This window comes from Hoplias malabaricus, chromosome 8 (assembly GCF_029633855.1).
Source record: "Hoplias malabaricus isolate fHopMal1 chromosome 8, fHopMal1.hap1, whole genome shotgun sequence".
Taxonomy (NCBI): Eukaryota; Metazoa; Chordata; class Actinopteri; order Characiformes; family Erythrinidae; genus Hoplias; species Hoplias malabaricus.
The window spans coordinates 36084802-36305503 of NC_089807.1; the positions used below are offsets into that span (position 1 = coordinate 36084802).

Sequence of the window (220702 nt, forward strand, 5' to 3'; positions counted from 1 at the left end):
TACATGAGCTGAACATCAGTGTCAGCTATAGGGGTAAAAAGCCCCTAAAGCTGAACTGTACAGCAATGGAACTATGTTTTATGGAGTGACGGATCGTCACAGAAATATTGTAACATAGTGTAATGTCTTCTCAGAAGAGTAAGTATTTTTCCACCAACTTCTTGCCATATAACATACATTCTTATGGCTGGTCATGTCCTGACCTCTCCATGTGTTGCTTCGATAAGTTGGCCCTCAGAGAAGTCTAAAAGACAAGGTGCTTGGAGTGGAGGGAAAGTGCAAACAAAGGCACTTCTAGGAGTCAAGTGTCCAGAGGATACTCACTAACACAATCTCAGTGGACTAATGATGAATTAAAGCATCGTGTTTCTCTGGGTGGGCTTTATTTCATTGATCTGCATATTCCTCGCACATTTAAGAGGGCAATTGGGGATCAAACACTTAAGCTATGGATTCTTTATTTAGATGTGGTTTGCGACTAATGAGTCCGGTAACACAAGCTGCTGTTTGTCCCTGAAAGTGACGGTGAACTCATTTCCTCTGCAGTGCAGCAGAGCTAATGCCGGACCCTCCCAACCACTCGCTGTATCCCAACACCAAGTGATGTATGGAGAAGTATAGCCAGTGATGTATGGGGAGGTATATACGCTGTGATGTATTGCTCGGCTCTAACCGACTCATTTGCACCCCAGAATCATTTGTTTCCCAGGATCAATGGCACATATTCCAACAAACATCGTGTATGTTGCGCATTTGTGGCAATTAAATTTATTGGACCCCCTCCTTCTCTGCAACAGAAAGAGAAAAAATGGCCAGCTATAATGGTGAGTAGGGTTCAGTCATAGCATTGATTTAAGCAGAGGGTATTCTCTTATTGCCATCGTATTGATCACGGCCATCTATCATTTTTCAGCCTCTGCATTAATCACAATAGCGGAATGGTTTCAAATAAACCCTCAATGTACAAGGATACAAAGCTGGCAGGATGAATATTATGGGGCCTAGTATGGATCCATGATGTACGCCGCACCTTAAATAAACTAGCTGTCAGCTCAAATCAAATAATTTATTCACGGTTTTAATAATTCATTGATTTAAAATCACATGTTGCATTTGACTTACCGTCTCCTATACACCAGCACACATTAAGTCCATTTTTTGGAGCTGCTACTTTTTTGGCACTGACTTGCAAAAAGGAATTGAAAATCTATGTGATTTTCTTTCAGTTTGTACAGAGCATTGCCGTCTCCAGTTGCTGCCCTGAATACTAATGAACCTACACCAGCGTCTCTTATCTGAAAAATTCCAAATGTCATAAAAAAAATCAGCTTTTAAGCAGGTAAGACAAATAGATAGCTTGACCATGTTGTGTCCACCCAAAAACACAATGTTCTCTGTGAAGGAATCATGACAATAATTGGTATGCTCCGGCTTGGTGACAGGTTTTTATTCAGGTGTTTACTTGCAGTAAACGGAACCAGTGCAGATATTGTACAAGCACTTCACAAAACAGTGACATACAAATGTATAAATCTTATAAATAAATAAATAAATAAAAATAAAACTGAAAACAAAAATAAACCTGATGTGAGCGATGAGGCTTCCTGAAAAAAAAAAAAAGATATTGATGCTCTATATTCCACAGTCTGTCAGAGGGGTTTGATAAACCACTGCTTTGCTTTCATCATGATGCTATTGTGAGAAACTCCAAGCAGAACATAAATTACAGGAAATAAAGTGGTCTGATATATTTCCTTGCCTATAGACACAATCACTTTTTATTAGCATGGAACAAGGGCCTGGAGCAATGTGCCTCACTCCATTTAAATAACATTATGAATAAACTACTGAATTATGACATTTAATTTGTTAATATTGCTTGGAAATGCCGTTTCTCACACATGCGTGTCTCTGAAGGAGAAGCGGCATGGGTGTGCTTTATTTAATTCAGATTTTGTTATGCGCATAATTTTCACGTCTAGAGATTCATTCTAGTGTACTCGTCCTCTAAATTGAGAGGCGGTTACCAGACTCATATTCGAGCAACAAGAAAAGTGGTGTTTGGAAAAACAGCATATAACTATGAAATTCTCCACTGGCAGGTGCCTTGTATATCACATTATATACCACATTATGTGCATATTGTCTGTATTGTTTAAATACAGTGTGTAATATGAGTGACTGACACTCCATTTACAATTTGCAAGACACGTTATCAGATTTAGCTGCACACGTTCTTTACCACAGCTCTTAAAAGTTCAGTCTTAGAAGTTAGTTGCATGTTTGGTGTTCAGTAAATCCCAATAACAGATTGAGATTCATCAGTCAGACTGTTTTTATTCTCTATTCCCTTTTCTCCACAGGAGCTTATTGATAGCTCCACGTCCTTTTCAGTGTTTCAGGGCTGAACTGTCTTCTTACAGTGGAACAAAAATGTTCCTGTCCAAACTGTAAACTAATCCCCAGTCTGCCGTATGGAAGGCAGCAGTGTTACCTACTGTGCTACACCATCTACAACATTACACTGCAGTCATGGCAACCAAAAGCTGCTATAAAATATTAAATGCATAAATGGCTGTATTCAGTTGTTATTTGAATAACTCACCTCCACAGAAAAGAGAAGCAAAGACCAGAAAGTGCTTCAAGAATCAAAGTAAATCAATCAACGTTGGTGTGAAAAGTAAGACATGGACATTTTAGTGATAAATGTGAATATTCATGACTTTTAGATGTTGTAGTTTTATTATTGGCCATAGTATGTTTTTGTTATTTCTCATTGTCATTTTTGTCATTTCTTATTGTATATATAAATATGGGGGGGGGGGGAGGGTGACTACTGAGGTGCAGGCTGACTAATTAAATGTTTACAGAGAAGGTTATCGATCAATAACGGTAGCTCTACAGTCAGACCGTCCAATCAGAAGATTTTAGGCTACTTCACCACTCCCCCTTCTCACTCAAACGAACCAATCGGAGTAGGGGAGGGCTACTAGTTCATTAGTTCTCAAAATTCTATGTAAGCTCTAATTTGTGAAATTCTGTCCAGACATTTATTTAAGTCTAAAAAAGAGGACATGTCCAGGTAAAAGAGGACGTCTGGTCAAACCTCAGATCATTTCAGTTCGTAACGGTGATGTGGAGTGAAAATTTGGATCCCACAGCAGGCATCTGATCAGAGGATCTGACCATTAGCTTTATGCCTCTTTTGACCCCTAGTACCTGGCTAACCCAGACTTTCATTATGCAAATTTTTAAAGCAAATTATTCATTCAGTCCTCAGAACACAATGTCTCAGTGTCCCTGCTTTGGTCCATGCTGTCCTCAAAAGACAAGACACTATCAGCATAACATATACGTAAGTTCCCTAAGGCCTTAAAAAAAGAGTTAAACTTAATTTGGCATGGGAAGGCTCTCTCAACAGAATGGGCCGGACTGTAATAACTGGTGATATTCAAAGCCCTGACGCTTCCAAAAATAGGCATTTTCAATTTGCAATGTATGGTCTATTATATTCATATTTTTCTCTCTTACCAGAGGCAGTTATTAAACTTTCTTCCACTGCGGCGCTCACTGTGGAAATTATCATTGGTGACAAAGGCTATTGGCTTGTCAGAAAGCTGCTAGCCCACACTAGAAGTGAGCGGGTTGCGTGGACACTTTTGGCCAGGAGCAATGGCAAGCCTTATCTGGCCAGGCCTCCACCACAGCAGCTTTAATTTACATGCACTGTCCTAATATTGCTACTCTCTATTTATCTTCTGTTATCCCCTCAGTAGAAAACTTTCAACAAATGAACAGATATTAAACGTTGCTCTGATCACAAGGACAAAGGATTCTGTCAAGGAATTTCAAATCCGTGATTAAAACTAGGCCTCGAAGCCGGAGTATGTAATTTTAGAAGTATTTTTTTAATGTATTCTGTGAAATCCTCTATACATCCCAAAGTAATCAATAAATCAAATGGACATCAAGTAGACTTTGAAGGAGGTCTGAAAGCAATGGGTGGGATATTTCATTCGGATATCTTCATAGACTGGATTTCAGCTGCTGGCTTCTACATCATGACTTACTTCCGGTTTAAACATAGTAATGTTTGAATGAACAGTAGTATAAAAGATTGGCACGGTGGTGCAGCAGGTAGTGTCGCAGTCACACAGCTCCAGGGATCTGGAGGTTGTGGATTTGAGTCCCGCTCTGGGTGACTGTCTGTGAGGAGTGTGGTGTGTTCTCTCTGTGTCTGTGTGGGTTTCCTCCGGTGCTCCACAGTCCCAAAAACACACGTTGGTAGGTGGAAAAAGTGTCAACTGCCGCCTTTGGTTATTTTATTTTAACATAATTCAAACATGTTAAATGCACATACTCTGATGTGCAAAACAGAGACTACAGTTTATTTATTTACAAGTTATTTAAGTTAAATTTAGAGTCCCAGAAAATCTCAGAAGAACCACATCTCATAAAGAACCCTTTATTCATGCAAAAGGTTCTTCATGTGTTCAGTGTTTCATACAGAACCATTTTCTTTACTAAAGAACCCTTGTAGAACCATCATTTTAAATATATATAATAAACAACTACACTGAGGTTTTGAGAATGAAATATAAAAAAATGATTTTCAATATATGGTCTATCCCCCACCCCCATTCCCTCAGGAGCTCTGCTTTCACTTGGTACAAAATATTTTTCCACACAGTTCAATTTTAGTTCTAATTTATGTGAAATTTCACTTTGTCTGTTTCCTTTTTTTAGAAGTGTCTTTTTGACAGCTCCACGTTCTTTCTGACCCATTGTGTTAAATTGTCATCTCACTGTGGAAGGATAGAGAGGAATGCCTTAAGATCTGAAGCAAGATTATAATTTAATGTTCTACAGTCTCTCACAGACAAAAACATTACATACAGTGTATCTGAGGGGAAATGGTTCGGGGGTTGCACTGCTGTTAGAGGTCCCATTTTCTTATTATATTTCAGATAATTTTTGGGGTGGTTTGTATCCACCTCAGAAATCCCTGCTGAAAAATGAATAACTTGTAATAGCTCAGATGTTTGCTAACAGTGATTCACTTGATTACCAGTAGATTCTACAGTGATAGAACACACGGCATAAAGGTTTAATGTTACGATCTATATAACAGATTTCTCCAACAGCTGCTCTTAAAGCCTGCTGTTTCTGCAGAGCTGGCAGGAGAGTGTTTGAACCCTTGGATACTTCGTTTGGAAGTGTGGGTAAACACTGTTCTCCATAAACTAGCACACTAATTTCAGAATTCTCAGCCTGTAAATGTTTTAAATGAAGCGGATCTGCATATGCGGTACGAGAGGAGTCGGCATGGCCTTGTTTGGGTTCACCCTCCCACCAGCTTCTGTTCAAACAGGGCAACTGTGAACACTGATGCAACGAGTGATCATCTCCCTTGTTCTTCTGCTCTCTACCTCAGATTGATGACTCATTGGAGATCGTTTTCTTGCCCCTGGGGCTTTCGTCTTTCTGCAACATCACAGAGGAAACTGCTACAGTTACATTTATTTTACAGCTCCAAACAATGAAAACTTTGCATCTTTAAACAATGGAAGTTCTATGGACACTTGCAATTTGGTCTGATTTGATTAATTAGCTGAATACTTTTGTGTGTGTGTTAATTTTTTAATGTAAACATATGAAAATGGCCTTAAAGTTAAAGCAGCACTAGGTAAGATTTGGTATTTTTGCTTTTGGGCTCCCCCTAGAGCAGCAGAGCGTAGTTCACTTTTACAGCACTGTTCTGAAACCAAGTGTGAGGTGGAGGAAGGGGTGTGGTTTCACACCTTCCTCAAAAGTTACATAGTGCAGTTTCTGCAGTGCTGAGCCTAGAGTAGCAATGACAGAGGCTACATTCTCCCTATTACAGGTCAGAAAATCATCGCACTAACTTTGATTATTATTACTTTAATGCATAAATATTATGTAGTTTCCCTTTAAATGAAAAAAACAACCATTTTTGAGCTTTCCAGAATTCCATATTACTTAAAAATAAAAGTGCTACAAAGGGTTCTTTGAATAATGCAATGTAAGAACCATTTTTGGTTTTGGTTCAGTAAAGAACTATGTTTCTTTAAGAGTATCTGCAGCAACAGGGGGACAACCACCCTATACATCCACTACATGTTGGATATTCCAAAGCCAGTTGTCTATAACCTTTAGACTACATGGCTTACAAGTAGGTCTGTGCATCAGGCTTTTGTTTGAGACATACATTAACAGAGTGTAAATTGCCCGCCAGTTTCACTGTTTGGAAGAAGCTGGGTATAATTTAGGATGTGAGGAAAAGTGGCTTTCTGAGCCCTGGGCAAAAACACTCTGAGCTCTGTATGTTTTTATGCATTCTTATTATTTGAAACCTGCGATTGTCTGAGTTGATGAAATCCATGATTATCCAACTCAGCCAGTCACAGGCATATCATCACCAGCACTATCATGTCTCCGGCTCGCTTGTTTGCTGCTGTTTATATTACATACCAGAGTACTATGGGATTTATAGTAGAAAAATGCAGTACAAAATAGCCTAGGCTTCTCTCTGTGATGTTGACAGCAGTATGTCGGCAGACTGGAGCACCTGTTAGTGAGGAAATATACAGCCATTTTCTCTGAAACAAAGAGTTGGCGAAAAGAAAACCCCCTGCAGAGTAAAACAGAAGGTTAACGAGACTTTGGGGTTTTAGACTTCATGAGGGCCATTAGTTCTCTAACTGAGCAAGTCTTAATATCCTCTTTTCCTCCTCTCTCTCTTTCTCTCTCTCTCTCTCTCTCTCTCTCTCTCTCTCTCTCTCTCTCTCTCTCTCTCTCTCTCACTCTCTCACTCTCCAGCCCCCCGCTCTGCCCCACACTCGCACTGCTTAATAATTCACACACAGGGCTATAGCGTTCCACATCCTGGGCTCAGGCTAAAATAACAAATCCATCATTTCTGCCATGGGTACATTTGCTCGAGTTTTTGATACACACCTAAGAACCTCGTGGCTGCCTTGTGAGAGATCTCCGAACAAGCTCAAGATACCAGCAAGATTTAGGAGAGTTCTCATGGCCATTACTCTCACTTTACAATTAGGAAAGCGTCAATGTGACAAATACATTCAGACTTTATCTGGCCTCTCTCGACAATACATACTCAGGGCTGCTTTTAGATATTGGGGGGGGGGGGTGCCTTTAACATTCCAGGGGCCCTACGCTGAATTGTTTAGGGGTTCTTTATCAAACAGTATCCAAAATTGAATGGTGCACATGTTAAAACACTAAATAATTTTTCATAACTTTCAGAGGATATTTCCTCACCATTTTCTGCAGTCGGCTTGCACATTGGAAACAGGTTTGATGTGTTTACGAGGCCCTGTGTCGGTAAATGGGTAAAGGAATGGCATGTGGAGGTGCTTGGCTGCCGAAAAGACCTGCCAAATGGTGAAAAAGCATGTAAAGAGATGAGAATATTGCTCTATTCCTGCTCCATAGCTGAGTAATATTCACTTATTTTTCTGATTAATTAATGTGAAACTGACTACAAATTAAGGAGACGACTAACTGCATAAAAGTAAACAACTTGAGTTAAAAAGTTCACACAGCTCCAGGGACTTGGAGGTTGTGGGTTCAAGTCAAGCTCTGGGTGACTGTCTGTGAGGAGTTTTGTGTGTTCTCCCCTTGTCCGCGTGGGTTTCCTACCATGGTCCAAAAAACACACGTTAGTAGGTGGATCAGAAACAAGTGTCCGTAGGTGGGAGCGTGTGTGTGTGTGTGAGTGTGTGTGTGTGTGTATGAAGGACTGCCGCCCCCTACAGGGTGTGTTCCAGCCTTGTTCCCAATGATTCCGGGTAGGCTCTGGACCCACCGCGACCCTGAACTGGATAAGCGCTTACAGATAATAAATGAATGAATGTTCAGCCGCAGCCTACCGTTCTACCTAGCTTCTGAACGAGAAAAAAAAAAAAAAACTAAGAGAACAGACATTCCTTAGAATCATCATTAAATTATTAATTTGAGAATATTTATTTGGGGCGTGTGCCTCTTATTCTAGTCTTCTAGCCTTAACAATAGATGTAGGAATGTTTCTGTAAGAAGGTTAAGGAGGTCAGGTACTAATGTTTGTTGATTAGTTCTGGATCATAAATCACCCCAAAGGTACTGAATAGATCCAGAGAATGTAGTTGCACTGACTCACAGCCCAGAGCTGGCACTGGGCATGCTCATTTTCAATTTATCTGCAGTCTCTCCAGTGAGACTCGTTTTGTTTCATGATTTTTCTATGGAGATTAGACATGGAGATTATCTTCCAGCTTTTTCACACCTTGTATTTTGTTTCTGTTTTACAGCTCCAGATGTTTACAACATTTTTAGACATATTTAAACCACCAGCTTTTCCACTCACCCCAGCATCTTAGACAGTAGTGCCCCAAAATGTTTAGAGCGCCCCCATGTTGCTGTGGGGGCCCTACAAAGCTGCTTACGTTGCTTATTAGTCAGAGCTTTGCCCTGTGCATACACACACACTTCCACACTAACACACATCGTTCAGCCGAGTCTGTAATCATGAATTTTGTCGAGGAGCTTGCTCTGAGGCACAAAGTCAATTTACTATGACCAGCACTGGATCTTTCCACCATTAGATAAAGATTGAGTACGTCTAAGTCTCAGCCCAGCCAAAGCTATATAATTCATCACTTTTATGAAATCTCAACTGAGAACAATTATTTTTGCCCAACATTAAAAAAAAAGGAGTCTAATTACCCTTCAGTGCTTGATGTGTGATCAATCTGGAATGAGCTGTGGATCTCTCCTGCCAGCAGCCTGCTTGAGACATTTGGATTCAGGCTTCTAGACTTTGGATATATTACTGCTGTAATTGATATACCTTTTATTCATTTTCTTCTTTTCAGGTGATGCATGTTTGAAAAAAGAGAATTCCACTGATTTCTTTGCATAATTATATCACTGAGATGTACACAGAGTGGTTTGATGTGAATTGCTCACAGTTTTTATGATAGAAACCAGACGTCAGAACTGTTTAAAGCCTGTAAAATATCCATCACAGTTATTACCTGGAATGATTACATATCTGGTGCCTGATGCCTGATAGAAAAAAACTTAAAACAAGCAAGATAGATAGATAGATAGATAGATAGATAGATAGATAGATAGATAGATAGCCTTTATCAGGACACAAGACCTCACAAGACAAGTCAGGTTCACTGCTTGATCTGGATAGTGTATAGTAGCTAAATTTGCACTGTAAATGTCCTGACCCCTGGTTCCTATCAATGCCATTGTGAAGAAATGTTCATCTCTAAGTTTCTTTAAAGTTCCTTTAAACCGCACCAAAAGGTTAAAAAAGATGGATGATCATTCCTTTAAACATCACAAGATCATTGTGTATTTAATAAGCAGAATACAGGTGCATATAGTATATGTTCCAAAGAATTAATCAACAATTAATGCTGGTTTAATTCACTCGATCCCATGCAGCTTGCAGTTTTCATTATGACCACTAGAGTGCTCTAAAAAGCCGTTCAAATGCTTCTCGTTGAAGAGCAAATTAGTCCAAGCAATCAGAAAATAATGAAAATAATGTCAAGGTTGTGAAATTCCCTTTAATTGCACATCTTAACAATGTATCATCGCGTAAGATCCTGGTCTAGAGGCAGTGAAGTGATATCTCTGATGGCCTACCATGGTACGTCTCCAGCTGCAGGCTACATTTGGAGATAATGAGATGATGGACAAAATGCGCTTGGATATAATGCACCATTGAAACAGATTCAAATATATTTCTTAGAAATGGTCCATTATAAATTGGAGCTGATTAAGGCCCAGGGTCACTGTTTTACCCTCTAACCAACCTCATTAAAAAAGACCTTGAATTGAACTTAGACATTTTTTGACCATCCATATTTATTGAACAACCCAACCTTCACTAACATTCACACTCATCAGCTATCAAAACACATTAATAACTAATCGGAGGACATACAAACAAGCCTTCAATGGAGTAGTGGTTTCATTAGAAACGCCACTGCTGATCCAGGTGCTCATACTTATATGGATATAAGAGAAAATAGGGAAATGAGAAAGAAAATCTACTTCAAAATCAGAATACGCCATGCGATGCTACACAAAACTGGCAACCAACCCAAATGCTCTGAAACTAAAATGAAACCACAAGCTTGATATTCTCCACGTCTTTCCTTCTTTCCCACAGTCCATATTTATTCAATACCTGAATAAATCAGCACATGAGCCCTAAACCTATTTGACAATTCTGTGTGCCAAACATTCACTCTAACCAGAATCTTGATGCTAGTGTAGCATATTGGGCTGTTTTATTCAAGAATAAGAATTATTTTACTCTAATGATTGCTCATCTTGAGAAGTTAGAGTTTGGAATAACATCATTTTAGACCTCCACACATTCAGGATACAAATAACATGGTTCCCTTCATGAACACAAGTATTGTTAGCAACATGCTAGCTAGCTAACATTACTTGCACAATGCTAACATTTATGATGTATTTACCTTCTCTAAATAATAGATATTATAGATGTATAGACTGTGTTTTAAGCTATGCTGGTCTGATTCTTGTTTAGCTGGTCAGTCAGTATTAACAGCTGACAAGCAGCATTGTTTTATTATTATTATTTTATTTATGTTTTTCTTTTCTTTTTCTTGTGTGAGCATCCATGTTAATTTGACTTCATACTGAGAATACCATCCTGAGTTGGAATTGCCTTTTGTGTGTTTTTGCCTAGTTGGTGATCAGAGCTCTAGTTGAACGCAGCATATGAAGTAGCCAGCCTAAAGTTCTGTGCTTTAGCATATGAACTGAAGCTAATGCCACATTGTATTAACATGATTTTTTGGAGCTTAGGGCCAGTCTACTGGAGTTTTCTGAGTTCCTATAGACAGGATATGTAATTGAGAAAATGAATCTATGGTGAGCAACTTACTTGTGGTTTGGTAAGTATTAACCCCTTGATTATAAAGAGCTACTATAGATTTTATGATAATGCAAACCTGGAGCAAATCAAATCAGCAATGTAATTCTGAACCATTATCATTTCTCAACCATTTTATTTTACCAGGCTACAGACAGCATGACTACTGATGGTTATATGAGATACTTTCATAAGGAACAAATCAACAGCTAAATATTGAAGGATACTGAGGCTTTTTAGTACACTGTGTTGAGTTGTCACGTTCCAGTGGACCGTTCATCTATGAACATGCTCTCAAGGCAGTTGCTGAAAGTGACACTGGGTTTACAGATGTTTGCCAACAACACAGTAATCCATTCAGTCATTAATTAGGCAAGCGGGCCTTCATCTTCTTCCCTCTGTCTTTCCCCACTTCCCCACCTCTCCCTCTCTCTCCCTCACTCTGTGTGTGTGTGTGTGTGTGTGTGTGTGTGTGTGTGTGTGTGTGTGTGTGTGCGTGAATGCGCGCATGAGAGGTTGTGTTTGTTTGCGCATGTTTTCCCTCTATAGACTCCCTGTCACAAATGCCTAATCCATCTTGGCAAACTGAGGCATACAGGAACGCCATTGATTAGTATTCACGGACACAACAAATTGAGCTGACTTTGTGCCCTGCTATAAATATGGAACAAGTGTCTTCCTTAAGACAGATTTCACCTTGGTTCATTCGTTAGCTTACCTTTGTTTACTTTTCCATCTGAGCAGCATCCATCTTAACAGTTTTATAACTTTTGCTCATTTTTTATTGGAATTTAATAAGCGAGTTTTAATCAGGGTTATAGTTATATAAGTGTTATAATAATGTTTGCATGTGTATGTTATAATAATGTTTGCTGTGTTCCACCAATGTACAGTAGATCCAATGTAACAAGAATATCTGCCAAGGATGTAATGACAGTGATGCAGCCACAGAAAAAAGCACAGAATTGATTTTATTCCCTATATGCAAAGTAGTGGCAAAGGGTAATCCGTCTGACTTTGTTTACTGAGAGACTGGATGCTAGCGATCATTTTAGCTTGCTATGTTATGTCCTAATTTATCATTTCATTGAGCAACTGATCACAATAAAGATAATACATTTTCATATTGCCCCCTCATATTTTGTGGCATAGAGGGAACATACATTTTGCAGTCCACACTGAATTTAGGACATTGGTTTTTCAGCTGTGTCAGTGACAGCTATAACTTTTAGGCTGCTTCTTTTAGTGTTGAATGTCTAGTGACTGTAGTGATTTGTCATTTGCAAAAATTTCCTCTTATAAATAATAAATATATATACATATGAATATGTAATTATAGTTTTATATAAATATTTACAAATAAGACAAAGCCAAAGAGCAGATCTAGATGCTAATACTGTAAGCACCCCCCCCCCCCCCCAGATCTCTTCTAGATTCTCTAGAATAGTCTACTCCTCATTATTCCCAAAATCTATTTCTGCTTGTTTGGTTGTAGTCTGTTCTTGGTGTTATTGTTTAAATGCAGAGCACTTCATGGAAGTGTCCTTTAACGTACTTACTCACTCGGTTTTTAAATTTACTTTCCTTTTTCACAGAATGTAGACTGTTTGAAAGATCTTGAAATCTCTTTCAAAATTTACCCATTGAACTACTTAATAGTATCTGACTTTTACATCTTATTTGATTTGTTCAACAGACTCTAGTAAACATAATGAAATGCTTGTTCATAAATTAATAAAAAGGTACGTTTTGTTAAATACGCAGCATGATAGTGTAACATGTAAAGTTGCTGCTGCACAGCTCCAGCATTTGTCTGTGTAGGTTTCCTCTGGGTGATCTTGTTTCCTTACAACAAATGGAACGATGTTTGGCAATGCAAATTTGTCTTGAGAGGGTTTGAGTGTGCCATCAATTGCGGCCCTGTACAGTGTGTGATCCCTGCCCTGAGCGCAATGACTCTTTGTCAAATCCTGTTGAGAATGGAGCAGTTACAGGAGGTGAATGAATGAATGAAAGAATAAATTTTGCTTTTATTGAAACTGAACTTGGAATAATAGACACCACTTTTCATTTTTTTTTTCAAAAAGATAAAGAATAGGGCCATGGGGTTGTAAAATCAATTAGATGACAAAATAGCTGGGTCTTATTTGTGTGTGACTAAAACAAACTCATCTAAATTCCCACTAGTAAATGATACTGAAACGATTTGTACCGCACGGTTGGGTATCGAACTGAGAGGTGGTCTACCTTTAGATACCGTTATCCATTAATGCCTTTTGACGTTCTCCAGAATTCGCGTCTTGGCTCCAGCCAATCAGGACGCAGAAGGGCGGGGCCAGGGCGCTCGTGCCGTGGCTATAGGCAGGGAGCGTTCGCACGAGAACCCTGCGTTTATAGCGAGCGTGAAGGGGACATGAGTGGTCTTTTTGTTTGTTTGTTTCCACGCTGCGCTTATTTAAACCGCCGTTAACGAAGATACAGTTCAGACCGTAACCGCTCTTGCAGTTGTCGACTCCTCTGAGGCTGAAGTCAGAGCCGCGTCCCGAGTCTCGACACTTTTCCCCCCGTTGTTGTCTCACCTGCTCTCGGCGCGAGGAGAGGAGAGGTGTCCGCTAATGGATCAGGACAAGTACTTACCGGAGCTCGTGGCTGAGAAAGAAAGCCTGGATCCGTCTTTCGTTCACGCCATGCGCCTTCTGGCTGAAGGTAACACCACTGTTATTTTCACCCTGTTTTTCACCGTTTTGTTCGTTGCTCTCTCTCTCTCTCTCTCTCTCTCTCTCTCTCTCTCTCTCTCTCTCTCTCTCACACACACACACACACACACACGTACAGTATCACTGTAACCCCAGGTTACTCCTCCCTGTCTGGTAGCCTAAGGTATTCCCGACTTAACTGGTGCAGGTGGTGTTTTTCAAACCGTTTGTGTGCTGTTGTTATTGTTGTTGTTTATTAAATGAACGCTTCTGCGGTCTGGTCCAGGGTTTGGAGAGTGGGAAGAAGGGATGGAGGTAGGGATGGATGGAGGGAGGGAGGGAGTGAAGGAGGTGTGGAGGCGGGTCTGAGTGCAGCTTTAACCCGCCATGCTGTTAAGGGGTCAAAAAGCTTCTCAGGTGTGTTGGTTTGGAAGCTTTGAAGCAAGCTATTATGGGACTCAAAGGTATGTCAGGGTTATTTCTTTATGGTTAACCGGTCCCTGCTTAACTGACCAGGTTAAACTCAGTGGTAATCAGATGCCAGTGCTGCCCATGTCATGACCCGAGACGCTGAAAGTGCTAAAATCCTCTCATTGGGCTCGGTTCAGTTTATGGATTCAGGAATTATGAATGCTGTCATTGCTATCATCACTAATAACAGATTACATACTCAAGGATGCTCCAGGTTAAGATGAGAGCTGTGGGAATGCTTTCCCAAATGTTCCCCCATTTTTTTCAAGCAGTGAAGGAACACTGGTCAATAAAACCGTACACACTGAATTATGTTGCTTTTTTTGCGCCAAAGTGTTGTTACAATTACTGTGATATATACATAAACACACAGAGTTCATTCATTTAAGATCCGTAACCTATCCACTCTCATCATCCTCATAGCTTCTTCCAAGAGGTGGGTCTTGGAATATCTAAAAAATAAATAAAGTTTAAGTGCCCCTTTTTTCCCTCCAAAATATTTCACTCATCAAATAAATAAGAAACTGTGCACTCATCTTTGTTAAAGAAATCACACATTTAATTAAATTAAAGTACACTTTTGATGTAAATCAAAACCAACACAATGTAATTTGACCAGGGGTCGTTTTTTTCCCCATGTGACTACATGAGTCTTTTGGTGTTTCCGACACATACCTATTTCTTCACAGTAACCAGTGTCTAATCTATGAGTTTCAGTTTACCTTCGCATTAGAAGAGATGCATAACAGTGTTTTTTCTCTGAAAAACGGTCAAAGTCTTGGGCTAAATATGAGAAAGTCATTAGAGCAACAGTTTGACAGCTTCTGTAGGAGTTTAGAAGGCGGGAACATTGTTGCAGATATGTATTGCAAGTCCAGGAGAGATTCAGTTTCATAACATCCATTTGTAAATGTCCTAGTGTGGGCTGTGTATCACTCTACTTCAGGTGATGAAGCCAATTATTATTTAAGTTGTAAATATTGAAATGTAACTTATGAAATGTTACAAAAACCCCCAAAATAATAGGCGCACATTAAATTTCAGTTTAATGAATAATAACATAGTACATATATGTTCTTTTAAACAGCCTTTATATACAATGTAATATTCTGGATTGTATGCGCTACCTTGATTTTTAGTGTTGTATTTTTTAAGGTATGAATATGAGACTTGTAATGATTGTAAACCACCCCTCTGTATCCTTGAAGACTTCCTAAAGGTTGAAAAAATGTGACATTATCATTTCCTCAGTGAGGCGTGCTCAGATTGTGACCGCTGTAGAACCTGCTCTGTTTGAAGAGTGTTACCCTGTGGGTTGAGTAGCCGGCGAATGCTTGGTTTGCTTCATCAGGCTTAAAGGGAAATCTCTGAGAGCCCATCTCATCCCCGGCATGACGCTCAACCTCAGAGCCACGACATACACGACAGCTGGAGCTTTCTGCTCCTCTCTTTCAGACAGCGATGATGAATGACTTGCCGGCGTGATGCAGCTGAAGTTAAGAGAGTCTGCCGCTTTGAAAGAGGTGCTAAATTGACCTTGTTTTACACAATCAATAATTTGCTGTCTGTGAAATCCTTTGTGAACTTTTGTTGGGGATATTTTTGACTGATGTTTTTGTTGTTAAAACACAAACAAACAAACAAAACAACAATAACACCCCCATCCCCTTCCCAAATTAAATAAATAAATAAATAAATAGATTAATAAACTCCCAGGCTGCATTTAGCCCCATGTTCATGATCAGTGTTAAAATCTAGAAACCTGATTATCCTAATATCATGCTGCCAACCTGTTATGGACAAGTGAGGGATGGTTATAACATGCAAATGATGCAAATGGAAGCATCATCTCTCCAGTCCACTGAAATAATTTGCAAGTCATTATCTTTATGGACCGATCAAGATAATATCATTCCACATAGGGCTAATAAATAATTTGTGCGCTATCTGATAAATTGATATAAAAGGCAGCTGGCCTTACTACACTGAGTATGGTTATTAAGATGACATGCAGACCTGAAATGAATGCCACTCACTGATAGTATAATAAATGTGTATTAATAATAAGCATATCTCCAATTTCCCAATCATTACAGGGGAAAACATATCTTCCCAAACTTTTCAAGGTAGTTAATAGAACATGATTTGTCTTCATGTTCTGGAGGGTTTCTATTGTTCCATTCATCATGGAGTTCAGACTCATTGTGAAGAGCAGCTGGCAGCTTCCAATTCTTAAAAAAACAAAAAATTAAACAAATATTAAAAAAATAAATAAAATGGGATTCTAGGTTTGCTTTGACAGTAACAATGTGCTCTCTATATGCTCCGTATTATCGGAGATAGCTGAGGGCCAGTTCTCATTAAAAGTCCCCAAGGAGCAAAGCAGAACAATGCATCACTGTCATACTTTCTAAAATAATAGAAGATATTTCTATTAAATAACGATGTTGGTCCAGAATGTGAACCATGTCAGACACTCGAGCTTTGTTCATTCTGCTCATATAGTGAAACTGAAACACAAGCAGATTCTGCTGCTGTTCCCATTAGATCTGATTCTCTGAAGCACATTTGTGGAAAAAATATCCCGCAGCCTCGCTGTTACTTTTCTGTGGTGAGCCGAGAAAATACTGCTTAAACAGTGAGTTTACATCCGTAGATCTGAGCGTTTTCAACAAGGACATGTGAGGAAATGCACTGGAGACCGAGTGAAGATAAGTCTTGAGGAGAAGCTGATCTGTGTAATTTAGTCCTGTAAGATTCAGCTTTGATACCAGTCTCCCTTATGAAACATTCATTCTTTGAAAGTGACTGAGCTCATTAGGTACAGAATGTCGGATGAAGACGCCATTGTGCCATTGCTGGGCTTAAAGCATGGGTTATAAAACAACTAGTTCCAGTTCTAAAGTCTGTTTGTCTAGTGTCGTTACTGAATATGTACATATTTGGCCACATATTGGTTTTTTCTGTCCTAATGTACCATGTTGTTAAACAGTACACAGATGGCGGAGATGGCAGTCATGTTTAAATCAATAGTTTTCCTTTTAAAACATTAAAGTACTCATCTGGTCATCGATTTAATGCCTAAAACCCTCATCTCTCTTCATCAAAATGACATATTTAGCTTGCCTTCAAAGTAGCTCAGACATAACTCTAAACCTCTGCCTTCATTCAGTATGCGCGAATGTACAAATATGCAGTAAGTCCCCGCCTCTATCTTCACTTTCCACTTTGTCACTCGCCTGCAGCTCGAATGCCCCTCCCTGCAATTTGACAGGATATGTTCCTTAGGTTTATGACATAAACCCTGGAGAGGGATAGCACACTGCCGTTTCAGTGCGTAAATGCTAAGCCATGACATTGACTGCTTATTTTGCTGATGATAAGTGGACATGGTAGCAATGTAAAACAACACCCTTGATTTGTTTTTAATTATTATTAATAGCATATATCAGATTATGATAAAATACCTTTTTATTTAAATACATTTCCATGGCATCAACAAGATTAATCTTAAGCATGTATGCCTCGACTAAAGGAAATGAATGATAAGTGAGCTATTAAAAATAGACTAAAAATTATAAAGTGGTTTAGAAGTGCTTTATATAAAATCACATGCTGAATAACAGGAACTTAAAAAAAAAAAACCTTAAAACTTTTATCAATTAAAGTTTTGTCACACACAGCTCCAGGGACCTGGAGGTTGTGGGTTCGATTCCCGCTCCAGGTGACTGTCTGTGAGGAGTTGGTGTGTTCTCCCAATGTCCGCGTGGGTTTCCTCCGGGTGACTGTCTGTGAGGAGTTGGTGTGTTTTCCCCTTGTCTGCGTGGGTTTCCTCCGGGTGCTCCGGTTTCCTCCCACAGTCCAAAAACACACGTTGGTAGGTGGATTGGCGACTCCAAAGTGTCCGTAGGTGTGAGTGTGTGTGTGTCTGTGTGTCTGTGTGTGTGTGTCTGTGTTGCCCTGTGAAGGACTGGCTCCAGGGTGTATTCCCACCTTGCGTCTAATGATTCCAGGTAGGCTCTGGACCCACCGCGACCCTGAACTGGATAAGGGTTACAGATAATGAATGAATGAATGAAGTTTTGTCATGTCACACAGTACAACTGATGACAAAGGACTTTTATTATGAAATGTTTAAAAGAAATAATATTCAGGGAACTGCGTCAGAAAAATAGAGCCCCAGTGACCTTCATGGTGCCCTGCAAAGGTCAGAAGTCAAGGTTTAAGACAAATATTTTGAGTAAAGTTGAGTATGTGTAATTATTACTAATTTATATATTTTTATTACAAAATATTGTATTTGTATGAAAAATTGGTTCAAGAAAGAATGTCTCTGCATATGTCTTAGTACAAAAACTACTAGTTTTAGTAAAATATAATCATATATTGTAATGAATACCATTTTCTAATTTGTGCGTTCCTGAATTATGCTCAAGACCAGGTTGAAGTGGTTACAGAAATGTAATGAATTAATAAAATTAGTTATCTTGTCAAAAATATATATATACCATTGTGTAAGAGGTCCAGTTATAAACTTATTGAATAAGTGTATTTTTTTTTAATTTTTAAATTTGAATTCTTAAAAGCTTGATTTTTGTTTATTGCCCCACCCATATGTAAACACTGAAGTCTATTAACACACTATTTTATTAAACACTCTTTATATTGACAGAATAAATGTTGCTCAGTATGTGTTCCATTTCAGTTTTCAGTCCTTTCTCTGCTTTACCAGACCTTATCCATGTTTTGTAGAACGGGAACACACGCAATCCACCAAATATACAGGGCAGGAGGGCATCAGGGATAAGAAACACCGGTTTAAAAACAAACTCAAAGGGGAATGCGTCACATAGTCATATCGATTAATATAGACGCCAAGTGAAAGATGTTGAAAATGATGCCAAAACGGGGCATTTTTCACTTGTGATATTGAAATAGGTCCCAGAGGTAAAGCAGCTGTTTCATTTGAAGCTACCATTTTAACTAAAGCCTTAGAGGTTTGTTTGAATCTGAGTCTGAAACACTGGCTCCTTGCCAGCTTTTATTTACCCAAGCATGGTATCCAGCCACGCTTTATTTATTCCCTCAGAATACCTTGGTGATGGGCAAGCCGGTTAGCAGGGCATGTACCGTGACCAGCAGCTGGACCGCGCTAAGTGACTCCAGTCCTTTCTCAATGCAGTTTGGCTCACCTTAATATCCTCTCGTTTGAGAATGGACTGTTTGATGCAGTTGCTCCTGATACAGCCATGATCAGAAACTGATTTACCCAACAAGCCATTTTCTGGAGAGAGGCAATGGGGTAGGTTCTTATCTGACTCTTGAAATTCTAAGCAGGGAGAAAATGTAGCCTGTGACACAAAGGAGCAACAAGTCATTTTCTCTAATGATATTTCTTCATGGCAGGACGGTGGTGCAGCAGGTTAGTGTCGCAGTCACACAGCTTCAGGGACCTGGAGGTTGTGGGTTCAAGTCCCGCTCCTGGTGACTGTCTTTGAGGAGTTTGCTGTGTTCTCCTGGTGTCTGCGTGGGTTTCCTCCGGGTGCTCCGGTTTCCTTCAACGATCCAAAACACACGTTGGTAGGTGGATTGGCGAATCAAAAGTGTCTGTAGGTGTGAGTGTGTGTTGCCCTGTGACAGACTGGAGCCCTCTCCAGGGTGTGTTCCCTCCGTGCGCCCAGTGATTCCAGGTAGACTCCGGACCCACCGTGACCCTGAACTGGATGCAATGTTTCAGACAATGAATGAATTAATATTTCTTTATGTTACAAAACAGCCATTACACTGATGTATCAGACATGCTGTGCTAACCCTATTTTAAACATGGCCGCCCAATGTGGGGATATGCCCGTAAGGGTCTGTATTGTTTATTTTTTATAATCAGTTAAATATGCAATTTGCTTTAAACCTTTCCCTTTATTCATATGGGGTTGTTACAGGTAACTGGTAGGAGATTCCCATCATTACTAATTTGCTATGTAAAGGTACAGATTATTAGTGGTTTATAGGATATTGCTTCTCTTATAACTTGTATAAATTCTAACAGCATCCTTCCTGCTCATTACAATCACTTCATGTTTTTTAAGAGGTTTTGCCTAATTCCAGGGTAGATAATAATGTCATACCTTAAGACAGCGGTGACTGATACTGATTACTGTTAAAATGAATTAGAGTCTAATTCACCATACATGCATTGACCTTTGCAATGAAAAGTTCTTCTTCTCACCAACCTTTCTCTTATTGTTTATTCACAGTATTTTATGTGTCGGCTGGGAGCTTTTACATAAATAAAAAATTCTCATTCTTAATTTTTATTCTTAGTTTTCTTTTTCTTCTTCTTTTTGTTGTGCCTCTGCTTTTTAATCATGTATTTAATTTTCTTCTATTGTTTCTTGTATCTTTCTCTTTTACTTTTAGTTCATTTTCCTCCTTTATTATTATTATTATTATTATTATTATTATTATTATTATTATTATAAACATAACAAGATATCAACAAAAATAAATAATATTATGAATAGTGTTCATTATTTGTATTTTTTAAACGTATGTAAAGCATAAATTTAAGGACAAAAGTTTGTATTGGTGTCCAAGCTCAAAGACAACATAATAAACATATAATAATATATATTTAATGGAGGTTGTGGGTTCTTGATAAACCTGCTATAATTGTGGAGTGTCTTTGTCAATTCTCGAGCTTGGAGATGAGAAGTTGGGAATAACTACTTTCCAAACAGACAGCACACTATACAATATATTCGACCACATCGTAATATTATATATGAGTAGACCCCTCCAGTATGGTTTAACCATTTACCATGTTTATTTCACACATGATTCCCAAATAAGAGGATTCTATTACTGGCACAGGCTTATATATGTTTCTCAGAGTATGGCTATGCAATATGTGATATGTTTTAACAGACAGCTGGCCCTTATCTCTGTCCAACTATTACATCAGGAGTGTCCAACTAGATACAGAGTCTATCATGTTTTTTAAATTCCAAAAGTATGCCAGAGTCCTCCGGGGTAGTGTTTTCATAGTCCCTAGCCATCTAGGTAATCTTCAACAAATAATAATAATAATGATCATAATGATAATAATAATGTCTTATTTTTGTTGTGCATTTCCCAAGCTCAGTGCTACTGAACGAAAAAACATCAAAGGATATAATAACCATAACCAGAGCCAATGGAGGGGTGCAGGCAACAAATGGACAAAATACACACACACATCATGCTTGTGAAACAGGTACAGATGAGTATTGCATTGTAATGAGATCAGCACTGTTTTAAAGAAGAATCTGCACATGATCCTCTTGATATTTCAAATTTATCATTTGTTTCTGTGATATGGAATGTGCTTGCAGAATATTATCGCAAATAATCATACACACAAAATCACTAATGCTGTGCTGATAAACAATGCAGCTAGGTCTTAAAAAATATTAAATGCTCACAATTTAACTATAAATAGGTACAAAAAACATCATTATGGGTATTTGTGATGTCATAATAATTAAATACTATTAGTTGATGATCAGTGATGTCACCTATCAGCTAGATTAGTTATGGATATTATGGGGACCTTATTTTGACATCATTATTTAAGGCTTATACATGTCACTGACCTCAACTGGTGAGCTGGCTATCACATTCTAAAAAGACTTATTATTGTTCAGTAATGGGATTTGAGGGACAGAATGAGTGGGGGTTGAGGCAGTGTGGTAGAGAGCAGTGTGATTGAAATAACTCACATTCACCACAAGGGTGAAGTCTTACCCCCTGCACATTTACTACAACAAAGCCAGCTGTAACAAAGGAGGCGTCTTCATTCTAACTGGGAGAGTAAATGAGCTTAGCATCACTGCTATTTTATCACCATATCCATGTTGCTTTATATGCTCAGTGACTAATACAAACCCTGCCTCCAAAAGTGTTTACTCTGTAATCCCAGAATGATGTATTTCTATACTCTTATGAAGCCACTGACAGAAAAGCTGAAAGAGCATGGGTTAGTGTCTTCAATCCACGCCTCCGCTCCGAGTTGTGTTCACAATAGAGGGCAAATCCCGCTTTTGTGTGAAAGCTTTCCCAGTGCAAGATATAAGCAGAGAAATCTAAGAAGCTGTGTATTTCATCACTCTTGCAAAACCCTACATAGCTGAGAGAATTCTTAAGTAAACATTTAATGGACAATACTGGTTTCTTGTACACTGTTACAAAGGAAAGGCCCTGAATTCTTTTTGGCTTTGATGTACAGCTTGCTAAAACCCCTTTACTCACTATACAACTTTTCTACTCTGTGAAGGTTCTTCAAAATTTAAAATTGATTCAAAGTTCCTTCATGGAATTAAATCTGATTCTTCCATTGCATCGTTTTAAAGAACCCTTTATTGCTCCTTTGTTTTTAAGAGTGTATAAGTTGCTATTGATTCACAGTAGGTCAGTGGCAGTAGGGGGCTTTTAATTGTGGAATCGGTCTGGCTTTGCTCTTGCAAGAGAATAGTCAGTAGTGTACGTTATAAAAAGAAGACACACTGGGGGTTTAGCCTAATTATAACAAAATCTCAGTGTGTTGAGAATTGATTTTATAGCTGCCAGCGAAGCAGAAAGGTGGAAAGTCTGGTTTCAAGTTGTGTGAAATGAAACAAAGAAAATGATCTAGCATAGAGATGTATTTCTTCACTGAGAACTATCATTATGTACGGCCCAGGGTCATATGTAGTAGGACTTCAAAAATCAATCGTGATTGATCATTGAAATGTTGTACTTCTTTCCAGGGAATGCCACCATACATCAGCATACAGGTCCTGCTCTTTCTATCGTACACTGGTACTAAATCTGTGTGGATGAGGTACTCGCACACTAGCGTCATTGACTAGCATTGCATTGAGTGATTGGGGTGGTAGGGAGGGCACTCCTACTCACTCAGAGATTGTGAGGCCAGTTATTCTTTCTTGGACTCCCAGCTCCAGATGGCTGAGGGTTGGACAACATGACAATATTTATTATTACTTTGATATGTGAAATCATTTCGCAGAATGTGCAGTAATATGATTTAAAAACGGTAGTTAGTGAAATGCGGAACCAGAATTATTCTGATCAAAATTATTACTTTAATATTAATTATTTTTAAATGTGGCAGTACTGTTATTTACACTGAATGATCACTGTGTTTGATACACCTGGGTTGGTCCAACATTTGGATTAGTTACAGCTCACAGACGTCGGGGACCAGACTCCACACACTGGCTAACATCCTTCATAGGCAACTCGATCCTGGTGTAAGGTGGACATTATGAAGGAGTGTGGGAGCAGATTGCACAGCCCATTCCAGCATATACAAAACATGTTCAGTGGGGTTGCAGTCAGGCAAGTTTGGGGCCAAGGCAGTGTGGAGAATTCATTGTTGTGTGCCTCCAACCATACCTGTCTGAGCCAAGCCCGACAACACAGGGCACTGTCCTGCTGAGAAATTGGACGGTTGTTGGTAAAACCGTCCTTCTAAAGATATGGGTGCAGGTTTTCAGCTAACAGGTCTCTGTAGCATTCACCATTTGAGGATTGGTGTAACCCACTGGAAACCCATCCTCTTCTTAAATCTACTTCCACCTCCTGCGGGTTAGTCTCAGGTATTTACAACAAGCTTATTTTAACGCTCAGAATAGTAAAAAATTGTTTCAATTTGCACACAGCTGTTATATTACTCCACTCCAGCCATTCCAAATGAAACTTTCTGATAGCAAAATGCATAATAAATATTCCCTAAGGGTTATTGGTATCAGCCGTTATCCCCAGCTTATTCCTACTAGGTAGGAACTCTATATTAACCTGAGTATATGTCAAAAGAAAATAATAATGGCTACGTCAACCCCAGTGTAAAAATAGTAAACATAAATAAAATATGAACACAAGGTGAGTCAAAAATTGGTATTTTTGCATGGATGTGTATAGACTGGAGCAAGCTAATGCCAGATTACACTGTTGATTTAAAAAATTTTGTTGTCTTTCAAAATACGGGTGCGGGGCATATCGAGCCTGTAGCACTGCAAAATTGCACCGTTGCCTGCTACTTTGTGACCTTTGGCTGGATGTTTGTTGATGGTTCCTCCACTCTTGGTACACCCTTGATACCATGGTATGGGATCAGCCCAATCGTTTAACTGTTTCTGAAACACTGGCACCATACCTCTGGGCTCTGTGCATGGGCCAAGATGCTCAAGTGGCTAATTTTATTCATAGCTGGTAAATGTTCTGCTGTGCAGTGGACAGGTCATCGCCTATTATGAGAGCAGATTGTGACGTAGCCACCAATTGGGGGGCACTTTATTAGTGATCATATACCATATGCCAGGTGTTCCTAATCCAGTGATCATTGAGTGTAGCTGTGAATATTAAGGTTAAATAAACCTCTTCAAATTGTAACTCAAGAACCGCTATATATAAAAAAGAGACTTTCTAGAGCCGTGTTCAAATTCAGAGCCAAGAAAAGAAAAGTAATTTTACAAGAAAGCACTCTACACTCTTCATAATAAAAGCTTTTGTGTGTTCACAATATTTGGTCAGAACCTAGGATCAGGTACTTGTATATTCCTTTAAATCAGTTCCACATGATTGTGCTGAGATGTTGTGAGCAACAGTCTTCTAGAGTCTTCTACAAAATCACTATACCTAAATAAAAACAACTCCTGTGTTTGGGGGTCCTGAGAAAAACCTGACATCTGGACAAAGGGAAGCTGTGAGCTGAAGAAAGTGAACAGGTTACGCTTACATCTTTAAAGTGCCTCATTTAGATTGTATTGCTATAGAATAGATTTAGAAAAGGAAAATGTGTTCTTTGAACTGTATACTGTCTCGGTGAGTGGGATTAAACCTGCATCTCAGTGACCGCCCTTCTGATTCTATTTCACAAAAAAAGGTTTCCGCTACAGGGACAAGCGTCTGCCTAGAGCTTTTTCCTTTAAGAGTGTATTGATTTTATGTATTGTGAAAGCAAAGCATGTTCTTGTGGAGTTCTGGCACCTGGTCTGTGGAGCAGTGCCAGAGTACCTGGTTTCATCTGTGAGTACAACTCGAGTCCAGGCATATGGTCCAGTATGAGTTGTCTCAGAAGAGTGCTAATGAGTGAGCAGGAAAAATATCAGGCCTCCACACGCTAAGTCCTTTTGTATTTACAGCAGAGCAACGTGATGTAACCAGAAGATGTATGCAGAAGATGTATTATCTGGAAATAAATGCACTTTATTAAGTGAGATGTTTCAGGACAAACTCAGGTTTGTAGGACTGTGGTATAGACTAACCGGTTTCCATCTCTTAGACAGATGATGAAACAAACCCCTGAGTGTGTGGAAAGAGAGCTGTTTGAAATGCAATATGATTAAGGGGTCAGCTGTTGCTGACAGCTCTCTATTTCAAAACTCATCAAGCCCTTTTTTTCTCATTCACATAACAATCATGCATAGGCTAATAGGTTAATGCCAGCTTTCACAATATTTTGGCGAATGTTGTTTTACTGTAGAAATTGATAGATGCCCTCTTGCCCTTCGCTAAACAAAGAGGGAATTTCTGTCTGGCTCTTTCTCTATACTAATTTGTAGTGATTAGATCCAGTTGTTTCAGCTTGATTGGTTATGAAATAGAGAATATGGTGAAATTTCCTCATTTAGATTTTTTTTTACATTTTTAAAGAGATCAAGTCGGCATTAAATTTGAATTTGACTGCAGTATCTGCACAATCTCAACTTCTAGATATAGTTCTATTTCATTCTTGGTCCTGGAGAGTGGTGTTAAGCCCCGTTTGGATTGGATTAGGTTTTCAAGGGGGTTTCTGTAATAGAAATTTGACATGCCTCCTTGGTGATAAAACTCTCGCATCCGGATGGCAATGAAAAACTAGAGGACATCTGAGTTCCTGAACTATATTGGGTTATCACATGATTACGAGAGAGGTTCTCAAATGATATTATAATATATGAGTATATATTATAGTGCTGTAGTAGTGCTGTATGCCTGCACTGTAACACCTACACCAAACAACTGGTTCAGTAACTGCTCCATTTTCGTATCGTTTGCTGCTCTGAAAATATTTTCTGGAAAGATCTATGGAAAGGTGCCCGCAGAGGCTAAATACTGTGTGCAGTAACGTCCAAACCCCTACTTTTATCAAATGTGAGGCAAGATCTGCCTGTTAAAATGCAGAGATTTGCATCTGGACAGGGATAAATTGATCAGACACTCGCTGAGTTTAGTGAAAAACATGACATGGTCAGTTTGGATGGAAATAAAACTGCAAAGCACCCCCAGTAAAAGGGAGTATTACCCCGGACCCCATGGAAATGTAATACCATCTATTGTGCTCCTCTCCAAATAATCATTCATTCATTCAATCATTATCTGTAATCCTTATCCAGTTCAGGGTCGCGGTGGGTCCAGAGCAAGGCAGGAATACAAGGCAGGCAAGAATACACCCTGGAGGGGGCGCCAGTCCTTCACAGGGCAATACACTCACACCTACAGACACTTTGGATTCGCCAATCCACCTACCAATGTGTTTTTGGTCCGTGGGAGGAAACTGGAGCACCCGGAGGAAACCCACGCAGACACAGGGAAAACACACCAACTCCTCACAGACAGTCACCCGGAACAGGAATCAAACCCACAACCTCCAGGTCCCTGGAGCTGTGTGACTGCGACAACTACCTGCTGCACCACCGTGCCACCCTCCAAATAACCAACCAAAACTACAAGAACATTAAGCTCCACAGTTAGTCAATGAATTTCTATAGATGGGGCAGATTAACTCTAGAAACAAAACTGAGAGTTCCTTCCTTTCCCCTTTAAGGGGGATTTGTTTTTACAATGGATAACATACAAGATCCATCTGAGTTTCTTATTTTCTGTATTTACATTAATATATACTATGATTCTTGCTGTCCTTGGTATCTGCATGGGTAGCAAAGTGCTCTGACACTACTGATCTAACCTACTGAAAATGGTCCCAGTAAGATTGCTGCTAGAATCTCATTAATACAGTCGTTTTTAAGACATTTTGGTCATTTTCCAAAGCTCAGATCTCATGGAAATTAGTCTGTGTTCCACTTTTTCGCTCTTGCAGATTGGCTTAGCCTTGGGCGGCAAATTCAGAACCAGAAAGTTCAATTGCCCTGACACATCTGAGGGTGGTTACTTTTGTTTTTTCTTCACCACTGCTGGGCTTTGCTTATATGTCATATTTAGACTTGGTATTAACAGCTGTCTGGAGGGATCTGGTCATAAATGGACAGTGGTATGTGAAAGTATCCACTTGTCTCAAATGCACCTCCAGCAACTGTGTGATGGAATTGTATGACCTTTTATACCAATGGTCCCAGTCTTATGTGGCCATGTCCATCCCTATCCCCTTTTAAGTTGGTTTTGAGGGATTAGTAAACAGTATGCCTTGAGGTTTGAGTCTGAGTTTAGTCTCGAGTCACTGGGGTTTACATCAGAATTGAGTGTTATATAGAGGATTTGTATTTAGTCTTGCTTGTGTCAGAACAGTTGTAAAACACAATTTTAGCTGGATAGCATAATAGCTAATAGGAAGTTTTTTAAAATTTATTTAAAAAGATGTTATCTGTAACTTACTAAAACATCAGGTAGATTAGCTAAAACATTGGCTAAATTAACTGTGCTAATTATAATTTTATTCAGTTGTTAGTCATATTAACACACAACTCAAGGATAACCCTTAACCCCATGTGTAACCAGGGCAGGAAAAAATAAGAACACACACCATCACTGAATAGCACCCCTTTGTGGAGTATTTAGTTAAACGTGTTAGTAAGTGAGTGAGTGAGTGAGTGAGTGAGATAGAAGCCAATTCCCTGAGGTTCTTTGCATTTACACTAGAGATGGTTTACTCATTTGCCTTTCTGTGCATACTAACAAAGCTCAACCCTTTCTTCTGTACCCTTTCCCTTTAGTGTTCTTGCCCTTATCCGGAAACGAGTCAAGAGGAAGAATCTGGCTGAAATGCTGTCTCCCTCTAGTGCATCACACACACACATACACACGCCTTCCTCTGTCTTGCACTGGGAATAAAAGGCCCCAGGCAAAGGTTCAATTAAGGAACCTTATTACGATCACGAGAGCTATTACTCTTTTGGAGAAGAAAGAGCTCTAATGAAAAGCATGGGAATGTGATCTGTGGGTATTTTTGAATTATCTCACACAGAGAGAGGGAGAGGGAAAGCAAGAGAAATCTCCACATTACCCAGCGCTTCTAAATTCTACTTACATGTGAGCAGTAGGCCTGGCATATTCTCATAGCCGCTAATAGATATTCACATTTTTAAAACTCTTGACTTAATTAGCGTCACTCTGTGTTGCAACTTCGTTATGGCATGCTGAAAGCTGCTGGAACCCGCTGAGCCGACATCTGTCCACCAACAGTCTTAAAGCTTCACTGCTTTTTCTGCTAGTTTCCAGAGCAGGCGCTAGGAGTTTTGCTGGGTGTGCAGGCAGAGATTTTTCTAATTGGAAGAGAGAGATGGGACGTCCTTTTTTTGTGTGGAGGTCAAAAAGCTACATTCAGGGAGTTCTTCTTCTCTTTAGAAACATCTGGAGATTAATGTAGCTTTGCAGGAAGGACTAATTAGCTCTTTGCTAAATTTTGGAGCTAGAGTAATATGAATGTTTGAACAACGTTACTGTAAAATTACTTGCCTTTTGTGAAGGTCAGCTATAATTTGAGACACCTTCTTGTGCTAGTACAACAGATTTTATGCAAACACACATTCATTCTTTGGGGCCATTGATACAGTACTGTCTCAAATTGTTACAGTCCAATTGATGTATGCCTCTACCTCCTAATAGCTAGCAGTGATTTTAGCTAGCAGTACTTTTTACCACTGTGGTACCAACTGATGATAACAGTTAACAGTGATACAAGCTAACCTGGGTACATTAGGACAATGGGTTTTAAGATCATGCTTAGGGCTATGTTAAAGGTGTTATAGTAGGGTGACCAGATCTGAGATGCAGAAAAAGAGGACACGTCTCGGGGGGGGGGGGATGAACTCTCGCCCCTCGCTGTACGCTTAGCTGAACCTATGTGTGCTTTTAGGTCTTTACACCTTTATTTGCTACACAAAACATGGGAATTTCTTTTTAAATTCATCCAAGAACGTACATTTACTCGAGATGAGGGTGGGTACATGAGCTTTGCCTGACGTAAACAAGGACTACTGACGTGCAGACTGACCAATTAAATGTTTACAGAGAAGGTTATCCACCAATAACGGTAGCTCTACAGTCAGACCGTCCAATCCGAAACTTTTAGGCTACTTCACCACGCCCCCTTCTCACTCAAGCGAAACAAACGGAGTAGGGGAGGGCGGGACTAGTTTGTGAACAAAACGCTTCTCAAAATTCTATGTAAGCTCTAGAGACGTTTGTGAAATTCCGCCTGGACATTTTTTTAAGTCTAAAAAAGAGGACATGTTTGGGTAAAAGAGGACATGTTCGGGTAAAAGAGGACGTCTGGTCACCCTAGGTTATAGAGAATAAATGTTAGCTTATTTATTAGTGCTGTTGTTTTGGTCTGGGCTATGTTCTGTGTCTGCTTTAAGTGCTGTGCAAATTACTTCTTTTTGTTGTTGCTAGGTTTAGCTCACTAGCTAACTAGGGTTATTTTCTACAAAATGTCAGGTAAGATAATAAAATCCTGGGAATATAGATGCCACAATTCAGAAAAACATGACACAAATGTTAGCATCTGGGAAAGCTAGACATGGAAGTGAGAGACAAAAAAGGATCCTGAGAATACAGTGCCCTGGTAACATGGGGACTTCTCCCGTCTTTGTACCTGTGTAGTTTTAGCTGTAATTTTAGCACCAGAGTTTAGTGTGTGATTATAGAAAAAGGTCAACATAATTCGTAAAAAGGAAGTATTGAACAAGGCCCTTAAAAGGATATTTCATAAAGTCAGCTTTGGGTGGAAATTCTCCTGATTTCTCTTTAAATTACATCACATTGTGTCTTTAAGCATTTTTTTAAAATATGATTTCACATGCTTTACCTTATGAACACTGAATTCAGCTAGGGGGTTTCATTTTATTATGCTACTTTTATAATCTTATCTTGCGCCAGTTCAGTGAAGCGATGACGCTGGAAGCCACATTTTTAAAGGACTGCAATAGCAATAACCTGTTAGATGGTGGGCTTGAGAGATAATAAAGGATAGTGTAACGCTAAGAATGTGCATAGATACCATGGATTCATTTAGTAGACTGCTGTCTTTGTGTCCATTGGGACAAAATTCCTTCAATTTTAGTCTTTGCAGTGAATTAGACTTTGGCCATGGGAGAGAAGACTGATACGTTCTTGTTTGCTGACAAGTAGAATACTGTGTATGGCCTTAAAAATATTCTTTATTTCTTGCCTATAACTACCTGAGCTGAAAATAGATAATGGAATTGGATTCTAGGTGCTCACTCTCTCAGTAAATCCCAGAAATATCATGAAGCCTTACAGCAGATCGATGCCAGAGCGAGCACCCCTGGCAGTTCAGACTGTGTATGTTCTCTTGACCACAGCTACCCAAAGTGCCATAAGAAAAGGCGTTTTATTTATTATTATTTTTTTATTTTTTAGTGTTACCCAGTAATTTCTCCAGTACAATGCAATACTCTACAATACAATGCATTCTGATTTCCAATATTACAGTGCAGAGACACAGCTATTGCTTTTCATAATGCTATGTTTTGTGGGAGAAATTTGATTAGCAGTCTGCAGCAGCACTCTGATGAGACTGAGATTAATACAATATGCACTGGTACATTTACCAGCTCTAAAATCTCCCCCATATTCTCTCATCCCGACACTTTATGGTTTACAACGTTATATAGCAAGCCAAAATGTATATTTAAGACCCCATGTGGTTGCACTTTTAAGTGCTGAGGAACATAAACATGGTTTTATGGCAGTGGTGTTCTCAGCCACAACTCGTCACAGTGCCTCATAAATCGAAGCCACACTGTCCCTCATTGTTTGGTCTCACTCACCAAGTGTCTCTCATTTTCAGCTCAGTTTGAGTTCTTTTGTATCCTTCATCAGAGAGAGAGAGAGAGAGAGAGTGAGAGAGAGTCCTAATCCACACTACCTCTTTACCACGAGTGACAGAATAAAAGAGATCCTGTCATGTTTGAAAGAGCCATCCAGTCAGGCTCGACAGAAATTGTCGCCATGCTCTATGAATGAATCATTTCAAAGAGTCTGCTGTGGTTTCCGCTGTGTTGTTGGGATTCTTTACTGGGGTGGGGAAGAATAGACATACGCTCCTGCCACTTTAAAGATTACTATGTCACATTATTTTAAAACCTTAATGTATGTTGAGAGTTCCTAAGTACGTTATCAGAGCCAGGACTCTTGAAACACTCTTCGCAGAGTGCTGCATGACATAGAACAACTCTGACAGGTACAGCGCTGTGTGAAAGTTTTAGTCACCTAAAAAATGACATTTAAGAAGCTATTTATTTGAGCAGTAAGAAACAAACAAGCAAAAAAATATATATAAAAATAAAAAACCCTTTCTAGAGCTCTCCTTGTGGCAGTCCATTATAATTTGAGCTTATCATCCAATCCTTGTTAATAAATACTTCATTTTGTTAGATTAAGTGTGCTGTTGATTTAACAAATCCATATGATCAAGGAGAACATCTGGAAGCAAACTTTTTTCTTCACACTTGTTCACAACATTTTATCATTTTAATGTAGAGCAGGGTTCCCCAACAGGCGGCCCGTGGGCCTAATGCGTCCTGCAAGAGCTAAACCTTTGGCCCGCAACCAACACAGCCACAGTCACATTGGGTTTGTGTCTTCTAAGTTTTGCACATGAAATTCCTAATTTTTCACCGCTACTGTTAGAATCTTCAGATGTGAAACTGCAAAGACAAAATGCAGGAGGGTTTACAGCACTGATTTCTGGCCTTACACTCATTTCACCAGGCTAAAGCTGTTTCTCAGTGTGTTCTTACATTCTCATGTTCTTGGGAAACATCAACAATCACAGCCCAAGTCCTGTTCTGTTTAAAAATCCACATCTAGCCAATGTGTACAATTACAATACTCAGATGTGTTCTTGCTCAGCCTATATTATCGAGGATGCACTGGGACGAGACTTATTTAGACTTGAGAGTGTCACATATCTCAGAATGCATTTAGCACCAACCTCAGCGTGATGGCTTTTCCCCGCCACAGAGATGGTGACTCATCAAGTACGTTTGCGTTCCTATAACAGAATGACCACAGCGTCCTCACATCCTCAGAGCTTTGTACTCACGAGTCGAACTCGCAAAGTTTATACAACCAAGTACGGCAGTTCGATATTAAATATTGAGAAACAGCCTTAGTGAAATTCGAAAATACAGTGTGACCGGGGCTTAACGCTACTGGTGCCAAAAAGAAAAAAACAAACCAATCAATGAGGACTGCCCCAAATTCAGATCTCTTGTTTCAACCCACTGCTGTCACGTCTCACATTGAATTGTAATAAAATCATAGAACTGTAGTTAGCTAGGCCTACTTATTTACATAGGCTTAACAATTATATGATTACCGCAATAAAAACTCTTGTCTCGAACTGTATGAAACTGTAGGAGAAGGACACACTGGCCCTTGCCTTTGCGATGTTGGTTGGATGTGGCCCTTAAGGAAAAGTAATTGGGGACCCCTGATGTAGAGGATGTACTTTTTGTGACTGAATGTTTTTTATGTTTTTGTATTTATTGTGGTTATATATAAGCACTATGTTTATTGAGAAGAAAAAAAATTATAATAATAATCATAGGTGTCTAAGATGCTGGAGCCTACCCGGAATCATTGGGCACAAGGCTAGAACACACCCTGGAGGGGGCACCAGTCTTTCACAGGACACACACTCACACATTCACTCACACACTCACACCTACAAACACTTTTGAGTCCCCAATCCACCTACCAACGTGTGTTTTTGGACTGTGGGAGGAAACCAGAGCACCCGGAGGAAACCCACGTGGACACAGGGAGAACACACCAAACTCCTCACAGACATTCACCCGGAGTGGGACTTGAACCCACAACCTCCAGGTCCTTGGAGCTGTGTGACTGCGACACTACCTGCTGCGCCATTCATAAAAATGTAATTCAAAATATGTGAAAATCATACAAAATATATCAATAAAGGTGATAATTTGAAATCGCCTTCCATGCTTGCCCACTGATATTAATGTGTCAGTTTAAGTTTGGCTTTGGCTGGTTACCTGCTTTTGGCAGCTTATAAGCCCTGAATGTTATAAGCTCAGTCGCAGCTTTCTCATGTTATTGCCTACAGAAGGTACTTGAATCTGATGGCAACCAATGAAAAGTCATTAATGCCATTGCAGGGTAAATCAATTAAAAATATATTTAAATAATTTCTGTCATTTATTTCAAAAAGTAAAGAAGCCAATATAGTAACTTTGCAATTCTGCCGGGGCGGCACGGTGGCACAGCAGGTGGTGTCGCAGTCACACAGCTCCAGGGGCCTGGAGGATGTGGGTTTGGTTCCCGCTCCTCTGTGAGGAGTTGGTGTGTTCTCCCTGTGTCTGCATGGGTTTCCTCCGGGTGCTCCGGTTTCCTCCCACAGTCCAAAAACACACGTTGGTAGGTGGATTGGCCACTCAAAAGTGTTCGTAGGTGTGAGTGTGTGAGTGAATTTGTGTGTGTCTGTGTTGCCCTGTGAAGGACTGGCGCCCCCTCCAGGGTGTATTCCTTCCTTGTGCCCAATGATTCCAGGTAGGCTTTGGACCCACCGGGACCCTGAACTGGATAAGCGCTTACAGATAATGAATGAATGAATGAAAAATTAATGCAATTCTGCCATCTCTTCTAATATTAGTGAGAAAATGGAGAAATCATTGAAATCAGCAGCGTGTTCTTAAAAATCCGAATGAATTCAGATGAGGGTATTAAAATTTTATTAAAAAGTTAATTCAGACTTATTACATTTGCAATATATTACTCATAATATACACTGTCATAAAAAAACGTACATTGTCAGGTACATTATATTCACTGAAGGTACAAACATTTTTTTTAAGCAAAAGGGGAAAAAGAGCGAAAGAATGTAACACACTACATATAATTTCCCAAATCATCCAACATGTCTTTAACAAAAGCAATAGCTTCAGATCCTCTCTCAACCGTAACGGCCATAGCATGATGTAGCCAGAGGCAGTGGCTCGCTCCAATAAAAGTAGATCCAAATAATAACTCAACAACACTGAGTTTAAACATGCTACAGATTCAAAGCAAAATTTAAGAATATTTTTCTTGACCGCAGCACTGGCAGCCAAGGTACAAACAGTTTAAATGTACATTTAAAGGTACAGCAGCTGGATTTAGAGTAACTTCTGTAAAGGTACATTACACGCTCTTCTCCAGATGGTGAGGTGAATATTAGTAGGCTTTCATTATAAAACTGTGCGAAAAATAAAATAATAAAATAAATACAAGTCTTGGAGATAAAATGGGGCGTATGTAAAAAAAATGCAACTTGATACAAGTATGTTCCCTAAGTAAAAGTACTGAATATTCATCACAGTGACCGTTTTTCTGAGTGTCCCAATGTTTTTGAGTGCCATGGTGAGCTATAACTGTAAGGGAGAAGGAATCAGTGAATTAAATAGATGTGTGCAGAAGATCTTTATGTTTTCTATATAATTCCCACATCTTAAAATCTGTTTAATGCAGTTGCATTTAGCTCTTTGTAGAGTTTTACTGTTATAACCATTCTGGAAGTTTGTACAGGGACTGGGGGCATTGCGATGATGTCTGTAATACTGACTGTGAATTTACAATTTACTTCACAGATCTGTAAATAGTGGAGCATGTTTTATTGCAGTCATTTGCATAAGGCTGGTTAAGGTCACTGTCAGAATAACCCTCGCCCAACAAATGCATTATGCCTAGAGAAACAGATAATTGTAATAGAGGAACCCCACCGAGAACGTGTTTTATGGAAACCAAATGTGTGGACAAAGAGCAGCCGCGGAGCCGCGGGCGTGCCGAATAACGCGCTGATAATCTATCAGCAAGGCAAGCACAACAAGAGCGTTTTTTTTTCTAAAGGCTGAGAGAAAGTGTGCAGGTGGGGTCCGCAGCAGCGGGGGCTCTGTCTGCATCCCCCCCTTCACCACATCAGCAAACGGAAGTGGGGATAATGGATGAATGTGATGTGATGCAGGTAGAGATGCTGAGTGAGTTGCGGCAGAGGTGAGAAATAATGAGCTTCTCCTGCCGAGCTCACGCCCTCTGTCTCTCTCTCTCACACACACACACACACACTTTCAGGGCTGAGGTCTCTGCTGTATTGTTCTACAAGAGAGGCACAAGTTCATAATTCTTAATTCTGCCGAGCATTAATTTACCTGCGACAGCGGGGGAATCCCCCGAGGAAGTGCCGGTGACAGCTTCATTCCTGGGCTCCTTAATGCTGTGTGTCTGCTCCTGCTCTGACTCAATTCTCCAAAGCACCATAAAATTCCTCAACCAAGAAATATTACTGTTTGGGCAGCAGGTTTCAGTTTGCGTGTCTTCTGCTAACAAGTGTTCAATGGGCCCTAATGTGGCTGGTGACATGTATACAACATAATGACAATATGTGGACACTTTTAACATTATGAACTCTGTGAGTGAGCAGTTAATAAAAAGCTCAAATAAACAAACAAAACATTTAGGTTGTTTTCTCACTGCATAATAAAATAGAAAAAAACTGAATTAACAGTTTAATTTCTAGGTCAGTCACTATTCCGACAACGGTAACTATCAAAATAATAATGATTTATTAGTTCATAAATTGTTTAAAATATGTTTATTAAATGTTATTGATTAGGTTGTAAACACCTTAAATCATTAATAATAATTTGTAACACATGTAAAAGGGCAGGTGGCACAGTGGCGCAGCAGGTAGTGTTGCAGTCACACAGCTCCAGGGACCGCTCCGGGTGACTTGTCTTTGAGGTGTGTTCTCCCTGTGTCCGCGTGGGTTTCCTCCGGGTGCTCCGGTTTCCTCCCACAGTCCAAAAACACACGTTGGTAGGTTGATTGGCAACTCAAAAGTGACCGTAGGTGTGAGTGTGTGAGTGAATGTGTGAGTGTGTGTGTTGCCCTGTGAAGGACTGGCGCCCCCTCCAGGGTGTATTCCCGCCTAGCGCCCAATGATTCCAGGTAGGCTCTGGACCCACCGTGACCCTGAATTGGATATGCGGTTACAGATAATGGATGGATGTAAAAGGGCACTTTTGAATGAAATTGCTAAATAGTAAAAGTGTCAGATATCTTACTATAAATGTCAGGGTAAAGTATACACCGAGATCTGAGAATCATGTAATAAGGTACACCACATCATCAGTAATGTCTAAAAAGACATCTGTTAGTACATAATTCATTAAACTTGGTGGATAAATGGTTGAAAATGGTGGAAAAAAAACTTATTAGCGAATGTGATGAAGTTGACTGGCTTAATGTTGACTGATGGAGAAGACAAATTTAGGTCAGTTTCTGGTGAGATCTGAGGTCCAACATTGTACATGGATGTGGCTTCATTATTTGGTAAACAAAAGGTCACTTGCCCTTTCTATCTATGTGTTATAACTGATTATTGATGACTTTTAATGTGTATACAATGCAATTAATAACCATCAATAAATAGATTGTACACCATGTATAAACCTTTATAGGTCTGGTTTCTTTATTCTAAAGTGGCATATTCTACCACTCCAAATGGTCTAATGTGACCAAATAGCTTGCTATGTGCTAGGCTAACTTATTAAGCTAAGCTAGTGCATGAAAATATACATTGTTCTGTGATCACACTCTCTCACCTCTTCAGTTCCGCAGAATCATGTGCAGAATACAATTATATTTTTTTCTCTTGAATGTGATAATATGAGCGAAAACGTTTGCTCTCTTGAGACTAGCATAAATGCAAATAGCATTTGCATTATCTTCCTAATTATTTCCTAATTGATAGCATTTGCGTTAGTTTCCTGTTAGCTCTCTAAGAAACTAAAAATAGACGTAAACCAATTTCTGGCACCTTTATTTTAAGAATGTAATACATATTCTACACTGCCTAATAGCGTAAGTGACTTCATCTTCACCTGAAAAAGAATTTGAGAAATTGTTGTTGGCTACGCTTCAAATGTTCACGGACACACCGAGAAATCCTCAGGTTTTACAGGAACTTTTGGTACCACACCAATGCTGATGGGAAAAAAACCCACAGGTCCAGTGTGGTGCCAAAGGTTGTGGTAATTTGTGTCATGGGAAAACCTTGAGGAAAGTCTTCCCTTGTGTTCAGCTTGGGTTGGGTGCCAACTAAATGCAGTGTGCAGGAAAGTACAAATGTGTTTTCTGCACACATTCGAATGCCCTGGAAGGTGAAATGCTTCTGAGTGCCATTATTGTGTTGGGCATGTCTTGTGCTAAGAGGCAAATAAAAAGCAAAGGCTAAGGCCAGCCTTTGACCCAAGCTCCAAATACATTTAAAGGCGCTCTGTTTATCCTGTTGCAGAAATTGAAAAGTACGAAGGGGACGAGCAGAGGAAAGATGGGGAGGTGAAGAAGTACCTGGATGTCATCAGCAACAAAAATATCAAGCTGTCAGAGAGAGTGCTTATTCCTGTGCAGCAGTATCCAAAGGTAAGATTCATGTCTCACACTGCTGTGTTTTCAGGATAATGATAGGGAGGAATGGGTGGGAAGAGTTGACAGGACTCCTAAATCAATGTTATGATCATGAGGACATCAAGATTCTGCCGCCACTTAAAAGAGATTTGTCAGAACTGTGGAGTTTCCGTCATGTTCTGTGTTGAACAGGTGGGCTTCCCAGTTCTGCCTTGTGGCTATGCAGATTCCTAATTACTATGTCACTTCTGTTCTCTCTGCAATCACTAAAAATGTTGGCACCTGCCAACATCAAATAGAATGAAACCTGCATTTGTTATTACTAGAAAGTTGCATTTTATTTGTTAAGCTCTTCTTTACAAGGCGAGGTTTTACTCATGCTGGAAAATAACACTTTCTCTCTGCCCATGCTGCTGCACATTAAATTATTTGTGCCAGCAGCTAAGGAGACAGGAAATCATTTCATCTACCAACGCTATCAAACACTATCAATTTTGAGTCTGTTACTGTAGTAAGTCAGTGGAGAAGCTGAGAGACGCCTCATGAGGCCCAGTCACTCAGTCTATACAGGGCAGAGTACTTTTATTCACACACAGCAGCTGAGTTCTTATAACCTGTTATCAAGCATAACAGTTTTGATCACATTTTTATAAACTCACCAACAGCTGGATTATGGAAGTAGAAGATAGAGGAAATGCTACTTTGTTCATTCATGCGGAAGTGAATCAGAGCAGTTAATATAACGTACTGGCTATACAGCAAGACAAAGCATGTTTCTGCAGTTAAGGCCTTTTGCTCAGATTTGAATCTGGATTCAAGGCCTCGCTGTAGAGATTAACTTATGACAAACTCCTGATATTTATGAATTTTTTGAGGGTTTTTGATGAAAACATTAAATGTGCAGGACCCCTTATTGTCTGAACCTTTCAGAAGCAGGTTTTCCATCGAAAAAGACGCTTATATTATGTGTAATAAAGAAAAATTGTTGGGGAAAAAAAGCAAAATAAGTTGTGTTTCCGTCCACTAAACTTTTGCAAATAATCGTCAGGTGATGTAGGCTCCACACACGAGAGACATGCAGAGATTTGAGAGATTCTTTTTACTGCTGTTTATATCAAAAACACACTTTATATCAAAAAGCTTGAATTAATATTTACTTGTTGGGGCTTCTGTGTCGTTTCTGTGATATAGCACTTCTTAATTTTTTAAATAGGAAAGTAAGTAAGTCTCTGACTTTTGCACAGTGATGTACATGTGCACAGTAACCAATTAATGCCCTATAGAAGCAGCTCGGGATCTGTTAACAGAGTGATCCTAAAACCTTTATAGGAGAGAAGAGGAAGGAGATATGGGCAGTAGGTATGAAGCAGCTGCAATGTCATTGCTTATTCTAACAACAATTCTAACAAGCAATGTTCAAGTTTTTCCACCTCATCTGAGCGTAAAACTCTTTTTCGATATTTGGGATTCTTGCTAATCTTAGGCCTTTTCCATTCAGGTTTTTAGGATTTAGTTCTGCGTATGGGAAATTGCATTATACTATACCAAAAAAAGCATCCTTGTGCAAGTCTTCTAACACAGCATTATCCTTCCTTTGTAACATGACTAAAATTGTAAGTAGCTCTGTATAAGGCTAACTGCCAAATGTTGTAAGTCAGTAGTCATCCAGATCTTTTCCCTTGTTGTCTAAAATCTGTTGCCTTATCTTTTGTTTTAGAGTTCTCAGTGAGTTGTTCAGTATCCTAAGCCACATTTTCAAGTGTGTATGACTTAAGGGAGGATGTGGACGAGGTTTTAAAGATATACTGGGGATGGATTTATGGCAAAGATAATGCGACTATTGGCCTTCGGTGTTTCTTCATGACTTTGGCCTATATATTTAGCTCCAGTCCTAAACAAAAGAAGCAAATGTTTGCAGCTAAACTTATCTTGACAGATCTCTATATCTACAGCTGCTCTATATATATATTGCAGTTAACGACATTCGTAGTCAGTGCTTGGCCCAAGACTGTGCTAAAGTCCTAGCACTTTGGAGCTGAGCGTACTTGCAGATAAAAAGCCGCAAGCATTTATCACTTGAAGCGATCGGTGAGAATCCTCAGCTTCGAGTAAACATATGCTCAGATTCTGGCCTACTTTTCCACTGCAGCTACAAAATGAATCACTGTAGTGTGCTCAAATGTGCTAAGACTCTTGGGCTGGTGTTGGAGATTAGCACATATACACACACACATACACATAGATATACACTCACACACACATGCACGGAAGACTTTTAGACAAAGTACATGCCTGAGGTTTTGTGTGTTACGTCTACGTCTCAGTTAAAATCGTAACTGAACAACAAAACATGGTTTGTTTTGCCAAATTCGTCTCTGTTTTTTACAGGATGTGTAGCCCTGTGTAGTTATGGTAACAGAACCATAAAGCTCTGGAGTTATTTTCCTGGAATGCAGATGGAAGCTGTGCATTGTTCTGATGCCTGCTTTGTTCAAATAGCATTAAGATTAAGTTCATGTCTGTGTTTGCGTAAATAACAGTCTGTGCTGTAATTTGATGCAAATGGTGGTCATTTTTTAGTCATGCACCCTCCATTTTCTCTCACTGTGTTATGGATATTAGACCTGCACATTTCCTGTTCTGTTTACAGGGCTGGAAGAGATGGAGTAGCAACTCACATTTAATGGCTGGTGAGCTTCCGTCATCAGCTATGCGATGAGAATAAGAGCTTCAAATGATGATAATTAAAGGAAGTCTTACCGGCACATTTCTGCATGTACAGATGTGCTGATTTCACTGGGGACTGTGCAGCATTGCTGGCAAAGTGGGCAGGTAGTGGGTTTGGAGGCTGAGTTGTTGGGGGTTGGGGGTTGGGGGTTGTGGGGGGGGGGGGGCAGGGGGGTGGTGCAGAGGGCCGTAGGATCCGCTGTAATTGGCGCCAGCAGACAGTGGCAGGTGTCGAGGTGAAGTGCGTAGGGTCAGACAGGAGACACAATAGTGACAATCAAATAACTTGCGGCGAGTTGAAAAATGTGCCATGTCTGCCTGCTTTATTTGATGTGCCTCCACTTTTGACACAGTGCAGCTTGAGTGTCTGAATGTGGCAGTCTTCACCACCAATGAGGCTTGTCTGAAGAATGTGGAGAAACCAAGAGGACTTCTCCTTAAGGACTAGGAGTGCCAGTCACATTCTTTAGCTCGTTGTTAACTAGAGGTTTTGACACAATAAAAGTCAATGGATTTTCATTAATATTACATAGAATTAATCGATAATTAAGCTAATGTTCTGAGGTTGGGCAAGCTTCATGGAAATGCTGGCAAAAATACCATTCAACATAATGAGAGGCAGCCAATACATTTTAGACAACAAATCTACATTTAAAATGCCGTTTCATTTTCAAAAGATATTTATTTTGTACACATGTCACACAGTGGGAAAACTAAGTATGATTTTATCATTGTTTCATCATCACCGTTTTTGACAAGCAGCACTGTTTATAGGCTCTATAGCTACCTACTCTACATGTCTCTGCTCTACTTTTTTTATTTTTTGCTTTTCCATTAGACAAATTGTGTTCCTAGTACCTTCATTCATTCATTCATTATCTGTAACCCTTATCCAGTTCAGGGTCGCGGTGGGTCCCGAGCCTACCTGGAATCATTGGGCGCAAGGCGGGAATACACCCTGGAGGGGGCGCCAGTCCTTCACAGGGCAATACACACACTCACACCTACAGACACTTTTGAGTCGCCAATCCACCTAACAATGTGTGTTTTTGGACTGTGGGAGGAAACCGGAGCACCCAACTCCTCACAGACAGTCACCCGGAGCGGGAATCGAACCCACAACCTCCAGGTCCCTGGAGCTGTGTGACTGCGACACTACCTGCTGCGCCACCGTGCCGCCCGTTCCTAGTACCTGGAACTGTGTATTTTTTAGTACCTGCTCACTTTTGGTTCCAGAGTAGGGACTAAACGTGACATAGAGACTTCACAGAGCACTGGTTGGACAGAGAGAGTTGTCAATCATAACAAAAAGCAGACATCCCTGGTCAAATTCCAAGCTAGCGTAGTGTTCACATTTTTATAATCAGACTCCAAAATGGCAGCTTGTTGCTCCAAGGTCTATTGATTAGTGGATTAGTGGCCAAAGAAATAATCCAATGAGAGCTGGACGGGGCAATAAGGAACAAAAATCTCTACTGATCTGTCTGAACTGGTGAGTCATGTTCAAAAAACAAAAACTAAATGCAAATATATGATGAGTAAATGATACTTAAGGATACCGCCGCTATTGTTTTTTTTTTTTTGTTCAAAGCATGCAGTCCCTGTTAGGGGGTGGCCATTGTAGTAGAAAACCAAACCGTACCCAGGACCAAAAAACAAGTAGTGCAGAGTAGATTGGAGTAGAGTACGTACCATGCAGTGAAAAAGTGCCATGATGCAATAAAATGAATTTACAGAAATGAGTGGACATATTTAATATGTAAAATTAGTGCTTTGAAGGGGACATATTATAAACATACCACTTTCTCTGTGCTTGTAATCACTCATTTGGGTATATGGAGTGTCTGCCAACCCACAAACTGTGAAAAAAGAACACCAAGTCAGACTTTTAGGAGTCAACAAACATGGGATAAAACGAACCATTTTGACATTGCTCCGCTTCCTACATCAAGTGCAGAGATTTTAGAATGCCACGTCCTCTCGTCTGAATATCTCTAATCATAGTGCTGGACCCAGATTTATCTATGACCGTGGAGAAATAAGAGTATGGAGCAAAAAATGTTAAAAATAAGAATGGAGGACAAAGAGAACCAAGTGAGAATAACTGAAAACAACCCTTTGTGGCACCTTTATTTTTAAAAGTGTGTTCACTGAAACAAATCGTTCTGAAGAGTGCTGTCCCAAAGCATGTCACAGCCATTTCAGTACGTCCACAGAACTGTGTTCACATTTGGAAAAGGGGTAGAATTTTATAAAGAGCTTTGAATGATCACTCCTAGCCTTTTTCTATTTGTTTTGAAGCTAAGAAATGGTGAAGCCATGCTTAATGTGAATAAGACATTTAATCAGATCCTGTTGATATTTAAATATGAATTGTGGCATCGATTGAATGTTTAGAATTCACACTTTTACCAAGATTTCAGTGCTTGATTCAATGAGTGAGTGATAATTAATATCAAATTATACCATGGTTTTGTTTTCACTGGTAATAACTGACTTTTCAGGGTTAACTGTGGTGTTTAAGTGTTGGTGGAAAAGTCAATTTGTGGATAAGTGTGGAGGATGACACAGAGCACAGAGGCAGGGTTGCCCAGTTGGAGCAGCTCAGTGTCTGGTGGAAAGGCTTATCTGGGAGGATGTAATTAATCCTAGTTGGAGGACTATTCTTTGTGCGTGCGTGTGTGTGCATGTGTGTGTGTGTGTGTGTGTGTTGGTGCTAAATGAGGCAGCCTCTCCGGAACAGCATCTGTGCTGTGACTCAGTCTGGGCTGGAGTTGATCTGACTTTCTTTGATGTTCTCATTAAAGTAGGTTGACTTAAATTCACACATTTGCATGAAAGAGTCTAGCCCCATTTAATTCCTCTCCATTCTCCCCCTTTGCCTTGTTATAGGCCTGTTTGCCTGCTCAGTACATGGCCCATTTTACTTGAACTTGTAAATAGTGGGTCTGCCCTATTTTGTTAAATGCATATTGTGACCCAAATACACTGCTGATCAATCCACAGATCTCAAATATTTAAAAATTTAACTGACTCTCTCTGTATTAAAACACAAAATGGAGTCCAAGATTTAAATCGCAGTGTTATTTGGCTAGTTTTGTATAAAGCCCTCAAGCATTTAGCTCTGGAGCACTGCAACTCCCTTCTCTGGAGTGCTGTAGCTCTATTTAATACCTTTAAGATGAATTGGAATTGGCTTTTATTATAAAGAACATATCATGAGACATCAGAACCTGACTTCCGTGCTCATGTGAATGAATGCAATCAAGCCCTCACATCTAATCTAAAGCTCTCCCAGAAGATTAGAAGCTATTACTGCAGCAAAGCAGGAGTTTTATATTGTACTCTTAATTTGAGAAGGCCATTTTTTACATTATAATATACACTAGGAACGTAGTGTACGCTTGACATTTGTTTTGTCTTCGATGCTGCGCCGAGGCCGTCAACTTTGTTGACGTCTTTTTTGAAATCACACCATATTTCCACAGAATAGTTTCATTACCTTCAGGATTAGATGACATATGAGTATGATTACAGCTGTAGTAATGGCAGGTTTTTATGATAATGAACAAAAGTCGTGGCAGTCGTGCCCACAGGCTTCTCCAAGCAAGACTGACAGGGGCATTGAAAATCTCTCTCTATATGCAGACAAGTCTGCCATGTTTTTTTTTATTTATTTCCCCCCACCCTGAGTTGATATTACGACACATCAGCACACTCCTTGCCTCTTTAGTCTTTTTTCCTGAATGCATTATGCAGAGTCATTTTTAAAAATTACACAGAATCAGATGCACGGTGCTCAGCAAAAATGACAGTGCGGGAGAGAGTGATGTGAGTCTTCAAATGAGTGCTGATATATCTTATCATTTATATAAATTGTTTATGTGTAAATGACTTTGTCGAATGCATCATTTCAGCAAGAAAAATGAATGTTGTTTGTGAAAGGCGCACAATAGAAAGTGACATTTATTTCTTTTGTTCTTGCTTAGACCTGTCCTTATGGATCTGTCTGCGTTCTACTGTAGCATCAAACGGCGGTGCCAGTCCTTTTCTCTTCTGTATGTTATCTGTATTCTTAGAAATTGCGAGGTGTATGATATGGTGTAACTGGGCCGGCGAGGCACAGCCAGCAGTCTGAGAGAAATATGGTTCCCGCTGACACACGGCGGAGATGCCTGCGAGCAGATTCGAGCCCACAGAGTATCTCTGTCTTTCACATACACACACAGACAGACACACACACACACTGAAGACTTGGTGGACAAATGAATGGGAGTGCCCATGTTGCTATCTAGTAATGTGAGAGATATGGTCGCCATGGAAACCCCTGTATTAAGATTTAGAAGAGGCATTTGGACGATCCATCAAAGGGGCGTTTTTGCACATCAGAGTATTTCTGCGAAATTGTTTTATGACTGCTGGTGGTCTTTTCCACATACAGGATGATTTGGCTTTGATCAAAGACATTAGAAAGAGAATAACTGGGATTTGTGTGCAGAAATCAAGATCTGCTTCTAGCTGCTTTGGCTTTGTCTGGGTTTGTAAAGTGACCAAACTCTCAATCCAGTTACTCTGAACGCTTTGAAAAGTCAAGGTTTTTAAATGGTTGGTTCAGGTGAACTTAACATGAACTTAACACACGATATAACACGCATCTAAGCACTGACATAAGCTGTTATAAAAAAGACTACTCTCACTATATGTCTTCCAAAATTAAGCTGCTATTGACCTACATTCTACTGTTTATGTACTGGCTGGCACAACATTGGGTACTTAGTATTTTTTATACTGTGTGTTTTCACGTTTCATGTTATTGTCATGTTATGCATATGGTTAACTACAATGGCGTAGATTTGCTCTTGAAATTGGTGGGGACTTACACCAGGGGTCGGCTACCCGCGGCTCCAGAGCCGAATGCGGCTCTTTGATCCCTCTGATGCGGCTCAGCTTTTAAAAATAATTAATGAGTATTTAATTTAAATGTATTTTATTTTGGTTTGTTCATTTTCAAAATGTAATTCAATGAAGATTATGGCGATCTTGTAACATCTAAAATATTTTAATATTTAAAATATTTTTATCGCTCTTAATACACGTCACAACTTCCAACGTACGACACTCACCAGTGTGTGGGTTCTTGAACTATTTGACAGCTGACTGCACGGCGCCAGTAAAAGGATGACGGCACGCAGAGAGAGGACAGCATTTTTGTTTGCTGCCAGTGGATAATTTAAGTTCTGCGTTTTTTTTCCCCATTACAACAAGGACTCAAATAGACATTGAATATTTTACTGAACCGTCAACACAACGCCTTTTTTTCGGAGTTAAAAATGTTTTGTTGCATGTAGAAATGTTATTTCATTTTTCTCCAGTCGTTCATTAATTTCATAAATGTAACACAGTATAGTTTGTTTATACAGAGCACAAAGGCAAAAAACCCTGTTATATGCAGTGTTATTTAATGTAAAATTTCAAAAGGGTTTTGTGGCTCCCATTGTTTTCTTTACTGTGTGAAACGGGTCCAAATGGCTCTTTGGGTGGTAAAGGTTGCCGACCCCTGACCTACACCTATCCCCTTTGCTTCATGAAAAAAACGACACTGAGAGAACTGACAATTGGCATTTTGTTGTGCTGTTCATTTCCAAACCTTTTATTCATAGCTACAGACAATCTTTGCCTGTTGTTATTATGATGGACTCATTTCATTAGCGAACTTGACTTTAAGTGACTTACACGTTTCTTTGAAAAATAGCTCCTTGTGTCCAACGTCTTCTTTTTTGCTTCCATCCTCACTTAATACTCACTTATGACTGGAAAGTTTTCCTTCCAGTTTTGGCACTACTCGCAACCAAACTACAGAGACTCACATGACAGCAGGGAAAGGCACAGTCAATCACCGTGGCCAAATGTGTTACGAGGAGATAGGACTTGAGTAAAGAACGTGATTTAACCCTTTCTGCACCTCTAGGTTAATGACACTTTTTTAAATTAATTAATTTATTTGACAGGGTCAATGCTTATAAATCAACAGAGAAGTTCTGTAAATAAGCTAGAGTTTTTTGAGGGGATATAATTATTGGTGGGGACACCTCAGTAATCTCTGGATATCTAGCTGTAATAACAGGATTCGTTCATGCTAATTCTATGCCAAACTATAAAGAATCTAAGTTCCAGGAGAAATCTTTGGTTCTTCACACTCAAACATATTTTTAATTATATGTAATCAACAGATGCTTCTTTGTAACTTGAAAGACTGACTTAACAAACGACGACTGTTTTGTCAGTACCTTGCTTTTTCCCCCTGCAGCTATTGCTGACCAACATATTATAAACATAAACTTCGTAAAGAAGCAATCTGTAATACTGTCAACAAGCACTTAAAATAATTACTGCTCTCCACATTCAAAACACTGGAGAGAGTTGTCTGACCCCCTTCCCTCTCCTCCTCGGATGGAAAGTTAAAGCGGGTTGCCAGGTTGAGGAAAATTTGAAAAGATCGTAGCTAAAAAGAAGGTGGAATAATCAAACATTTTACACAGAAATGAGTACATCCTTTCACTTATATATACATGCTTTATATTTGACTTTCCATTTCCACCTTAAGTGTTTCTCAAGATGAGGATAATGTTATTTGGCTAATTGATTTTTCCCTACCACATATGTTATTTTAGGTGGCAGATATTTGCTTCTTTTCACATTTTTCTTATTCAAACATTTACTTCCACCAGAAATGGGTCAGCATTTGAAGCTAAAGTTGTCATTATTCACCAGGTTATTAGAATTTTCTGTTCCACCTTGGAACCACAGGTGATTATGCAAGGCTGAAAATAACTTTTATTATTCATAAGAGTCTAAACACGCTGTGTTTGTTTACTATTGTGTTTCATACATGGCAGCTGGGGCTGTGGAAATGGTGCTCTGGAAAGTACAGTAGGCAGAATCACAGGCCAAAACACAAACAGGAATGGACACTTATCAGAGAAAAACATGCTGACTGTAGCGCCGCTGTCAGGGATTCCAGTGCTTCAACTTAGCATGTTTCCTTAATATATCTGTTACAGTAAATATATTACAGATTGCTCCTTTAAGCGGGCATGGTATGGCTGTAAACGATTGCTAATTTCAGATGTTTATATAGTGTTTGTGGTCTTGCTCAAGGACTAACATGGTGCACTTACTTGAGAGGGGTATCACTTCAAAGAATGTTGTTGATTTTTCCCCTATGCTACACCAACCATAAGTGTGTTTTAGACATATTCAATTTAAATAACATTTAATAACAGGGACCAGAGCGGTACAGTGGCGCAGCAGGTAGTGTGTCCTTCCACTGTTTCCTCCCATGGTCCAAAAACCTACGTTGGTAGGTGGATTGGCGACTCAAAAGTGTCTGTAGGTGTTAGTGTGTGCGTGTGTGTGTCGCCCTGTGAAGGACTGGCGCCCCCTTGAGGGTGTGTTCACGCCTTGTGCCCAGTGATTCTAGGTAGGCTCTGGACCCACCGCGCCCCTGAACTGGATAAGCGCTTACAGACAGTGAATGAATGAATGAATGAACAGGGACCATATTTAAACAAGGACCTTTTATTTTGATACACAAAATACAAATTTAATATATTGGCACATTTTAAATCTAGGTAGAGATACTATATCTCGGATTTTTCTTCAGCCTTAACAAACCATTTAGCCATAGGTTTCTGAGGGAATGGAATTAGTTTTTTTGATTTCATGGTATGCTCTGGTTCTGGATCATAGTCGTTTTCCTGCAGAAGCCAGTGAACTGCACTGCACTCTGACAGTTCAGAGCAGCCCAGAGTTTAGGGAGAGGAGTAAAACCATGCCATCACTCACAGCGCTCCATAGGGAGGGAGCATAAAACTGACAAACAGGTGTCCGGCAACAATTGCTGGGGCAGAGAAAAACTTGCATCATCAGCAGCTGGATCAAGGCAGGTGCTGCACTGCAGAAATTTAAAGCCGTCATCTAGATTGTCACCAATTGCTGGCTCTATTCACACACATTCTGCTCATAACGACATCTAGAACCTTGAGGGAGAGATTTAGAACCTGAAGCTAGAGCCTAATGCCGGTAACTGGGACAAAGGCAAGTGAGTCAGAAACCCACATGAGTCAGAAACATGGTATGGATCTGAATGTGATTCATAGCTCTGGAGAAGACAGAGGTAGCAGGTATTCATTTTAAGCTACATTTACACACATCAGATCATCTGCAATAAGCTGTTGCTTGTCATATATGATGGCAGCGTATGGGATGATTACCTGTTTTTAATGATATGTCATGTTAAAGCCCGGTAATAATCAGACCTCTATAAATGTTCATAATTCCGACAATCGTGTTTAAAACCACATTCTGCAAATGTATGGTGAGATCTATTTATATCACTTGCGATGCGCAATTATATTACGCAATTATATCGGTTTCCTCCCACAGTCCAAAAACACACGTTGGTAGGTGGATTGGTGACTCAAAAGGTGTGAGTGTGTGACTGAATGTGTGAGTGTGTGTCACTCTGTGAAGGACTGGCGCCCCCTTCAGGGTGTGTTATTTTAAGTTAACATTAATTTGCTTAATTTGTATTAATTTATTATTTTGAGTAGATATATTATTATATTAAATTGTTAAAAATAAGTATTAATAATAATAATATTCAAATAATTAAAAATAATAAACATTTGTAACCAGTCTCTGTAAGGAACAGTCAGCTAACTAAATGTGGCTAAAAATTTTCCCAGGAGACAACTTTCATTTTATTTTTTCCATTGTTTTGGTTGAAAGCTAAAATGAGCAAATAAATGTTACAAATGTCTATAATGTTAATCCAGGGTAACTTATAAATTAAATATTTTATAAATATACATATACATCTGTAGATATATACACGTATATTATTATATCTGCATCAGCCCAGAATTCCCGTATTGGTGGATTGCTATATATCATATATAAAATGACCTCTTCTCTTATTGGTTGACCTCTTATAGTCCTCTCTTTGATTCTGAAACAGCTTAAAAACTTAGGTTTAGAGGTTAGATAATGGAAAATAGCTCGTATGTGATTGTAGTCAGCCACAGAACATGCCTGGGGAGTGGTACTGAAGGCCCATTAGACCCACTTTTACCCCTCTTCCTGACATTGTGCGTGATGACCCCAAACTCGTGCAGGTGCTCCAGAGCTCTGTTGTGTCATGGTACTTACAGTGTATTATGAGAAACATCCCATCCCTTGCACTACACTGTCTATCTGCATGGATTTGATCATAAATCTCTCTCCAGTAATTACTAATGGGTGTTCGACCCCCTAGTGAGCCGGCTTAGAATAGGCATTTTTGCTTACTGACTGACAGTGTGAGTGACTGACGAAGAACAGAACTTTGTTAAAACACACATGGTGGTATGTTGAAACACGCACTTTGGTATGAATGCGTTTGTCAAACTCAACTGCCCTAGTGGTCTGTGTATGTGTGCAGTTATTTGTCATAATGTGTCTTCTACATTTAACCCATCTGTGGCAGTGAGCACACACACACAAACACACACACACAAGTGCACTAGGGGCTGTGAACACACACCCAGAGCTGTGGACAGCCGTCCCCGGAGCCTGGGGAGCAGTTGTGGGTACGATGCCTTGCTCAAGGGCACCTCAGCCATGGATTGAGGGAGGAGGACAGTGCTGTTCCTTCAATGGGAAAATAGGAAACAATTTTTAATCTATTTTTTTTTATTTAAAATAACGTTTTTCTGATTTCTGATTTGAAAACAAAAGAAAATCACTTAGTAGAGAATTTTTAATTGTTTGTTTTCTGGGGCTATTGTCAGGACGACTTAAGACTCTGCACTAAATGTTCACTCAGCAGGACGGCTCTGGAACCATACCCATATTCTGAAATCATTTTAACCATGGCTAAAATAAGACTGCATTTCACAGCAATATCTGCCACAATACTGAATGATTATGGGGAAAAAATTGGATTTTATTTTAGGAGTGTGAGGAAATTTGAGTCCAAAATGCCTTGAGTTGAATCTCTGTTTCCAGCTCTAAAATGAAAATCTCTTTTTTTCCCTCATAGTTCTGTGGCATGGGGCAGATATTGCAGTAAAATATCTAACACACTTTTCAGAATATGGTTCCTCTGACCCTGTCTCTCTGAGCGGCGTCTCTGTTCACAGTGAGAGCAGGAGGAATAATGTCATAAAGTAAAGTTAGTGAAGAGGAGTCGACTCCCAAAGAACTAATTCTTTTAGCATCTCTGAGTCGATCAACCATTCTTGGCCAAAGATTCAGGGAGTCAGAACTCTAGGTTTGCAAGTGCATCCTACTGAAGACTCTGAACTTAAATAAACATAACTTGGCGTCATTTGCACATGTATCTGAACTCGCTGTAAATAGTGAATTAACCATGAATCTTTTCTGACTCTGTCCGTTAATCTAGGTATTTGGTGCTGTTTAAAACAGACAGCAGCTCTGTGAACAGTCAGAGCAGTGGAAAAAAGGAAAATGAACGTTTGAAGAGCTGCCTGACAGCATCCTCAGAAAACTGCTTTTCTTTCCTTGCGATTTTCTTTTCGGATTTCAAATCGGAAGTCAGGAAGTGAATCGTTTTCCATTTTCCATTCCAACATGAAAATTTGATTCCCATTTCCCTTTTTTCTTATTTGGAATTGACAGTCAGATAATGAGTCATTTCAAATCAAACGGCCAAAACATACACGGATCCCTGGTGCAAAATGTATTCAAGATCCACTAAGACGTAGCGCTATTAGCCTCCTGCTATCTTAAAAACCCCGGGGTGTGTTCGTGTCTGCTTTGTGGTGGTCCTCTAGGGGTCCTAACTGTTGAAAAGCAGGGTGAAAGAGGGCTAACAAAGTATGCAGAATGTCAGATGAAGTACAGTCTGTAACTGTAGAACCACAAAGTGTAAAACCACAGAGTTTTTTTTGTTTTCATCTCCACATTGATATTCTCGCTTCTCAAGCACTTCAGTGAAGAGTATGCATTCAGTCATTCATTCACTGTCTGTAACTGCTTATCCAGTTCAGGGTCTCGGTGGGATCCGAGCCTACCCGGAATCACTGAGCGCAAGGCAGGAACACACACTGGAGGGGGCGCCAGTCCTTCACCGGAAGACACACACATACACACATTCACTCACACACTCACACCTACGGACACTTTTGAGTCGCCAATCCACCTACCAACGCGTGTTTTGGGACTGTCGGAGGAAGCCGAAGCACCCGGGGGAAACCCACGTGGACACAGGGAGAACACACCTCAGAGAGAGACTGGAGTGGGACTTGAACCCACAACCTCCAGGAGCTGTGTGACTGCAACACTTCCTGTTGCCGCCCAGAGTATTATATTGGACCCTAATTTTTCATTGTTGAAATGCAGAATCTGACATACAACATATCTCTAAACCTCCACACGAATGCAGGACAAACTTTCACAGATTTCCGCCAAATAGCGCTGTCGCTGTATTTTTGTGATAACTGAGCAGACTTCACCAACAATTTGTAGTGATCGGTTTCACCACAAAAGCATTTATCCCTCTGTAGTTCTTTTTCCTGAAGAAACAAAACCAATCAAACACGCAATGGCATTTTTGCTTGTTGTCCTCTTAGTCTCGGGGCTTATCGGTTTTCAGTTATTGTGACCTTAACACAGAGGTTTCAGCGAGCTCTGTATGCCAGAATAATCCTATTGTTGTTGCACTGTAGAAATCCTTGGTCCCAAAGGAAGACCAACCTAGTCAAAGGTGTTTAACATAGATAAGCCTGCAAGTAGAGCCCAGTGGCACGCCAAGAGAGAGAGGAGGGGAGAGAACCAGAGTTTAAGCAGCTGTATCTTCCTTATGAATTAGGGGCCTGCCAAGGGAATAGCTCAATACACTCTTCACAACAAGGTTGTTTATTTGAAAGGGAATGGAGTCTCAGAAAATATCTCATTCTTGTTCTAGTTCATGGCGTATAGTCAGTGATTTGGTTCAGGAAATACGCTGTGGACCAGCACCAAGCTCATGGCAATAGGGGTTATGGAAGTACAGTTCAACTTTGGCTGCAGTTAGACTGGAATTTGGAATTTCAGCAGCCAAGTGCTATATATTGAGTGCTTTAATAATTATGGACAGGCTTAGCCTTGAGGTTTGAGCAGTGGGCCTGGGACCCAACGATTGCCTGTTTGATCCTCTAGACCAGCAGGGAAAATGGTGGCAGGCGGAGGAATGGCCCACTCTCTCCCTCAACATTCATGGCTGAAGTGCCCTTGAGAAAGGCATCTAATACCCAACTGCTCCCTGGGTGCCAAGGTGGCTGCCGCCAGCGCTCTGTGTGTGTGCTCACTTTCTCTAGTCACTAGTGTGTGTCTGTGTTTGGGTTTATCAGCTCCACTGACCATACAGGAGCACGATATAGTTCTACAATTACAAAATATAGTCCACCTGTTTCTCTGCATACTTTCTTATCCTCATTTTACTCCGCTCTTCAATGGTCAGGACACCCACAGAGCAGGTGGCAGGTAAGATTTGGGTGGTGGATTATTCTCAGCGCTGCAGTGACAATGACATGGTGGTGATGTGTTAGTGTTTGTTGTGCTGGTACAAGTGGATCAGATACAGCAGCACTGCTAGAGTTTTAAAGCGTTTTAGAAACGGTGCAGCAACAGGTGAGCTACTTTCTCTTACTTTAGGTAGGTGTGTCTAAAAAAGTGGACAGGGAGTGGACAGAGTTAAAAAAATGGAGCAGCACTGCTGTGTCTGATCCATGTCTGCCAGCACAACACACACTAACACACTACCAGAACGTCAGTGTCACCGCAGCGCTGAGAATGATCCACCACCCAAATCATACCTGCTCTGTGGTAGTCTTCTGGGGGTCCTGAGCATTTAAGAGCAGGGTGAAATGGGAATAAGAATGTATGTAGAAGCCACAAAGTGCTGGTTTATGGTCAGTGAAGCTGTTGAAATGGACAGTGCAGATACAAATAGTTGTTTTTGTAGAGTATTTGTGCCAGTTCTAACAAATCTCCTTTAGGTTCTGTGCCCCCATCTAGACACTCTTTGCTTTAAGGTTGCAGAGTTCGGTGTGCGTTTATGCACCGAAGTTCACTTTCTTTAGAAATGTGGAAGCCGTAGGTTCGGAGAAAGTGGCTGGCTGTTTCTCATCTGTATGGATAAGGGTCCTTTAAGGTGTCAGCCTCCTGACTCTGCGATGGTCTTAATGTGCTGTTTGTTTACCCAACATCTGTGCTGTCGGCCCCCGAGTGCAGAGCTCAGTGTGGGTGCAGTAATGCAGGAGATCCATCAACGCATTCTCCTTAGGCTCCACACAACGCTACCGCCTTATTTAGAGCTGTGCTCAACACATCCTCCAATAAAGCACATGAACTGGACTTTGTCTTAAAGAAGCCATAAGTTATTTTCACCCCCAACAATTATGATTATAAGTAGGGGTGCAACAATACACAAATTTCACAATACAATACATGTTGCTGTTTTTGCTCCATGATACGATACATTTTCAATACAACATGGAGATAGAACATGATTTTAATTTCCCTTTTATTTTTTGATGTAGAGGGCAAAGAGGTCTATACAATTTTTCATAGAAAAATAAAAAATATGACATGGTGCTAACATAAGTTCTATCTAAAGCGGGGATTTAAGTTCCCAGGTTTTCAGCATTGACCTGCTGCTCTCAGCACCACAGCAAAACAGCCCCCCCGTAGGAGGGCTGTGACTCCATTGGCTGCTGTTCAGCTAAATAAAGGTGACGACCAATGATAAGCGCAATTTCTGTTTAGGAGCCATCTGCTCCTCGCTCCGCTCGCTGAGAGAGAGCTGCGTGTTTCTGTCTCAAACCATCGCCATAACATTTTTGACCTCAATATATACAGAACAAAACGCATGCTGTATCGGTTCAAAACAGAACGCATCTTTAAGTGTCCAAATATGGGACATTTCCAGGTGTTTTACGGTTGTATTTTACACTAGTTCCAGCCCATTTTTGCTCTCTCAGCTAGCCATTTCACATCCAGCTAACAGGCTAACCAAAGCATTAGCATGGCTTTTTTTACCCAGTAGCTCTAAAAACTTCTCCAGCGTCGTCATAGTAACACAGCATTCCTTTTACACTCTATATGTCGCATGAAACTACAGCACACCTCAGAAGGTTTTTAAAATAATATCTTAATGTATTAAATTCACAGCTTGTATCGTATCGAAAATAATGAATTTATATCTACAGTAATACCTCGCTACTTCGCGGTTCATCTTTCACAGATTCGCTACTTTGCGGGTTTTTTCAAGGGGGCTAATGGCTGCAATATCACGGATATTGAGGGAAAATCTAGGAAAACATTGAAAGATGAATAGCCAAAATATTTAATTAAATCCATTAAAATTTCATAAAAAAACACATCCGAGTGAAATTTACTTACGCTAAATCACAGCTTAGAAATTACTCTATTAAAGAAACTGGTAGGATATCACATGTAGTTCCAGCTGAAAAACATTATAGAATGACTGTTTAATGCAAAGGGTGGGTTTTAAAAGTCCAAGTACTTGTTAAATACATTAAAAAAATATCCTTCCTCTTTTTCGCGGGTGGTCTTGGATAGGGTGACCAGATCTGAGATTGTGAAAAAGAGGACACGTCTCAGGGGGGTGGCTGGTCGACTACTGACGTGCAGACTGACCAATTAAATGTTTACAGAGAAAGTTATCGACCAATAACGGTAGCTCTACAGTCAGACCGTCCAATCCGAAGATTTTAGGCTACTTCACCACGCCCCCTTCTCACTCAAGCGGGTGTGTTCTCCCTGTGTCCGCGTGGGTTTCCTCCGGGTGCTCCGGTTTCCTCCCACGGTCCAAAAACACACGTTGGTAGGTGGACTGGCGACGCCAAAGTGCCCGTAGGTGTAAGTGTGTGTGAATGTGTGTGTGTGTGTCTGTGTTGCCCTGTGAAGGACTGGCGCCCCCTCCAGGGTGTATTCCCCGCCTTGCGCTCAATGATTCCAGGTAGGCTCTGGACCCACTGCGACCCTGAATTGGATAAGGGTTACAGGTAATGAATGAATGAATGAATGTTTTTATTTTTAAGTGCTATTCATGAGGGATGAAGATTCCCAGTTGATGCTCTATAGAGGGGATCCCACACAATGAAACAGAAGGGTCCATGGTTTAAAATGTCTCGTCCAACAAAGCCACTAGGTGTCAGAATAGGTGAAATATAACTGATTGCTCCTTTAACATGAAATTGAATGCATGTTCACTTCATTTTCCTGATGTCACCATTGTTATCTGATAGCATTGTTTACTTCTCTGTTTCTTATCTAATGCATTCTGATGTATGGAACCTGACCTTGAAAAAGCTGAAATTGGCAACCATTAAGAATACAGAATAAATGTGTCTGTCTAAGCATTGTTTATGTACATACACAGATTTTGAAAAATCGCTTTGACGTTCAAGTACAGACACAGAGTAGAGATGTATTAATGCCCTGTACTCAAACTTATCTTAAGATCATTGCTTTTAATACAACAACACGTAAACATGTAAAATGTTGATTTCATTAAAGGTGTTCCGTGCTCTGCTTAAAAAAATAAAATAAAATAAAATAAAGTCCCTCTGCCTACCTTTCATCTTCTAAAATTTGGATGTCATATTGCCTGGCTAAGCTACAGTGATTTCAAAGCAATGCAGTTTATTTATAGAGGGCACGAGGGCGTCTTCAACAGAGGAGCACTAATGAGACAAATCTGTAAGCAGCCTTCACTTGTGGCCGTAACTCAGGTGTGTAGAAATAGAAAATCATCCCCCAATTCCTCCAGTAATCATCACCCTCAAAGCTCTTCAGGTTCCTCTGAAGTTCACTCTTAAATAGGGCAAGTATTGTCAGAGCACATCCTCGTTCTGTTTCCCCTCTCGCCTTGTCTCTCTCTACTTTTTTATAAATTCCCATCACTTTGTAGCTGTCTTTTGGTGAGCGATATATAAGTTACAATAGCCTTTTTTTGTCATTGATGTATTATCCAAAAAATAGTGGTAAATGAAATTATTGTCAATTTAAGACGTAAGCCATTGATATAATGATAATATAAAAACATAATATGCAGTTACACCCATTTAACTTCTAGCAGAAAGAGTACATTTTCAGACAAATCGATGTAACAGCCACAAAACAGAGAGACGAGAAAACCAGAGAGCGGAACAAAGCGAGTGGCTAAAATACTAGTGATGTAAACAATGTAATGAATAATATTGATGTCAGCAGTAATTATTGAGGAAATGTCCATATATTGTACAATAAGTAAGTAAATATTGTGCCTAGTACAGCATATTGGACATACTTCACAATCAGTTGATTCATATACATTTTAATTTTGTGTTGTGGATTTGTTTTCACTTATATAACTCATGAATCAGTTTATGCCTGGGGTGGCCATCCTATTAGATACAAACAACACGAATAAACAAACAAACCCAACACATTACTACCAGAAGCCACAAGCTATGTATTTACACAAACATGCATGCACACAACTACCATATTACAGCAAGGTCGACTGCACGAGCTACGATTCCAGACGCTTGAAGAATCGAATCACCGGGAGTCGACTCCTCTCCGCTATCTCTGCTTACTTTGACTTTATTCCACCACTCTCGCTGTGAACAGAGACGCTGCTCAGCGGGACGGCTTTGGAGCCAGACTCTGAAAATAACTTTGGAAATTTTAGAGTAATATCTGCCCCAAGTTGTATGAGGAAGAAAGGGTTTTTTTTAAGACAGAGATAGAATGTTGACACATGCAATTTTAAACCCAAATCTCAAATGGGTGTTTGAGTGAATCCCATTTCACGTTCCGTTGAATACTTGAATCGGTCCAGTGTGAAATCCCTCAAACATAGCCTTGTTTTAACTGTTATCTCACCCTTTTTATAATGTAAATATTGGAGCTGCTGGTCTAATAGCTGTTGTATTTTATGGAAAGGGTTCAGGTTTATTGGTAATGAACAAATAAATAAACATTACCTGCCCATGTTTCTGACCTTGAGATGAGGAGTCGTTCATAACTGTGTTGGTAGATGGTGGCAGTTGAGATGGAAAGGTTTGACGTGGTAATATTTGTTATTGTGATTTTTCCATGCACATAACCTTTTGTGAACGTCACTAAAACACTAAAATACCCAACAGATTTTATTTATTTATTGAAAACGGGAAGTTTCCTGAAAGCTGTATTGAAGTACAAGTGTGGAATGCAGTTGAGGCTTGTTGGTAATACTTTATAAGTGCTTGTTGTAATCCTCATAAGTGACCACTGGGCGCCGGGCAGGAACACACCCTGCACAGGGCTGTAACAGCAGTTTTCCTGCTACTGAAAAATGAATGACTAATACTTAATGGCCATTAACTGCTACCCTTGTGCTCCTGCCTCATGTAATCCATACGTTTATCTATTATCACTAGAAGTAGTGCGCATCTTTGACCTACTGATACCTAGAAGTGCTGAGAGCTGGCTCCGTTTTTTCACTGCCTTGTTTTCACCTATTTATAGCTTGCCTTCTAATATAATTCTAATATGAATATAATTTCATTGTGTTGATCTTTCAATTACTTTTTTTGCATTAATTTATTTTACATTTAAATATTCATTCATACATTAATTGTCTGTGACTGCTTATTCAGTGATCGCGGTGAGTCTAGAGCCTACCAGGAATCACTGGGCGCAGGGTGGGAACACACCCTGGAGGGGGCGCCAGTCCTTTGCAGGGAGGCACACTCTCACACATTCGCTCACACACTCACACCTACCGACACTTTTGAGTCGCCAATCCACCTACCAACGTGTGTTTTTGGACTGTGGGAGGAAACTGGATCACCCGGAGGAAACCCATGTGGACACAGGGAGAACACACCAAACTCCTCACAGACAGTCACCCGGAGTGGGGCTTGGACCCACAACCCCAAAATCTTCTGTCTAAAGAAGAAAAAAATGTGATTAATCACGATTAATCAGAGCAATTTGCACAATTATTTGGTTAAACATTTGAAATCTCTCAAGAGTCATTACTATATATACTATATAGACATGGTGCTCTACTCTGAAAGTAAACGGTTAGTTTATTTCATAGAGTTAACAGTTCTACTTGAGGATGCTGTAGATGAAGCATTTGGAAAGAAGAAGCTGATGTATGCGGACTTGGCGGTTGAAGTGAGGAACGCGTGTGGCAGGCACATATCCAGCGACCAGTGGAGATTGGTCTTAGGGGATTTGTAGCCAAGTATGCCACATCCCTGCTTGCGCAGTTCAGCATCAGGGGTCGGAAACTAAGGGCAGCTGAAAAGGAGTTATCAGAAACAGATGAAATGTCTAGTCAGTGGTTGTGGATAAGGAGAGTAGAGATTACTTGGGGAAATGCACTGTAGAGATGCTATTGTGCTGTAGCACGTGAAGTTCACATGGAACTGGTGGCACTGAGCATGCATTAACGGTGCCATTGGGGCTAGGGACAGCCTTAGTCACCAGGGAGGCCAGTGTGGATTTATGGTTGTTGATGGTGAAGGTAAAGGTAGGCCTGGCTTACTGGCTTGGAGGGGGGTGGGTCTGGGACGCCAGACTTCACTGTTGAGCCTTCTGGAGGTGTCATCGGCTTATTTCAGGATAGCTTAATATATATCATATATATATATATATATATATATATATATATATATATATATATATAATATATATATAAATATAGTCACATCCTAAATTTCTCTTTCCTTTGTCTCTCTCTTTCATCATTTTGTGATGTCCCCCGCACCTCACCCCAAGCTCATTAGCTCCTTCTCAGTCTCAGCAGGGTTTTTAATCCTCCTCTTAATGCCACTGTCACAGCTCCACAGTGCTAATGCCTGTGCCACTGGCTAGCGTGAGCTGCCTGTTCTGCTGGACATTGTGGTCATGGATCAGTTTGGTCTGTAAGGAGCGGCTGAGCCCCTGCAGCAGAAGTGCAGCTGTTTCAGCTGCCAGGGCTCTACTCGCCCCATCTGTGGATCTTATCTGGCCCTTCACATTCGAGCAAGAGTGCAGCACTTCACTCTGTAACCCGAACAGACGCAAAATGCCTAGCCACTATTTAGGATAATGCTCGGCCAAGGCCCATGCCAAACCTGAAGGGTGTGCAGTCGAATGCAGAGCTTGAAATGTCTTGTTTTTGACAATGTGACATAGGATTTGTGTTGTCAGTGTCTTTTCTCCCTTTATCCGTTAACCACATGATAAAAGTAAAAGTACAGTAGGACTGTCTTGCTGTCAGGTGTGATAAAAAACAATAAAACACATAGGTAGATGTCTGTTTACTTTACTTTACTGATGTTCTTTCATCAAAAGCAATGATGGTATAGATGCACACAGAGGACAGGTGCACTAAAAATAACTCAGTGTGGCACTGTTGTTTTTTTCATGGCAGATGTATGCACATTTTTCTCTCTACTTGCATGGAAAATATGTGTCCCACTCCAGTCTGTTATATTCATAAATATAGAAGCATAATTTGCATTAAGTCCGTCAGGAGAAGGCCAAAAGAAGAGGAGTGAAATAGAACAGCTGTCCTAGGAGAGCTGCGATCCAAAATAAAATCCACTAAAATAATGTACAGGTGCTCTCACAAAGCTATTGATTTTGGCAGCCTCCGAGTCTTGTTTAAGAAAGTTTGCGATATATCTGACAGTGAGTGCAAGCGGAGGTTAATGAACTCTCTTTTTTTTCAGTTTAAGTCTCCATCTCCGCCCTCCATTCCCTTTTGAATGAATTCTGCAGTGTTGTGATCCGGCCGAGTCTCTAATGTGTCAAGTGTCATACTTAATTAACTGCTAGGAAATATCCCTATTAGACAAACCATCACCTTGTCACAATGCTAAAGAGTGTCTGGCCTGGATTCTAATGTGGCATAAATGGAGAGCTACATGGTCACTGTCCCTGTGCCCTGAAAAGACACTGGGAGCACTTTGAGAAAAATCAATGCGGTCTGCATCAGAGAGAATCCAGCACAGGTGAAGGTCCCTGTCACAAAGCCTCATGTGTGAAAACTCATTTGTTCAGGCAGACTGGCACATTCACAGCTCGGCCCAGTAGGCTGTAATAAGAAGAGGAATGGTCAAACCTCGCCTCACTTATCAATAAATCAACACCGCACTGTTGATTCTTTCTCTCCAGACCCTCTAGAGCGTTCAGATATGATCTAATATGACCTATTGATGCATGATCAGTTTATGCTAATCCCTCTCACCTCGTGCTGTGCTCTCGAGATGGAAAAAGTAATCGATTTTTTCATGCATCTTCATTCACTGAAATCATTTGACAAAATGTCATAATTGGATGTTTATTTTGGTTTTGTGCTTCATTTACTGTTAAATAAATTCACAAGACATTAGCCACTTGGGCAGTGCCAGGTTTGGAAGAGGAAAGAAATGAAGGATGTCACACATTGACATAAAAGATTGCAAGCCGTAATTGACATATCTTAGCAAATAAGCCAACGCAAGAAATTATAGAACGAACTGTTGCACTGTTAGATGCTACATACTCTCTGAGGGAAATCCGCAGAATGTTTGTACTGTTTGAAACGGGCAGATACTGTGCACATTCTAAAATCTTTTGCTTGGATGAGATCTCTAGGTGTATGTTAAAATCATCCGTCATGTATAGCCATTGCTCCAAAATAATCTACTCGTAGTACACAAAAGTATGACATTAGACAATATGGGTGTTAATATGGACATATCTGTCAATCTGCAGTCTCACATTTCAGTACATTATGCCATTTTTAATAACAAAAATGTTGAGAAAAGCATATCCATGGGTTGCACTGTGTGTATTAGCCGCCATATTGAATACTTATTACTCATAAAAAACATTATATTTTGTTTTTTTTATACTGTAGGCTAAAATCAAAATGTGGCAATGCATTGAAATGCATTGGACATCAACATAGAGCTTATATGATATAGCCAATATTTATATCACAATATACTTCTTAATTCCAGTCGATACAATATAATTCTAATAGCAATATTCATTCATTATCTGTAACCGCTTATCCAATTCAGGGTTGCAGTGGGTCCAGATCCTACCTGGAATCATTGGGTGCAAGGCAGGAAAACACCCTGGAGGGGGCAGCAGTCCTTCACAGGGCAACACACACACACTTTTGAGTCACCAATCCACCTACTAACGTGTGTTTTTGGACTGTGGGAGGAAACCGGAGCACCCGGAGGAAACCCACGCGGACACAGGGAGAACACACCAACTCCTGACAGACAGACAGTCACCCGGAGTGGGAATCGAACCCACAACCTCCAGGACCCTGGAGCTGTGTGACTGCGACACTAACCTGCTGCGCCACCGTGCCGCCCTCTAATAGCAATATGAACAATCAAAAAGCCACAGAAAAACTGCCAAGAACTGAAAGCACCATGACATCACCATCAAACAACAACGTTTTGGCTTATCAATATTCATATTTTTAATCTAACATTAAAATTGAGTGCAGTGAACTGATGGCACAGTAATGACCATCACCCAGTGAGAGACTCTGTAAATAATATATACTGGAATATTAAAAATGTGTATAAAAATCATATCATTGTTATTGAAACATTTTAAATTGCGATATATATTGATATTAAATCATTGTCCAGCCCTATATCAGCGTATAACTTCATGGCACCCTGAATCAAAATCAAATCACCTGTAGATTTTCTTCCCTATTGTACACACACCTTTCTGGGTGTCAGCTCCATCATCTCAGCCGTGTCGCTGTTGTTCCCGCATTGCTGTCCGAGCCCATCACTCTCCAGCCATTCGCTGCAGGGGACTGCAGGGGACGGCATGCGTCGTTTCAAACCTCATTTAACACTGAACCGTGCCCCCTAATAAAGCCCAAATTGCCCACCGTGGAGATGGAGAGTGGCTCCAGACATTCATTAGCTTAATGAAAACAGGCCACTCCACTGCTGCCGCCCAGTGAGCGCCTTCGCGTCGCAGCCGAGGTGGCCATCTGCTCCAGGGCTGCTGGCCAACTGCGGAGAATTCCCGTTATATCCACACCACAGGAGAACAGGCACATGGCTCCATAGCCTCCAGCTCCAACACTCCGGAAAAGAACAGGCCTGTAGATGCAGTGAAAAACTGCAGCAGGTTTAAATGACCAGGGCTGTGGAAAGAGTAATGGAAATCCACGGCAAAGTAAGACTACTGCAGTGATCATTCACTTTAGTGCAGGCAAAAGTATTACAAAGAAGATGAACAAAAAGTACTCAAGGGTAACTAAACCCCTAGTTTCAGCTAAATCTACCTCTGGTTGAACTCTGAACAATTCACTGAAGTGGGCGGGGTAGGACGATGTGCGCTGTAAACGGAGGTGGGCCTCTGCGTTGTTTGTTGTGTTGCCATGTTGACAGATACACCCCCCACGTGACAAGACTGATGTGGCTTGTTGTGATGAACATCAAGTTTGCTGCAGAAAGAGAACTAACCACAAATTTTAAGAACAATTGGTAAATTATATTATTACAAAACAATACAATTCAGTTGATTATAAAATTCCATAGAGTGCAGCTACTCTTTAAAGATAAGATTTGAAATTTTTGCTCCTGGCTTTCCCCTAGATTTGTAGAATGAAATTAACTTTACAGCAGGGTCCTGAAACTAAGGAGAGATGTGGTGGTGGTGGTGGTTGGGGGGGTTGGGGGGGGGGGGGGTGCTTTCCTACACTCCTCTAAAAAAGCCAGGAATACAAACAGCAGAGGCTATGTTCTCCCTATTTTAGCACTAGTTTGAAAAGAATTAGTGGCTGGGTTTACCTGTATTAAAGGAAGCTTGTTTTAGCTTTATTCCTCCCAGCTTGGTAGTATATGTTTGACAGTGTGTAAAAGCACATTCATGTTAACAAATCAAAAGTGTTTGGACTAAAATTTAGGGAGAAAAATCAAATCAATCACAATTTGCTATTACTGTGTACACTCAGAAATAAAGCTACAGTAGAGGTACATTATTGGTCTCTAAAGGTACACACAATGTAAACATACCTTTAAAGTGCAGTTGGGATCCTTAAACATACAGAAGGTGATGTGAATATTTGTAATCTCTATATAAAATAATCAATAAAGTCCTGGAGATGAAATAGGGGTATGAAATCCTAATTAAAGCCTAATTATTTTCCCAAACTAAAGGTAATGAATGTTTACCCTTGAGGGTACCACCAAAGTAACAGCAAATGGTACCACCACAGTGCGTTTTTCTGACAGTGTAGTTTGTTACTTTCCACCTCTGTAAATGGAGTGGACCCCCTACACGCTGTCTCTCTCTGTCTGGTCTCACATTTATTCTCAGGGTTCTAGGCACAGATGTGGTGAGAGTTAGTCCTGTTCTGTAAGTGGACTCCCCTCCCAGTGTGCAGCTGCTGTGGCTGTGGAGAGCGGATGGCGAGTGGTTTGGAGCCATGTGCGAGGCAGGGTATGTCAACATGTGTTACAGCCAACTGTTTCATCCTCACTGCCGCATGTCAGCTAACCTTTGAAAACATTTGAAGGGCAAGCTCTCTTCTCTTAGCAAAGTCTGTCGCCCAGCCGAGCAGAAGCGAGCAGTAAACAAGCACGGACAGTGTTCTGAAATAACGACAGAATCACTCAAAATGAAACGCCCTGGAATAGCTTAGCCTCCAAGGTCCTGCCATTCACTCAGGCCATTCTTGAAGGATGCCGTATGGTTTAAATATTCGTCATGTATATGGCTTTTTTATATGTATGCTGTTGTTCTTTTCCACTACTTCCACCTTTGGAAATTCTCAAATAAATGGTAAAAGGAGGTCTTAAAGGCTGTGTATTCAAAACAGTCTATTTGTATGTGTTTATGGAAATGCATTATAGACGAGGTAACAGTTTTGAAACATGGTAAACAACATTAAAATTTGAGAAAAGAAAAACAGGGAAACTAAAAAGAAGGAAGTGTTCCTCGCTAAATCAAGGACATCGAATTCTCTGATTTTATTTTATGTATGATGTGTGCCAATGTTGAATTCAGTGTGATATTGATGCTTGGGCTAATCATTTGAATTCATTAAGGAAAGTTCAATGTTACTGTGTAGTACAGATCATTCCCTGGGGGGAATTGATGTTGTATTTCGTAAACGGTGAGTCTGTGAGATTACAGTATTTATTTTGACAGCTAAATTTGAAGTTTTAGTCTTAGTCTTGCTACTAAAATTGATATTAGTCTTAGTCTAGCTTTATTTTAGTTTTAGTAGTTACTAAATAATTAGTAATGCAAATTTTATATATATATTACTTAGAAGTATTATTTAGATGTAAATCTCATAAACAGTAGCTTAAAATTTATATTACTTTTAACAATAAGTTAACATCTAAAATTATGAAAGAATTACCACTTTTTTGGTCAAAAACATTTACATACATTTATTTAATGAAAACTTCCGATTGCATTGCAGCCGTTCTGTGCAAAAGGTGCTTCCAGACAGACAAGGAGTCGACTCTAAGAGTTTCAATTCTATGAATCATTTGCCAAGTACTTCCCAAACACGCAAATAAATGATTCTTTGGGAGTTAACTCCACTAACTATGTACATTTTAAGCAGCAGCTCTCTATTCAGATGACCCTAAGCCACTCTGAAATCATTTTACATACATACAGCACAAAGAGCACATATGCCGCTCTGTCAAAGTAAATGTTGAGAGTGAGGAGAACTCTCAAAGGCTCTCAAAGAGTCATTCCTTCAAGTGGCAAAGAGGTGGAGCATTTTCCTATTTAGCCTGTATTTCGTTGTGATTTTCTGTTTTCAAATCAGAAATTCTGGGTGATTACTACTGTAAAGTGCAAAACAGTTAATCACATTTTTCGTCTTCAAATGTATATATTTATCTAATTCTCGTCTAGTTTTCATTGTGCAAACTAAGTCATCGGCGAATCTTTTTCCTCAAAATTCCTGTTTATGAATTTACACTGGTTGACAGAAGCAAACATAGATGGAGATAAAAAAACGAGAAGAGCAGACAGTAACTGGTCTCAATGACTTCTTGACCACTATGAGGCTGAAATGGTCGATGTTGCCCCAAGGCAATCAGTTGATAGCTCATCATCTGCACGGTATTACTTGAATCCCCATTGGAGATAAACTCATTATGTTATGCCTCATTCAAGCGTAGACCTCTGGATCACTCTGAGGATCTTTATTGGCATCTGCACATGTTCTAATATCTGTGAGAGCAGCAGAGGCCCAGCGCTGACCCTGAACATCGATTAGACAGATGACTGACCGCGGTCCCTACAGATAGGGACACACACTCTCTTAAACATTGCTTTTTTAAGGTTCACACCATCCTGCTTCTGATCAGCGATAGACAGGTGATAGATGGGTGCAACACATATTCCATTCATTCCAAAAGTCATTCTTTTCACTTGGTTTTCTCTATGTTACTTCAGAGTGTATCTGGCTTAGTCTGAGGTGGGGTAAAAAAAAACATGCGTAGATGTTTTTTATTGACTTTGAGGTAAGAGAACTGTCAAGCAGCACCAGAGACCAATGGTATTGCCTTTTCTCTTCTCCATTACAGTTTAATTTTGTTGGGAAACTGCTGGGGCCCCGGGGCAATTCCATGAAAAGATTACAAGAGGAAACGGGAGCAAAGATGTCCATCCTCGGCAAAGGCTCAATGAGGGATAAAGGCAAGGTAGGAAGACAGAATCCCACTTTTTCTTCTGATTGCACTGTCTGGAAGGTATATATACCATGGTTTCAACAACCAATTTCATATTAGACCTGAGTTTCTGCATGTAATATTCATTCTGCATATATATGTTTACAAATTCACATAATACTATGAAGCCTACTATTGAACAATGCAATAGAAAATCAAATCCAATTTATTGTATTTATAGTTATAGCCATTATAATCCAAGAGATACAATGAAGTAAACTGTGCTTTCAATTTGTGACTCGAATGTGTCAACTTTTAATCAATTAAAATGAATTTCACTATTTTCAGGGCATTATCTATAGTTGTATGCAGTTGATTCCATTTACATATTCTTTACATATTATATTGACAGTTTCTACCATAATGTTGTTGTTTTGTTTCTGGAAAACACAACCATACTCATAACAAGTAGTAATATAATATATCTTCTACATACAACATAATCAGAATCTGCACTGTGTTATCATAAAATTAATATAATATCATATCAAATAATGGGCGGCACGGTGGTGCAGCAGCTAGTGTCGCAGTCACACAGCTCCAGGGACCTGGAGGTTGTGGGTTTGATTCCCGCTCCGTGTGACTGTCTGTGAGGAGTGTGGTGTGTTCTCCCCGTGTCCGCGTGGGTTTCCTCCGGGTGCTCCGGTTTCTTACCCCGGTCAAAAAACACACGTTGGTAGGTGGATTGGTGACTCCAAAGTGTCCGTAGGTGTGAGTGAATGTGTGTGTCTGTGTTGCCCTGTGAAGGACACCTCCAGGGTGTACTCCCCGCCTTGCGCCCAATGATTCCAGGTAGGCTCTGGACCCACCGCAACCCTGAACTGGATAAGTGCTTACAGATAATGAATGAATGAATGATATCAAATAATGCCATACTTTATTAGAATGCAACTTGCCAAAACTGCAACATCTAATGACCTTTCATAAAAATTTTAAGTGATTTATTTGTTCAGTTCAGTCAGCTGTCAGTAGACTAATTCCAAAACATATGACTCATGATGTCTCACACAGCAAACACAATGTTTAAGTCAACATTATTTTATGATACTTTTTCTAATTTTATTTGAATTTTCAGGAAGAAAACTCACTGACCTATCAAGATTTTAGCTGCAGTTGAAGCAGTGTTAGAAGCAGCAAATAGAAATACTTTCTCAGACTGATCAACTGAATAATTTAAATTTTTTGTGATCATATGCTTTTCTAAGCATGTCATGGATGTAATCAGTAGACTTATCAAATGCATGTTTCATGAACATGAATATCTTAATATGTATTTATGCAACAGCTCTCACGTCCACCTGCTGAATGAGGCAGAAAACTTTTCCTGTTTTTGTTTTTCCAAAAGAGAAAATACCCAACTCAGTAGGATATTTTATGAGGAGCTTAGAATATGCGTTTGCACTTGAAGCCATTCATCCATTTTGTGTTACACATCATGTGTTTGCATTTGAAACAATCATGTCTGTATATGTTTTTATTCCAATTGCATTCAGTGTGTAATGGACCTAAACAGATATTCATTTTGGCCAGTTCCAGAATTTATTTCAAATACTGGAGCTTATAATACTGCTTTGAGAGTAGATAAGTCAGCACATGAGGTCTGCACACAGCACTTCTTCTTTAGCAGAACCATTTATCCTTCTGACTCTCAGTCCCCTGAAAGCTTGTCTGTGTGAGTGTAAGCACATCCTCAGCAGCTGTTCTGGAGCTTCAACCTGCCTCAGAACTGCAGTCTATAGGAGTGTTGGTATTTTTAGAATTAGTCCTGTTTGTATGCGTTTGTTAAAGATGAACTGAGCACTAGTAATTTATACGCATACACCTGTGGGCAAATGCTCTTAGACACAAAGCAGAGCAAAATTGGCTGACTACCATCATCCAGAATAAAGCTCTATATTGACCCATCACTGTAACCAAACACTGACAGTGTGCAAATACATTTTCAGTGCATCTTAAAACAAAAAACAATATTTAGGCCAATGCACAGTTCGGTAAGTCCAGCCAAGTCCAGCCAAATCGACTTCATTGTCATTACTCTTTATGACTTGTAGAATTTGGCATGAAATATGGTTCTTCAGATTTCAACACACAACTGTAGAACATAAAACAGGGACTGTATATAGTAAAGATACGCCACATTGTGAAACAAGTATAGAATATGCAGTAAATAACAAGGGAGTAACAAATATGGAAATTCAGTACAGACGATATTATACATGTTCATATCTGCTTATGCCTATATACCCATTTCTAAAATACAGAGCTATAACGTAACCCAGATTAACGTCATAGACAAATGTAGCATTTATTCGATTAATATTTCTGATTTCAACCATCTCTGTGGAAACAATAAAATGAAAGGAGTCTCCTGAGAAAGGTATTTTCACATTTAATTTGATAACTGGTCCTTGATTTTTTCACAGCTTTAAACTCTTTTAAAGACTTTAAATGAACAATTCAGATACAATACATACTCAAAAATAAATAAATAAATAAATTCAGTCTTCTTCCTGGATTTAATACATATGTCAGGAATTTTCTGTATTATATAAATAATAATATTGGTAAAAATCAATACATCAGCCCAATGCTTTTTAAAAAATAAACTAAATCAATTATCTGTTGAGGGTGGCACGGTGGTGCAGCAGGTAGTGTCGCAGTCACACAGCTCCAGGGACCTGGAGGTTGTGGGTTCGATTCCCGGTGACTGTCTGTGAGGAGTTGGTGTGTTCTCCCTGTGTCGGCGTGGGTTTCCTCCGGGTGCTCCGGTTTCCTCCCACAGTCAAAAAACACACGTTGGTAGGTGGATTGGCGACTCAAAAGTGTCCGTAGGTGTGAGTGTGTGTGTTGCCCTGTGAAGGACTGGCGCCCCCTCCAAGGTGTATTCCCGCCTTGCGCCCAATGATTCCAGGTACGCTCTGGACCCACTGTGACCATGAATTGGATAAGCGGTTACAGATAATGAATGAATGAATGAATGAATTATCTGTTGATACCAATCAACTGAATAACCAATAAACATACAGGAAATAAATACATAGGAGAAGGACACTACCTCCTAAATGGACAAAGGCAGCAAGATAAAATACAGATACAAAGATAGTTAAAACAGTAACTCCAGTCTGAGGATAGTGTCCTGAAGTAAAGAACGTAAAGAGCTAGTTCCTGCAGAAACTTTCCTTTTTCCGCATGCAGCCATTTTATTTTTGACAGCAAGGCCTGGAATGTTGATAAAGCTGCACGACTGAGTTATATTTCACTTCATGTTTACACCATGTCTGTACCAGCTCCAGGTGAATATTGAGGCAGGAATACATTTACATCAAAGATTAGCTGGGAGATTCAAAACAATCCTACTGGCTCTTGTTTTAGTCCTGCTGCAATCGGTTCCTGTCGAGCCGAGCGTTCTCCAGCACATCTGTAGATTTCAGTCACAGTGGGGAAGCATCATGCTTGTACCACCCGAAGATGCAAAATGATAGGTATCACGACCAGGCATGTAATTTATGATTCGCTAGACTGAGTCATATTATCTAGACTCGGTTTTCTTCGCATTTACCTGGCAAGAATGGAAGACTTTCAGATTTAAGGTGATCTTAATTACATGTTGTAATGCCTTGTAATTAGGTGGAATGCATATTTCCACACTGCTTCACAAAACATTACTGTTTGATTTTCTATGCTTTATTATTACTTCATATTTGTTCTTCCAAACGTTCTTCAAAATCTTCTTCCGAACAACGTCATAGAAGAGCTACTTTTGGATCTGTAAAGTACCATGGTTCCATAAGATCAATTTTCATGAGAATCATGAGTACATTTTTAACTGAGTAATAGCCCACTCTAATGGTAAATGTCATTGATGTATTGATTTTATGCTAAACATATCAAGGCCCTAGTATTCCTACACATCAGTATAACTGAATGTGTTATGAGTTGTGATATCTCACAGTTTATTCTATCCAATACAGATGAAACAGGGCTGTTGAGCTTTGCTGGTTGAACATGAAGCAGGAATATATTATGACTTAAAAAACAGTTACCTATGATACATTTTAGGACATCCTCAGACCACAGTGTTAAGTTTCAGACATCAGGCAGATGTCAGATTTGACTGGGTTTGCTCAACATTAGCCTCTTTATTCACTCAGATTTTTTCACAGCTTTAAACTGTTTTAAAGACTTTAACAATTCATTCATTCATTCATCCATTAAGTCATTCATTCATTCATTCATTCATTCATTATCTGTAACCCCTTATCCAATTCAGGGTCACGGAAATGAACAATTCAGATACAATATATACTTCTAGGATTCATGTTTCATGTTTGAGTTAAATGTTGAGAACAAACTCTGTGTACAAGTACAGTGGCTAAAAAAAGTGTTTCTAATTATAATTCTAAGAAAATCAAATGATCTTTATTTAAAACTACTGGAAGAACATTGGTTTCTATTATTATTATTATTATTATTATTATTATTATTATTATTATTATTATTTTAAACTACTATTTGTAGTAGTATTAGCAGTAGTAGTAGTAATATTATCTTTTTTTATCATAATAACAACAACAACAACAACAACAACACTTTTTCTTCCCATAGTTTTAAGACTGTTCTTAACTCCGAAGCAGACACAGGAAAGTTGAAGCAGTTTTCCTTTATTCTTACTTAACTAATATAGAGTAGAGTATGTTAACGCTGATATTTTCCATTTTATGCTGATATAAAAATGTCCTGATTGAGACATAATGATCTTACGTAACGCACTTCTGCCTGATTTTGCTGCCTTGCTGTTCTCCTCTGCCTGCTGTCTGCCCGACACTAAGCCACAGAAGTGGCTGCTTTGCTTCTGATACAGTTTTGCAACAAAAACAGATTTCAGTCAAAACAAGATGCATAATTTATGTGTAAAGTCAGAGCAGTGAAGTTTTCATGCCTGTGTGTGTCTCTCTCCCTGAGCTTAACTAAGCAGCACATGGGCAGAGAGTGAGGACAAAATTCACTTTCCCTTCACCATTTCTCCCTATGAGCCTCATGATCAGTTCAAATCACATCCACATCCTATTCCAATCCAGGCTCTTAAACCCTTTGAAGTCAGTTATTCCCAGTGAGAACAAAAGTGTGACATAATTTAACCTTAATTATTTCTCACTCGTAGCTCTTTGAAGTGGAGAATTTTCTTTAAAGTGTATGTTGAAATCTTTCATTCAAAATCACATCAGGATTTGTTAAAAAGGAAGATATTCTTATTAGGAATTTAATTTAATGCATTTTCTTATCTTTTCTTTATTGATCTGTTAATTCATATAGAAGGAGGATAGTCACCCTCATCACTGACTGAACCCTTAGGATATGGGTATAGTATGTGTACAGTAAAGCAAAATTAGTGTTTGATACTTATGATTTTTGGTCTTGGTCATTTTGTAGAGACTTCTATTCAGTGATCTCTGAGCCAAGCGATAGGGCGAGTGATTGACATTCAAAAAAGAGCCCAAAGCTGCCCACTGATACTGTAGATGTACCCTGTAGCAGTCAGAGCGGCATGTACCTCTTTTTACACATTGAGAATAAATAAAAAGTAGGAAACACTTGTCATTATGTCATATTTGTGGAGGGCTCTGGCACACTTAGACACACTCACTTCAGCACCTTTTGAAACTTATCCTGGAAGACACACTCGGCTTTTAAAACAACAGAGCGCTTTGCTCGTGGACTGACATAAAAGGAAATTTAAAGCACTCAGACTCGAGACAGGAAAATGTCAGTGAAGTGAAAGTTCCTCTGCCTCTGAGAAGATGGGGAAATAAAGCAAATACTCGTCTTGTGTCTCAGCAGACAATTTCTTTCTCGCTTTTTACTCCATGAGGTAACACCTTGCGCTTCCTCAATATAAGACAAATACAGCCATAACATTAAAACGTCCTCCTATGCAATGTCATTCACTGTGTATAAACAGAAACCATGCCCTACACACTATGTAGTGCGTTATTTTGTGGGGTCGCCATTTTGTAGTAGTGTATAACCCATAAAGCATCTGTTCACTTGTGGATAGTGGATACCCATAATCCATTGTGTTGTTTGGTTAAAACCAGCATGGGGTAGTGTCCAAAATCGTTCATCACCCTCCTGAATTAAGTTCCCTATAATTGTGCACTATATAGTGTGTAATATACGGAATAGTGTATAGGGAGCCATTTTGCACACATGAGTTATCTATGTATTATTATTACCTCCACTGACCACTGAGGTGCATTTTCTGTCAGTCTGTTCCTCTGCATACTTTGTTAGCCATATTTCACCCTGTTCTTAAATGATCAGAGCCCCCATAGGACCACCACAGAGTGCTGCAGTAACAGGGGTGTTCTTGCATGTTGCGCTAGCATGGGTGGATCAGACACTGATGTGCTTCTGGAGTTTGTAAACACTGTTCCCATTCACTGGAGACACCTTGGATCACCTTGTAGATGTAGCTCATCTGCACAGTTTGTGTGGATGGACTACAGTCTGTTTTTGCAGAACTACAAAGTCAGTGGAGCTGATACAATGCACACTGAGTGTAAAAACAAGGTGGTAAGTTTTATGTTATGGCTAATTGATGTTCATAGAGAGAGAAGCTCTAATATTCTTTATTATTTATTTATCAGGCCCTATCCATAATAATCACCAGGAGGTAAATGTGCCAGTTTTCTCCAACTGTACTCATTACAATAAAATTTACCACATTAACCCAGTCATCAATTATTACTACACTGTAACTACACTTTACAGTACTGTTTAAATGTAATTACATAGTTCTATATTAAATCAAGGTTCTTTTATTCCTTTCTACAAAAGAAGACTGTGCAAACAGAAACAACTCCATCAATTCAAACCATAATGAAATACAATAAAAGGCAGCTGATTATCCAACATAACTTCTGAAAGGAAGTGTATTAATAATATCTCATTTGCACATTCTTTGCTACAGTAAGAGCTTCTGTTTTAACAAGAAGACTTTACAACATTTTGGAATGTTTCTGTGATTACTCGATGCCACAGGAGCGTTAGTGAGGTCACAAACTTACGTTAGGTGTTTAGTTCTTGATCACAAATGCCACTCCAAATCATCCCTGAATTAGATTGGATTCCAGTGTTAATGAATGGGTGCATTTTGGTGCAGCAGGTAGTGTCACTGTCACACAGCTCCAGTTGTTGGTTCGAGCTCTGGGTGACTGTCTGTGAGGTGTGTTCTCCCAATGTCTGCGTGGGTTTCTTCTGGGTTTCATATTGGTAGATGGATTGGCGACTCAAAAGTGTCCATATGTGTGAGTGTGTGTCGCACTTTGAAGGACTTTGGCCTCACTCCTACCTTGCACTCAGTGATTTCAGGTAGGCTCCGGACCCACCGTGACCCTGGACTGGATAAGTGGTTACAGACAATGAGTGAATGAATGGTAATGAACGATTATCCATCACTTCAGAGAATGTGGTTCCAATGCTCCACAATCACTGTTCATTGTTAGCTTACATTTCTGTGTGCCAACCTCTCTTGATCACTTAGAAATAAACTGTTGTGTTTCATGCTGGGTTTATGAGAGTGATGCATGTAAATGACACCAGGTTGAAATGACACCAGATAGTTTTTGGGCTCTTTTGGTATTTTATGGTAATTTGGGTAATATTAAAAATTACAATTGTCTTTTTATTCAACATAAAATCGCATAATTAAGTAGCTTCAAAATGGCAAGCAATAATTTGCTCAACACTGTATTCATTAGGAGCTGCATCAACAAAAATGTCCATGTGCCTGGATTTGTTCTGTTCTTTGGTATAATATTATATCCAAATATATATGATTTATTTTTAATGAAGTGACAATTGTCATTTTAATGCTATGCAAAAATTACCATAAAACGACAAGGTAGAGTAATGTTTGAATTTTATTATTACAATTATACATTACACAAAAGTGCTTTAAAACTTATTCATATACACTTTACTGTATACAACCACTAGTATTTGGGTCATTTTTGATTGGCCAAAGCGTCACAGTCCTTGATAAAAGTGTACGGGTTGCCCTTGCTTTTTTTGATGCTTGAAAATGACAGTAAAATGACTATAAAGTGCTGTAGAGTATAATACATACATTGAGAGTACTTTGCTGATTCATGAGCAGCCAGTTAAGTACTGCTTTAACAGGTCACGTTTGAGCCCTTGTAGCATAAGCTCTTAAATAACACTAACAAAGATTTACAGTGAAATACTTGTATAATAAGTGTCTTCTGACCTTCTTTTGAAGTGGTGCGTGGTGGAAATGAAGTGATTGGGTCACTTTTTACTGACATCGCATCAGTTATCAGTTAGTGTTAATCAGAAATGAAGAGGCTGCAGGGGTGTGGAACATAGATCAAACATCTGTGAAAACCCCTGCCATCAGAGCCCTTCAGACCCTGAGTACAAGCTCCAGCCAAAGGTAATCAACATGAGAAGGTAATTCAGGCTGCAATAATTATGAGCTTTCTGAAGAATAGTTACTGATGACCTTCAGCAATCAGAGCTACTCGGGAAGCTGGAAACAGATATATCCTTCTTATTCCTCCTCCCCAGAGAGAATTTAATATGAGAGGAGTTTGCAGCACTTTATTGCTCTTCAATAGCTCTCAACAGTGACTTTTTTTTGTTTTTGGTTTGAGCGTATTATTCGGCATGAAATGATCACTGCACAATTTCCCAGCACTATATCACAGTGTTTTATCATGTGTTTTTTAAAATCAAATATTTTTGCGCTGTTTGTTTGCAGACATCACTCGTTTGTTCATGAGTAATGAAACCTAATGTTCAACTCACTTTCTAAACTATGATGACTGGAAATGACTCAGCAAAAATGATGGTGCTTTTCATCAGCGTATTCAGCATATGTGCTGAAATTCAGTTTATCAAACTGCCCTGAGAAAAGAGTCATCTCTCCAGCGTGACAAATGGTCAGGGCCACCATACCTTTTTCTCATTCCTGCACGACCAGAAACAGAGTGATCTGACCAAAAATGTTTCTCATTTCCAGGAAGAAGAGCTGAGGAAAAGTGGGGAGGCGAAATATGCCCATTTGAGCAATGATCTCCATGTTTTAATTGAAGTCTTTGCACCACCTGGAGAGGCCTATTCCCGCATGAGCCATGCCTTGGAGGAGATTAAGAAATTCCTGGTTCCTGTAAGTTCATTCAGACCTTTTTTTTTCATTTACTCTTAACTCCTGTAGGGGAAGAGCGAGCTGAACATGAGCTTCACTTTGCTCCACTTTTCTGATTAAGTCTCCAACTCTAGCTCAGCCACTACTTTCGATTTGCTAATTGAAAAACCGTTTGGGTGGTTAAGCATGTGGTTAAGCACGGCATGAGGAAGAGACATGTGAAGTCAGTGCGTAGTATAGACAGAGCTTGCTTGGACATTTTTTAATTTTATTTTATTTTTAATGTAGTTTTTGAGAAATATACTTTGTGTTGTGTTCCATTCTTGTCACCCTTAGATGTTGTAACAAGCTTGCAATACAAATTTGTGTTTCTGAAATTATAACACCTTTGATATACACTCAAACTGATGATTAAATGCGACGTTCACAATTGTAATCAAAGAACACTTTATACAATCCAGAAGATCCTCACCATTTAGTAGTTCTCCAGTCTGTTTTTGTGCTGGAAACCTGTCTAATGTCTTTTACGAAGCCCCAGTGTCTGAAAATGAAAAAAAGCCCAAACAAACTGTAAGCACATTAGACCGGTTTCCAGCCCGTAAACAGACTGTAGAGCTCGTAAATGGCAAGGAAACACCTTCTGATTGATTACAATCATGAATGTTGTCTTTAAGTGCTTTTTTTTTACTGCCAAGACTTTTGGTGGTTTGCCAAGTTAAGAGTCCGAATCTGTCTGTATCTTTTAGCATTAAGCTTGTTCTTACAGTTATTGCATTGGACCTTCCTTTTCCTTATGCAAGAGGATTATCTCATATATACAGTACCAGTTAAAGTTTGGACACGTCTTCTCATTAGTCATTGATGGAATAGGGCTATTCACTGTATAGAGCAGTGTACCAGCCCCTACCTCTGCACAACCAAAGTTACAGTCTCAAACACATTAAGAAGGCGAGCAGTTCTACAAATTAAATCTTGACGAGGCCACAGCTGTTCACTGAAAACCGTTCCAAGTGACGACCTCATGAAGCTGATTGAGAGAACGCAGAGAGTGTGCCAAACTGTCATTAAAGCTAAAAAGTATAAAACATATTCTGCTTTGTTTAACAATTTTTTTGTTTACTACATAATTCCATATGTGTTCCTTCTTTAATGTCTTCCATATTCATTTACAATGTAGAAGATAATAGAAAAACAAATAAAAACCATTGAATGAGAAGATGTCCAAACTTTTGACTGGTACTGTACATTCACAATACGTGGATATGGCCCAAAAAAAGGAAACCCTCACTGAGTGGGTGTGTCCAAACATTTGACTGATACTGTATATAATCTCCTTAGAAATATTAACTGAATATGAATTAATTGTAGTTAATGGCCAAGAAATGAAAAGTAGCCTCTGGTGTTTGATGTTTGTAACAAGATTTGGTTCCAAGTACATTCTGGTCCATTCCTTGTGGTCCACCCTTCACAAAATGCTCATGTATATGGCATATATAAATATATAATGAGTCCTAGTGGGAAGGTTTTGATTTGACAGTCACAATATTTACTAATGTCTGTAATTTTTCATAAGCACCAGTGACCACTGTTTATTATTCACTTTCCACTGAGATTTTTATTTTCTTCATAAGACATTTCCATATATTGCCGGAGTTTGGCACGGATTTGCAAAGAGTGGAGAAAAAGCACCTCTCAGCATTTCTTTCCATGTAGGGCCCTAACAAGAAGCGTAATGTATTCAAACGTTAATAAGCAATGGAGAATGGGGGAGGGGGAAGCCCTGTGAGGCACTTTCTTTCCTTCAGCCTGGAGCATTTACCAATAATTAATGTACCTACTGTATATGTGTGCATGGTCTAGACTGTAAATATGGGCGCTACTGAGTGAGGTTTTGGCCTCAGGGAGAAAGACATTCAGAGAGGGAGAGACTCTCATGCTGCTTTACCTGTCATGCCCTGGGCTTTACTGCATAGCCTTAGCCTCAGCATCCTCAGCAGCACTGCACTGGACCTGGCCTCACCTCTTAGAGCATTGTGTCGGATTCCCTCTTTTCACCGCCTTCGCTATAGACTGGACATTTATTTCAAACAGATGGGGACACTCTAAGGTCCAAAGGCTTGACACGTCAAACACTTGTAATGTCTTCCCATTCCCTTTTTCCTGTTTTTCTTTTTTTTCTTTCTTTTTTTTTAATTCAGTGTGCTTACGACACACTGAATTTACATTTCACCGCTTATATTTTGTAAGGTCATGACCATAAAAGCATATGGACGATATTAAAACAAAATCAGCGGAATTTACATGATGATGTGGCTGGTGGCCAAACTGGACTAAGCAACTAAGCATACAGGGCTAAGACTTGGATTACATTATTGCTGAGACCCAAGAATGTAAACCACAGGTTGCCACTGTGAAACCTGTGCAGTTCTGGCTTATTTAATAAATAATGATTCCACCCTCAAACTAAAGCAATCAGCTTTATATCAGCTGTTAGACTCTTGTTGGAAGGTTTCAGTGAGGTTTTGATTGCATCCCGCGTTGAGAACATTAGTGAGATCAGGTACTAATTTTTTTAACCCCAAATTATTAATTGGTGCTTGTTCATTACTAGAGGCGGCACGGTGGCACAGCAGGTAGGGTCGCAGTAACACAGCTCAAGGGACCTGGAGGTTGTGGGTTCGATTCCCGCTCCGGGTGACTGTCTGTGAGGAGTTGGTGTGTTCTCCCTGTGTTCGTGTGGGTTTCCTCCCACAGTCTAAAAAAATACCCCACACGTTGGTAGGTGGATTAGTGACTCAAAAGTGTCCGTAGGTGAGAATGTGCGAGTGTGTGTCTGTGTGTGTGTGTTGCCCTGGCTGGACTGGCGCCACCTCCAGGGTGTATTCCCGCCTTGTGCCCAATGATTCCAGGTAGGCTCTGGACCCACCTTCACCCTGAATTAGATAAGAAGTTAGAGATAATGAATGAATGAATGTTCATTACTAAAAATGCAGTTCACAATGCTCCACAGCCTGGTACCGAAGAGTATTTATGGTGCTTTTCCACCATCTGACTCTACACGACTCGACTCGACACAGCTTGGCTCACTTAAACCTTGTCGCTTTTCCAATGGCAGGGCTCCCCCGCGAAATGGAGTCGACAATGTTGCAAAACCCCAACTCTAGGAATCACTGGCTTTGAAAACCACAACAACGACAGCTGTAAATTTAGCCGCTGCATACTCATCGTGCATTGTGTTGTTCTTGTATTTTGGACTAAACATGGCTCCGTGCCCCAGTTCTCACAGATCAGTTTTACTTGATCAGAACACCTCGAGGTTACGTTACGAGCTGCTGTTGTGAGTAAGATCAAAATCAATGTGAAAGCTGCTGTAACTTAATAGACTTAACAAGTGGCAGTTTGTGCTGGATTTGAATGAGCTCTGCATTTCGTGGTGATAGACACGTCTCTCTGGCCAATCAGCGCTCAGCAGGATTTACACATCACCATTTAGTACCTACTTGGCACGGTTGGAAACCCAAGGGAGCATGGACTGAAAACCTACACAGTTTCAGGGACCAGGGACCATATTTGGCCAATGGAAAAGCAAAAGAGCTGTGCTGAGTCGTGTAGAGTCATGTAGGTTCCATGCAGTAAAAAAGTACCATTATACTCCTCTTGCCCATGGTTGGCATTGGGTGTGATGACCTTATGCACATATAGAGGGTATGTGGTGATGTGGCAAAACACTCAGCTGCATTTACTACACACTTTTTTGAGGGTTCTTCATTCAAGATGGTGGTTGCGTATAGAATAATGTGCACTAAAAAACATTAGCATGCTTAAAGAATTTTTTGTCATCATGAACGTTGTCCACAGGTAAATAAACAATGTATATCATTGCTGTCCAAAGGAAAACATGTATCTTCAAAATGTAACTTCATAGAACTTTCTTCTTCTTTCTTCTTCTTAACTTTCATTATATTTAAAAATTAAATATAAATTTAAACGATTTTATTCCATGTTTGGAGCATTTCTATTGTTCCATTCATCGTGAATTTTTCACACAATGTGAATGATAGATAGTGTTCAAAGAATTCAGCAAACAGTAAACTCAAAATTCTACATAAAATGGAAATACATGTTTTTCTTGCACATTGAAAACTTGAAGAGCTGCATCTTAAAATTGCCTTAGATCATCATTCCCAATGTCAAGTGTTCACTGGAAGGGTACGAAGCGCCTTGGGGTCTAAAGGATTGTCACAGTTGAACGTTGAATGTAATGAAGCATAACCCAGTATCATTGAAATGAGTAGAAGGAGAGTTGTTTGTGATCCAGAACTAATCATCTAACATCGGGGCCTGACCTCACGGCAGAATATCATCAAACCCTTACAGCAATGTTCTACTGTCTTTTGAAAAAAAAGGCTTTCTATAGATGTTTAGCTGTTAATACAGTGGGGGGAGACAGTTCCTATTAAGGTGCAGTGCAGGATAAGCAGGTGTCCACAAGCTTTTGATCATAGGGTAGGTCTAATTATAATTTTGCTGCTTAATATTGCCATTATGATTAAAATGTGATTATTTTCTATAAATAAAGCCGAAGTGCTAGTTCATAAGCTCTGCATTATTAAGTTCTGTTTCCCCATGGAAATCTTAAGGCAGCGTTGAACAGTGTTGGATAATTAACACTGCGACTCTTGTGATTTTAATATTGCACTTTTTCAAATTTGGATTCAAGTATAAAATATTAATCGTTTAGCTTTACTATACATTAGTGTGGCTGCTGCCACTGCAGCTGCATTTAACTCATTTAGAGGATCATATTTCTGAACAGACTGATACAAAATACAGTTACTGCAGTAGACTGCTAACCCTAACGATTAAGGGAGAATCCCATTTCTAATTTTAACCCCTACCTACCCCTTGTTTTCAGGTGTCATCTTACACCTTGAAACTGAGATACAACGTATAGTGGTTTAAACCTTCCCCTTTGAAATGAGGCGACCTTTCAAGAGCCTGATACATCATCAAAACACAAATAAACAACAACAGTGCTTAATTCCTAGGCTAATAGTAGTGCTTTGGAGGCAGCTCTGTCAGTCTGCAGTGATATCAGAGGAGCGTAGCCGGACTTTTGTTAAATTTAGGCCACCATATGCCTTCAGACACGTTTGATAATCGCATATTATCAGCCACAACATACTCATCTGTGATATGAATCTGAGTTCAGCTTCTTATTTGGCAGCTTTTTTTAACCTTCCAGTTCCACCTTAAATGTTGCAGTAGCATCAGGTGCCAGAATGTAAATGCGTCACCATTTCAAGTTTAACTGGAGATCTACTAGCTAAATACCTAGATATCAACATGCTCCTAGGAATTTGTTAAGCTTGTTATATAGTAAAGAGCAATGATAAATTGAAACTACATTAAACTAAGATAATAAAATGATTGTGATAGTTTTTAAAAGAGAATATATGGTCATGTGGGTTCTTCGGTCTCTTGCATCTTTCCAGTGTTTCACAAAGTGTGTCTCTGAAATATCTCAGCTTCATGGGCGTATTTAACCCTAACCCTTCTCCCTGCCTCTCTTTCCCAACAAGAATCGTGACACACCCACCTCTAGACAAAACAGAGGGGAGGGGCTAAGTGGTTGGGCTAAGGAGTGAAATGGGACTTAATCTGATACATATGTGGGTTGAGATTATAAATGAATAAAATGATTTGTTTTAATAGAGGTATTGTGAAAGAATGAAAACTGTTTATGTGCAAATCATGTACACATCTGTGTCAAGTACATTCAGTTCAGGACTTTTAACTGTCACTGTATAATTATCCAAGACAATATATTTCTTTGAAAGTGTTCTCAACAATTGATTCCGCTACACACCGGAGAGCTCTTTTTTCCTCAAACAAAGACATAACAGCAGACTGCATGTATTCATTTCTTGTGTTTCTACAAGTGCACGTATATTAAATGTATTCACTGCTTTTGTGAGGTGTGAGATATGATAATTTTGGTAATAACATGTCTTGGCTGCTGTATATTGAGTTTACGGCAGCATGCAAGTGGCTCTTATTTTGAGATTGTTGCCTGGTTGGAGGCAGACAGTCTAAAGCCGGGATGAGTGCCATGAGTTGGCAAATTTCAGGCAGATGTGTGCGTCTCTTTGCAAGAGTGGCTGTTCCAAGAATGTCAAGGGCTTCTGAGTAGCTCGTGTAGGAAGCCAGAATAATATGACAGTCTATCTTTTTGCTAAAAAGCTATGCATTCCATTATACAGGCTTCTGCTTTATGGCAGATTGGTCTAGAGACCTGGGCCGTAATAATTTTAATAAGCCTCCAAAACCAAGGGTATTCCAGCCACTACATTACGAAACCCATTCTGATTCTGGGTAGAAATCTTGTTTTCTGGTAGAAAAGATTTAATTCTGCAAGGCATGGGTTCAACAATATGCTGGAAATAGTCTTTATAGATTGAATTGTATTGTATCGGTCGACCCGAAGGTGTTCTACTGGTGAACATTGAAGCACCTTGAACACATCCTGGAACCAGCTTAAAGTAACTTGAAGGTACTTTATCTTGAAAATATCTGTTAGAAGGTGGTTATATTGCGACCAAAAATGGATTTTTGGGGTCAGTAACAATACCAACATGACTGTGGCTTTAAATGATGCTACATTGCTATCAGGAGGTCCATTGTGTGCCAAGAAGAAAACATTCCCATCCACTTAATGTTAATAGTGCTGCTGCAAGTTTGCTGTGTTCTGCCTTCTGATAAAATTCCTATTTAAATTTCCGATCACCACCATTGGAGACCACATCAGTGTATTTTGCCCACTGACCTGCCATTCACTGCTGAGCATACAGAAGTCAAGAATGCTTCTTCTATACCTGGAATTTAAAATACACTGATTTTATCAGAGTGCAATGTTTTATTCCACATTTTTTAGATTAACTTAAAGGAAATCTAGGTAGTGTTTTTAGCTTAAAATTATTCATTGACCTGTAAAGGGCAGAATAGAGCCTCTATGCTGTTTGCTACTCCAGGCTCAGCACTGCAGAATCGGCACTATGTGACTTTTGGAGGAGGTTAGTAAAACACCTCATACCCTCCCATATCTTTCTTGATTTCAGGACAGTGCTGTAAAAGTGAACTATATTCTGCAACTGTAGGGGGATGTGATGCTCCAGGGTCCTGCGGTGGTGGGTTTGAGCCCCACTCCGGGTGACTTTCTGTGAGGAGTTTGGTATGTTCTCCCTGTGTCAGCGTGGGTTTCCTCTGGGTGCTCCTGTTACTTCCTACGGTCCAAAACACATGTTGGTAGGTGGATTGGCGACTCAAAATTTTCATAGGTGTAAGTGAATGTGTAAGTGTTTGTTGCCCTGCAAAGGATTGGCACCCACTCCAGGGTGTGTTCCTGCCTTGCGCCCATTGTTGTGTCCAGGTAGGCTCTGGACTAGAGCTGGACGATATGGATTTGTTTATTTCAATCATTATTCTGATACTGATTTGAACAATAAAAGTGCCACAAAAAAACTGCAAAGAACTTCAATAAACATGGCATCACCAACAAACAAAACCTCTTGGCTTTGTCAGTATTAATATTTTTAAATGAACTAACTCAGTCAGTGACAGATGTTGTAAAAATATATATTAAAATATTTAAAATGTGTATAAAAATGTATATAATTGATATTGAAACATTTTATATTATGATTATATATTGATATTGAATTATTGTACTCTGAACCCACCGCAACAGACAATGAATGAGTGAACTGTAGGGGGAACCCAGGAGCACAAAAATCAAGCCTTACCTAATGTTACTTTAATGGTAACTAGCTGAGGGATCTATTGGGATTTCAGTATCACATTTTATTAATTATCTGCTGCCAGGTAAAGGGGGGAGTAGAGGGCTAGTGAAGGGTTTGAATGAACTTGAAAAACAAAATATTATGCAACAGTTTTTACAACAGATTTGTACTGAAAAGACAATGTTAAAGTATTTATAACATTAGCAGAATCAACAGTTGTCACAAAGTCTCACATTGATTTACTGCCAAGAATTTCAATGAAAAAAAATATCACAGCATGCCTGATAGCACCAGGACCCAGCACTGTGGCAGAAATAGAATTTGTAAAGCCTTTAAATAAGCACTGGGTGAGCATATTCTCTGCAATCAGGCAGCAACAGCAATAGACATCCATAGGCTGAAAATTCTTGCCCCTGCAAGTGAACAATCTTAATAATATGTGAGATTGTGTCTTGTGTTTTGCTTTCAATTGCATCTTATGACGTGGGCCACAATGGATAACTTGTCTAAAGCAAGTGTTTACAGGGTTTTGATCTGACCCTGAGCTTCTGGGCTCTCTGTTTGTTTACTGACTCAATGCAGCGCCATTGCCATTCACATCCGCTTCGGAAGCTAATTAACTTTGCCATCAGATGCCTAGTGTGATGAATCCATCAAGATATCTATTACATCTGTTTTGCATGAAATGCATTTCCTTCCACAACTCATTTGAGTCTTCAGTGTCTAAGATAAAGGGCAAAAATAAGAAATTAAATTATTTGTGCCTGAGGCCATTTTAGGTAAAAGGAGACAGCTTGATCACGCCATTAAAAACGTAACTTGTTATTGGATAAGCAGGTTCATTTTCAATGTTTCAGTTTGTTTTAGTTAGCTTTAGTTAGCTCATTAGCACAGCACTAAAATGCACTGAAATTTCAGCACTGACATTCTTTGTATATACAATATATACAAATCAGCCATAACCTTAAAATGACCTTGTTGCTATAAGCTTTATTCATTTTTTCAGCTCCTCTTCCCATACAGGTGCATTCTCTGTAATAGTTCTACAATTACAGACTTTAGCAGTTGCTCTGCAGACTTTGTTAGCCCCATTTCGTCCAGTTTTTCAGTGGTCAGGACCCACCACAGCATCACAGATCAGGCATTATTTGAGTGGACCCTTTTCAGCACTGTAGTGACACTGACATGGTGGTGGTTTGTTAGTGTGTGTTGTGCTGCTAAAATGGGTCTGACAGAGCAGTGCAGCTGGAGTCTTTAAACCTCTCAATGCATTTACTGGACTAAGATAAGTCCACAACTCAAAATATCTTGCCAGAGGTGTCCTGTGGACAACATCCTGTGACCACTGATGAAGGGCTAGAGGAAGACTTACACAAACTGTGCAGCTATGTATGTGCTACTCTCTCTGATGGCCCATCTACAATGTGGACCGACACAATAGTTGTGTCTGATGGAGTGGACAGTGAGTAGGCACACTGAAATAAATCAGAGTAGGATCAGGGCTTTCTGTGTGCTTCCATGTTCAATCACTTTAGACATTTTGTGCAAGGCTTTCTGTATTGTTGGAGATGCTGGTTTTCTTTCTTTCCTTATTTTATTTTATTTTTTTCTGAATGAGGGCATTCAGAGCATAGTTTGGAGTATTAACAGCTTATCACAGTTTTTTAAAGTAATGATGGAGTAATAATAAAGGCAATCCATATGTGATTTATATTCCTACTCATGTGCTTTGTAGTTAATGACACATTGTGTCAACAACAGAATAAAAAGCTATGACTTCTCTGCCTTTTAACCACATTAATTACATATCAAATACATGCCCAACATCAATGACACGTCACAATATTGTGAGCCAGTAGATGAAATTACTGCCAATTGGGACACTGCGAATAGGTGTTAAGGAAATAACTGGATATAGTATGGGTGATTGTCCACTCTGTGGTGCCTACTTTACTCTATTTAGTTCTACTCACTTTTTGGTACCTGCTACACTCTTAAAAACAAAGGTGCTACAAAAGGTTCTGTGAGCAATGCCACGGAGGAACTACATTTGGTTTCATAAAGTTTAACGTAGAGTGATGGATTTTAAAACCTGTAAAATTTTCTTCAAACTCACAACACTAATGGACTTTTATGGAACCAAAACTGGTTGTTCTATGGCATCACTCAAAAAAAACCCTTTGAAGCATATTTATTTTTATGAATTTACCTGGTTGGTTTTCCACTACCACAGGTCCCCACTAACACAGCTCCGCCCCCAACAAAATGTAGCCAGTAATGTCAAATAACACAGTTACTAATGGTAACCGCAGGCTTTGGAAACCACAACACCTGTTTTCATTCATTCATTCATTCATTATCTGTAACCGCTTATCCAATTCAGGGTCGCGGTGGGTCCAGAGCCTACCTGGAATCATTGGGCGCAAGGCGGGAATACACCCTGGAGGGGGCGCCAGTCCTTCACAGGGCAACACAGACACACACATTCACTCACACACTCACCCCTACGGATATTTTTTTTGAGTCGCCAATCCACCTACCGCTGTGTGTTTTTGGACTGTGGGAGGAAACCGGAGCACCCGGAGGAAACCCATCGGACACGGGGAGAACACACCAACTCCTCACAGACAGTCACCCGTAGTAGGAATCGAACCCACAACCTCCAGGCCCCTGGAGCTGTGACAACACCTGTTTTGGTGATGTTAAATGCTGTTTAATTATTGTGTATTTGTCTGATATTGTTGTTGTTTTAGGGCTGAACACAACTTAGCCACACATCAGTTCAAACAGATCAGAATAGATTTTTTGCTTCTTGTCACACTGTAAAGCTCTTATTGGATTCTTTCACTGGCCACCAATCCAAGGAATGTGTGGACATCCTCAAAAGATCACAGGGTAGTATTACATGCTGCCATTGTGAGTCAGATAAAAATGTGATCTCTGCTGTAGGTAGGAGATGTTACTAATGGCTAGTTTGTGCTGGATGTCTGCATTTCATTGTGGTTGACGAGTCTCTGTCCAATCTGTGCTTGTGAAGCACGCGGCAAAAGCGCCATGTAGGTATTACGCAGTGTGGCATAAATCAACTATTCCCTGATGCCAAAACAATAATAATTTTCTGTTGTGTCTATGAATGAAACAACTCAAAGTGTAGTCTATACGGAATGTTGTATATAGATGTCATAACAACAAATAGACATCCAATCATGAGTAGGGTATAATAATTATTATACTGTACATTTTATAGGGCTGTGTTTTATAGCGTGATCTTCCCATGATGTTTGGCTCAGTAAACGGCCAAGTCAATCTGCATAAATTATGATTAGGTCAGGGGAGTTCTGGAAAATAATAATAAACCAAGCAAACACATGAAAGGGAATGGATTGAACCGAAATGAAGAGAAAGCGGACCACTCAAGTTCTAAAATCCCAAGCTGCACGGCCCTTATTGATTGTTGACTGGATCTCCATGAAAAGGCCACTCTCATCTAACTGCCATTTCTAATATTTGCCTGTGCCCAGCTGTTACGGCAAACAGGAAGGGGAATAAGTGGTTTGTGGAAATGAGGGCCCCGTTTATCTGCCTGTGGCACTGACAAGATAATAAAATAAGCGCTATCCACGCTGTAATCGGCCTTGTGATTCAGGGCCCTGTCATGTTCAATCAAATGAGAGAAGGGGACTTTATAAATGCAGGAAGTCGTCGTATTCTTTCGAAACAATGCGCTGATAGCTGGTGTTGAGCAAAGTTAATAAGCCATCTCTTTGTGTCTTTCCATCATTTTTGTCCTCTGTACTATTTAAAAAAGAGATATGCACTGAACACTCACAGGATTTGGAACGCCTACCTTGTATCTGCACTCATCTGCACGGACCATATAGGAGCACTCTGTAGTTCTACAATTACAAACTGTAGTCCATTTGTTTCTCTGCGTACTTTCTTATCCCCATTTCACCCTGCTTTTCAAATGTCAGGACCACCACAGAGTAGGTAGGTTTAGTGTGTATGTGTGGAGTAGTCAGGACGGGAGGGAAGCATTTTCAGAGACATCAGAAAATCAAGCTCCGCTTCTTCAGATCTGTTGTTTCTGTCCACCCTTAATCTGTCAAGCGATTGTAACTGAGAAAAAGATGAAGAAATCACACCAGAATTTCAGTGAAAATGTTAGTACATAGAACTGAAAACTGTTGTTTACCACACAATAGTGGAGCATTTTCTGTGTCATACAGAACTTTAAAAATAAATGTCTTGGGTTGTCCTCTTTTCTACATAAAAGAATGTTATATGCTTATACCTCAGCAAATATATCTTGTAGAGTGTTGTTCAGTGAGCATCTTGTGATGTTACTCACTGAATGTAAAGCTGGAGTAGTCAGGACTCTACATAGAGCTTATTATGGGAGTTCTCCCTGGGGTTTGATCATTTGCAAGCCATATTGGGCTGGATTATTTTATGAATTAAGTGTGATGGAGTGGGGGGAAATAGTACAGTGCGTGGTGCGCCGTTCATAAAATCGCCATTCATCATCTGCTAGAGAGCAGCAGGCAGCTACAGCAACAAAGCGCGGACAAATATAACTTCTGATATAACACACTTAGTCTAACACCCGCCGTGACTAATGCGTTTAAAAACCAATAAAACGCTTCACAGAAAAAAAGTTGGTGGAAGTGTGCCTTGGCGTTTAGGATGAACTAGCATACGCCGCTTAGGCTTTTTATCTCAGCTTGGTGCTGCAGAGGGGAGAGAGAAAAACTTCCTGGCAGCACATTTAAAACTCCTGGCCTACAGTCTGCTAATCTGGCAATGCATTTAAGGCTCAGGCACTTTGACATTGATTTCTGCAAATATATAAATAAAAAAGTGCATCCCAGTGTATCATTTGTTTCTTTTTATTTCCCCCACCACTTTAAGAGTGTATCTATAGTCTCGTGTGGTGGCTGACAGACACTGCGCAGGATTTGTTATGAGCCGGATTAAACTACTGACTTTAATGTTCCGATCTCTGCTTTCTCCCTTCACAGGACTACAACGATGAGATCAGACAAGAACAGCTGCGTGAGCTGTCCTATCTAAACGGATCTGATGACCCCAGCAGAGGGAGGAGTGTGAGAGGACGTGGAATACGCCCCACCACCACTGCCGCCACACGGTACACTTCACATTTCACACAATGTCTTGCTTTAACTTTAATCAGGACCGAATGTTTGTTCTGAGACAAAGTAATGCCTTTGAGTTCAAACGGACAGAAGTGGTCCCAGCTTCACCCTTTACAACTGTAATCAAAGTAGAAACGAGTTTGAGCCAACATTAGTCCCAAGCTTGACCCAAGAAGCCAATCTTTGGCAAAGTTTAGATGTGAATTTAAAATCCACCAAATCCTGACTGCAGCCACATACTGAAAAATGAAGACCCACGTTCCTCATGATAGCGTCTGTTAAGTGACCTTAAGGTCAGGCGTATTTAAACTATCAGCAGTGATGACGAGGGGTCAGACAAAAAAATCTTAACTCTTTTATTCAGTAATTGCATGAAAAAGACTGCAAACTGGCTTTTTTCCAAGAATTGAGCATTTCAATATCACTTTAAATAATATATTCATCAGTCAATATGTATCCAACAATCTGTATTAAAAAGGTTCCATCCCAAACATGTTAATGTTAAGCATTGTCCGATACAGTCTGATACAACCCAAAGTTTAGGTAAGGTTTAGGTAATGTGCCAATTAAGTCTACTGTGGAATTGCTTCATTTTTAGTGAAAGACATGTATCTGCATTTTTGTCTGCAATTTTTAGTTAACAACACAGAGGCTGTCCTTCACATAGTGTAAATATTTCATAATGAATGGACCAATAGGAATGCTTCAAAATGACTTGGAATTAAATCTTTTTTACATTGACCTTTTTATGTTTTTAGGTTTTCCTTCTTCTATAAAGCTTATATTTTGCTTTAGACAGAGACGATATGCATAATGTGACTTGGACTGATGTGGACGGATGTGAACTAACCATTTTTAAATAGGGTCTTGAATACCCTAGGATTTGGACTAGGGGAAACATGAATGTGAGATTTCAGCCCATTCTGAGCTCGACAATTATGCAAGAAATAATGTCAGAACCTGAGCAAACCTGACATGAATAGCCAGGATCCATCGGGTTTGAACAAATATTTCAGGCTCGGAGCTCATCTTTCAAATCATCGCTGATGCCTTTCAAATGCAGTGCTTTTCCACGCTTCAGAGCCTTTCAGGGCAGTTATCAAAGAATGAACTCATCACAGGTGAGAGAGCTGAGAGAAGTGCAGCTTTGTTTGAGTGCGACCTACCCAAGTAAAGCCAGATTTTTACACTCAACACATCTGCACTGTGCTTGATTAGTAAAGTGCCCTGAGCACCTCGGGCTCAAAGGGATTGCATGAGGTTATCAGATGAAACTGTAATTGCCACTCATCAAACGCGCATCTTAAACTTATCATCATACATTATTCAGGCCATTCATATCTTAAACATGCTCCTTTCTTTAATTTATATTTCATGCATTCCTTGCTCGCCCCAGCTTGCAGAGCCCTCAGAAGAGCCCGAATTCCCCAGACACAGTGACAGCTTGCACAACCTCAGGTGGTAATGGGTCCAAATACAGCGCCATTGCTTGTTTCTGTCGTCACTCAAGAAACCAGTGCTCCACCTCCCCTTGATCTCCTCCTTATGCTGCTCCTAGAAGTCGTTACTGTAAAAGTCATTAGTGCTTTGATAAAGATAGAGCTGATGAGGGCAGAATTCTTTGTAGTGCCTTTGAGTTGGAGAAGATGAAATGAAAATCTGCCTCTAAACATCTGTCCTTCACTAATGCTGCCGTAGCCAGCATTTTATTTTGCTACATAAAAGTTTGAGCAGCCCTGGTCATATTAAATGTTTTGTTGACTTTCTATTATAATCGCCTTAGGGAACTTCAGGGAAAGAGGATGTTTTCTGAAAATTATAATGTTCAAGTTTAACATCCTTGGAAAAAATAAATTATAATATGTGTCATAAATTTTAAACAGTCTATATTATTACATTCAGAGCATATAGCAAATGCGCTCATTCAGAGTTGTAATCATTTTACAGAAATAGACAGTGTTAAGAGTCTTGCCTACAGAGCCTTACTGGAATAACATGATGTTCCCAGCCAAGCTAGGAATCAATGTACATTCAGCACACAAAGGGGACTCATAGCTTATAATGTGTTCTTTGTAGATAGTGAAAGAGATTATTTTTTAAACATATTTTTGACAAAAAATTTAGATCGGGTCCATCCACACTTTTGCATAACTTTGCGTAAGTATAATATAGTTGAATATAAAGTTGGAGAAAGATCTTCAACATCCCAAAGGCACTGATTACTGGTGATGTCCAGCACAAGGCTGTAGAAACAAACAAGAAAAGTCAATGAAAGTGGTCTATAATGTGTGTTTTAGAACAAAATCTCATGTTAATCCCCAATAGCACAGAACAATTTGGAGAAAATAATTTTTGACCAGTAATATGACTGTAATTAAATTGTGATTAGTTCTTTTAAATTAAGGTTGATGTCGTCCCCCCACACACACCAATTCTTTGTTAATAGATTCAATGTCCTCACCTCAACTTCAGGCAGCATTGTTTATAATGGCAGAGCCCATCTGGACATATGTTGAAGTAGTTTGAAAATGCACAAGTTTGTCCTCACACAGCCAACTCTCAACTTTGTTGCATTGGGTGTGATAGAATGAGGTTGGAACTGATGAAAAGTAAAGTGGGGGAGAAATATGGGTTAAATAAATAATGAAATAGCTAATTATATAAAAGCCCATTTCTATAGGCATATATTTTTGCACATAGGCTATGCAGCCCTAGTTGGACTAGCCTTAAAAGATACAGGACACACGTGTAACAGAACCAAAACAATACCAAATAACCATTGAAAAATGGATTCAAATCATTTTTCTGTTACTTTAAACTTCTTGAATGTTTTACTTTTTATAGAAGTTAAATCCCCTTTTGTTGTCTTTCAAACAATGCACACACACACACACACACACAAACACTGGATGAAAGTTCACAAGGTAGTACTAAATAACAGTAAAACCTAATGATGTGTTGCTTTATGCTCCTGAAAAAGAATTTTTAGTGATTTCTAGAAAGCACATTTAAAAATAAATACAACTGAATTTTAGGAAGAGCATAAATCGTGACCCAGATATCACCTGTGAAAGCTGCTCTCAGCTGAATTTTCAGCATGATCAAATATCTGTGTTCTGCTGGCTGCTGTTTGAAAACTGAAGGAAAGAGGTTCATTGCAAAACCAGGGCATTACGATGGAGAAGTATGAGAATGATGAAGACTGCGGTGTTTTGGAATAGTTTGCAGTTTCACCTTAGCAGACATTATGGAGGTGTAATAACTTGTCTAGTATAAAAATGAAAGTCCAAGATGAGAATAGGATGCAAGATTTTTTGTGGCAATGTGATGCCTAAATTGTCCACATATAACTGGCTTGTAGTTGTCTTGGCACGATATTAGGAAGTAGTGTTCCAATAAGTGTGTAGTATGAAAATTGAATTTCACAAATTATTGCTTTTATTCTGCGTTCTTCCAGTGTGAGAAGACTGCCACACTTTGCAACTCTACTATTGCTTATGAAAGGATATTGTAGCTGTCAAGATTCTTTTGGTGAGAAAAGGATATAGACAAAAAGGAAGCATAATTGAATATTGACATTGGCATCAAGTTCTAAGACTAATCTTTGTAGGTGTGGAAAGATTTCTGTCAAATAAATATGTTTCTGTTTTGTACAGATGCTAAAGAATGAATACCTTGGGTATTCCTGGATGGTGCAGTGGTCTATATGTTTGTCCTATCATATGGAGATAGGGAGCTGGTTCTTTTGTGATGATGTCTCAGCCGCCTGAGAATGGCAGTCCTGAAGACTACAACTGGCATATGCCACAGCTGATGTGAAAGATCTTGAATCTTTGCATTCTTCCACAGCAGATCAAGGTCTTTAGTGGCATTGCTTTAACAGCAGATTGACTAGAAGTGCTGGCTTGATGTCACATCTCAGGTGAAACTAATAATTTAAGGCAAAATTTGGTGATAAACAAAATTAAAAATGAATAAATTAAGGAAAAACAGATTGCATTGAATGTTGTGCATGTATATATCATGGAATGACGTCTCACCATGAAGTTGGGAGGCAGTGACAACAGTGACTTATTAAACAGTAAAAGATGAAAGATTTCATCCTTGAAAAGTAGCTGACACCTGAAAAAAACAGGAAGTGTGTGCTTTAAAGTGTTTCATTACTGTAACTGAGGCTCATAAATGTGCCAAATATTGAGCAAGGCATTTTTTAGTTCTTTGCTCATTTGAGGTTTGATTGTTTCACTAATAATGGCTGCTATAAATGTTCCTATTGCATGTGCCTCTTTCCATTGTGAAGAAGAAAATAAAAGCGCATGAGAAGGAGCTGGTGTGACAGCTTCAAACTGATACTGTTCTGTTATTAATGGTGGCCAGACTGAGTTCATTAAGGCCTGCTTAACCCTGGACAGTGTATGTGCAGAGGTCATATGCATTTGTGCTGAGCAGCTGATGAATCTCATTAGAAGCCAAACAGAACGAACAGAGTTTAGGCTGCTTTTGCAACAACCTGGATTTGACCCGTGTTGGGCTCATTAAAATGTATCGCTACTTGCAGTAAAGTCATTATAATGACAGTGCACTCAGTCCTTAAAAGTCTGTGGCTATTTTTTGGACAACGAAACATGCCATATGTGCTCGTTTTTAATTTTGTCGAAAACTTAAATAAAGGTGGGGAATACTGCAAAAATATCCCATCAAAACCCCAGTAGTGTAAAGGTTTTAAGGAAACAATAAAACACCAAAGCTGTTTGCACATTTTATATTGTTGTTTAGGTTTGTTTTGACCCTTAGTTCAACAAATAAAAAGACAGCCTCCTATTCAAATGCTATAACTGCTGTACCATCTAAGGTGAACTGGCTAGCTTTAGATTTGTCATAGCTCCTGATTTTAATGGCAGCTTTAAAGGATGACTATACTGATAAAATTTATTTCTAGCTTTTCAAGCTATGTTCGACCCCAGCTTTGTTAATTTCAGCTTTGAAAGTTTTGATTCAATGTGTTTTTTTGGTTCAGACCATGGGCTTCTTTAAAGTTGCTCATCCCTCATTGCTGAGTTTTGTCATTTACAAGCCAAGTACCTGAATAGTTGAGGGTTTATTTTTTTCCCTGTTTTATTTGAGTGACAAAAATACAAAGAAAAAACTTATTATATTATTATGTATTATATTATTAAGTATTATATATTTTTTATTTTATAAGTTTGTTGCAATTTGTTGTTTGGAAACCCACATTTTGTTGCAGTTTTGTAATTGGACCCTCTGAACTAGCTGAAATATGGATTCAACAGACAGCAAAATTTTCCACTGTCTATCAAAATGTTTTACTCTGTCCTATCTCCTTTGAGATCTGTTTGTTCCCCATAAAATTAATGGCATTTTAGCATAGATTTATGAATTTCTCTCTGCGTTATAAAGTTTCAGGTTGCATTTGATGCAGTGACAGATTGCGTTACTTGACAGCAGTTGCCACCCAAGTCCATGTGGCTTTATCTGTTTTCTCCATGTGGCTTTGACAGTTTTCTCATGCAGTGTAGTCTGAGGGCTCAAAGGTCACACTCATTCAGCAGTGGATTTTTCTGGATTTCCTGAATCTTTTTACAGTATTGTGAATTGTTGATGTTGACTGACCTAAATACTTGCAATTATTATACTTGATATCTTTATATTTAGTAAATGCAGTAAAGTTGTTCATTTGTTTGTACATTTGTCATTAAACAAAATACATTCTTGGTTTTACAGGGTTTTTATTTAGTTAATTAAATAAAATTAAGATAATCAAATGTGAAATATCATTTACAACAAAACACACCATTGATGGCAATGGAAATGTGCAACAACTGTGTTCATCTTATTTGAATATTGTAAATTATTGTCATTTTGTCCACCTCTACCTAGACAAATTGATGTAGATATGGAAACAGTAACTATGAAAGATTTAAAGACTAAGACAGTCTGTTTTCATACTGGATGCTCCCTCCACACTCCAATATCTCAAATACTAAATGCACTATCAGTAAAATACTGCAGCTGTACTGTCTAAAGCCATGGGAGTTCATGTCACAGCTCCCTCCACTCCCTAGCTTCAGAGAGACTGCTCAGCAACCAAGACCACCATATTAAATGCCATACTTCATGCATGGTTTACTCCTGATCCATCCTTAATAAACAGATGGATTTCCGACCTTTCAATCATTGGCGCTCATAAAAAAATCATCTACGCCTTTTCAGGCAGCAGACCGTAAAAGCATGAGAGCAGAAGAAAATCTAATTTTTTATGTTTGAAAAAAGAAGATTGTTCCCACATGAGCCATGTGCAAGAGGGATTTTTCACACAGCATACATACAGTGCACAGTTCAAAAACACAATTACATTGCTTCATAAGGGACTGGGAGTGTGGTATAAAGCACAATAGATGGAGCGTCATATACATAATGCAGTAGTCAAGTGAGGGGATGAATGCAGAGAAGCAGAATACATGTCTTTTCTATCTGTCAGTTTCTATCTGTACAACCGTCAAAGGTTGTAACAGTTTGTATGCTTATATTCTTAACGAAGAAACTCTTAAGGACACATGGCTAGTGTATTGATGCTATGCTCTATCTCTATCTCAGACCCCAAAAAGTCTCTTTAAACAACAGTTAGTTGGTTGTCATTATATTAAACAGGTTTTTTTGCAGATTTACAATCAAATAGAATTTATTGCCCACATTGTGCATTCATCTTTGTTTTAGTTCCTATACAGATCATTTATATATCTTTGACTCCTTCCTACCAGTTTACTCATTACCCATTTTCACTTTTCTCATATGCTTTCCTTTGGCCTTGCCACTTAAATTCCCAAACCAAAGGATGATGTTACAAGTAATTTTGAAGCATTTCTATCGGTCCATTCATCAGGAAATTACCACAGTGTGAAGGACAGCTGCTGTGTTCTAAGAATGCAGTAAACTAAAATGAACAAAAACACAGTGATGATATGTGAACTCCATCCTGAAATGTACTAAGATATTTGAAGCCGCTTACTATGTCTATAATCATCCCCTTTATACTTCCTTCATTGATTTCTAAACGATTAAACTGACAAAATGGTTTTCGAAAGCAATAAGATGATTTAAATAATGTATCTCAGCATACACTTCCTTACTATTTAGGACTCTTGAGGAGGGTCATACCATGCTTTTTTAAGTAGAACCCACACTCATATTCTAAAACAATTTGTTTAAATGGAAAACAGCACAGAGGATAAAACACATCATTGAAGTGTAACGTTATTTACAACCTTTCATTCTGATACCACTCCATTTCTATTCACACTTTGAGAGTGATCTGACAGAAACTCTTTCATCCACAGAATATCATCATGCGCCTGTAAATCAACAAAGCACTGCAAAGGATTATGTGGTTTCATTGTGTGGAACGTAGCACTAAAATCTTTAAAGAGCACCCTGACATAAGTTTTAGGTTGTTGAATGTAACCACTTATTATCACATAGTGTAAGAATGGCATCCTTATTGCCCTTATGACTCTTATACACAAATAGAGTCAAGTCTCTATACTAGACATGAGATTCTATTCATATTATTATTATTTACTATGATTTCCATCATTTTACACAGGACAGATGTCAAGGCTCCTTAAATGTGGAGGTTTTTTAGGTAGAGGAAAAATATTAGTCAATTTACAAAACTGTGGAACAATGCCTTTGTCTAACAGACACTGGAAGAGTTGAATAAAAACTCCTTTGCGCTGATGGATATGTTGAATTAGTACTTGACCACCCAGACGTTCAGGCCCTTCAGTTTCCCTAAGCAAGACTGTTGCAACCTCGTCTTCTTTATAGATTTATTGGTGAATAAGTGGGAACACTGCTAGAAATCCATTCCATTTTAAAATCTCCTAATTCAAACCTTTTATAACATTTCTTTAGATCCTCCAACACTATTTAACCATTTGAAAATGAGTGCACGCTTTATATTTCTACCTTTCATACCTTTCACTTGATACCATCCTGCCCATGTTTGCTTGACTTTACCTAAACAATATTTCAGTTTAATTAATTAATTAATTATTTAATCGTCACTGTTGCCTGGTTCCTCCCTAACAGTTTATCAGGTATGAAAGTGTGTTTCTTCTCTTTTAAGCTTTCCTTCAGTTTCCTTGTTAGGCATGGTTTATTGTTTGGAAAAGTGTTGATTACTCAGTTATTTTAGCCTCACAGAACTTAATATATGATATTATATACATTCATTCATTCATTCATTCATTATCTGTAACCACTTATCCAGTTCAGGGTCGCGGTGGGTCCACCACACCACACTCCTCACAGACAGTCACCCGGAGCGGGAATTGAACCCACAACCTCCAGGCCCCTGGAGCTGTGTGACTGCAACACTACCTGCTGCTCCACCATGCCGCCCCATATGAATATACATTCATTTTTATTTTTCTGTTAATACAATTTCCATATAGCACTTTGAGCTGCATCTTAATTTATGAAAGGTGCTATATAATTAAAATGTATTATCATTAGTAGTACTAATAATAGTCCTATCAAAAATCTGCCAGTCAGTATAACAATCCATGATTTTCTTTGTGCTTTGATCAGTCTGTATATTCATAGTCTTTGTAACAGCGTCCCTTGTTTTTATTTTGCTTGTTTTTTGGTAAAATATGCTCCACATTATGATCTGACTTGCCCAAAGTGGGGTGGCACACAGCATTGAAATTCCCATGTCAGTGATCCAGTGTCAGCGTGAGACCAGAAGGGCAGTCCATGTATCTGTGCAGATTAGGCAAACACACAGTCAGGTTGCACTTATTAAAATCCACCAAAATGAAAACTGTCTGGTCTGTGAAGTGCAACAGTGCATTACTGTAACTTTCCATGATTCTGACAGCAACCCCCTCATAATCTGTATGTGACACACCAACCAGGGAGAGATAAAAAGGTCTGAAAGGCATGGTGCAGATCTGAAGATCCTGTGAAAATAGCAGTTCATACACAAAATTTTTGTTGCCAAATTGTCATCCACATACATACATTTATGGTCCACAGATTCCAGTTATTTGACTTAAATATCTGTCTGCTCTAATTATGGAGCAGTCAGATAGAGTCAGAAACACATCACTCAGCTCATTTTTCAGCCACATTTTCGTAGGGCACAGTAGATTACTCTCTATGAATTCTGTCATATTTAATTGTTACCAATTGTTCCTCCACTTTGTTATGCAATAATTGTACATTAGAAAAAGTAATTGTTGGTGAAAGAAACCCCTCAAGGCCTTTCTAACGTCTTTCTCTCACACCTCCTTGTAAGCCTCTTTTCTTTGTTTCCAAGCACACTCTTCCTCAGTCACTTTTCTGAATGCCTTTGCAGTATTTCAGGATTTAAATATTGACCTAAGCCAGTGGCTCTCACAGAGCTGACAGAAAGCAGGTATTCCAATGTATAGATAACCTGTTCACAGGTGTCCACATAAATGCCCATAATTATATCAGTATAAAAATAAATTAATAAAAATAAAAATAAAAACAAAATAAACACAACAAACAATCACCTACAAGCTCGCAGAGACATGTCGCATTGCCACGCCCCAGAAGATTTGTAGAAACCTAGAACGAATGCATAGGAAATGTTCCAAGCAGCCTGCAAAGTCTCACTGACGACCAAGTATATGTTGTTGAAAAAAAGGAAATAGGCAAAAAAGAAGAATATTCACAAATCAACCAAAGAAACAACCCAGACAACAACAGGGAATGTTTTAGGTGTACGAGTAAGTTTTAAAGCATTTTTGTGTAACATATTGTTGTAATAAGGGTTGTGTAGTATTACCAATTATAATTTTCATTTTATTATTACTATTAATAATAATAATAATAATAATAATAATAATAATAATAATAAACCCTATAAATTAAATATTATATTCTAACATGGGTATCATCATTTATATATCATCTAAACCAAACCTCACACAAACATTTGGATACAATACCATCCTCAAGAACAAACAAATAGATGCACATGCATTTGAACCTCTTTTTCCTTGATGGAGCTCATAACGAATGCAGTGACCAATACATTGTTATCACTTGCCATTGTCAAACTACTTAATTTTTTATTTTTTTTTGTTGAATAAAATTAAAATTGTCATATTAATACTACACAACATTTACCATAAAATGATAAAACAGTGGGAGATAATATGTTACAGAAATATTTTGCACTATTTGAGTCACAACCATCAGAAATTCACATTTTCAAATTTGAGTTTTCAAATTTTTTTAGTGAATGGAAGCTGTATTTATTACATTAAGGCTTTGAGGCATTTGTGCTCTTTTAAAATGTTTTCTGATTTTTCCTTTTGCTAAAAATGAAACCATTGGTACATAATAGCCATGTTGACTGTGAGCTTTGCACATCGCTGTAAGTAAAAATTATATTATGTTATTATTGTCACGCCTTCGTCCTGTCAGTTTGTTGTCCCCGCCATGTGCTTTATTTGCACATGGCTCTGTTTTGTTTATGTTCGAGTCTCCGCCTTTGTTCCGCCTCCTCGTCCGTGTCATGTGTTACCCGTCCTCGTTATCTGTCCAGGTGTGTCTCGTTTGTGTTGGTATTTAAGCTCTCTTGTCTCGTGTCCTGTTTGTCGTTCATTTCATTCACATTCTCATTTATCCTTTCTCATGTCAGTCATGTTATCTGTCTGTCTCCGTAGTTTCTCTCGTCGTCGTTTCGCTCCCCAGTATAGTCTATCTAAGTGTTAGTTTAGTTTCATTTCGTGTTGTGTTGTAACTACTGTTTCCTGTCGTTGTTTTGTTATTCCTTTCTTTATAATTAAAATACCGTGTTTTAGCAAATGCGTCCGCCTCCGTCAGTCCGCTCCGTGAATCCTGACAGAATGAACGACCACCAGGACGCAGCTAGCACAGACTCTATGTTCGACAGGGCTGCGATGTGGAATAGCCGGCTCCGACAAATGCATGCCACAGTGGCTCAACGCCTTCGGGAGGAATCGATTCATGAGTCAATTCATGAGTCGAGTGATTGCTCCAGCGCGAGTCGTAGGAGCCGGCGGAAGAAGCGTGCTGGAGTTCCCCCCTCGCTGGAGGATTACCCCCTCAGGTCCGGGGAAATTTTTGGGGGGGCGTTAAGGGTAGGGGCTGTTAGCCTCACCTCCGTAACTCCGAGGTCTGAGGCTAACAGGGGCGCACCTCGAGGTGATCTGATGGGTGCGCCTGTGAAACCCCCTAAACCCTTTACAGCTCCAGCGCGAGCCCGGCGAGCAGCACGAACTCCTGTCCTCGAGAGCGCGGCTCCTCCTGCCGCGCCTGTCTTCGTTAACGCGGCTCCTCCTGCCGCGCCTGTCTTCGTTAACGCGGCTCCTCCTGCCGCGCCTGCTCCTGCCGCGCCTGTCTTCGTTAACGCGGCGCCTCCTGCCGCGCCTGTCTTCGTTAACGCGGCGCCTCCTGCCGCGCCTGTCTTAGTTAACGCGGCGCCTCCAGCTGCGCCTGTCCTCGAGAGCGCGGCACCTCCAGCCGCGCCTATCTTCGTGAGCGCGACACGCGCCTCTCCAGTCTTCGTGGACGACGTCGCAGATTCATCTGCCTCCGTGGACGTCGTCGCACGTTCTTCAGTCTTCATGGACGTCGCTGCAGGCTCCCCTGCCTCCGAGGACGACGTCGCTGCAGGCTCCCCTGCCTCCGAGGACGACGTCGCTGCAGGCTCCCCTGCCTCCGAGGACGACGTCGCTGCAGGCTCCCCTGCCTCCGAGGACGACGTCGCTGCAGGCTCCCCTGCCTCCGAGGACGACGTCGCTGCAGGCTCCCCTGCCTCCGAGGACGACGTCGCTGCAGGCTCCCCTGCCTCCGAGGACGACGTCGCTGCAGGTTCCCCTGCCTCCGAGGAGGACGTTGCAGGTTCTCCTGTCTCAGTGATGGCGGCACCCGCCGCTCCAGTGTCCGTGATGGCGGCACCCGCCGCTCCTGTCTCGGTGATGGCGGCACCCGCCGCTCCTGTCCCGGTGATGGCGGCACCCGCCGCTCCAGTGTCCGTGACGGCGGCACCCGCCGCTCCAGTGTCCGTGACGGCGGCACCCGCCGCTCCTGTCCCCGTGACTATGGCGGCTCCCGCCGCTCCTGTCCCCGTGACTATGGCGGCTCCCGCCGCTCCTGTCCCCGTGACTATGGCGGCTCCCGCCGCTCCTGTCCCCGTGACTATGGCGGCTCCCGCCGCTCCTGTCCCCGTGACTATGGCGGCTCCCGCCGCTCCTGTCCCCGTGACTATGGCGGCTCCCGCCGCTCCTGTCCCCGTGACTATGGCGGCTCCCGCCGCTCCTGTCCCCGTGACTATGGCGGCACCCGCCGCTCCAGTCCCCGTGATGGCGGCACCCGCCGCTCCAGTCCCCGTGATGGCGGCACCCGCCGCTCCAGTGTCTGTGATGGCGGTACCCGCCGCTCCTGTCCCCGTGACTATGGCGGCTCCCGCCGCTCCTGTCCCCGTGACTATGGCGGCTCCCGCCGCTCCTGTCCCCGTGACTATGGCGGCTCCCGCCGCTCCTGTCCCCGTGACTATGGCGGCTCCCGCCGCTCCTGTCCCCGTGACTGTGGCTACGGCCTCTCCTGTCCCCGTGACTGTGGCTACGGCCTCTCCTGTCCCCGTGACTGTGGCTACGGCCTCTCCTGTACCCGTGACTGTGGCTACGGCCTCTCCTGTACCCGTGACTGTGGCTACGGCCTCTCCTGTACCCGTGACTGTGGCTACGGCCTCTCCTGTACCCGTGACTGTGGCTACGGCCGCTCCTGTCCCCGTGACTGTGGCTACGGCCTCCCCTGTCCATGTCCGTAGGTCGGCCCGAAGGACTTCAGGGCCGATCCCCAGAACTGTGCCCAGGCTGGTTCCTCAGACTGCCACACAGACATTAGCCAGTCCTGGGCACCCCCCTGTTACTTTGGTTCCATTGTCTGTCCCTGTCCTGGTTCCCGTCTCTGTCCTTGTCCCTGTACCCGTTTCTGCCTTTGTGTCTGTCCCGGTCCCTGTCACTGTGTTTGTGTCTGTCCCCCTGAATGTCTTGGTCCCTGTTCCCCTACCTAGTCCAGTCCAGTTTCCTGTGAGTCCTGTCCAGTTCCCTGTCAGCCCTGTCCAGTCTATGTTTCAACCCCCTGTCCAGTCTCAAGTCTCGTCTCCTCTCCAGTCCCCGTTTCAACCCTCGGTCCTGTCTCCATTCCAGTCCCCTGTCCTGTCTCCTGCCCATGTCCAGTCTTTGGTCCCCAAACATGTCCAGTCCCCTGTTAGTCCTGTCCAGGCCCCATTTCAACCCTATGTCCCGTCTCCTGTCCAGTCCTTGTTTCAACCCTCTGTCTCGTCTCCTGTCCAGTCCACTGTCCCCAAACATGTCAAGTCACGGTATCCATCCCGCGTTCAGTCACCTGTCCCGTCTCCTGTCCAGTCTCATGTCCAGTCCCCTGTTAGTCCTGTCCAGTCTCTGTTTCAGACCCCTGTCCAGTCTCATGTCCAGTCCCCTATTAGTCCTGTCCAGTCCCCGTTTCAACCCTCTGTCCTGTCTCATGTCCAGTCTCCGTATCCGTCTAGTGTCATGTCACCTGTCCTGTCTTCTGTCCAGTCACATACCCCTGTCCAGTCTAATGTTCCTATCCTGTCCAGTGTCTTGTCACCAGTCTCTGCTCCCGTCCAGTCCCAGCACCCGGTCCTGTCATCAGTCCCGTCTCCATTCCAGTCCCCTGTTCATGTCCAGTCTTCTGTCCCCAAATGTGTCCAGTCTCCGTATCCGTCCCACGTTCAGTCCCCTGTCTTGTCTCCAGTCCAGTCTCCCGTCAATTCCCATGTGTCCACTCCTGTCCTGTCCAGTCCGTTCTCGTCTCTTGTGGCCCCCCTTTGTCAGTCTCCTGTCATGTCCCATGTCCCGTCTAGTATATTCGGTCCTGTCGTGTCCCCAGCTCCTGTGTCTGTTCCCGTCCTGTCCTGAGTCCTGTCACCCGTTGGTTTGTTGTCCTGTCTTGTTTTCCGTGCCCTCTCCTGTGCCAGCTCCTGGGGGGTTTAGGAGTACGCGCCCAGGAGTTGCGCGTTCTTGGGGGGGGCATCTGTCACGCCTTCGTCCTGTCAGTTTGTTGTCCCCGCCATGTGCTTTATTTGCACATGGCTCTGTTTTGTTTATGTTCGAGTCTCCGCCTTTGTTCCGCCTCCTCGTCCGTGTCATGTGTTACCCGTCCTCGTTATCTGTCCAGGTGTGTCTCGTTTGTGTTGGTATTTAAGCTCTCTTGTCTCGTGTCCTGTTTGTCGTTCATTTCATTCACATTCTCATTTATCCTTTCTCATGTCAGTCATGTTATCTGTCTGTCTCCGTAGTTTCTCTCGTCGTCGTTTCGCTCCCCAGTATAGTCTATCTAAGTGTTAGTTTAGTTTCATTTCGTGTTGTGTTGTAACTACTGTTTCCTGTCGTTGTTTTGTTATTCCTTTCTTTATAATTAAAATACCGTGTTTTAGCAAATGCGTCCGCCTCCGTCAGTCCGCTCCGTGAATCCTGACAATTATATTTGAAGAGTAGAGCAAAATGAAAGTTGCTAAGGGCCAAAGTTGGACCAAAGGTCAGGTTTCACTGGGGCTTGTGTGAGCTTATTTGGGGCCTCTATTACCGCAGCATTCAGCTGCTTTCTATCACAGCACTGCAGCACTTTATTACACTGAAAATGCTGCTAATGCTGATGTTCACAGGAACACTCTTTAGTCAGAGTCAGCATTATTTATATAGTGTTTTCCTGACTGGAGCAGGGATTGAGTGCAGTACTTACTTCACATCCTAGCTGTACAGTGTTCTAATTGGTATATCAATCCAAGAACCCAAGCACTTTAATTAAGTTGTATGGAGTGGTGTTGCTATTAATAGACTGTGATTTTTTGCGTAGGTTTTCATGGCCAGAGCAGTGTCATTATGCACAGAGTAAACAATGATTTTTGTCTGTATCTTGCCCTGGTTAGGGGTCGTGGTGGAGCAGCGCCCCCTCCTCCACCTGGTCGAGGAACTGCTGCCCCTGGGGGAACTGTGACTACACGTACATCTCTACCCACCACCATGCATGCCAGAGGAGTGTCAGCCCCTCGGACCAGAGGAACACCTGGGACCCCTGGATACAGAGCTCCTCTGCTGCAGACCACACACGAAACCTATGAGGATTATGTGAGTAAGACTTTTTGCACCTAGACATGTCCCAGTTAAGGAATATTCAGTGATTTAATTGTTTTATCTTTTTCCACTATTTTAGTAGGCCTGTATTTTTAATAACAGTGTTGTAGTACACACATATACACACAATATTTTGATGATGGAGAACCTCAGTGTATTGAACAATGGATTTTGAATGAACTTTGCACACAAACAATGGATCAAAATTGGCTTTAAATCAAAATAAATGTTCTATAATCAAATAGAAGTAAACTTCAGACACCAAGATGTACTTGGCTAATCGACTAAAGTTGGAGAAAAAAAAAAAAAAAAATTTATTGATTTACTCCATGCAAATAGATTTACCCTTTCCACAGTGTTACAGGATGTCTCTTTATTTTCAAGAAGCTGGCTACTTTGCATAATTGGCATTATTCCACTACATGGTACCTACTCCACTCAGCTCTGCTCTACTTGGCTTTGTTTTCTTTTGCATTAGGCAAATTTGGCATCTGGTGAGTGGAACTGGGTTCCAAACAAACAGAGTACGTATTAAACATGACGTGTAAACCTCAAAGAGCACTGATTGGCCAGAGAGATTTCTCATTCACGACATCTGCACAAAGTAGCTAATTATAAAATCTCCAGGCTACAACAGAGATCACATTTGTTTTTATCTGACTCACAGCAGCAGCCCATGCAATTATACCGTGGTCTGTTGAATGGGTTCAAACACTCCTTGGAGTGGTGACCAACAAAAGACTACTAGAGCTGGACAGGGTGATATGCACAAGTGATGCACAAGAGCTGTGTTCAGTCCCAAAAAACAACATCAACATGCAAATACACAGTGAGTGAAAAACGCTTAGTGTGACTGCCTCCGTTGTTATGGTTTCCAAAGCTTGTACTTTCTATTTAGTTTCAGGGTTGAGCTGTTAATGGAAAATCTAGCAGGGTCCAGGTCCCAAAACGTGTGTGTAAAGGCTGACTGAGCTTGGTCGAGAAGGTACCTGCAGTGGAAACGTGCCAGAAGTGACCTGAAATCTGCATTTTGTCACATCATGATGTTTTAATGACTTTCTAATTGAAAATAAGTCAAATATTCTATATGGTACTTAGAAATTATACAATAAAAAAAGTCTTTAACATCTAGAATGGAAAAATATACTTTGGTACAAGCCACATTTTAGGCTATATTATTTTTCTATTATGTTACACATTACAAGTAAAAGGACACTGAAATGGCAGAAATGTTTTCTGTGTTCAAAAGTCGTATTTTTACAGAAAATAAATTGGACTAGAGATGCCCATACTTTGTGATTGTAAATGGTTTGGTTTGATCTTTTGCAGAAATCTAGTGAATAATCAGGTCATTTATGTATTTATACACTGAAAAAAGCCAGTTTTTCTCATTTCGTCTAAAACCTGATTAAGTGCTGTTTACACATTTAAATATGTACCTACGTTTCTAATCATTTCTTCTGGAAGCTGATTAAATGGTATTTATCATGCAATCATGTATTCAAATAAGTTCCACATATTCACAGCTTATAAAAGCTTGTTTATATCATAGTGCAAAGCTTCCATTAGCTTGAACTAAGACTACGACTTTTTGATCTCAGCAGCCAAACAGAATCTTTTAGTTATTTCGAGGGTCTGACTTGCTTATGTAGAGAGAAAGGAGATAAAAATCTTCACGTGAGCTAATGCTGTGATACCTCCTCTCAAATCCTCTGAGGGACATGAAAATAAAACCGGAGTGGCCTTTCTGTTTACCGTAGGCTGAATGAGCTGCTGAAGGTAGAGAACATTCAGGCAGATTGAAAAACAGTGAAATACAGGGCTATTTCACCTCCCACCTTAAATGGGTGTCATAGTTCACAAGCTACAGTAAACATGGAGCTACGCAGTAATGTAAAAGACAACTTTGGCTGGAGAAATTGCTGTATTTACTGTTATCTATGGAGCAATAACTCTAGGTCCCACTTTCATGTGATGTCAGCCGAATAAAATGGCGTATGGTGTAAAATGGATGAGAGTAGGAGGTAAATGGTACCCATACCGAGGTTGTCATTAATATATATTAATATATGGTGTGGTAGTGCCGGGTTTTCACAAAAACAACAACAGTATAAAATGGCTAAGAAAACCCAATAATGATGTTTTTTCCATTGGTAATGAAAGGTGGAATGTATATGGATGCGGAAAGATTATTTGGAGAGAATCTCGGCCAAGTGAACATCAAATTCCAGCCTAATGAAAAAAGCAATATTTCAGAAGAGTGGATCTGGGCTGAGTTTTGTCCATATGCAGGAGCTCAGTGTGTGTGCTGCTCAGTGCAGATTGGGCTGTCTGCATGGGGAAATGTAAGAGCACAGGCTCATTACCAAAGTGAATTGAGTTCTGCTGGAGACCCTCCTTGCTGCTGGAGAGCCTAAAATGTGCACATTTTTCTGCAGTAATTGGGACTGGGGAAGGCAGGTAGGGACGGCTAGACACATATCAGGGGATTAAGGAATGAGAAGTTTTCCCAGAACAGATTTTTTTTTTTACTACAATTTTCCTCACCTACCTCCAATCTTTCCTAGCTCATCCCTCTTCCCTGCGCCCAGTTCTCTCCACACACCAGGCTTTCTACTTCCTAACAGCTTTTCTCAAGAGATTTTGGAATATGCCAGTATTTCGTGGAAGGAAGCTACAAAATGGTATTACTCAGTCAGACTGAGTTCTACTTAGGACTGATAACTAACTGAATGAAATGGGACAGCAGTGTTTTTAGCATCTCTTTAATATTGTATCGCATTTATTTTCACTCTCATAAAGTATTACCATGACATTGTGTGGCAAGTAACTTATAGTGCCATTTCAATCATCATCATCATCATCATCACCATCATCATCTCCATCCTCATCATTTTTATACGATGGTGATGATGATGCTTACCATTTACATAATGGCAATGACCACCTTCTTTGTCCTCAAGGACACTATACAATGAATAGAGAACATAAAACACATTAGGTCTATAATGCAGTCACAATAAGGCAATGGATCCTAGCTTGCAATCATCTCTCATAATGTTTTCTCATTGATTGCATTCATTTCATCAAGTGTGGAGGTAATTACTCAAAAACGATGTCAAGTAATCTGGTTTATAAAACAAATTTCCAATCCTGTAATCTGAATAGTTGAGCTGTGTTCAAAGCTGTTGTAAAATACACTATATATGCACACATATGACCCCCACACATCATCTGAATTCCATAATGCACAGCTGTATTAAACCCAGTCAGTTTTATTCAGTTCTCCCAGAACAGTGATAGCAGGACAGAAATACATTGCTATACATCACTCTCTTAAGCCGTTACTACTTCCTGTAGCTTCTCCTTCAGAATAAGAGTCCCTTCAGAAAGATCAATGCTTTTCTACTCTTCTACTCAAAAATTAAATACAAACGAACTGTTTTTGTTTCATGGAGCAGCATCCACCTTATTTTAGAACACAGAAGTAAGTAATGGCTCTTTGGTGTTTTTCTGTGGGAGACTTGTTGGCCAGAGTAAAAAGCAGTGAGAAAGTTCTCACTATATCACACAGACAGAAACACTGACTTTCAATGGATGGACACATGCAGAGCAGTTTAACTCTTTAATGTCGTCTTTTGGAGTGAGCGGGAGATGCTGGCCCAGCTCCCAGAGCCTCAACAGCCTCTCCATTAATGTTCCCTATGATTAATATAAGTGTAATTAGGCTATATAATATATACATATAATACATGCATAAATATAAATGCACATTAAATAAAAACTAATATAGATATATAACAAAGATGTTATTATTATGACTATATATATATATATATATATATATATATATATATATATATATATATATATATATATATATATATATATATATATATTAATTAATTGATATATAATAATTGCCATATTGTTACATTATGAATACATTATTATACATACATTAATAGAGGGGCTTGGTCACGTCAGGTTTTTTTTTTAATCCAGAGCTTTTAATTAGGGATTTTAATTCAGGATATCAGACGAGCACTGAGTGTAGAGAAAAACATTAGCCAATTAAGCCTGTGATTTTCCTCAGAGCAGGAGTAAGAAAAGGCACTGATATTGCTGATCTGGATGAAAATAAAACATAGAGGACCTCCAAGATATTTAATCCCGTCGTAATTGGAAAGTAACTGCAAATTCATTCTGAAAAGTAAAACTCAAATGCTGCTGCTACACTGAGTATTAGCAGTTAAAATAACTGGAAATGGCAAACAGGAAATCTTCCAAACAAGGTGGATAGCACATTAATGTTGTTAAACCTTCAAACCCATGGTGTATAGCAACAGTGCTCAATGATAAAAGACTACATGGTATGGCAGGAGAATAGTTTATTGTGATTTTTTTAGTAAATATATAAATCTATGAATCGAACACTGGTTTATTTACAATATATTTAATTGACCATTATTTTATAAAAGCAGTTAGCCATGAGTTTTAAAAACAACTTGGGATTACATTTTTTTACATTGACTTACATCAGAAATTACAAAGGTCTTTGCCTCCAACAAGCGTCTGTTGCCATGACACTTTCTGTGGTTAAATTAACTAAGGCAGCCATTATGATAACTGACATTTGCAGTAAGCCTTGTGAGTTGTTTATGTAGGTGTGTGTCATTTGTCATGAAAGGCTTTTGTAGGTGTCATGTAAGTTTATGAATGCACACATACAGCAACTAAACACTTGCTATGTAGAACAGTGTGGCTTTTGAGTACAGTAGACCACAAGCAACTAATTTTCAAACAGGCTACACTACGTCTGCAGGGCTTTGAATGATTGATGTGCTCTGTCAAGTTGTCAGTTTCTCTCATGAAATAGACACCATGATAAAGGCCATCACTGCACCTTTTAGAGTGAACTGATTCCTTTTGGAGCATGACAGCAAAGTCATAGAGATATTAGCGGAGAGGGAAACTATGAGCCAAAGCTCAGTGTTTGAAAGTGTAACATGATGAAGTTATGTCTAAGTTCCATCTGGCCTAAGAGGTGTTGAGAAATGCTTTATAAGGAGTGAATTCAGGTGCTTTAATGTGCTCCCATTATGGACACAGACATTCGTTTGTGCATGAACAGCTTGTGTAAACTGCATAGAAATTAAACTGGTTGTTCTAAAGCAGCTACCCATTAGCCTAAAGTCACCATGCCCAGTGCAAGGTGTGGACAAGGTTGTAAATGCCCACCATCAGCAGTGGATCTGCATCTATTGGCATTTTTGCATTGCATTATACCTACTCGACTGTGCTGGGCACAGCTCGACATGCTTTTCCACTACCACAGCTTCCCCGCCGGAAAGCGTTTGTTTATTTTGGTTTATCTGTTTCTCATTGGAGTTTTTCGTCTGCTACGAATCAAAGGAGTCTTCAAAAGACCATGGCGTAATATTCAAGCTGCCATTGTGATCCCTGCTGTAACTTGGAGATTATACAGATGGTTAGTTTGTGCCAGGGGTCTGCCTTTCATGGTGATTGACAAGTCTCTCTGTACAGTTAGAACTCTATCATGTTTACTACCTACTTGACTCACTTGAAACCAACAGCGAGCAGAGCCTAAAAAGTGATGGTTCCACATACCAGGAGTACTTAGTTACCTAGTGGAAAAGCAGAAAAAACCCTGAGTAGAACCAAGTTGAGTAGATACCATGCAGAGGAAAAGCACCAAATAAGTGGTGTTTGTGTTCCACAATTAATCACAATATTAACACCTGTTCTCACTAGTGTTTAAATAGCAGAATGTCATAAATTTCTCACAGTAGAGTTCCAGTATCTAGTGTAAATCCTAGCCAGATGAGTAGATGAACTACCTATTCATGACCTTGATTTAAGATAGATGAGCAGGTGTTCACAAACTATTGACCATGTAATGTAATCTGGAACAAGTTTCCCCATTCTTCTCATTGATTTAATACACAGATTAATGAATGAATGAATGATTGTTACAGACATTTTCTAGACACCAATCACTTTACCTCAAAAACCACCACCAATGTCCTGCACCACCTGGATGATGCAATGGTGGCCAGTCTGTTCCAGTACAGTCCCCACACATTAATATTAGAAACCAATGGGCTGCTGCTTCAGCTCCTACCTATTAGCTTCTATTGAAAGTGTATTTTGAGAGAAAATTAATGCCTTCAGTTCATAATTATTCTGTCAAGATTGTTTCAAGACAAAATTGTTCTCCACTGTAATCTGCCATATGCCACTGTAGCGGAAGATAAAGATTAGGTTGAGACACACTGTGGTATTCCTTTAAGATTGCACTCGCATTACTCACCAGGACCGTAGAGTGAATACTGATGAATAAACAGAGAGTTTTTGAGGCATTGTTGTGCTTGTGCTGCTGTGGATTGACGGGGTTTGAATCCTGCTAATCACAGTTCTTATGTAGATCAACTCGGCTCTATCACAATACCGTCTCCTTTCTCTGTGAACACTGCAGCTTTACTTATCATTCCACAGAAAAACAAACACACACACACACACACACACACACACACACACACACACACACACACAAACTCTCAGTTGAGCCCCCAATTCCTCTCTGCCAGGATCACAGTCTGGGTCTTAAACACATAAATAGTAACTGTCAGAGCAGAACTATTATATCTCCAACAAAGTAACTTTGCAGAAAAAGGAAGACTACTTCGCGGGTGTTTTCAAGGGGGCTTATGGCCGCTATATTGCAGACAAAATATCATTTTCTTATGGTGTGTAAATTAGAAGTATTTTATTATTTACATGTATTAGACTAGGCCTTTAGGTGACAAAATATATCATTTACAAGTATTTCTTATGTACAGTACATGTATTGTTCATGTTCACATCTGAGTGAAACTTACTTACGCTAAATCACAGCTTAGGAATGACTCTATTAAAGAAACTGGTAGGATATCACATGTAGTTCCAGCTGAAAAACATTATAGAATGACTGTTTAATGCAAGGGGTGGGTTGTTAACAGCACAGGGAGGGTTTTAAAAGTCCAAATACTCGTTAAATACATTATTAAAAAAGTCTTTCCTCTACTTTGTGGAAATTTTTTTGCGGGTGGTCTTGGAACTCATCCCCCGCGAAAACCAGGGATCACTGTATTGCATATTTTAGGATCAAATTAGTGATTACGACAAATCCATTTTAGGTTATTGTCTTAAGAAAGTGTTTATTGTGCATTGTTAGGACAAAAATGCCATTATTAGCGAAATTCCTTTGTGTAGTATTTCAGGTTTTACAGGGGGTCCTCGACTTACGACGTTGATCCGTTCCTACGTCGCGTCGTAAACCGATTTTCGGTGTAAGTCGGAACATAGGTACATACTGTACGTAAATAACATACTGTAAGCACTTATCCTATCCTAACACCTATCCTCCTCGGTCCCGAGCCGCGTAACCGTGTATTCTTCCGCCACACACACCAAACACGAAGTTCACGTTACGACGTTTACGACGCAAAACCACTTAAGTCGAAACAATGCTTTATACAGTAAATGGGAGATGTGTCGTAACCACGAAACATCGTAACTTGGGACTGACCTAACCTGAGGACCTCCTGTAATGAATACAGCTCTTAATACTGAATACACCATTTAGAAAAGTATAATATGTGCTTTACTGAGCAAAGAATTTTATTTTAGTAAAGCACCAGTGTGTGTTGTTTAAACAGAACTACATACCTTCTGCTTTTATATGTTCAGGATTTTCAATTCTGTTACAGGTTGTTAGTACTACTCTATGATATGTCACATGAGTGGATATCATGGTAACTAGTGTATGAAAGGCATATCCACATATCTCATTTTACTAATCTCAGACGGACCCCTGACATGAAGTACACATATATATATAATAGAAGTAAATGGGCAGATGATTCTGTTTGTGTCGTAAGGGTGTTATGTGTCAGGAGATCTTATGTTCTTTTCTAAGTACAGGGAAATGCTTTAAAATTGTTGCGGATGGTAATCGACCATATAATACAGACATATCATTCTGCTTGTAGAGATTAGGTTGAAAAATCCTGGAGTGTTTCTTCAATGATTTAGTGCATGATCTTCTTAAACTGTAGGTTGATTATAGTCATTAGTCTCTTCAGTGACTTTTGTTTGTAACTAATTGATTTGGAAAATAATACGTATGGTATGTAGTAATGAGAGTGAGGCATTGTAGTAATATCACTGCTAGGTCAGAAGCATTTAATGTTTGTTTGTGTGTACAGATTTGTAAATCTCAATCCAGTCACCTGAAAATCCCATTTAAGTCACATTACCAGTGTTGGCAACCCTGCTATCATTAGTTTTTTTTTATTAGATTATTATACTAGTACTCATATATATTCAATATCTAAGAGGAGGCATCGTGTTTTAGGACTACAACATGTCTTCCTCCAGCCTGGCATACGGCATTGTTGTTTAAAATCTGGACAATGGACAAGTTTAGATCGTTCTCTTTTATTTCTTATTTTAGTGTGTTAATAAATTAACAACCTAACATTTTAACTAACTTGCTTCACTGACAGATGCACAAAGAGCTCAGTGCATTACAGCACAGACCTCTGCTTTTACATAACAAGGCAGGGTTCACTGGGTAGAAACATGTTTGTGTATTCCAGTCACTGTTAGTTTTGTTTGTGCTGTGATTTACAGGTGACTTGACTGCTGACACTGATGCTATTAAGCTTTAATTCAAGCAGGGCTTCAGATTGAGTGGGTCGCTATATGATTACTGTAAAGTTATCTGTGGAGCTTTATTGTTTAAAAACATTCCTGCTACATCATTGGCTGGGAGTGCAAGAAAGCACAACCGACTGGGTAGTAAAATTGCGCTATTAGCGGGAACACATATTTAAAAAGTGCTTTGTATTTGTTGCTTTTCTGGGACTGCTCTGTTGTAATTGGCACACTACTCTCTAAATAGTGTACTTTACAGATTAATAAAACGATACTACTACACCACTACATTGTGTGCTACATAGTGTAGGGAAAGATGTTTGAGACTTAGCTTTAGTGTTGTGGTGGTGTAATATAAATGCTCACAACAGCGTAGGACACTTGCACAGTATAGACTCTGCATCAAGTCAATGCAGAAACATGCATTTAATTGTAGTGTGTGTGATCTGGTGAGTTCTAGGTAATAAGTAGAACTGGGGATGAGTAAATTGGGAAAAAATAGGTTTAAGTTAAATAATAATTATAAACAACACTATTTAAAAACTAATAAAAATATACATATTTAGTTTTACATCAGTGGTTAATAATATCAATTATCAAAAAAAACAAAAAAAACAGGTCATATCAAAAGTTCTGTTTTACTCCTTTGGAAATTTGTCAGTAAAAGTCTGTTAACGAAACGGCTCAATGAACATTTACAAGGCTTCTCTACTGGACTGATCTTCTAACTCGCAAACTGCTTCGCATGGAGAAAAGATCCTGATTGTAGGTTTGTAAAATATTAGGAAACGGCTTTTCTTGCACTATTTCAAAGGAAGGCTCTCCCCACTCCAGTAATTGTTTTTTAACAATAGGCTTCGCTTACAGAGCTGAGTTGACATTTCTGAGGTGAACTAATTATGGAAATGGAATTCTCCATGCAGAACTCCCTCCTTTAATAAAACAGATGTACGACATACACCTCAAGAAGATTGTTTAATAATTTCATACTCACAGAGACAGACTGAATACCAAAAGGCTTTAGGCATCCTTTCTTATTTCAGGCCTGTCTGACTTTTAGAGGCTGTTAATGTCGAAGCAGATGCAGTACAGCAAAAAGTTAGCTTTGGTAATTGGCTATGACCATGTTTGGCAGACGTTAAAATAGCTGGCAAAGGTCGATCTACAGATTACGGAGCTCCAGTGAACAGCAGCTGTTTATGCCTAGTGCACTGCATTTCCAATAGCCCACTTGTGCCAGATGTAGTTGAATCCTGTGTCAATACAAGGAAGTTTTAATTTGAATCATGATTTGTGATGAGTTTTGTTTCCACGCCCATAGTTTTGTGAAAACCTGTATATTTGCTATCACATGATCCATGTTGATGCTTCACTTTGGTGGCAGTTGAGCGCTATATAAATGTAGCTATCATTCATCATCGTAATCAGTTGTGCACAGTTTGTCTAATCTCCATAGACATTGAACAATACAATGGTCACTGGAGCAGACACGTGTCCTGCTCATTTTGAAGAGGTAACTAGAGGGTTTGAAGCCTCCCAGGTTCGAGGTGTTCGCTGAAGTGATGAATCTGCATCAAGTGCCTTTGGGATTACTCGGAATGAAATTCGTGATCCAAAACTAATCATCCAACATCAGTACTTGACCTCACTAATGTTTAAGTGGTTAAATGCAATCTAATTTTTATAGCAATGTTCTGGTAACTAGTATAAAGCTTTCACAGACAAGCACATTTCCTACAATTTCCTTCAGGATCAATAAAGCGTTATCTTATCTTAAATGCCTTTAGAGAAAGGCCCTACACATATTTCTGATTTCAGTAGAAACATTGGACAAGCTGCTGCTTATCCACGTAGAGTATGCCACTTCCAGATTCCTCACTGAAGGAAAATGGAATTAAGAAATATGCTTCAATAACTTCCATAACTGAAAAGTACAGTGAATAGACATATTGTGTGGGTTACAGTCCCCACCTTCAGTGGTGTTATTATTATTATTATTATTATTATTATTATTATTATTACTGGATAGAGTTATTAGTTTTCTAAATCTCCTGGCTTAGAAACCCGTTCATTAACTCAGGAGGTTTAACACTATTTGTCTGTCAGGCAAGTCGAGGTGTTCATAATTCAGTCCCAATGCTTTTGAGAGCTATGAATATTCATGTGTTTATATATGGACAGATGAACGAGAAGTATCCTTGGAGATTTTCAATGAGCTAACATCATATAACTTTTTAATTAAAACAGGACAATCTCTTTCAATTATGACAAAAATCAAATTAAAGCTCAGCTGCTGGTCACCCTCTGTAATTGCCTTGATTCAATTATATATGTTATTGTTTGCCTGAGGCCTAGATTGTTCCATTAGCTTTATGTCACACCCGCATGATTTGTTTGTTGTCTTTTGTACATTAATGGGCACATATATGTTCAAAATCTTCAGTGGAACCAGAGATTAATCATGATTTTTGACTGTGATGTCACTGACCATCCGTCTACTGTATTTTTCCAAAATCATCACTTTACAGAAGACGGCAAAAATGTTCTTTAAAATGAATGGAAGGTAATGTGGCAAGAATTTATTCCAATTTATTTTGAAGGCTTTTTGATGGATCCATCCACCATGAAATTTCTGAAACACCCAAAACCTCATTTTCTTCCTCAAAATACATATTACAAAGTTATCTAAAAGACAATAAAATCCCCTAATCCCCTAAAGTGGCTCTGCACTGTCTTCATTCAGTATGCATGAATATGCAATTAGTACCTGCTTCTATCTCCACTCACCCCTGCACCACTTGAATACAGATGGGGTTTACCTAGAAAACCTCACCCCTTGAGTTCATGGGATTGGTTTCTTAGGTTTGTGATGCATGAAACCCTAGGTGTATAAATGCTTTGGAACATTGCAGTTTCAAAGTGGAAATGCTTAGCCATGTTGTTGTTAACAAGGTTAACCGATTGATTTTTGCCGGAGGGGGTCTTTAAATATATCAGGATGTATGGTTCTTTCTTTGTGTGTGTGTGTGTGTGTGTGTGTGTGTGGTTGACAAAGTAGAGATTATCAACAAATCCCAATCTCTGGCCTGCTGATGCTTATCTGCAAACCCAAAATACATGTCATTGATAATTAAATTATATGACTTTATAGCAGGATGTGAATATAAAAGCAGCTCTGCAGTAATTTAATTTGAGATTAATTAGCTCTTTTAGATGGTAATTGTACCCTTGGATGCAAATGCAGTCACGCTATCGTCTGATGCATGTGAGCGGGAGTTTTAGAATGAGCACTCTTAAAAATAATGGTGTTTAAAACATGGAGTGCTAAGAAGCTCTGCAATAAAGAACCACTTTTAGTTCCCCAAAGAACCATTTATTTGAAACAATAAATCAATAAGCTTTGTTTATTATTGCAGTTGTCATGGGCCACTGGGACATTGTCACTGAAGTTTGAGTGAAGTAGATGTCAAGCCCAAATAGAATAGAAAAAGTTATAAGAACTGTAATCCAAGGCAATCTAAAGCCGCAAGTCATAAGATCAGCCGTCAAGTTTAAGGCCCAAATCATATGAACTGAATGCCGAGATGAGTTACTTATTATAATATTTCAATTCTGAGTCAAGCCAGAAGTCAATCCCAAGACCAAGTCCTTGCTCAGTTGTGGGTCATAAGCTCTGAAGTCCAAGTTGAGGAACAGGTCATAAGATTCGAAGTCCGAGTCAGAGAATGTCAAGTACGAGTTGACTCAGGAGTCATGGACCGCCAAACTGAGTCAAGTCACAAGTTAAAAGATCTGAAGCCCAAATGAAGTTATAGTTCAGCAAACTGGGGTCAGATTTGAGTACCATCTCAAAAACCAGAATCAGTTATTATTTATAAGAAATGAACACAAAATACTCTTTGCTCATTCTGCATAATACTTGAGGTCTGCTGTGTATGAGGCAAAAGAGGCTCTTTTATGTGGGCCTATTATAGGAGAAAACCCTTTACTATCCTCACAATTGAAGCGTAATTAAGCTTGGTTTAGCAAGGAGGAGCATAAATTCATCAAGGGTATACTTGGATCTGTATTATAAATGGAAGAAACTGCAGAAACAATGCAAATGGAAAGGGTAGAGGAAGATAACTGAACACATAGAGAGTGCCATCTAATAACCAAACAGTGAGAAATATTTCTCAGAGACAAAAGCTTCTGGAAGCTCCTATTTCTTTTGCTATTCTCTGGTGAGGAGACATTCTCTAGCTGCCTCATATGAGGATCAGTCACTGTCTTGGGGGGTGCTGGTTGTCAATTGATAATGGAGCGCTGTATTGAGGGCCTTCTCCTGCCTGCTGTCCTAATTACACTAGCAGAGCTCTCCACCCATGTGTTAACACTTGATTTATTTCCTGTTAGCTTGCTCAATAAGACCAGAGTTAATTGGATTTCCAAATGAGTGTTGAAATATAAGGATCAGGCATCATTAACTAGAGACCGCATTTGGAATGCCGCATGCCTTGTAAGTCTGTGTTAAGGTCAAAGAGGTGAAAGTCTGGGCTTCTGTGTCCACGTGGACATTACAAGAGGTCACTGCGACCTCATGTCCACATGCATTGTTTAAGTTCAAGGTGGAAACAAAATCAAAAACATTAGAGCTCAGTGAGTGATGATTAGTGTTACCACTTCATCCCGATCATGGTTGTGGTGGGTCTGTAGCCCACGCCGAATGGGTACAAGAGCACACCCTGGACAGAGAGCCAGTCCGTCATGGTTGTTTTTTGTCAGTTCACCAATTTTGGTGTTTGATGTTGGCTATTCACAACAGAATACGTTTGGTTGACATTAACTTATTCATCCATCACAGGGCATCACACACTCACACGTTCACTCACACACTCACATTTTGAGTAAGAAAGTTCAACAGCCAACAGGAAAAGCAAAGCAAACAAACAAACAAACTAAATGGTGCAATGTCAATAAGGAAAAAATAATAAGACATAAATGAAACTGAAGGTTACTTAAGCAACTAAATATATCATCTACATCTCATTTTTGTGTGTCTATTGTTTCCTTTTATTACAGCTTCCATTTGTTTGCGGACTCTAGGGTGAAGACTAACACATTTGTTTGATTAGCATATGTTCCTCTTTCCTTTGTTACAGTAATGGTTTATGGTTTGTTTCACATCCTTTCAGACCCAAAATATTAAGTCATCTCACAGTGGAAAGAAGGAAGGACAGAAACACAATGTTTTTTTTTTGTTTCTTTGTCTGTTAAGGTTTTCATCAAAGAAGGGTTTATTAGGGACAGTTTTTTTGGTGGTCCAGAAAATCTGGCATTATTTTTAGGAGCCCCTTACTGGGTCTACCTTTTAAAGGTTTTTAATGAGGTTTGGAACTTTTCCCTTTATTTGAACAAGTGGATCTCTCTGTATCTAATACTTTTAAAAAAAGATTGCTTTAAACATGCAGTACCCATCATAGGATACACCAAACAAACAGTAATTCTCCATTTTAAAGTAAATGACAATCTTTGAATGTTGTCATTTTCTTTAAGTTCAATAGCTGCTTTTTTTAAAAAAAAAAAAAAAAAAAACAGGGCTCTAGGGCTAGAGACTGACCACTGCTGAGGATCTGGATGGGGCTAGGGTAAAACGTGCATAAAACAAACGGTCTTTGGTCTCAAACTTTACTTCAGCTATGAGCTACAAGGTTAAGGGTTTCTAATCGGCTGACCAAACTGTATGTATGGTTGACGGGGTCAAATTGTCAGTTTTCCCTATCTAACAATGCATTCTTGCCAAGGGGATTAAGATGGTTTTGTGGAACACCGCTGTCTGGAAAGCATTTCCAATCATGTTCAACCCAGTGCACATTGACAGAAGTGTTTATTTGCCTGATGTAATGAAAGCATGTAATTTTAGACAGTCAGCACGGAGGTCAAAAGTACACTCAAAAGACAAGTTTATTATATTGCCTTTTCTATGTGTTGAGCTGACCAAAAGAAATAGCTGCTCATTTCCTGTCTACAAAATGATCCCTCCCCAAATGAGAATGTCAAAACACTAGTGCTCTCTGTTCTCCTGAAGAAGACTCCTTTCCAGAGCTGTAGGTATTAGCGTGATTGACACATCCGCAAATGTGTCTTAAACCCACTGCCTTCTCGGTTCTTTGCTGCTTAAAATGTGCAATGTTAACAAAACGGTCCATTAGAATGAGAGCGCAGGTCCACGACCCTTTCATTATGAGGCAGAGCTAATAGAGCAAGGTTTCTGTGTTAGATCGCTTAAACAACTTAATCCCTGACATAATCCTTAACTTTAATTTCGTCTAATCCGTGTTCACACTCATAAAACCACAGCCGAGCCCAGAGGGGAATTTAAATGTTGTTAAGGGGAGGAAGAGGGGGTCTGAATTGCTCTCTTTGTCAGACAAGGTCTTTCCACCAGATTAGACCTAATCAAAAGAGGCAGGAATTTTCTGCTAATCTCTTGAATTATGAAACCACTGAGTTGAGCGTAGGTTATGACACAGTTAAAAGCCTATCCCCCCTTTTTTTCTGGGTTCACTGTGGATCCAGACGCTGAAGAAGTGTTATTCTCGTCAACGTAATCCATAGTGCTGTAATTGCATTTTTTTTTTGTACAGAATGGAAAATTTCTTTAACATCCATCACCATTTATCTCCATTCCTGAAAAAAACAACATTACACCAGTGACATAAAGGCTCACATTTGCAAGACAAGCATGCACAGAAGAGGATACAGCTTTTGACATTTTAGTATAGCATTTGTCAAAGCGAGTTTCCTTTCTTTCTCTCATTTATTTATTTATTATATTTTTTGAGGGGTAAAAGTAATTGAAATGCAGCCTATGTTGCCATGTGGCGGGTTTCAGACTCAGCACGAGGATTTAATCCACAGCACAATGACGGATATGAAAGAAAGCTTTGGAGATCTGATGCTTATACCATCAGATGTATAGGAAAAGGTAAGATCAGGTGATAAGAACATGCTTGTACCTAGAAGAAAAAAACTGGGAAGGAAAAAAGAGGGGGGCAGGGGGCTAGCGATGGGGAGAGGGCATGCTGGGGATGGTGTGTGACAAGTAAAAGGGTGCCAAAAATAAATGCAGCAGTGACAGCACAGGATTAAATGCAGTTTTCAAAGTAACTCAGCAGCTCGACTGGGAGTGTGCCATGCATTTCTCTCAGCAGGAGCGGCTTCATCATTACACTGGCCTTAGCTTTACATTAAGGCTCATGCAATTAGAAATTTTGGCCTTATGCCTCGCCAATAATTAGCTAAAGTTCAGACTGTTGCCGCTAACGTGCTCCTCAGAGGCCAGGCATAAATACCAGCTCAAGAAACCAGACCGAGCCTGAGCCCGAGCCCTTATTTCTAATGTATTACACAAATTTTGGCTTCCTTTCAGATAGGCTCGACTTTTACTGAAGTCGTCTCATCATGCTGGGACTCACTGCAAGGCTGTTGACCTTCACAAACATGAAACAGAGTTGCCATGGTGGTAATTAGGACCACCTCTAAGGAGTTAGGACAGGGGTGTCCAGAGTCAGGCCCTTGGGCCAAATGCAGCCCATGGGCAGATTTATTTGCCCCGAGGCTTCTCTCTTAGAATAGAATGGCTTTCCAAATTTTACATTACAGTTTTCTTTCTCTTTATAAGTATCATGTTTATTTTTAGTAATATGTACAATGTTCAAGGAATATCACACATAAGGCCAATCAACAGTTATGATATTCAGAGAGAAGGAGCCAAAAGGGAGGTAGATGTATGTGTAGGTACACTATATGTGCAAAATTCCAGTTTTGCACACACAGCTTGTATATACTCCATATTTATTCATTCATTGTCTGTAACCGCTTATCCAATTCAGGGTCACAGTGGGTCCGGAGCCTACCTGGAATCACTGGGTGCAAGGTGGGAACACACCCTGGAGGGGGCGCCAGTCCTTTACAGGGCGACACACACACATTCACTCACACACTCATACCAACACACCATTTTTGACTTGGCAATCCACCTACCAATGTGTGTTTTTTTTGGACGGTGGGGGGAAACCGGAGCACATGGAGGAAACCCATGCGGACACAGGGAGAACAAACTCCTCACAGACAGTCATCGGGTGTGGGACTCTAACCCACAACATCTAGGTCTCTGGAGCTGTGTGACTGCGACACTACCTGCTACGCCACTCCTAAATTCCATATAAAAGGCATCAAATGAATGGGGATAGTCTCCATCACTGGTCAGTGAGCCAGTGACACTGTTCTCTGGAGGGATGGCGCACCATCCAGTACCTTTGGTTTGAGATATTGTTGCATGTTGCATCACTAACTGACCTCAATAAGGTTCTCATGGATGAATGTTATTAAATCCTAACAGGACTGTTCTAATGTCTAGTGTAAATACTTCCTAGATAAGCCGACACTGTTATTGCATGCATATTCATGTTATTAATGTATTCATGTATATTAATGTTGGATGCAGTGGTATCCACAAGCTTTAGGTTATACAGTAAAGCATAGACTCACACTTTTTTTCCAGAATTAAATAATTGTTCATTTCTGATATAATTAGTGCATGCAGGAATTGAAAGCGTTACCTTTATTACAAATTAATTAATCATTTTTCCAAATTTGGCTACAATTTTGTATTTAAGTTTTATACAGCAATGTTAACACAGTATCACGACTGTTAAGTTCAGAAGCTAGATTACATGTTATTTATACTGAAATATGTATTCAATCTCATAACGAACATATACACTATCCATATAGCGCTCAATTACATAAGGGACACAAATGAATCATAATACATGACAGCACTTATTATAATAATAATAATAATAATAATATTGTTCATTAATAAATAGGGTGAATCAAATGTCACAGGACACCCTATTATGCAAATACCCCAGCAAGTAATGGGTAAGAGGTTCTATCTTTTAGGCAATGTCCAGAATGTGGCAGCCATCTTGAAAGCCGCCATATTGAATCAAGGGCAAGATTTACAATGAGAAGGTGGTCATGTAGCATGTCAAAGAAATAAAAGAGTGTTCTGTGACTTTAGACTCACCCTGTGTATGGTACTGACCCAGTATGAATATATTTATACCATTCAAAGGGGTACCCTTAAGAATATTTGGATACCTCTGAGTTAGGGTAAACAGTCTACAGAAATGACATCATCCTAAGCAACCCAGCGTGCTTTAGATGTGACTGACAGTGACCGCACATCAAAAACCCTTCAGATCAAAAACCATTTTAACTGTAGCCTCTGATAAAACTCACGTGCATTCACTTCTGGGCCATGGGGCCAAGAGAGGAAGCCTGTAAGTCTGAAGAGCCTGGTGCTTGAGTATGCTTAGAAAAAGATAAAAAACACAAAATAGTTTGTATTTGTGCAACAATTTATATGCTTAAAATGCCCCTATTATCTTCATATTACTGGGTTTTAAATAAAATTCCAGTGGAATCTCTTCGCTATGTAAATGGACGTTTTATTTCCCATAGAGCCTTGCAGCTGTCCAGGCTGCTCCACATGACTATTGATGAATTTAAAACCATAGTCAGGAATGCTGAAACAGCCTCATTAGGATTAGTTCACTCTCAGAGAGCATGGCAAATGTGCGCATAGAGCATTTTAGAGGTGATGTTTACAGTTTAAAAGCCTCTGCCATTGCACTGTTAAATCTGGCCTGTGAGCTCCTGATTGAGGCATTATGGCGCGCTACCACACTGTGAGAGAAGCATTTAATTGTGTAATGCACGTTGTCCAAAAGTTTGCAAACACTTTTTATAATTATTGAATTTAGCTACTTTTAAAGTGCACCCATTGTGGACACGTGTTCAAGCTTGTGTAATCTCCATAGAACAGCATTAAAGGAATTGGAATGCACATGAGCCCAGCATTGGCCTGCCCTATGCCAAGTGACTTGTAGAGTGGTGTATAGCCTAAGAGCACTGGGCTGGCTTGCAGTAGTACTGTGTTTTATGGAGGGCTGGAACACCATTCAGTACCTTAGGTTTAGTTGGAGTAGTGTGTGTTATTCACATCTAATCGTCTCTTATCTGCACCTGCCCTCAGTAATATTGGCATGGTTGGAGCTGCCATGGAGTGCTGTCACATTCTCACAGAAACATTTAACATAAAATCTTGCCAGATTTCCCCCTCGATTTCAGAAGGAATTTTGAATTCACCATGCTTTTGGTCATGCAGTAGGGTTAAGGCTAGTTAGAGCTTAATACTGTGCACACAGGGTGAGTAATCACCATTCTGTGTCTTATATTGCTTCTCTTTCATTTTTAATTGAAAGAAAATCACCAGTATTAGGGGTGCCAACTTGCTAACGTTAGATCTGTTTTGATGAGAAGGGCTTGAAAAATTCAGTGAAATCCCAGCGGACAAGACTTCACAGATTACACTTCATTTGCACGTTTTAAACCACAACAGAATATCTGAGAACCTGAGAGTGGTGCAAATGATGTTAAACCAAGATAATTTTTTATTTCTTTTTTCTTCTTCTTCTTCTTTTTTTTCATAGTGGATTTATAGTGCACATCTCATGTCAATGAACCAGGGCTTAAAGGTGATATGGGCCTTGGAAACCATTTGTTGTAGCACTATATTGCTAATAAATGATCTGGCTGGGCAGTTTTAAGACCTTGATTAGATAAAATGCAGCATAAAAATATGCCATGTGTGTTCCTGTATAACATTGCCTCAAGGTCTTGTAAAAAATAAAGCCTCATGATATTGATGCTACCAACACAGAATGTAGATATAAGGTAATGCCATAACATAGAGAAAAGGGAAAAAAAGAAAAACACTGCTTCCTAGACTGGAAATCAAAAATGGTTTAAAGCCATAGACAAAATGGAACCCATAGTAAACTTTGAAGACTTAAAGGGAACGTCTATGACTGTGGGGAGTCAGATGTCTTTCTGGTTGTTTGCATTCTGAAGCTTAGTGCATTCTAAGGTGGAATAGTGTGTGTGAGGGGGAAAAACTGACTGTTGTTTGTACGTGGATGAAGTTTAACTTGTCTGTAAGTTTTTATTCACTGTTTGAATTACCACAGAAACTCATTTGTAACTCAAGTTGTTTAGTTTTGTAGGACTTTTGGTAATGCAGTTAAAGCTGTCTCCCAAATTTGGAGACACTTCCCACTTCCACCATTAAGCGAAAACAACAAAAAATACGTCTATACTACCAACCTATAAAGCAGTCAGGAGCAATATTTCGCTTCATGCTTGGAGTTTGGAGTTCTCTCTGTTGTAATACTCCAGATGCATCTGCCATGAGCAGAGAGAGAGAGAGAGAGACCGAGCCAGTATTTCTTTTCACTCATTTACAGACACTGGCATTTGTAAACGCATTAGACTGGTTTCCAGTAGAAATAAAGACTGGATGGTTAGCAAATGACGAAGGAAAATTTTCTGAATTTTATAAAAAGTGTTTTTTTTTCGTAATAGTGAACCAATATATCAACCATAGAAGAATGTTTTTTTTTTCTAAATGTTAAGACAAGGGATTTTCTTTTTGTTTTATTTTTAAGCTTGATCTGACAAAATCCACAGCTGTTACAGACTATTCCCCCAATGTGAAAAGTAAGCACAACACTATACTATTCAGCGCAGCAGGGTGCAGTCTGGGACAAGGCCAGAGACTAAGGTTTTCTTGCTCCATGTTTAGATCACTTTCTCACAACCTGAACATAGCTAATATTAACGTTAACTAACTCTCAGATCCTCCTCTGTTTCCCTAACAGTTATATATATACAAGCCGCTTTCATAACTGTAATTAGCCATCATTGTTATCTGTTGTGCTCTCGTTACTGACCTCAAGCCCAGAGCTGGTAAAAGCTAACTTTATAAACCAGACTCTGACTGTGAATTGGAGGCCAGTGAAGCTGATGATTGGAGCAGCAAACAGGTGCCTTAACGAAGACTGAAAGAAGACCCACGGTGTCGGACTCGCTGCCAAAAAGCGTTAACCTCTGTGGCACATTTTCAAAATAAAAATTTGCGAATAAAAGCATATTTTGGTTCTAGGCAAGCTACATTTTTCTGGTCTCCTATCTAATGTTCTTTTAGTATGTGTAAGGGCTATTAGTGAATCCATTGTTAGTGGGTGTTTTTTACTGAGTAAGCTTTAAAGGAAAAAAGAAAGGCATTAATAAAGACAGGCTCATTAATAAAGAATTGATTATGGGTGTTCGTTATCCACCAGTTTGCGAGGGTTGTACACAACTTCTTGAGGTGCACTGTGGGATTGTTTGTGTGTACTATAATTTGTCCACTCTTTATGGACAGTAATACAACATGTTGGAACCCAAAAATAGTGCACTATATAGAGTGAATGAATCATAGTTTGAGAAAGCACAAGTCTGCAGTTCTTTTCCATCAGTGTTCTGTGCTCTGTGCTCTAGTGGAACTAACATGAGGAATATGTGAACAGTTATGTTCATGACCCAGCCGGTTTTCTACGCAAACGTATGGCCAAACAGCGAGTATAGCCTTACTTACATAATCATTACTCACATACACGTTCACTCACATTTATATATACTGACTTTATATATACTGACTATATATATATAGTCTAACTTTTATCTATAAGTCTAACTTTTGATTACATTTTGTAAAATGTGAGAATCTTTTAAACAAAAAAACAAACAAAAAATATATGATATTGTATGAAGTTAAGGGCCAAGCATCCAAGCCAAAGACCATTTCAGAAACTGTTTTTAAGAATTGAATTTAGTGCTGGATGGGGGGTGAGGGGGGTGAGGGGAGTATGGAGGTTATGGGAGAAAAAAGAAGGATGGGCAGGGGGAATATTTATATGTTCAAAATTAAAAGGTAATTGTAATATGTTGGTTGATTCTGAAATAATAAATTAATGACAAAAAAAGAATATAATATATAGAATATAAATATAAATATAATATAAAGAATATGTCCACATTTTCATGGCAAAAGTTGTGGCTTGTATTCTATTAAATGATAAGTTATTATTGCTGTGATTGTGAGCAATGCTTTTTTAATCGTAGCAGGGGGTCAAGGGCTAACCTCATTCTCCTAGACATGGCAAATGAAACAGTTGTCTATGGATGCAATCAATACTCCGTGTTGAACATGATTCTGCCATGTCACTCCCCCCACACTGGGAGTATATTTATAAGGGAAATCCTTTCGCAGTGTAATTAAACATTGATTTTTTTGAACACTAAACAATTAGAGTGGTGTTTGGAGGTTTCTGTCCTGACATGTGTGAGATTTCTCTCGTGAGATTAACCCTGGATGTTTGTGTCTTTTCAGGGTTATGATGATGGATATGACGGAGAATACGATGACCAGAGTTATGAGGCTTATGACGACAACTACAACAACCAGTCCAAAAGGTATTCGGATTATTTCATGAACAAGCTCTTCTTTTATTGAGTGTATATATTTTTGGTGTACAAATAAGTTTTATTTAATTTTTTATGTAACATATATTTGTAATATATTTGTAATTTAAACCTTAAAAATTAAGCATTAATACACTGTTTTTGACCGCTAATGTGCTAATGTCAAAATCACCATCTTTAAATCAGTCGTCTAAACCAAAATTCACGTTAATTTGCCTAAAATATTATCCCCATGAACAAAACATATCGACACACATGCTTTTGCAGCACTTTTTTCTTGATGTAAGATGTCATGTTAAAAATACACTATCAGGGACAAGTTATGAAGTTGTTTTGGTAAAGTGTATAGTGAAAGTCATCACTAAGAAAGGTGTGTCTCATCTAAAACTCATCCCCAATTTCCTCCAGCCTTATAGGGTGTTGCAGGTTTGGTCTGATTACCCTGAAAGCATGGAGGAGAATCTGCATAGAAGTATCTTGATATGCATACCATTACCCTCTAATCAGAAGGATTGGATTGATTTAGTAGTTTTTACACTTTGTTTATTCTCACTTGATAAAAAGATATACTACATTTCCATTCACATTTAACCCTAAACTTAACAGGGTTAACTTTAGATATTCGAAATATGGTCACTCTCCTATGAAAAATATGCATCTGCAAAATAGCAGCTTTACAGGAGAATATTCCAAATTATTTTAGAGCATTTCTGTTGGTCAATTCATCATGAAATGTTCACGCAATATGAAGGACAAAAATGGAGATACATTTATCATTGGAGAGCAACAATATATGACCTGAAGATGTCTTGCGTACATCAGTAGTTCTCAACTGGTGGGGCGTGACCAAAAATGAGTCATGGACTAATTCCGAAGATGTGACATTTGTGTTGTGTGTTTAAAAAAATATATTTATATGCTTATCTTACTGTTGATGGACATTTATTATGACATTTTTGCATAAAAGATGGTAATGGCAATAATTGATTGAAAGGTGACAGACTATATTTAAAAAAGAAATAATTTGCTTGGTTTGAATTCTATGAAAGTATGTCATGACTTAATGGACACTGGTAGATGTGGGTCCCAAATGCTATATGTTTTCAGTCCTATACATGTGTAAATGATGTGCATATTTGACTCATAATTGGTGCAAATGCAGTACTTTGTTGTTTACATGCACTTCCCAGTTTCTGAATATATTCTATCATAATATTGCAGTGTTTCCGAATATTACGAATATGGACATGGGACCAATGATGATAACTACAACAATTACGGTAAAGACCCATCTCTTTTCTTGTGTAATGAGTGAAGGATGCCAAGGGAGGAATGCATAATTAGATTCTGAATAATTCACAGAAATACAAATATATATACAGACTCATACGTCTTTCTGCTACTTACTAGGACCAGTCATGCTACTACATGTGCAGAGGGTGTTAAGACATGTATTACAGATTAAAGTATAAGCAGTAAAGTCCTGCTTAGAGATTGCTAAAACTAGACCAGATTTTAGTAGTAAAAAATGCTTTTGAATTGTAGCCCATACTTAAAAAAACAGCATTTCCATTTACCATTCTCTCTGTTCATAAACGTAGAGCGAGCCCTGGGGCACTTTCAGCTATTCCTTTCTGAGGCATTAAGAAATCATAACAAAATCAATCTGTCATTGTAAGATGGTCAGTGACAGACATTTATCACAGTAGCTTGCTTTTTTCCGCTGTCTCTCAGTAGTCTCTCTCTTGGCACATCTCTTGTTTAATTTGTGTCACTGCATTAAAACAGAATAACTAAACACCCAGATGGTCATTGTAACATCCACAGTCATTTAGGGAGATTTCCTACCCCCCTACACGTTTAAAAGCTCAGCTCAGTGCAGTACTGCTCAGTGGGTTATTCGAGGCAATGTGAGTCATCTCAGTACACTCCACTTTTTTATTTTGACTTGTTAGGAAGTGCAACTTGCTGCATCCTGTCTTCAACCAAAGTGCACCATGTCAGTCCCTCTAGGAATTTGCAATTGCAAACTCTTGCAAAATCAACCAAACCTCAGTGTTTACAAGGGCTTTGCCAGGAAATATCATACTTAAAAGCAAGGCAAAGTAATTTCAGAACGAGTTGTTTGTAGGTCATATAGTGCAATAGCATCCATAATCAGAATAATAAAATACTAAATGTAAAAGTTTTAAAGTGTGTTACATATTTTGTAAACATGTGCCACATTCAAACTTGAATCTCGGTATTCCGACCAACAGCTAAGAGTATAAACCTTGTTGCAAATATCAAGAAAAGCCACATTTGGCACTTATTTTCAGCGTACTGCCGTCTGCTTTTAATTGTACTTAGCGTATTTTCAGCAGGGCATTTAAATACTTTGCATTCTTCTCCTTTAGGTTGTTAAAATCTGCAATCAGATAAGTTAGGACAGGTATACAGTCCTCTCCACAATTATTAGAAGCTCTGGTAAGGATTATTCAAAAAAGGTTAAAATAAATAGCCTAATGTCACACAGGAACATTTTTTAAAAATCCAACCATTAATTCAAGTAAATTTATTCCAATGAGTAAAAACATCCCTCATCATGAAAGTATTTTATTTTAAGTTGAAAACCATGTCTAAAATTTTTCAAGCAGTAATTCATGATTTTCTATTTCAAAGGGGTACTGATTTGTGGTGACACCAAGGTCAAATTACCTCAGTTGTTCTTCCACACAGAATTCAAATAAGTGAAAATTGTGTTCCTAAGCCAGGGAATCACTATAAAAATATATCTACTTGCTTAAATCTGCCCATTTTACAGTCACTGTAACAAACTTGCCTGGACAAGGGCCCAAGTTATTTCAGCCCCACACGCAGTGAGGAGTGACAGGCACAAAAAAAATCATAAGACTTATTGTGGAAGAGTTAGAGAAAATGGCAGCATCTCAAGGTCAGCAAGTCTACCAACTACCATAAGACCCCCTGCATGCTAACAGATTATTTGGAAGGCAACCCAGGAAAAAAGTCTGTCCTGTCATCTAACCACAAACATAAGCACCTGGAGTTTGCTCAACACTACAGTGCATTGACTGGAATTGAACTCCATGGTCAGATCAAATGAAAACTGAGCTGTTTGGCAGCAAACAGCCAAAGTGGGTTTGGCTTAAAATGAAGGATGACTACGCTGAAATGGATGGTGGAAGTTCTGTGATGTAGTGGGGCTGTTTTTCCTACATTGGCCCTAGGAACCTCAGGGTACATGGCGTCATGGCCTGCATGAATTACCAGGGCATTTAAGTCACAGTTGTTCTACCTTTGCCAAGAAAAATGAAACTTGGCTTTTTCTGAAAAACATTGATCCATAAACATAAATCATATTAAAATTTAAGCTAGCAACACTCTCTGTGAGAAAGAGAGGACTTAGGACTGTGGACGATCTGGCGATATTTTGTAAGGATATTTCCCTGCTGTGTATTCCCTTATAAGACGTTAAAGGAACAGGATAAGTGTAATTTTATTGACGAAATATTAAAGGCAGTGGTTAAAGTAATTAAAGTTAATCTGGCACATGGTTTTCATTTATTCATTGTATTCATCCATCTTCTGCAACAACATCATCTTGATCAGCGTCAAGGTCGGTCCAGAGTCTACCAAAAATATTGAACACAGTCCATCACAGTCAGTCCATCACAGGGCATCATGCTCATGTGTTATTGTTTTTTAGACAATGATTTCTGTATGAGGGATATTTTTTTTACAATAAATGCTAATTTACCAAAAGGTGATATTCTCATATTTACTCCTTACTCACCTTTACCAGGGGTGCCTTTCATTGTGGAAGGAAGTGTATATCCACTACATAAATGGAGCTTCATGGTACTTTTATTGTTGGATGCACTGTGAGTTTCTGAGCAAGCATGTGTACACAATCAGGATGCTTTTCAGAAATAACATCGCTAGGGTCTTATTATTACTGCTTTATTTTCATCAGAGAAACAATAAAAGTTCAACGAAGCATGAAATATATTCCTAGTCATTGTGTGCCTGCAAAAAATAAATAGGTTTTGGACAAGAAAGTATAAAAATCTTTGCATTTTCAGCTTCAGACCATTCTTTACATTTCAAAGTAAGTGTGCCTGAGAACTTATTATTGAAGGAGCAAAGTAGATTAAAGCAGGAGTAGCTCCTTTTGCCTCGGTCTTGAAAGGATTAAATGCTAACGTCCATAGCTAGCAAGCGTAAACTCAGCAATGGCTCATTGCCCTTGTCAGGTACACATGGCCTTTCCTCTGCCATTTCTCTCGGTAGTGTTAAATTGCTCGCAGCAGACAGATTAAAAAAAAAACACTCCTGTCTTTTTGCCAGTGGCCAAATCATCAGACTGCTGTGCTCGGCAGTAGCCATCTTACCTGGTTGGTTGACTGGAGGGGTGGCTTTGAGATGCTCTTGAATTCGGGCAGTGGAGCTAGAGCTGGGCTGGAGGCATGCTGCTAGCTGAGAGAAAGAGGAGCTGTGGCCTTTCAGACGCTGCTCTGCCTTTTGAACAGCTGCCCTCTCCGTCTTACTGTCAGAGCGCACAGATCCAGCTGCTCTTGGCAGGGGCTCTGCCTCTGTCCACTGGAGCCACTCTCAGTACTGTGGACTTCTTGGCCATTCCCTTAGCAGCGTGTGTGTGTGTTGGGGGGGATACATCACTGTAGACACTCAGTGTGGACAGCAGCGAAACACCAAGAGAGCAATGATTTGATTTTATGCCCCATAAACATTCTCTGACATGGAACTCAAATCTCCACCGTGCCGAGAGAGCCACACTTGTAATGTCATTTGAATGGTAACGAGGTGCAGTGGTCAGGGCCAGCTTTTTTGCAGCCAGACAGCTGTGAGGGAACAAACAAGGCAATTTAGTCTACTGTAGTGAACAGAGCTGGTTGGTTTACCCTTTATGCAGTGGATTGAATATTAAGGTTTTCCATCCCTTAAAGTCTTGCCACTAATACTGTTCTCCAGCTTTCCCTGCAATCCTCGTGATGGAAACATCACGTTCGCTTGCGAAAGAATGTTAGGGTCCTTGCCCTGAAGGTGGGCTGATTGTTTTGTGGATGGCCCACTGAACACGCTCATGGAGCCTAATGGAGCATCGATTCCCAGCACCTACTGTATTTATATGACAGCTGGGTCATAGCGCCAGCTCAGCCAGGAATTCATGCCTCATCTGCTCAGCCGCTGCTAAGTGATAATTAGGGCACGGTGACATTGCATATTCCTCAGAAGTGAAAAGTGAAAATGGACAAAGGCAAATCTGAACAGAGGTGCCCTTAAACTCCTCTTTGTTGTTTACTTGCTCTGCCTCTAATAGTCCTCACCCCTGCACAGACTAAACCCCAAAATAGCTAAACCTGAAAAGACGCCTCAGCTTAATCTCACTGAAAGAGAGCTATGACTGCCCCAGAAGTTAAATTTGTGTTTTACTAAACAACACAAACCTTCACCGAGCCGCTAAGAACACAGTACAGAGTACATTTTAGGAAACACTTTGGAGTGTTTTGCTTTTTTTCAGTTTAAATGAGCAGAGACAGAGCACATTAATGGACGTTTGGAATGTGCTGGTTTAGCCAATTCAGCTGAATCTTATCTGCAGTCCCTACACATGAACTGAGAAAAGACAAGAGCAATGATCAAGAGACAACACTCAGTTAGGTCTGTGCCAGACACAATTCAGAAAACTGTGTAAATGACTACAGGAAAGAGTTAAATAGGATTGAAAGGGAACACTTTTGAGTTGAGAACTGAATCTTACAGAATGAACTGAAAAGTACAGAAACTAATTAAAGAATCATGTTCTTATTTATATTATTATATTATTATTATATATTATAATTGCTGATGCTTCAAGAAATGTTAGTTATGAGGTTTCCTGAATTGTTTATAGATATACTTACAGATATACTTCAATAATTTCAATAATTAATGTTAAATATGATAGCAAAACTTCTAGTCATTGCTAGATAGTTCATAGCAATGGACGGGAAACAAGCAAATTCAGTGATGGTGACTACGATGGAATATTAGAAGATTACAGCACAGTAGAGATTGTGTTTGTATATATTTATTAACAGTGTTTGTACAATGTTGCATGTTTTCTTATGTGTAATTTTCAGTTAAAATGTAATTAATCTAAAAATACAGAGTTTTGCAAATGTCACATTAACTTTCCTCTCCATAGTGTTTTTAGTCTGGTTTTTTTTTTGTCTTTTAATGTTTAAAACCCCACACTCAGGAGTAAGTTTCTACTGTCAGATTTTCTGAGCTGTAAACATGTTTAAAAAATATATCCACAGATGAAATGTGTAAATCATTGGATGGTATGTTTGATTCCTTCAGTCACTGAAGGATTTCTGCTTCTTACAATGTGTTGTGGTCACTTTATCTGTAGCAGAAGAGGAATGGACTCAGCCTCGGCCAAGCCTCAAAGCTCCAACAGCAAGAATTACACGAGGGGGATACAGAGAACACCCCTATGGTAGATATTAAAGGTGCTCTAAATTGGTGACCTCCCCTCACTGGCAACCTTCCTTAATAATCTAAAAGAAGTAAAACAGCCCAAACTAACCTCCCCTAACCAAGGAACTGGAAACTGCTTACAGCCTATGGTCCCTACTCTGTTTTGATACCATGACTTATTTATAGAACACATCTAAGAACCCCAATCTAGAACCTGGCAAGGACCCTGCCTAAACAAACCACTTTCATTGGAATGCTACTTTTCTTAGTTGTCTATTGTTTGCTCCCCTGAATCTAAAGCATGGAGTTGCCTACAAAATGATGCTTCCTTGTTCTTGGCTACCATTCCACCAAGTCAAAAACAGCTACCCTTAAGTATTAAACACCCATATTGTACATAACATCTTTCTTAATATTTCTTGATTTGATGAGAGTAAATAATGAGTTTGTACATTTGATTTTGATAACGGTATTGGGATTGAAAGCAATCAGATATGTATGTAGCTACCTACAAGTGCTCTGCTTTGTGTGTAGCCTGTATTTGTACATAAATATGTAATAAAAAAGAACATAAAGCACCTTGTGTAAGATTCTCTAAATAGGTGACCATAATTGTTTTGGGTTTTTTTGGGTTTTTTTTTCTTTTTTGGTGCCATTATTTGTTAATAGAGCTGACATCATTTTTGTAAAATTAGATAAGTACATTCATGTTTTTAGTAATAAATGCCTGTTTAAGTTGAGAAAAATGCTAATATGTTTTTATATATATCTATATATACACACACACACATATACAGTATACGTAACAAAGGAAATACAACAAAAAAGGAACTTTAGAAAGGTTGTCGAGTCGTTTTGTGTAACGCAAGTTAAGCTGCATTAATAGTTTCAACTTTGTTAAATAATTTTAACACTAGCACTAAATTGTTCATGGAATCTTGAGTCGTCATTTAAATGTTTAAGCTGTTAATGGAAATCAACTGTTTAGATCAATAAATTGACTTTTTTAAACGTATTCTTTAAGCTTGAACTTATTAAACCAAAATTCTGACTTGTTTGCACTAGCGTGACTCTGTGCATGATATGGAGATTCAGGAGGTAAGAACAAACCCCGTATTCCAATAAGACTTGTCTAAATGCCTTCAGCCATTGGTGTTAGCCAGTATACACGAAGTATGTGAATATAGCAGATATTCACAATGTTTCATCACTCACTGGAGTGAATGGGATACATTTAGACTGCAATGTTTCTGCTACCTTTATTCTTCTTCCATTGAACCTTGAGGATTTGTGTTGTAATACCAATGCTTTTAAATATCAGCTACTGAAAGTCACTACTTTGTAGAGACCTGAACTTTCTTCTGTGACTGTTAGAGCTGAATGCCGCCGCGTATAAAGAGACTGAAAGGATGACTAAACATTAAGCAGGTAACCCTAATAATAACTCTAATAATGTTGCGAATGCCAGTCATAAATTAAGTTACTTACACTTAAAAAAGTAAACCTGCCCTCTCTAACCCCCGAATAAATGCATCGGCCCCCTAAAGCCGCTAATTAAAGTTAACTAGTGACTTCAAAAATGACTCCCTAACGCCAAACCATTAACATTTCATTCATTAAAAGAACTAAAACTTATGTTAATATCTGAGCAGTTAAACTAAGCTTTTTAACCAGAACAATGCAAATGAAAGGAGATGGTTGCTCTCAAATCAGATTCTTCTCCGTGACAGCTTTTGTCCCACCCCATGAATTGGTTTACTTTTTTGATAGTGGCACAGGCTTTGTCATCCTGTTTTTTATACCCTTACATTCATCTTGCATGTGATTGGAAATTAGTTTGGACTCTTTTGTCTTATCCATTATTTGTCATACAAATATTTGTCATAAGCCCAGAGCAGCGTAAAGTCTGAGCCTTAAATAAGATTTCTTTTTTTTTAACAGGCGTCTCTGCTTGAGCCGAAATGCAGAGGGAATGTAAAGAGTGGTAAGTAAAAGAAGCCGCCTTCACACTGACGATTACAGGCTGTGATCACACACGCAGAGGGAGGCACAAACTTGTCTGTGACAGCTTTTATCATCTGTTCAATACCAGTGCCGTGTGACGAGTTTCAGTAAATGAACGGGTCTATATCAACACATGTCAAGTTGTGAAAACACCATTTAATTAATAAAAATAGCTTTTGTTAAAGGGCCTGGTAACATAGAAAACTGATGCCTTTGTTTAGTGGGAAACTTGGGATGCTTTGTGTAGACCTTACACTCTATATATTGTCACTTTGCAATTAAGAATAGTAACTTTGCAGGAAGTGGAAAACACCCTTAGTTTTCAATGGAAGTCAATGTAAAAAGATTTTGAAATTCATTAAATATTTACACAACATGAAGAAGAGATGCTGGGTTCAAATGACGTCCACAAAAATTATTTTAAAAATATACAATAGTATTAGTCCAGTGTACTCTCACCATTCAGGTTGCAGTGATGAGGAGTGTATTTACTGCAGGTAGCAGATTGATGATTTAAAAAATGATCAAAGTAAATGTATATCAGGAACACTTTGAAAATAAAGGGCTAAAGTTCAGTTTTCTGAAAATTCTATTTTGCTTTAAAAACAAGTTCAAATATGGGTCAGCCAATAGGAGTGGCATTTGACCACTGAAAAACAAAAATGATCTCAGTTAAACAATTACATGAAAAATGTAGAATAATTGAACTTAATATAAGAAGTCAGAGGACAGATAATTACAGCAGTGAAAGCTATGAAACCCCACAGCTTGAATTGTTTTGAAATAGAAATGTTTGCTTTCTGCACAAGTAGTAAATTTAATATGCAATTCCCATTTATTGGCACACGTTTCCAGACTACATGAAGGATTACGAGACATTTTTGGAGGGCTTTAGAGGCACATTTGGTAGAGTTATCATGCAAATGCCATTTTGGTGGCTGGCATGTATGAATCAAGGATTTCGACAGTTGTGCCACCAAACCTAAATTGGTGTTTCAGTCAGTTAAGTCATCTGTTTTATAAACCCCAGTCACGTTGGTAGATCATTTTAAATTCTGCAGCAAAATATGGGAGCTTCTGAATCACTTTAACACCCCTCACAATAAGTACATTAAGTATCTGTAGCTCTGGCATAGCTTAAGTGTTGTTTCGCCTGTATGTTTTATAATGTCCACACATTTTGTTGAAGGCCAGTGTAAAGCCTTACAAGTTTGGAAATGCTGATAATAGCAATTGCTATGTTGACAGATGTCCTTTTTCTTTGTAGATTTCAGCAATTCGTTATCATACTCATTTTTATTAAATCCACTGATATTTTTTGCTGATCGGTCTTAGGAGCTAAAGCAGGTGTTTCAGAATAAGCAAAACAAACTGCCAGAAATGATCTTCTGAGGATTAAGATAGGAACAGATTTCATCCAAAGGTACATCTTTATGTGTTAGTTGATGCACATAAAGGAATCTATAATGAGAGCTTGCATTTTAAACCCTTCCTTAGGGATTACGACTGTGTGAAATGATTTGAAGTACAACACTGGAATACACAAGTAGATATTAGCCTTGATCACTAGATTTATGTAGTTACTATCAGAATAAAACTGTCTGTCTACTTTTTTTGTGTTTTTATTTTGTTTGTTTGGTTGTTTTTTGAGGGGATTTTGTCCTCTTTTTCTTTTAACTACCAATGAAAATATCCTGTACTATTATTAAATGTTCATGTACTGTAAATACAGCATACAACAAAGAGCATGGGAGGAACGACAAGGGAAACTGGGTATTGAATAAAGGAGGAGCGTATTGCTCTTATGTGACATTACCTCAGAAAACAAGCAACAAAAATAATAGCAAGGCTATCAAACAGTGCACATTTTTGGCATTGTGAAGTCATGGGGAAATGCTTGATATATTCACTTAATTCATGTTAGACTACATTGATTCTATTACAATGTTGAATAAAATGATGTAATACCACTGTGTAATTCTAAGCAGTGTAATAGCATGTAGTCATTAAATCAAAACAATACTTAAAATAGTTACAAACCCATATATATATAAATGTATGCCTGCAATGTATTTAAAAAAAAAGCTCAGGCAGGGGCAGTTATATAAAAAATGACAAATGCGAAATGTTGGGCGGCACGGTGGTGCAGCAGGTAGTGTCGCAGTCACACAGCTCCAGGGACCTGGAGGTTGTGGGTTCAATTCCCACTCCTGGTGACTGTCTGTGAGGAGTTTGGTGTGTTCTCTCTGTGTCTGCGTGGGTTTCCTCCGGGTGCTCCGGTTTCCTCCCACAGTCCAAAAACACACGTTGGCGACTCAAAAGTGTCCGTAGGTGTGTGTCTGTGTCTGTGTTGCCCTGTGAAGGACTGGCTCCCTTGCGCCCAATGATTCCAGGTAGGCTCTGGACCCACTGCGACCCTGAATTGGATGCTTACAGATAATGAATGAAAATGTGAAATGCTCTAAGATCATATTGAACAAGGGAAAATACCTAGTGTTTTAAGATCCAGGGTAAGTCAAGTCTAATAGTTCCATGTGAATAATCAACAGTTTAAGTGCAGTGGGTGATTTTAGAGATTATTTTTTTATTTCATTGTACACTGTACACAGAAATTGTGCATTTCTGCATTTAACCCATCCCCAGCAGTGAATGAACATACACACACACACACACACACACACACACACAGCGGCAGTTATCCCTTGCTCAAAGGCACCTCAGCTGTGAATATTGAGGGAGTAGACATCATTGTTTCTTCACTCGCGGCCCCCCTCTGTTTTTTTCTTGCTGTTTGAGTGGCATGGCAGTCCCTTGAGGCTAACTCAAGGATCTCAAGACTTTTCCTTTGCGAAGAGTGTTTAGGATATTTTAGCTGGAGTTCCTATGTGCACCTGCTTAAGTCTCACCAAAACCACAATCAATTATGTAAGGTTATAAAACAATCAGTTTACCCATTAATGAGAGACTGAGAGGGAGGAGATGTGCTAATGATTTTGTTGTGACAACACAATTAATAAGCCATTTAACAGAGTGGCAGACGTTCTGCATGGGGCTCGCTCCGAGGTACAGCCCTGCTCCCAGTATCGCAGACCTTCAGGACGGCCCACACGTTAATTACACACATGACTGAAAGACCCAAGGGACCAGGGTATGATCTCAAGTGGAAAGGTGGCCTTTGGAAACATTGCTTTGAACATATTAGGTAATTAACACTACTTTTAATTATCCAGCACGAGCTCTTCTCCCCAAGTGAGACTCATCATCTGGAACGAGACAATGAGAAATTATATTACATGCACATACTTTAGGAGCATGTTTATTGTCTATATTTCTCTTTGATCATCCAATGCCTTCAACATGGATAACTTTGTTATTCTAGAAGTTAAATAGTTTTTAGTCATCTGTAATAATAAGTAAATTCTTCTATTTTTAAGCATGAAGACGTCACAATGTTCAGTCCCAAGAGTAAAATGGAGGGGGACAAGCACTGTTCCCTGGAGTGATGGACTACCATCCAATTTTGGAACGAGGGGTTTGTGATCCATAATTGATCATTCAATACCACTGTACTCTCAAATAAATAAGGAGATACAAAGGGTTAAATTATAAAAAAATCCATCACTTGATCTTAAGGTTCTTCACCTATTTAGGCAAGAACACACCCAGGAAGGGGTGGCACTTCTTCACAGGGCGACACACACTCTCACACATTCACTCACAAACTCACACCTATGGACACTTTTGAGTCATCAATCCACCTGCCAACGTGTGTTTTTGTAGAGCACGCGGAAGAAACCCATTCAGACACAGGGAGAACACACCAAACTCCTCACAGGCAGTCACCCAACCTCCAGGTCCCTGGAGCTGTGTGACAGCGACACAACCTGCTGAACATTTTGTAGCACTTATATTTTTAAGAGTGTACCTGACCTGACTAATGCTCTTCTGATTAATTTTCCAGTAGAAATATTTTCATAAGAAATAAGCAAGTCCACAAACCTTTGACCATGTTGTACATAATGGACAATGATTGATTCCCATCAGTTATATATAAAGCAGTGTTTTTTTAAACTTTGCCATTCTGACCTGAGCTAATCTGGGCCCAGGTTATTCATGAAGCCATTTTACCTGTTATTTATTATTAAATTATTGTCAGCTTTTTCCTCCATTTAAGTGCTTCCAGAGAGAAGAGCGTTTTGTATTACCGCCGGCACTGAACAGGGAATTAGATCAGAGCAGTAGAACATTGCAAGATAGGGTTCCTCAGGGCCAGGGAATACATTATAATCACACGCTGTAGGTATGAGTTAAATATGAGCCAATAGAAGATGAATTCATAGGCACTGTTTGAATAAGTGATAGTGTCACAGAGCCAAGGCTTATTTTATGCTGTTTTATGTATATCATAAGCCTCAAGCCATGAGGCAGGACAGGCATGAACAGGCCCATGTTCTTCAACTATATGCATGCACAGTGAATGAGCCAGAGATCACTGAGGCCTATCAGATTAGATGCTTAAAAATGACACACTTTAACCAACTGCATTAGCCTTTAGCAGTTAACTCTTTAGCTGTTGTCTGTAATCATATGAGGGCAGTCTATCACTAAATAACTCTGCTGCAACCATCAGGTGCACGTGGTTGTTATATACATAGTTTCAGCTGACCACTCATGCTCCACCCACAGATGTGTTAGTTGTGTGTTGTTGACCTTACATGTATTGGAGGAAGCATTTGCTAGTCTTCACCCTCCTAGTCTGGTGCTCTGAAATGATGAGGGAGATCTAACTAGTAGAAATATGGGATAAAAATAGAGTAATATAAATAGGTACCACTTTAGTATAAGTCTACACATATAAAGGTTTGTACATGGTTAACAATCTGTTTATTAATGGTTATTAAGTATGATGTTAATACATTACATGTCATTAGTAATTGTTTACAACACACAGATAGCAGAATGAGCATCTGTGACATGTTGTTCGCCAAATAGTGATCCCACATTCATCTACACTGAGTGATTTTTTTTTTCATATTCTTAGGTATTTGTTTATTCTTTTCAATCCTTTTTAGCAGTGGGATGTGAATGGTGTTTTTTGGGAAAGGTGGTTTAACAAAAATGTTAGCACAGTATATATTTTTTTATTTCATATTGTATCAGTTTAAATAGACAGATAGAAATAGACACCTCAACAATTTTAAACATGCCACAAATAATTACTTCCATATTTGTGCATACTGTGCAGCTTTAAATGCAATTATGGATGCCTAATTATGCTCTCTTTGTAATGAACCATGCAGTTGATTCTTTAAGTACTGATGATTCTCAGGAAATGCATATTGGGAGCATAATGTGATGCAGTTTAATGATTGTAACAAACTGTTATACTGTTCACCCCTAAAAAGGAAGATTTGTGCTACATTTTTAAATTAGTTAAAGAGGAGTTTTCCAAGGGCTATGAAAGAATGCATGTGTGGGCAGGGCATAAGTAGAGCAGTTGGACCTGACAAAATAATCAGAACAGAAATCAATTACTGTCATGTTTAATGGTTAAGTTATAAATGTGTAAATGTGGCTCATTATTGTTTCATTCAGGACACTGGACATTTGATTTACTGTGAGTCATCTTTAAAGCAAGCATTTTCTTCTAATAAGTGGAAAGAACTCATTGTGCATCTTAACAACCAAACTTTGAATATTGTCTGCGTCTAGTAGACATCTCTTTATTTACCTTTACACTACATGAAGGATTATGAGACATTTTTGGAGGGCTTTAGAGGCACATTTGGTAGAGTTATCATGCATATGCTATTTTGGTGGCTGGCATGTATGAATCAAGGAGCAGAGATGTGAAATTGTAGAGGTATGTGTGTTAAACATTGTGTACCAAACAAGGGTCACCCCCCATTTTGATGCCTAAATTCCTCCAGCCTGTACTCTTTTAATACAAGCAAACCACTAGTGCAGAGGTCTTTTAATCTGCACCTTGGATTCAGGTTCCAGGCCAGGATTTGAAAATGGCTCGTCAGTATGACCCTATAGCTGCAATTGACCAAGTATAGTGTCATACCAGCCAGCCATTTTAAAATCCCAGACCTGCAATTTGGATCCAAGGTTCTGATTTTAAGAACTCTACACTAAACACTGTGTTTTTTAACTAATGGAACTGTTTTTCTCGACCAAAATATAGGGTTTCTTTTTACCACTTATAAAGTGTTTTGCATTTACATGCTTCATCTTAGTTTTTCAGGGATCTATTTCGCTATGATAACTTGCATGTCATCCACGGGCTAATGACAAGCTCGTTGTCCATTGGACAACATTGAAAAGAGCGCACCATTGATTATATTGAGCTCCATCTTCTCCCCCTAATAAATCTGCATTCCTACCATCATTTACCTCAGAACTGTCACAAGACATTCTCATTAAAATCGCATCCAGCCCCTCACGACTTTCATTCACTAACCACATATGTCATGCCATAGCTCAATTATGCTGGAAATTAATGAAGCATATTCCCCCTAAATTCCACAAGTTCAGACCAAACTTCTACATGACCATTAGCACGCTGCCTCCAATCCAGTGATTCACTCTACTCCCAATCATATTTGTTGCTCCTTGTCAGGGGCAAAATGCATTTATAATGGCAAGAACTGATTAATTCTTGATGTATTCATCTAAAGAGACTCTGTAATTCACAAACAGAAAAATCCAATTTACTGTCACATAATAGTGGCATTTCCATCATGTTGGACAAACGGCTGTTGTTTACGTGACAGAGTTGGTCGTCATTTGGAGAAGGAAAGAGAGAGAGAGAGAGAGAGAGAGAGCAATTTGAATAAAAGCACTTTTCACAATACAGAGAACAGTCCTCAACTCTTCCAATGCTGCACAAATGCGAGGGGACATCACCCATCTCTCAGTGCTCTCATTTGTGGCCTGTGCTCCAGTTTTCATACATACTTCTTGATTGAATGCACTAAAATAGGCTTTATTATACAGGCAATTGTTTCTGTAATTCAATACATTCCAGCCACCTGCGAAAAAACATGGACCTGTTTGGACAATTCAACCTTGAATTTAGAAAATTGCAAAGCAACAAAACCATCCGTTTTTTTTTATAACTTAACCAGGAGCAAAGCTTGAAGCCATTAAGGTCAGTTATCTTTTCAAGCACCATCCCTGGATCATTCAATTATTTGAGCATGAGCTTACCTTACACACAGTATTAATTTGTTGATGTTGGTAAAGGTGTATTCATATCACAGTTCTATTATTAATTACAAATGTGTGACGGCAGTGTAACACAGCTTCAGGGTCCTGGGGTTTTGGGTTTGAGCCTCACCTCAGGTCACTGTTTGTGTGTAATTTGTTGTGTTCTCCATGTGTCTGCCTGGGTTTCCTCTGGGTGTTCCACTTTGCTAAATCCAAGGACACAATTAGCTCTGTGAAAATGTCCACAAGTGTGTGAGTAACCGGGTGTTGGTTTACCGCCCCGTAATGGACTGGTGTCCTATCAAGAGTGAGATTCCTAGTAGGATCTGTACATTCTCGGACTCTGACCTGGATGTAGCAGTTACAGAAAACGAATGCATGAGTAAAACGTCATGCCACTTTTTTGTTCTATTCCATTTGAAACCATTAGAGCTCAGAGTAGAAATACAACACTTCCGAAACATTACACACCAATGATTGCTCAGCAGCGTGGGCTCGTAAATGTGGCATGTTGATTCGATAATTGAATTCAGATGGTTATGAACACAGCAGGATAACAAACACACAATTAAATGTTAAGGACTTAAAGCACTTACCTTTTCAGGAGTGCCAAACAAACACATTACCATTTTCTGCTATATTCATACGTTTATGTTTGTGAGAGTGAGAGTGACACTGATGAGTCTCTTGTACCTGTCACCCCTGGCTCATTAGTGTGAGATAATGATCCTCCTCTCCTATCACAACTAGAGGCTTCCACATCAGAGACCAGGATAAAGGTGTTTACAAGGCTGGGCTGCGGAAAAGTTCACCGGCTGCTGCTTAGTGAACCCTCTCCATCTCTAATCAATGCAGATAACAAACAGAAACCAACCTTTGCTGTTCCTCTATTGTTTGGCCCTGATCACAGATTAGTGTTGCTGATGTAGTGGTTTGAAAACAGAGCCGCAGAAGTCAATGTAATTAATCTAGTGGAGCATTTAAAACTAGAAATTGAATTGACTACTTCATTACATTTGGGTGAATAGGGAAAAGAGCAGAATTCTCTGCTGAAAGATTCTAAAGTAATCAGCGAAAATCCTAAATCTAATCAACAACCTCAGCAATTACAACTTTGAAGACAAAAAAGATTGACCATTAATCTTCAAAAACAGGCCCTTGCTGTAGGTTGTTCTAAACAGCCAATGAGAAGTTCCTCACAAACAAGTACTTCAGAAACAACATGGATCGAGTTTTATCATTTAATTTACCTTAAAATTACAGCGTCAAAGTCATTGTGACTTGTAACAGGGAGAATGGAACCTCTGTCGTTGCTAAGCATCTCAGCACTGTAGAAACCATACTATGTAACTTTTAGGGGAGGGTAGGAAACCACCCCTTTTCTCCCCACTCTCACTTGATTCCAGGACAGTGCTGTAAATGTGAATTACACTCTGAATTTGTAGAAGGGAGCCCAGGAGCAAAAATACCTAGGGTTTAAGTGTACACTAAAAAGTACACTTTCAGTATGCTTATGCATATGCAGTATGCATATATGTCTAGTTGTCTGCATCAAATTATCAACACACTTTACTTTCGTCTGGTAATAATGATCTAGAAAAGTATCTTGACATGTTATTCCTTGTTAAAAGTTAATGACGTCCTTCAATTACTCCCTAAATTGTTTAAGACAATGATATCTAATTCAGAGAAAAACTATTTTTGCTCATCCAACTGATGGTAAACTCAACTACACTGAACGCTCACTGGATTAGGAACACCAACCTTGTATCTAATCTTATTGTCTGTTCTATTTGCTCCACTGACCATACAGGAGCAATTTGTAGTTCTACAATTTCAGACTGTAGTCTCTGTATACTTTCTTATCCCAATTTTAGGATCCTCATAGGACAACCACAGAGCTGATATGATTTGGGTGGTGGATCATTCTTAGCGCTGCAGTTACTCTGACATGGTAGTGGTGGTGTGAGAGTGTGTGTTGAGCTGCTACAAGTGGATCAGAGACAGCAGTGCTGTTCGAGTTTTTAAAACTGGTGTCCACTCACTATCCACTCTGTTAAACACACCTACCTCATTGGTCCACTGTGTAGATGTAAAGTCACAGACAGTAGCGCATCTGTTGCTGAACAGTTTGTTTTATTCATCTTCTAGAACTTCAACAGTGGACACATGGTGCTGTTGGCTGGATGTTTTTGTTGGTTAACGTGACACTAAGATTTTTAAAAACTCCAGCGGCCCTGCTGTGTCTGATCCACTTGTACCAGAGATCCATCAGAGCTCTGGTCAGTGGAGCTAATGAAATGGCCAGGGAGTGTTGATATAAGGTAGGTGTTCCTAATCCAGTGATGGTTCAGGTTGCCATTAAAGTGCAAAGGTGGGGTCTTTTACGATGCCACTTGGTTTGACATTGTCTTCGCAAATCACAGTAAATTTAACACATTTTTCGATATGGTACAAACACTTCTTGGGGTTACTATATGTATCTTCTGTAGATAGGAAGTGCACATTGAATTTTACTACATGCTTTTTACATGTGGAGCACCACATGGAGATGGCTTGAAGCTCAGTGTCTCATCCACTCACTCAGTCACTCACTCCACTAACTCACTAACCCACTCTGCTTACTGTCACCCCACTCTCTCTCTCTCACTCAGTCACTCACAGCTAAGAAATGCAGCTTTAACTTCACCTTAAATATGAAAATGTATTTTAAATTCAGGATTCCAAATATTTCATATGACAGTAATAATATCAGAGGCAAAGATGGTAATGACAAACGCAATTGAAATTGAATGCATTTTCATCTGAATCACTTTGCTTGAGCACACCTCTCTGCTTTTTTCACCTTCCCTCAGGTCGTCTCTCAGTCAGACACATTATCAGATCGCAAACAGTTGCATCAGGCCTTCGCCAAAGCGGAGGCCGCCTACGTCTGGTGTTTCTAAGAGCCGGTTATCTCTTTCTCGCTGCCCATTTAAATGCTGTGTTTGTCTAACATGTGCTGCGTCTCTCTGTTGCAGACCGGTTGCAGTAAGAACATGGAGCAGGCTGATAAAGCCGCCCACCAAGAGCACTACAGCTTCATCTCGTCTGCTGGAGGAGCCGAGCTGCTCCGCTCAGACCTGCAGGCCTGGTGAGTATAACCACACATGAGAAACACTTCATTTAAAGCTTCTGGATCCAACTTCCACAGGAAGGTGGAAGTGCCCGAGGTTATGGATTATGGATGAGTAACAGCTGTTGTACACATTGTAGTATTTTAGGCTAGAGATGATTTCTCCCTACAGACAAGTTGTTTTGGTCAGTTTGTTTTATTGGTCAGCATGTTGTTTTATTGGTCAAACACAATATGTGCCTGAAAACCTGGAGTAAAATTCCTGTGCCATGTGGTGATTATATTTAAAAGTCTAAAATGATGTTTACCACCAAAACATTACAAACAGTATTTATGAAAGTGAAGATTTTCCTATTTTCTATAAAAGCTTAACTCACATGAGATGAAGAGACAAATTGCTTTGTGTGTCCCTGAATGAGCAAGTGTATGTTCCATAGAGTGGGTTCCCCACAATGGGCTGTTCATGTTTAGAATAGGTTTAGTGCACAATCACTGATGCATCCATACCGTTAGATTTCAGCCTAATAGCCGTCTCATGACATGAAAAAGAATAATTTGAAAAACGTTTCTGCTCCTTTAGGCTCTACTGCAGTTGAATTAGGCCAGAGGTTCTACAATTTCTGTAACTGATTAATACAGGATAAAGCATCTGTGTATTTCCTCAGAGTCTTGTGTATGCACTATATAAATAATTTCCATGGATTATAAGGTCAAAATAAGACGGTAAAAGACTGTTTCTGTAACAGTGAAACACCATTAACACATATATCTGACAAAACACACATTTTACATCTCTTTACTGGAAAAAATATATTATTTCAAAGTTTAATGCATTTGCACTGTGTGTTTATAATGGGAATATTCCGTAAACTTCATATTAAAGACAACACTGTAATTTTTGCATTTATTTGTTGTGAAAAATACATTTTGTCAATGTTAAATGCACATATCATTATGGGCAGTAGAAGTGGCCAAGGCCTGGGAGTAGCTGCGACTCATGGGGGAGCTCCCAGCGTGCCCGACGGCACCATGTTTTCTGTGATTTTCAGGATTAATACAGAGCTTTTCTTTTTCTGTGGGACTTTTTCTTTTAGGGTTGTATTGGGGTGATTATTTTGTGCATGTGTGTGTGTGTCTGCATGTTTGGTATTATATTGTAAATACAATTCTTTAATAAAAAAACAAAAATTAAACATCAATGCCCGATTGAATACATTGCTGCCATATAATTTATGGTGAAATTCTGGCAATCATAACTTTACAAATTATTTGTTTATTTATTCATTCATTCATTCGTTTATTTATTCCCAATATGGGATAGAAACATCGTGTCACGTTCACATCAGTATTTAACAACAGTTGCAGAAGCCTAGGTCTCAAAATGGTTCCCTATGCCCTTCCTAAATCATCACTTTATTGGCTTTAGCGGTGTGAAGATCTATTCGACAAGACCTCAAGAGAACTAGGATTAAAGGTGTTCATTTGGGACAAGTCGGCAATGCATGGGTGTGATACTTGTCAAAATGTTATTGAGCACACTGCCGTTTTTAATTACGTGATTTGCTTATCTACATTGGCTCAGTGTAGATCAGAAGGATAATGCCAGTCAGTGACAAGGTAAATTAATAAAGCAATGCATTTTTATTCAGAATATCTTCCTGATCCGCCGTGACGGTGAGGCAGCTGTAAACATTTCCTTAGGCTATTAGAATGGATCCTGCGTCGCTAGGAGTTTTGGATCAGGAAGCACGGGATAATCTGCATTGATGTGGACTTTGCCAAAGGCCATGCTAAAGGTATACAGGGGGCTTTGGGCACCACTTTGAATAGCAAAATTAGAGATGGGGAATATGCAGGCATGGGCAAATAGACACAATGAATCTCACTTATAATTGGGGAGATGCTTCAATACGGTGCAAAACAATGTCTATAAAATGTGTTACAGCCAGTTACTCCAGATTTATTGCTCTCAGACTGTAAAAATATATTTAGACCTATAAAATTAGGCAGGCACTCTAACCAGAGGGAGATGTTTTGCAGACGTTACCCAGACTTTATTCTGCAAGGCCCCTAGCACAGTTTCTGGGGAATGTCCATGTGTGAATTGAGCAGGCAATTTTCCGGAGAACTCGCAGTGAATCCTTGCTGGATTTTCCAGAGTTCCCATTTGACAACCGCTTGGTTGTGCTTGCCGAAATTGGGAATGGAACCCTGGTCTGCCACATGGAGTGCAGCTGTGTTGTCCACTGTGCTCTACAATCTGTACAATTTACACACATTGCAGATTCATATTACCCTGGCTCTGGTAGGGCTTTAATCTACATCTGTATCTTTTTATATATTTAAGAACTATCAGTGAAACTCAATTAGCATCATTGCTGTTTTTTCATGGGGCAACATTTTCCTCCACAGTTCCAGTGCACAGATGCTCCTCCTGTGGCTTAGGACTTGTGAATCATGCCTCTCTCTGTGTCATTTTAAAAGTGAGACTCATCCTCCTGAAGGCTCTCTCTGCTTTTCTTTATCCGCTCTGAGAGTGGAGCCCAGTCCTGCAGGCCATGTTTGCTTAGCATCTGTTTATTCAGGGTTGTGGATTCAGATGATTAGTATTGCAGGAGTAAAAACGGATGCCTCTGTCATTCACGTGGTGTTTGCCAGAAGCTCATCTCTGCAGCGTCCTCACAGCGAGCATGTGGCCCTCGCGCCAGGGGCCACACGCCCGGAGCGCTTAGCGCATGTGTGCAAATGGAGGGTGAAGGGATGGGAAAGGAGCAGCTCTGTTTACACTCAGCTCGAGAATACAGACCAGCAGTGACTCAGCTTTCAGTCCAAACCTTCAGCCGCAGCAGCTTTAATCACCGGATGCTTTAGTCGCTTCATTCTATGAGGGTTCATGGTCAAAATATCTTGACCGGAGCCTTTTTGGAGATGGCCAATATGACTCATATTCTTTTTTTTTTTGTCATACCAAAACCTTGCCAGGAGGCTTGCGCTCATCACATTTCTACAAGCTTTCATCCAGTTTATCTGCATTGTTAATGGATAATTCCCTGTACACTTGTCTTTATGATCTGTTTCTATGAAGAGCCTTAAACAATAAGGATCATAGTGTTCACTTCACAAAAAAGCCCTTATTCAGTCCTCGCTGATCCACCAAACACAGACGAGAGTGCACTATGATTGAAGAGTCAATTAATGCAACCTGACTGAGAATTCAAAAGTCTGACAGTGATACAGTGACACCATCTGCTTGCAGTGCAGCACTGGCTCTATCCCCTTTATTGACACAATGGTAACACAGCACACTCACCCAAGTGGGCTGAGGGATTTGTTCTGGAAACCAAAGATAATTGCGGCACTGGAGACCCTGACTGAAGCATGTCAAGTTAACAGCACTTTCTTGAAGGTTAATGTCAACGCTGTGTGAAATGTGTGTTTCTGCCCAGGATGTGTGAACGCCTTTATTCATTCCTTACGAAAAACTAGAAAAGTTTTGTTTTTGGAAAAGCAAACCTTTTTACTCAGAAGTAAAGGCAGATTATTATACTGTAATAAGAAAGCTCATTGAGGCCTTCACACATGAGCAGTTTATCCATGAAATTGCTTTGTTTGCCATTGTTTTTGTTCCTCTTGTTTTCCCCCCACCAGTCTGAATTCTGTAAACGCACTCTCGCTTCCACGGATTCGTTATCCTGCCATTTAGGGATGAGCCTGGCAAAATATCAATGCATGGCACAGACGATGATTGCACATTGAGCAGAATACCTATGTCCTTTTGCCAGTTGCTGTGAAAACAGACAGAGAGAGAGAGAGAGAGGCACACTTGGAGAAAGCAAAGCAGTGCTTAGCGTTAGCACCAGAATGCTTCTGTGTGTTGGCTAAACACTTGCCAGACACTCTTTAGCAGTCAGCCATTTTTAAGAAAAACTCCAGGTTTCAATCAGAACAGCATACGATACCCTCGCTTAATGAAGCGTGTCAACCAGTTCAGCTCGAAGAGTTTCACATCAGTGGTTCGCCCCAAAATCCAATTTACACTATTTCACAATTTACCTTGAACGTAGATGATCAGCCAAGATGTGTTTGGTGCTTCATTAGTTCTACACTGGCTAATGTAGCTAAGTAATGGAAGCTTATAGCCCACATTAGCACTGTGCAAACTGCAAGCGTGTATCATCACACACTTGCTTCAAATCTTTTCAAGTTGCCGAGTATTTCAGACTTGTGTTTCTGGTTTCTGAAGCAGTATGCGTGGACGTAAATAGACAATTAGGTTTCAAGATGGCAGCAACTATCATTTCTTACAATGTGATATACACAATATAGCCAAATGTTGGTTGACATTTATTTATCCAACATTTCTCCTGAAAATTAAGATTAGTTTTTGGTCTGTCTTTGCTGCACAACAACCATTGCTCCTCTTGGGAAGGTTTTACAGTAGTTGTTGGAGCATTTGGGAGACACGGTGGCGCAGCAGGTTAGAGTCGCAGTCACACAGCTCCAGGGGGGTGGAGGTTGTGGGTTCGAGTCCCGCTCCGGGTGACTGACTGTGAGGAGTGTGGTGTGTTCTCCCTGTGTCCGTGTGGGTTTCCTCCAGGTGCTCCGGTTTCCTCCCACAGTCCAAAAACACTCGTTGGTAGGTGGATTGGTGACTCAAAATTTTCCGTGAGTGTGTGTCGCCCTGTAAAGGACTGGCGCCCCCTCCAGGGTGTATTCCTGCCTTGCGCCCAATGATTCCAGGTAGGCTCTGAATTGGATAAGCGTTTACAGATAATGAATGAATGAATGTTGGAGCATTTTGGTGAAGATTTGATGGCACTGAGCCACTAGAGCATTAGCCATGTCAGGAGCTGATGTTGGATGGTTAGTTCTGTTACCAATACCACTCCAGCTCATCCCAGTGGTACTGAATGAAGCTGCGTCATGCCAAAGGACAGTTTTACTGCTCCGCAGCAAATCTCTGAGAGGCTTTTAGCCCTCTATCCTACGCTTTGCATTGGTCATGGTGAGCTTAGGCTCATGTGCAGCTGCTGCAAATATTCTCATTTCATTCCATTCAATTCAATGGAGATTTTGTAAACTGCATGCATAACTGAACGGTGTCCATTAACCTTTGGATATATAGTGTATGTCGTATGACATTGTTTATTTATTTATTTATTTGATTTATTTTTTACATTTTATATTATTTTACTTTGTTTATTTATTTATTTGTGATTTTTTTAAAGACAACAGTAATAAAATTGTTTGTGTTTGCCGTGAGACATTATTTTGCCCTTAGTGAACATCCTGTTTTTTTATACACTGGTAAACCATTAACAAGCAGTGGATGAGGATGAAACGGCTGTGTGTTATTAGGGCCCCGTGGCAGCACCCAGAGGAGAATGATGTCCTCTTTGTCCTTTTCAGCAGACGAGAGCAGATGATAGCCCTGGAGGCTGGCCCTTTCCTGACCAGCTCTCAGAGCTTCTGCAGCAGGTCAGTGGAGACATGCACAATGACACACTCTACACCACTTTATACAGATCAACACATCAACTCATCTACACTGCAATTAAAAATGTAGCCAAAAATAAAAAATAAATTATATATATATATAGTATTTGGGATGTAAATCTCTAATTTGTTTTTGGAATTCCCTGATTCACAGCCCTTAAAATGTCAGTATGAGGTTTTGATTTGACTCTATTTTAATAGTTCTGATTCATTTCAGAATGAATTTTAACAAAGGCTCACTGTGTCATTGTGTATTTTTATAAAGAACCAACAAATTCTGGACTAATATTGTCCCAGTGTGAAGAATCCTAAACATCTAAAAAACATACTGAATACACACGATTTACACAGCATTTCTTTTTATGACTATATTGTTTTCTAATAAAAAACCTGAGACTATACTGAGTACATACTCTATGGAATATTGTAAAATAAGTAGTAATTCTTATTTTACCACTAATATATTTAACATTTTAATACGATTTTATTTATTACTAACAATTCTAAGTATTTAAAATGAATGTAGATGAATCACCACTGTCTAGACAATATTTAACCCCTAAAAAAATGTTTACTCACTAAGGCCATTGATATTAATGCATTACCTGAGCATTCCCTCTGTGCTGGGAAAATCTACACAGATCAGATGTAATAACACAGATGTGCCATAAATATTAGCTGAAAGGGCTGTGCATACAAAATGACACACAATAGCATACCATAAACTTGACATGAATCAGTAGCTTTTGTTAGCTTGTGTCATTTAATTGGCATCATGAGAGCTTTTATAGCATTCACAGATAACCCAATAAACGAGAAAACACTCCTGACCTTTGTCATTAAATTTTCAACAATTGTAAATGAAAAATCGAATGTTGTTTTTCCAATGACTGTTAATGTCATTAGCCTTTGTCTGTAATGGAAAATGCCATAGAGACATGATGATATGACATATCTGTGCCTGGCTTTAGTGTTCTGTCCTTGGTAGAAAAGATAAAATTCAATATTTCAAAACACCACCGTATGTATGTACTGTACCACAAGGTTAGGGAATTAAAGATTTATAAGGGCAATAAGTTTGCATCAGCTTGCCCGCACGGCTCAATCAATAGGATAACCATAACGTACTCTGAATTATTCGGAGCTCTCTTATTTATTTACAGCATTATTAACTTCAGGGGACGGCTATGTGAAACAGCTGCTGTCTGGTTCTCATAAACAGCTCCTTCTATATAAGTGTAGTTTTCTAACCGTAAGTTTAAACCTCCAGGGTTTCTCAAACTCAAACTTAAACTGAAATTCTTCACTCCAAAAAAATCCACAAATGATATACAAAACTGTACAAAACTCAGAGACCATGTTTGTATTGAGTTGTTCCTTTTCATGGCTGGAAAAACATGTATTTAACAGAATCTTACACAGAAGCCTCATCATTTGAAAATAATATCAACCTGTTCAGTATTTTATTTTTCCACGCTTCATTATCCTTTGTACCTTTATTAATGCTTCTTTTCATAGGACGTACATTCAGTTTTTCCAAGAAATCTGCAGGATATTTTCCACATGTTTTAGTTCAGTCTTAGTTGCATTTTTACGTTTCATGATCTGAGTAATTACTGCCAAATTCAGACATGTTGTCTAAGTTCTGGGATAGCAGCATCTTTTTCTTAGAACACCAATAGATTACAGTATGTTCAGAATTATTATGCATCCATAATACATGTCAATTGGCTACATGTCAATAGATCCTTTTATTAATTAGCACAGTTGCTCTAAATCAATCCCTAATTGGACCCTAATTAGTATATTAAATGTTACTTAACTTCTCTTTGCTGTTTTAGTCGGTCAAAGTCTTTTTTGTTTGGGTGTTCATAGTTTAGTGATCATAATTATTAAGCACAGTTTAGAAATGGGCAAAAACAGAGATCTTACAGCAGAGGAAAAAAAAGAAGATAGTGAAAGCTGTATTAGAAAAGACCTCAACACTGGAAATATCCAATTAATTCAGTGTGATCATCACACAGTAAAGAGGTTTCTGCAGGAGAGTCAAGGAGGTGGAAAGTGTAGAACACAAGTTTCGGAAACTCGGGATCTCAGAAAAATCAAAAGGCAAGATGCAAACGCACCTATGTAAACAAGTGAGAAAATGTTTGAAGCCTGTGGATTGGGACAAATAAAGGAAACGACTCGCTGTAAAGTTTTAAATGATACAGCAAAAGTGTCCAAAATGAAACAAAAAACATGAAGAAATGAGGATACAATGTGCTAAAAAATACATGAAGACTAACATCTCTAGAGCTATCTTTACCGACGAGTGTCGTGCAACGTTAGATTGACCAGATAGATGGGCTAGTGGCTGGATTGTGAAAGGCCATTCTGCTCCAATGTGACTCATCATGTTCTGGGATGTAATTTATTGGCTCTTTTTGTGTGCAAGATGGAGTAAAAATGAACTCAGAGGGATACCGCACCTTCTTGGAGCAGCAGTTCTTGCCCTGGTAGAAAGGTCGTGATGCAAGAATAAGGAAAACACTCATGTTCATGCATGACAATGCTCCCTCTCATGCTTCCCACTATACCTGTGAATGGTTAAAGAAAAAGGGGTTTGCTGATGACCAGATTGTGCAGTGGCCTGCTTCCTCAGCTGACTTAAACTCTTTTGAAAATTTCTGGGCAATTCTGAAGCAGCAAGTTTATTCTTTTGAATGCGAGTACCAGTCCAAAAAATGATCTCTGGATGGCAATCACTGATGCTGCAAATAGCATCAGCAGAGACACAATAAAAACTCACCAGTTCCGTCGATAACAGACTTTTGACTGTTATTGAAAGGAAAGGATCCTACATAAGCAAATTGCCTGATTGAAAGGTCTTATTTTTATGTCATTTGTGTGAAAATCAGTGCAAATCAGGTTGAATTTCTACATATATTTGACATTGTGTATTGTTTTGCATAATAATTGTGAACAGTGATTTTTCTCTTGACCTTGAGTTTTTTCAATAAACATTGGAGAATACATGAGAGATTTTTCTCTGAGTTCAGGCACCATTTAAATAACATTGTAGTGTTACTTTTACAGACAACATTAACTTTTCTGTATTCCACAGTTTGATAATGGCACACTGTGTATGTCACGATTTCAAGTGCTCTTCTGTTGTATCTGTTTCCTATTCTCATTTAACGACAGAACGACACAACCGTAGAATCTTAGGAGACCCACAGAGTTGAGTTGTCTTCTCACAGTAGAAATATGGACAGAAACATTAACATTTGTATTTCTCTGTTTCAGGCATCTACTCAGGATATGGAGAAAATTCAGGATCTAAATCAAATCCTCCACCACTTATCCTGCTTCTCCACAAAGACCAAAATCAAGAACAGATTGTGTGTGATATCACCACCTGTTAATTTCTAATAAAATATATTAAACCCCTATTTTAAGAAAAGATGGGATGCTGTGTAAAATGTAAATAAGAACAGAATGTGATGATGTGCAAATCGTTTAAACACTGTAATTAATCAAAATATTACAAAGGCAGGATTTCTTTTGTTGAAACTGAGAAATGTTATTCATTTTTGAAAAATACATTGCCATTTTGAAATTTTGAAATTACCAGCTACACTTTTCAAAAAGTGGGTTGTATCACTTTTTCTTTTAATATGTTTAACATTTAGGAACTGAAGAGACCAATTACTGTAATTTTGAAACAGAAATGTTCCCAATTTAGCTTGTTGGTTTTCACCTGGGGGTCTCCATTATGGTATTTTTCATTTCATAATGTCCCAAATGTTTTATAATGGGTTTGGGTTAGTTCAGCATCAGGACTCTTTTTCTATATATCCATGCTGAATCTGAATTGGCCTTGTCTTGCTAAAATACACAAGGCCTTCAAGAAATGGAAGCATGTTGCTCCAAAACCTGTATATATCATTGAGCATTAGCGGTGCCTTCAGATATGTTCAAGTTGTCAATGCCATGTGCATTAATGCACCCATATACCATGATGGATGCTGGCTTTTGAACTGTTCGCTTATAACAAACATGATGGTCCCTCTTCTCTTTAGTTCAGTGGTTGCAACATCCATGATTTCCATAAAAATATTCATATTTTGATTTGTCTGAAAATAGGACACTTTTCTTAAGTTCATATTAACTGAGCTCAGGCACAAAGAATGTAGTGGTGTTTTTGTGATCTTGTTTGTATGGTGTCTTCTTTACAGAAGGGTTTACTTAAGTTTTAACTTGCATTTATGGAGTATTGGACAACTGTATTTTGACAATGGTTTTCAGAATTGTTTCTGAGTCTATGCAGTGATTTCCACTACATAATTGTTTCTGTTTTAATTCTGTGCCACCTAAGGGGCCTGAAGAGCACATCCTGTTGATTTTGGGCCTTATTCCATTAATTTAGAGATTTTTAATGGTATTATGTACTGTAGATGAAGAAATCCCCAAGTTCTTTACTCTTATTTTAATTTTTAAATTTTACATTGTGGTGTACATTATTTCTGAAAGACCCAGCCTCTCTGAGACGCTCTTTTTAAACCCAGTCTGACATGTTGCCAATAAAAATGTTTTTGTTTTTTTTTGGTAGCATTACACCACTATATATTTTTGTTGCCCCATTCCAAATTTTGTGTTGCTGGCATCAGATTCAAAACATGCATTTTTCAAAAAATCAATAACAATTCTCATTTCTCATTCTCATTTTTACTTTTGTCTTTTTACTGTTTTAACTCATACATAGGGTTTAATTCCTGGCAGATCATGGCATTCTGTCCTTGTTTACATTTTGCACAGCATCCTAACTTTGGGGTTTGTTTTTAAGTTATGTGTTGTGCATTGATCTCACCAATAAAAACCTCTTTTACACTGATATTCCCATCACACACAACAGTTCAAATGTTTGGAATCAATGTTTTTAAAAAATAATACCAAAACAATCCTGGGTCTAGGGTTTTGAGTTTAACCCTTGAGTCACTCTGTGTGAGGAGCTTGGTGTGGGCTTCCAGGGTGTGTCTTTGCCATATGCCCAGTGTTTCTGGGAACGCTCCAGACCTGGTATAGGATAATGGCTTCCTTAGGCTCATGTGGAACTCTTTCAGAGGAGCGTTCTACACTGTAAATCAGTTATTTCCCATGAAGATCATTTAAGATATCACATAGTCTACAATGAAGTAGCTTAATTCACTAATTAGAAGGAGTGTCTATATTTGGATGAAAAGTTATTTCTCTGTACCCTTGTTTCACGACGCATAACAGCCTGCTTTATTATGTATGGCATAAATCTACACTGCATATATTGTTTCTTGTATTGTCCACAGCTCTGATGTGTACTCAGGTGAAGAGGGGAGTATACAGTATGTGTTGGAAGAAAACGTGGAGTCTCATAGGCATGTGGTGCCATCAGTGACAGTGTGTCATCAATAAAGTGTGAGGAAGTGTCTGATTGAGTTCCACTGCTGTTAATAAATGGTGTAGAAAGCAGTGCCAAATGCCAACATGCTCTGTCATTAGACACAGGAGTCTACCACAGGCAGATAGAGCAGCTGCTCCTTCCTCCAATAGTCTCGTTCTCTTTCTCCTAACAGAGAAAGATAGAGAGAGCAAGAGAGTAGAGGGGACAGGGGTAGAGACAGACAAGAGTGGGAGAAAAGAGAGCGAGTGAAGCTAAACAGAGGAGAGGGTGTGGAAGAATAAAATGAGGGAAAAACAGGAAGAAAGCAAAACAAAATGAAGATGGAGAGAATGTCAGAGAGAAACAATATGAGAAAAGGAAATAGACAAAGATAAGAGGAAATGTCTGTGGGGGGCTGTTGGAGAGAGAGAGAGAAAGAGTGTAAGGGAGAGCCTGGGAGAAGATTTTGCGAGTGAAAGAGACACTGAGCCCCAAAATGGAGCTGTCTACAGAGGAGCATCCATCAGTGCAGGAGGGAGGACAGTTGCACTGGGGGAACGGTTATATCTTTATCAGACCCTTTATAGTCAGTTAGAAGGATGCACCAACTTGGTTAAGTCATATTTTGAGACAAATGTATGTCTAAAACTTTGTGGACACATTTACTTACACTTTGGAACATTAGAGAGTCGCCACAGCCAGCACCAATATGCAGCATCCACCTTGAGGATGTGACAGCAGCCATTCTGCGCCAGTACGCTCACCACATCACGAGTAATTTCCACCATTTCAGCAGCACCTGATTTGATTTTTCAAGGCACAAACATGAAGAAGTTAGATCTGTTCAAGCAGGTAATGGACAGCAGCTGGAAAGACTGTGATGTTAATGATTAAAAGGAAGTTATTTTTGAAAAAACAAATCAAAACAAAAAAAAACAGCCTGTTTCTTTGTGATCTGTTTAAGTCTGAGGACGTGGGATAAAACAAGTCATCGACTGTTGTCTTACCTAGAGGGCAAACACTTCAGAATCGTCCCACCTACCCATCTGAATCTCCAATCACTATGCTGGACGTGGGAGTGCAAAGATGAGGTTAAATGGAGCAGTACTGATTAAATGTGCCTAGATTGGAGAAGCAAGAAAACAAAATGAAGAAAAAAACGAACGAACAACAGGGTTTCAGGCGTCCTGAATAGGGCTGTTTTGTTTGATCCTTGTGGTTCTTTGATCAAAATATGTATGTGCGTTTTATTAAGGCCCCAGACAAATGTGTAAACTTGTGGACCAAGGGTTATAATAATACACAGACACTTGTGCAGTGTTTTGCTTTAGACAAGCTTACTGATAGAAAACTGGGGGCGCTGCAAATACTAATATAGCCATTTTATTTACTATCAAATATAGACAATGAATCTTCTCACATTTTTGACGTGTTATATTCAGCTGCATTTACAGCACTGTGCTAAAGTTAATATTCCGTATGTGAATGTGTTCATTTAACCCTCTAATATTAATTGAGGTTATCATTCTATACCAGTTTTACACGTAAATACTTAAAGTTAAATCAAGTATGATGTTTATTTCATAATGACAAAAGACACATACAAGAGTCAATACATAGAAAACACTGATAGACATATACCTCATCTCACCTCTCATCAAGAAATCTATACAATCGAGAATATCTGGAGGCCAACTTTGCTTTCCACACTAGCTTACAACTAGGCGGCATAGTGGCTTGGTCATTAGCACGTTCACCTCTCAGCCCTGGGATCTAGGGTTCAAGTCCCCTCTGGGTGGAGTTTCCATGTTCTCCCTGTGTCTGTGTGGGTTTCCTCTGGGATCTCCGACAGATCTTCCTCCCACAGTCTAAAAACATGGAGGTTAGGTGAATTGGCTTCTGTAATAACTGTCTTGGTGTAAGCAAATGAGTGTGAATGTGTGAATGCCCAGATATGGATTGGTGCTCTATCCTGGTGAAGCCCTAGTGTCCGATGCAGTCCTCCAGGTGGACAGTAGTTATGGGTTGAGAGTATGCTGTGTGCATTTGGCTGCTGCTTCTCACTAGCGTGTGTAGATTGAGTGTTGCATGGAATAACATCTGAGCAGTGTTGATTGTAAAGCATCCTTGGGAATCTAGAAAGGCGCTATGTAAGTATAACGATAATTAAAAAACCCACACACCTAATATATTTTTGATTACAAAATCATTTTACTCTCTCTCTCTCTCTCTCTCTCTCTCTATATATATATATATATATATATATATATATACATATACATTTTTTTAAATGAGCCCCACATATTGAAAAGGTAAATATATATTTTTTAATAATCTTAGGCGCCTATGACGTTTGTGTTGTAAGGGTTGTAGATTGTAATGTGTGAGAGAGGCAAACATGAATATACATCTACAAGTACATTCAAATGTAAACACATCTCACCTCTCATCAACACTCTCTTTGTCTTTTTTAATTAAATAATCTAAGATTTTCAGGTGCAGTTATTTGATCTAACAATGAAAAATTATTATCACTAAACTTAAAGAAACATTTCTGCACAATTAAATTAACAGAAACATTTAACGCCTCTAAAATCTATATCAGGTGCAGTTCTTACAAGAAATATTATTTCTTATTATATTATATTGCTTGTCAGTGTTCACAGTGGCGCAGCAGGTAGTGACACAGTCACACAGCTCCAGGGACCTTGTGGGTTCGATTCCCGCTCCGGGTGACTATCTGTGAGGAGTGTGGTGTGTTCTCCCTGTGTCTGCGTGGGTTTCCTCCGGGTGCTCCGGTTTCCTCCCACAGTCCAAAAACACACGTTGGTAGGTGGATTGGCAACTCACAAGTGTGTGTGAGGGTGTGTGTTGCCCTGTGTAGGACTGGCGCCCCCTCCAGGGTGTGTTCCTGCCTTGCGCCCAATGATTCCAGGTAGGTTCTGGACCCACCGTGACCCTGAACTGGATAAGTGCTTACAGATAATGGATGAATGATTCATCAGGTTTCACAAGTTACTTAGTGTAAAAAAAATTATAAAACTAATGACAAGTGCAAATATAAAAAATATAATAATAAAACAAAAAATACAGGTAGTTTTGGATAGTAAATTAATTGGCTACACTTTTTGTTGTAGCTGTTATAAGCCCATGTTCCTATTCCCTTCACAGTGTTTCTCTTCAATAAACAATTTCACGCCAAACCACTGTGAATCATCTTACATCTTTGTTTACGTAAAGACATTCTGACAATTCATTGGCATTCCTATATGACCTCGAATATCAAAATATCTGTAAATGTGCAAATGAAAATCCAGAAAGAAATCAAAATCATGGTTTAGCATTTTAGCTTTTTTAATTCTATATTTATTCCATAATTTGGCTCCATACAATCCACTTTCTACACAGGACATAATCTACACCTATGAGTAACCTACACATCGTTTTTAATCTGATGCAGGACCTCATCCAGACATAAATCACCCTGAGATACTGACATCTGCTCCAGGTCTCAGTGCTCATGAATGTGCATTGCATTTCAGAATAATGAAATTCAAACAGGCCTCATTGTCTGATTTTCATATTTCCTCGAGCTGCTGAACAAAACGTAGTTTAGGCCTCTGTCTTCGCCAGACAACACACGAATGCTAAGCCTTTCGTATTTCTGCTGGAAGTGATTTTCAGGGTGTTTGTTTAACTGATTAAAGGAGAATAATGAGGAGAATTTCCCTGCAGAAAATGGATGTAAATATTGATGGTTTGGGTGGCAGGAGTAAACGTGAGCTCTTATCCCGAGCAGCAGCTCAAACACAGGCTGGCTGTTTCTGGCTGCCGGACGAAGCTGAGCAAACTCGTCTGTGTTTAAACAGTCACCAGCTTCTGATGAGCTTCAGCCTTATCTCACACTGAAGTTAAAAAGGGGCTCGAACCCAAACAGACTCAACAGTTCTGACCATGTGCCGCCTCAGAGTCTTTGACATGTTGCGATTATTTCGCTTCTCTCTCTTTCGAGCTGCCATTAGCAGGAGGTTCTGAGATGAGCTGACGGCCTCTGAATTCCATCTCTCTCCCTCTCTCTCTCTCTCTCTCTCTCTCTCACTCGCAGAATCAGAATCTCATACAAAGCTTGTGTCTTGGTGATTATGTTTTCCTTTCACTCATCAGAAATCATTGTGATCAGTTTGTGAGCTGCTGAGGCCTTGATTGAGACTCCATGATTTTCACGACCGGAGCTTCCCAGACTGCACCCAGAGCTAATTGCTCATGCTATCACTGTGTTTTATTCACATCATGTGAAATACGCTGAAACAACTGCAGACTATACACAAAAATACAGGCAAAGTAGAGCATGGTTAATAAAGGCCCTCATGCAAATGCAACCCAAATTCATTATTCATTGTTTTTGTTTCTGAAAGGATATGGTTATCAGTAGGCCAGCAGCATTAAATGCACGCTGAAATCCAAAAATGCAGTGTTACTGTATTGTGGGCTGAGATTTATATGCTGTGGTCATAAATTTTGCTTCTGTGGAGGATTATCCCAGCATCTATTTAGATCTTTAGAGCTCACAGTCAATACGTGAACTCATGCATATGGGTTAGGCATAATCCCACAGATCAGAAACAGTTCTATATTATTAGCATGCTCCTTCATACAGCATCCATCTGCCTACACATTTCTTAATTTACACTCTATATTTCATACGCAGGAGATCTGCACTCCCTCTGAGACACATCAGGTGCCATCTAACTCATTTTTCTCTAACTGTCTCCTATACAATTGTGGACAGCTCATCACGCTTGGAGGAGAACACTGGCTGCTTCTCAGTAGCAAGTATGCAAAGAATAGCAAAGAATAGGTGTCATCGTGCAGGACTGAATAATAGGACCTTAAAGTCATTCTTGTAGGCAAGTCACAAACCAATGAATCCTCATTACTGGGTGGATTCAGAACAACCTTCAGATGTTTGAACCATTCCTGGCATTTGTGACTTGGACAGCGGAAGATGGTGAAAGCAAGAACATGAAAAACTAAGAACAAAAGGACGTATATTGAAAAACAGCCACTGACTATTATAGTTATATAGTTTCAACCTTTGTGTACATTTTAACTTAACTTTTGTGTTCAGTGCTCTTTGAACCTCAGTTCATTCATTTTCTGTAACCCTTATCCAGTTCAGGGTCACGGTCACCTACATGGAATCATCGGGCGCAAAGCTGGAATACACCCTGGAGGGGGCGCCAGTCCTTCACAGGGTAAGACAGACATTCACTCACACACTCACTCACTCATTCACACCTATGGACACTTTTGTGTCGCCAATCCACCTTTGGACTGTGGGAGGAAACCCACACGGACACAGGGAGAACACACCGACTCCTCAGTCACCCGGAGCGGGAATCGAACCCACAACCTCCAGGTCCCTTGAGCTGTGTTACTGCGACACTACCTGCTGTACCACCGTGCCGCCCCTCAACCTCAGTTAAAAATGATAAAACGGACAAAACACTCCAGCTAGCGATATGGTATATCTCTGTAATAGAACATGATTATGTTTCTTAGTAGGACTGGGCTATTAATAGAACATTTTTTGACAGATTAAGATTCAGAACTTACTAATCTAAGTAACCTTGCATTAATACTGAATAGTCAAAGCTTTAGTACAGAAGAATATTTACGGTACAAACCTTGTCAATAAACTCTAATGGCAAAAATCAAAAACAAAATAAACATTCATTAATCGAAATCGAGGTAAAATTCAATGAACTGATATTGATTTGTGGTCACATCACACAGCACTGTTTCTTTAGACATTAAATATTATCAATAAAGGATAATAATCAGTGGCCCTGTGGACTTTCACTCCAAGCCAACAAGCGTACACCTGATTCAAATGGTATCAGTGTTTAAACACTATATTAAATGTGTGTGTGTGCTTCTGCTTGAGTAGAATGAAAACTGGCAGACATATCCACTTACTGTCTGTTGGAAAACAATGCATTTTGTTCCTCTCCTAATAAGTCTAGGTTCAAACCCCTGTTCAGCCCACATTTCCGTGGCTCAGATCAGTGATTGGGGATGTATGCTTCCTTGGACGCCCAGCTATGGATATCTGTGTCATTGCTAAGATTCGCAATCTCCTGACAATAAGATGAATGTTTGAAGTGATTTGTCCTTAGTAATGAAAAGAGATAGTTCAGAAAACATCGGATAAAACAAGCTGTTCTAATGTTGTTGTGCTCATGTTCTTAAAGGGGAATCAATAGGAATATACCACACCCTCATCAGAGTATCACTGATCACAGCACAGAACCTGCTTTTATGGGAGAGTAGAAACATGGGGTTAAAAAAAAACCAACAAAAAAAAGAACAGACACAACGCAGAGAAATAAAAGAATGGTAGAACATTGGAAAATTGGAACAGAGAAATAAGAGCTGGCAACACTATAATACACCTTACATTAACATAAATGTTCTTTCCCTCTACTTACAGTGTAACATGCTGCATTTTAGAGTGTAATTTCCTGGGAATCAATATATATTTCTGAGTGGTTCCTAATTGTACTCAGATTTATGTACCATCAGCAACAAGACAGTAATAACTGGGGATTTAGAGTCTACCATTTGATTTACAATGTAAATGCTGTGTTAAATATAACATGAAGTTTGTTTTTTATATATTTATTTTTATAGAGATATGAATCTTTTATAGTAGGTTCTGGGAAATCAAGTCTCAAACTACACAGTTATTACTCTCTCCTTGCTTTTTAGTCTCTAAGTTCCTAGTTGTTGCTCACTTTGCGTAGTTCTTGGTACAAGTAGGAGCCGCTCATTAATATGTAATCATTTTTATGGAGAAATTACACTGTGAGAACTGGGAAAGTACAATTCAATACACAGAAGTACAAGGGAAGTACAAGGATGGAGATAGTACACTTTAAAATATGAAAATAATAATAATAATAATAATGAAATGGCAAAGATTCTCCGCCACGCCTCTTGTTGCTGCTCATTCTTATTTAAAGAAACAGGCGCTGAAACGAGTCATTTCTGAACAGGGCTGTTTAGACCGGGGAAGAACACTTGTGTTGTTTGATCCTTGTGGTATTTTTGACCAAATCCTATAACAGACATGCCGTTAAGACCCAAGAACTTTGTTTACTTACGGAAAAGGTGTAGAAAATGTTATATCTAAAGCTTGCTCTACACTCTCAGAAAACATTTATAACACAGGTGCATTTCAAAAGGTACAACAGTGGTTTTAAAGTCCAGTTGTGTTCCCTGAAGGTACATTATATTCGTCTCTCCAGAAGGAGAGATGAATATTTATAATCTTTCTTTATAGAACTGTAAAATAAAACGTCCTGGAGATGAAATGGAGTATATGAATTAAACACAACCTTAAAATCTACAATTCTAATAAAATATGGTACAATTATGCTCCCTAATTAAAGGTACAGAACATGTTCCCTTTGAGGGTACCACCACAGTGACAGTTTTTCTGTATCTAGCTGCCTTCAACATATATAAAATATGTCTTTTTGTAGCTGTGGACCCACCACAAACATTTCACATTGGATCCCCAAAATGCAAAGTTTGGTCACCCCTGTTGTAAGGCATTAAAAGCTCTTTTCACATTTCCCATGTACACTATGTATTATTTCACTCCTAGTGACAAGCTCTGTAGAAAAGGCTTTTTTTTCTGGTGGAATAGCACGGCCTTCACATCGTCTTACACAGAGGATCTCTCCAGTCCTCAGGGACCACAAGCAGCCCACATATTTGTTCTATTCCAGCTCCTAACACTCTTTATATACTGTAGTCTACCTACTGGAAAGTTCTTAACATTTTTTCTCAATATTGCATAACGTCCTAATGGAAAAGTTTTCTTAGTGCACCAGTGCCCTGTAAAGAGAGTACATATAAAAACGGGTATTTGCTGACTACAAATGAACTTCCAGATTGTAATAATGTTAATATCCTGAATATAATACAATCCAAAGCAGCTGTCATTGAGCAAAATGAAATATTAAAGTATGAATAGAGTTGTATAGCTACAATGACGCTGTTCAAGTAGCACATTACCTGCAAATGGATCGTGTTGAAAGCACTTATGCTCATGGGGATGGAGCCGTCTCGTTGTGTTAGCAATAGCTGACAGCACCTAAAAATAGACAGGGAAAAAGCTTACGCGGTTTCAGTGGTGTCGGGAACGCACATAACTCATTTGCATGAAACCGGAATTTCAAACAGGTTGCACTTCATGAAATTCATGAGAATTTACCATACACTATTTTTGTCATAGGTTGGTGTTGCTAATTTATGTGTGCTGGGCGTGGAAGGCCTAGTAGGAGAATCCAAATGGAAATCTTACAGGAGAAATGGACAATAGAAGAACATCCATCAGGGTGGAGAAATTCTCCCACAGCCATCTCTAGGTTAAGCAAAGCTATGATGATTTCTGTTTTACCCAGAGCTCTGCCACACATCTCTCTGCAGATGTGAGTGAGAAGGAGTCTTTTAACGAGACACTGGGAGCTTCTTGCCAGCTGTTCATCATTATGGATTCTTTCTTGTACGCAGCCTTGACACTACACGCGTGATGCACTGCTGCTTATTACCACCAGCTCATGCCCAACACTGTTCTCTAACAGTGCACTGCATCCGTCTGTACAACAGCTCCCTCTGCCACAGAGAATAGCAGCCGTGGGTCCTGAAATGTAATTTAAACTATTAAAAACAATTACACCAATCAACCATAACATTACAACATTTGATCAGCCCCACTGACCATAAATGTGCACTGTGCAGTTCTACAGTTACAGACTGTAGGGTTTCGGTTGCTCTGCAAACTTAGTTAGCCTCTTTACAACCCTGTTATTCAATGGTTGGGACCCCCACTGGACCACCACAGAGTAATTTGGGTGATGGAACTTATTCAGCAATGCAGCGACACTGATGTGATGGCGGCATATTAGCGTGTGTTGTGCTGGTACGAATGGATCAGACACAGCAGTAGAGACTGAGTATGTAACAAATGACTCTCAGACTCTCATGTGCCATCTAACTTGACTAAACTTCGGTAACACTGAAATTACCATGAGCGTGTTCTGCCTGCTAATCACATAGTCAAGCTGTAGTTAGCTTATTTAAGCACTCTGGGTTCAAGCCCAGTTTGTAATGTCCAGTAATAATAATAATTAAAAAACAGGGCTCACAAACAGCCGGTTACTAAATCACTGTAAAAGCAATTTATTGGTTTAACAGAAATAAAAGCATGGCTGCAATCAAAATAGTTTACTGATCTACTAATATTTAACTAACACTAGGTAAGATTTGGCATTTTTGCTCCTGGGCTCTCCCCTCACTTTGGGGGGTGGTGTTTTTTTGCCTGCCTCTGAGTTACATAGTGCAGTCTCTACGGTGCTAAGCCCAAAGTTGCAACGGCAGGTCATTTTCAAGCAATAATTTTAAGGTAAAATAACACCACCTACAGTTGATTTAAGAACTTTTCTTTTGCTATAAGAAGCAGCCAAGTAAAAACATCTCATTGCGTCATACAATGTTGTGCTGTTTCAATTTCACACAGTGACACAACATAGGCCCAGTGTTTGGGAGACAGCTGGTTTGATGCCCAGTAATGATTCAGTCATCTGAGGCTAAAAAACTAAAGAGCACACCTAGCTTTGTTTTCTGTGTGTGGGCTGGATACCTCTCTCACTCCCTGTGTAACAAATACAATGCTAGCCATTTGGCCATCTTTTTAAGGCTCTTTCACACAGGCACTATATCCCAGAAATGTGTGAACACAAAACACCCGCAACATTTGTCCCGGATATTATGCAGGCTTTATCCTCCTAGCACCCTGGTAGAGAGTACGGGTAAAGTCAAAGTGAGGGCATGTGTGAATGGAGCTGCTAATGTTCCAGAGAATTGTGATGTATAACCATGCTACACAGGCACTGCCCCATGCCTAAAGCATGCGGCGCATTTACATTCACTGTATGCTACATGTGTGAAAGGACAACTCCGGACCTGATATTCAGGAGTTTCTCTTGACTTTCCCCAGAGTTCATATGTAAAAAGGCATTTAGTAAACGTAGCAGATCTGGGCACTTAGTGTTCTCCTTCAAGAGTGATGAGTGGCATCCAGCAGTGTTCCGTTAGTAGCAGCTTGAAAAGAACAGTAGTTGCCTTCCCACATCTCAGAAGGAGTGTATACTTGCCCCTACCCTCCCAGGATATGTGAGACTGTGTGTGATTGGTGGAGAAACATTACAAAAATGCTTGCACTCTGATCTAGAGCTACATCTCAGGCTAGAGGTTAAGTTGTTATTTGAGCGTTCAATGAAGCAACACGGGTGCACTAAGTGACTAACATTTCAAAAGCAAGTTTTTAAAGGGGCTTTTAAAACACAGACACATGGAAAAGTAACCGAACAATGGAGAGGAACTGACAGTCTCATTATCAGAAGCTTCAGCCGAGGAGCGGATCACAACGCTGAATGAAACAGCAACATGTTTGTCCTTCACCAGGCCTTGGCTTCGCACAAGCCTGTGTTTCCTTCAGTGACGGACACAGCCGACACAGAGTGGCTCTATTTCAAAGCTGTCACAGTTGAAGGAAAGCTTTACCATAGCTGGATTTGATCCTAATGGCTACAGACTGCTGTGTCAAGACTCGGGAAGCGCATCAATCCCTGAGAGATGAGAGCGCCACATAAAGATTTTAGCAGCTCTTCATGGTGTGTGTCCTTTCCCACAGGATCCTCTCGTGGCCCGTCATCACAGAGCAGTGTTCTCGCCGCCAGGATCAAGGCACACACCTCATTGAGGTAAACGCCCTCATGTCACACACACAGTCCACCATCCGTCAGTATGACAGAGCTCCTGCCTCCACTCAAGGCCTCGGCACGCCAAGTCAAACTCCTCCGCGTGTTCACTTAGCAATAATTAATGCTTCCTTAAAAGATTTATTTTCCTTATCCTTTATTTATCAGGTGGTCCCACTGAGATTCTCCTTTTCAAGTGAGATCTACAAAGAGCTGCGTTCAAAACAACATTTCAAAAATGATACATTTAAACCAGGAATTTAAATGGGGAGATGAATATTTCACAAGCTTTTCATTTTCTTCCCCGTCCTGGTAGAATTTCATGGTTGGTGTTTCTGATAAAATGACCAGCATCAGTGAGGGATTTGTCGCTCTCATGCTGCGGTATCAGCCTCTGCTCTTCTAAGACGATTGTCTGTAGCACCAACCCCCCCCCCCCCCCACCCCCCACCCCCACCCTCTTTGTTGAACCAATGTAACCAGAACACCCCCCCCCCAAACACACACACACACACACACACAATATCTGCCTCAACATCTAAAAGTGGTTGCAATGTGGTAAATGGTCTGAAAAAAATACGTTAAATCAGATGGAACTAACAGCCTGGATTTCATTTTCAATGTCTATTTTTGGGCTAAAGAAGCCAAGATGGACTGACTGTATAAAGCTCAAAAAACAAAGTCCATATGACGTCTGGTGTTTGGTGGGTACAGTGGCCCCATAGCAGTGGCATTGTCAGAAAACAAACAAACAAACAAACAAACAAATAAATACATTTCCCACCCTCTCAAATATGCTTTTTTGTAAAATAAGGAATTGTCCTGTATTTGTTATGTATTCGGACACTAAAAGACAGTCTCCATATTGACCCAATACTAATGCTATTTGTTTCGTGTTGATATCTCAAGGGACAACTCTGAGTATCTATTTCTATTGTTGAAGAATGTCTTTGGAGAGCTACCAGGTTATGTGTGACATTAATTTGCAGTTAATAAGAAATAAATTAATTAATCGCTCATTAGAACTGTTTTGGACATACTCACTGAGCCTTTAGTGCATATTAAGCAATCTTTATTGAAACCTTAAAAGGGCATGAGGGGAAAGGAAGCAAGGGAACAAGCAGCAATTTGGTGTACGGCAGCACCAGCACAGCCCTCATCCAATAAAACTTCATGATGGTGAATAAACCTGCTTCTCAATGCAAAGTACGTCAAGTTTGGACTGCAGTACTCGTTAGTACAGACAGGGTTATCATGTGAATATAAACTCCTGAGGATGAGAGGACGCTGTACGGTCATTCTGCAGTTGGAACGCCAGCATACTTCAATGTCTCAGTGGTGGTGGAGAAAAACCCATAGCGCTGGGGTTGGTGTGAAAAGCATTCTGGGATATCGGACTCTTGCATGTCTACAGAAGTCACATCTCAATGCATCCTCGTTAATACGGGCAGAGCAAGAACACATCCAGGTATTTGGACTGTACTTGCTTAGATGTGATAAATGTATTGACTTTTAAATGGAACAGTACTTGGGATGTGACTAGTGACGTTTCCCAAGTCCAAAAGTACACAAGTACAGACAAGAACACATTGAGAAATGGCCTAATTCTCTGCCACACATACAAATGCCACCCCAACCCTAAAAATACACAATTACAACAGAAAACCCCTTAAATAGCCGCCAAATCAACCCTGAACTAATAAAAGTGCCACAGCTTAGCACGCTGGAAGCTCCCCAGTGAGCACCACTATAATATATGCATACCTAAATACTGACAGCTATAACTGACAGCTCTCCTGGTGTCAAGTTCATCTTGTTCCTTCTGTTATTATGGGGACGTTTCAGTGTTCATTTGCACTTTTATTAATGATTAATAATTGAGTGGTAACTGCCAAATGGTTCATACCTCAGATACTTAGCACACTGTTAAATACTGCTCGGCTGGAACAATGGGACTTTTGCTGGATTTGCAGCTTTGCCTCCAAGACCTCAAAGTCTTCGGTTTCTCTTAATTCAAGTCATCGCACTGACAATGCAGCTGGATTAAGCTAATCTTTTCTCTGGGTTCACAGGGTGGTTTTCCAGCTGTTGGGGAAGCAATATGGAATGGATGGAGGAGTCATTTCATAACAATAAAAGACTGCAATATCAGTCATCGTTCAGATTTACTGTCTCAGACGAGTGACAATATTACAGTTCCTCCAGTTTTGAGATCCATTTCTTGTTGTTTTTCAAGGGTGCTGAATATATATATGATTTTCACATTTTTCATAGAGGACTGGGTATAGACAGTGGAATATTGAAAAACAACAACAACAAGAGGTATGGTTTTGTCCTTGATTTTAATCTTTTTCTTCACTGATTTATTAAGCTGCACAAAATGATGGCCAGATATCTTTATATTTTCTGTATGCATGTCTATGATATAAAATGAAATATGAAATAAAATATATGGCGTAATATCCGCATAAATTTTGTGGATCTGGGGCTTCCACCAAACCCACAAACTGTAACAAGACAATGTTGGTGGCTTTATGTGGTGTAGACGATGTGGGATGAAACGAGCCGTTCTAATTTTGTGCAGCTTCTACGTCAAGTGCAGAGACTTTAGGTTTGTTCCGTCTCTTTGTCTGAGTTACTCCAATCACTGCACTGGCCCCAGTTTTATATGTAAGAGCACAAGGATCCAACAAGGTCCAACAGAGCAAAAAAAAGCCACAGTGAATGTGGAGAAATAAAAGCACTGATTAAATACGAAGAAAACATAAATGGAGAGAAGAAAGAGAACAGAACACTCCTCAGTCCTGGGTGCTCGCACTGAACTGAACTGTGGCTCATTCTCATTTAAAGGACCAAGCGCTGTGGTGTTTGCTCCTTATGGTATTTTGATCAAAACATATTACAGACCCCATCAGGATTGTGTTCATTTGTTGAAAAAGGTTAGAACAGGCCCCTTTAAAACACGTTAATCATATGGTAGCTATTAATGTTATATAGGCCCAGTATTGTAAGCTCAAATACACTGTGCCAAATCTATCCATAGCCAGATCTAACCAAAACATATACGTTATTTTTATAATGTTTAACGTAGTGGTAATAATGGAAAGCAATAAGGTTTTGTTGGGGCTCCTTGTAACTCTCTTAAATTAATTACAATTTGTAATTGATGGCATTGGTCAAAACCTTAAAAATATTTAAAATCATACAAAAAATAACATTCAATTTACAGCATTTTTCTACCCACTCCATGTAATGCCTATAAAAGTGGTAACTTTAAATGTTTGGACGTCTGGTTACCATCACCTCCATGGTGAAGACTAATGAATCTCTACTTTACTCCACAAAAAATGGACAAGAGAGCAGCAGTTTTACAAAGGAGATGATTGTGGTCTAAGTTGTTTTATTGTTTGACCAGGGGACATGCTTCCCTCTGCATCCTCTTCAAATTGAGACCGTCATGTTTACATGGTGGAACCAAAGCGAAATTTTCAGATGAAATTAGAACAGCCTTCATTGGAGACGCTCAGTGTAATTTCCCTGGAACATTCATACTTTATATTCATGCTTTGTAATAATTCAGAAAGGCATCACATTTGAAGTGAGTCACAGGAACGTGTCGGTGAAACTGTTAAATCAGTGGAGCTATCCACTTCTAGCTCATTTGTATTTAAGCACCATCAGACAGTGCTGTGAGGTGAGTCTGATAATCTTCAGCCGGAGAAAGTGTTTCCCCAGACTCTGAACTCACACAAAAAAGCTTTTGTTTGAGTTCATGATGGGCACTAACATGGGGAAACACATTTTGAGACTTGGATCCCTCGGGGGTTAAACTGCATTAAGTCAAAGCTACAGTCTGTATTGATAAACCTTAAAAAAATAAAATAATAATAATAATAATGAAAAAAACACCCTGTGCTCTCCTCATTAAAAGAGGAATGGGGAATTGTTCAGGAACTATTTCTTTTTGGAGCCACTGGCATTGACAATCCCACGCCACAGCCCAGATATCACTGGATTATTACTTCCTCAGCTGAGCTGCTTTTGTTGGTGTGTGGACGTTCCCAGTGGACAGGCGCTCTAAGCTGCTGAAGTCGATTACGAGCTTGCATTGACCTCACCTTATCAGTGTGGCGAGCCCTGTGGCACTGTTTGCTTGGGCTTTGTCTCCTGAGAGAACTCCACACCTCAATTTCAGTGAGGAATGAAAGGGAAATGTGTGGAACGCAAGCATAGACACTTTGACATTTTCCAGTATTTTCTCTCTCCATTTGCTCATGGACCCCAGTAGGTCTGTGTAAGTGTACATGTGTGTGTGTGTGTGCTCCCTCGGCTCTTTTCGCCCTCATCAGAATGTTGATTGGGTGTCCCTTTGACACCTGGCACCACTGACCACACTATGTGGTACTCTGATGTCAGACATGTGCTGGATTTAGGTTCAATATATTTGGCTTAAGTTATGCGTTCTTCTCTCTCACATACAGCATAGACAACAGTCTTGAGGCAGCCATTGTCTGAATGTTAGAGAAACGAGATTGCCTCTGGAAGGTCACCGGTTCAATCCCCAGGACTGACAGGGAAAATTGAAGTGTGGGTAATGAAATAACAGTGCTCCTCTCTCAACATCCACAGCCGAAGTGCCCTTGATCAAGGCACCCAACTCAAATTGCCGGCTGCCTTCCGCTCTGGGTGTGTGCAAAAATGATCTCCTTTATGTTTTTCAAGTTCTACTTTAACTGGAAGGGACTGAAATGTCAATGATGTGATCTCAGGATCAACAGGGGAAATGTAAGTATCAGCACTTTCTCCTCCCTCAATATTCATGAATATTCTGAAATGACCTTGAGCAAGACGCCTAACCCCCAAATGCTGGCTGCCTACTGCTCTGGGTGTGTGTTTGTTCACCTCCTTTGATACAATTCATTCATTCATTCATTCATTATCTGTAAGCGCTTATCCAGTTCAGGGTCGCGGTGGGTCCAGAGCCTACCTGGAATCATTGGGCGCAAGGCAGGAATACACCCAGGAGGGGGCGCCAGTCCTTCACAGGGCAACACACACACACACACACATTCACTCACACACTCACACCTATGAACACTTTAATGTCGCCAATCCACCTACCAGCGTGTGTTTTTGGATTGTGGGAGGAAACCGGAGCACCCGGAGGAAACCCACACGGACACGGGGAGAACACACCAACTCCTGATACAATTCATAATTTTATATAATTTGTATATATATATTTATATAATTTTGATGCCCTTGTTGATAATATTTTCACTACAATACCCTGCATGCATTATGCAGCACCCAGAATGGACTACATATCCAATGGGAATCCCCACAACTTGAATATCAATGCTGTCCAATAAAAAAAAAACCATGTCTATTTTTGTCATTTTTTTCGTTTACTACATCATTTGAACCCAGCAGCTTTCCTTCACATTCTGTGAAAAGTTCATGACAAATGGATCAATAGAAATGCTCCACAATGACTTGGGATAAAACCTTTTTACATTGACTCCCATTGAAAATTAAAATGGTTTTATCTTTCTCTTGTAAAATTGCTATTTTCATTGGTCGGTGATGATACTCTCCGTTGCAAATCACTGCCGATGGAATATTATACTCTCTGATAACATACATAAGCTTAATTACACTATGCACAATGCCATGTGTTGACTAGAGGCTGCAGAGTTGGTGGTTCTTCTATCGCTCAAGCTTGTTACAGTAGAAGAACAGTTTTTGGTGCCATATAGAACCTTTTTCCAAAAGGTGCTGTGTAGAACCACTTATAACACGTTCTGCATCAATCTGAAGGACGCATTCACAATGCAGAGAACCCTTTTATCATGCAAAATGCAAAAAGTGCTCAGGGTTCTGTATAGAAAAATTTCTTTACTAAAGAACCCTTGTGGAACCATCATTTGTAGTTTAAAGAATTCCCAGAAGATTACAACCTGGAACTGTTGGAAGAAGGAAACACATTCCATTTTAATAGCCTTCATTCTCAATAGAAATGCTGGAGGAGAAGCTGTAAACAAACATTTGGTCATACAGTGCAGCATTAATGGAAGTTTTACTTTGGCGGGTCTTGTGTGGTCCCTTGGCTGGTTTTGGCTTCATCAGGATGTTGATTGCATGGCCCTCTGACACCTGCGCCACTGACAGAACAGTAAGATAGTTTGAAGACTGACATCTGCTGGCTTTTTGGGTTCTCAGATCAAACGCTCACCTCAGTGGCACTCAGTGAAACAGTGAAAAGCTTTCAGAACATGTAGATTAAGTGAAAACTAGAGCCTGTCACAATTATGAAGAAACAGCGTCCCACACATTGCTTTGCTGGTTTTGTTGGCCTTGACCAATGGGGGTAGGCTAAAAGAAGGTCATCTGCGGTTTCTCTGCTTTTACTCTTTTAAATAGCTCGGTTTAGTGGGCTGAGAGGCGTAAATCTTCACTTACATCTTTAACTCGGGAGACAGCTATGAATTTAAAGTTTGAGCTCGCAGAAAGTCTTGGCAAGGCCCTCATTTCCACAGTGAGAAATGGTTGAGGAGAAGTCACATGCTGTTACTCTAGTCACCAAAACATATAATAATAACTATAGATTATTGGTCGGCTGTTTTTCTGTGTAAATGGGCCCTAGGAGGTGCACTTTTCTACTCTGTCCCTTTGTTCCAGTAATAGGACTGTCCAGAAAGAAATGTGTTCCTCGTTTTAATGGTATCTCTCACACTGTGTGGCAAATCTTTCAGTGCCCCTATTGTCTCAGATAGGCTATTGAATATATGACATGGAGATTTTTTTTCCTCCCCTGAAGTGAGAAAAGGCACAAGACATGTCATTTTCTCCATCTGGTGCTTTTTAAAAAGCCAGACTTGGTCACAGGAAAGAATTAGGCCAGAGGTATTCAACTCAGTGCACATTCTTCTTCAGTTCTGTTTCTAATCCCAGCACGCCCCGTCCTGGTAATCACAGGCCGAACAACCAGTACTTCAGGCTCTGATCTGACACAATACAACGGACTCTTATTCTGTAATTGCTTTAAAAAACTGAACATTTAAAACCTTTTAAAAATATGTTATAATTTTCTTTTTTAAACAGTCATAGTTTGTCATTATATTTGTCAGGATGTGCAGCATACACGTTTCAACGTTTGACTAAATCCATGAATTTATATTGATTTCATGGTCCACTTTGTTACATATTATCTCAATACAACAGCCAGCGGTGGTCCAGAGCCTACCTGGAATCATTGGGCTCAAGGCGGGAATACACCCTGGAGGGGACGCCAGTCCTTCACAGGGCAACACACACACACACATTCACTCACACACTCACACCTACGGACACTTTCGAGTCGCCAATCCACCTACCAGCGTGTGTTTTTTTTGGACTGTGGGAGGAAACTGGAGTACCCGGAGGAAACCCACGCGGACACTGGGGAGAACACACCAACTCCTCACAGACAGTCACCCGGAGCGGGAATCGAACCCACAACCTCCAGGCCCCTGGAGCTGTGTGACTGCAACACTACCTGCTGCACCACCGTGCCACCCTAAAATAATAGATGCACTATAAAAAAATAAATATGTTTTATATTAGTTAACATACATATATTGCTATTTTATTAAGGGTTTAGTTGCTATATAATAATGAGAATTATTTCAGTTCATTGTTTTATGGTTAAACCTCTTATAATTTGATACAATTATAAGAAAATATGACTGCATTTCTACAGTATTAGGGTGACCAGACGTCCTCTTTTACCCGGACATGTCCTCTTTTTTAGACTTAAAAAAATGTCCGGGGGGAATTTCACAAACGTCCGGGATTTTGTTTTTCTAGAGCTTACATAGAACTTCGAGAAGCGTTTAGTTCACAAACTAGTCCCGCCCTCCCCTACTCCGATTGGTTCGCTTGAGTGAAAAGGGGGCGTGGTGAAGTAGCCTAAAATCTTCGGATTGGACGGTCTGACTGTAGAGCTACCGTTATTGGTCGATAACCTTCTCTGTAAACATTTAATTGGTCAGTCTGCATGTCAATAGTCCTTGTTTACCTCAGACAAAGCTCATGTACCCACCCTCATCTCGAGCAGCTATGAGAAATATTTGAGAAATAGGTCACCCTATTTCCCAAAACACACACAGAAAGCATATACTTGTAACTATTTAAAATGCCCCAAACAGCAGGTTTGTTCAATCCCTGGTGAGGCCTCAGGGCATCTGAGGGGAGAGTTCAAGCTAGTAAGCTATGACTTTTAGCTGCCTTAACAGATCTGGGAAGTTGGCCCTATCCTCCAAGTGCATTGAGTTGTCCAGTGGCGCTGTGTTAACAACAGTTCAAAAGGAAGTAGTAATTGACCTAACAGGCAGATCTGATGATGACTAAATTGGGGAAAAAATATAAAAACATAAAAAATAAGGAACAAACAAATCAGATACAAAGTGTCAGAAGGAAAAATGCAGCCTTATTTAACCTCATTTACCTCAGCTAAACCTCTTCATTCTACTACAGGGTCAAAATTCATACACGTGTAGAAAGCCTAAAGTCACTCCTAACATCAAACCCAGAAGACTGTGTGCTTTAGAATAACCTGAGATTGAAGATTTCATTGATCTAGGTGAGCTGCCCATTGGAATTCCTCATACTGAGCCCCACGCAGAAACTACATCAGGAATACTGAAGGTGGGTTTGGCAAGGAACAACAGCAATGTCAGACATGTGCACTTCAGCAGAGTGCAATCTCAGCGTCCTAATTTTATTTGTACTCACTCATTTCCTCATCAGAAAGCTTTGGTAAAGCACACTGTACTTCTGCAATGCTGGTAGCTTCCTCAGGAGCTATTTTATTACTTCTCCAAGTGCCAGGAGAATATGGCAAGTGCTAAGTATATAACGTTGTACAATAAAATTGTCCGCATTGGTTCCCATGGTAACAAGTGGGGAACACTCTCAGAAAAGTCTTAGAAAATTGAAGAGGAAAATATCTCAAAGCCCACTCTGCACAGAATGTTGGGGGGAAAAAAGTGATCTTAAATCATGGAGGAGCATGAAAAAGTCATTCATGGTAGATTTAACCTAGACAAAAATGGCACCCCTATCCATGTTATACCATGTGAAAACAACTCCTCCCTCTAATCTCACAGGATTCAAAACACATCTGTTAGCTTTGAAGCAATGAGTGGTTGTAGGTGTAAATCACTCACTCTTCTTTTTTCCTTTCTATATTTGGTGTTGACAATAGCTTAAGATTTAGGAGTGCATTTATTTAACTCTTTAAAATACATTAGAAATATGAGAGACTGGTCAGAAATGTGTAGCATACCTTAATAATAATAATAAGAAGCATTAGAATAAGCAGAATTAATATAATCATTATAGGATAGCATGGTGGTGCTAACAATTAGTGTCGGTCCCACACAACTCCAGGGTCTCAGAGTCCTGGGCTCAATCCTCACCTTACTGTTTACTGTCTGTGGAGAGTTTGGTGCTCTCCCTGGCTGTTTCTCAATATGTATTCTTACGTTCTCCTGTTCTTGCTTGAAGTCGTCTTCCACTTCTGAAGTTACATTCCAATACTTAAGAAAACAAACCAACGAGAGCGACTTGTAAATCCCATCATTCACTGCGGTATCACAAAGTTGAACTTGCAAGGACAAGTTTCCTCCAGGTGCTCTGGTTTCCTCCCACGCCCCTAAAAACACACATTGGTAGGTGAATAGGTGACTCAAAAGAGTCTATAGGTGTGAGTCTGTGAGTGACTGTGTATGTGTGTGTCACCTTGTGAAGGACTGGCGCCCCCTACAGGGTGTGTTCCTGCCCTGCGCCCAGTGATTCCAGGTAGGCTCTGGACCCACCACGACCCTGAACTGGATAAGAGATTACAGACAATGAATGAATGAATGATCGTTACTGCCCCAGTTCAACTGTATTAACTCTAGGTGTAGATTCTCATATACCTAGACCTATATGGATTATATCATTCAGTTATGTTATTCAAATATTACATTCCTAATATAATACAGATACCTAAAAAGGAAAATAAAACCTGCAATATCTTCTGTTCAACACCTTGGCCTTGAAACTCAAAATCCTTTTGGCTTTGAATGCTCAGCGAGTCATCACGCTGCACTCTGCTGGCTTCTGCAAACAGACTTCAGCGACATTAACAATATCAGGCAGCCGTGCATAGCAAGAGTCCTATCAATGCTGTATAAGGCCTTGTAATTATATAATTAACACGGTGCTGTAATGAGGAGGTCTGCACGAGCCGAGCTGTCACTCTGAGCAGGAGATATGACGCCTTCTCACAGCTCGAGCTTGTGCTTGGCACATTCTCACATTGCCAGTGTATTTTTAGGCCACTGCTTTTCACTTTTGTGCTCTCCTTCTCTCTCATTCTCTCTCTCTCTCTCTCTCTCTCTCTCTCCCCAAACACTTCTGCTGAGGTCTGTCCTATTAGTAGGATTTCAATGTTTGCAGTAGGATTTCAGTCATATGAGCCTTGTACAGTTAATGCCAGTGTTCAAGGATACGAACAAATTTCAGCTCCATTCTCTATTCTCTTGCTATATTTGTGTTAAGAAAAGTGCACAGCAACAAAAGTCCTAGTTCAAATAGTGCTCACTTGTTTTATATATTAGGTGTACAAAGTTTTAAAGTGTTTTTTGTAACACTCATTGATTCATTCATTGTTTGTAAGCGCTTTTCGAGTTCAGAGTCACGGTGGGTGTGGATCCTACCTGGAATCATTGGGCGCAAGGTGGGAACACACCCTGGAGGGGGCGCCAGTCCTTCACAGGGCGACACACACACACATTGTAACATTCTCCCATTCTTTTGTCATTTTATGGTGTATTATTAAACATGACAATTATCATTATATTAATTTTTAAAAAATATATATATATAATAGTTTGAAAATGCAAAGTGAGAAGAATCAAGGAAAAAGTGCTGCAAAAGCATGTGTGAGTTTTGGTTTAGACCATTTAAAGATGGTGATTTAGATGCTGCCGATTGTGAACATAGCGTTTACACTTTAGTGTGTGCGTAATGAATATTAAATAAGTGTGTTAGTTTATTAAAAAAAAAAAGGTTGAGTGTAATTTTCCCAACTGTTGGCACCTGAACTACTGCGGCTGAACAGCTGACTGCCAGTCTTTGGACCCATTCGCAGCAAACCTAGCCATAAAAACCAAATGCAACTTCGCCAGCTTGGGAGCATTTTGCGTGTCAACCAAATGAAAAGGGAGAGCCAGGCAATTTAAATGAGGAAATATGCAAAATCTCTGCCAGAAGAGTCGCTGTGAAATGGTGAAATGCAAACTTGAGATCTAGCTACCTATCATCCAGTTATCAAAGCCAAATTGCTCCCACCAACACCAAGTCATGGAGCAGCCTCAAAAGGAACAGTTCAGGCCAAATAGAAACCTAGATAGGTAGTTATTAACATACATCCATCCATCCATTATCTGTAACCCTTATCCAGTTCAGGGTCGCGGTGGGTCCAGAGCCTACCTGGAATCATTGGGCGCAAGGCGGGAATACACCCTGGAGGGGGCGCCAGTCCTTCACAGGGCAACACACACTCACTCTTCCACACCTACGGACACACTCACACCTGAGGACACTTTTTTGAGTCGCCAATCCACCTACCAACGTGTGTTTTGGGACTGGAAGGAAACTGGAGCACCCGGAGGAAACCCACACGGACACAGGGAGAACACACCAACTCCTCACAGACAGTCACCCAGAGCGGGAATCAAACCCACAACCTTCAGGTCCCTGGAGCTGTGTGACTGCAACACTACCTGCTGCACCACCTAGGTGCCCCTGCACCAGCAGGCGCCCCTAGGTGTGAAATATCCTTTTAAATCTATCCCTAACCTAAAACTTAATCTTGTCATTAAGCTCAAAGCAAAACCCACACTGACTCCTAACCCTAATGCTGTTGATAATCAACTGAGTGTCACCAGAACATTTGTGAATAACTGAATTATCTGTGAAGCGGGACAGTGACGCAGCAGGTAGGTGTCGCAGTCACACAGCTCCAGGGACCTGGAGGTTGTGGGTTTGATTCCCGCTCCGGGTGACTGTCTGTGAGGAGTTTGTGTGTTCTCCCTGTCCGTGTGGGTTTCCTCTGGGTGCTCCGGTTTCCTCCCACAGTCCAAAAACACACGTTGGTAAGTGGATTGGTGACTCAAAAAGTGTCCGTAGGTGTAAGTGTTGCCCTGTGAAGGACTGGCGCCCCCTCCAGGGTGTATTCCTGTCCGAATACACCCTGTGACCGAACAGTGTTCTTAACATTTAATGGGAGCTAATGGAACACAATGTTTTTCCAAGTAATTCCGTATCATTTCCTTAGGTCTGGACATTGAACATGCACACGGTGTAAAAGGCAATGTACACAGAGTTCTGACAGTGATTATTTGCATATTTTATGGCACTGGGAAAGCCTTATCTGCTCAGATGTAAAACCTAAATATAGTTTAGGTGTTGGATGTTAATGCAGCACACGAGAGAACGTAGTATAAGACCACAATGCTGGGAGGTTTAAACTTTACTGTGCATGGTGTTATTTTTGTTCCACTGATATTTTGAGTGAGCAAGAGAATTTTTTGAAAACGCACATGGACATTTTATAAAGTGCCACTATTTTAATTAATTCATATTTTCTAATACTTTTATTTTTTTTACTTTTTTTTAATTAATCAGTTAATGATTTAAGGATCAGATGTGATTACATAGGGCGGCACGGTGGCGCAGCAGGTAGTGTCGCAGTCACACAACTCCAGGGACCTGGTTCGATTCCTGCTCCGGGTGACTGTCTGTGAGGAGTTGGTGTGTTCTCTCTGTGTCTGCGTGGGTTTCCTCCAGGTGCTCTGGTTTCCTCCCACGTTCCAAAAACACACGTTGGTAGGCGGATTTGCGACTCAAAAGTATCTGTGAGTGTGTGTCTGTGTTGCCCTGTGAAGGACTGGCGCCCCTTCCAGGGTGTGTTCCTGCCTTGCGCCCAACCCCACCGCGACCCTGAACTGGATAAGGGTTACAGATAATGGATGGATGGAGGGATTTCACACCTAACTTCAAGTTCAGTTGCATTTAGTTGAATGATACTTAAAGATGTACTGACCATCTACAAACCAGCAAATGGACCATCTGTATAAAGTGTTACCGACTGTTCCCTGTCCAGTTGAGTTTCCATTTTGGAGATTCTGTTTTTGAGGTGAATTTAAGATACACAGATAATTAGAGACAAAGATTTTGGTGTGAAAACCAAATTGTGAGCATGACATTTGGCTTAAATCTAATTACCGTACACCTACAATATATTCATCATCACTAAGCACACTTTCAGCCAGGCCTGTCAAATTCCTCCAGAGTTGGACAAATAAGCCCTTTATTAATTCACATGGTGCACATGGTGCAGCTTATCACAAGCCGGGGGATATATTGGGAAAGGAGACCATTTTTAGTTTGTGTTTGCTTTGTTTTAAGGTGGAAATGTGGTGTGAGGGGGATGAGGAACTATAAATGTGGATGTTTGCAATCTAGCAATGAGATTGATTTTTTTTTCTTGTGTGTCTCTCTCTCTATCTCTCCCCAAAAGCCCCTCAAGCCATCAGAGGTTTATCTTGATGTATTCATTTAGAGACGCCACTCAGTCAACACCAAGCTTGCGAGTCCTCTTCCTGTTTTTTTTTTCCCTCTCCTCCTCCCTTTTTTAATCTGTCAATGTCACAGGGCCGTCCGAGCGATTACTCCTAACTGGGTCTCCAAACGTCCTCTTGGTGCTTATCTCCGCTCCACTTAGAGAGCCCAAGCTCCCTGCCGTATGTAGGACTCAGCAACCACCCCCCCCCACCACCACCAAACCCCAAACTCCAACCCAACCCAAGCTACGGATGAGAAGAGCGAGAGCACTCAGCCGCTTGATTGTCAGTGCCATTATGTCCTCCCAACATTTCCTCCAAGGACTTCCAATGGCCCGTAATCTACTCTATTAACCAGAAGTTCCCTTTTTTCGTTTCTGAACTCCCATTCTGTGCTGCCAGTTAAAGTCTTGCTTGTAAGATTTGATAAGGATGTTGATGTCAATTGCTTGTTTTTGTGAAGTACCCTCTGAATCTTTGGAGTACATATTTTGGTCTCATGTCCATGCTGCAAAAATTGGGTCTGATGCTTCATAACCCCAAACCCATGCACTGTCTACAGCCACTTCTCTTACTCTTTCATAGAAATATACTTTGGTATCAATAAGCTGTTTGAGAAAACGTGGGAACCATATTTTTCATTTCTAACTATGTGTAGAAAACTTCCTAAAACATCCTTCCCTATTTTTGAAAAATAAAATCAGAAGATATTAAACGTTTAAGCATCAAAACCATTAAATCATGATTTTGCCCTTTTTGGATTCTGGGGGTGGCACAGCAGGGACCTGGAGGTTGTGGGTTCAATTCCCGCTCCGGGTGACTGTCTGTGAGGAGTTGGTGTGTTCTCCCTGTGTCCACGTGGGTTTCCTCGGGGTGACTGTCTGTGAGGAGTTTGGTGTGTTCTCCCTGTGTCCGCGTGGGTTTCCTCCGGGTGCACCGGTTTCCTCCCACAGTCCAAAAACACACGTTGCAGGTGGATTGGCGACTCAAAAGTGTCCGTAGGTGTGAGTGTGTGAGTGAATGTGTGTGTGTGTCTGTGTTGCCCACTGAAGGACAGGCGCCCCCTCCAGGGTGTATTCCTGCCTTGCGCCCAATGATTCCAGGTAGGCTCTGGACCCACCCTCCTGAACTGGATAAGGATTCTGAGGGTGGGAGGCACAAATGTTAGGGTAGTAAGCTTGGGACTGAAAGATTGCAGTTCGATCTGCTGAACCACCATGAAAAAAAGGGGACAGGGAATGAAGGAACAGCACACTGTCATCCCTCAACATCCATGGCTGAAGGGTCCTTGAGCAAGACACCTAACTTTAACTCTCTGGTGCTGAGGTGGCTGCCTGCTGCTCCAGGTGTGGATTCACTGCTCCTAATCACTGGCATATGTGTGTGTGTGTGTGGGTGTGGGTGGGTATGCCTTTTCACAGCAACAGATGGTTTAAATACAAATTTCATAATAGTGTTGTGGAACGATAAAAGCATGTTTCACATAGTGTGCCTTGTGGTAAACAAAAGCAAACCTTTTCACTGAATATCACAGAATCCTAGGAATATCAAGGGTTTTAACCACTGAAAGAACATCCAGTCTAGAAACAAGTTACCACACCAGATGTTGCATAAAATTACATATAAAAATGAACAGCATGGAAAAGCACCTACTCAAGATGTGGGCAACTTGCACACACAGTGATCTAGTGATATGAGGGAAAACATTCCCAGGGTAAAACTTATTGGATGTAAGACCTTTTGGTCGTCACTGGGTGTAACTGGCTCCCATTTTAGTCACAGTGAAATTAAGCCGGAAATCCTTATATGGGCATGACACGCCCTACAGCACGACTACATAACAGTGGTCTGTGTCTCAGTCTGATGGCTCTTGTTCCTAATGCATGTGACAGGCTGCACTTAGCAGAACAGACAGGAGAAAGAAGAAGGCAGATTTGTATTTTACGACAGTTGAGTCCTGCTGCGGCGGGGGGGCTGGTGAGGACAGTGGCCCAGGATTCGGCAGAGCGTCGCGAGGAGACGGTTTTAAGACGGATCACCCTCAGCGCAGGGGATAATTACAGCACGCGCTCGACTCCGTGCGCCCAAGCCGAAGACCCGCAGCCGACAATCGTCTGCCTCGCACTCTGCTATTTCTGTCTGTTTTTGTCACTTCACATTCCAATTAAAATTAATTACATGCCCATTAGTGGCTCTTGTGGGCAAAGAGAAACGGAGAGAAAATGGAGTCCACTCCAAACGTCCTTGTTATTTCTTTTCTTTTCTTTGTCTTGAGCCAAAGACATGTACTTCTGCTCCATTATCGTGGAGAGAGAGCGAGTGAGAAAGAGAGAGAGAGATATACACATTCCTTCACTTTTGGACTCTGGCCAGAGGAGTGTGTGTACAGTTTAGAAATTAAATGTGCTTCTGAGAGTTAGTGCTGATTTAAGAGGCTATTCAGAACAATGAAGTGAATGAAGCAAATTTGCTATCAATAAAATCTTATGTTCATTAAAAACACTACATCAGATCGATCCTTAAAGAGTGACGTTTAACTGGGACCATTTATTTTGATTAAGTCAAATTCATTTGTTCATGTTTAAACATGCGGTTGGTTCCCTCCCACAGTGCAGAATGAATGTGATTGGTTGGTTAGCACACATTTGGTGGAGAGTCTGAAATGCTGCCTGAACTGGTAAAGTTCTGCCTAGACCATGTTTTTCTGCTCTGTCTGCCAGACATGTCTTTGTATAGAATGGTGTACAATATAATTTTTTTTATTGGTTTATGGCATGGTATTTGAAAATCTGCGCCAAAGTGTGCTAACCAAATACATTCATTCTTACCTAGTTGGCTAGTAACCAATTGCATTTCATTTTGGCATTGCCTTCAGAACCATTTTGAGTAGTGATTTTGCACGTGATTTATGAATTCATTCATTTTCTGAAAACGCTTATCCAATTCAGAGTTGCGGTGGGTCCGGGGCCTACCCAGAATGTGTGTGTGTTCCTACCCCCAAGGCAGGAACACACCCTGCAGGGTGACACATACTCACACATTCACACCTATGGACACTTGTGAGTCGCCAATCCACCTACCAACGTGTTCTTGGACCGTGGAAACTGGAGCACCCAGAGGAAACCCACACAGACACAGAAAGAACACATCAAACTTCTCACAGACAGTCACCCAGAGCAGGAATTTGACCCACAACCTCCAAGTCCCTGGAGCTGTGTGACTGCGACACTACCTGCTGCACCACCGTACCACCCTCTATGAATTCATGAAATCAAAAAAATGTGGGTTGTCCACAGACCACGATTCTTTCCTACATTCTTTAAAGCTTGTCCAACCTAGCAATGATAGCTACAAATGTATGTGTGGTCACAGATAAGACAATTGGTTTATCAACAACAAATTAATTCTTTTGCACTTACTGTTGTGAGGCTGTTTAAAAAAAAAAAAGGAACCATAAACCTATTCCAGTTTATACCTCACTGGCAAATTAAACTATATTGTAGCTAACTGAAATTAGCCAGGTTTAGAACGTTAGCAAACAATGTGTGATCAACCTAATGCTTTCTTGATTAAACCAGAACAAAAACATCAAAAATCTTATTGTAAGAAGGTGAATTTTCATACGGATGCAAAACTAATATTGTTTGAAATATACAAAGCACAGATTCAGTAACTTGAAAAGGTTTTATTTGACTATATTCTGTGAAGCTAGTCTAACTTAGCAACAGTAGCTACGGGAAGAACTTGGCCTTCCCATGCTTCAGCAACAATGCTGTGTCTGATCCACTCCAACCAGCACAACACACACTAACACACCAGCACCAGATCAGTGTTAAAGCAGAATGATCCACCACCCAAATCACACCTGCTCTCTGGTGGTCCTGTGAAGATCCTGGTCATTTAAGAAGAGGCTAAACAAATGAGCACCAGATGAACTACAGCCTGTAATTTCAGAAACACAAAGTGCAACTATTAAAATAGACATTGAGTGGAGAAAAAAGTAGGTCAGTTTAATGTTATCACTGGTAATCTTCATATTTAAAAGTATCACACTACCACGCTGGACTTGTAAAACCTGTCCCATCAAGGAAAGATCTCTGTGGATGAACCGTGGATGAGCCAATCTGGGATATGGTTCCAGCGCATGTCAACCACATAAGAGCCTTCCTCAGCCTGGATGCTGCCGTGCTCGTGCGGGATTCGCTCCAAATCCCTTTCTCCGAGCAAGCGTTCTCTGGCTTTAATGGGTTGTGACATTGCGAGTGCTGCAGGTGGGGCTTAGAGAGAGGAGTTAGGGAGTGAAGTTAATCAAACGTGCCGCTAAGGTCACGTGGCGCAGAGGTTAATGAAGCGAGCCCCGGTGGAATAATGAAGAGTTTACACACAGCCTCGGGATGCCCACCTCCAATCTCAGCACCAGCAGCAGCAGGGCTCTTCAGCAGCGCTAATTCTGTCCCAGTCAGGACTTTGATGCTAAATACCTCCTCATTCAGCCTGAAAGCAGCACTGAAGTGTTTACTGCTTTGCATCATACAAACCAAAGAGTGCTCCTGGGGTTATACGTATTTATGTGTGGAAAAAAATGACAGGATTTACACAAGACTAGGTGCCGACAGATTCCTCAACAAAATGGTCGAGATTTTCATGTTTATTTACCTCTCTATAGTGAATATAGTAAATACCGACTGAGTCTTTAATGCTCAATGGATGAGTGCTTTCCTACGGCGCTCGAGATCTTTGGTAGGAAAATGGACTTTTTCCCAGCACTTTATCATTCCACAGCACCTGGAATTCATCATGATGCAACCATCCTAATTTACAAGAAACATTTAAAGACAACCCCCCACCCCCCATTTTACAGTCTGACATCAAGTGGTGTATCGTAATATAACGAAGAAAAACTTACAGTTGGAGTTAGAGGCGCAAGTGCAAGCTGTAAATCAGAAAACAGATGGTAAACGGCGAGGGATGCAGTAGGAGAGAAATGTTCTTCCACTTCCTAAGGCTAGCCGTGATCATTTCTGGACTGGCCCGAGCCTGAGATCACTCAGGGTCACAGGGATATTGCAGTCTGGTAATATCCAGTAATATTCTGGCCATTTTGCTACAAGGCACAATACATCAAAAGAATGTGTTCCGAAAGTTACTTCTGAATCTTCTACTTGCTTACACTTTAGGCCGTCTATATTTAAATGCACACCAATATCTATCATAACATTAAAGGGGAATTTCACAGCCTCTGCTTTACCTCTTTAAATACACCGGTTGAGATGTAAATAGTCACACAGGGCAGCTTTGATGTGAAATGGTGCAGCATTGTGGAGAAACTGATCAAGTCCAGGTTCTTTAAAGTGGGGGTGATATTTATCAGGAATTGTGTAGTTTTGGGGGCTACAAAGACGAGCATCTCTAAGTGTTGGGTCACAGTGCGTCCAGGGCCCACCCGTAATCATTGGGCATAAGGCAGGAACACACCCTATACAGGGCGCCAGTCCATCGCAAAGCATCACACCTATAGACATATTTGCACATCCAGACCATCTACCAACATGTGTGTTTGGACTGTGGGAGGAACCCAAAGCACCCAGAAGAAACCCACACAGGCACTGAGAAAACACACACCAAACCCCTCACAGAAAATCAACTGAGGCTGGGATGGAACCCACAACCCCAGGACTCTGGAGCTGTGTGGTAGCAACATTACCTGCAGTGCTATCTATCATCAAGCCATTGCATTTTCAAAACCCAGTGAAGCCAGATATCCATATCCATGCTCTCTCTGGTTGGGTAGATGGCCCTCCGTCTCCCCATCAGTCAAATGGATCCTGGCAATTGCTAGTGTCTTACAGATGGCACAGAAGTATCAGTGCTTTCCTCCAGGAACACTGTTTCAAATCATCCAGTCTTTGACCTCCCTGCTTGGTAGCGCTGTATGATTTGGGAGCAATCCAGCAAGTGTTTGGAACTGTTAATGACTTAAATATCAGGGGGCAATATGTAAAAAATAGATCACAATCTTATAATTAAACCACTGTGTCACAAAACAAGGTCTCAGAATATTTGTAACTACTTAAGGTAATTAAGGGTTTCTGTGAGGTAACTTTTAGAAATATTAAATAATTAAATTATTATACTATATTCCATGTTAATCGCAGATTTTATATTTAATTGATTTCATATGAGGGTGGCATGGTGGAGTGTGGTGTGTTCTCCCTGTGTCTGCGTGGGTTTCCTCTGGGTGACTGTCTGTGACGAGTGTGGTTTGTTCTCCCTGTGTCTGCATGGGTTTCCTCTGGGTGACTGTCTGTGAGGAGTGTGGTATGTTCTCTCTGTGTCCGAGTGGGTTTCCTCCGGGTGACTGTCTGTGACGAGTGTGGTTTGTTCTCCCTGTGTCTGCATGGGTTTCCTCTGGGTGACTGTCTGTGAGGAGTGTGGTATGTTCTCTCTGTGTCCGAGTGGGTTTCCTCCGGGTGACTGTCTGTGAGGAGTGTAGTGTGTTCTCTCTGTGTCCACGTGGGTTTCCTCCAGATGACTGTCTGTGAGGAGTGTGGTGTGTTCTCCCTGTGTCTGTGTGGGTTTCCTCTGGATGACTGTCTGTGAGGAGTGTGGTATGTTCTCTCTGTGTCCGCGTGGGTTTCCTTCGGGAGACTGTCTGTGAGGAGTGTGGTGTGTTCTCTCTGTGTCCACGTGTGTTTCCTCCGGATGACTGTCTGTGAGGAGTGTGGTGTGTTCTCTCTGTGTATGTGTGGGTTTCCTCCAGATGACTGTCTGTGAGGAGTGTGGTGTGTTCTCTCTATGTCCGCGTGTGTTTCCTCCGGATGACTGTCTGTGAGGAGTGTGGTGTGTTCTCCCTGTGTCTGTGTGGGTTTCCTCTGGATGACTGTCTGTGAGGAGTGTGGTATGTTCTCTCTGTGTCCGCGTGTGTTTCCTCCGGATGACTGTCTGTGAGGAGTGTGGTGTGTTCTCCCTGTGTCTGTGTGGGTTTCCTCTGGATGACTGTCTGTGAGGAGTGTGGTGTGTTCTCTCTGTGTCCGCGTGTGTTTCCTCCGGATGACTGTCTGTGAGGAGTGTGGTGTGTTCTCTCTGTGTATGTGTGGGTTTCCTCCGGATGACTGTCTGTGAGGAGTGTGGTGTGTTCTCTCTATGTCCGCGTGTGTTTCCTCCGGATGACTGTCTGTGAGGAGTGTGGTGTGTTCTCCCTGTGTCTGTGTGGGTTTCCTCCGGATGACTGTCTGTGAGGAGTGTGGTGTGTTCTCCCTGTGTCCGCGTGTGTTTCCTCCGGATGACTGTCTGTGAGGAGTGTGGTGTGTTCTCTCTGTGTCCGAGAGAGTTTCCTCTGGATGACTGTCTGTGAGGAGTGTGGTATGTTCTCTCTGTGTCCGCGTGTGTTTCCTCCGGATGACTGTCTGTGAGGAGTGTGGTGTGTTCTCTCTGTGTCCGCGAGAGTTTCCTCTGGATGACTGTCTGTGAGGAGTGTGGTGTGTTCTCTCTGTGTCCGTGTGGGTTTCCTCCAGATGACTGTCTGTGAGGAGTGTGGTGTGTTCTCCCTGTGTCTGTGTGGGTTTCCTCCGGGTGACTGTCTGTGAGGAGTGTGGTGTGTTCTCCCTGTGTCTGTGTGGGTTTCCTCCGGGTGACTGTCTGTGAGGAGTGTAGTGTGTTCTCTCTGTGTCCACGTGGGTTTCCTCCGCATGACTGTCTGTGAGGAGTGTGGTGTGTTCTCCCTGTGTCTGCGTGGTTTTCCTCCGGGTGACCGTCTGTGAGGAGTGTAGTGTGTTATCTCTGTGTCCGCGTGGGTTTCCTCCGGATGACTGTCTGTGAGGAGTGTGGTGTGTTCTCCCTGTGTCTGTGTGGGTTTCCTCTGGATGACTGTCTGTGAGGAGTGTGGTGTGTTCTCTCTGTGTCCGCGTGGTTTTCCTCCGCGTGACCGTCTGTGAGGAGTGTAGTGTGTTATCTCTGTGTCCGCGTGGGTTTCCTCCGGACGACTGTCTGTGAGGAGTGTGGTGTGTTCTCTCTGTGTCCGCGTGGGTTTCCTCCGGATGACTGTCTGTGAGGAGTGTGGTGTGTTCTCTCTGTGTCCGTGTGGGTTTCCTCCGGATGACTGTCTGTGAGGAATGTGGTGTGTTCTCTCTGTGTCCGCGTGGGTTTCCTCCGGGTGACTGTCTGTGAGGAGTGTGGTGTGTTCTCTCTGTGTCCGCGTGGGTTTCCTCCAGGTGACTGTCTGTGAGGAATGTGGTGTGTTCTCTCTGTGTCTGTGTGGGTTTCCTCCGGGTGACTGTCTGTGAGGAGTTGGTGTGTTCTCCCTGTGTCTGCGTGGGTTTCCTCCGGGTGCTCCGGTTTTCTCCCACAGTCCAAAAACACACGTTGGTAGGTGGATTCGCGACTCAAAAGTGTCCGTAGGTGTGAGTGTGTGGTGTGTCCAGGGTGTATTCCTGCCTTGCGCCCAATGATTCCAGGTAGACTCTGGACCCACCGCGACCCTGAACTGTATAAGGGTTACAGATAATGAATGAATGATTTCATATGCCCTATATAATGTCCAGGTCTTATATATTTTTCATATAGTTTTGTAATGAAAGCTCATAAAAATTTAAATCTCCTTCTGAAGAAAATAATATAATGTACCTTTAGGGAACAAACTGGACGTTAAAACCAATGTTACAGTTATGCTTTTATTATTATACTACATTTAGTGACAATAATGTACATGTACAATACATTTTTACTGAGAGTGTAGGGCCCCTGTCAGTCTCATGCCCTTAGAATAATCCTAAATCATGTCAGAGCACCTCTGATCTTAGCCATTTTTTGAATTCTCTCTAAAAAACCTACACAATAAATGAATGAAAGTACGTTAGATGACTTTTATATAAGCAGCATTTAGAGCAGGTTTTTATACACTCTGTATAGACGCAGTGGTCAAGATCAAGAGAAAGCAAGCAACATAGGTCTTTAATCATTGTCTGTCTCTATATATGCACCCACGGAGTGAAGTCTAGAGCATGAAACGCTGATCTGGTGACAGATGTGATGGCACGAGCTTTTAAAACTTCACTGCTCTAAATCCTCTAATGAGAACGAGAGATGAGCAGCGTGAGGCACGGTCCTCTCGGATCAGTCATCACACATCTGACTGAGAGCACAGATAATTAACCTCTTCCTGTGGAAGAAAGCCAACCTCAGCAAAAAGTCATATTACAGGAGAGAGGCTGATGAAAATCACACAGTTATTCTATTTTCACATCAGTTCATCTCTGTTTTCACAGTGGCTGCATCTACATATTCAACAAACTATTGCCAGCTTCATGCATCCATTCATTCTTTCATATTTGGTAACCACTTTCATGTTCTGGGTGGCAGTGGTGTTCATAACACGGCATCACACACTCACCACACCTTTGAATAACCAATCCATCTACCAGCATGTTTTTTGGACGGTGGGAGAAAACTAGAGCACCCGGAAGACATCCATGCCGACACAGGGAAAACACACCAAGCTCCTCACAGACAGTGACCTGTATTTTAGAGCTTTGTGACAGTGACACTCCTTGATGTGCCACTCTTTGCCAAATTTCATTCATTCATTATCTGTAACCGCTTATCCAGTTTCGCGGTGGGTCCAGAGCCTACCTGGAATCACTGGGCGCAAGGCGGGAATACACCCTGGAGGGGGCGCCAGTCCTTCACAGGGCAACACACACTCACTCACACACTCGCACCTACGGACAATTTTTTGAGTCGCCAGTCCACCTACCAATGTGTGTTTTTGGACTGTGGGAGGAAACCGGAGCACCCGGAGGAAACCCACGCAGACACAGGGAGAACACACCACACTCCTCACAGACAGTCACCCGGAGCTGGAATCGAACCCACAACCTCCAGGCCCCTGGAGCTGTGTGACTGCGAAATTTCATTTACAAGTAAATCCCATCAAGATTAAGATTATATGGTTTGGTCAAAAAGAGAGAGCATTGGAGCATTGTAGAAATTCTGCTCCATTGGTGGATAATACTGACTTATTTTTTGCTATTTTAGATTACTTAAGGTGGAACTGACTCTAAACTCGGGAGACCACTAACTGCATGAAAGTAATCACAGACCAGATCAAGCTACAAATGAGTTTCTGTGGTAATTCAAGCAGTGAATTAAAACATTCAGACAGGTTAAACTTCAGCCACGTACAAAGAATAGTCCTTTCCCCCCTCGAACCTACCATTCCACATTAAAAGATGTAGAGTGTACATTCTGAATGTAAACCAATAAAAACAGTAGTTCCCCAGAATCGAGCTTGGTCTTCTGGACAGAAATTGTTCCTCTTTCAGCTCTGCTGCTAGACCTACTCTTGTTCAGATGACTACACTCGCCCTGCTTGATTACAGAGACAGTTTATAGATCTGCGAGCAAACATCTGACCCTTTCTCCCACTCTGCTATACGGTTCACTACAAATAACCACTCCAGTGCACATCCCTGTTCTCTTTATTTACTAGTTAAATGGGCCTTTTGAGCTGCTATCTCTAAGATTATATCGCTCACACATATTTATAAACTCTATAGGCCACACACCTTCTGTGTGAGTCGCCCTGTGAAGGACTGGCACCCCCTCCAAGGTGTGTTCATGCCTTCTGCCCAGTGATTCTGGGTAGTCTCCGGACCCACCGCGACCCTGAATTGGATAAGAAGTATCAGATAATGAATGAATGAATGAATAATTTATGTTAATAATTGTCCTCTCCTGTTTGTCTCCCATTTCCCAGTCTGTCCTAGCAAGGCTGCTATTGTAATAAGAATTTGTTCTCAGTGGCAGGCCTGGATGAATTAATTTACAAATTCATTCATTCATTGTCTGTAGCCGCTTATCCTGTTCAGGGTCATGGGCACAAAGTGGGGACACACCCAGGATACACTGACACCTATGGACACTTTTGAGTAGCCAGTCGACATACCAACATGTGTTTTTGGACCGTGGGAGGAAACCAGAGCACCCAGAGGAAACCCACGCAGACACAGGGAGAACACACCGCACTCCTTACAGACAGTCACCCGGAGGAAACCCACACAGACACAGCGAGAACACACCACACTCCTCACAGACAGTCACCCGGAGGAAACCCACGCAGACACAGCGAGAACACACCACACTCCTCACAGACAGTCACCCGGAGGAAACCCACGCAGACACAGGGAGAACACACCACACTCCTCACAGACAGTCACCCGGAGGAAACCCACGCAGACACAGAGAGAACACACCACACTCCTCACAGACAGTCACCCGGAGGAAACCCACGCAGACACAGCGAGAACACACCACACTCCTCACAGACGGTCACTCGGAGCAGGGCACGAACCCACAACTTCCAGGACCTTGGAGCTGTTTGGCAGCAACACTACTGTGCCTTTGTAATGGATGATTAGATAAAAACTAATTTTAAAAAAGCATATTGTACATAAATATTAGCTAGGATTCCCACACCCTAAACAAACAATGCATGTGTTTCTTACATAAAGCCCAATTGCTTCTTTTTTAATTTCTCAGCGCACTTGGAAATAGAACAAGGAGGGCCATCTATCCTACTCCCCCAAGGCCACCAGGGCTCTCTTAGACTGGCTGAGGTATAAGCAGGGATCAAAGCAGGAATCTCTCTCTGATAAGCCAGCGCTTATAGGAGCCCGAATGCTCCTTTTATGAACTTTCCTTTGCAAGAGCTTGTTGTGATATCAGGCTTGTTTATTCCAAGCAGCAGTAACACGCACAATGATACGCATTTAAAAAACCCTGCATTGCTCATTTATCTACATCAGTAAATATTTGACTAGAAATGTAGGAAATATATTTAGAAAAATTGCCTTTTTTTGCTGTGTTGAATGAAAAATAGCATTAAAAGCAGTCCCAGGAGAGGCTGAGAGGGGCTGACTGCGCGAGACAAAAGAAGAGAGAGGAGGAGAGAGTGGGAAGGATGAGAGACTGAGAGAACAGCTCTGATGAATGAGGAAACATGGAGTGGCTCATTTGTTTTGCTGTTCCCTGCAGCCTCGGTGGGTCAGGCGGGGATTGGGCCTTCACCCACTGACACCCAGCGCACAACAACACAAACTTATTAGAGTTATCTGTCCCATATACAGCTGGGATAATGACGTTAGGCTGCAAATCTGTGCCTGCAGGACAAATTTAGAATAAAGGAGCGCTGGGGACTAGAGAGAGAGGCCCGGGGCTGACCGTAGCACTGAGGGACTCAGCAGGTTATGGAGACGAGAGCAACATGGTTATTTGTCCTTTTCACCAAGAATACACCATGCGCTCTGTCAGCCAGTGGAGAACTTATCAACTCTTCAGCTCACTCCCTGGAAGCAGATTGGGCAAAGCCGTGCTTTCTGATCAAATCTAACATCCACTTCATATTATACGACATTATTCAGTGTGATGGACGTGGTGGATTATACGGCTTTTGATATTGTTTAATATTACACACAGTGAACACAGTTCTGGGGTCTAACACATGGCTCAAACACCATAGCAGTGTTCTCCCTCATCTGAACAGAACTGCTTTCAGCGCCCATTCCTTTAAATGAGAATGAGCCACAGCTCAGTTCAGCTTGAGAGCTCAGGGGTGAGGAGCGAAGAGCAGAAGCTCTGGTTTGTAGCAGTTTTCACATGGTTTTCTACTTTCTCCTTTGTCATTTCTCCATATTTAATCAGTATTCTTCTTCCTATTCATACTTTGTTTCTGTTTTCACCTCATCATTGTTCTCGCATGTTCAGTCCTGTGAATGGAGAGACACAGGCGAGGCGGTAGTACAATTCAGCTTGTGTGCAAAATCACTACTCAGAATGGTTCTGCTGCCTCTGAGGTAATCCACACTATGTGCCCATTAAATCAAAGCAAAACACAGACAGGGTAGTGTATAACCTGACATTTTCTTTATTCAGTTTCCACGAGGAAACTGAAGCGCAAGTGTTGGGAAATATTACTTTATTTAGTAACACACAGATTGATTGGTTCTTGTTAATAGATTTGGCCAATCAGAAACAATCAAGCACACATGACATCACAAACAAAAAAACAAACAAACCCTACAACAACCAATAATCAAGCCTGGCTCATTTACTCATCAGCGAAAGCTTTATGGCTGACATAGTGCCAGCATCTCAAACTGAATGTGCTTAAATGGACGGTGCACTAATGTGACAGTTCTATTTCAAGTCGTTCTGAACCATTTCTACTATTTATTATGACACATTCTCACAGTGTAAAAGGTGTTTGAGGAAAAAAAAATGACAGCAGCAACATGTAACACTTCTATATATACATTTCATTTTTGATGGCATCAAAATGTAAGAAGAAGGGAAATGTGCTGTCTGAGAAAGACCAAAGGAAACGCTAGAGGCGGGAGCCTATCATGGAGGAGAGGTTTATCATCGCCTGCTTGTCATTTTAAAACTAATTACTACATCATTAGCATATCAGGGGCTTGAGATGCCTGTTTAATATCCCATGTGAACAGCTAGTGAGTAAAACTGCTGAATTATTCCTCTAGTCTAGACACTGCACTCACCCATGCTGGCGTGTGATAAGATTAAAGGACGATGAGGAGTTTTACGTTCTGTATTGCGTTCCTCGTTAGAGCATTTTAGCAACCATAGTGAAATGTAATTAAACACGAGATCACCTTAATAATAACAACGTAGGTTCTCCTCAAAAAACAACTAGATCAAATAGAAATACGAATGAGGTGTTAATATGTATTTTTATACGCTTGGACTTTCAGGCAATTTTAGTAGTCTCCATGCTGAACCCCCCCTGTCACACACAACGCCACCAACCCTGGGAGGGTGAAGACAAGCATGTGCTTCCTCTGAAAGGTCAGCCACCAAATATTTTTACATTGCCATTAATGCAATGTCACTGTAATATGAGGAAGAATCACTAGAGAAAATTATGGATTTCTCCTGGGACAAAGAACCCAGGAATCTTATGTCTCCTCTTAAAGCAACACTAGGTGGTAATTTGACCTTAAAATTACAGCTTTAAAATCATTGTGATGCTTCACTGCCTTGTAATAGAGTGAACAGGATCTCAATCATCGCTACTCTCAGAAAAGCTTGGCTCAGAACTGCACAATGTAACTTTTGGAGGAGGGTAGGAAACTACCACCCCACTCCCCCTTGATTTCAGGATACTGCTGTAAAAGTGAATTACACTCTGCAGCGGTAGAGGGAGTGTGAGTGTGTGTTGCCCTGTAAAGGACTGGCGCCCCCTCCAGGGTGTATTCCCACCTTGCGCCCAATGATTCCAGGTAGGCTCTGGACCCACCGTGACAGATAATGAATGAATGAATGAATGAATGAATGAGTAGTAGAGGGAGCCCAGGAGCAGCAAAAAATTGAATTAATTCAAAATAAATAAATAAAAATGTCCTTTATGTTTTGGTTGAAATCTCAATAAAAATAATATCAGTACTAATGCTCCAACACTATGAACCTCCCCATTTTGGATGCTGTAATAACAGGACAGAATGTCTCTTTTAGTCTGATGCCATTGCATACTGCTCATATATAGTTTAATGTTTTGCTCTGATGCCAACTAAAGCAGGGTATTTCAAACTTTTTTTTCCAAGTGACCCACATTTTATCCACTAAATTATATCATATATCTGGGGTAGGGGGTCTTAGTTCTTGTGGGAAAATAAAGACACATATGGCAATATTTTCTCCTATAAACATAATGATAACTATCGTATAGCTTTGAAGTTTCATTATCCTTTTGTTCATAAGAAGCATAAATGTCACTAGTACGCTAATGCCTCGCTAGTTAGATTACATTTCCAGTTCCACCTTAAATTGTGAATTAATTACATTCTAGCTCCTGACATTACTGCAACATTTAAGGTGAAACTGATTCTAAAATAGCGACAGAATAAGAAGCTGATTTTCTTTTTGTAGGGGAAGACTTTAACCATTACAGTTCCAAGGATGACATTAGAAAATAAAATAAAATTATAAAAAGGGGGTAGGCACAAAAATAAGGAATGGGATTCACCCACAGCAGCTATTCATTGAGGTCCAGTTAGAGAGAAATTTCTCATGCAAAGTTCCAGAACAAATTACATAACCTGCATTATGATCAGGGCCATATCCTGCATATCGAAGTAACCTCGTAGTTATAGTTATAACAGTTTATGTAGCGGAATTTAAATCAAATTACCCTTTCAGTTTCATTTCAATATACAAAATTATATATAAATAATATAAATAACAAATACTAAAATGCCCTTTTTCCATTTCAATTAAAATGTACAAATAAAACAATGATTTTGAAAAAAAAACACACATAAATAACACGTTAGTAAATAAAATTCCCTAACGACTGTCCTTTATATAATCAGCAATCTAATTGGTTCTTATCGCTGGAGGGCGGGACTTTATCCGTTAACAGCAAGCTGATTGGCTCTTTATGCTGAAGGGCGGGAATCCATGTTCAACGTTATGAGAATTTTAACCCGCAATCGTTCCCTTATTTTTAACGTTTCTGGTTTTAACTCACACAACGCTGTCGTCCTGAAAGTGTCCCAAAGTAGCTTTTATCATGTCCCTTGTGTTATTTTTAGTGGCCCCAGGACAGCAGTGTCTGGAGTGCTGCCCCTGTGTGTGTCAGTCGTTGGAGTCTCATCATAATGCACAGACCTGATTAGCTGAGTAATTAGCCTGGTAATTTCCAGGAGCAATAACCTGAACTGTAATGAGTAGAAGAGTCACACCATTTAAAACACACTGTTTAAAAATTAAACAGCTCTTAATAGTTTATCAGTTACAGGTCCATGGCCAGATAAGACAGCGTCTGGGTCCAGACTCAGAGCACGGGCCACCTATTCGTGACCCCTGAACTACAGAGTCTGGAGGAAGCATAACAAAGCTTGCACAAGGGGGCGTTTGTGTAAATTGTGTGTTTATGTGCCTGTTAAAATTTAGTTATTTAATTATTATGATTTTTCTGTTGTATATGATTGTACTTAATTTATTTTTGCTCAAACCCAAGGGACACAAGGGTTTGAAAATTCTGAACTAGAAAAGGATGGGTCTCACTTTGAGTTTTGGCTCCTCTCAAAGTTTCTTTCTCATGTTTTCAGGGTGTTTTTCCTTGCCACTGCGGCTCACTTGGGCCTTGGACCTGGATTAAATAAAACTGAATGGAATTCTTACTAAGGGACTGTAGGAGAATAACTATTAATTTTCCAGAGCCATTAATGAACAACATTTTAGCAATATGTGGCCTCTGGAACATGCCACTGCCCTCCAGGTTGCTGAGAAATGTTGAAAGCTTGGCCCTTTGCTATTAAATTTATGAAAAGCCCTGAGTTCTTTGACATGGAAATGTGCATACAAACCTCCTGACAGAATTTCTGCCAAGAACCTGAGATAGTGCTGCAGATATAGCCCCAGACTGAACCATGTTCATTAGCATTCACCTCAACGCATTGAATACAGCAATAGGAAGCTCCTTGTTTTCACTGTTGTTAGCATGTCCTTTCAGGCATGAGATATCACATTTCACTCTCCTCCACATTCCTGCATACTTCTGCAGAGCCTTCGAAATGTGGGGTTGGTACATAGTGGATAAAGTAAAACTTGCTTTTTACTTTACCCGTCTGTGGTTGTCAACACACACACACACACACAGAGGATTCGGGGCAGTCATATCAGTGCCTGACGAGCCATTGTGGGTTATGTGCCTTGCTCAAGTCCACCTCAGCCATGTAGTTTGATGGAGGAGAAAGTACTGTTACTTCACACACCCCCACCACCATTTTTCCTGGCGGTCCCTGGTCTATAGACTAGGGTTCTATTCCCAGCTCTGTTAACCACACCGTAATATAATAAGAATTCTTGGGCAAGACTTAACACTGCTTTCACCTACCTCTGTAAACTGATTCACACTGTGAGTCACTCTGGATAAGAGCATCTGCCACATGCCAGCAATGTAAATATAAATGAATGGCTGTGGACAATTATGAAGATGGAGATTTTCTGTAACCGATAGCACGCTCTCAAGTGTTCTCTGTGTACTTTTCCCCAGAAACTAATAGAATCACTGTAACTGGTTTGATGCGGCTATGGGCCATCTGTTCCTGTTGCACCTTAAGACATTAATTGGATCAATCTGTTCACAGCAGATGCAGTTACACTGTTTGCTGTTTATTTGTCAGACTAATGTTTGCTGGGTAGTGCTATTTTTTCTTGTGTGTGTGGGGCCAGTGGCCACTGATGGGTGGGAGGGGAGTGGGCTTTTAAGAATAAAACTATGCAACTCAACAGCATGATCACAATTATCACAACTACAACTGACAGCCACAGCAATAGTTATAAAGTACATCAGACTGTGTATACTTCAATAAAGTGTACAGATTTTGCCTAGGTTTATTACCTACCCAAGGCAGAATGTGAGAGAGAATTTGGGTCAAACCTATTCATTCATTCATTATCTGTAACCCTTATCCAGTTCAGGGTCGCGGTGGTCCAGAGCCTACCTGGAAACATTGGGCACAAGGTGGGAATACACCCTGGAGGGGGCGCCAGTCCTTCACAGGGCAACACACACACTCACACACTTACACCTACGGACACTTTTGAGTCGCCAATCCACCTACCAATGTGTGTTTTTGGACTGTGGGAGGAAACCGGAGCACCCGGAGGAAACCCACGCGGACACGGGGAGAACACACCAACTCCTCACAGACAGTCACCCGGAGCGGGACTTGAACCCACAACCTCCAGGTCCCTGGAGCTGTGTGACTGCAACACTACCTGCTGCGCCACCGTGCCGCCTGTAATTCAAACAGTGAGTAAAAAAAACACCTCACAGATAAGTTCAACTTCAGCCACATACCAAAAACAATTGTTATTTTCCTCAAAAGATGAAGCGATTCTGAACCAACCAGAGAGAACAGTGTTTCCCTGCAGTCAGTGATGTCCCCTTTAATTACTCAAACACAGTACTTTATCGGTCTTCACAATCAGGTCGTACCTAAATATCTGAATAAATAAAAGGAGGTCTCTGACTTTTCCGACTGCTGCCTGGTTACAGAACTTTACTAGTTTTACATTATTTCAAATGTCTCCTTAAGGGGAAACTCAACAGAGACAGTTCATAGCCCCCGAGTACCATCAGCATAATGTGAACTTCATTAAATTACAACTACACAGAGAAGTGTCTGTATGCCATGACCCTGAAACTTATAATTGGTGGACGGTCCATTTTTTCTCATCAATATTATTTGCCGCTTGCTAAATATGGAAGGTTGCAGAGACGTTGTCCTTGTTGAAAAATGTCAACCTTCCCCTTTTCTAACATCCTTACATTTTCACATTTCTCATTAGTCAAGAGTGCCAAAACAGTCCTGGAATATATAAAAAAAGGTAATGTTGTGGAAATGTCCCATTTAAAAGCGATGAACTCGTCGTCCCACATGTCATGAAAAATTGAGTGTGTTCCTGGTGGCTGCCAGGTGGGAGTTGGGTGGGGTGGGGCGCTAGCTCAGAGCACTCCCATCAGACATTTAAGTGACTCATTTACAGCAGCGCAGGTTACAGACTCTCCTCTTCTGTCTAAAGCACACATTTACGTCCTCCGAGGCGAGGGAGGAGTAAAAAATATATATATATCCAGAGCGTTAATAAGTTCCCAATGCCCCAGCCTCTCAAGTTCATTTGCATTTCAGGGGCGAGTAAGAAACTTGTGATCCGACAGGACTCCAAAGTGCTATCAGGCCCTCAACTCCCACTGGCTTTCCATTGTCAGGAAAATATGCTGGCCGCCATAATGGCCTACTTCCTCATCTCTGTGCCTGCTGCTCAGGCAGCTCCAGAGCAGATGTGCGGTCAGGAGTCAAGAAACCCACTCTCTGCTTGCTTCAAGTGCACAAAGGCTTTCCTCTCTCTAATAGGCTTCTACAATAGGTCTTGTTTGTTCAGCCTTGGGCTCCAGAAGGTGCAAAACAATTACAGATGGGCTCAACATTCACAAGTGTGTTTCCTAAAATGTTTAATTACTCCATGATGAACTGAAATCATGAGAGTAATACAACGCTAAAGGAGATATTTGGTGGTGATAAGTGACAAGAAAATCCACTTGCATGAGAAAACCTGTTCAAAAACACCTAAGAACCAGGCCAAACCTGGCACAGTTTTAGAATTGTCAACTTTGAGAGCTGTGAAACAATCCATCCATCCATCATCTGTAACCGCTTATCCAATTTAGGGTCGCGGGGGGTCCAGAGCCTACCTGGAATCATCGGGCGCAAGGCGGGAATACACCCTGGAGGGGACGCCAGTCCTTCACAGGGCAACACAGACACACACTCACACCTACGGACACTTTCGAGTCGCCAATCCACCTGCAATGTGTGTTTTTGGACTGTGGGAGGAAACCGGAGCACCTGGAGGAAACTCACGCGGACACGGGGAGAACACACCAACTCCTCACAGACAGTCACCCAGAGCGGGAATCGAACCCACAACCTCCAGGCCCCTGAAGCTGTGTGACTGCAACACTACCTGCTGCGCCACCTGCAAATCAACCCTGGTGGTGAAATTGTGGCACTGCATGCAGGGTCATGCTACACACCTCCAGAGTCCCTGGATTGTAGATTCAATCCCCACCTCAGATCACTGTCTATGAGAAGCTCTCCCAGTGTCTGCCTGGGATCCCCCTCTTGCCGTGTGTGAGTGAAGCCCTGTGATGGACTGAAGCCCTGTCTTTGTCGGTGGGTCTGGAATCTGAAATCACGGGGTTCAAGATAGGAAGGCACCAATGACCCTGAACAGGATGAAGTGGCTAGAGAATATGGTCCAACTCCTCTAAATGATATACTTATTTGTCAGGCCCCTAGAAGACAAGACTGATATGGAGTTTTACAGACCATCCACTTAATTTTGGGTTTCAAATTCTTCCTTCTGGCTGCAAATTCAGGCCCTCAGTGGTGAAAAGCAATAGAATGAAGAACTGTTTCATATCTAAGGCTATAGGATTATTAAAACTGTGATATATTTATTTTTGTAAGGCAGGATTTGATTTATGATATGAACTGTAGTGTGTGTTTTGGGGGATATCGCTGATATCATCTGTGTTCTTGTTTATGCCTGGCTGTAAAATCAATTTATTTCTTGGGGACCAATAAAGGAACTGAGCTGAACCTGGAGAACACAACTCAACACTGTGTCAAAGGATGTGGAGCTGTCAACATGCCAGGACTGAGAAAAGGAAATAGACAAAAAAAAGAAGACGACAATTTCCATGAGAACATCAATAAACTGGACGTTTGTGATGTGGAGAAAGGCTTTATGGGCTGAAAATGGATAGAACTGTAATAAAGACATGTATAATAATATAAAGGCTGTATTTCCACCTTGCAATCAATGTCAGCCTTTAATTATTCCATCTGTAAACACGTCATTCCGATCAGGGTCGAGGTGTGTCCGGAGCTTACACAGAAGTAGGAACACAACTTAGACGGCACAAGTCCATCGCAGGGCAACACACTCATCCAGCCACTAGCCACAACTGTGGACAATTTATCACAGTCAAGCCTTCTACCAACATGTGTTTTTGAACTATGGTAGGAAACAGGACCACTCGGAAGAGACCAATACAGACAAGGAAAGATCACACCACAGTATCCTGGGGTTGACAAAATCAGTAGTGCGAATAATAGGATGTTGACCAGGGGCCAATTTACTGGGGCATGTGCTCAAGTAATATGTTGCTGTGCCCCACTAAAATCACAGAGGTAAAAAGTCAATTTTGTCCTGGATTGCTGAGCAGAACTAAAGACAAGCCACGCAAATTCACAACAGTCACTACATTACATCCAAAAGCTTCAGCAGCTTACACTTTCAGCACAAGCCAAGTTTTACTTAATAGTCTGCACAGGAAAATAGAAATTCATAAATATTTAAACGAAAGTCAGTCACACTGCAGACAAGGTATCACCACTAAAGTAGTCCCTGCCCAAAGAAAATAACGGTACGAGCATTTAACATAATGAGAATGTTCATTTTAAAATCTGGTGCGAAAGTGTGGAGATTTATACTCTTTAGTTTTTCCTGGGTTAAAGGAAGTAGTAATTAAAATAATAATTTATAAGTATTTATAAAGCACTTTTCAATGACCTAAAGCACCAATGAGAATGGGAATAGGGAAAAAAGATGAATGCAATTAATAACATTTATTTAGTGTTAATATTTTTTAATTTCTTAAAATTCATACCCACTTTAGTGTTAAATCACTTCATATATTTAGTGATTAACAGGCCTTTTAGTAGATGCACGGTTGATTGATGCCCTATGATTGATTGGCAAGCAGGGGGTACAGCTGTGTTCTTCTAAAATCTTCAGCATGTATTTTAGGAACACTCCTGATGAACACAGTATGTGAACACTGCTGTGTACAGCTGATTGCATGCCACACTCTTTCAAGGACTGTGCAAGAAATTGAGGAATAACGGTAAACTCTGAGAGCGCTGGAGGAAACTGAACTTTGTTGCTAGAGCTCAGTTTTGCCCTTCCGAACAGACATGTCGTCCTCTTTGCTGGCAGCTGCTGCAATAATCTATCAGTCCAGCTGTAGATTAAAAAAGAAACCACATGACAAGGTCAAAAACTCATTTTCCCACACAGTCGGGATCTAAATAGAGACATAATCTGCGGGTGTAGGCCTAGCTTCATCTGCTGCCGGCCTGAGCTTCAGCAGGAGCGGTCACTATGGCACAGTTCACACAGGGGGTGAGTGTAGAGCTCAGATATTCACCCTCATGTGACAGAGCTTGGAGCAGGCCATCCTAAGGGACGATGCAACATTAGTGCAGCAGGCCAGCATGATTTATGACAGAGTCATACCTAGACTCTGCAGGATTGAGACACAAGCTCCTCGAAAAAGCAGGAAAATAGTCGGCTGTAAACAAACGAGGTGTATAATAGGATACTGAAACTGGAGTGGGTCTGTAACAGTGATTACATAATCACCTGAACTGTGCTTTGAGTTTGTCACAATCATTTGAGCTGTTTGCAATCACTGTCCACAGCTTTTAGCTTTCACAATCATATCTTCACTGGTATTTCCACTGAAGGGGAGGAAAAAAAACTCTTAGCTTTTAAGTGATATTTAATGTAAAAAATAATGAATTTGAATAATTCTAGAGCATTCTTATTGGTCATTTTTGCTCAACCTGGTACGAACGGCAGCTGGTATTTTCAGATTCATTTATTCATCCTCTGTAACTGCTTCCTGTTCCAAAACATCCTGTTCAGGGTTGTGTTGGGTCTAGAGCCTACCTGGAATCATTGAGCGCAAAGGAGGGTCACGCCCTGGACGGGCATCGAACGCTCACTGATTCACTCATACCTGTGCACAGTTTCTCCAGAGCACCTGGAGGAAACCCATGCGTACACAGGGAGAACACACCAAATTTCTCCCAAATAAGGATCTAATGTCCACAATGCCAACCAGTGTTTTTTTTTTTTTAAAGCAAAACCATTGTGGGATCAAATCCTAGAAACGACCTGGCATAACTTGCTCTGTTGCTAGGCTGTCTTTATGTTTTTATTTAATGTTTGCTTTCAGGTTACTCCTTCTCTATTAGTGTTCTAACTGGCTTTCATGTTATCACTGTTCTGTGTTAACCCTGTCATACTACCATAGCTACAGCTTTTTTAGTTAGCTTTCTGGTAATTCTTCACCATGAACCTACTAACCTCTGTATTTTTATTTGTTCCCTTTGTCTGGTTTTCTTTCTCCTGTCTCTCTCATGCTTTGAGATGTCCTGCTGCTCTGCAGGTGTTGTCCTGATCCAGCCCCTGTGTGTCCTGCACAAGATCCTGTCCTTGACTCGTCTACACTATCATGCTTGGCCTTGCTGTTTTATCTCAAATTAACCCTGCACCTACTTTTACCTCACACAGAATCACTGATCACCTCCTCCTTCCTCGGACTCACACGTCACTAATGATCTACATTCACATTACTATAACGCATTCATCTGTCATCAGTTCACTTTTACTTTTGTTTTGATCTCTGTTGTGTCTCCGGTGTCGACCCGAGGAGGATGGGTTCCCCGTATGAGTCTTGGTTCCTTCCGCGGTTTCTTCCTCGTGTGCTGAGGGAATTTTTCCTTGTCTCTGTTGCCCCTGGCTTGCTCATAGGAGGCTTGGACCCGGATCTATGTAAAGCTGCTTTGTAACGACTTTTTGTTGTGAATAGCGCTATATAAATAAAGTTTGATTGATTGATTGATTCAGTCTTTATTTAATTAAATTTAGTCTATTTGTTGTCTAAAAACCTCCAAAATACTGTTTAATGTCATGAGCAGAGAGAGTTAGCCTAGCATACCAGACCAAGACACTTTTCCCCCCCATTTAAACACATTAGACTGGTTTCAAGCATGCAGACTGACTGGAGAGTGGCAAATGAAACATCATCAGAATCGTATAAAAAGTGTTTTCTGATCAAAATCATGAATGTCACCTTTACCCTCCACTACTCTTTGTTTGTTGCAGGGTGTTGGTGAAACTGATCTGCTTTCAGTTATACAGGAACATGACAAAACCAGCATATATTCACAACATAAGCATTTGTTTACTTTAGTCTTGATGGTATTTGTCATTTGGGCATGAGTACACATTGTCAGGAAGAAAAAAAGCTAATCAGGAAATCTGGCCAGTTTATGAACGTGCCTCTACAAGACAATATTCACAAAAGAATATTAAATTGTGCCTCACGGTGGAGCAGCAGGTAGGTGTCGCAGTCACACAGCTCCAGGGACCTGGAGGTTGTGGGTTCGATTCCCGCTCCGGGTGACTGTCTGTGAGGAGTTGGTGTGTTCTCCCCGTGTCTGCGTGGGTTTCCTCCGGGTGCTCCGGTTTCCTCCCAATGTCCCAAAACACACGTTGATCGGTGGATTGGCGACTCAAAAAAGTGTCCTCAGGTGTGTGTGTGTCTGTGCTGCCCTGTGAAGGACTGGCGCCCCCTCCAGGATATATACCCACCTTGCGCCCAATGATTCCAGGTAGGCTCTGGACCCACCGCGACTGGTTAAGCGGATAAGCGGTTACAGATAATGAATGAATGAATGAATGAATATTAAATTGTTCATTTTTATATGTTAGAGCAGCTGTGGCACAAAAGGGAGTGTCACTCAGCTCTTGGGGTTATGGGTTTGAACCAGTGGCGGATGCTGGTCTTTCAAGGAGGGGAAGTTCAATTTCGGCCTACATCATAAAATGTGTCGGTTTATTTATACGTAAAATTCTACCCTCCGTTCCTTTTCAACAAAATGATCTGTGACCCTGTCGTACCAACAAGGCGTCTTTTCCAGGGACTTGACTAGTGTCCTCTCAATGGTCAGCAGAGCTAGGCTGCTTAAACGGCCTTGGCCCATGTGAAGTGTGTCCGCCTGTGAGTGCTTTGTGACGGTGGAGGGGCTCAGCAGCACCCGCTGGACAGAAACTGCGATAGAAGTCAGAAAGAGTGATAGAAGTCAGTCTCCAAACACAAGCAGCTACAAAAAACCCACCAGAAATAGAAGCTCGATTTGTCGCTAGTCTTTTTTAACAAAGAAAATGCCGCTAAAAGGTTTAAGATAGCCTGGTTCCACGCAGAACAGAATGAAAATGTAATGCTCCCGCGGATCTTTACACCAAAGGATCGCTGATTCGCTCATTTCGCTGTCAATCAAAAAGGGATTCAGCCTCAGACAGATCATCCAATCATCATGCAGAAGCTGAGCGTCCGGGCCAGCCGAGGACAGCCCACTGCCCCATAGATCCCCAGAGACGCTGAGCGTCCGATGGGCAGGACAAAGCCCAGCATTTATCCAATGACTCGTCTCATTTCGCTGCACTTCGCTGCTTCTCTATTGAACTCTGTGGGCGCTCAGCGTCCTCACTGTTTAAATCACTGTGAAGCTGCGGGAATGATTGAGAGGAAATCCGCGTCTTTACCAGTGATAAGAAGCTGATTCTGAACAAAAGTTGAGCGTGTTGTAGTGCATATTTATTCAATGACATGTACACACAACAGTATATATTTGATCACTTATTTTTTTTACATTTTAGGGGAAGCTGAGCTTCTCTTGCAGTCTTAGAGCAATCGCCTCTGGTTTGAGCCCAGCCTCTTTGAGCTGTGGGTTTCTTCCAGATGTTCCTGTTTCCTTCAAAAAGGTGCGAGTGTGTGTTGCCCTGTGATGGACTGATGCCCCTACCACTCAGTGATTTTACCTAGGCTCCGTACCCACCACAACCCTGAACAGGATAAAGCAGTAACAGACAATGAATGAACAAATATTTATATGGCAATTAATCTGCATAAAGTTTATGATCTTGACGGGCCTAAACAGGAACAAATCTAATAACAATAACATGGTCCTTGAGCTCTTCCGACTCCAATTAAATTAATGAAGAGTTTTCTCAACCTACGGTTTTATGTTTCATTGTGTGCAGAAGCTGAAGGTTTGCCTGAGGAGGCTCCTGAACTGCAGATGTTCTCTACTTGCAGGCATTCCTGTGCCATTCCTCACTTCTAGGCTTTCACAATGCTGCTCCTGGCTTCTCTGCTTCATAAGTTAGAGATGCAGGTCTACTGCCGAACAGCCGATATCTGACATGGGAAAGCTCACAAACTGCAAAATAAAGCACAGTCCGTTTTATGGGCGCACAATGATGCAATCCCCTAAAGCTGCCATTCAGCCAGGAATCCCTTCCTTGGACCTTCCCCATCACCACCACCACCACCCACCTCGCAAATAATGCCTCTGTAGTTGTGGGCAGGGGCTTTGAAGGGAAATCACAGAGTTTTGATTCATCCTGAGCATTGCTGTCATCCTCCTCCCTTTTGTTCAGCTGAGCAAATACCTCCTGTAATCTCCACGCCTGTAAACATTACACAAGGTCTTTGTTATTTTCTCTGCTTTATTTTTTTAGGGGGTGGGGGGGATGTGAGAGTGTTGGGGCATGCATTTAGTGCTTGAAGGAGCAAATTAATTTCCATGGGTGGCTTCGTTAATCCATTCCCTTTCCTGAAATTTTCCAAAGGAATGGGCCAGTAGTGATTGTGAAACCCTGGCTTGACGCCTCATCTTTCACACAAAAGCCCATTCTGGTGAAAGCTCCATTATCACACCCCACATCCAGTACGATCAGCACAGGGAGCGAATGCTTATGCTATATTAACAAGGTCCCCACGAACATCAACTCAACGTGAGAATAGAAGCCCAGCAGTAACATGAGAGATGAAAGCAAGCAATGGTTAAAGATGCTATCGGCAACAGTACCTCACACTGCAATCAGAACCCGCTTGATCTTGCTTATAGGCCACGTTGGTTGGAACGCAAGAGGATGAGAGATTTCTCCCTCCATCAGATGCAGCAGCTGCATCTGGAAGACAGGAGGAGGCAGACTGATTAGCCTGAGAGGAAACAGCAGATTAGAGTAAAGCATGTAACACAGAACCTAGAGCGTGAAAGCCAAATTACTTCCTTGTCAATCAAAGAACTGCTGGATTTGGAAGCATTTCAGTCTTGTGAAATTTCTGTCAAATATAAACGCAGATATGAGATGTGGATTATCCCCCCCCCTCCCTATTTATTTTTGTGTGAAGAAGAAAATCACATAATTGCCACCGCTGCACGATATGAGGTCAATACATTTTTTCGCACAGCACTTATGTTGCTCAGCTGCAGTCGGGAAAAAAGGTAGCAGATATTTTCAGGTAGATTTTTTGTTGAAGCTGTTGATAAAGTCTATAGGAAACCAAGTGCTTGATATACACCACAAGACACTACATCATTCATTAATGAAGCTGCTGTAGTGTTGTTGCCACACCGCTCCAGGGTCCAGAGGTTGTGGGTTCAAACCCTGGATCAGGTGACTCTGTGAGGAGTTTGAAAAGTAATTTCAGACAACATGGAAACTCCACCCAGATGGGACTTGAACTCAAGAGCACAGCGCTGAGAGGGTTAGAGACGTGTTGTGTTTTTTTTTTAAGGTAGAAAAGTTCAGTTTTTTTTTTTTTTTTTTTTTTCATTCATTGTCTGTAATGGCTTATCCGCTTATGCACCCGCCGTTTAATATCTTTATTTGTTGTTTATTTTGTTATGGATTATATGTTGTTTATTGTTATGGTTCATTGTTTTGCGTTGCATTGTTACTTGTCTCATTTGTTGCACATGGTTTGAACTCATGCACTTTAATTCTGAGTTGTTTTATGTAGCACCTGGATCACTGTGTACTTTGCCAACTCCATCTAGCTGAAATGACAATAATATACACTTAAAGGGAATATCTAAAATTGTGGGTAATCGCAGTTCTCTCTGATTGTTTACTTTCAGAAGTTACGCATCTTTTAAGGTGGAAAGAAACTGTTTATACGTGGAAGTTTAACTCGTCTGTTTTTATTCACTGTTTGAATTACAGCAGAAACTCCTTTGTAACTTGAGTTGTTTAGTTGTGTAGATCTTACATTAATGGAGTTAGTCTCTGGTTGGAGTTTGGAGACATTTCCACATTAAGCAGAGGTGGACTGGAAAAAAATCTGCCCTGCCATTTTGGACCAGACTGGCCCACCAGTCGATAATGCACACCTTTCTTTTCTGTTTTTTTGGCCTCTTGAATGTGTATACCAACTTTGCAACTCTTTAAAACCATCAGTGAGAGTGGACACATTAAATACTTCCAAAAAGTGTCATTTATTAACACTATAAAAATGTATACTCCACACAATGCCTTATAAATAGCTGCTAATGGTAAAGAGGTTATTAGCTTATTTCACCTGCATTTACAATAATAACTTGGTCATAGATCAGCCAAAATTATTTTATTGACGTTTTATTAGATTTACCAAGGGGTTGGGTTGCTTTAGCCTACTCATTACATAGCAAGTGTTCTGAAAGCAGTCCATCTTACCACAGGTTCTACTACATGTTCCTGTTCACATGTGAGTGCCACAGGCAGAACTGCCGTCACCACCACCACCACTGTCATCAACCACAGGAGCTGATGAAATATCTGCTGTGGCAAATATGTCTATAATTTTGGCACATTGGCAACTTTGCTTGAGGAGCAAGTTTCTCTGCACCTCCTTACATTCATCCAACATTGCACTGTTTATGGCTGATCATATATAAATGAAAAAAATAAAGGGACTGTCAGCTCAAATAGCACATCCGCCCACCGGGAAAATGTCGGTATGACAGATGGCCAGTCCGTCCCTGACTTTAAGTGATCGGAAACAGCAAAAATAAGCCAATATTACCCTCCTGTGGAGCAGGAATAATGCAATATTCTCATTTTGGTTCGTGCATTTCAAGATTTGGAATTCTCTTCTTTGTCTAAAAATACTCCCAAGTCCTCTGCCATGAGCCGTGAGAGAGATTTAGAAAGACTAGCATACCGGACTGAGCCAATTTGTCTTTTCACTCATTTACAGACACATCAGACTAGTTTCTAGCACACAAACAGACTGGAGAGCTAGCAAAGGGTGAGAAAACCTTCTAAATCTTTATAAAAAAAAAAGGATTTTTGATTACAATTATGAACATCACCATTAACTTGGCTAATCACTACACTACTTTCTGTACACTGAATGGACAGAAGCTTGCGGACACCAACATTCATCCAGTAACAGCTTTCGCTACTCAAGGAAGGCTTTAAACTCGATTTTGGAATCTTGCTGTGAGCTTTCGATTGCATTCGGCCTCTTGACAACGTCACGGAATAGTGGCAGTCAATCTCATAAGTCATAGAATGGCCCTCATGTTCCTTAATTCCAGAGAATGCAGATACACTGCTGCATTGGCTATTCCTGGGGGGATTTACACCACTCTAGTATAAGCTTGTCATTGAGCAATGTGTGTTTTCTTAAGCAACCTTAATTTACATAGGGAATGCCTAAAAGTATTGCGGCTCATTGTAAAAGTGCCCCACATTATTATGTTTCTAATAAGTTGCTTAGCCTCTCGTGTAAAGGGTTTGTACTGTTATTACTGTAACTAAATTAAACAGGGCTATAGAAATTAATTGTGAGATGTAACCACATTCTAGAGATTCATGGCTTTAGAGTTGAGATCAGCGCAGTAGTTCTGTCTGTTGTTTCCATGTTTACTTTAGTAGTTTACCTTGGAGTTGAGCCAATCAAGAAGTTTGGGTCCAGCACATCATGTACAACGAGTGTGATTATCTACTGATGCTTTTGTGCTGTGACCCACAGTTTCCGTATATAGGCTTCACCCTCCCAGTGTTGGTCATTTGTCACACCACATGTGAACCACCAGTCAGCAGCTCAAAAAAAAGTCAGCACTCCAATCCAACAGTCCTCAACTCTATTATGGCAGGACTTACCCGCGTGGGCGGTGTGAGACAGAATTTGTGAATGTCTCTAGTATAAGGGTTATACAAGACACTGCAGAGGGAGGGTGATGTATGAGCGTCGGCTCCAAAGAGCCAGACTCATCATCCTCACATGCATCAGTTCCTGGCTCTCCTGCAGAAATGAGCAGGACCACTGGTAGAGGGTCTTGTCAGATTGGCTTTTTCTCTCCTGTACTAACAGTATGAGCTCTGCACTAGCTGTTACTGTCACACAGTACATGATCAAATATGTCCCAGACTGCACTGCCTCTCACACTCGCCATTCCCAGTCCAACTCTCACACCCAGAGAAACCAACTGTCAAAACCCAGAGGTTTGGCAGTGCAGCTACTCAGCTTTGCTTACTTAGACTTGTGCATGGGTTCAGAGGGAATTCTAATGGGAGCGCATTTACAGTCACCCAGAGCGACTTAGAATAACAATCATGTTGATACAAACGTACACTCTCATAAATAAAGGCGCTACAAAGGGTTCTCTTGAGTGATACCACTTTTGGATTCATAAAGAAGCATTTTTGATAATAAATGGTTTTATTTTATAATTGCTTTTAAATGAGTAGAAAAGTGGCTCTTCTATGGCATTGCTTAATGAACCTTTGGTTGCATCTTTATTTTAATTGTATTTTTATTTATTTATAGATTCTTTTAAAAGAATTAAGTAAACACAACATACTAACAACCCACCCGCCCACCCTACCATACCCATTACACAATGTGTATATATATATTTAGGGGGGGGGGGGGCATCATTATAAGACAGAGAATTAGTGTGGACATGGGAATAGCAAGCATTAGTTAATGTGAATGATAAGCCTTGTTTTATGTTAGAAGAAAGGTAGAGAAAAGAAGGGGTGGTGGGGGCCACATTGCATATTATACTATAATAACTGGGTAAGTACTAATCAACTATAAAATGTGTGTTTATTCAGAAAGAGAGGAGGTTTGGCAAAGATTCAGTGTAATCAATAAAAGTCGTTTAAAGTGTGGGATAATGTATTGTTAGGAGTTTTGCCCAAGGACAATTATTGGTGTAGCACAGTGTTCTTACCAGAGCATGGGATCAAATCCTAGTCTTCTGCATAGAAGCCACTAGATTGCAACATTCTAACATATTGGAGGTTGTGTGCACAAATCACTACTCAAAATGGTTCTGGAGGCAGCAGCAACATTATTGGTTACCAGCCAAAAGGCAGGGATGAATGTGATTGGTTAACATTCATTGGGTAGATATTTTCCAAATACCAGGCCATAAGCTCCACCTAGACCTCAGAGTTCGTCTGCTCTGCCTGCTCTGACTGCCAGAAATGTCTCTGGAAGCAATACATGTGCATTCAAATATTCTATTTTTGGTTGTTTGTTTTACTGTAGACTTAGTTGTGTTTCATTCATTCATTCATTGTCTGTAACCGCTTATCCAGTTCAGGGTCGCGGTCGATCCGGAGCCTACCTGGAATAGTTGTGTTTCATAATTTGTTCAAAGTAATGCATAAATAATATAACTTCCTCTGAGGAAGCTGCAGAAAGTTACAACGTTCTGCTGCCTCTGAAGAAGCACATTTTTGAATTACAGCTGCTGCCTGAGGATGCTGCAGAATGTTGTACAATAAAATTCTGCTGCCTCTGAGGCAGATTCTAAAGAAATACATTTCGCACACATGATTTATGATTGCTGCCTCTGAATAAGGATGTACAATAATGCTCGTGAGCAGACACGTGAGATTACTGATGTCTTAGTCTCACGTTTGAGCAGCAGGGGGAATTACGCTGAAGTCTCCTTTGCCTTTCCATCTGATCTCATTGTTGTCTGAGATGTTAAGGACATGGTTTTGCTTTTTCTTTCCTCTAGGTTCATATAACGTCCTAAGGAAAACCCCAAGGGTATTGAATGGAGCTCCATTCCTCCAGAGAACACAGTTCCTATGCTCCATATCACAATGCTGGAGGGGATTGGTGGGTGGTGGGGTACATGCTCTTCTAGCCCATGCTTGAGGTCATATGCACATTTCCAAAGCATCCCTTTATAGAACCAATGTGCAGCCTGTGTATCTACTCAGCTTTCTTTTCTTATTGCTATGCATAGATTTCAAGGAAAGTAAAAGGCTGAGGACAATTATGCAAAAGGCCCAGCAAGAAAAATGAGTGGGAGCAGGTGAGAGAACATCAAGCTGAGACGAGTGCAGTTCTCTCCAGACCGACGAGTGCACTGCAGGCCCCTGCTAATTAGTCAATGTCTGGACAGATTAAGAACAAGTTAGAGTGCAGCGGCAGAAGGAGAATGGTTCACCTACTGTGTCATTAAGTGCCAAAGAACAGCATAACTTATGAAGTCAGATGATACTCCCCAACACTGACAGCAAAGAGGTTTCCACCAACTCCAAGCTGTAGGGCACAAGCTAACATGACATAAAAACCCAAATAGAATACAGCAGAATGTGCTTTTTACCATGTTCTCATGTGATCTGAAAAATGACAGCAGTTCTCAACATTCACATTGTATTCAGAAGTGTGGCTTTTCTTTTTTTGACTCCTAATTGTTCTCTGAAGAAGTCTCGAAATGTTCAATTATGCAGCAGTAATTAAATATCTTGTAGCACAGAAATAAGCAGGTGCAAGTTAGTTTTAATGCAGGGTTACAATACCGTTACATGTTCCCTGCATTAAACAATAAGACGAGTCCATATCCTCCACATACACTCATAACTTCTACATTTTAATGCAGATTAAATAGCTATTAAAAAATATTGTGCTGATACAGTTTGTCACAGTCAAAAATAAAATTAGCCACGTTTGACCCACGGTATTTTAATGAACTATATCTCTTGTTTAATGTTGTTTTTGATTCAAACAAAATAATTAAGTGAAGAAGAAAGAAGAAGAACAAGAAGTAAGAAAAATAAAAGAAAGAAGGAATACTAAAGGCAGGTTTTATTTACTTTTCAATGCACCCAATGACTCTACAAAAATAGACTGTTCTGCTTTTGTTTTTATTGTGGCTGTCAAATGAAAGCTTAGAGTCCTGTATGACACCAAGGGTACTGACCTGGGCAACCGATGACATAGAGACATAAATCTGGAATTGGCCAGGTAGCCAGGGTGGGTTCAGATTTACAGCTGTTAATACATCCATTGTCTGAAATCGCTTATCCAATTCAGGGTCCAGTGGGTCCAGAACCTAGCAGAAATCACTGAGCGCATGCAAGAACACACCCTGGATGGGGCACCACACGGCTACACACACAGACATTTTGCATGGCCAACCCACCTACCAATATGTGTTTTGTTGCCTGGGAGAAACCCACACAGACACAGGGAAAACACACCATGCTGTGGGGCTCAAATCCACAACCCCAGGACCTGTGGGACTGTGACACTCTGTTGTGCCACTGCGCTGCCTATTATTGCTGTATATATCAGTTAGAGAGATCTGAGGGCTGATGGTGCAAATGTAGATTTGTTTGTCATATGCATAGCAATGGTAAAAAAATATGCTGTCAGATGAACTGCTAAGCACTTCGGTTTAAATAAAGAAGCAAGAAGGAAGAAAAAAAGTGACATAATGCTAGCCAATGTGGAGCCTCTGTTGTGAACATAACAGAATCGGGTGGTTAGTGTTGTCCTCCATGCTTGTTAAAAATAGTCCAATGATGTGGCACCATGGCAGTTCAAAAAGAAGTGGAGGCTAGCTTCACGTGTGCCCTCAGTAGCCCTGTGTGATTTGGGAAGTACCAGGTAGTGAGTGGAATTGGAAATGATTTTAAAAAATAAACAAAAAAATAAAAATAAAAATTTGGATAACATTTGTAAACCATTAGAATCATAAAAAAAATCCCAATATCTTGTGCAGTGCTTACCTTTTGGGTACAAAAGTAGTCCAGGATTTGTTCTCCATAGTAAAAGAAAATACTAATCTTAGCCCTCCATGCTAAACATTTTCTTGATAGGTCACTACAGGTTTTCAGGCTAGTATTGTACTGCTCTGTGTGTTCAGGAAACGATAAAACTAGCTTTTCGTCCATGTTGGAGGGAACTCCCAGACACACCCTCACTGCTCTCCCATTGGCCACGCTGATACTTGGCAGATGCGCGTTGTGTAAAAGTTGAAAACATTTTAAATATATATGACCCTGCATGTCTGCTGTGACAAATTCCCTTGCAGCTGAACTCCATGCAGTGAAAATGTCACATACCACTGAAAACAACATGTTTGAATATTCAGCTGTGACTTTCTACATTCAGTGTTAAAGCAGCTTTACAAACACAAGTCCACAGCAAGTACCACACATTTTAATCAAAAAAAAAAAAAAAAACACCTGTAGTTGTAGTGAAATAATTGTGCTAAAAATGTTAGCGACCATTGCTACTAGCCTGTTAGCCTTGTCCTAGTTAGCCTTATCTAAAGGGTAATCATGGTTTTAACTGTTTGTAAAGAGCAGCGTTTATTTACTTGTTGCAGAAATGAGTAACCTCTAAAATACTAAAAAGGTTGCTCAAATACTTTTAGAATGATTAAGCCAAAAACTAAACGTGTTAGGCTCCTCTGCATTAGCTGTATCAACAGACCCCAGGGCCTTAATGGCAGAGACAAATTAAGGAATCCATTCTGCAGCACTACAGCAGTTAAAGCAGCATGTTTTAAACTTGTACTTGTTGTTTCCCTCCAGGAAAAAAAAAGAAATAGCTAATATTTGTTCTGCAAATTTGTCCTTTATCAATTCCAAAAGCTGCAAATAAGAGCAAAACTTTTTCTAAGCCTTCTACTACAAACCCTCCATCCATCTTATTCATTATTCATAGATTTAGCTTTGTTTCTAGATTGAAAAGGGGGAGGAAAAAAAAAAGAATCTACAACTATATCCTGTACCGGCTTGTGTTATCTTTGCTCTGAGTAAAAGCATAAGCCAAACAAAACACCGCCACAAATCCAGCTCTAATACATATCTCTGCCATACAGCAAACTGGTAACTGCATCACCTCAAAGTATGGAATTATTCCCTCGAGCGTGCAAACACCTCCAAAACATGCTTTTCCCCATCGTTGTACTTTCAGCTAGATTTGAGTTGAAGAAATTACACCAACAGCAGATAAAAGCCATGACAAAAAGAGTCCTGTACATCAAGATAGCGAAGCAGCTGGTGCTGACAGAGCTGCAAAATAATGCAGAGGCTTGTCTAGAAGATGGAGAGAGTGGGAAAAGTGGTGGGAAAAGCCCATGTAAAAATCAAGGAGGGTGATATAAGTGTGGAGAGGTCTGTGCACAGGCTGCAATCATAAGGTCAAAATAAACAGCTGCACAAACAGATGGATTAATAAAGAACAAGCAATGTCACAGAAGCAGATCCCCGCCTTAACAAACCCAAACTGGTGATACAGTTATTTAAGCGCTGCCTGTACACCTTGCAAAGGAAAAGGGCCCGTCGTTAAATGTTTGAAATATACACCATGTCGTTAAAGCCGGCTTGTTTTTAGACTCATTGTTGAGTCCACTTATCATACAGGTGCATACGAAAACATGTCCGTCTTCTCCTAACCCTCTGTTCTTTCAATGGTCAGGACCTCACAGGTTCACCATAGAGCAGGAATGATTTGGGTGGTGGATCATTCTCAGCGCTGCAGACATTGACCCGGGTGGTGTGCTAATGCACAGCTTTTTGTTCAACTTTACACGAAAACAGCAAAATCTCCAGATTATTAAAGCCTCCAGGTCTCTGGAGCTGTGTGACTGCGCCACTATCTGCTGCGCCACCGTGCCGCCCAAGTATAGATTCCTTGGTAGATAAAACGTTAAGGTGCTTGGCTTTAGAAATGTTCAAAATCTTAACTGTTAAAATGTTATCTTGTGGCTTTCTGGTAAACGAGTTGCTTTAAATGTCACCTCAACACAGCGCTTCAATTTTGTAGCTTTGTATGAACAGAAAATAACAGACTTCCTGATCATACACACACTGTCAGCAACTGACAAGATAAACTATTTTTATAGTTTGTTATTATTGCAAACAAAGACATTGATATGAAGCACCAAAGCTTCTCCAGACCTTCCAATGACAAGGGGATGTATTTTGGGCATTTCCTGTTTTTGAAACGCCAGAAACACCTCTGTGATAATGGCTATACGGCTAATGGTTGTCCAGCAAAACTAGGCTTGCCTAGATTCTCTTAGCTCTTGTTTTTTGAGTGGGAAAATATGTTTTCAAAAATGCCCAGATACAGTACGTGTGGATGCCAAATAGCCCATTTTGTAATGTGTTTTTGTGATGTCATTAAACCAAAACGTAAACAAATATTCACAATTTCTTACTACAACAGAATTCAGACTCTTAACTGAGCACACAACCTGAATAAATCTTTGTAGAAAAGCTTGGTCTTATGGTCACTACGCCTAATGTGGGGGCTATAGGGTTCAAAATCTCACAAATCTACTTCAACGTTTAGTGTAAAGCCTTCACAGAAGAATAGACGCTATTACTGTAGCGAGATAAAGGTTCTGTTACTAGGTTTCCATATAGAAATGTCGGTTGACTGCTGGTGTCCACATGATTTTGTGTGTTTAATAGAATAGTGCAAGTACAGCTCTTTCTCCTCCTACAACATTTATGTCAGTAATGCCCTTGAGCAAGATACAGAACGGCTGCCTGCTGCTCAGGTTGAGTGTGTGTGTGTTCGACCTCCTTGGAAGGGTTAAAAATAGACCCCCAAAGTTTCCCCAAAGGTGATTAATACAATAATAATTCAAATTCTTCCTCTGGTTCCGCTTCATCTTCGTTTTCTTAATGTTCCTCTTCAATTTCCGTATCTTCTTCTACTTCAGCTTTGTTTTGAATCTTCACCTGCTTCTTCGTTTTGTTGTTAATTTTCTTATTTTTCTTCTTCTACCTCTTCATCTTAAACTTTTTTTTTTTAGAGAATGTTTTCCCACAAACTTAACTGAGAGTATTTAAGAAGGCAACACTGGAAACGATGCTTGTTCTACATTTAAAAAAAAACACAAATTCCATTAGCAGACCTCTGGTGTGTGTGTGTGTGTAGGGGGGCTCTTTAAAATTGGCAATTTCTTCTGCCAAAACACAGTAGTTCCAGCAGAGAGAATAAAGCAACTAGTGCTGTTACTTAGCAACTGGAAAGATGCAGGTATAGTTTAAAAAAAAAACAAAAAACACTGCTATCAAATATAATATGGGTAGAGCACTTTTCAATTAGACTGAGTGATCATAACTGTTCTATAACAGTGACTTGTCCAAGAGCTTAAAAGCCCCCAAAGCGGAGAAATTCACTCTAAGAAAGAAAGAAAGAAAGAAAGAAAGTGGCAATAATCAGAACAATGTGACCTCAGCACTGCAGAAGTTCATCGCTGCAAGCACACGTTAGCTCACCACAGCCCTGCTGCATTAGCCCTATCCTCGCTTGGCCCTCTCTCTAATATTAACCTCAATAAAGCACTGACAAATGGAACTAATTACCATCCAGAGGTTTGAGACCAGGGTGCACACAAAAGGAGGATCACGGCACTGTGTCTCATCAAGGTCCTCTTTTACACATCAGCCACTAGGTAAATCCTTTAAAGCAGATTTTCTTTCCGCTACATCCATTTCTGTGCAGTTTAAAATACATACATGTATAAAATTCCTAAGTATGCCTGTAGATTGGAAACAACGATCCCCAACGCGTGCCGAGGATGAGCGCCGGTGAAGTGTGAGTAATGCAAAAGGTCCTCGGCTAAAGCATTAGACTAAATTTCATTTCGCACAATGAAATGCATAGCAAACACTTGTAAACGGAGGAAACCCATTTATCTCACTTTCGCAAGATAAATGGAAAGAAATTACCTCGCCGTGCAGGTAGGTAAAAAGGTGTCACGGCTTTCAAGTGCACAGACGGGCCCACATTTGTTGCGAGGGACCACCCCTCCCCTCGTCGCCATCAAACCCCAGCAGAAAACACTGTCCCCCAATGAGCCAAGCGACGGAAGTTGACAAATCACAATGCAAGTCAGTGCACTTCATAATATAGCTAATAACCGCAAAGCCGTTCGTCAGGGGTTGAGTACAACGTGGCATACTCGGGCAAGCAGTCTGTGAGGGGAAAGGGGGGCTGCTTTGTCAGTTGCAGTCAAGCTCCGAAGAGTATTAAACATCAAGTTCTTTGCTGACAATGGCCTAGCTGTGCACTGTTAATATCCAACTGCCTTATTATTTAGCGCAAATCCCTTCTCTGTCAAGCTCCGTGCTCGGATTCGGAAAAGCTAATTTAATTCCGGCAGTGTGGTAGGATCCAAGCAGAAATGGCAGAGTACTGTGCTTCGCAGCCAAGCGCAGTGCCCCGAGGAAACCTTGGGAAGCGATAGTCTTGCGCAGACCTGCAAACAGCACACACACACACACACACACACACCAGTCAGTTGTTTTCCAGTTCTCATCATGTGGAAAAGAACAAAAGGATCTTAATGAGCTGTAATTATTTTGTTTGTTCAAGGAGAGACCGCACATCGGACTTAGGCCGATAACCTTCCACGAGCAACAGCTTTGAAAATGGCCTTATGAAACGCGACTAACCCCCCTCCTCTCCTCCCTTAATACCACAAAGGCGACAGACACTCGGTACACGAAAGAAAAAAAAAATGCGGCCTCAATGCTTTTAACGCGCTGGCTACATGCTTCAAAAGCAGAATGAATGACTCCATGCACTGAAACCTTCCTCATTCAGAAAGGTCGATTCTTTTGAGAGTTATCTGAAAGGCTTCGTTTAGGAGACCATTCAGCCCCTAAATGGATAAAGAAATAGTGGGATCTTTTAGCTTTATGCCTTTCTACGTGGACACACCGTAACCCTCCATGACTAAGAACCCATTTGAAAAGAAAAGAAAAACACAAGGTTAAAAAAAAGAAAGAAAGAAAGAAAATTCACACCAGCTACGTTACATAAAACTGGGCTGAAAGCATATGCATATTCAAAGGTAGGAGCATTCATTAAATTTGTCCCTTAATGGCACTATTACTTGTCTTTGCCCTACCAGGGGGACCCATTTGCATTCACAATGCAGGTCCAACACCGCAGTGCCTCTAATTGCCTCTAAATTTAGCAAGCCAAGCTTGTCCCGGGTACACGGCAAGAGAGGAGTGAACAAGAACGCTAGAGAGAGAGAGAGACAAGCTGAGGCTGAAGGTTTTGATCACGCAAGGGCATATTTAAAACGTGCAAGGACACATTTGCAGCTGGACCACCCAAAAAAAACCCATAAATAAATATGACAGATGTTCTCCACATTTATAAGGATTTATAATACATACACATTGTAATGAAAGAACAAAACCACACCAGCGTGACATTCAGAAGGGTGACTGGGGTGGGGGGAAGTGGGGCAATACCAAAAAAAAAAAAGTCGATTACAAGCCCATTTATACAGAGTGATCCTTCCCCTTCTCTGCTTAGTTACAACAGATAACACGGAAAGATTTAAAGGCTTAGATGTAAAGGCTTTGGGGGATTTAGCCACGAGACGTGCCTGCGGGAAGGAGGATGTGGAGCAACGAAGACCAAAATCAACATCATTTCCTCCAGAACGTCCTTGAGCACCATATCTCTGCTGTCAGCAGCACAAAGTACAAAAAATACCTGCCTCCACTATTTCAGGCAAGGCTTAGGAACCTCCTTTCAGTCACCACGATCGTCAGTTCCGTGGGCGTCTAGACTGGGCCGGCGCTGGCATTCCAAACCAGATTTGGTAGCCTGCTAACTTCAAAGCAGAGGCCGCTATCAACATAAACCCTAGCCTCCATGCGACTGCCGCTGTATAAACAAACTCTAATGCTTTTAAATTTGAAATGGCGGCCATTTTCAACAGAACTGCATCTAAACAGGACGTTAAACTGAAGGGAACCACAAGCTAAACAGAAATTGAAGTGGATGGGGAAGGCACATGCAACATTTCGCAAAGATAAAGCAGCGCTGAAAACTTCCACCACTACTGGTAAAAGCAAATGCTGGCAGGTCTTCATGGCAATTTTTTTTTTGTAGCTCAGAGAGAGAGATGAACCCTAAGCCCATACGAAGGACACTGCAAACAGCAGACATACAAGAGAGAATGCTACCAGAATATTAACCAGATAGAAATAGAGAAAGAACACTAGCCCCAGAGTCTTTTCAGATATCTCCAAGTGTGTCTATGTTTGTCTCTCAGCAAGATCCCTTTCTGAAAACACATATAAAGTAGTGAAGGAATCAAAATGTTTCTCGCTTTACTCAAATATATATATGCGCTTGGCCCCAAAGTTTGTATCTTTCGTTTGGTTTCATTTTCCGTAACCAAATTCACACCAGGGGGCGATCTCTCACACAGCCCATCCACTTACCTACTGCTGGAGCACCTGGAAGAAACCCATGCAGAAACAAGGAGAACACACCAAACTCCTCCCAGACAGTGATTCGAGGCACGGAACTGAACCCTAGTCATCAGTGCATGTTGATCTATGCTTTGCCCATGCGGGGAATCAAACCTGACTTCAGCTCTTATTGACCTCTGCATTACTTGCACTGGGAATAAAAATCTAGTCTTCAGTTCAGTTCTTATTGACGTGTGTTTTACCCGAGCAAGGCATTGAAACCTAGTCATCAATTCCTATCGATCTGTGCTTTACTCAAGGAATAAATCCTTACTCACTAGTACTTTTGCCCAACCCATGTCATTGGTTCTTAAGGGCACGGGCATTACCCGAGTAGGGAATGGAACCCTAATCATCGGTTCTAACTGATCTGTACTTTACCTGAGCAGGGACTCAAACCATGATCTTCAGTTCTTGATATGTACTCACCCAAACCGGCATTTGAACTCATTTGCACAGCTTTACCAACATCGCCAGCCACATGCACACACATTACCGTAATCATTCTGAAGAAATTATGTTAGTACCCGGTGTAAGGCACTGAGAAATAAACTAGAAAGACGTGTGTGCATATCGAGTCAATAAGAAGTATTGTTTTACAGAATTCATTCATTCATTATTTGTAACCACTTATCCAGTTCAGGGTCGCGGTGGGTCTAGAGCCTACCTGGAATCATTGGGCGCAAGGTGGGAATACACCCTGGAGGGGGCGCCAGTCCTTCACAGGGCAACACACATTCACTCACACCTACGGACATTTTTGAGTCGCCAATCCACCTACCAACGTGTTTTTGGACTGTGGGAGGAAACCGGAGCACCCGGAGGAAACCCACGCAGACACAGGGAGAACACACCAACTCCTCACAGACAGTCACCCGGAGCTGGTGCACTAATACCATAAAAAGAATACTTGAGCCGAGATGCTGCCCTGTGCTTGGGATAATAGCCCTAATAT

At 40.4% G+C, this 220702-nt stretch overlaps 1 protein-coding gene across 5 annotated transcripts; it reads left to right on the top strand.

The window, feature by feature from the left end:
• Positions 1 to 13358: 13358 nt before the first annotated feature.
• On the top strand, positions 13359 to 155576 carry khdrbs2 (KH domain containing, RNA binding, signal transduction associated 2). Of its 5 annotated transcripts, none has more exons than XM_066680006.1 (13): positions 13359 to 13657; positions 37697 to 37824; positions 66159 to 66275; positions 75346 to 75492; positions 88292 to 88419; positions 103428 to 103626; positions 125678 to 125760; positions 126991 to 127049; positions 132185 to 132284; positions 134194 to 134236; positions 144492 to 144604; positions 149996 to 150064; positions 153371 to 155576. In XM_066680006.1, exons 1-9 carry the CDS (start codon positions 13567 to 13569, stop codon positions 132280 to 132282), a joined length of 1050 nt encoding a protein of 349 aa, XP_066536103.1. In that variant the 5' UTR covers positions 13359 to 13566; the 3' UTR covers positions 132283 to 132284; positions 134194 to 134236; positions 144492 to 144604; positions 149996 to 150064; positions 153371 to 155576. The 5 variants fall into 5 exon arrangements, with proteins under 5 accessions (XP_066536103.1, XP_066536100.1, XP_066536101.1 ...); XM_066680003.1 differs by having other exon boundaries at positions 132185 to 132271; XM_066680004.1 differs by having other exon boundaries at positions 132188 to 132271.
• The last annotated feature ends 65126 nt before the right edge of the window (positions 155577 to 220702 follow it).

Coding starts and splice junctions, on each gene's coding strand:
- khdrbs2 (XM_066680003.1), top strand. CDS start 13,567: ATGGATCAGGACAAGTACTTACCGGAGCTCGTGGCTGAGAAAGAAAGC. Junction 13,658..37,696: donor CATGCGCCTTCTGGCTGAAG/GTAACACCACTG, acceptor ATCCTGTTGCAG/AAATTGAAAAGTACGAAGGG. Junction 125,761..126,990: donor TACAACAACCAGTCCAAAAG/GTATTCGGATTA, acceptor ATAATATTGCAG/TGTTTCCGAATATTACGAAT.